This window comes from Anabrus simplex, chromosome 2 (assembly GCF_040414725.1).
Source record: "Anabrus simplex isolate iqAnaSimp1 chromosome 2, ASM4041472v1, whole genome shotgun sequence".
In the NCBI taxonomy this organism is placed as follows: Eukaryota; Metazoa; Arthropoda; class Insecta; order Orthoptera; family Tettigoniidae; genus Anabrus; species Anabrus simplex.
In genome coordinates this window covers 645,583,649-645,872,006 of record NC_090266.1, presented here as the reverse complement: position 1 = coordinate 645,872,006, position 288,358 = coordinate 645,583,649, and the positions used below count along the sequence as shown (strand labels likewise).

General features: G+C 40.0%; 2 protein-coding genes across 3 annotated transcripts in view; both read left to right on the top strand.

The window, feature by feature from the left end:
• Nucleotides 1–44,109, top strand: part of LOC136863624 (serine-rich adhesin for platelets) — a 402,886-nt gene extending 358,777 nt beyond the window's left edge. The window contains exons 20-23 of the mRNA XM_068226021.1: nt 10,566–10,809; nt 24,548–24,650; nt 40,988–41,224; nt 41,267–44,109. Coding sequence (XP_068082122.1) covers nt 10,566–10,809; nt 24,548–24,650; nt 40,988–41,224; nt 41,267–42,369 — 1,687 coding nt within the window. The 3' untranslated portion in view covers nt 42,370–44,109. The remainder of the gene's footprint in view (nt 1–10,565; nt 10,810–24,547; nt 24,651–40,987; nt 41,225–41,266) is intronic.
• Nucleotides 44,110–85,110: 41,001 nt separating this feature from the next.
• On the top strand, nt 85,111–285,001 carry LOC136862989 (uncharacterized). Of its 2 annotated transcripts, none has more exons than XM_067139293.2 (8): nt 85,111–85,196; nt 202,451–202,512; nt 217,682–217,817; nt 241,078–241,220; nt 251,665–251,785; nt 261,052–261,198; nt 271,563–271,732; nt 283,272–285,001. In XM_067139293.2, exons 2-8 carry the CDS (start codon nt 202,464–202,466, stop codon nt 283,682–283,684), a joined length of 1,179 nt encoding a protein of 392 aa, XP_066995394.2. In that variant the 5' UTR covers nt 85,111–85,196; nt 202,451–202,463; the 3' UTR covers nt 283,685–285,001. The 2 variants fall into 2 exon arrangements, with proteins under 2 accessions (XP_066995394.2, XP_066995395.2); XM_067139294.2 differs by lacking the exon at nt 85,111–85,196 and adding an exon at nt 132,626–132,703.
• The last annotated feature ends 3,357 nt before the right edge of the window (nt 285,002–288,358 follow it).

Here is a 288,358-nt window from a genome sequence, read left to right as displayed (position 1 = left end):
ATAGCTACCAACTTTTGTAGGGGAATATTACATTCTTTCACATAATTCTTGAATACGTTATAAATGCCCTAGCCTTTAGTTTGTTGTTTCATTGGAATTACTTTAAGAAATTCTTCTTTGGCACAAAGTCGCTGAACACCATTTTCAGTATTATCAATAACTGTGCTATATTTGAAACGTTCGATTCATGTAATTTCAAGGAATAAAATTCACACCATTGTAAATCATATTTTAATTGGAACTCCATGTCTTCCGATACATTTTCCATCCTCCTTGTAACCGTTGTAGCTGATAACTGCATTTTGTTGATAACAGAAATAATTCAGTTTTATTTTGAAAACCATCGAACAGTGACTCCAAAGCAGCTATCATCGCTTCTTTGAATATTTCACCATCTTCAAATGTTTTCTTCCTTCTCAGTAATATGTGAGAAACTTTAAAGGAGGCAATTGTTACATTTGATGATAGCTTGTTTTGTGTGGTAAAAACTGACTATTGAGATTTCAACTTGGTTTTCAGATCACTAACTTTTATTTTTTTCTCAATCCACAGGAAAACTATCGTTAAAAGATTGATAAACTGTATTGAAGTGCCTCTCAACATTGCTTTACTTGCGAATAGATACACTGGCATTACAAAGTAAACACACGCATTTACCTTTTACATCTTCAAAACAGAACTATTGCTCCCTTTCATTATTAATATAATGTGTTCTCTGCCTCTCATTATTACTCATTCTTAACTGACATAAAATACTGACAGTTGCATGCCGGCCAGTATGCTATCGTAAGACAGTCTTGCCAACCCCATCTCTACCCCATCACTCTAGAGTAGAATCACAGCCTTCCTGATCGTTTTGATAGAACACTAAGACAGTACTATTTCAAATTGATTAGCCAGTGAGGACTGCTTATAAAATAAATTAAAATTTAAATAATTAATATTCATCAAAGGAAACTATTACAGAAATTGTACAAAATTACAAAATATAAGGCTGGCGACAAATACCTTGCCAAAGGGTGCCATGGCGCCCACAGTCATTGTGTTGCCGACCCCTGGCTTAGAGATTCATCTTCGATGTAGTTCCTTAGTTTGTCTTTTTAGACAAAGATCTCTTCCATTTCACGCTTAACATTTCTGTTTACCATGTCAGCTAGTCCGAGATGTGTTAAGAGAGAAGATAAGTCATATTTTAGGCCAAACACTGGATAAATGTAATTGGAATCCCTCCTACCATCTGTTGAGAATGCTGGAAAACATTTTCCAAAGAGATTACAATACGTGAGAAAATATTGGGCGAGCGTGAAATGAACACTGCAGCTAAACAAGAATTTCTCAGTCACGTTATAGGCAAGCATGTGCCGCCCGGGAATTTATCGAATGTGCCACTGAAGAGGTTAATATCCATTCTGTTCATATTCTGAACTTCTATCAAGTTCTCAGGTATAATTACAACTATTAATCCCATGTACATAATAAGTATGCACTGTCAGTGCAGTTGATACGTAAGCGATATGCAACTGAAAACCCTACATTTAGGGAACAGTATTCTTCTCCCTTTTTTATATATATGGTGATAATAGTGCTCTTCATCCATTCTATAAGTATTTTCCCACAGACTGTGATTTTAGTGAAGAGATCTGATAAATTGGTTGCCTAATTCTGTAGGGATCATCTGGACCTGGAGCCTTCCTATGTTTCATTCCCACAGCCTTCTCACTTCTTCACAAGAGTCTGCACATACCAAACCCAAATTGGCCTGAAGTTCTTTGGAATTCTCTTCATTGAGTTATTTCTGAAAATACACTATGTGATCAAAAGTATCCGGACACCCCCAAAAACATACGTTTGTCATCTTAGGTGCATTGTGCTGCCACCTACTACCAGGTACTCCATATCAGCGACCTCAGTAGTCATTAGATATCGTGAGGTAGCAGAATGGGGCACTCCTCGGAACTCACGGACTTCGAACGTGGTCAGGTGATTGGGTGTCACTTGTGTCAGAAGTCTGTACGCGAGATTTCCACACTCCTTATCCCTAGGTCTACTGTTTCTGATGTGATACTGAAGTGGAAACATGAAGGGACACGTACAGCACGAAAGTGTATAGGCCGACTTCGACTGTTGACTAACAGAGACCACCGACAGTTGAAGAGGGTCGTCAAGTGTAATAGGCAGGCATCTATTCAGACTATCACACAGGAATTCCAAACTGCATCAGGATCCACTCCAAGTACTATGACAGTTCGGCGGGAGGTGAGAAAACTTGGATTTCATGGTCGAGCGGCTGCCCATAAGCCACACATCACGCAGGTCAATGCCAAACGACGCCTCACTTGGTGTAAGGAACGTAAACATTGGGCGATTCAACAGTGGAAAAACGTTGTGTGGAGTGATGAATCACGGTACACAATGTGGCGATCCAATGGCAGGGTGTGGGTATGGCGAATGCCCGGTAAGCGTCATCTGCCAGCGTGTGTAGTGCCATCAGTAAAATTCGGAGGCGGTGGTGTTATGGTGTGGTCGTGCTTTTCATGGAGGGGGCTTGCACCCCTTGTTGTTTTGCGTGGCACTATCACAGCACAGGCCTACATTGATGTTTTAAGCACCTTCTTGCTTCTCACTGTTGGGGGATGGCGACTGCATCTTTCAATGTATAATATAACTATTTAAAATAGTTTATTTGAATCTGCCTTGATCAATACACTCATTAAATGAAAGAAAAACTATTTATTAAACCAAACATGTTTCGGGAAGTCTCAACCATTCCCTTCCTCAGTGGTCAGATCAAAGAACAAAACAATATCACAAATCTTTTGTTTTACAATTTAAAGAAGTATTGTCCTAATACACCATATCAAAGAGTAAAGAGAAATATTATAAAAATGATCAATACATAATATTTTGGTTTAACTGAAGGAGAATATATAAATTTAGGATCTTCAAGATTTTCTTCTTCCTTTTGTACCTTAAATGATCATATGCTACTCTATACAGTGGGTTATCTTCTGCATTTCTCTCATTTAAACGTGATTCAAAATTACTTTTTTATGTAAGCTAAATTTCTAAATTTTCCAAAACATTCATTAATTTTCCCTTTCTGGCCGAATGTAATAATTTCATGTCATTGGAAATGTCTGTAAATTTATGATTCATTTCAACCATATGTTCTCCCATTGCTGAATATCTTTTATGTTTAACTGCATTAACGTCTTCTTTGTACCTTATAGCCAAACTTCTTCCAGACTGTCCTATGTATCCTTGTTTACATGTTTGGCATGTTAATTTGTAAATTCCTGATTTATTAAATATACATTTGATAAGAATGCTTATTTCGAAAAGTTAGAACTGCAAATTTCTTTTTCTCTTTTTGCTCTTTAATTAAAGTTGTTTTTTGTTCATTTTTCACTTTATTTATCATTCCATTAATAAATTTTTTGGAATATCCGTTGCTACAAGCAATTTGATGGATTATATTTCTCTATTATGATTCTTCTTAGACATAGGTATGTTCATAGCTCTATTAATTAAACTGTAAAATGTTGCCTTTTTATGTTGACCTGGATGATTGGAGTCGTTTCTTATAATAGTATCTGTTTGAGTAGTTTTCGGAAAATTTGAAAATCAAAATGACCAGAATTTCTAGTAACTGTTTAATCTAAATAATTTAAAGTCCTATCATTTTCAGATTCCATTGTAAAATGCACTTGTTTATCCAAAGTATTTAAATACTCTAATATACCATCAGGTTTAACCTTCTGTTCATCGATAATAACAAATATATCATCGACGTATCTCAACCATGTGATCAATCCATCTATTTTATCCACTATTTAATTATATTCAATATAATCCATGAATATGTTAGCTAAAATACCTGAAGCTGGCGAACCCATTGCTAGGCCTTTAGACTGTAAATTTTGTTGTCAAAAACGAAATAGTTATTTTCCAAAGTAAATTCTAGTAATGTTAAAAATTCTTCAATTTCCACCTTAGTTAATTTGCTGTGTTGCATTAAATTTTTTCTTACTGTTTTTATAGTATCTAGGTAGGAATGTTGGAGTAGATATCTTTGATATCCAAACTATGTATCGTGTAGTAGTCTGTTAGCTGAATGTTTTTAATTCTGTTACAAAAGTCAATAGTATTAATTAGGTGTGTCTGACTATAAAACTTAGTGTTCTTTTAAAAATATTTGTATGAATTTGGCCGTCTTATATACAGGACTATTTCTAAAATTAACTATTGGTCTAATAGGAATTTCTTGTTTATGAATTTTTGGTAGTGTCCTTAAAGTAGGTATTTCTGGGTTCATGTTAATTGAACAGTTAGTATCTTTGGAGTCTAATAAAAAAGTTATGTTATTGAGAATTTGTTTAAGGTTTTTCTTCAACACTAGCCATTGAGCTCTGTGCACAACATATCCCTCAGGTCACCTTTCCAGATGTGCAGATCACTTCAGGTACTTTTCTTGAAGCTTTTCCTCTACTGGATTCGCTCTCAAAGTCTGATATATAACACTGTTGTGGAATCTATCCAGGTGTGTTACCCTTGAGCCCATCACAGCATTCACATTTCAGCTACATGCCACTTCTGCTCATCCCTCCTTTTGGTTGCCCAACGTTCAGTATTCAAGTATGCAAGGATTTCAATTTACATTTACTCCCTGTTTAGTGTTAGCTGTTAATCATTAGAAATATCCAATTCACTATCACTTGATACCCATGATAACGGGTCTGCACCTAAGTAATCACATACCGGGCGAGTTGGCCGTGTGGTTAGTGGTGCACGGCTGTGAGCTTGCATCCGGGAGATAGCGGCTTTGAATTCCACTGTCGGCAGCTCTGAAGATGGTTTTCCGTGATTTCCCATTTTCATACCAGGCTGTACCTTAATTAAGGCCACGGCCGCTTCCTTCCAACTCCTAGGCCTTTCCTATCCCATCATTGCCATAAGACCTATCTGTGTTTGTGCGATGTAAAGCCACTAGCAAAAAAATTAATCATGAATATCGGTATCCGTCAGTAACTGAATGTTCCACGCCATGTTGACCTGTGCATTGGAGCTCCAGGGCATAGCTCTACACATCTGATATTATTTTGTTAATATATGAAGGTTTAAAGAAAGAAAGAAAGATGCAGCGATAACGATAGTTTATATTGCATGACTACACCATTTAGAACTCATAATCTCGTCCACAATTGTGTCAGTGATCAAAGGAAATGCGAGGTGCATAAAAGCGAGAATTCTCTCTCTCTCGAATCTGCATATAAATGTAGAAATGTTTTGTCGTCACAAAAGGCACGTTGCCATGGGCACACAATCTTGACCGTTGTCTCTAGGCACGGGCGTAAGATCCCCCATGTATATAGGTTGATTTCGTTGCTGTAATGATCGTAAAAATGGAAAAATATATTGGCATTTACATCAGTGATCCCACTACTCAATGACATGATGACAGATAGTTCAAACTCTAGCTAATACACAGTGCAACAAGCTGAAAACGAAGCTAGCATATAAAAAAAAATTCTGGGTCTCATCCACAACCGCTGGCCGCAGTAATACGGAGATCTCTGGGGTGGTCGTCAATGTGTTAGGCATCTTCCTGTTTCATAAAACACTACTGCTGCCTGTCATTTTGTCCAGCCACTCTTACGGATACAATCTTATCTTTGTCCCCATCATACTGTACTACCAAACCAAGATAATTGAAGTTACTAGTTTTAATGACCTTCTCATTGTTGATACGCAGCCCTTCACTTATCTGGCCATCAATGGAAAAATTTGCAATGCATGTATTCTGTTTTAGTTCTTCAAACCTATAGCCCATTTCGCTCGAGATCATCTTTCCAGTTGTTCAGCTTATCTTGAAGTGCACCCACTCTGTCGGCTACAAGCATGATGTGGCAGTCACTGTACACATCTTGGATGGTCGTGATGTACGGATGTGTTACATTCTTCCACATAGCAAAGCAAAGTCATCTCTGTACAGGCCATGAAGGCCCTTGGAGGGGTGGAAGGTAAAGGCTTCCACTATCCGTAATCTTGGCACTTGATGGTGTAGAGTGGTTAGCTCTTTGCCGCCTTTGCCCCCAGGAATTAACCTGGTACTCATTTTTGGGTTAGGCTGAGTGAATCTCAGGGCCATGTGCACCTCTGGAAGTGGAAATCTCGTTTCTTAAATTTTACGACTTCCTGGCGGGGATTCAAACCCATGTCCTTCCAGGTGAACCAAGCCCGCCTTTACCGCCTCGGCCAGGCAGGCCCTCTTCCACTTAGGGTCCACCAAAATCAGATCCCATGGCACTCTTATCATAGGCCTTTTCTAGATCTGTAGAGACACTGTGCAGATGTGTCTGTGCAGGTGGTACTTTTCCATGAATATCCTAAGGGCAAACACAGCATCCATTGTAGACCTGCCTGGCATGAACCCGAACTGGGGCCTGTTCTACGGGCGAATATTGCAACCTTTAAACTTTATACTTGGCACTTTTTGATTATTTCAAAGTACAAAGTCTTTCTGTTCCATCATTATCTAAGTATTACTTTTCAATTTCTTTGCAAAGTGAAAAGTCTTTGCATAAGAGTGAATCGATCAAGTTTATTCCATGAACATACTTTATAATACTTCCTGATTTTAATGTTTTATTTTTCATGGTGAAGATGATATAATTGTGGTACGAGTAGTTTTAAAGTTTGAATTTTTGATAATGGGAAAGAAGGATAATTACAAGAATCTGGCTGTTCTAGAAGTTGTCAAAGAGAAATGGGATATCCATTTTGGCAACTTTAAACATAATATTGAGATATTGATGCCCATGTCTCTCAACATAAACCTCTCGTGCTCAGTAGGAGCATAAAAATTAACGAGAATACCGTCAACACACCCACACACAGAAAGAAAGCCACCCTTCATTAGAAATTTGTTCGCTAATTACGTGGATTATCAGGCTAACATACTACATTAGGAAATATTACATCACATTATTATAGCATCTACAATTTTAGTAACAGTTGTGCAAATATTTTATTTTGATGTCCCATGCATTGCTGCTACACCGTGCAGCTGGGTACAATTTGCTCACCAATGTAAGTGTATAAGAATTAGCTTTCTTTTCGAAAGGGATTGACTTCTTTTTGCTGCAGCTTTCAACAAATGACCAATCATTTAAAGAATATAGTCAGCTTGTATTGGGGTAACACAAAAACACCCGCGAAATTTTGTTGAAGTGAGGCTATGAAAATTAATCCTGTCTTTATACATTCTCTTGTTGGATTCTTCATCACTATCCTCACTTGATGATAATAAAAGCTCTCGCCGTAACATGTTTATGTCACTAAATTAAATTCTAAGCTAAGAAACTAGTGTTTGTGCAGTTAGGGGCGCGCAGCTGTGAGCTCGCATCCGGAAGATAGTGGGTTCAAACCCCGCTATCGGCAGCCCTGAAAATGGTTTCCTGTGGTTTCCCTTAATTAAGGCCATGGCTGCTTCCTTTCTATTCCTAGCCCTTTCCTATCCAATTGTCACCATAAGGCCTATCTGTGTCGGTGTGACATAAAGCAAATACAAAAAAAAAAAAAGAAAAAAAACCTAGTGTAGATGTTTGTTAATTAACAGCTGAAAAGGAAATCAACTCTTTGCAAGATTTCTGGAAACTTTTCGCTTCATTTCTTTGCACTTTGGATTTCTGTACCGATGGAGGAACATAACAGGCTTGAAAAGACAAATCTGAAAGGTGATGGTGGAACAAAATCTGAACTGAAAGGTGCAAAGTGAAAAGTTGCAAAGTTCATTCGTGGAACAGGCCCCTGGTTTTCAGTGATGTTAGTCTCCTTCTTCAGTTTTCTCTCAATGACTCTCTCCCAGAGTTTCATATCGTGGCAAAGTAATCTAATCCCTCTGTAGTTACCACACTCCTGTGCATCGAATATGAATTTCTATTCTTTCTCTTCAGAATGGACCGAGCTCGATAGCTGCAGTCGCTTAATTGCGGCCAGTATCCAGTATTCGGGAGATAGTAGGTTCGAACCCCGCTGTCGGCAGCCCTGAAAATGGTTTTCCGTGGTTTCCCATTTTCACACCAGGCAAATGCTGGGGCTGTACCTTAATTAAGACCACGGCTGCTTCCTTCCCACTCCTAGTCCTTCCCTGTCCCATCATCGCCGTAAGACCTATCTGTTACATAAAATCAGCTTCATGGTCCGTATCGCACTTCAATAGATTCACAATTAAGTATTTATTTATTTTCCACCTAGTCGATACAATGATTGCTTAAGGCAATTTTTAATGGTCAAAAGTGGTACATGTTTCGTATATTATCAACATCTTCAGCCACATAACACTGTTTAGATGAAAAATATATAAAATTGACAGTGTTATGTGGCTGAAGGTGTTGATAATATACGAAACATGTACCACTTTTGACCATTAAAAATTGCCTTAAGCAATCATTGTATCGACTAGGTGGAAAATAAATAAATACTTAATTGTGAAGACCTATCTGTGTCGGTGCAACGTGAAGCAAAAAAAAAAAATCTTCAGAATGGCTTACTTTTATTACTTAATTGTGTCAAGTTCATAAAATGTTAAGCGCCTGCTTCCATATTTATTTGTGAACAGTGCCATATTTATTTGTGCTTCTCTGTGATGATGATAAACAAATTGTGGTCAAGGGCAACGTTAGTTATGCACACATTCAAGATCTCTTCCATGGAAAACGCTTTGCCCACATGCAAGCAAGACATTGAAACTGCAGTTGGCTCAGACTGAGTGATATAGCAATACATGAGTTAGCATAATGTTATAGATTCTATCCCAGGGTGTGTGTTAAGGAATGCTTAGGAATACTGAATTATGATCATTGTGTTAGTGTTGTTTGCAATGGTATCTATACACAACTTTTACCTGGACAAACCTGTCTTGAAAGTAAAGTTTTTGCATAACTGTGTATGGCCTCATTATCTGTGTTAGATAATAAATATAGATAATAAATTCTGATAATGAGTAATTGTGTGGCTACTGATTGCTAACTGATGCAATTGATACCTATAAATACACTGTATAAAAAAAAAAGACGCACCAGGAAAGAATTGTCTGATGGAGATAAAAATCAGCAGATGTGAGGAACAGGCATAGAAAAACAAACGTTTAAAAGTGCAGAACAATCAAATTATTTATTGCAGAGTTAAAGCGTTACAAAGTGAGGACGTCAATAAGGTGTTGGTCCACCCCTGGCCTGGATGCAAGCTGTCACTCGGCGTGGCATGGACTGATAAAGGTCCCGGATGGTGTCCTGCGCACTTTTGTGCCAAATGGTCTCCCAACTGTTGGGCTAAATCTGCGACATTCCGGGATGTTCGCAATCGCCTTCCCATGACGTCCCAAATGTGCTCTACGGGAGAGAGATCAGGCGACCGAGCTGGCCAAGGAAGGATAGGGCAAGCTTGAAGACAGTTCATAGCAAGACGTGCCGTGTGCGGCCGGGCATTATCCTGTTGGAAAGTAAGGCCTGGATGTTGTTGAAGGAACGGTAACACAACCGGCCGTAGAATGTCATCAACATACCGCTGTGCTGTCAGTGTGCCAGGAATGACTACCAGAAGGGTCCGGCTATCAAAGGAAATGGCACCCCAGACCATCACCCCCTGTTGTAGGGCTGTGTGGCATGTGATAGTCAAATCATGATCTCCACGCTGGCCTGGACGTCTCCAAACGCATCTGCGGTTGTCGTCAGGTCACCGTTGGAAATGGGACTCGTCACTAAAGACTATACTTCCCCAGTCAGCGCAGTTCCATGTTGCTCGAGCGCGGCACCACTGTAATCTGGCTCAACGGTGAACAGGCGTGAGTGGTAAGCAGCGTAATGGGCGGCGCGAGCACAAATTCCTCTCGCTCAGGCGTATGTTGATGGTCATGGTGGACACGTGTGCGGGTCACACGCTGGATCGTTGATAAAGACGACTCCGGTGCTGTGACAGCTGTTCTGACAATCGCTCTGTCTGCCCGTGCTGTTGTGGCCCTCGGTCAACCACTGCCGTCCTGACGCTGATGCCTGCTGGTGCTGACCCACACTTGCCAGCATCGTCTGATCGCTGCATCACTTCAACTCAAATGTCCAGCGACAGCTTGATTCGACCAACCAGCTTCTTTCAGTCCGATTGCATGACCTCTTTCAAACTCTGACATCTGCTTGTAATGAGCACAAATTCTTCGGCGTGGCATTCTTACAGCCGACGTTAAGATAGCACAGTCGAATGCAACAGCTACTTTGAGGATACGCTTCAGAATCGCGCCTTATATACACCTGATGCGTGCGCAGTTCGGATGCGCAGGAGCTCCCGCTATTCATTCATTGGAAACGAAACTTTAATCATGTGCATGTTCAGACCGAATGTCTTTGCTTACGTAATTTCCTTACAATCGGACAACGCCTTACCGGTGTAATTTTACTTAATGTTTTTAATTGTGCAGAAGTTATATTTATTCAGAAATGTTTGTAAGATTTTGTCTTTTCCAAGTAGTATTACGATGTTTCCTATTTTGAATATTTCAAATCCCTTTACAGGATTGAACAGCAGCTGAAGACAGACCAGGCTGGAGCCTCGATGCCAGACACTCAGACTCCATTCTCTAGCACTAGTGATGCATGTAAGCGGCTGATTCGCTATCATGTCTTCAATGAACAAGTGTTGAGCCAGCAAGATTTAGAGAAAGCTGATGAGATATTTGAAGCTACAGCTAAGCATCTTCTCGATAAATTTCGTCAAATGATGAACAAATATCGCTATCTACTGCTTATGGAGAGTATGGTGAGTAAGTAGTGGATGGATAGTCATACTATTATTAGTTTTATGTCTTACTAACTACTTTTATGGTTTTCGGAGATGCCGAGTTGCTGGAATTTTGTCTTGCAGGAGATCTTTTATGTGCCAGTAAATCTACTGACATGAAGCTGGTGTATGTGAGCACCTTCAAATACCACCAGCCTGAGCCGGATTGAACCCGCCAACTCAAGCTCATAAGGCCAGCGCTCTACTGTCTGAGCTACTTGGCCCAGCTTATGGTGATAATTCAAAATGGCTCTTTCTAGAAATGATATGTGCATTTTGTTGTTGCCTGCTTTTCCTTGGCTCGCTTATTTTCTAAGGGATGTGAATTTTGACTTAAAATAAGACAATTCCAAGCAGAATTTGCCTTAAATGGTACAAAATAGTGGAAGGTAGTTGAGCCTGTCCGTAATTAGGGCTAATCAAAATTTATGTTACCTGATAAGACTTTCCATTAGAAATAATGTCTCCCTGCCGGGACCAAGTCTTTTTTTCGTGCGAGTGTTTTTATTAAATGAGTCCATGTTAATGAGGTTTCACTGTAATGTACTTTGAAAGACGGGAAGTAAAATCAGAATTCAAATAGTTAAATTAATTTATTATCGATAAAAAAAAAAAATTGTGGCTGTGAAGAGTTTCCAAACTTACTTTTTTTTAAACCCAGTTTACGCAGAGCATGTGCGCTAGCTACACCACTGCTACCAAGTATGTCTCAACAAGGAACTGAGCAAGTTTACTGGATTGCAAGAAGTATGACAGTAGTTTCATCAGTTTAGTCACTGCTGTTGTCCTTTATGATGCTCCTTGTAGAGAACAGAGGAATTTAAAACCATTCTGGCTATAATATAGAATGTTCTTCCAGTACTTAAGTGTTTTTTGTTCATAAAGGTAGGCATACAACTTCCTGTTGGAGATATTTATGCTGCCCATTAACTTGGTCGTAACTATTATAACGTCCAGGTTTGTAACACACTTCCACACATCCTATTTATTTCAGTCTCTCGATCATGTGTGGTTACCTTACTACAGAGAAGTGTCATAGAAGAACTTCACAACTTCCTTCTTTTTTTGAGAGCAGGCTAAAGATGTTCAGAATGGCAGTAAACAGTTACTCCTATGGAAAATTTATTTTAGAACATCTTGGGCAGGTATTTCCCATTTTTCCTTAAGGGTGCCAGTTATGTATGTATCTACTGTAACTTGTAGAGGTGTTTCACAAGTCCAGATGTTTTAATGTTCTCCTTGTCTTTCCGTTATCTTGCCCGACTGTGCAAGTAAAATCCCAAGCAGTAGTGTGAAACCGAGTTGCGAAGCATCCAGACTTTTATACCCCAACCCCGGTAAATTAGACATACCTGTTTCTTTGTACCTACTAGGCTTTAACTTCATGTGGAGTGTAGCGGTGTCCAAAAATATTGTCGTCATATTGAACTAGGGGCATGTACCTAACACGGGTATCATAGGCAGGATCACTTCCTGGTGCACACTTTTCACTGTCCACTAAATGATAAAGTGTAAAAATATGTTGGAACCTATGAAATGAAAACATATTTCTCAACCATGGTGGTGACTGATACAAACAAGGAGACTAGTATGAGGCTATAGTGGGTTTCCTGTTCATCCCCTGTTCAAAATATAGGCTAGAAATCCTCTCATTTTTGTGACTGTCGTGTCCTTCCATTTCCAGAGTGATAGAGAATGCCCATCTGTATTTTTAGTAAGAAACTGATGAACAGATCAATTTGTTTAATTGACAATCAAGCTTAGATAGTCTGCAGAAGAAAAGTAAATTGAAATATCAAATGGAAGAGGAATCTACAGGTGCTTAATGCTGCTATTTCCTGCTATTTCCTGCTATTATGAGGATGTACTAAGGTTAAGATATTGTAATATTTATCATCCTTCTCACTATTAGCACTGCCTGTATTGCTGTATGCTGATGCTGGATTCAGCACATCATCGCTCTCACTTTTTGCTTCCAGTAAAAAAAAACATCACTATCACCATAACAATTACCTACGTATTCCATATCAACATTGTCCTGTAAACATGCACATAGCTTTGCCACTTCATACCATACCATACAGGTTATTTGTACTGTAACTACTACCTCAAAATATACATTATGTAATTACTTAAAAACCTATTTATCTAGCAAACTATCAACTAAACAATATTTCATCCCAGGAAAGGAAACTACCTAAATTTACTATGAAAGTTGAAAGTCATTCATACTGTAAACAACACAGTCATGCCAAGCACATGTTTCTGGTTCAAAGAAAATGTATAAAAGTAGGATGGCAGGAAAACCTATTGAGCGGAATGAAAGTTAGAACCGTCTCCTAAGCCACTCCCTGCCAGCTCATTCCGTGTAGCAAATAAATAATGTAATAATTCACCAAAAGTCAGAGTAAAGATGGATCATTACCTTGAGAAGTTGCTGCATGAAATAGAGGTAATGATAGATAGTTTACCTTGAAAGTGTAAGGGTTACATGTACACCCACTAACTAAATCTGATATATGATTGGGAACAATAAGAGTGAAACCATTTGTATTTCGGTCTTCCAATCCAGAGAAGTACTCCATGTTACATTTAGTAGTGTTGAAAAATCCATTTCCTTGTCAATGCCTCTCGGACAGACTAAATATATCAAGGTTGTGGTTTTCCATTTGATTTTCCAAAAATCTGTAGCTTTTCAGGTTTTAAGAGCCCTTTTACATTTCATGTGGCTATTTTTCACAGGTATTGGAGAGATGATTTCCTTTCCATGTTCCAGCAAGTTGCATATTCCCCACACGAGGCCTGGGAATTTACATTTGTGTGCCCACTCGCCAATTTGACACCCATCATATCCGGACCTGAATTGTTGCCAGATATCACTCGGGTTTTTCGATGGATTGCTTTTCATCTCGGACATGTCTATTGGAGATTCTGTTGGTAAGGCAGCTTGGTGGTTACCCATTGCCTTTCACTCTGCAGGTATCATGTCCGTTGATGAGGGTTCATCATTGCCCTAGAAAATCCAGTGAAGAGGTAGTCCAGAATCTTTCCTTGTACCATCGGTACCCGGTTACTAAGAGGAACTGATATCCTGTATCAGGAATTCATTCTAGTGGCGTTTCCCTCATTGAGAGACCATCATTCCACCCGAAGGAGCTCATCCATACACTCTTATCAGGAATGGATTCCAGTGGCATTTCTCCCATTGAGGGACTATCAGATCACCCAAAGGAGCTCATCCGTCTGAAACTGTTGGCTCCTTCTGGGCATCGAGTTATTTACCACCGCCTGACATTCAGCTTGAGTTGCTAGCTGTACAGTCTGCTCCGTTACCTTAGCAAAATCTTTTTCTGGTCAGACATATAACTTCTTTGATAACATTAATTAAACAATAAATGAATTCTCGTTATTACTTTACTGCCAGTGCTTGTATACCCCTCTAGTGTAGCCTGCTGGAATGTGAAATGCGGCTCATAACACACTGCTCCTGTTTAGAGCTCATTCATGTTTATATCACGAGGGAATTCTGAGCAACTCGTTCTTGATGACATGTTGGTTCATGATGTGAGTGCTTGAACCTACTTGAGCAAGCGAGTGAGCAGCACATCCATATCAACAGTGAAATTTGGAGTAGCTAGTATTATAATGTAGTTTTATTTTTCATAGGATGGACTTAGCCGTGTTGTAATACTGCAGAAAAGTACAAGAACATTTTGACTATCGTATTTCCCTGAATCCAAGATGACGTTTTTTCTCAGAATCTCGGGTGAAAAATCACAGGTCATGTATTCGCGACTTAACAGTAATGATCACCACTGGCAGCTACCATGGTAACCACGCGGCTTCCCTTTAACCCCCCCCCTCCTTGCACGCACAAAACTCGTTGACCATCAATGCCTGTGTCTTTACTGAAACATCTCTAGCCGAGACAGACGATTTTACAGTGCCTCTGTGTAACGTTACTGATTCTTGGGAAATCGTGAGGAGAGAATGACATTCTACTGGCCTATACAAAAATGTTTCTCAAATCTGCATAATGACAGCAAAACATGCAAGACTTCAAAGTCTTGGAAAGACCATGGCTACTCAGTAGCGGAGTTATAACGCGTCTACTGTACATGATGCTTAGTAAAATTAGGCCTAACAGGTTTTTAGGTAGCAAGAATATTTTAGTGATGGATTGTCGTTTTGTAAAGACACATGGAACAGGCATTGCTGGCAAATTTTCAACAGGTTCTTGTCGATCTTATGATGCCAATTTTAATGGTTATTAAACATGTGGAAATGAAGAATAATTGTACAACTGCAAGAAAATATGGCATAACTGAAGTCAAGGTTCTGTATTAGCGTGAAGATAAAGATAGTTAAAACAATGTGTACTGTACAAAAATTAATGTATTCAGTGGCCTGTAAAAAGGACGCTTTAAAGAAGTCAAAAGATGAAATTGCAAGCTATGTGCATGAGAAATGCAAGGGCAGAATGGCCATACCCCGGCGCAATAAACTAGTTTACCTTCAACGTCCATGTCTGTTATGCATCGCTAGCCACTGAAGTTGGCCGAAGCCGGCAGGCGAGACACACGTCTAGCAGCAGCCAATTGTACCTGATGCTTAGTAAAGTAACAGTTTTATAGACAGCACGAATATTTTCTGATGGGTCGTCGTACTGTAGAGACACATGTAACAGGTATTTCTAGCAAATTTTCAGTGGGTTCTCTTTGATATTATGATGACAATTTTAAGTTATCAAACTCGCAGAAATAAAGAATAATTGGGCAGCCACAAAAAAGTACGGCATAACTGAACCTGATGTTCGGCGTTGGCGTGAAGTCAAAAAAAAAAATACATTCATATGATTTCACAAACTATTTTTTAAGCCTGATTTAATTTTTTGGAAAGTAAAGGTGAGGGTTGTCTTGCATTCAGGGTCATCTTGGATTTAGAAAAATACAGTAGTTGTGTTTTGGAAATGGACCGACATGTCCAGAACCCTGACCTGAATTCCACAGTACAAGGGTCTCCAACCTTTCTTGTCAGTGGGCCACATTTGCTTGGTGAAAGAGGTAATGAGCCTTGTAGGGAAGCCGAGTATGTTCCATTGAGATCATGACGTATGTTTTACTCCATGACTTTATGCCCCTTACAACATCACTTAGTCTTGGAGATGAGACACTCATCTGTGGTCTTGGGCAATAAGCCAGAGAGTTGGTGTCATGTGTGACTACTTTAAAGCGTCCTTGTTACAGGCCACTGAATACATTAATTTTTGTACAATACACATTTATGTGGTGTTTATATTTTAAATAACGAATAAAGTGCAATTGTGTGTTAAAATCAGCAGTTGTTTAATTAAGGAACTTGCATATGTTGTAACCTTTACAGCTGGTGATCGCAGTGAACTAACGATCACCTACTTTAACTTCTGTGTAGTTTGTAACCTACTGTACAATGGCGATTGAACAAGATGATGGCACCGTGCAATCTATTTTGGTTTAGAGGCAGTTTCCACCACCACCACCACCACCACCACCACCACCACCACCACCACCACCACCACCACCACCACCACCACCACCACCACCACCACCACCACCACCACCACCACCACCACCACCACCACCACCACCACCACCACCACCACCACCACCACCACCACCACCACCACCACCACCACCACCACCACCACCACCACCACCACCACCACCACCACCACCACCACCACCACCACCACCACCACCACCACCACCACCACCACCACCACCACCACCACCACCACCACCACCACCACCACCACCACCACCACCACCACCACCACCACCACCACCACCACCACCACCACCACCACCACCACCACCACCACCACCACCACCACCACCACCACCACCACCACCACCACCACCACCACCACCACCACCACCACCACCACCACCACCACCACCACCACCACCACCACCACCACCACCACCACCACCACCACCACCACCACCACCACCACCACCACCACCACCACCACCACCACCACCACCACCACCACCACCACCACCACCACCACCACCACCACCACCACCACCACCACCACCACCACCACCACCACCACCACCACCACCACCACCACCACCACCACCACCACCACCACCACCACCACCACCACCACCACCACCACCACCACCACCACCACCACCACCACCACCACCACCACCACCACCACCACCACCACCACCACCACCACCACCACCACCACCACCACCACCACCACCACCACCACCACCACCACCACCACCACCACCACCACCACCACCACCACCACCACCACCACCACCACCACCACCACCACCACCACCACCACCACCACCACCACCACCACCACCACCACCACCACCACCACCACCACCACCACCACCACCACCACCACCACCACCACCACCACCACCACCACCACCACCACCACCACCACCACCACCTTTTGTTTGCACTAGTGGCTTTACATTACTCCGACACAGACAGGTCTTATGGTGACGTTGGGATAGGAAAGGGCTAGGGGTGGGAAGGAAGCGGCCGTGGCCTTAATTAAGGTGCAGTCCCAGCATTTGCCTGATGTGAAAATGGGAAACCACGGAAAACCATCTTCAGGGCTGCTGACAGTGGGGTTCGAACCCACTATCTCCTGGATGCAAGCTCACAACTGCGCGCCCTTAACCGCACGGCCAACTTGCCCGGTTCTACTACTAATACTACTACTACTACTACATGGAACTAACACTTAGCTTAAAATCTATGTTAGGATGTTTCATGTCACGTGCAAGACATCTTCAGCAAAAAAATGCATGAAAAAAATGACATAGACAATCAAAATGTATTGAAGGTGTTTGAGATACTTAAAAGTATGTGGGACACTGATTAAATGTTTGTTTACATGTCAAAAATGCTTTGTAACAACATCAAATCCTTAAAAAACACATTATGCACTGGTAAAATGCTTGGCTATATGTTAGTTTGTTGTTGTTCTTCTACCCCTTCTTCAACGAAGTGTTCTTGTCTTCAGCACTACACGGTGATGTGATGAAATGTTAAGTTAAATTGGATGTTTAAATGTCAAATTTGTTGTTATTTGTTTGAGTTCTAATGGGACAGCTCGGATTCTATTGAGGAGGGGAAACTCGTCTATACCTCGTTTGAAGTTCAGTAAAATACGTTACTTTATATGGTGATAATAAACATGTTATGAGGAGTCTGAAATGAGAAGAAAAGAAAGAGGGAGAAAGAAATTTGTTGAATTGAAGAGACCTTGTTATGGTGTTGGGGAAGGTGGAATGTTTCTATTTCTCACCTCCCTGCTGCTCCCGTTTACTCTTGTTGCACATGTGCTGTCTGCTAACTGAGTGTTCATGTCAAGCAGCTGATCAGTAGGAAGGGTGAGTGGGAGAGCGGAGGGGAAAGTAGGAGTGGTGGTGTAGTGAACGAAACTTGTAGTTAGTGAGGAGTTTGCATATTTTTGGTGTCTCTTGTAGTGGTTCTTCTTTGTGAGTCAAAATTTGAACTTTTATCTGGGAGCATATTCATGTTTTGTATTACCTCATTGGGCCGATGACCCTAGATGTTAGGCCCCTTTAAACAACAAACATCATAATCATGTTACCTCATTTATGTTGAAATTAGGGTTTTGTTTCTGATCTATTTGTATGTAAATTAATTTGAGGATGTTCATCAGATTCCCTTAATTTAACCCTAGAACTGGCAACTGTCAGAATATTCGACACTGGTCCCTGCTGTAGTGGCACTGTCGAATATTCGACATGTTTGTATTTCTTCTTGTGATTTCCTCATTTCTTCAACAGATGTCATGTTAGTCTACTTCTTGTCGTTCTCGATGTCTATAGCAGCTATGAGTTCAGTTTCATTCATATTTACAATCTCTTTGGGCGCAGTTTCAAAGAAATAAATGAGTGCAGTTTTCTGACGATCTGTTCGAGCGCCATTTTTATAGTGTTTGTAAACAAACCTTCACAGGCTCTGCTTTGCTATTCTGTTGCATTTTGGTAGTTTTCCATTGTGTGAGTTATTTATTTTGGTGTATATATTATTATTTGGTTGATTATATGCATTTTTAGTACAGTGTGTCTAAATATAGCATCTTCACTTCATTACAGGTAATTAGAAATGAGGTGGTGCAAAATTTATTGGAAGATGAAACTGACAACATATAAATTATACACAGGGAAGTTTTCCACCTATTCAATACTAAGTTGTATTTACAGTGTTATTTACAACTTAGTATTGAATATTACAAGATATTATAATCATTCCGTATTGACGGTTTTCACTTTACAAAGGTGAAAAATGAGCCTGGACTGTGAGCTCATGCTGTCTGTGGATGCTTCTGATTTTGTGGCAGGCACTAGTATCCAACAGAAAGAAGGTGAAGAATGGAAGCCCATTGGATTTTATTCTAAGAAATTCACTGACGCACAAAGGAAATATTCAGCATATGACCGTGAACTGCCCGGCATTTACCTAGCAATCAAGTACTTCAAGTATCTTCTGGATGGTGGAGACTTCTTTGTGTGCAAAGATCATAAGCCTCTGGTTTTTCCCTTCAAGCAAAACAACCAAAAATCTTCCCCAAGACACCTTCGCCATCTGCAGTATATTTTGCAATTTATAACTGATCTGTGTCGTGTATCAGGAAAAGGAAACATGTTTGCCGACCATCTATCTAGGATAGAAGAACTGCTTGCAATTGATTCTGATCACCTTGCTTGGCTACAAGTAAATAACTTCTTGCAATCAATTCCTCATACTTCACCACAGTTTAAATGGCAGTCAACCCTAGCTGGTAATGTACTATGGTGTGATGTATCTACTGGCATAATCCATCCGTATGTACTGCAGAAGTTTCGTTCTTCTATGTTCCATCATTATCACGTCGTCTCACCTCGGCATCAAAGCAACGGTCAGACTGATTTATTCAAGATTCATACAGAAAAATGTTACGAAAGACATAGCACTGTGGACAATGTGCTGTTTGTCCTGTCAGAAGAACAAGATATCGAGGCACAAAATCTCCCATTTCACAATTTCCTTTAGTGGACGAATGATTCAGTACAGAGCACGTAGACTTCATAGGACCACTGCCAATATCCAATGGTTTCAGTTACTGCCTAATATGTAGATAGATTCTCAAACTGGGTCGAAGCAATTCCTCTACAAAATATCACAGCAGAGGTGAACATTTCAGTCAACTATCTCAAATCCGCCCGTCTTCTCGCTGATCTTAACCAAAAGGGACATCTCCCAAGGAAAGGTCCGTGTCATCAAGATCATCATTCTTAAATCCGAGGGAGCCTTGCAGCAGCATCATCAACAGAAATAATAAACTTGGAAGACATCATGCAGTGGATGAACAGTTCACTTTCCAGCGCAGTCCTTAAGATGTCATACGTGCTCACTGAGACGGGAGTGATGTAGCGAACCACATAATATGTTCTGTTGAGATTTTTTGTGTGTGTGTTTTTTTTTACTCCATGACTTTTTGACCCTTATGACATCAATTATTATTTGAGATGAGACGTTCATTTGTGGTCTTGGACAATATTAGTAAGATAGTTGGTATCGTGTGAAACAATGTTTACATTTTATGTGGTGATTACATTTTAAATAACGAATAGAGTGTAAATTTGTAATTATAATAATCGGTGGTTGTGTTATTAAGGAACTTGCATATACAGTAACCTTTAAAAACCTCATTAAAAGATATCAACCTGAAACTGATTTTGAAGTATATTGCTTTAAAAAACCTGTACAATTAGTGCGTTTGTATGTTCGTACGACATCTAAAGACTAAAATTAAGTGTGAACTTGAATTTTTTTTCGACATAATGTTTTTCAGATTTGGTTGAAATGTAGTGTTTTAATATACAATATCGACTCCAGGTAATGTTCTTTTGACAATGACTTACAATATTTGGAGTTTACTATATCATTTTAGAGAATGTTTCTGCTCAAATTTAGAAAAGATAGCACGAGGAAAGTTTTTGAAAATTCTTGTTAGGTAACATTTGTAAAAGTACAAGACAGTTCTTGCATTGAGCCAGGGGGAATAGCTCAGATGCTAGCGCACTGACCGTCTGAACCCAACTTGGTGAGTTTGATCCTGGCTCAGGCCGGTGTTATTTGAAGGTGCTCAAATACTTCATGCCAGTAGATTTGCTGGCATGTAAAATAATTCCCCCAGAACAAAATTCTGGCACTTCAGTATCTAGGAAAACCATAAAAGTACTAAGTGTGATTTAAAATAATAATAATAATAATATTATTATTATTATTTTTATTAATGTGTTATTATTTCATTGAATAAATCTTTACACATTTCATTTGAAGGACGATCTATCACCACCACCTGGAACTCAGCAGCAGAAGTTCAGCTTCACAACTGAGTGTATTTTGAAACAATCTGAGGTGTTCTGAAGTATAATCAAAATCTTTAAATCTCTTCTGGGACTGCTCCCTTAAATTATGTATAACTTTTACAGCAAAAGTAGTATGAAATGGTGTAACAAATTCATTTTTATACCAATCTTCTCAAAGAAGATTATTTTTCTTTTAGGTGAGTGTAAAAATTCTATAGCTGTAGTATTGAATATTTGTCCAGGGAGAAAGTATAGCCATGAATCATAGGCTGGAAACCCCTTTCATAGAACATCTTTGGGATAAATCAGAAGGCTGACATCAATCCAGACTTCAGTGATATTCAGACATTAGGTAGAAAGTCACCTCCAGCAGAGTTAGAGCTACCATAAACGCTGAGGTGGAACCCACCCTGAATTAATGTTCACTAATGAGACACATGTCACAAGGACAGTCTGATGTAGGTCTGAGTAAATGTGTGTATATTTTAAACTAGCAAGATACCCGTGCTTCGCTACGGTATTATACTGAAATTTATAATGGTATGCTTAACATTTTATATATAATCTGCTAAAATTTGCGATCTCATGGCAATGTTCCTCCCATTCTTCAATCTATCTTTCCTGCAATCGATTTTGTACTTCCCGGGTTAGCTCCAGGTATTCCGCCTGGTCAGTTGGGTCCCTAAATCTTTGCCACCTTTTCTTATAAACATTTTTAATATGGATAAATCCTTGAGGAGATCCAGCATGGTATCTCGTCTTGGGTGCTATGGCGGTACTGAAGCCGCGGCCGGACTGCATTTGTAGTCATTACCCAGTCGGGGCCCGTTCCCAGCGCGGTCCGCACATTTTCACGACGGTCCAGAAAATTATTATTATTAGGGTGGGTGGTATTAGATGAATTTAGGTTTTTTTTTTTTTTTTTTTTTTTTTTTTTCCTGGACCCCGCAGCAAGATGCAAGACTGCTACTTGGCGGTAAATTACATCTGCAGCCATTGTCAAGTGCGCGGGATTTCTGGCGATACGTATGATATACTTCCTTGCATTATTGACCTTATTATAGAGGTGAACAATTGCATGGCCAATATCATTTCTATCATTTATTTCAAATTTATTTAAATTTTTATTTATGTGCCAGGAGAATCTACTGTAATCTAACTTAAGTTCTCCAAAGGAAAAGATGGCTCTTAAAACGAACCCAGGAAAGATAAAAATTATCGGTTTATGATCAGAATCAAGTACATTATGAACAGTAAAATCAATTGGTCTTAACTCCTTTTCCACCCCATCGCCATCGCCGTTAAGTTGATCCCCCCCCCCCCCCAAAAGAAAGAAGGCGTGTTTCTTTATGCTTAAAGGAGATTCCAAATACCAATGTTCACGTCTGTTACCTTCAGTTTTGAGGTATAAGTTACCCCATAAAAAGAATTCACTTTTATCACTTCCTTTCACTCTCCCCCTCTGGAAAAAATACTTGTTCCTTTATTAGTAAAGGATTTTCTAAATACCAATTATCACAACTGTAACATCTTCAGTTTTTGAGATATGTGTCCTCATAAAAGGAATTCAACTCCTTTTCAGAGCTGCCCCCCAAAGATGACTTTCCCCCAAAAATGCGTTTCTCTTTGTTTTTAAAGGAGATCCAAATACCAATTTTCACGTCTGTAACAACTTTAATTTTTATTAGATGTATCTATCCTCATAACATTAATTAAATTAATTTTTCGAATTCTTCAACCCCCCTCCTCCGTCATTGGATTTTCCTAAATCAAAGGAATACATGTTTCTTCACCTTTAAAGCAGATTCCAAATACCAATTTTCACATCTGCAACATCATTTGTTTTTGAGATAGTGGTATCTCCATACAAGTAATTCAAATAATTTTTCTATTCAACCCCCCCCCAACCCCCGTTAAGAGGATTTCTAAAAACAATACAACAAAAATACTTATTTCTTTATTTTTAAAGGAGATTCCAAGTACCAAATTTTGCGTCTGTAATATCTTCAGTTTTTGAGTTATCAGTATCCTAATAAAAAGAATTCAACCCCATTTTCAGTCATTTTTACCCCCACCCACACAAGTGGTTTTTCTGAAAACAAAAAATACATGTTTCTTTACTTTAATGGAGATTTTTAAAAATACCATTTTTCACTTCTGTAACATGTTAAGTTTTTGAGATATACTGTAGACATGCTCATTTTAAAATTTCACCATCTTTTTAGTTCCCCTTCAGTGGAGTTTCCAAAGACAAATCACCTGTGTTTCTTTACTTTTACAGGAGATTCCAAATACCAATTCTTACATCTGCAACATTTTATGTTTCTGAGATATACTGTAGATATAGTCTGTCAAAAAATTCACCCCATTTGTCACCCCTGTTTAACTCCCAGTAATTGGATTTTGGGAAAACAAAAAAATATGTGTTTCTTTATTTTTAAAGGAAATTCCAAATACCAATTTTCAGGTCTAATATCTTCAGTTTCTGAGATACAAGTATCCTCATTAAAGGCATTGAACCACTTTTTCACCCTTTTGCACCCCTCTAGTGGGATTTTCCAAAAACAAAAAAATATGTGTTTCTTTGTTTTTAAAAGAAATTCTAAATACCAATTTTTACACCTGTAAACTTTTAATGTTTTGAGATATAGATACACTCATTTTAAAATGAATGCCCCTTTTCACCCTCTTAGCTATGGAATATCCAAAAATCCTCCCTTAGCGAGCATCTACATTGTAATATAAATGTGTCCTCAAAATTTCATTTCATTATATCCAGTAGTTTTGGCTTGGTGATAATGAATCAGTCAGTCAGGACATATTCTTTTATATAATATATAGATTGTGTTTACTGACCTTTTATTTTGGAGTTCAGGTCTGAAAATATTCAGTTTAATGTAGTCCGTATGAGTTGTCACTGTCACTAAAAATAACTCATAAGTGCATTCATTGTCTTTGACAGGCCTGTTTTCTTACCCATTGTAACGATGCAAATGAACATAATTTAAACCATCAACTTTAAAGCACACTAGTATAAAGATGGAAGGCATCTTCACTTGAAATTTATATCTAGTATTTGATTATTTTTTAATACATTATCAGACTAAATATTATCTTTCGTCAAAGTGGCTAATGTGTGGGTTTCATTTTTTGGTCCCCTGATTTTCTGTTGCAGGTAAGCTTCTATAACCTACATTTAAATTATATTTGTTTCATTTCTCTGCTTAGTGGAATATCTTGTTTAAATAACTTTACACCTCGTGCCTCATATCAGTGGAGCACATGAGTAATTTCTGTTTTCTCATTTGCAGCGGGAAGTTAATACATCTGAGCTGATTATGATAGATAGGAGATTTATGCAAGAAGAACACATAATTCTGGAGAGACTGAAGGAAGAAGAACGCAAAGCCAAGGGTATGGTCCTTTTAAGAATAATAAATTATTATTATTATTATTATTATTATTATTATTATTATTATTATTATTATTATTATTATTATTATTATTATTATTATTATAATATATGCAGATAGTTTTCTTTTGTAATTCATGAAATTGCTATTACTGCCACTTCTTGTTCATGTCATCCAGTACAAGCTTTCCTTGTAATAGAGTGTTTCTTTGATTCACATTTACTTGGTAGAGTGGACTTCTTGGTTATTGTACTTCAGTTTTATTGAATATACCACAACTCGTGACAGTGGGTGTATATCCTTAGTCAAGGCCAACAGCTCACAAGAAGGAGCATGTGGGTCACCATTGTCAGTTTACTGAGAGAAGTGAGAGGTAAATAGTATTCAGGTTTCATAATGGACTCGGGTAATTGCCATGTGGTGGTTATGGCATTGCATAAAGGAGTAAAATCTCTAGGCAAAATTTTCATGACCAGAATATCGTCATCCGCAAAAAACCTTATCCTCGATTTCAGTTCTTTACTCACATCATTCATATATAGAGTAAATGTGCCCGACTCCTTGGGTAAATGGTTAGTGTGCTGGCCTTTATTCACAGGGGTCCCGGGTTCGATTTCCGACAGGGTCGGGAATTTTAACCATAATTAGTTAATTTCTCTGGCAAGGGGGCTGGATGTATGTGTCGTCTCGATCATCATTTCATCCTTATCACGAGCCGCAGGTTGCTTACGGGCGTCAAATCAAAAGACCTGCATCTGGCGAGTCAAACTTGTCTTCAGATACTGCCGGCATTAAAAGCCATACGCCATTTCTTTTTTTACAGTAAATGTCTGTTATAGCGAGAATCCCTAACTGCGAAAAAATTTACACGCTATAGCGGATTGTTGTTACATCCGATTTTTGGTAAAAGTTAGTGGGGAAAATCACACACACACATTAAAATCAATATGAAATGGCAATCACTTTGTTCAAAACTTTAACCTTTAACCCCATGGCACTACAGCTCTGAAGGGCCTTAGCCTATGAAGCGACCACTGCACAGCCCGAAGGCCTGCAGATTGAGGTGTCCTGTGGTCAGCACAACTAATCCTATCGGCCGTTTTTCTTGGCTTTTTAGACCAGGGGCGCTATCTCACCGTCAGATAGCTCCACAATTCTAATCACGTAGGCTGAATGGACCTCGAACCAGTCCTCAGATCCAGGTAAAAATCCCTGACCTGGCGGGAAATCGAATCTGGGGCCTCCAGGTAAGATGCAGGTATGCTTCCCCTACACCATGGGGCCAGCGTTCAAAACTTGCATTTTTGCAAATTTCCACAGTACGGATTGCTCGTTAGTTATTTTTCTAATTCTGGGACAATGTGAACATATATGTTCAGTTTAATTCTGAAAAATTGTAGTAGTATCACTCCAGTCGCTTCTGTGGTAAACATTTTAGTTTTCTTATTCAAACAGCATTATTTAACCTAGTTTTTTTTTTTTACGTCGCGCTGACGCAGAAAGGTCTTATGGTGATGATGGGATAAGAAAGGCCTAAGAGTGGGAAGGAAGTGGCTGTGGCCTTAATTAAGGTACAGCCCTAGCATTTGCCTGGTGTGAAAATGGAAAGGTATTGAAAAGCCATCTTCAGGGCTGCCGACAGTAGGGTTCGAACCAACTATATCTCGGATGCAAGCTGACAGCTGTGCACCCCTAACTGCATGGCTAACTCGCCCAGTTGAACTTAACTTAACCTACATATTTCAAGTACCAGTGGAGTAATGATAAACTTTTTTTTTCTTTTCTTTTCGCTCACCGGGCGAGTTGGCTGAGCGCGTAGAGGCGCGTGGCTGTGAGCTTGCATCCGGGAGATAGTAGGTTCGAATCCCACTATCGGCAGCCCTGAAGATGGTTTTCCGTGGTTTCCCATTTTCACACCAGGCAAATGCTGGGGCTGTACCTTAATTAAGGCCACGGCCGCTTCCTTCCAACTCCTAGGTCTTTCCTATCCCATCGTTGCCATAAGACCTATCTGTGTCGGTGCGACGTAAAGCCCCTAGCAAAAAAAGTGTAACATCCTGAGAAGATTTATATAACTCTTTTTTCTTCTTCATAATTTGTGAAGATATTCAAGAAATTAATCACCCATGTGGCAGATTCCCCGTCAGTTGTTTACATGGTCTTTTCTTAAATGATTTCATAGAACATGGAAATTATTAAACATTTCTCGTGATAAATTATTACAGTCAAGAATTCCTTTTCATATAAGTGAATACGGAGGGTTGCCCCAGTTAATATAGGGCGCGACCTTGAGCACACGTGTTGCTCCTGGAAGCAGCTACATGTCGTTTTTTTTGTCCTGTCTAGTCAACGTGATTTAGAGAAGTGCTGCGAGCAGTCGTATCGTACCATTGTTGCCTCATGGCTTGCCGAATTGCAGATATTTGGTAAGACTACATTGTTGGCCTTTCCAATGCTAATTTCTCATTATCGAAGATTGTACAAGAGTGTAATATGAAAGGTCTCAACACTGGTAAGTCCTCTGTAGGCAGTGCGATAAAATTACATCAGAATGGTTTCCCACCAAAAACAACAACTTCGAAAAAGATGCCGCGGAAAAGAGTTCGACCATCCAGGACTCCGGACATCATTAAGAAGGTAAAGGCCGCTGTTCCGAACTAAAATCCACCAACTCAAACACACCTTGCCAGCCAAATACGTACATCTAAAGGTACAGAAGATCTGAACCTGGTGAAGTGGCATAAGGCATGTGTACGTACTTTGAAAGCAAGGCACGTTGATGAACGATTCACTAATGCCAGAAAATTATATGAAAACTAGCCAGCATAACAGTTAATTGTGTCCAGGTTCCGCCTAGTCAATACAGATCAGAATGTATTGATATTTAAACTATCATTGACTTATATACAAACGTGTGTATATAAGTTTATGATAGTTTAAATATTAATACATTCTGATTTGTATTCACTAGCCATAACCTGGACACAATCAACTGCTATAATTAAGTCAATACGGACCATTAGTGGCCATCATGGTCAAGTTAATAGGAGTTCATGGTAATAGCAGGATATTATGCCCGGGGTAAACTCAGAATCCTCAGAGCGCCGAGAAATGTGAAGATCAATACTACCCACTTCCATAAGAATGCCATGGACCCCTATTTTGATATCCCTCGGCTGTACGGTTAGGATGCTTCAAATGTCTCAATGCACATGGATAAAGCATCCAGTCATACTGCTAGAACATTTGTCTCGTCTACTGCGAGAGAAAAGAAGAGGAGGCGGGTGTCCATGTCATACCATTTAGTGACATCTCTGTGAAATCCTAGCATGCCTCGCCGATGGATTTCTGTGCATTTGGTCTCCTGAAAAGAGGGCTTTCTTCTTGACATCCTGCCACTATTGAGGGTCTTTAGAAAGTGTGCAGGGAGGTATGGGACAATATTACTCTTCCTGTACTCTATTGAAGTCTTCTACTGTGGAAATTGATATGTAGGGCAATAGTCTATGTCTGTGGCTATCACATCGAGCACATCCGGGTTTGGAGAAAAGGAATCTCATAGGACGAAAGGTACATCAAATTCTTCCAAGCTTGACTGGGGCAACCCTCCATATTTGCCCCAATTTGTCCTCTTGAATTTAGTCTTTATCTTCGTATTATAAGCTTTCCTAGCCTACCTTGAAAAGCTCCACTCAAGGTTATTTGTCTGCTAATGCTATCCCACTCCAACTCTCCATTGACAGCGCGGAACATACCGCTTACATGTTAGAAATCTCATGACTGATCCATATTGAAATATACATTAATTCAACAATGATACAAGAGTTCATTAAGATCCACTTATCAGAGGTGCCAACCTTTGAAGTGGGTTATCAGTAATCAAACTTTACCCATTAGCAAGATTTTCGACTCAAGTCCTCCCTTTTCGATAATGATACCCCCTTTCCCTTCCCGCCTGCAATCTATTCTACCGCAGTATATTATATTACACAATAACATTTGCACACTGCCTGTTAATTCAGTGATAAAACATTCTTTGTAACTTGTTTCGCACCCAGCAGCTGCTTTTCAGATTAGGTATACAAAATCAAATCAAAATCTCTTTATTTGCAAATGAGGTGTCTACCTCGGTGGCAAATGGTACACTAAAATACATTATTGTCAAGCACTAAATATTAAATTAACAAGAGAAGAAAATAATACAATATTATACAATTTATGGTAACAATTTTTTCTGTTAAACACACAGCTCATCCTTAATAAATTTATATTGTTTACAAAATTGTACTTATAATATCTCCTGTACAACTGGTATAAGATTGAAATTTACATTGCATTTATTTACTTTTTTTCTTTTTTTTTTTTTTCTTTACCCATTCTGGAACCTAAGTAGCATAATGACCTGCTGCGTCTTAACCAGAGCCCCGTTTGCCACCACTTTTCAGAGTTCCTGAAGGGCCTTCACAGCTACCGTAGCGGTCCCAGGGCCCTCGAAGTCCCCACTGTACTTCACCCCTACAGGCATTCCCCTACTTTGGCTGTCCAAACTCCTTAGACCAGGGGATGGAATTAATTTATTCACACACATTTTTTATTTACATTAACCTGCACTGGTCGAATGCCCTCTAACATTTTTTCTGTTGCTGTTTATTCTCTTCTTGAATATCTGTACAGATTTTGGAAAAGGATCAAACACTACCCCTGGTAAACTGTTCCACTCCTTCACACCCTTCCCAATGAATGAAAATTTACCCCAATTGCTTCTGCTAAAATTTCTTCTAATTTTATATTTGTGGTCAGTCCTGCCGATATAATTATTTTCCAACTGAAGCCTCTCACGGATATCTCCCCATGTTGCTTCTCCTGTATAGGCTCTATATAATCCTATAAGTCTAGTTTTCTCCCTTCTCTTACTTAAAGTTTCCCGCCCTAGTTCCTTTAACATTTCTGATACACTCTTTCTCCTGAAATCCCCTGTTACAAATCTTGCTGCTTTCCTCTGCACACTGTCTATTTCTTTTATTAGGTATTCTTGGTGAGGATCCCAAACACTGTTTGCATATTCCAATAATGGACAAACCATACTTAGGTAACTTTTCTCTTTTAATTCTTTGTTGCATCCTTTAAGTAGCCTCATTATGACATGTAACGATCTGTATGCTTTCCCAACAATGTCATCCACATGACCCTTCCAGTGCAAATTACTTTCAAATCTTATACCTAAGTATTTGCACTTGCCATCTTTTGGGATAACTACCCCATCCAAAGTATATTCAAATTCAGTTTTAAAACTCCTGTATGTAAATGTTGTAACAGTTGATTTGCCTCCATTAACCTTCATATTATTCTCTTCAACCCATTGTTGGATACTCTCAAGGTCCCTTTGTAATTCTGAACAATCCTCAATGGTATTTATTTCCCTATAAACAATTATGTCATATGCATACAATCTGATTTTTGATGTTATATTATTCCCTAAATCATTTACGTATATTAAGAAAAGTAACGGACCGATTATACTACCCTGTGCGATTCCCTTCCAAACTTTCTCTTCCTGTGATATATTATTTCCTACTTTGACTTTCTGAACCCTTGAATTTAGGAATGTTTTTACCCAACGTGTAACCCTTACATCCAATCCTATTCCCTCCAATTTCCTTAATAATATTCCATGTTCCACTCTATCAAAGGCCTTTGAAAGATCTATGGCTATGCAATCTAACTGGCCTCCTGAATCCAATTGGTCTGATATGTCCTGCTGAAATCCCACCAGTTGTGCCTCACAAGAAAATTTCTTTCTAAATCCATACTGGCTCCTCATGAACCAATTTTTACCATCACATATCCCTCTGATGTACTTTGATATTAATCTCTGCAGTATTTTACAAACTATACTGGTCAGGCTGATTGGTCTGTAGTTCTCTGGTTTCCTTTTATCACCCTTTCCTTTATAAATTGGTATTATTATAGATTCCTTCCATTCCTTTGGTATCACACTATTATTTATGACATAGTGAAAGAGAAATTTTAAATAAGGCACTATATACCACCCCATTGTCTTTAATACCTCCCCAGTAATTTGATCACTTCCTGCTGCTTTTCCTTGCTGAAGCAGTTGGATTTCTCTGAAAATATCTGCATTTGTGAATGAGAAGCTTCTTGTTTCCCTCTGTGTCTCTCCCTTTCTATTTTCTGTTACGGTTTCCAAGTCCTGACAATCTTCTACTGAATCTCGGAATTCCCTACTAAAGAGGTTTGCTTTCTCAGTATCTGTTAAATAGTGTTCACCCCCTTCTCCCACCATTGTAGGAATTTGGATTACTTTTCCTTTTTGATTCCTGATATATGAATAATGGTTTTCCGTGGTTTCCCATTTTCACACCAGGCAAATGCCGGGTCTGTACCTTAATTAAGGCCACGGCTGCTTCCTTCCAATTCCTAGGCCTTTCCTATCCCATCGTCGCCACAAGACATATCTGTGTCGGTGCGACGTAAAGCAAATAGCAAGAAGAAGAAGATATATGAATACAGCTTTTTCCATTTCCCTTTGTGGTCATTATGCTCTAGAAGAATACCATTCATATAATTCTCTTTTGCTTCCTTTTTCACTCTATTCAGTTTCCTCATTAGCTGTTTTCTACTTTCTCTACTCTCCCTACCTTCTTTGATTTTCCTGTTTACTATTCTACATTTTCTTTTTAATTTTCTTATTTCCCTTGTATAATAAACAGGGTCTGAGGTCATTTTACCCTTCTTAACAGGCACAAATCTCTTCTCTCCTTCCCAAATGATTCCTTTGAATTTAGCCCAAAGTGTATCCACATTACTCCCTTCACTTATCCAACAACTGAATTGTGATTTAAGGTAAGTTCCAAATTCATCAACTTTAGTTTTTCTGTGCAATTTCTTGTCTTGTGTGACCCTCTTATTAAGCCTTTTTGGTACCAGTCCCACATCCATTATTACAGCCTTATGGTCACCTATTCCTTCAATTACCTCAGTTTTATCAACAATTTCCCATGGTTTAACCAAGAATACATCTAGTAAGTTATTGAGACGAGTCGGATCTTGTACTACTTGTGTAAATCCTCCCTCCCAGATTAACTTATTTGCCAGTTTCTGTTCATGGGCTTCACTTGCAGCTCCATTCCATTCAACTTCTGGCAAGTTTAGATCTCCCCCAATTATTACCACATCATTATTATTGTTTTTATGATTATAATCTATTATTTTCTCAAATATTTCCATGTCTCTTTCCTCTCTTCCAGACCTGTATGTTCCTATAATTCCCACCTCCTTCATATTATCACAAATTAATTTTATCCCTAATATTTCATCCCTTGCATCGGTAAACCATTCATGTGAACAATAAGTTTCCTTCCCCAGAATAAACACCCCCCTCCCTTTTTATCTTCTTGGTCTCTACGATAGACTGTGTACCCTTCAGGAAATACTTCTCTATTACCCACCCCTTCTCTCAACCACGATTCCACTCCTATCACCACATCAGTCTCATAAGATTCCATCAATGTACCGAATTTTAATTGTTTATTTACTACACTCTGACAGTTTACCAAGAGCAATCTCAGACCCCCTTCCTCCCTAAAACTTGACTGTTGCAATTCTTGAATCATCTTTTCCCCTGTGATGACACTTTCGTCTTCTGAACCATTAAGTGATTCCAGTGTACATACATGTGCTTAAAGTAGCCCTCATTTCTGTAAATACAACATTACTTAAGAATTTATTGTGGAGAAGATCACAGTGGAGTTCCTTCAATCACACGATGACTTTAACAACGCTTATGGGTAAGAAGAGGAAGGCTGGGCTCAGTGGCTCAGACGGTTAAGGCGCTGGCCTTCTGACTCCAACTTGGCAAGTTCGATCCTGGCTCAATCCGGTGGTATTTGGAGATGTTCAAATACGACAGCCTCGTGTCAGTAGATTTACTGGCACGTTAAAGAACTCCTGCGGGACTAAATTCCGGCATCTCAGCTTCTCCAAAAACCGTAAAAAAACTCACAAGCACTGAAACGAGGGAGGTTGAGCAGAAATGCTGCAAAGGATTGAACATCTTTCCTTCTTTCTTTGTTTCTGTAGAAAGTTATTTGTTCGTGTTAATGTCACTTTTCCATAATAATTTCCCCTTTGAGTGTAATGCCATAATCGTGAGGTGAAATTCATAATAATTATGGACAATCCATAATAATTGGCACCTGTGACCTATTCAATACACATTGGCCTAATTACGCCGAAGAAAAGAACAGAACGTTAGCGCAGCCCATCGTATCTAATGACACCATTAAAAGAAAATTTTATATATGTGTTTTAAGTCTTTCAACAAGTATACCATGTTTCAACATAACGTTTTAATACAATACACAGATGTGTAACTTCTTAAAGATCTTCACACAATCAACGTGTTGGAAATCACTTTGATTGATTTAATTGTGCATTATAGGATTAATAGGTGTTTTAAAGAACACGACAAATATTTCACTGTATTTATTAATTATAATTGCGAAAATGACGCAAGGTGTTTTGTGCCCTTGTGTGTAAAACACGATAAGTTTAACATGCATTTTCTCTGTGCACATTATTTTCATTCAACATCCAATACAAGAGACTTTCACACAATCAACCAGTTATAAATAATACATCTCAAGATTTGATTGTATGGCATAGGACTATTATGTGTTCCAAAACACGCCAAATTCATAATGAAACAAAACTGTTAATTCTATTTGTGAAAATGAAGGATGATGTTTATGTATCTTTATAGTTTTAAAATTGAATATGTACTTGCTCTTTTAGTGATTTAGGTCCCATAAATAAATAAATGTTGTAGAAAACATCTTGTACCACTTGCATTTGTATTGAAAAGGTGGAACTTTACTGGAATCTTAACTTTCGAAGCAGTGTATCAATTCATTCAAGTGCCCGAGTGAATCAATTCACAGGAACAGCGAGCTCGTGGCACACGATTCAGCTGACTTGCAGCGGACAGTGCGCACTCACGTATTGGTGAGACATAATCCACACACGGCTCACTAGTGGGACACTGGACATTAGCGGGAAGCTGAACTTTCGCTGCAGAGATACATACAGGGACATGGCACACTGAAAGAATCGTACGCAGTCACGGATCAGTGAGACACAACACACACATTGTTCATTATCGTTTCACTGGACATTGGCGGGGAGCCAAACTTCTGCTACAGCGTTACATACAGAGCCATGGCACACTGAAAAAATCGTTCGCGCTCAGCTCATTTGAAAATAATACCCACTAAATAATGGACAGATTTATTTGCAGTGTTAAGAAGGTAGTAAAAACATGATTCCAAAGTACCTAGCTTGTAAGTAGGTAGGCTATTAGGTTATTCTGTTTACTGTATTCGTTTAATTACTCAGTATGTTTATAACTAGTTGACATTCTACAACTAATTAAACTCAGCTCTCTAGCCTACCTGCCTGGCTTAGTGGCTCAAGACGGTTGAGGCCTGGCCTTCTGACCCCAACTTGGCAGGTTCAGTCCTGGCTCAGTCCAGTGGTATTTGAAGGTGCTCAAATACATCAACCTTGTGTTGGTAGATTTACCAGCACGTAAAAGAACACCTGCAGGACTAAATTCTGGTACCGCAGCGTCTCTGTAAACCGTTAAAGTAGTTAGTGAGATGTAAAGCCAATAACATTATTATCTAGCCTACCATATGACTATGAGTTGTGCTCATGACCACTCAAAATTGTCTGTTATATATTGGGAAGAACCACTCGGTATTCTCTCAGTTTGTATGTCGCATCATTGCACAATACTTCAATAATCGAATCACGAGATCACCACGTAGACAGTGAGTGAGTGAGTGATTGATTGAATCGCTTAAATAAGATGTTTAATCAGAAAACCAGTGGGCTACTGTACATCTCGGTTAGCCTATACAAAATATGACTAAAAATCCTCTACTGATAGAAAAAGACATTTTCAAAGACGACCAAGCTAGTTGGCCGTCCGTTTGGGGTCGCGTAGCTATGAGCTTGCATTTGGGGGATGGTGGGTTTGAATCTTACCCTCGTCAGCCGTTAAGATGGTTTTCCGTGGTTTCCCATTTTTCACTCCAGGCAAATGCTGGTGCTGTACCTTAATTAAGGCCACGGCCACTTCCTTTCCACTTCTAGCACTTACCTATCACATTGTCCCCGTAAGACCTATCTGTGTCGGTGCGACGTAAAGCAACTTATTCGATTTATATTTAATATGTAGGCTACTTATTGTGGAGTCAGGTAATTTTACATCTAATTCTGTGTATATAATAGAGTTGTGACTTTCAGAGAACTGTGGCAAACCACAAGGTAATGTATGAAATTTGAATTGTATAAATTATTATTATTACAGTTGAACTTTGATATCTCGAATCACCTCAGGAGCTAAATTTTATTTCTTACCACGCGAGTTGGCTTTGCAGTTAGGAGTGCGCAGCTGAGAGCTTGCATCCGGGAGATAGTGGGTTCGAACCCCACTGTCTGCAGGCCTGAAGATGGTTTTCCATGGTTTCCCATTTTCACACCAGGCTGTACCTTAATTAAGGCCACGGCCGCTTTCTTCCCATTCCTAGACCTTCCCTGTCCCATCGTCGCCATAAGACCTATCTGTATCGGTGCGACGTAAAGCAACTAGCAAAACAAAATTTTATTTCGAGTTATCGAAATTTTGAGATATAGGGAATGTCGTTTTTGAGCACGTATAGCACATAATTGAATTATATGTATCTACGGGCGTATACTGCATACATTATTTTTAATAGTACTCAAAAATATACGAACAAACACTTATTTTACAGCATCACTTTAATTATAACCCTTATTATAGTAACTTTTTAGAAGCCATGATACAGAGCACACAGTAGTGAAACAAGAAACATACCTCCGTTAACACCTTTGGAAAAAGGAAATGTTTGCTTTGAGCAATCGAGAAATTAGTGTAAGCAAATTTCAAGTAATAAAGAAATATGTACACTTGAAGAATAGGACAAACGGCCGGGAAATTTATGTTACTTCAAGATACTGAAAATTCGAGTAATGGAGGTTCGAGATAACAAGGTTCGACTGTAAGTGTAACCTTTACTACAGTGTTTACTCAAAACAAAGCACTAAATACAATAAGGGGGGGAAGTAAGAGCAACTACACAATGTCAGAAAGCACTACACACTCAGCGAAATATCAGCTGGACTACGCGGATCTCCGCCAACAACATAATACGTAAATATCAGTAGGGCCAACTAGTGGACATTAAACCAGGAAGGTGGAAGGAACTAAGACCTACTGAGGGCATGGACCTGGCTTAGGTTGCGGTTTCCGAAATAATTCGCCGTGATCCTTAAATTTGAAAGAATATTATTTACAAGGGAATTTTACAAATACATTCCGAAACCAAATCCACAAACTTGCAACTTACGAACTATAAGCTCCGTGATACACACACATAACTTAGAGGTTCTTTGATAATATCTACGTACAAGTTACAAAATTCCAAACCAACTATACGTCTAGTTACAAATCCAGTTGTACAGTGCAATTTACAGTGAAGTAAATGTACTCTCCAAAACTCTAGCGTACATCAAGTGACACTGAACTACCAGAGGCAAACCCCAAGGTAAATATATCAAACTACAATCTACATATTTAGTGAAATATAAAATGGGAATGCTTCGAAAACAAACAGGCAAGCCCAGCTGAAAAGCTAAGGCGTCATAAATAATTAATTTGGCGAATCTAGGTTAGGCTAGGGCAGACTCCTATACGAAATAGCAACCGAACATTATGGAAATTTTAGCTGGAACGGAATTCAAGAGTGCTTACCCGAAGGGGGTCCATCCCAGAAGCGAGGCGTCGCACGCGGTGTAAAACTTCGGACAGACCAAGACAGACAAAACAGACCGAATTATTACGAATGCTGCCTCGCTCTCTATATATAGGAAAACCCTGGCCTTGGAGTAACCAATCAGAATGCATAAGTCCGCCCATCTCCTCTTAGGTTCACCAATCACAACTCCAACTTTAGTCGCGAACTTAACCTACATTCTCGAATACACGATCGCGAACCTTCCATTTCCAGAACAGTCAGAAAATATGTTCTAGAATACCTAACCAACAAAAGGCAACACACCCTGTTAAAAAATTTATATAACAAAAGTTTCTGGATACTTCCAGTAAATATAGAACTGAATACTACTATTTACAAATACATATGTTACAAATATTATACAGTACAGGTTAGGTCAATACAAATAAAACATTATATCATACTTTACAAATAAGGTCTTCAAAGAACACTTTCCACTTCAACTACATGTTCACCTGTGACAGTAAGTTTTGTGTTGTAATTACTGTGTCTATTTTTTGCATAAGTGCCTTTTTTTTCCTGCATTTCAATTTTTAACTTATTTATTTTGTATTATGTACTGTACTTACCGAGAATATAATGAAATTTCCAAGATCTTTGAAATCATTTAAGGAAATGCAGATCATTGATGACTGTGTGTACAAATATTTTTCTATCTAACTCTGTATACTTATTTAATGGAGTTGTCACTGTCAGGGGAAGGCTTTGTAACATCAAAACTTGATGCGAAGAAGTGGCTGCAGGAGAATCAAGAATTTGACAGCTAGATGACGCCTAGGAAAGCAGTTCATAGAATGAAGACCAGATGGCATCAGGAAGCATTGAATGTTGTTGCTGCTGTCTTATCAGTACACACTACACAGATGCAATAGGATCGATGACTCTAATGAGGAATGAATCGGCTCACTGTATCGATTGAGTAACGTGAGCGGAATTAAATGAATCGATTCAGTAAAACGAATTGAATATCCCATCACTACTCCACATAGGGTTGGCATTGGGAAGGGTATCAAGCCATGAAATTTTGCCAAGATTTCATTGAACTGAGCGAGTGGCTATGCGGTTTGGGTCATTTAGCTCTCAGCTTGCATTCAAAAGACGGAGGATTCAAACCCCACTTTTGCCAGCCGTGAAGATTGTTTTCTTTCCAATCCCATCATCACCATAAGACCTGTCTGTGTTGGTGTGACATAAAACAAATAGCAAAAAGACAAAGGATTTCATTGGAACAAAATGTCAGGGCATCACCAGAATCCAGCATACGGTATGTTCCCAGCATTTTTCGAGAATACAGCACTAGAGAGAAATATGAAAGAGTTGCAGGAAAAAAAAGAAAAAGGTGAAGATACAAGTTTGATGCTGGGTGAATCTTCAGCAAGTGCTAAGATAAGGAATGAAGTAGCTACACAGACAGACACAAGTAAACCTATGTTTAGTGATTTTGCCTTTTCTTGCACAGTGAGTGGGTGTGGGCATATATATCCCATTACATGTCGAAGTGAAATCACTTAAGAAATGTTACAGGAAGAGTTGAGGACCAGATGAAATTGCTTAATTTAATACAAGGCCTCTAAGTATATTTTTCAATAATGGATGAGACAGAACTACGTAATGAGAGTGACCTTCTTTATTTTCATTCTGCTGTTAAAGTAGCTTCATATTGAAGCACATTTGTACAGCAAAGTAAAGAAAATGATCTGTTCATATTTTTAATTGCTTTGTAAATGGGATTGTCATTCTCCAATGAGAGTGATTTTTATTGTGTATCGTACAATCATTTTGCACATTTTACATAAAACTTTAAAATGATGATCTGCAATGGCTAATTTTGTGTTTTGGCCCAGCATCATCCACTAATACAAAGATTTCTTCCTTGTATTAATCCATTCTCATCAAAATTACAACCTTTTGTCACCTATAGTTGCATGGTTGTACAGCACAAAATTTTTGCCTGGAATTGTAGTTTTTTAATGTAATTTTTTTATTGATTGGACTGGAAGCGTGGTATTTGGTGTCAAGCATCTTAAAACAAAATAGTACCAGTGAATGTCTAACAAAGAAAGATTACAGGCAGGTAATTATTATGTCGCACATAATGGATGATAAGAAAATGGAAATACTAGATGGAGAAAAAGAAGAGAACCCGATAACATGGTTGGAACTTGAAAGGACAGTGAAAGCAATGACCAAAGGTAAAGCAAGTGGAAAAGACGAATTCAATGCTGATATGATTAAGGCAGCAGGAAGCATTGGACTACAGTGGCTATACAGAGTCCTCAATGCCATATCGAAGGATGAAAGGATACCTGAAGATTGGCAACAAGGAAGCATTGTACCATTAGTCAAAAAAAGGAAATTGGAAGAAATGTGAAAATTATAGAGGTATAACCCTATTATCACATGGGCTAAAAATAATGGAGACCGAGCTCGATAGCTGCAGTCGCTTAATTGCGGCCAGTATCCAGTATTCGGAAGATAGTAGGTTCGAACCCCACTATCGGCAGCCCTGAAAATGGTTTTCCGTGGTTTCCCATTTTCACACCAGGCAAATGCTGGGGCTGTACTTTAATTAAGGCCACGGCCGCTTCCTTCCCACTCCTAGCCCTTTTCTGTCCCATCGTCGCCATAAGACCTATCTGGGTCGGTGCGACGTAAAGCAACTAGCAAAAAAAAAATAATGGAGAAAGTGATAGACAAATGACTGAGGGATATAATAGAAACACCATTTGAGGAAGAACAAAATGGCTTTAGACTGAATAGATCAACAATAGACTTTGTATTTACAGTGCAAACAATAATGGAAAAACATGTGGAAAGGAACAAGGAAATCATCTTTGTATTTTTGGATTTGGAAAAGGCTTATGATACAGTTAAGAGAAAACCTGTATGGGAATGCCTGCTGAAATGGAATGTACCAAAATCATTAATTAACAAGATAAAAATGTTGTATTATGAGAGTAAAAGCAATGTACAAGTGGGGAGTGGTGACTCGGAAACATTTTATACAAAGAAACGTCTCAAGCAAGGAAGTGCACTGTCGCCATTATTGTTTATTATACTGATGGATGAAATCATAAAACATGTAAAACAAAGTTTCAGTAGTGATGAAATTAATGCTTTGGTATTTGCAGATGATGCGGTGATTTTGGAATAGGGTGATTGTGAAGTAAAAAGGAGACTGGACATTTGGAATGAAAATCTGAAGGAGTTTGGAATGGTAATTAGTAAAAAGAAAACTGTAGTCATGCACTGTGGAAAAGAGAAAGAGAGAAGCCAAGTGAACATAGACAGAGAACGGTTAGAGAATGTAGAACAGTTTACATATCTGGGTAGCATTATTAATGGAAGTAATGAAATCAACCTTGAAATTAATAACAGATTTAGTAAAGGTACAACATTTTATCAAGTCAGAGAACTTTTATGGGATGATAAAGTACCCAAGAGAATAATTTTTTTTGCTAGTGGCTTTACGTTGTACCGACACAGATAGGCTTTATCGCGATGATGGGATAGGAAAGGCCTAGGAGTTGGAAGCGGCCGTGGCCTTAATTAAGGTACAGCCCCAGCATTTGCCGGGTGTGAAAATGGAAAACCATCCTCAGGGCTGCCGGCTGTGGGATTCGAACCCACTATCTCCCGGAGGCAAGCTCACAGCCACACGCCCCTAACCGCACGGCCAATTCGCCCGGTGAGAACGAAATTAACATTATATAAACAGTATTTATACCAATTGTAACATACGGACTAGAAACGCTGGTAACTAATAAGAGACAAGGTAGTAAGATCCAGGTAGTCGAAATTAACTTTATAAGAACATCGGTTAAAAAGACAAGAAGAGATAAAATTCAAAATATTAAAATCAGAGAAGAGCTAAATATAGAACCATTAGTACAGAACATACAGAAAGCAGGACTGAGATGGTTCAGACATGTAATAAGAATGGGAAAGGAACAAGTAGCAAGAAGGGAATTGGAAAGAGAAGTTAAGGGAAAGAGACCAGTTTTAAGACTGAGAAGAAGGTGGATGGACCAGATTTGGAACGACATTAGAGAAGCTGGTTTGCATGTGGCGGAAGTAATGGAGTAGGAAAAGTGGAAGAACAGAAAGGAGTGGAGGAGGCTTGTTAACTACACCCGGGCGACTTGAGGGGGAGACACGATGATGATGATGATGATGATGATGATGATGATGATGGATGAATGAATGAATGCCATCAGCACAGTTCTCTAGATAGTAAAGAATGGAGACACCACGCAATGCCACAAGTACCGTTTTTAGACCCATGCATGGCACCTATAGTCGCTTCCTTCCCAGTCCTTGCCCTGTCTTATATCATAAGACCTGTCTCTGTCAGTGCAACATAAAACCAATAGCAAATTTATAAAGTTCATATTGCTTTCTAGGATAGTGTAATTAATATGTTCTTTTTGATTTCCAGAGGGCCCTGTTTTGCCGAAGGATGAGCCTGGAGTAAGCATCAAAACAGAGGGTGGCCCTGCAGCATCTCAAGGTAGTCACGTCGTATCATGTTCGGTTGCAAGTGATTTGCGTGAAGTGCGAGTCATGGTCCAGGATGTCATGAAGAACGAGTCCATTAAGCGGGAATTGGAAGAAGATCGCAAGTTTACAGTTGTCAAGCGAGAAAAGGTTGAGGTTGACGAGTCAGCTGAGGATCGTTTATCCAGCCACCAAGACACCAATTCAGCTGTACCAAAAGGAGAGCAGACATATGATGAATGGGAGGAGATCCAGAAGGCATTAGGTGTGTTTTGCCCTGGTAACTCGTCGTCTGGGACACCGATTAAATCTGAAAAAATAGACTTAAATAACAGTGTTCATCAACCTAAAGTGGAAAGTTGTGTAGGTGCACCACCCCAAGACTCCAAATCTATTACAAATGTGGATAGTCCAGAAAATATTGACTATTCTGCTTCTTCTCCAAGTAGTGTAAATTCAAGTATTGTCAAAGTTACAGGCCCTTTGGCACAATTAGAAGTGTTGCATAATTCTTCCGATATTCCTTCAACAGGTGAGTATCGAGGTCTTGGAGAAGATTCAATGCAGAGGACAACAAATGTGCAGTGTGGGTCATCTGATGAACATAATTGGGTGAAGAAGTTCCCGACATCTTTAGGTGGTGTTAAAAATCGTTGTGGAGTGGGTGGCCCTCGTGATGAAGGTGGAGGGGAAGCTAGTGTGGATGAAGGAACAATGCGAAACTGTACAAATAAAGTGTGTAATAGTGGGGAAGAATATGGATTGGAGAGAAGGGAAGTCTGTGATAATGTTGAAAGTGTAATGACTTTCCTGCCCAAGAAAAAACGCCACAAGCATGGAACTACAAACGCGTTATCAGCTTCGGCAGGAACTGATGGACACAATTTTGTGCGAAATACTGTCGAAGAAGTCGCGGAAGAAGTCTGTGATGATGACGAAATAAACGCTCAAGTACAAAGTGCGATAGATAGCATTCTAAACTTGCAACGTACTGAAGATGGTCGCGAGTTGCCATCAAGTACAGTGATAAACACTGTACCCGAGATTAGTGTTTTAGAGGGATCTTCAGCAAACATGAAGAGGTCAGACATTGAAAGACAGTCCTCAGAAAATAAAAAGGTGAAGCGTGTGAAAGTGGATGCAGTGTCAAACTCGAGGAGTAGTTCTCCTGAATTGATTGAATATAGCAGTGAAGTTGATCATTTCACTAGCAAAAGTAGTGACATGATCATTACTAATGGTAGGAGTGTAGAGGAAGACAGCAGTGGGAATACAGATTCAGCTTTATTAGATGAAGCTGTAAGAAGTATTTTAACATCCTGACCTCTGGAAAACATCCAACAACCCTTGCTGAGTTTTGCTAATGCACAAACAGCTCCTATGTTTAGTTCTAACTGGTCAACTATGTGCTGAAATTTAATGTGCTGAAAGCTGCAGCCATTTCCAGTCCAAAATGTGTCAATTACTTATTCCTACACAATATGCAGAATGTTATCAGCTGATTGGCCAGCCACGATTTGACTGGAAGTCATAGTGATCAGTGATGGCATTTTTAGCATTAAAAATTTCATAGTTTTTTGTTATTTTGTTAGGTTTATTGCATAAATACTTCAGTCTCTATTCTAAAATATACTTCTCAAACTTAATAATGAATTAATGATTTTGTTTTCTTGTCTTTGTTAAAATGCTCTCTGAACAGAAACTGAAATTACGTAGTTTGTGAACTAATTTACAGTATGCTTTGCATTGTTGTAGGGTACAAAACTTTTGCCTGGAATTGGAGTTTTTTTAAATTTTTATGTAATTTTGTTATTGATTGGACTGGAAGTGTGGTATTTGGTGTCAAGCATCTTAAAACAAATAGTACCAGTGAATGTCTAACAAAGACAGATTACAGGCAGTAAATTATGCTGTATAAGGGAAAAAGGAATTCAGAAAAGCAAGCTAACTAGGCAAAGATGTGTATCAGAAATGCACGTGGTTAATTAGATCAACAGCACAATCAAGAAATATTTTGATGTTGATGCATTCTTCATTGTGTTGTTCTTATTTACTACTCGTGCAATCTACCTGTCCATGATTAGGTAGTTTGCTCTTCTCCCTTCCCCTGTACAGCCTGATGTACCTGTCATATCTTTATATGATTTAATTAGAGCTAATAATTCTTATTAGCAATTATGTATGTTGTTATAATCTTGGCATTATAATTAAAATTGCACAAGAACACATTGTTTACATAATTTGAAGTATATTTCATAGAGTTGTATAGTACTTGTTCCACAATATAAAAAAAACGCATCTTGCAAGTAGACATAATGATTTCATTGTCCTTTTTTGTTAGTTTTATGTGTTAAGTGAAATAAATTTTGTTCATCGACCTATGTGTTAAGTGAAATGAGCTAGTAACAATGAGAGTTAATTCATAGTCATTACTAGAACACTTCACTGCGTAGAAATCTGAGGAACAGGAGATATTGGTTTGACGTGAATACATCATGAATTGTCCTCATGGAACAAGTGATAAAATATCTAAACAGTAAATTTGGAATTTAGGATTGTAGGTATTGTACTTTATATATTTGATGATGATAATTCTTGTTTGAAGGGGTCTAACATCTAAGTCATCTTCCCCTTTAATATATTTCAGTCCAGTATTATTTGATGGTACTCGGATAAGCCAGCTTTGTGTTGGTAAATTCACTGGCAAATGATAGAACTCCTCTGGGGCAAAATTCAAGTACCTCAATGTCTCTGAAAATCATAAAATTAGTTAGTGGGACATAAAATGAATATCATTATTATGTATATTTCTTATTTATTGTATGGCTTTTAGTGCTGGAAGTGTCCGAGGACATGTTCAGCTCACCTGGTGCAGCCCCTGTAAGGCAGACCCTCCAACAAGGGTGGGCGACATCTGCCGTGTATGGGAACTGCGTACTTTTTTTAGTGGAGGGTTGTGGTGTATGGAGTTACAGGAATGTTGAGGACAGTACAAACCCCAGTTCCCGAGCCAGGGGAAATAACCATTTAAGGTTAAAATCTCCGACCCGGCCAGGAATCAAAATCTGGACCCTCTGCACCAAAGGTGACTCTGCTGACCATTCAGCCAAGTAGCCGGACTATATTTCTTACTATTATAGCAATATTTCAAAATATGAAGTGATATGATCTGTGATACAGAAATTTTTGATAGGTGCTTTTTACATCATGGCTCTGTTAAAACCTTCTGCATGTCTGTCTCTGTATGGTTCAGAATATTTTCTGTTAGAAACAAGGATATATTGTGGTGAAAACTGTTCATTGTCAGTTCAAATATTTCTCAATATTATAATGCACACTTTAAAATTCATGTTGTCAACCATACATTACAATTGAAAAATTAAGCAACTCTTCAGATATTCTGCATTATTAAAACAAATATATTCCAAAAACAAAAAGAAACAAAGGAAGAATAAGGTCTTTTTTTAAGTGAAAAAATGGGGAAACCGGCTAGTAGTTTAAATTTATGACAAATAATGTAAAGAAGGGTTAAGATTTCTTTTGGCCTCACTTGAATGAAGATTCCAGAAATGGCCAAGAGCTCAGACTGAGAGGTATAATATGGCTTTAAATTCAAAGCTAACATTGAAATGGTCAAATGACTGGCTTGCTCTGTTGAAGATATGAGTGCAATACATACCAAATTTGTTTGAAAACCAGTTGTTAATAATTTTGGTGCTATGTGATTGAAGATGATGGGGACAAGTTGATAACACCTGTTTTCTACAAAACTCTCTTAGACCCAACAGTTGAGATATTTTTTGCAAAAATTGTCCCTAAGGATCAAAAGCTGTGCCAATTCTATTTATAGAGAGAGTTGGTAGTTTACAGAATGCATTTCGTCCACTATGTATGACTTGAAGGGACACACAGCATAAGAATGGATTGAGTTGAAAACTTTTGGCTGTCAATTTAAATGTTTTGTGATAATATTATGATGCACATATTAAAAAATCATATTGTAAGCTATAATGCGCCCAGAGCTGTTAATAATATTGGTGCTATGCGATTTAGTGGTGATGGAGCATTCACATATTTTGTTCAAGTGATACACATTTTAAAATTCATGCAGTAAACAATACAGTGTAATTTTTAAGCAACTATTCAGTAAATAATTTAAAGGGGCTGATGACCTAGATGTCTACTTGCTCTTGTCTACAAATTGTAATAGTAGGTTGTAGTATGAACGAATAGCTAAGTAAATTATTTAAAGGGGCTGATGACTTAGATGTCCACTTGCTCTTGTCTACAAATTGTAATAATAGGTTGTACTATGAAGGAATAACTACCATCATGGATTGGCACTTTACCTATTTCTGTTGGTGTGCTTCTTTAACTTTTGGACAGCCCTATCGCCAGAGTTGAATGGTTCTGTCATAGGCTATGATGGTTTTCATTGGCCATACTCTACATGATTTCTTCCCAAGTTTTTCCGCTGTCACTTCTAGTCCCAGAATAAGAAATAGAAATAGGCTAATGATTATGATATTTCCAGCTTTCTGAGAAAGAAATAGTTGTAATATTTGTTGCTTTCTTAAAATTAGGTTTCTCCTTCTGTTCTGAGGAATATTATTTATATATAGCATTAATTCAGTTTTCCATGTGAATTGAGATTATGGTTAAATGTTGCCATGGTATTCGTAATACTTATCTAGTTACCCATTTTGTTGCTGATTGTGTTGTGCATGTAAATAGAAACGGCTCATGGTTCCCCATTTCCCGCTCTAATTTGTTAATCTCCTTGGAAAACTCTTCGGTAGATATTTTTTGCAAATACTCTCTGTCTCTCCTTGTATAGATTAAATCCTGGCTGAATGTTACTGGTAAATTCTGCATCAAATTTCATTAAACTGCACTGCAACTGAAGAAGAAGGACTGGCGTAGATAAACTAAATGATGTAACGTTTTCCAAACGGACTATAGCAACTGTCGGGTATGGTCATCGCTTGCATGCTGAGCTTATGGGGCATTAGTATCACAAAAGGTGCCAGTATAGAAATATTGACCTTACGTTTTCACGCATCTGTTGGTCTGCATAAAACAAAATTAGTAGGCGCAAGAGAATCGCCTGGTATATCATAATGTAGAAAAGAATTAATGAAATCATATTGTTCTCGAAATGATGTACTTTCTGTACATTAAACAAAACTAAAGTTAAAATATTCAAGCTCTTTTGTCTTTTTCAATTTTGCCCCAGTGTAGTAGCAGGCTCTTCAATTGGATTGCCCCATATTTCCAAGACGCTAGTGGCTAATACACTGTTGAGACACCAATGCAAGCTTCCTTCATAAGACAATGCAGTGACAGTGCACTGGAGGAGATATGTACTTCCACTTCTATAAAGACCTGCCTTTAGCTTTCTCTTCTTCTTCCTCTTTTTCATTTCCCATTTCCAGTCTTCTGGGTTGGGTTGTGAATCTAGGACCCCCATAGTTTTCTCTCTCTCTACCACTCCCTTCCTTCCTCCAATATTTCTTCTGGGACTGATGACCTAGGTGTTAGGCCCCTGTAAACAACAAGAATCATCATCTATTTCTCCTACTTTTACTCCTCTCTTCCCTATACTCCCCTTCACAGTATCCATCCACCTATTTCTGGACCTTCCCCGTTGTCTTCCTCCTATTATTTTCTCTGTAAATACTCGATTTGGAACTATATCCTCTTCCGGTATCATTTGTCCATACCATTTCAGCTTACTCATCTCTATCTGGTCTTATAGTTTAGGGAATCCAACTCTCTCTCTCTCTCTCTCTCTCTCTCTCTCTCTCTGATTTCTATGTTTCTGATTTTATCCTTCTGTGTCTTCCCAATTATTCCTCTAAGAAATTTCATCTCTGCTGCTTGGATTCTGCTTTCAGCATGTTTTGTTGTTGTCCATGTGCCTGCTGAATATTTTCCCATCTTCTGCAAGTATATTCCCCAACTCCTAATGGTCTGCCATTTGCTTCAATATTCCCTCTTCCTTCTCTATTACTTCTCGTCATCACTGCTGTCTTACTCTCCTCCACATTTATTTTCATTTCATATTCCTTTGACTCTCACTTCCACACAGTAACTTGCTCTTGTTCTTGCACTACTTCTTCTCCCCATATTACTATGTTGACTGCTTCCCATTTTTTGTTTACAGTTGTGGATTTCATCCATGACTGATGAAGAGTAGAGAGGATAATACACTTCCTTGTTGAAGTCCTGTTTCTATTTTACATAAAACAAATTTCACTGTGCTAAGCCCATATTATCATAAGTATCACTTCAGCAATCCTTATCATGTATTCCACCTTTACATTACAATTTGAGTCTTTATTAATAGACTACATTAAAATCCATACGTGTTTCATCCCTAGCGGGACATCAACATCTATTACTTCTCGTCATCACTGCTGTCTTACTCTCCTCCACATTTATTTTCATTTCATATTCCTTTGACTCTCACTTCCACACAGTAACTTGCTCTTGTTCTTGCACTACTTCTTCTCCCCATATTACTATGTTGACTGCTTCCCATTTTTTGTTTACAGTTGTGGATTTCATCCATGACTGATGAAGAGTAGAGAGGATAATACACTTCCTTGTTGAAGTCCTGTTTCTATTTTACATAAAACAAATTTCACTGTGCTAAGCCCATATTATCATAAGTATCACTTCAGCAATCCTTATCATGTATTCCACCTTTACATTACAATTTGAGTCTTTATTAATAGACTACATTAAAATCCATACGTGTTTCATCCCTAGCAGGACATCAACAGTCGACACATGAATAACAGACCTTATAAAAATTGTCACATGGATGTTGGTACATATACACAGTGAGAAATACGTTCACTTTAGAGATAAAAATGACTTGTGACATCTTCTTGTCCTTAAAAAAATCAAATGTAAGTGCAACTTTGTGATAACATTTTTGAGGAGTCTCTCCATATGTTGAGCATAATTGATGTTGATGGATTGAGTTGTTCAAAAATGTGGAACATTCAATTTATAGGTAGAACATTTGACTAGGACTGCATGGTTGTTGGCAGAGTACTGTGTAAGTAATCCTCTGGCCTAAAAATAGAAAAAAAATGCTGTGATAAAAATGAAACTCTTGCGTATTGGGAACTTGTGTAAGTAACATCTGGTTACCCGCGTCCTGTCCCATTTGAATCAACTTGGCTCCTCCAAGGTTACGGTACTCACTGTTTGCTGAGTTAGGAAATCGTTCTGGCAGCGAGCTGCCTGGGAGGGAGGGAAGTTGGGGAGGAATTGCTCGGATCCAATGCATGGGGTAATGTGCTGTCCTTGTCTGGCATTTGATTTCAAAAGTTCAAACTCAATCTTGGTATCCATTAGTCTGTAGCTGGTCTGCCCTGCTGTTTAACATCTGTTGTGAGTCACAGATTAAATACAATAAAAAAATAAAATAAGGGATACTTTGAAGCAAAATGTGTTTTCCTGTTAAGAACAGGGCTTACAAACACATTGACACCTAGACAACTTTTTCTGATAGGAGTACGTTCTTACATACTTGCACTCACAATAAAATGCTCTCAACAATAATTTTATTACCTCACTTTGAGCACATATAAATAATCATTTGCAGTCTCATTGTGTATGTTAAAGTTCTGAGAGAAATTAATATTTACAGTTGGATGTCGTTATGAAGCGCCAGGAGTTGGGTTTGAGATATTCGCATTTAACTTTTGGTTTATGTGTAAATTCAAGCAAACATAATTTTGCTAATTCTGGTATTGCAGGTGTTGCAGGATAATTGATTGCACCTTCTCTCCAAATGTCAACATTTTTTATAAATAAAGGATGTGGATATTTTTTAATGGTGCTTTGTCATGGTATTTCTCATTTGCAAAGAAAAAAAAACTTTATGCCAATACCAATAACCCTTACTGTTCAATATCTACTGAGTAGGACTTCAAAAATAATGTGACAGCAGTCGGAATTCAAACCCAAATTTTCTGTTGTCCGGGCAGACGTGCTAATTTCTTGAACCACCACAAGCTATGTCACAACTCCGGCACATTATTCAAATCTTAGAAGGGGAGCTATTCCCTAAAGTCATTTCTATAATCACTTGCTCATTTCAGAAATTTCATCTGATCTGAGCCAAATAAATGAAGATGGTAAGAAACGAACCATTGCAGTTGACACAATGCAATGTCCATTTCTTTTGCGTTATTATGTTCTGAGAATACAGTACTCACGAGAGATTTTCAAGCCTACGAGTACGTGTGTTTTTTTTTTTTTTTCTGGACTGAGTGGCTCAGGTGATTGAGGCGCTGCCCTTCTGACCCCAGCTTGGCTGGTTTGATCCTCGTTCATTCCGGTGGCATTTGAAGATGTTCAAATACATCAGCATCATGTCGGTAGATTTACTGGCACATAAAAGAACTCCTGCGGGACAAAATTTTGGTATCTTGGTGTGTCTGAAAACCGTAAAAGTAGTTCGTGATGTAAAATGAATAACATTATTAGTAAGTTTTTTTTCTTCCTGTAGACACACATTAGTTCCTAAGTAGAATGGCAGTCTCCTGAACTAAGGAAATGATATGAAAGTTGATATATGTGGTTATGATTACTTCAGTCTAAAAGCAACAAAGTAATTTTTAATAAACGTACCGTATTGAATATTTGAATATTATTTACCTATCTCAGTCAAACAAAATATTGGATCAGATTATGTGATTAAGAAACAATAGTTTCTCCCATAAGTTTTAAGAAACAATATTTTTCCTGTAAATTTGCACAAAACATATTGTTGTGCTCAGTTCATTCACACTCAAAATCAGGATCTCCATGGAATCCATCTATGCCGTTCACAATGTCAGAATCTCCTGCAAGTTTCTATTTAAAAAATTTTGGCGTCTACAGGTATTAGGTGTGGCAACATCTCCAAGTTTGGCTTTAGAGATAGGTTTCCCATTCAGCCACAAATGTACTAATGCTTGATAAAGGGAATTCTCGTTTCCTGTGTTTATCCCAATCTTGACTTTTCTACCGGGCGAGTTGGCCATGCGGTTAGAGGCGCATGGCTGTGAGCTTGCATCCGGGATACAGTGGGTTCAAATCCCACTGTCGGCAGTCCTGAAGATGGTTTTCTGTGGTTTCCGATTTTCACACCAGGCACCAGGTACCTTAATTAAGGCCACAGCCGCTTTCTTCAAACTCGTAGGCCTTTCCTCCCATTGTCGCCATAAGAATCTTTTCTAGATTTACTTCCCTAGATTCACCATCAGTTACAGTTTTGCATACATAGCAAATAGTTGTGATTTCAAGAGCTGGATTTCCTTTAGTTCTGGCCAGTTTTCCTTTCAACCTTCCACATTGTTTTTACAATTCACCATCGTCTTCCTTGTCCTCCTTAGTTTCGTAAGTACTTGAAACACTGCTGAATTTCGTGACTGGATAAACCATTCAATCTGTCACTACCTTAGTAACTTAGCACTATAAAAAATGCAGGCTCCCTCACTTACCCGTGATGCCATGTGAGAGATGTGGTGCTTGGTCTGATGATGTAAACTAGAACATTGCATAGAGTACTGATTTAATTTACAGTTGTACTGTTTCGTGCTATGTCAGTTAATGGACAAATAATGCCTTCTTGTAAAGCAGTGGGGAATTTTTTATAAGTAGTTTACTCTTTCCTCTACATGATGGTGCTAAAATTTCTATTTTTTAAAAAAAATGGCATATTGATGCATGACTGCACCCAATTCTGGAAAAGTGGGAAAAGCTGGTAAATTGTTGTGGTTACCCTGATGACAAAATGGTTAAACAGATCAGGAGGAAAGAAATTACTGTGATACCAGTATGTCAGAGCATCTGTATGATTTGCATGTGCTTATTTTTGTAAATTCCTGGCCATTTTCTATAATTTCACTTGCTTGTTGCAACTGTATGCTGTTGTTTAACATAGTGATTTCTGTAAACAATAGAAATGAATAAGTGTAATCTAATCCCTCCTACCTTTGTACTCACCATACAGTTTTCCTTATATGTATTAATTTAAGAACCAATTTTAATAATGTGTTCATGTGCAATTATTAATGTTGTTGGGAGATTTCAAGTGAGATGTAATAGATTTTTAATCTATATTTGTAGAAAGGGAAAGAAACAATTGTGAGGAGTGCTTTTTGCTCATTTGTAATATTTTAAGATGCTTGGTACCTTATCTTTGATCCTGTTCGAAAGTTCTTTCCAGTTTTGGTGCACAATGGATCTTTCTTCTCTTCTCCTCTCGTGAAGATTATAAGCAGCATTGCATTCAATTTCTCAGTGACCAAGTTCAGAATTGTTTTATTTCTTTAGAATATTAGTTGCTGAAAAGAAACTGTGAAATTTTTAATTTTTTAATGAAATATGCTGTCAGATATCCATAATTCCAAGTACAAAGATAATTAGAATAACGTAATGCATAATATTAATAATATTTTTTTTAGTTATGTGTACATAAACAAAAATTTCCGTTTAACTTATAAATGGACAACTATGTATAAAGTTTGATCTCTGGAATGCATAATATTTGAATGTTTATTTTCTATTAACGTGTAAGTATGGAACATGTGTTGTGATCATTAGTTGCGTCATTCATTCGAAACTTTTTTATTTTTGCACAGTCACATTTTGTGTTGTTAATATTTTTTTTCTATTTATGAAACAAGCTGAATCATTCATCCTATTCATGTTATTTTATTTTTTGAAAGTTATATATTGCAATTTGAGTAGATTATTTAGTGTAATGTTAGCCGTTTAGTGTGTGATAAAGTGATCTGTATATATGGTTTTAACTTTTTTTTTTTCAGTCGCTCTGAACATGAATTTTATGTTTCGTTTTATATTGTAGATAGAAATCTTAAATTTCTTTTAATGCCGTTGTATTGACATGTGTGCACATACTACTTTCCCTTCACCAAATCATGTCTCAGTGAGCATTTCTTGTTATTCTTTTAGATGAAGTTTTATGAATTAGGGTAGTTCCATAAGTTTCCCTCTGCTATGGAACTAGACTTGTGAATGTAGTTGCAAGGCTGAACTGGAAGTGACAACTTTGTTACTAATATTAAGAAACTCTGAATTATCATTTGGTCAGTAGCTGTTATCACTGTTTTGATTTGTGGGTTCCAGTAAGTATACATGTAGTAACTCACAATCTTAAAAAATATTGTGGCACTTGAATGGGAAAAGTCCATAAATTCAAACAGTTATTTTAGATGAAAATCATTTATTAAATTTCAACTTCATGGATAATGTTCTGCTGCTCATGACTGTTTGACCTCTTAAGTTATGTGGAGATAACATATGTTAAAAATGCTAATATTTATCAGCTTTTGGTGACACACTTTCAAATTCTTGAAATTTTCAGAATATTACTTCTCATTGAAACTGTTGGCATAGTATATGAAGCGTTGGTTCATTGGATCATATTGTTCTGTTTCTGTTGCTGTGGGAATTAGCTGATATATTTCATCACTTTACTGTAATTATCATCCAATGGGGTGTTTCAGATTTTCAGAATTGTCTAATTGGCAAGATATGTGTGAACAAATTTTGTTCCCTAAGAAGACTCCTTGTTGGTTGCAATTGGTTTAACTGCCCTTCACTTATTGAGGTCACCAGTATGTGTAAATGGGATGGGATTTATTATAAACCACTGCTCCCTCTAGTGCCCAGGATAGGTCTTCATAGGAAAACAATTATCTTCATTCATAATGCTATTTATAGGATTATTTTATAAAAATTCTATGCATAATTGAAAACTTCATGGTATGTATTGTTACTGATCTGTCACAATGGGCATTAGCGGTAGAGATGTTTCATAGCGACAGGAAAATTCTAAATTCCCAATGTTACACATATGTAACATGGGGCACTAGAGGGATAAAGCAATTTAGAATGAACTTGTTGAAATGGAACAAAAATATGTAGTTGAAACTTTAATGAAGATAGATGTATTCACTGGACAATATGATAGAATCAGCAAGTAAAATCTATCTTAAATGGAAACTACTAAAAATGGATCACCTGTTCTCAATCAATTAATCAATCAATTCATCAATCAATCACTACTGATTTGCATTTAGGGCAGTCACTCAGGTGGCAGATTTCCCCATTTGAGGTGGAAAGTCAGGATTGTGTCCTATGTTGTCAAAATCACAATTATGGGCTCAGGAATAATGAAAGCTAATGAATGATCATCATGGGAGAACAAAGGTAGTAAGTCTTGGAAAGTTGATGCTATGATGAGATTGAGCGGAAAAGTGAATCCAAAACTGTAGTAAGGCGGAAAGGATGAATTATATAACACCTTCTAAGATTTGATGGTTTATAGAAGGGAACAATAATAATGAATATTTCATAAATAACTACTGTTGGGAGTAAACAGATATATTGAACTACGGATCTTCACGAAATTGGTGGAAGGTTCTGCACTAATCAGGAAAATAAAAATGAATTTGTTTCATTCTTACCAGCCATGCACTACACCCCCTTAATACTGATATACTTTCTCTCTTAGCATAATGCTGCATAATGGTGTAGACTTCTTCCATACATACATACATACATACATACATACATACATACATACATACATACAGGGTTTCTCATAAACCCAGACCAAACGCACAGTGTTTGTACTCCGCGCTACAGCAGCTGTAGTATGGGAGGCGCACGCATAGTTCTTGACCTCGCGAGCAGCCTGCATGTGTTCGACCTGGCAAGCATGAGTCACCAGTCTTAATCTCAGCTGTTAATATGGTGAGAGTTAAATAGTCTTATGCTTAAAGAAAGTATTCATAACTGCTAATCCCATATTCATGCAGGAGTCCAGCAGATCCTTCCCATTCCTTTTAGCTTCCATATCTCCCCACATTTACCCATCACCTTCTCATATCCTTTAGTTCTGTTTCCAGTTCTTGCATTGAAATCACCCATTGGCACTATCCTTTCTGTTGACCCTGATTATGATGTCACTTAGTGTTTCATAAATCATGTCAACTTCATCCTCATCTACACCCTCACATGGTGAATACGCTGAGACAATTAACATCCTAATTTCTACACCACACACTGACCTTTGCTTTTTAACACCTGTTAAGAACATTTTATAATAATATACTATCTCTTCCTCGCTATTTCCCCTTATCCAAATATCATTAACTCCTAACACTTGAGACACACCCTCTTTGCTGATTCAGCCCGTTCTACTTTCTTTCTTCTATAATCCCCATTAATATTGATAGCTCCCCACCGCATTCCGTTTTGTTTGCCAAGTTGTTTTTTTTTTTTTTCCAAGGGGTCCCTTGCCTTTCAAATGGAAGTGGGACTATTATTCCTATAGGTGTGAGGCTTGCTTAAAATATTCTGTGTTCAATAAATTCTGTGAAGCAGGTTGCTATCCTACTTATACATAGTTATAGTGAAAATCTCTCCTCTAATGGTTTAGAGACTTTGGTGGATTGTATAGTCCTAGCTGCCTGAGTGCAAGGAGGGCCACATTTAGAATGTGTCAGAGATGTCCACTCCTATTCCATAGCAACTGGGGTATCCTAACTCTTAGGACCTCGTACTAGGCCATTCAGTTGCTGCCCATGATTCACAAACTAGGATGTGACAGTAACCCGCACCATGAACCATAGACGTTTTCCATTGGTTCCATTAATGTTTTAAAATTTTATCTAGGATGCTTATTACATTTGTGTTGCAAGTATACCCCTGTATCTGAAGGCAGAAATAGAATGATAGGTTATTGGTAGACTAAAAATAAAAAGAACTGTAATGCTGACTTCAGATTTTTTCCAGTTTTGACTGTTCTTCAAGGTCACTGCAGTTCTATTCACAGCTTATTGTTCTGATTGTAGTCAGTTTCTAACATTCAGAATTTGTTTGGTAGGACCTTTTCTATACCTAGTACTGAGCAAGTGTCTGTGTGGTTTGGATCACGTAGTTATCAACTTGCATTCAGGAGATAGTGGATTCGAACCCCACTCTCAGCAGCCCTGAAGATGGTTTTCTGTGGTTTCCCATTTTCACACCAGGCAAATGCTGGGGCCGTACCTTAATTAAGACCACAGTTGCTTCCCTCCCACTTCTAGCCCTTTCTTATCCCATCAGCGCCAACAAGACCTATCTGTGTCGGTGCGATGTAAAGCAAGTTGAAAATATCCATACCTGGCGTAATTGTGATATGTGCAACTTTGGATTATGTTTGTTCCATAGTTCTGCCAAATTGAGAAGTATGTTATTTATTTTCTGCTTTTAGAATGTACTTTATGGGTGGGGTGAACAGAAACTACTACCTTGCAAGCCTCAAATGAAAGGAACTAGAGATGCTATGTAGTACTGTTTCTCAAGGACTTTACTATGGTTTGGTTTCTCACCAAGGCAGTTACTGTTTAAATCCTGGTCAATGCATGTTGGGACTTTTTCAGTGAAAAATCACATCAGTATAATTTGAATTCCACATACAACTGGAGATTCCATGACTGTGTTTACCGTATTGATAGTCGAGAGCCAGTCCCCCACTATATTTGGAAGGTAGCTTACTATACTTTTCTTGTATTTAATACCACCACGACGATCGTCAAGACATAGTAAAATTAGAAGAACTATCTTAGGCAAACATATTTTGCTCGTTCAGAGGTATGAAATGAGAGCATTTACATCATCATCATCATCATCATCATTCATATTGATTGAAAAGTTTGTTATTAGTGAAGAGCATATTTATAGATTAATTTGGTATTTATGATGAAATGTTGAGATGAACTATGATGCTCATCTGTTTCTAGTCTTAAGGTCTTGTACTTTTTATGGAAGGGGTAAGTTTTTCTAATTATTTCTGCAAAGTTTTGGTTTAAAGATGGAATATTCTGACAAGCTGATACTCTTCATTTGCAAATGTTCGTGTAGAAACGTAGAAACTCGTGAGCAAATTTTTCCGTTTCTGGTGCGAACATTGTTACGAAATGCTTAATAGTTATAATGTGAAGTGCTAACCATATTTACACCATTCAGAACCATCTATTTTCTTTCTTACTTCCCGTAATATCAGTTTCTCTCTTTATAATTGTGTGTTGATATTATGAAACCTTACAAGTATTGTCTTTTAGTGGTAATTTAGCTATTTCTTGTATTTGAGTTGTACATTATTTTCAGTTTAAGTAAATTAATTGCCTCAGTGTCTTGCATTACAATTTTCCTTAAAATGAAACATTTGGTTTGGTTCATTTTCAGAGTTCCACTAACTCCTTTGTTACAAAATCATAGATAACACAGTGCTGTTCCACTCAGTGCAAGTTTGTTTTATGAATTCATTGTATTTTTGTGTGTAGAATTATTGTAAATAGAAAGAAAAGGAAAGTTCTCATAATTTTCAATACCGTATTTAGAGTATTCAGGTTAACAAAACTGTTCTTTTGCCACCAACATTGCATTGATATGGTGAGAAGAGTGGGTTGGTAAGTGAATGATTTGTAGAATTTTGACGAATAATGGGTTCTGTGAGAAGTAAATATTAATTCTTAAAAGTTAAATATATTAATGCCTTAATGGCCATGGGCTGGGCCTAAACTCACTGTAAGACTGAAGACATTTCTTGCTGTGGACTTTTTTTTTTTTTTTTTTTTTTCTCTTTGTGCAATAGTAGTGTATTTTACTTTCCATTAAATGCTAAATCTGAATGATGTAGAACCAGTTGCAAAATAATATCTTGAGAATGACATAAAATGTGCCAGTTTTGTCAACATTCCAGTTAGCCTGCAACTGCATATTTGATAACAAATTGAATTGTTTTTTGGTGTAAAAGACTGAAGTCCCCTTGCCTCAGTATTAGTAAATTTTAATAGTTCATTAAATTTGATATTGATTTATGTATAGTTGCTTAATGGACTATTGAAACAATACCATATTGTTGCATGGGGCAATGATGTAATATTCCTACTTATATCATCGGTTCCTATATAAAATGTCCCTGTACATAGAAACTATATGGAACACGCCTCGCCAAATTTAAAACAAAAATTATTGAAAAATCAAATAAGGTTTGTATTTTGGAACCTAAGAAGAGTCCATTTCGACTTGGTTTATGTAGTTAGAACTGCAGGATTTATGTGGTATGACTAAAATTGTGAAACTTGAATTTCATGAACTGGGCATTTACAGGAACTTATTTATTACCATATTGATTATTTAATATAATGGGTGTAAAAAATTATTATGAAAAGATTAAGGTAAATAATGAAATTATCAGTCTGTATATATTGAGTTAAAATATAAATTTGTATGCCCAGTCTGAGGTAAATGTTGATCTATTTTTAATGAATTTTCACTGTTCTGATAAATTCTTCAAATCTATTTAAAATTAAACGTAACAAATGAGAGTTGTTGAGATCATGTTTTCCAAGATCTCTGATGTCTATAATTATTTTGCTTGTAAAGTTGTATTATTTATTGTATAAAACAAGAAAAATTGGAATTATTTCTCTTTTCAATATTTATGGAACAATAAAATGAAATTGTTATAATTGTGTGGAATTACTTCTGATTTCCTATACCTTACTGAAGACTTTATTATTTGATCCTTCATGCATCATAGTAACAGCAGAGTGAATGGTATAATGATTACTGTTACTTTAATACTGTTTGGCATTGCTGGTCACATGAAAGAAAATCTCTGAAAACTCAAATTAATGCATTCCAAATATTTGAAAACTCAAATTATTGCATTCCAAATACTTGGTGGGGTTTCCCTCCTCAGTATCATGATTGGTTATACTTCTAAATACCCACATCAAAAAATATGAAACTGAAATGTTATGTATGGAAAATTGGTCGGATAACATTCACATTCCTAATCAGATGTGGTTGAAATGGAAATACAAGACTAACAGTTTCCGATAATCTTAAAATGTCTAAAAAGAAACGTATTAGAAATATTTTGGAACAATAAATCAAATCCACAAAAGTGTTATTGTAGTGCCTATGCATGCAAGTAATGCACCTGAAACTAGTCTTGTAAAACTGTTTGTACATTGATGAAAGCAAACAAATGTAACAAGTTTGCATGTAAAAAGGCTGTGGATAGCAATCCTTACTAAATTGTTTGTAAAATGATCTCAGAGTTGATCTTGGATCATAAATGTCATCTTGTAGTCACACCTAGTTTAATAAAGTTTCATGCAGTGGGAGTGTCACCTATCTCTGTAGAAGGAGCAAAAGAAGTGTCAAAGATAATTAGCAAGTCTATTCCTTAACATCAACTTTACTGAACTGGTATATCTATATATATGTATATACTAGCTGATGTACCCGTGCATCGCTACGGGATTCTCAGAAAGACTGTTTTTGTGCTTTTCCCAACTACAGTTAACTTAGGTTATTACAAAAACGTCAGTAGAAATGTAGGGATTAAAAGCAATGTTATCATGTAAAATACTCGATCAAATGAAAAACCGCACATTTTCTCAGTTTTAACGAACAGTACTACGGTGCCAATCTAACAGTACTACGGTGCCAATCTAACAGTCCAAAGTTCCAGTACTGTAATGACCAGGCCGCAGACAGCCGTGAACACTCCTCTGCCATTGTTCCGTTAAATACACACACTGCTCATTCCAATCAGTGCCTCAGGGTAGGAATTGAATAGCTCGAATGCTATGATGAACCAGTTTGTTACGTACCGGAAGTATCAGAAAATTTATGAACCAGAGGAATGGCATGTTTAAGAAGAAAGTTATCTAATTCCCCAGCTACTTCCCTCCAATATTCAGGCAGACTATTATACTCGGTACGACCGTGCACTTAGGGGCGCGCAGCTGTGAGTTTGCATCTGGGTGGTAGTGGGTTCGAAAACCACTGTTGACAGCCCTGAAGATGGTTTTCCGTGGTCTCCCATTTTCACACCAGGCAAATGATGGGGCTGTACCGTAATTAACGCCAGGGCCGCTTCCTTTCCACTCCTAGCCCTTTCCTATCCCATCCTCGCCATAATACCTATCTTTGTTGGTGCGACGTAAAGCAAATTTAAAAAAATACTTGGTATACAGCAGCAATCCCATCTATAGGACATGACTGGCAACAGAAGACGCAACAAACAATGGCCAATGTAATGTTATTGTTGTTAAATGTTATGAGTTTTCTGTATTTTAGGCCTTCACATTTAGTTTTCTTTCGACTCTGTGATATTAGGGCGTCTTACGAAATTATTTGTAGCGTAGACTGTAGTTCCTTATTCCCCGTCTATACATAACGATTTTTATTAAATTTTGTTTACCCATATTCTCGTGACTTGGCGCTGATTTGGACTTAGCAAAAATATCCAAATTCATGAATATCTCTGTTATCATAGCCGGTACGGTAAAAATGTATAAGACATAATACTCTATAACTTTAGTTATGTAGTATTGTCGATAGGACCACTAATAACACAAATATTAAAAAATTAAATTTTAGGCCTTCCCCTAAACTACCATTCCACTCAGCATGAATAAAATTTTTCGTGGCCTAGATTGTAGTGATTTCCTGACTGCATACCGATTTTCATTCAGATAGGACCAAGAATAACATACAAATTTGTGAATTTAAGTTTAGGCCTTTCCCTGAACTACCATTTATTTCAGAGTGAATAAGATTATTTATAGCCTAGATTGTAGCAATTTATTTCCCGACTTTGCATGCTGATTTTCATTAAGATAGGACGACTAATAACATAAATATTTGAGAATTAAATTTTAGGCCTTCCCCTAAACTACCATTCCTCTCAGCATGACTAAGATTATTTATAGCCTAGATTGTAGTGACTTATTATTGTAGTGACTTATTCCCTGACACTACATACCGATTTTCATTCAATTATCTTCAGCCGTTTTCTCGTGATGCGTGCACATACATACAGACAGACAGACAGAAATTACGAAAAAGTAAAAAATGCATTTCCTTGTTACTGTGGGCGCGACTGATACAGAAATACTATTCTTTTCAAATTCTGAGCAATGTACAGACAGTATTTCTGTATCAGTCGCGCCCACAGTAACAAGGAAATGCACTTTTTACTTTTCCGTAATTTCTGTATGTATGTATGTATGTATGTACACGCATCACGAGAAAACGGCTGAAGAGAATTTAATGAAAATCGGTATACAAAGTCGGGTAATAAGTCGCTACAATCAAGGCCAAAAATAATTGTATTCACGCTGACTTAAATGGTAGTTAAGGGGAAGGACTACACTTTAATTCTCAAATATTTGTTATTAGTAGTCATATCTTAATGAAAATCGGTATACAAAGTCGGCAAATAAGTCACTATAACCTAGGATATAAATAATTTTACTCACGCTAAGTGAAATGGTAGTTCAGGGTAAGGTCTAAAATTGAATTCTCAAATATTTGTTATTAATGGTTGTATCTTAACGAAAATCGGTAGAGGAAGTTGAGGAATAAGTCGCTACAATCTAGGCCATAAATAATTGTATTCACGCTGAGAAAAATGATAGTTTAGGGGAAGGCCTACAGTGGAATTCTCAATTATTAGTGGTCCTATCTCAATGAAAATCTGTATGCAAAGTTGGGGAATAAGTCGCTATAATCTAGGCCATAAATAATTTTATTCACGCGGAACGAAATGGTAGTTTAGGAGTAGGCCTAAAATTTAATTCCCAAATAATTGTTAGTCTATTAGTGGTCGTATCGATAATTACTACATAAGTTATGTAGTATTATATTTCTGATTATTCATATCTTATACATTGTTACCATACCAGCTATTATTATTATTATTATTATTATTACTACTATTATTATTATTATTATTATTATTATTATTATTATTATTATTATTATTATTATTATTATTTATTTTCCTTAAATTGTACATGTACAATTTATGGGTGGTAGATGGAGAAAGGGCAAGCCCCACATACACGGAAGTGCCTCCCTCTCCACATGTGTACATAAACTCTACTGAATATTTACATATAAACTTATGTAGACAATTTTAAATTTACATATTTACACTACAAACACTGTGCCCTTAAGAATAATAATTATCTTGATTTATCCTGAAAATATTAGATATTAGCTATGATCAGAGACATTCATTATTCGGATTTTTGTTACTAAGTCCTTATCAGCGCAGAGTCACGAGAAAATGGGTAAACAGGATTTAATGAAAATCGGTATGTAAAGTCTGAGAATAAGGAACTACAGTCCACGCTATAAATAATTCTATAAGACTCCCAAATATCACAGAGAGTAAAGAAAACTAAATGGGAAGAACTACAATGTAGAAAGCTCATAAAAACTGATCAACACCGAGCTCGATAGCTTCAGTCGCTTAAGTGAGGCCAGTATCCAGTATTTGGGAGATAGTAGGTTCGAACCCCACTGTCGGCAGCCCTGAAAATGGTTTTCCGTCTTTTCCCATTTTCACACTGTTACGACCGTTCTACGACATCTTATCTTCTGCCATCTGTTGCATTCTACTGCTCGCTCACCCAGCTGTTTACTGACTGGCTTGTTCTCCGGCACTGTTCTTGCTGCCTGGCTGTGACGTCACACCTACGTGATCTTCGTCGAGTAACTTCTCGAATCTCTTCACTTCGTATATAAGCAAGCCATTCCTTCGTTTCGAAGGTCAGACATTTAGTGCACATTAACTCAAGTGGAGAGAGCGAACTGTTCGCTGGCGACTGGCCTGTAGCGATGTTTTATTTCCTTTTAATTTGTGAATAGCTGCATCGTGCTTCAACAGACTGGGTGAGCAAAGTTTTTATAAGTTGTTCTGGTCCTTCGTTCTTTTAATCAAGAATTGAACTTTGAATGATTGATCATTTTGTGGCTTTTCAGTCTCCATTGTAAAAGAGTCCTGACCGAAAATCTTAATCAATTTCATAACTTTAAAAGACTAATTGTGCATGGACGAATGATAGAAATGTGCCACCTTTTGGACATTTTCTACAGGCCGGAGTGATCGCTTACATCACCGAAGTAGTAGTGTTTAAGCAGTCTGGAAGGATTCCCCCTCTCTTCCTTTCTTTCTTTTCGTACCCACTCTGTCCCCTTTTTCTTTCCTTTATTCTGATATTGAGTAATGTAATTCTCTTTCCTCCCGATGTGTTTTAGCCCTTTTTCCCTCTTTGAGGTTTCAAATAAAGATTGTAAGAGTGGCCTTTAATTGGTATGGCGAAGAGTACTAATCCCCCCCTTTTTATTGGAAGTCGTGTAATCTATTAGGTACTAATTTGTTTTTTCTTTTGAATTCGGGTCTTCAGCTTTAGCTGAATATTATAACTGGTATCCCCAAGAATTCTTAAACATTATTTGTCTTGATTGTATTCTGATCGTCAAGTGGGCTGAGCCCTTATCATATGTTTGTATTTGCTATCCTTCAACTGATTTATATTTTACCTGTTCTAGTCATTTATGCTTAAAATATAACTTGCTTTAAATTGATTCTTCACTCTTGTATTTGGTTTGATGTATGTATCCTCTGTCCTCTCACTCCTTGCTTATTCTTTTTTTATTTTTTTTTTTTATTCGATACCTACCACAGACAGCCCTCTCGGTTAGCCCGCTAAGCTTCCGCTGCCTCTGTCGATTGGATAAAGCTAAGCCAGTTATACTAATTTCTTTTGGTGTCGTCACAGTTTATTGAGGTGTCGGGCATATGCCTTTCAGTGGTTTAACAAGTTTCCACCAGTGAAACAATATTTGCTTGCCTGAAGCGTTCAGCGGCCCTCATACTGACCCATTACGCCACAACACCAGGCAAATGTTGGGGCTGTACCTTAATTAAGGCCACGGCCGCTTCCTTCCCACTCCTAGCCCTTTCCTGTCCCATCGTCGCCATAAGACCTATCTGTGTCGGTGCAACGTAAAGCAACTAGCAAAAAGAAAAAAGAAAAAAAACTGATCAACAATAACATTACATTGACCATTGTTTGTTGTATATGCTTTGTCTTCTGTTTCCACTCATCTCTGATGGATATTGTCCGGCTCCATGGCTAAATGGTTAGCGTGCTGGCCTTTGGCCACAGGGGTCCTGGGTTTGATTCCCGGCAGGGTTGGGAATTTTAACCGTCATTGGTTAACTTCTCTGGCACGGGGGCTGGGTGTATATGTCATCTTCATCATCATTTCATCCTCATCACGACGCGCAGGTCGCTTACGGGAGTCAAGTCAAAAGACCTGCACCTGGCGAGCCGAACATGTCCTCGGACACTCCCGGCACTAAAAGCCATACGCCATTTCATTTCCGATAAATAAGATTACTGCTGCGTACCGAGTATTTTTTTAACATTTGCCTTACGTCGCACCGACACAGTTAGGTCTTATGGTAATGAGGGGATAGGAAAGGGCTATGAGTGTGAAGGAAGTGGCCTTGGCCTTAATTAATGTACAGCCCCAGCATTTGCCTGGTGTGAAAATAGGAATCCACGGAATTACATCTTCAGGGCTGCCGATAGTGGGGTTCGAATTCACTACCTCACGGATGCAAGCTCACAGCTGTGCGCCCCTAACCACACGGCCAACTCGCCCAGTCGTACAAGTGCAACAGTCTGCCTAAATACTGGCGGGAAGTACCTAGGGAGTTAGGTAACTTTCTTCTTTAGCAAGTCATTCCTCTGTTTCATAAATTTTCCGATACTACTGATACGTAAACACACTGGTTCATCATAGCATTCGAGCTATTCAATCCCTACTCTGAGGCACTTATTGGAATGAGAAGTGTGCATATTTAACGGGATAATGGCAGAGAAGTGTTCACGGCTGTCTGTGGCCTAGTCATTCCACCTCTGGAAATTTGGACTGTTAGATCGGCACCGTAGTACTGTTCGTTAAAAGTGAGAAAATGTGTAGTTTTTCATTTGATCGTGTATTTTATGTGATAACATTGCTTTTAATCGCTATATTCATACTGACATTTTTGTAATGACCTATGTTGACTTCAGTTAGAAAAATCACAAAGTCAGTCTTTCTGAGAATCCCACAGCGAAGCACGGGTACATTAGCTAGTCAACCAATCAATCAATCAATCAATACTGATTTGCATTTAGGGCAATCACCCAGGTGGCAGTTTCCATATTTGTTGTTTCCTAGCCTTCTATTAAATGATATCAAAGAAATTGGAAATTTATTGAACGTCTCCCTTGGTAAGTTATTCCATTCCCTAACTCCCCTCCCTATAAACGAATATTTGCCCCAATTTGTCCTCTTGAATTCCGACTTTATCTTCATATTGTGATCTTTCCTACTTTTAAAGTTAGCACTCAAACTCATTTGTCCATTAATGTCATTCCACGCTATCTCTCCGCTGACAGCTCGGAACATACTCCTTAGTCGAGCAGCTCGTCTTCTTTCTCCCAAGTCTTCCCAGCACAAACTTTGCAACATTTTTGTAATGCTACTCTTTTGTCGGAAATCACCCAGAACAAATCGAGCTACTTTTCTTTGCATTTTTTCCAGTTCATGAATCAAGTAATCCTGGTGAGGGTCCCATACACTGGAGCCATACTCTAGTTTGGGTCTTACCAGAGACTTATATGCCCTCTCCTTTACATCCTTGCTACAACCCCTAAACACCCTCATAACCATGTGCAGAGATCTGTACCCTTTATTTACAGTCCCATTTATGTGGTTACCCCAATGAAGATCTTTACTTATATAAACACCTAGATACTTACAATGATCCCCAAAAGGAACCTTCACCCCATCAACACAGTAATTAAAACAGAGAGGTTTTTTCCTATTTGTGAAACTCACAACCTGACTTTTAACCCCGTTTATCAACATACCATTGCATGCTGTCCATCTCACAACATTATCGAGGTCATCATGCAGTTTCTCACAATCTTGTAACTTATTTATTCTCTATACAGAATAACATCATCCACAAAAAGCCTTATCTCTGATTCCACTTCTTTATACTCATATCCTTCATATACCATATAAGAAAACATAAAGGTCCAATAATACTGCCTTGAAGAACTCCCCTCTTAATTATTACAGGGTCAGATAAAGCCTCACCTACTCTAATTCTCTGAAATCTGTTTTCTAGAAATATAGCAACCCATTCAGTCACTCTTTTGTCTAGTCCAATTGCACTCTTTTTGCCAGTAGTTTTCCATGGTCCACCCTATCAAATGCTTTAGACAGGTCAATTGCGATACAGTCCATTTGACCTCCAGAATGCAAGATATCTGCTATATCTTGCTGGAATCCTACAAGTTGAGCTTCAGTGGAATAACCTTTCCTAAACCCTAACTGCCTTCTATCAAAGCAGTTATTAATTTCTCAAACATGTCTAATATAATCAGAAAGAATGCCTTCCCAAAGCTTACATGCAATGCATGTCCAACTTACTGGCCTGTAATTTTCAGCTTTATGTCTATCACCCTTTCCGTTATACACGGGCTACTATAGCAACTCTCCATTCATTTGGTATAGCTCCTTCAACCAAACAATAATCAAATAAGTACTTCAGATATGGTACTATATCCCAACCTATTGTCTTTAGTATATTCCCAGAAATCTTATCAATTCCAGACGATTTCCTAGTTTTCAACTTTTGTATCTGATTATAAATGTCATTGTCATCATATGTAAATTTTAATACTTCTTTAGCATTAGTCACCTCCTCTCTCTGGACATTATCCTTGTAAACAACAATCTTTGCATACTGCTAACTGAATAATTCTACCTTTAGAAGATCCTCACATACACATTCCCCTTGTTCATTAATGATGCCTGGATTGTCTTTTTTTGCAAGTTGCTTTACGTCACACCAACACAGATAGGTCTTATGGCGACGACGAGACAGGAAAGGGCTAGGAATGGGAAGGAAGCGGCTGTGGCCTTAATTAAGGTACAGCCCCAGCATTTGCCTGGTGTGAAAATGGGAAACCACGGAAAACCATCTTCAGGGCTACCAACAGTGGGGTTCGATCCCACTCCTATGTCCCGAATACTAGATACTGGCCGCACTTAAGCGACTGCAGATATCGAGCTCGGTATTTTTGTCCTTCTTGGAACCTATTTCTGCCTTAAAGTATGTATACATACCCTTCCATTTTTCACTAAAATTTGTATGACTGTCAATTATGCCTGCCATCATGTTATCCTTAGCTGACTTCTTTGCTAGATTCAATTTCCTAGTACGTTCCTTCAACTTCTCCTTACTTCCACAGCCATTTCTAACTCTATTTCTTTCCAATCTGCACCTCCTTCTTAGTCTTTCTTTTTGTCTGTTATAATAAAGTGGGTCTTTACCATTCCTTATCACCTTGGAAGGTACAAACCCGTGTTTGAGTTCCTCAACAATTGCTTTAAACCCATCCCAGAGTCTGTTTACATTTTTATTTACCGTTTTCCACCAACCATAGTTACTTTTTAAAAACTGCCTCATGCCTGCTTTATCAGCCATGTGGTTCTGCCTAATAGTCCTAATTTTACAACCTTCCTTTCTATCACATTTATTTTTAACTACGACAAAAACAGCTTCATGATCACTAATACCATCTATTACTTTGGTTTCTCTATAGAGCTCATGTGGTTTTATCAGCACCATGTCCAGGATATTTTTGCCTCTTGTTGGTTCCATCACTTTCTGAATCAGCTGTCCTTCCCATATTAGCTTATTTGCCATTTGTTGGTCATGCTTCTTGTCGTTCGCATTACCTTCCCAATGGACATTTGGTAAATTCAGATCGCCGCTACAATCACATTCCTTTCCATGTCGTTTCCCACATACCTGAATAATTATCAAATAATTCTGAATTAGCGTCAGCGCTACCCTTTCCCGGTCTGTACACTCCAAAGACCTCAAGTTGCCTATTATCTTTAGAAATCAGACTTACACCTAGAATTTCACGTTTTCATCTTTAACTTTTTCGTAGCTTACAAATTCTTCCTTCACCAGAATGAACACTCCCCCTCCCACCATTTCTATCCTATCTCTACGATACACACTTCACTTCCATGAGAAAATTTCTGCATCCCTTATATCATTTCTCAGCCATGATTCAACTCCTGTTACAATATCTGTTAAGTATATATCTATTACATTACTTAATTCTATTCCTTTCTTTACAATACTACTACAGTTCAACACTGACATTTTTATGTCATCCCTACTTGACTTCCAGATCCCTTATCACCGCTCCCTAGAAGAGGAGAGGACTAGGTAAGAGTGACCAGGGAGAAGTGGTGGGAAGACAAGAGGAGATGGAGAGGCTTATGTTCCAAGCAGACCCGGCCAACATTATGATGATTATAAATGGATCAGTGTTGGAATGCTGTGATTTTCTCATAAAAATAAATAATATCATACATATACACTATGTGATCAAAAGTATCCGGACACCTGGCTGAACATGACGTACAAATTTGTGGTGCCCTCCATCAGTAATGCTGGAATTCAATATGGTGTTGGCCCACCCTTAGCCTTGATGACAGCTTCCACTCTTGCAAGCATACGTTCAATCAGGTGCTAGAAGATTGCTTGGGGAATGGCAGCCCATTCTTCACGGAGCGCTGCACTGAGGAAAGGTAGCGATTTCGGTCGGTGAGGCCTGGCACGAAGTCAGCGTTCCAAAACATCCCAAAGGTGTTCTGCAGGATTCAGGTCGGGACTTTGTGCAGGTCAGTCGATTACTGGGATGTTATTATCTTGTAACCACTCCGCTTCGGGCCGTGCATTATGAACAGATGGTCGATCGTGTTGAAAGATGCAATTGCCATCCCCGAAGTGCTCTTCAACAGTGAGAAGCAAGAAAGTGCTTAAAACATCAATGTAGGCCTGTGCTGTGATAGTGCCACGCAAAACAACAAGGGGTGCAAGCCCCGTCCATGAAAAGCACGACCACACCATAACACCACCGCCTCCAAATTTTACTGTTTTCACTACACACGCTGGCAGGTGACGTTCACCTGGCATTCGCCATATGCACACCCTGCCATCGGATCGCCACATTGTGTACCGTGATTCGTCACTCCACACAACGTTTTTCCACTGTTGAATCGTCCAATGTTTACGCTCCTTACACCAAGTGAGGCGTCGTTTGGCATTGACCTGTGTGATGTGTGGCTTATGGGCAGCTGCTCGACCATGAAATCCAAGTTTTCTCACCTTCTGCCTAACTTTCATAGTACTTGGAGTGGATCCTGATGCACTTTAGAATTCCTGTGTGATGGTCTGGATAGATGCCTGCCTATTACACTTGACGACCCTCTTCAACTGTCGGCGGTCTCTGTCAGTCAACAGACGAGGTCGGCCTGTACGCTTTTGTGCTGTATTTGTCCCTTCACATTTCCACTTCAGTATCACATCAGAGACAGTGGACCTAGGGATGAGGAGTGTGGAAATCTCGTGTACAGACTTCTGACACAAGTGACACCCAATCACCTGACCACGTTCAAAGTCCGTGAGTTCCGTGGAGCGCCCTATTCTGCTCTCATACGATGTCTAATGACTACTGAGGTCACTGCTATGGAGTACCTGGCAGTAGGTGGCAGCACAATGCACCCAAGATGAAAAAGGTATATTTTGGGGGGTGTCCGGATACTTTTGATCACATAGTGTATATCTTGTGTTAGTTGTAAGAAATCTACATTAAGGTTATATGTTGCATCCTCTTCAGTATCTTTTCCTCTGTCATTCTCTTCATGTGTCCATACCATATAAGTCTAGGTGCCTCAATCCTATTCTGGAGTGGCTCTTCTTTTACTATATCTCTAACCTTCTCGTTTCTCATCTTATCCATTCTTGTCACTCCTATCCTGCTTCTCAGAAATTTCTTTTCATTTGCCTATATTCTAGTTATGGCTCTCTGCCTCATTACCAAGTTTCTGCTGCATACGTCAGAATAGGTACATAGTACGTCCCGTATATCACTCTTTTGCTTCTCTGAGCGACATCCTTGCTCCAAACCAGGCTTCTGACATTTTTCAGTAATGCTCCTGCTTGTCTTCCACGCTCGATTATTTCCTTATCATTTGCTCCACTTTCCTCTATGATTCTTCCTAGGTACTTGAAACTCGCTACCTTCCTAAGCTGTTCCCCTCCAAGCATTATCCCTCTCATAGGTCTTTCCTTCTTTCTAGTTGTGATCACTATCTCGCTCTTTGGTATTAAATTTAATTACATATTTTTTCACCTCCTCTTTCCATGCATCTAACTGTTCCTGGATATCCTCTCCTTTTTTTCCCCAAGTTAACATGTCATCTGCAAACATAATTACTTTCATTTTTCCCTCCCCAAATTTTCTTGCCACTTTTGTCATTAGCTCATCCATTACTACAATGAAGAGCAAAGGTGACAGAGCACTTCTTTGTCTTCATCCACATTTTTGCTCAAACCAGGCTGTTCTCTTTCACACAACTGACACTCCCATGGTACATCTCCCTCACTCTTTCTGTCGTCTGCTTCTCGACACCTTTTATCTGTAAGGCTTCCCATATCTTGTTTCTGCACACATGATCATATGCTTTCTCCAAGTCCAAGGCCATCAGTAGATCTTTACCCCACTCATAATGATGTTCTTGTAACTGTCTTACTGCAAATATAAGGTCTACTGTGGACCTTCCTGATCTGAAGCCATACTGCTCTTCTCTTAACTTCTCCTCCACCCTCTTTCTGATTATATTCTCCAGAATCTTCCTTTGCACAGTGACATATCAATATGACTCTCCTATAGTTCTTAAAATCTTTCCTGCTCCCCTTCTTGAAGATGGGTATGATTATCGCCTTCTTCCAGTCTTCAAGTGTCTACCTCTCCTGCTGCCTTCACCATCTCAATACTCACTTCATCTAAACCTGGGGCTTTCCCTCTCTTCATCTTGCCCAGTGGTACCTCCACTTCTCCCCATGTTAAGTCTTTTTCTTTTTCCGTGCTTCTTCCTTCCTCCTTGCTTCTACTATCCTTCTCAATGCATCCTTCTGGGTTTAGTAAATCTTCAAAATACTCCTTCCACATTCCTTTCAGTTTCTCTTTCTCCTCTACTTCATTTCTATGTTTATCATTATAACATCTTCCCTCATGCCTTTCCTCTTACTCTTGACCATTCCATCCAGTTTTTCTTCTCCTCTGTTACAACCTTTTTAGCTTCTTCCTTTTTGGTCTTATATTTCTGTCTTGTCTCTGTTGTCCTCTGTTGAAACCACACTCTAAAAGCTTTATTCTTTTCTCCAACTGCCACTTTGACTCTGTTGTTCCACCATGGGGTCTCCTTGAATCTCTTTCTGGTACTAGTTCTCCCACAAACTTCCTCTGCAGTTTTTACTAATGTCCTCTTGCACTGGCCTATCCAAGGGAGGGGGACCAGGGGGGCTGCCACCCCCCCAAATGTTTCCTGAAACTAAAGCGAGGATCAGCCGTTATTTTATGTACGGTACAAATAACATAAAGACTTACGCCAAAATATTAAATTAACGTAGCAACAAAGAATCTACTAGCAAGGCTCAGTAGGGCCATACATGATCCTCCATATTTGTACTGCTTGAATGAATGGAAAACACTTAGGATTGTGATGCATGGGGATATTTCCCTGTAGAGGCCCCAGTATTGGGAATATAACCGTGTGTTGACAAATGTCAAGAGATGAGGAAAAGGGCAATCAGCAAGGGATTACTCAATAGGGGGCAGGAATATGACCACCGAGATAACAGGGGCCATGGCCAAAAACAGTTGCAAGCTTACACATCATATCAGTTTTTGCACTTTGGTTCCAAGAAACCTCAATGTGTTAGGAATCCTAGGGTTGTACCGTGGTTGAGAGATGTGCTGTGTTTAAGTTGCAGCATTAAGAAGACTGTGACAGGATAGTGAGCTTCATGTTGTTTTGTCATAAAGGAGCCAAAACTATGTGCATCCTCGGTATGTTATGAAAAAGTTTTTTTAAAATTCTAACAGTAGCAAGACAGATTGCGGATGTGTGCCTAAGTTCTATAGGTAGGCCTATATATTTTGTCAAATGCACAGGGATTGATTGGAACCTCAAATGGCACCATCAAAAGTGCGGGTAACTATTTTGTAATTAGCGGGCATGATAACTCTACTACTGTGGAACTTTGGACTGTCTGATCGGCAGCGTAGTCCTGTTCATTAAAAGTGAGAAAATGTGTGGTTTTTCATTTGATAGAGTATTTCATTGAAATCATTTCAATCGCGCCATTCCTACTGATGTCATTGTAATGACATATGTTCATTTAATTTGGGAAAGCCACTAAGACAGTGTTTCTGAGGATGTAAAAATTCAAGTGGAGAGTGAGTGTCTACCATTATAATGAAAACTCCACAACCTGATTGTGACTGATGGTAGGCAAGCAGGCCTACCATTACAATGAAAATTCCCTAACTCAGTCTTCATATGAGAAAAGACGTTTGGTGACTTCGCCATCACGTTTCTAGGGTAACATTAAGAGCTATGCAATTTAATACAATCTTGCTCGCAACGCGTACAGTCCTAACCTAGAATTCTGTATACAATGTAAAATTCCGTAGCGAAGCACGGGTACATCAGCTAGTTCTATATATGTTTTGTGTGTGTGTGTATTCACCGCATTATTTGTATAAAATGTCTCTTCTTCATAGCTTATCACATGACCATTATTATAATAAAATTATCGTAATTATTGTCCGACTTGTTGGCTGAATAGTCAGCGTATTGGCCTTCGATTCAGAGGGTCCCGGGTTCGATTCCCAGCCGGGTCGGGGATTTTAACCTTCATTGGTTAATTCCAATAGCCCGGAGCTGGGTATTTGCACTGTCCCCAACATTCCTGCAATTCACACACCACACACAACACTATCCTCCACCACAATAACACGCAGTTACCTACACATAGCAGATGCCGCCCACCCTCACCGGAGGGTCTGCCTTACAAGGGCTGTACACAGCTAGAAATAGCCACATGAAATTATTATTACTGTATTTATTCTAAACCAGAATATTGCATCTTTACTCAACTGTTTATTCTTGCATTCATTTCTCTTGTACTCTGAATATATAAAATGCTGTAGTTATGTTGGGATGGGAATAACAGAGGTTGATGGGGGGGGTGGTTGTCGTCCAAGGAGTCCAGACACTCCAGGATTTTTAACTAATGTACTTTTATTAAGCCTTTTATATATAATGTATATTATTATTATTATTATTATTAGCTTCTAGGATCCGCACATATCCACCACTCTTACTTGTATCCAAGGACACTCATCTCCTTTTTACGTATTCTATACCACCTAAACTCTGGAAGTTCGGAAATCTATCAGAATAAAATTCTGGATGAAGAACTACCTTAATGGGCTCCCCCAAACTGAAATCCTGGCTACACTACTGTCCTCTTGAACTTTTCCCATTCCTCCGCTCCTGTTTTTGTATCATCTGTTGGTAAGTTCAATCTTATTTTTTCCTAGTATTCTTCCTTGGTTTTCTTCTCCTTCACTTTCCATATTTTGATACATCTTTCTTGCTTCTCTGTCCTCTTCCTTTCCTTCATTGTTCTCAGTTTCATTACCAGTAAAATAAATAAATGGCGTATGGCTTTTAGTGCAGGGATGTGTCCTAGGACTTTGGCTCACCAGGTGCAGGTCTTTTGATTTAATGCCCATAGGCGACCTGCGCGTCGCGATGAGGATGAAAGATGATGAAGACGACACATACACCCAGTCCCCGTGCCAGGATAATTAACCAATTATGGTTAAAATTCCCGACCCTGCCAGGAATCGAACCCGGGACCCCTGTGACAAAAGGCCAGCATGCTAACCATTTAGCCATGGAGCCGGACTTCATTACCAGTAGTCTGTGGTCACTATCTAGCAGGGATGGGAGTACCGGGTGAGTTGGCCGTGCGCGTAGAGGCGAGCGGCTTGCATCCGGGAGATAGTAGGTTCGAATCCCACTATCGGCAGCCCTGAAAATGGTTTTCCGTGATTTCCCATTTTCACACCAGGCAAATGCTGGGGCTGTACCTTACTTAAGGCCACGGCCGCTTCCTTCCAACTCCTAGGCCTTTCCTATCCCATCGTCGCCATAAGACCTATCTGTGTCGGTGCGACGTAAAGCCCCTAGCAAAAAAAAAAAAAAAAAAAGGGATGGAAGTTACATGTCATAACATGATAATGTACTCTGTTACAGAAATATTATGTTCCTTTGGAGACTCCTGCGCAGGTGCGAGCTATAATTTTAGAGGCAAAACTGATATTCCTACCCTGTTACTTGCTGGCTGGTTATAGAAGTCCTTTGTATTAGGCTTGCTGATGGTAATACATACAGAGGCGTAGTTCCTCGAAACTATTACGCATGGTCTTCCCACTATGCATCTTGTGTTTCATACCATGTTGTGGACCCGATACAATTTATGTGGACAAAACCTAAATTACAAGGAAACGGTTTCTTAGAAACGTGTTGTAAGAAGGTACCAAATAATAATAATAATAATAATAGTATAATTTTAAAAAATTCAGCCAGTTCATGTAGTTCTCATTAATGTACATGGTAAGCCATCGTAAGGGCCATGACGTGTATCTGTTCATCCTGAATCTCCGTCATCTACCGCAACCAGCGAGGAGTGATATAGAGAAAAAAATGCTGGACAAGCCCCATATATTCCCAGCCTTCTTCCTATGGTGGAAAATGAAGATGTTGGAGACTTTTATACTGGATTTCCAGAGCGAGTTGACTACACAGTTTGGGTCACATAGCTGTTAGGTTGTATTCTGGAGATGGTGTGTTCTAACCCCACTCTTGGCATCCCTGCAGATGGTTTTTGGTGGTTTCCCATGTACACACAAAGCAAATGCTGGGACTGTTCCTCAGTTAAGGCCACGATCGCTTCCATCCTAGACCTGTCCTATCCCAACATCACCATAAGATCAGTCTGTCGGTGCGACATAAGAAGACAAAAAAAGAGAGAGTTCTGGATTAAACTCTGCTTACGTCTTGCCTGACAGAAGGCTCTTTCTTCATCTCTCATTCCGGCAGCATCTGAAGATTATATGACACTCGTTCTTCAACATATTTTATAATGTCCAGTACCAGTGTCTGACTAACTACAGATCCTTGGACATCTAGGAATACACAGAGCTACCTAGCAAACACGGCGATTGTTATAAATTAAGGTTTCAAAGTATTAGTTCTCGTAATGTAAATAGGTCATTGCAAACGTTTTCTTGGAGTAGTCAAGAATGTGAGTAATGAGCTGGCGAAAGGGAAAGTGGGAGAGAAGAAAGCGGGATAAAGATATAGTATTGCTATTTATAAGCACTTGCTAAGGTACAGTTAGGGGTTGCAAGAGGCAGCAGGTATAGTGAATGTTCCTCCAAAAACCTTGACCTGCAACTTGTATTATGTTACTTTTGTATCCTAATACTACACTGTAATGGATACACAAGAATATGATACTGGAAAGTAACCATTTGTTCCATCCCTACTATCTAGGGCCTCTGATGGTATTGCCCTTGCATCTGTAACATTCCCCTTCATTTCCCAGTTGTAGATCATGTAGTCCACAATGGATTTCTTCGACCAGTCACTGCTGTACCAGGTTATCTTATGGCTTTCTCTCTTCTTGAACCACGAGTTCCCGACCATCATCCCACTTCTTTTGCACAGATCAAGTAGCCTTCCCCCTTCCTTATTTCTTTTTCCCCATCGTTCCACTCTAAGCACGTCCCCCATTACTACGTTGTTTTGGCCATTCAACTGTCTCACCAATTCTTCCTCAAAGTCATCTTTATCCTGTTGCATGCATCCTGCTTGTGGAGCATATATTTGTACAGTTTCCCAAGCTTTTCCTTCGACTGTTATTTTGACTTTAATCAACCTGTCAATTATACCTTTTACTTCCTCTTTCAGTCCATTTCTTACTACCACTCCTACTCCATTTTGCTTTACTTCGTCATTTCCTATCCAGTACAACCAAAAATCATTCTGCAGCTCTCTTACCTCCTTTCCCCCCTATTTAGTCCCTGCCAGCCCTAATACATCCAGTTTACTTCTTTCTATCATCACTGATCCACTATTACAAAGTTTTTATACAGTTAATACTTATATCGTCCAATTTATAGGCATGTAAATAGAGATATGGTGCAATAACTGAAAAAGCATTCATATATTTGGTACTAAGTACTAAAAATTGTTACATGTCAGTTCTAATATTACATATTCATGTATGAACAATATCATCGTTATTCCCCTTCAGGTTTCATAAAAGTTTGTTCATTAAACATGTTGGTTTTAATATAGGACAGAAATAAAATGCATCAAACACTGCTAAATCATCTTTATTTATAGCTACTCTACATATGCATCATCCTCATTGGGTTTGGATGATTGACTTAATTGAATTTGGAAACAAATTATCAGTTCTGACATGTGAGATTAAGAGCACAAGTGGTGAAACTGTTTCATGTAGCGGGTGTCCACAATTAAAGTTAACCGGGCAAGTTGGCCGTGCGCTTTGGGGCGCGCAGCTGTGAGCTTGCATCCGGGAGATAGTGGTTTCGATCCCCACTGTCGGCAGCCCTGAAGATGGTTTTCTGTGGTTTCCCATTTGCACATCAGGCAAATGCTGAGGCTGTACCTTAATTAAGGCCATGGCTGCTTCCTTCCCACTCCTAGCCCTTTCCTATCCCATTGTCGCCATAAGATCTTTCTGTGTCGGTGCATCATAAAACAACTTGCAATTATTCATGATGGTATTGCACGGGCTGCAAATAATGTAGGGGTCTGAAATTTTGTATAGATGCTAGCTAAGTAATGCACTCGCAAATTATGCCACAACAATTATTAGTTCCAAATTTTGCCACCGGGCAAAAATGGCGCTGTAAGCAGTCAGAACGTGCAATATTCCGTAACTCTGATGTCAAAATGTTCTTCTGGTAGAATTGTGTTGTGTCAGTTCCTTGTTTGTTGCTTGGTGAGACATGAAGATTCCTTTTGTGAAGCGAATCTTCGTTGTAACGTAAGAAAGTTGAACTTTTCCATGTGAAATGTAATGCCTATTGGGAAGAGAGACTGTGTACTACTAGTGAAGTTGTTGTATCAGAATTGCAGCAATAGCAACACTGCATTGCGGGGAATATCGCCGACAGAAACAGAGGAAGAGAGGTGTCATAACAAGTAATGGCCTGAAGAAATTGATCAAGAAATTGGAGGAAACATGTGAATTAGGTGTCGCACCAGGGAGAGGATGGTAGCCCATCCCCATGGATGTTGCTGATGAAGTTGCTGTAGCTGTAGCAGACCGTGCAGCACATTCTCTCTATTCTGTAACCAGTGCTCGAGCTGTATCACATGAATTGTTGCTACCCCGATCAACAGTTCACAAGATTTTGCGGTACATTTTACACTGGTATCCCTACAAACTTCATACTGTTCACAAATTGAAACCCCCAGATGTTGCACAATGCCGTGACTTTGCCCTTCGGTTTCTGGCGCGCTTGGAAGTGGACAACATGTGGCCAGGGAACATTCTGTGGATTGACGTGGTGCATTTTACTCTGGAGGGTGCAGTGAAAGCACAGAACTGTTGCATATGGGGTTCGATTCCTCCAAACATTGTGCAGGAACAACCATTGTATTCAGCTTACGAGACTGTTTGGTGTGGTTTTACAAGCTCCTTCATTCTCAGTCCATTTTTCTTTGAGATGACCTGTCGTGGGCCTGCTCTGTGTACAGTGATATCTGCACATTATAGGGACCTCCTTGTGCAACACGTGATTCCAGCTTTTCAGGAACGCAACTGTGACTACACTGTTATTTTCATGCAAGATGGGGCAACACCACATATCGCTTGCTAGGTGAAAGAATCGCTTTGAGAAACCTTGAGTAACAACTGCATTATCTCTAGACATTTTCCATATGCGTGGCCTTCAAGTTCCTCCAACCTAAATCCATGCGACTTCTGGTTGTGGGGATGTTTGAAAGATCGTGTCCATCAGGGACATGTCAGGTCTCTTTCTGATCTAAAGGCTAGCATATGACAATGTGTCACTCTGATTTCACCCGCTATGCTGCAGGCAACTGTCGGCCATGCTGTGTTACGGGTGCAGCATGTTGTTGAGTTCGGAGGCCATGTTGAACAGTGTTTGTAACCATACATGCTAATAAACCTCCCAGAACCACTGTTATCATGTGTTTGATCTTTCCTGCTTTTTTTCTATGACCCTTATCATTGCTTAGAACACAATATTTTTGCTTGGTGGAAAAACTTGGAACTAATTTTTTTTTTGTGGCATAATTCACGAGCGCATCGCTTAGCGTATCTACTAAATTTCAAACTTCTATGATTATTACAGCCCGTGCTGTACTGCTCTGAATACCATAACTTCAATTGTGGACACCCGATATATTATGATGTGAGAAGTAACTATCTTTATGGTTGGAAAGCTTCCCTTTGTTCAGAGCATAAGTGTAGCAAGTCCATTCATATGCATGACAAGATGGAATGAGGAAAATCATGTGGTGGTTTGAATGAAGCTCGTGTTGATTATGAACCAGAAAGTGATGAGAATACTTCATATGATCCACCTGAAGGTAGCCATTGTAAGACAGTTCAAAATGGAAAAGCATTTTATTGTGCACGTAATGAAGAAAAGGAAATTTTTTTTGTCCGCGAAGGCATTGCTAGACTGCATAGGAATACAGAAAGGGCTACAGATTAACATCAGTTATGTTGTTGAATATTCGATGAATGTGCTATGAAAGGACGGCCCCGTTTACACTGGCATTTACAGAGTTACAGCTCGGATGATAAATTTCATGAAGTGGATTTCCATAAGTACAAGGCACAAAGACCTGTTCAATCTCTAGTATCAGTGCAACAGGGAGTGCTCTACAACACCAGACAAACTGTGTTCAGTTGAGGACAATGATGAATGTGTATGTTTCAATGTACATCAAGCTTACAGGGTTTCCACATGACTAATCTAACATTTCCTGCATCACCTGACTTCATTTGACTGCACTCCATTACTTTGGTTTTGGATATACCGGTATTTATTTTCATCTTGTACTCCTCCACACCATTCAGCAAATTCTCCAGATCTTCTGCAGACTCAGATAAAATAACAATATCACTGGCAAATTTTAGAGTTTTGATTCCTCTCCTTGGATTGTGATTCCTTCCCCAAATTCCTCTTTGAATCCCTTTACCAATTTTTCTACATAAACAACGAAAAGGAGAGGGAACAAACTGCAGCCTTTGCCTCACTTCTTTCTGGACTGCTGCTTGTTTTTCATAGCCTTCGATTCTTATCATTGAGGACCGATTTTTGTACAGATTGTACGGTATATAATTCTTCTTTCCCGGTATCTGATTCTGATCACCTTCAGAATCTCAAACAGCTTGGTCTGATCATTATTATCAAAAGCCTTTTCTAGACCTACAAAGGCAATGTACGTGGGCTTGTCCTTCTTAATTCGGTCCTCTAAGATCAGATATAAAGTGCTTCATGTGTTCCTACATTTTTTTTGCATCCAAGCTGATCTCCCAACTTAGTTTCAACTTTTCTTTCCATTCTTCTGTAAATAATACATATTAACATTTTGAAAGCGTGAGATACTAAACTAATGGTGCAGTAGTTTTCAGACTTGTCAGCCCCTGCTTTCTTGGGATTAGGTATAACAACATTCTGTCTAAAATAGGAAGGCACTTCTCCTGTAACATACATCTTACACACTAAACGGAATAACCTCACCATGCTGGTTTCCCGTATGGCAATCAGTAATTCTGACAGTATGTTATAAATTACAAGTGCCATGTTCCTATTTAGGTCTCAAAGCTCTGACGAATTCTGGCCTCAAAATTTGGTCTCCCATTGTTCTTGCCATCTTTCTGCCTTGTCTTATTATTCATACACCTAGATTTCCTTTCTCCAAAGGTTTCCTTGATTTTCCTGTATGCAGCATCTACCTTTCCTATAACCTTCAACATTATTGCACTTCTCTTTCAGCCATTTTTCCTCAGCTGTCTTGCACTTTCTATCTGCTTCATTTGTTAATTGCCTGTATTATTTTCTGCCCTCCTAATTTTTTTTGCATTCTTGTATTTTTGCCGTTCATCAATCAGGTCTAACATCTCCTGAATTTTCCATTGATTCTTACTTGATCCTACTTTTCTTCAGCAGTCCTACTGATTTTATTCTTCAAGACTGTCCACTCTTCATGTATTGGGTTCCTTCAGCCTTTTCATTTAGTGCTGCTCCGTAAACTGTATAAGTAGCTAGTGCTGGTGCTTCATGGTTCTTGAAACAATCTCTCACACTCTTTTCTTTCAACTTATCTAGAGCCCATGTTATTGTATTCCTTTCTTCAATTTCTTCTCTTTTCATTTCATGATTACCAAGCTGTGGGTCAGAGTTCACATCTGCTACTGGGAAGGTCTTGCAATCCAACACCTGGTTACTGAATCTCTGCAAGATCGTAATGAAATATATTTGATACCTTTCTCTGTTCCCAGGTCTTGTCCATGTATACATCCATCGTTGGTGATGTTCAAACCAAGTATTAGCAAGGACTAAGTCATGATCAGTGCAGGATTCAACCAGCTAACTTCCTTTTTCATTCCTTTTGTCCTGTCTGAATTCTCCTACAGAATTACCTTCTTTTGCTTGACCTCTCACTGTGTTCTAATCTCCTGTTGCAATTAAATTCTCGTCTCCTTTTACATATTTTATTAAATCTTCTATCTCTTCATATATTCTTCCGCGACGTAAAGCCCCTAGCAAAAAAAAAAAAATATATATATATTCTTTTGATTTCATCATCTGCTGAACTAGTAGTCATATAGACCTGCACTATTGTGGTGGGCTTTAGCTTGGTGTCTTATGTTGACAACAATAATTTGTTCACAATGCTGGTCATAGTTGCTTACCTGCTGTCCTATTTTCTTATTCACTATTAAACCAAATCCTACATTTCCCATGTTTGATTTTGTCTTGGTAATTCTCTAGTCACCTGACAAAAAATCCTGCTTTGCCTGCCAATGTACGTAACTTATACCAACTACTTCTAACTTCAGTCTATCCATTTCTTGTTTGAGATTCTCTACCCTACCACTAGAGATGTGCACGAGCCGATCTTTTTTAGCTCCGGTGTACACTGGACCACTGGAGTGACAGGAGTACAAGCAACAGCTACTTTCGAAAGCTTGCCTCTACCTGGCTATCGGGCTAGCGAGCTCTGCTTAGTAAGCCCATGGTCTAATGGTCTCCAAGTCTGATACGATAGAGAACTAACATTGGGAAATAATACACAGCTGTTCAGTCTTTAGAGTACCTTGTCATCCATTAGAGATGGAGGACCACCTGCTGCGCCATAAGGAAGAGAGTCTTGTAAATAGACAGCAGTTAGTGAGTGTGGCCATTTATGGTTAATTGGAATTGTGTGTGTATAATGTGTGTGTGTGTGTGTGTGTGTGTGTGTGTGTGTGTGTGTGTGTGTGTGTGTGTGTGTGTGTGTGTGTGTGTGTGCATTTATTGGGTCATCCTGAAATAAATTAGAGTAGTGAAACAGAAGGAGTTTAATTTGTAACAGTATGTATGTTGTATGTATGTATGTATTGTCCCCTTCAAATTTGGCCTACAATAAGTATTTATTGTGTCTGCGAGTACAAGATTATTATTCCATTAGCACGGGCGATATTCCCCAACCCTGTGTTACATAGACGTTCTCGCCTGTACGGAAACGGTCTTGCTGGCGAGGGGAGCGAAGTATTGATTTTTAATCGAGCTGTCAGCTGTCCCCACGTGACCCACTGAGAGGAGCCAAGGTCGCATCGATATGAATCACGCATGTCCAAGTCTCAGACGGAAGTACTTTCGAGAATTGTAATAGCCAGTGGCGAAGCGTGAACTCAGTAAGGAGGTAGACAGAGATGTTTTACTTTAAACTATTTTAATCATATTATATATTGAATTTTGTTTCCAACGCATACAGATCTATATTTAATATTATATTAATGACTGAAAATAAGACAAATCCTATAACAAACTATAAGCCTACGTGCACTCGTTTTATTTTAAATATAGACTAAATAGGCAGCGGGAGTTGTCAAATAACAACATACTTTTAGAATAAAAAATAGCAATATATTTCATTTCTATGTAGATTGAATAAGATAAATAAGAAATAAATAGGCTTTCGTACAAGTCACCTTAAACAATATTCTTGTAAATGAGTTCAATCCGTCTGTTTTTCATTTCAGCAAATATATCTATTACTCTCGTTTTGAAGTCGGGGGTCTTGCTAAGATGCCACAACAGTTCCTTCTAGAGTTTCCAAGTTAGACAGTCTATGGTTGGTCATCGAATTCCTTAAATAGGTTTTAATTCGTTTGAAGGCACCCTTTGCGTGATCGCTAGAAACTGACGTTAACGGAATATACGGCATCAAGTTAAGCAATTTTATTGTTTCTTTATGTACACTCTGGAGTTCATTATTAAGAATGTAAGCCAATAGTTGTTGGGGTTATAACATCGTGACTAATATTGGTGGGTAAGAAAATGAATGCACTTGAAAGGTTTTCATGGTGTCATTCATTTATTAGGTGTAAGTGTGCTATATTTCGTATTTGAATATTATTTTAATTTGAGACGTGTCTTATAATAAAGTAAATTCAAATTAATTACATTAAAAGCATGTCTGAGATGGTAGCCAATAAGAGCACATTTATACCTGAGATCCAAATACTAGCCAATGACAGCAACAAGAGACGCTGGTAAGTCTGTCTACTGGGCGGAGAAATCTCGCTATAGGAAAGTCATAGTTGCACAGTCAGCTCCTACAGATAGCGTTAGTGTTGCTCTATCTGAACAAGGTCTGTCTAGGGAGGTCTGGTCACGCTACCACAATCCTTTGCGGTGGCGGCCATATTGGGTCTCGAATATCGTTGTTATGTGGGCGTGCACGATGTAATGATGTGAGTTATTACTTGTATTTTGAAAGAAAATGGGATACTGTGCCGCTCCAAATTGTCAAAATAAGACAACTGACGGAATTAGAGTGTTTCGCTTCCCGAAAGTTAAGCAAAGGAGAGCTCAGTGGGTACAAAACTGTAGGCATGACAGATAATTCCGTCTTGTGCGCGGTTTTGTGAACTTATACACCCGTATTACTCCTGAATAATACAGTAATATGTTTGTATGAACGATGTTTTATATTTATAGGTCTTATTATGTATTTTCTTCTAGCATAATTTTGAAGAATCGCTATTTGAACTAAAGAGGGCAGATGGACGGAAACTACTCAAGTGGAATTCCATCCCAAAAATTTTCAACGTCCCTAATCCACCCAAGTCTTTGACATATTATAGGGAACCTCCCAAAGAAAGGGAACTGTCTTTCAAAACAAGCAGCCGGGCTGAGTGGCCCAGTCGGTTAAGGCGCTTTCCTTCTAACCCCAACTCGGCAGGTTCGACCCTGGCTCAGTCCGGTGGTATTTGAAGGTGCTCAAATACGACAGCCTCGTGTCGGTAGATTTACTGGCACGTAAAAGAACTCCTGCGGGACTAAATTCCGGCACCTCGGCGTCTCCGAAGACCGTAAAAGTAGTTAGGGGGACGTAAAGCAAATAACATAATAATAATAAATAATAATCAAAGCAAGCAAGGAAAGTAACAGGAAATGTGTAATAGTAGTATTGTAGTTTATGAAAAAATTTCCTTTTCATGCGTCCGGCTCCATGGCTAAATGATTAGCGTGCTTGCCTTTAGGTCATAGCGGTCCCAGGTTCGATTCCCGGCAAGGTCTGGAATTTTAACCGTAATTGGTTAATTTCGCTGGCCTATCTCTTCAAACCAACAATTTGTGTCCAGCTTGTCATCATTACAACAATAATTGTTAATAGCAGTCTTTTACGGTACTCTAGTTACTATTTACAGCTATATTTCATTCACCTTAAATGCTCTATGGAGTACATTATCTGGCTGGACAAATACTTAAAGATCACAACCCTCGCACTAACCAACTACTGTAATTTAACGTACCGTACCCTAACACAATATCCTAATGTGATCCCTAAAATAGTCTAACCTAGGTTAACTCAATAGTGACTGAATTTCTATTTCTTAAGGAATCGCGTCTACCAATGGCTGTAATTTTCTAACCACGATTATTATTATTATTATTATATGCATGAACGTTAGGACTCAGTTGAGAGCCCCGTGGTCGCCAACCCACGCTCCCTAGTTAGGAGCTCCTGACGCCCCTTTCAGTCACCTCTTATGACGGGCAGGGGATACCGTGGGTGTTATTCTATTTCCCCCGCCCACAGGGGGAAATCAATTTGGGTTGTGACTACGAGGCCCTTAGCTGAGTCTTAACATTGCTTTCACTTGTGTTAGGCTCACACCTATTCTATCCCATCCGACTTCGCCTGGTCAACACTTGTTCTTTTCCGACCGCGACAGCATTAGCGCATGCGAGGTCAAGGAAGTTTTTCATTTCCACGCACTTTGTGGGCTTCATCTTTCTTTTGCCGATACCTTCATTTTTCGAAGTGTTGGACCCCTTCCATTAGTTTTCTTCTGATTAGTGTTTATAGACGATGGTTGCCCAGTTGTACTTTCTCTTAAAACAACCGTCACCACCACCACTTGGTACTATATAGCTGCAATAAACTAGTTAAGAATAGCTAAGAACATCACCCTTGTTGCACATGTGCAGAGTATTTTTGCCTTAGAACCCAAAGAAATACCACATGAATGGATAACAACAGTTACCATACATAATTTAATGCACTCAACTCAAGAGGCATTCGGTGTTCGTCAACACACTGGGGTAACCCCTTAGAAACGCAGTATCGGTAATTACTTTCTTAATAAAGAAAACGCTGAAGGTAATTTATTACAACTGTCTTTTAGTACTTCAAGTTCAGTATTTCTTGTAGCGGTAATCATAATATGACACAGGTACTGTACAGATTTCTATGTTTCTCTCAATAAGATTACGTATTTGTCAGCTGATATTAATAGGAAACACTGCAAGACCAAGTTGCAAGGAAGTAAAAGAGTAGGACATGAGCTTTCCTGTTGATTCTTGTTTCAAGAAAAGAAAAAAGAATTTCTGGCTCTGCTAATTATCTTCCTATTTAAATAGCTGTGAATGTATTAATATCATTTAAGTGTTATACAGTTATATATACATGAACAGTACATACCAAATTAAGTTCTTTACGAAAATTAGTTGATGTTCTGTTTTATTCCAATGTACGGCACCGAAATCCTCTAAATTCAAATACACTTGCCTTTGGTTACGCTCGCTTAAAGACCCAATATGGCGGCTCCATAAGAAGCATTCGTGACTTGACCTCCCTAGACAGACCTTGTATCTGAAAGATTTGAAAATCAAAGGGAACATACACAGAATGGACAGCGTCTACTTTCGCCTACGTGCTTCGTGTAACTGACGCGAGGCCTAGTATTGCCGAAATTTGACGAAAATAAGTAAAGCGGAGAATACAATAATGTCGTGAATGTGGAAATACTTATTATAAAAAGTTAACTAGATAAGATTTCGTTCACAAAATGTTAAGGGTACACGCTGTCTACCCTGTCTCCCCTGACGCTTCGCCCCTGGTAATAGCCTATTAGACGCTAGACGTCGACCAATTACGGACCATTGTGGTGAGACACCCTCGTTCTGAATGTGCTGAAATACCCCAGTTTCCAGAAGAAACGCTCTTTATATTTGATACTCCGATACTCTTACATTCACGACGCAGACGCTCCTTGGATTAATTATTCGGCAGTACAAATCAGTTACCCTTCATTAATATTTGGATCAACGAATCTGGCAGATTTTCCCGGGCAAAGTTACGTGTTATTCATCTTTAAAATTCATCGTGTGTGTGTGTGTGTGTGCAGAATACCTCCTAAAATTGCTTGTCAGTTTCAGCTTCTACTGTACGAGAAGAAGGAAGAGGATCGCCACGTGTTGGATCGAGTGTTTCAAGATGTTGCTACACTATGAAGAGGAAGCCTGCCACAACTCTGCATTGAACATCACGGCTACAATGGTGTGCTAAAATGTAGGCGATCTTTGACATGGGGAGATAGCGACCAGAGGCAGATAACCCACCACATGTTCCAGATCATCGGCAGAGATCCAGTTTCATCATTCATTTAAGTACTCTTTTCTAATGTTTATCTGTTCATCTTTGTAGAAATAATGCTTACTTATTCATTAGTGGCAATATTTCTTCTAGTCTTGCAGTAGTTTTGAATATTTTCATCCTTCTTTCACATGGTATATGGTAGTATTTTCATTTGTGTGTGAGTGATTATTGGTCTCTATTAGAATAACTAGAACGTGCGTGTGTCTTCTACGATTATTCTAGCTGTCCCATTTAATAGTCTAGTGTGATTTAAAAATTATTGTCCCCACCGATAATTAATAATTCAATTTTGAAAATATTTTTTCTCAGAAGTCGTGTGGGACAGATTTACGGCATGTTTTGTCACGCCGGATTCTATATAAAATTTTCTTCCTCTATGATTTAAGGCGTGTTAGTGTCATCTGGCATATTGTCGAACCCTAGTTTACGCGAATTTGAGATCTAGCACATCTAATAATAATAATAAAATTTTCATCTCGGGTTAAACAAATGAATAAGGGTCATGAGTTTAAATAATGCTTGATCTTGTGTGTAAGATGTTAATGTGTGCTCAATTAAGATGAATATGAGCCAAGTCCCCATAACTAATCAAGACAGTTTTTTTTTTTTTTTTTTTTTGCTAATTGCTTTACGCCGCACCGACACAGGTATGTCTTACGGCGAAAATGGGACAAGAAAGGGCTAGAAGTAGGAAGGAAGCGGCCGTGGCCTTAATAAGGTACAGCTCCAGCATGTGCCTGGTGTGAAAATGGGAAACCACAGAAAACCATCTTCATGGCTGCCGACAGTGGGGTTCGAACCCACTATCTCCAGAATACTGGAGGCACTTAAGCCACTGCAGCTATCGAGCTCGGTCATTGCTCCTTTTTATTTTGCTTACACTTAAGAATCTGAAATAGACCATATAAAAATACCCTTAAATTATGTTCTCCACGCGATAACCGCACACGAAACCGAGGGTCTAATCAACGCACGCACACACTAAGCCGTGACCTCTCCTCTACCTTGGCTCAGCCTAATATAGTTTATTAAAAGACAGACAAATGACGACACCGTCGTTATAGTACAGCAGTTAAGATAATGTTTAGCGCTGCTAAACCTAGCTAAATTATAACGTCCTTCTTTCTGCCTAATCTGTTTAAATATCGAAGACCACTGCCGAAGCAGTATTTAAGGTTTTTCCCTCAACTATTACTTTGCCTAATAATATTAAAGACAACTTTTACAACTGACTAACTTTGTGTCTTGATTGGGAACAATTCGTCGCATAGTCTAAGCCCACGTAATGTTGACCTTAGGTGATTAGAAAATATCTCAGGCTCCGCTCGGAGCTCTTATAGGTTGACGTGCTCACTCTTCAATTCTAATCAGCGAATGACAAGGAAGATTACCATCCCGCCGATTTTGATGATGTGATATTTTACAAAAATTGCATTTTGTCTCCTCTTGGAACCTAATTGTTGTGATGGCAATTATAATAACTAGAAACATCCGTAGATCGTGAATTCGACCTTCAATTCTTCCACTGGACATGATTAAAACCAGAAAATTAACAAATTACGTTCATATCACTCCGCCACGTGTTTCAAAAAAAAAAAAAAATCCCTGCCGTGAGAATATAGAAGAATCGTCTCCACGTGCCAAGGCCGTGAATACCAGGTGTATGCATAAGTTTTTGCCGGTTTTTGTGGTAAAGAAAACACGTAATTTTCAAGGGAAATTTATTTCTTGTTTATTCAAAATATTGGCCATCGGCTTCTACAACACTTCTCCCATCTTTCAGGTAAGTTATGGATTGTCTTTTCCGGCAAACCTTTCGTCGAGCCATTTTTCAACTTCCTCGAAATTGTTGAAGTGCTGTTCTGCAAGCGCGTGACCCATTGATGCGAAGAGGTGATAGATGGTGGCAGGTCGGGGCAGTACGGCGGGTGAGGAAGGATGTCCCATCCAAGCGATTTCAAGGTGACTTTCACTGGTTTTGCTGTGTGAGAAGGCGCATTGTCGTGTAAAAAATCACTTTGCCATGTCTTCTGGCCCATTCCGCTCGTCTTTCGATCAATGCGTGATTGTATTAACGGTTTCACTGAGTTTCAAGAGTTCATAATACACAATACCGCTCTGGTCCCACCAGACACAAGCATGGTCTTCTTGCCGAAGCGATTTGGCCTTGGTGTTGAAGGACCGGCTTCGCCAGGTGACAGTCACGATTTTCTCCGCTTCAGATTTTCAAAACAAATCCATTTTTCGTCACCCGTCACAATTCGGTAGAGAAATTATTTTCTTTCGTGGCGTTGAAGCAGCACTTCACAAGAGACTTTACGATTTTCCATTTGCTGTTCATTCAAATCTTATGGGACCCATTTACCGAGTTTACTGATCTTCCCCATTTCTCGTAAACGTCTGCTGATTGTTTCTTGTGACACATTTAATGCTTGTGCCAATTGCCGTTGAGTATGAGTTGGGTCATCATCCAGTAACGCCTGCAATTGCTCGTCACGCACTTTTGTGGTCTACCAGAGCGCGCACTTTCACATTGAAATCACTGCGTTTAAATTGTCGAAAAAGATCAATCAATCAAATTAATTATTTCATTCCCACACCTCGGGGAGGGGTGGGTGGGCCGTCAGCTATACGTGTAGCTCTTGGGCCATGGAATAGGAAGGAAGAGTTATGGGAATGAAATAAGTGAGTAATATGTGTATGTCTTGTACATACTATAAATGGAATTGAAATATATAGAAAATACCTGACTGGCGCAGAGGGATTGCCGCGGCGACAGGACGGACCCCAAGGGAAGCCCGCAGAGCAACCCATCCAGGACCCCTCACGCTGCGGGAAAAAACGCAAGTGTGGCCGTACACTAAGTGTTATGTTCCGAGCTGTCAGTGGAGATATGGCGTGGAATGACATTAGTAGACGAATACGTATGAGTGGTGTCTTTAAAAGTAGGAAAGATCACAATATGAAGATAAAATTGGAATTCAAGAGAACAAATTGGGGCAAATATTTTTTATAGGAAGGGGAGTTAGGGATTGAAACAACTTGCCAAGGGAGATATTCAATAAGTATCCAATTTCCTTGAAATCATTTCAGAAAAGGCTAGGAAAACAACAGATAGGGAATCTGCCACCTGGGCGACTGTCCTAAATGTAGATCAGTATTGATTGATTGATCGATTGATTGATTGATTGATTGATTGATTGATTGATTGATTGATTGTTTGATTGATTGATTGATTGATTGATAAATGTAGAAATGTAGTGTGTCCAAAATGCTACAAAGAATAGCCGAGTTGTTCAAATGTTAGTAGACAATAGAGATTCTGTGCCACCTTGAAGACCAAAGTAAGCGGTACGAATTAACAAACTGTGTTACTGGGAGTTTTTGTGTGGTACCCTTCCATTCACATCAGCTCATTTGTATCAAACTCGGAAACAAGCAACACGCCTCAAAATTTTTTCGGCTGTGTGGCCCTCATCTCTATTTGCAAATCAGTCGGCCCAAGAAAAATATATAGGCAGACGCCTAGTTGGCTGTCGCCTCCCCGACAACACGCACTCCTGCCTCATCACAGGCGTGGACACCGTCCTCACTGAAAATGACATCCTTGCTGAACTACGTAACACCGGCGCCCGAGTCCACGATGTCATCAGGCTCCTGGAACACTCCACCTACTCACCATCGACGTACGTTCTGGCCTATGTACACAGCCAAGAAGGAGGGGAAAACCTCCTAGACAACGGCATGACCATCAAGAACAGACGCCACAAAGGGGAGCCCACCCCGGCGTACATAGTAAAGCAGCACTTCGATGACCCTAGCACTACTCCCTCCGTCAAAGACCACCAGCCCCCACCCCCACCGCCTCCCAAGTCCATTTTTTCCACAACTACTACTACCACCACTTCCACCATCACCACTTCGGCCTATACTCCCTCCTATACTGCCACCATTAGTACCACGTGTAGCCACCCTTCTCTCCTAATGTCAACATACACCACCTCCCTAAACTCCACACCACCAAGTCCCCAGCAACCCCCTACCAACCTCACAGAGGCAACCATCGCAGCACAGCCAGCCACACAAGGGAACGCAGACGCTGCAACACCGGCACCTCAGCAGCTTCCACCTCCGAGCTGTGTAGATGCAGCCATCTCAGAAGCAGAAATACTCCGAGAACTCCAAACAGCAGGAGTCCCAGCCCGCCGCGCGTACCGCATCTACAACGTCAACGGCCCAACGTTCATGGCGCGGCTACAAGTCTCCTCTGAAGATGAAGTACGTCAACTGATCACCACCGGCGTCCGAATTCACAGCCAGCACCACCGAGTGGAGCACTCTCGCTCCCCACTACACACAGTGCGCTCCCCTCCTAACAACTCCCATCGCCGCCCCCGGCCAGCCTCTCCGACCACCCCACCCCCGCAAGTTGTTTACCAACCCACTCCCGAAACCCGCCACTTCCCACCACCGCTCCCGATATTAGACCTACTCTGCCTTCTAGCCATCTCCATCGCCAATATTACACCAACCCTCCACATCCTTACATCACAACCCTGCCCTAGCACTCCCTACTAAACTCTCACATTGAATCTACAAATTGTACAAGCACCATATGTGTCTGTAAACAACTCTATGTAACTCTGTATATGTATCTCTCTGTATGTAAGTAATTCTTAATAAAAAGCACAGGAACAGAACTGCACCCCTTAGCCAAGAGGCCAAACCTCCATCACACCCCCATATAATACATCACCGTTTCTCCCTCTTCCAACTCCATCAATCCTCCAAACCCGCCAAATCTCAGAGAGAAGGCGTTACCTTCTAGGTGGCTCGCCCCTCCCCATCGGGGAGGGAATGAAAACTTTCCCCTTGGTCCTTGGTATAAATATATATATAAATGATATGAGTAAGGAAGTGGGATGAGAGATAAGGATTTTTGTGGATGATGTTATTCTGTACAGAGTAATAAATAAGTTATAAGATTGTGAGCAACTGGAAAATGACCTCAATAATGTTGTGAGATGGACAGTAGGCAATGGCATGATGAAAACGGGGTTAAAAGTCAGGTTGTGAATTTCACAGATAGGAAAAGTCCTCTCAGTTTTACTTACTGCGTTGATGGGGTGAAAGTTCCTTTTGGGGATCATTGAAAGTACCTAGGTGTTACTATAAGGAAAGATCATAACTAGGGTAATCACAAAAAAATGGGATTATAAAGAAAGGATACAGATTTCTGCACACGGTTGTGAGGATATTTTGGGACTGTAGTAAGGATGTAAAGGAGAGGGCATATAAGTCTCTGGTAAGACCCCAACTAGAGTATGGTTGCAGTGTATAGGACCCTCACCAGGACTACTTGATTCAAGACCTGGAAAAATCCAAAGAAAAGCAGCTCGATTTGTTCCGGGTGATTTCCGACAAAAGAGTAGCGTTACAAAAATGCTGCAAAGTTTGGGCTGGGAGGACTTGGGAGAAGGAAGACGAACTGTTCGACTGGGTGGTGTGTTCCGGGCTGTCAGTGGAGATATTTACGTAGAATGATATTGGTGGACGAATACGTTTGAGTGGTGTCTTTAAAAGTTGGGTAGATCGCAATATGAAGATAAAGTTGGAATTCAAGAGGACAAATTGGGGCAAATATTTGTTTGTAGGAAGGGGAGTTAGGGATTGGAATAACTTACCAAGGGAGATGTTCAATAAATTTCCAATTTCTTTGCAGTCATTTAAGAAAAGGCTAGGAAAACAACAGATAGGGAATCTGCCACCTGGGCGATTGCCCTAAATGCAGATCAGTAGTGATTGATTGAAAATATTCCTGTTGCAATAAGCAGCACCTAAACATACACTGTTCAAATTATTAGATTCAACAGGCAGATCAAGCCCTTTTTTAATTCGCTTCGCAAAAACATGTTGAGAAACATATTTATATTAACAAAACTAGTATTTTAGCATAACATCAGTCCCTTGCATAAGTTGTTTGCTGTTTGGAGGTATCTCCAGTTAATCTAGCCCACTTTTGTCATTCATCACACCAACTTCTTAACTTCATACTAAAACTTAATCAACCTGCAAAATTACTACTACAACATTACAGTTAAATCCCTGAATACAACTGAACAGTTTAGTACTTTGTGTGGTACCCTTTGTATTGAATGACACTCTTTAGCCGGTTTGGCATGCTTTTCTCAATATTTACGCACATATCCTTCAGTTCCACATCTGTATACCACAGATTGTTTATTTCTGCAATCAGCTGATGTTTGTTGGTTATGTTCTTTTTCATCATCTTGTGTTTCATGAAGGTCCATACATTTTCTATTGGATTCTTGTCCGGACTGTTGCCCGGCCATGGAAGAACGCTGATATCCTTCTCCTTTAAAAATTTTGTGACACTTTTGGCCTTATGACAGCGTGCACTATCATGCATGAATAAGAACCATCGTCAAACCATTCTTCGGCCTGAGGAAAGAGTTGTTCTTCAAGAACCCGTTTGTAATTGTCCTGTTTCATTGTCCCCTCCAAAATTTGAATTCGTCCAGGCCCATAGATGGACATCACACCCCACACCATCGTTGCAGTTGGGTGTTTCACAGTCTGTTGTATGCACTCCAACTTGTATTCCTCTCCACGTCGACGATGTACATATCTTGAACATTCTTCAGAAATGCTGAAATACGACTCATCACTAAAACACACTTTCTCCCATTCATCAGACCAGTGCTGAAGTTCGTTTGCCCATTCCAAACGTGAATGTGCCATTGATGGGGTGCCCTACGCTTCCTTCCTTGGTCTGCACGATTTAATGCCCTCGCTACACAAGATCCTCCGGACACTTCCAGGAGGAACAACTGCTCCATAACCTGCCATTTTAATGCTCAAGTCCTAAGAAGTGCATTTGCTATTGAGAAGAGCCAAATTTTTTAGTGTTCTAATGCCTCGTGGAGAAAGATTTGATTTTTGCCTACACTTTCCCACTCTATTTTGATGATAAGTTGTATTCTGCCTCAATTCTGCACTAATTCTACTCACTGATTTTTGACTTAAAGACACTTTACGTGCAATTTGCCTCTGTGAATACCTTCCTTCACTCAGCAGAGTATTGACAACTGCAATTTTACGTGGGGAAATGCCTTCGCCTTTCCCCATTATCAGAAAACAATCCGATTATACGGTACACAGCACTAGAAGTTGGAAAGAAACAACTGACTGAATAAAACTGCATGAGATCACTTTAAAATTAATGGTTAGAGATAGCTACACTGCCCTAGCAACAGTACAATCCACCAACAATGGCCATAACTACAGTTTTTCTCTGTTGTCGGAAGCAAGAATCCAACTGCTACTTGCAGTCATAGAGCAGGCAATGACTCTCCCTCCAAAACAAAACTGCTGAAGGTCAAAACAGAGCTGCCAACAGCTTGATGCATTCATAAACTGTGTGGGAATTGATGTTGCACATGTTCACCAACAATCCCTTTTATCAAGAGGTATCTTAAATGTATTTCAAAATAGCATGAATTTATCTGTTGAGTCTAATAATTTGAACAGATCTGGATACAATGTTCCGGTTTTTGTTTTGCCCGGAACAGTCCTCTGAAATTGCAATCAACTTATTCCCTCGTATATCGTGATCTTAAAAATACTTCAGTAAGCAACTGCCGATTTCCTCTGAACCCGTGGATGCTACTGTTTCATTCAAAACAAAAAACCTGGTGAGGAATTACAGGGACGAATGCTAAAGTATTTGTCCACAGTTTCTTCTCATGGAACATTGGTCCTGTCGAGTGTTTAGGAGTGGGCAATGCTTGTTGGAGATCAAATGTTGTTATAATGGATATCTTTACCTAAAAATGCCCGGTCCGATAGTACTTTTATATTATCTTGGCCTGCCTGGGCTTTTCTGAGATGTAATTCCTTCTCTATATTTATTTGTCTTCGCTTTTCCGTATTGCTGTCGTCGTTTCTCGCAGCCGCCAGTTCAATTTATTTGAATCGCACGTTGGGCAAGTATCTGTTTTTGGCAATTTGAAAGACATATTGAAATCTTCAATAAAGATGCGATGATACTTGTCGAAAAATACAGGCTTTGCTGCGATATCAAGACAGTATTCATCTACACTGACTGACAGAGCAAATGCAACACCAAGAAGGAGTGGTCAGAACTTTATGCCAATTGCAGGGTAGACTGACGTCACTGAGATATGCTCATGATGTGAAATGCGCCGCTGTGCTGCGCACGTAGCGAACGATAAATGGAGCACGGCGTTGGCGAATGGCCCACTTCGTACCGTGATTTCTCAGCCGACAGTCATTGTAGAACGTGTTGTCGTGTACCACAGGACACGTGTATAGCTAGGAATGCCAGGCCGCCGTCAACGGAGGCATTTCCAGCAGACAGACGACTTTACGAGGGGTATGGTGATCGGGCTGAGAAGGGCAGGTTGGTCGCTTCGTCAAATCGCAGCCGATACCCATAGAGATGTGTCCACGGTGCAGCGCCTGTGGCGAAGATGGTTGGCGCAGGGACATGTGGCACGTGCGAGGGGTCCAGGCGCAGCCCGAGTGACGTCAGCACGCGAGGATCGGCGCATCCGCCGCCAAGCGGTGGCAGCCCCGCACGCCACGTCAACCGCCATTCTTCAGCATGTGCAAGACACCCTGGCTGTTCCAATATCGACCAGAACAATTTCCCGTCGATTGGTTGAAGGAGGCCTGCACTCCCGGCGTCCGCTCAGAAGACTACCATTGACTCCACAGCATAGACGTGCACGCCTGGCATGGTGCCGGGCTAGAGCGACTTGGATGAGGGAATGGCGGAACGTCGTGTTCTCCGATGAGTCACGCTTCTGTTCTGTCAGTGATAGTCACCGCAGACGAGTGTGGCTTCGGCGTGGAGAAAGGTCAAATCCGGCAGTAACTGTGGAGCGCCCTACCGCTATACAACGCGGCATCATGGTTTGGGGCGCTATTGCGTATGATTCCACGTCACCTCTAGTGCGTATTCAAGGCACGTTAAATGCCCACCGCTACGTGCAGCATGTGCTGCGGCCGGTGGCACTCCCGTACCTTCAGGGGCTGCCCAATGCTCTGTTTCAGCAGGATAATGCCCGCCCACACACTGCTCGCATCTCCCAACAGGCTCTACGAGGTGTACAGATGCTTCCGTGGTCAGCGTACTCTCCGGATCTCTCACCAATCGAACACGTGTGGGATCTCATTGGACGCCGTTTGCAAACTCTGCCCCAGCCTCGTACGGACGACCAACTGTGGCAAATGGTTGACAGAGAATGGAGAACCATCCCTCAGGACACCATCCGCACTCTTATTGACTCTGTACCTCGACGTGTTTCTGCGTGCATCGCCGCTCGCGGTGGTCCTACATCCTACTGAGTCGATGCCGTGCGCATTGTGTAACCTGCATATCGGTTTGAAATAAACATCAATTATTCATCCGTGCCGTCTCTGTTTTTCCCCAACTTTCATCCCTTTCGAACCACTCCTCCTTGGTGTTGCATTGTCACTGTCAGTCAGTGTATATAGTGGTTGTAGCAACTTTCTATATAATATTCCCGTGACACATAAAATTTATCACCGTTATCTTTTCTAGTATAATGACTTTTGTATTTCGGAATACTTTCTGTATGTTTCTTAACTAACTGCACCTGTTCCTCTGAACAGGCATGTGGTCTGTGCTTGTGTTTGCCTCTTCTATCTTCTGGTGGAGTAGTAGCCCCTGTTCATTTTTGATTGTGTATTTTTCTACCCTACCTCGAATGCTTAAACATGCAACTTTACAGACATCGGTGCTTCTACCATATTTTATAACACTGTATCGCACAGTGTTATTACGTTGCATTGCCTGTATATTTTCGTTTTTCTGGTTCTAGCCGCATGGAAGCAAACAATTAAATATTTTGTCTGTTGAAGTCCCCAAGGTTTCTAGAATGACTTGTTTATACTCTGTATAAACCCCTCCCCAATCCGTTCAAAACTCTCTTTTTCAGGACATTTACAGGAAGTACCAACTATATTTCTCGCCTGGATCACTGTTCGTTTTTTTGGTAGTGTACTCAAGTACACTATTCCTTGCAAGTTTCTTCCGTTGTTGTTTGTTCACTTTCTTTTTCCTTTTTCTTGATGTTTTCATTGCGATGTCTTCATTCGGAGGGTCAATCATGTTGTGGTCCTCTTCATTCTGGTGACAAAATGATATTGTATAGAAAGCGTCATTTTAATAGTAGGCGTTTTAAATCAATAAAATGGTAACCTCACAAATGGCATGAATAAAATGGTAATCTATAAATACGGGTATACTTCTTTTTGTAAAATTCGTATGATTTTTACAGTACAGTGTAGTTGTATGAATACACACCGTATATTAACTGTACCTCAGTATTATGAATAAATGTTGTAAGTCGCGTTAGGAGTAAATATTCACATAGGAAAAGCTCACCCTGAGAATAGGAGAAATAAAATCAAAACACAATATGCTAGTAACACGAATGTTGGGGAAAGCTTACAGTTGACAGAAGACACCCCAACGGTCGCTGATCATGAAACTGAAAATAGTAATCCTATAAAGAATTGGGAGGATAGGATTTCAAACATTATGCAAAACGGGGATGCTACACAGCTGGAATCTTTTACTTCTGAGGTTATGCAGTTCTTTGCAGATCAGGTTAATAAATTACCTGGCCCTCAACATCTTGCTGTTAGATATTACAAAAGTAGAAATTTACAAAATAATCGTAAATATGACCATAAAACCTCTAGTAACCCACAGCGGAGGTCTAAAAGGCAACTATAGAAAAACAGAGAGCGTTATGCCTACGAGGTAGCCCAATATCATTTCTATAACTATAATTGCTCGCAAAATTTTGGACAAAACGAATAAGGCCTATTCTTGTAAAATCGCAGTAAGTACGATTTCAGATCATTTTGAAAAGTCTTTTGGTACCGAAAATAACAATTCTCCTCTGTCTCTTATGGAAAAAAAGCACTGACTTACCTGATGATATTAATATTTCAGTAGATGATGTCCATAAAGCATTATACAAAATTAAAGTTGACACCTCACCAGGCCCAGATAATATTACAGTTCGTATATTACGGCACCTCAGGGCTACAAAATTTCTGACGTTACTCATCAACACGATGCTTAATTTTTCCTACTTGCCTTCAAAACTCAAAATGGCCAGAACAATTTTAATACATAAGGGTGGAGACATAAATGATATTAAACAATGGACGCCTATAACTATATATTCGGTGATTAGGAGAATAACTGAACGAGTTCTAGATACGAGACTGCGTTCATATGTCACACTAAGTCTTCACCAGCGTGGCTTCGTGCCATTACCTGGAACTCATGTCAATGCTTCCCTCGTGAATGGTTGCCTCCAGGATGCGAAACTCAACAAAAATGATTGTTGCATCATTTTTTAGATGTCATAAAAGCATTTGACTCTATCGGACATGAACATATCAAACGATCTCTTCGACAATCTGAAATTCCTCCTAACTTATGTAGATTAATTGAAGCATTTCTTACAAAGAACACAGTTCAAGTGGAAGCTGATCATAAGAAATCAAAACCCATCGAAATTAAGTGTGGCGTAGCTCAAGGGTCCCCTATCTCACCACTGCTGTTCAATTTAGCAATTAATGCTGTAATACAAAATCTCACTGACCATGATATATCCTAACATGATGGCTATATTTTATCTGATGATCTACCGCCGTTATCCTTAGTTGCTTTCGCAGACGACCTAGTCATACTCAGCAAAACCGAAAATGATGCTACTACCTTGTTAAATTTGGCTGAAAGCAGCTTTGCAGAAATTGGTTTACATATCCATCCTCTTGAAAGCAAATCTATAATCCTGAAAAAAGGAAAATTAACTGAAGGAAACGTCACTACAGTCGAAGAATCAATAATCCCATCGATAAAAACAAACAATGAACGAATCAAGTATTAAGGAATAGACTTCAACAATGAAATCTCTCTTGACAGACATAAACTAATAAGCAAAATAACTTCCGATTTAAATAATCTGGTAAAAATGAAACTTCTAAAACCAGAGCAAAAGATCAAGATTATTAACGAGTTTGTTTGGCCGGGTTTGATCTATCCTCTACAATGTGCCCCTCTGACACAACTATCAAACACTTTTATTAAAGATCAGGAAAAAATTATAAGAAGTTCTGTAAAAGAAATAATGATGCTGCCTGATGATACCCCAAATTCGATGCTGTATAGTGCCAGAAGTGTCAGAGGGATGGGAATAATTTGCGCAGAATGGGGAGCTAATATACAGCATTACAATATTTGTAATCGCTTACTCCATGTTCAGGACGTTCACCTACCATACGTAAGGAAGTTACCTGATGAACAAGACTCCACAGACTTGACATAAAAAAGAAAGTCTCTCCCCAAAAATTGACGGAAGAAAACTACGTGAAATTATGAGAAATCGATCCTTTCAGTCGTGGTGCCAACTACCACATAAAGGAAATGAGTAGTGTTATATTCAGACTGCCCGAAAGCAAACTCCTCGATGTCTCATAAATCACCTCTGTCCTCTTCTGAATACATAAATGCGGTGAAGATGATATGCAACCTCACCGCAGTCAGGTCGGTTCCCGGTAGGTCACTCAGCCAAAATGGCTGCAACGAGTCAGAAACCCCTGGACATGTGTTGGGATTCTGCCGGAGCGCTGAACTAATGCGCAACCATCGCCACCACCATGTAAGATCGTCGATTGCTCAAGGCTTGAGACAGCGTGGATGGGAGGTGCACGAGGAGGTTCACTGCGTCTCTACCGATGACTCTAATCGGAGGGCGGACATCGTAGCCATCAACAGAGAGGACATTAAAGCGATGGTCTTAGATCCCACCATTCGCTTTGAAAGGGACCTGGATCAGGCTCGCGATGTGGACCTAGGAAAGCAAGCTATTTACGTTCCATGCTTGCCTTATCTTTCATCTAAGTATAAAATACCTATCGATCGGTGGATCGTCAGAGGCCTGCTATTCGGAGCAAGAGGCCGACATCGAACTTCCTACAAAACTTGAAAGCTCCATTTTGCGAGTTAGAAAAAATAGTAATACAGATACTGAGGGACTCTCTGCAAATCATTCACTTCCATCTGTACCTGAGAACGTGATTGACATTCCTCCCCCACTAACCCTGGGAAAAAAGAAGATAACAGCTCCAACGATAAAACTGATATTGTTAAACTCCATTGAAATTGAGACTGTATTCCGGATCCAAATGCTCACCATCATTGGAGGACGAATGATTTATTTCTTTAATAAATCTCTCTCTCTAGCTGACTTCTTTGCTAGATTCAATTTCCTAGTAAGTTCCTTCAATTTCTCCCTACTTCCACAGCCATTTCTAACTATTTCTTTCCAACCTGCACCTCCTTCTTGGCCTCTTTTGTTCTCTATTATAATATCGTACGTCTTTACCATACCTTACCACCTTTAAAGGTACACACCTGTTTTCACATTCCTAAACAATTGCTTTAAACGCATCCCAGAGTATGTTTACTTTTTTATTTACCATTTTCCGTAGATCATAGTTACTTTTTAAAAACTCCCTCATGCCTGTTTTATCAGCCATATTGTACTGCCTAATAGTCCTACTTTTAAGACCTTTCTATCACATTTATTTTCAACTACGACAAACGCTTCTTGATCACTAATACCATCTATTACTTCGGTTTCTCAATAGAGATCATCTGTTTTTTCCAGCACCACGACCAGAATATTCATCCCTCTAGTTGGTTCCAATACTTTCTGAATCAGATGTCCTTCGCATATTAACTTATTTGCCATTTGTTGGTCATACATCCTGTCGTTCGCATTACCTTCCCAATTGACATTTGGTAAATTGAGATCACCCACTACAATCACGTTCCTTTCCATGTCGTTTTCCACATAACTGATTATCTTATCAAATAATTCTGAATCAGCGTCAGCGCTACCCTTTCCCGGTCTGTACACTACAAAGACATCATGTTGCCTATTATATTTAGAAATGAGCCTTGCCCCTAGAATTTCATGTCTGTCATCTTTAACGTTTTCGTAACTTATAAATTCTTCTTTCACCATAAAGAATACTCTCCCTCCTACCATTCCTATTCTATATCTACGATACACACTCCAGTTCGGTGAGAAAATTTCTGCACCCTTTATATAATTTCTCAGCCGTGATTCAACTCCTATTACAATATCTCGTGAATATATATATCTATGAAATTACTTAATTCTATTCCTTTCTTTACAGTACTTCTTCAGTTCAACACTAACATTTGTATGTCATTCCTGTTTGACTTCCAATTCCATGTTCCCTTATCACCGCTCCCTAGATCACCCCGTTTCCCTGAATGTACCTCCCTATAACCTTTCTACACAAATTTCCTAACTTATACGTACCACTTTCGTTTAAGTGAAGGCCATCTGAGCGCAGATCCCTATCTCCTACCCACCCATTAGGATCTAGAAATCTCACTTCCAATTTCCCACATACCCATTCCAGAGTACTATTTAAATACCCAATATCCCTCCTACACAGTATTTCACTGATAACAATCTCCGCTTTCTTAAACTAGACCCTGCTGCATTTACCACATCACACACATCCCCGACAATGTTGGTACTTATACTTGCTTGCCTTACGTTGTTGGTACCGACGTGAAACACTACCACTTCTCCCTCCCTTCCTTCTTCTCTTCCGCTTTCCTCAACATTTGCCTTAACCTACTTCCTGGATAACACTCTACCCTGATTTCCTTCCCTCCACACATTTTCCCCACATGTGTAATAAGGCCCAGAGCCTCAAACCTACCCACGTCATTCGATTTCCTCCCCTCCGCTCCTGCTCAGCCTTGTCTTACCTGACAGCTGCAGAAGCTACTTCCTCCTCCCTTTTTTCCCTCCCATGGCCCTGTTCCACCTGTTTTTCCTATCCTATATTCTACATTTCCCTTCCTTACCTTTTCGTTTCCTCCTACTTCCGCACTTCTCAGCAACAGTTCCCTGTTCCTCATCTTCCCTCAGTTGTTCTACCTGCAGTGACTCGTACCGATTTCTCACAGACACCTATCCTGAATTATGTTCCTGAATAAAACCTTTAGACTGCAATCTCCTTCCCCTTAAAACATTAGATCACCTGTCTTCTGCAATTGCCTCCTTTCCTTCTCACCGCTCTTTTACGCCTACTGTATCCTGTACATTGTTTGAGGGAGGCCTACTTTCCTTCCTGTCCTCTGAGAGAATCCTAATTATCTCCCTCAAACACTCCAACTCCTCCTTCATACTCCTTAATACCTGGCCGCACCGAGAGTTCCTACACTTGCACTCCTTAGCCATTGTTTACGGAATAATGAAAATAAAATACAAAATAACTTATTCTGTGCACAAAAAATGAAAGGGAAGGAATATTGTCTAGGTTAGTACACAAATATCACACGATAATAAGGCAATTAATATACTACTACACTACAATACTACTCAGTCGTTCTATATTTTTATCCTACAACGCCCTAACAGGATGAAAACTGCGGTACATTACTGAATACCGAAAGGAATACAAAAGAATTACATAATTCGAAGCTGCAGAGAAGCCTATCATAGTTACAACAAAAGAAATATAGTAAGAGATTTTCTAAGAGATAGGCCTACTTCTACTACACAAATATTTCACAGTAATAGAATAACCACGCTAATTTTTTATAAGATACTACAATACACTACAGTAATTTTTAAACTACGTTCAGACGTATCCTAATTACAATAGGTTATTACTAAACACAAACAGAAATGAAAATTGCAATTAAAGTTTGAAATTCGCAAGAACTACTCAAGGATTACCAAAAAAGTTAAATGCGTAGACAGATTATTATTATTAGTACTATTTTATCCTACTATGCTCTAACAGAAATGAAAACTGCCGTTTGGTTAAATGCTGAAGTATCGAAGAGGGTTACCGTGCACAAAGATACACACGAATATAGCAGGCAAGGTACTAATCTAATATACAGTATCTACACTACAGTTCTCAACTGAATTGTGGTTATGTGATTATTACAGCTGGTAGATTACTATTATTTTCACTACTCCGCGGGATGGAGAATAAAGGTGTCCTTAAATGCTGAAAAATAAGAAATCGTCTACAATAATTTCTCTAAAATGTTCTGTCGAAACTACGCCGGGGACTTGAATTACAATTATTAGTATATAGCGATTTAATTAGGAGCCTGCGTGGCTCAGACGGCAGCGCGTTGGCCTCTCACCGCTGGATACCGTGGTTCAAATCCCGGTCACTCCATGTGAGATTTGTGCTGGACAAAGCGGAGGCGGGACAGGTTTTTCTCCGGGTACTCCGGTTTTCCCTGTCATCTTTCATTCCACCAACACTCTCCATTCTCATTTTATAGCATCTATCAGTCATTAATAAATCACTTTGGGAGTGGCGACCCCATCGTACTAATAGCCTATATCTGCTTCATTCATTCCATCCCTGACCCGCTCAATGACTGGAAAACAGGATGTAGGTTTTCATTTTCAGCAATTTGATTATTATTAGCTAACCGCACTGGCGTAGCCAAGAGGGCGGGGATCAGGAGTGTGCCCCTTCAAAGAAATGTTTCCTGAAACTAGAGCGAGGATCAGCCGTTGTTTTACGTACGGAACGAACAAATTAAAGAACTTACGGTACGCCGAAATGTTAAATTAATATAGCGACAAAGTATCTGCTAGCTAGGCTCAGTAGGGCCATACATAATTCTCCATGTCTGTACTGCTTGAAGGAGCTTGAATTAAAGAAAAGCACTTAGGATTGTGATGCGCGGGGATATTCCCCTGTAGAGGCCTTAGTATTGGGAATATAGCAACGTGCTGACAAATGTCAAGAGATGTTGAGAAGGGCAGTTAGGAAGGGATTACTCTGTAGGGGACCGGAACATGACAACCGAGATAACGGGGGCCACGACCAGAAATATCTTCTTGTTAGCTTTTGTACCTCGGTTCCTGTCCCAGGACCGTGGCACAGCGTGGGCGCGGTTGTCGAGTTGTACCATGGTTGAGAAATGTGCTTTATTGAAGTTGCAGCGTTGGGAAGGCTGTGACAGAATTGTAAGCTGCACGTTAGTTCCTCATTTCGTGCCATATGTGTAACTTTTTGAAGATGGACCGTTTTGTCATAAAAAAGTCAAAACTATGTACATCCTCGGTAAGTTATGAACAAGTTTTTTTATTCTAACAGCAGTACTATCAAGCAGTAATAAGACATGATCACGGATATGAGCCTAAGTTCTATAGGCAGGACTTTCTGTTTTGTCAATTGCCTCGGGATTGATTGGAACCTCAAATGGCACCATCAAAATTGCGGGTAACTCTTTTGTAATTGGCGTGCGTGATAAACCAGTTGCAATGGTTGTATCTTCTCGTCAAGACGGCCGAGGCTTGAATCGCAGTCAATGCATGCAAAATTATTCAACTGGAAGTCCCGTTCTATTGATTCGGCTTTTACTTAAAACCATAGATCCCGTTGCTTACCTTTCTTTAGTATTTTTGTGCTATAACTGTATCCAACCATTCTTCGGACTTACTTTCTACCTTAAATGGTGAATGGATTTATTGGCGTACCTAGAAAAGAATTTCAGTGTGTGAGGTATAAGAACAGGCCAATAGTGTGGATACGACTTTTCCTTGAGAGGGGATATGAAAAGAAAGTCGGTCCTACCGAGAGCGGTGACGGATCTTCAATAGATATTGATGGTTTTAATTGTTACCATGCAATTACTGTTTATCCAACAACCGAAATCATGTCTTCTGTACTCTTAACATAAACCGGCTGCATTATTGAAACTGTTCGTAAAAATTAATAACATCGTTCTTCGTTTGTGAGGAAGTAGAATCTTCATTTAACTTGTCTTCTTAAAAAACCGAACCATTTTGGTACTACGTCCCGTGAAGGTGACTACCTGCCAGGTCATAGATATTTCGATTACGGGGGACTCAAAGCCAACTCTATTGCACCCACAAACAAGTCTGTGTTTATATAGAATTTAGACGGGGCCATTATATTTCGCCGTTAGAAGCGGTGTCGTAATGAGCGGTTTCGACTGTAAAATATATACTATTATTAGCGTCTGGAATCCGCACGAATCCACCACTCTTACTAGGAGCCAAGGGCACTCATTTCCTTATTAGGTATACTATACCACCTAAACTCTCTGGAAGTTTTTATACCTACCAAAATAAAATTCCCCCCACCCACCCCAAACTGAAATCCTGGCTAAGCTACTGGCTAACCACTCTTAAATTCTGAAAGATCGAGGGTGCGAAGTACAAATTACGGACACTTGAACTACCTACTCAAAACTACAAATGATCATAATACAGGAATCAGCTGATTTCTATTTCTATTTTCTTGACTACTATACACTTTGTTCACAACTGTAGCCAACAATGCAATATTTGAATACGAAGAGCGAGAATAATCGATTACAATACGACTACTGTTAATTGTTTCGCCAGGGAAATGCTGTATATTCTGTTGAAATAATTTCTTTAAACAAAATTTACAACAGTATCGCGTTACTTAAAGAAATTATTACCTTCGTGATAGGTGGAACAGTTTAACAGCTATTTGAAATACCCTGTCTGTTGCCTACACTAACATAACCGCTGCAGAAGTTACAACTCTTTTTAAAATCCCGTATTTGTATTCTATCAACAAACCTACTGATATTTAAATAATAATATTAAAAAATTATATTTCTTCTTTCACGCAATCCTAACCTACAATTTGTAATCTAGCGAACAATAAATATTACAACCAGCTATTTCGGCTACGTTCCAATTCACAGGAAAACAATGCAAATATTAGAAAACTGCGATACGTTACAACAATCTGTCCGCCTCCGTAGGGTAACTGTTAGTGTTATTAGATACCGTCCTCGGAGCCCGGGTTTGATTTCCGTTACTTTTTGGACGCTTTTTATTCACCTTTCCAAAATTACAAAATTACAAATTACAAATGACATTTCAAATTATTCAATGAACAAGAGGAAAAACCAACATGACAGTCTAAAGAAATGTAGTGAGCTGAAAACCATAAGCGCACCTGTATAATGGTGTAAGAATGTTGAGACTAATGTAAAGAACAAAGAGCACTTTATAATTTAAGGAAGGAAATAAAAACATAGAATAATACTCTTTTGAAAAAATACAAAGCCATCTCATTGTTGTCAAGTCCCATTACATCACCGTGTAAAATACATAAAATTAAATAAAAACATTTAAAAATGAAATAATTGTTTCGCAGATATCTCTATATTGCGGTTTTTTACCATTTCCCAATGATCAGTCTTAATTGATCTAACGAACTCCACCAACGTCCATCCACTCTTATCGCATGATGTCAAATTCCAATGCACTGCCGCCGCTAGCAACCAAGTTACAGCATTTACTTCTGCTTTTTTCGCCAGTTTAAATTCTCTACTCATTAACTGCATATTCGATAACTAAGACAGATCTCCTTGTACTTTCCGCACTGTATTGACAGTCCATGTCCAGGCAGGTCGCGCTTCCTGACAAGATGTAACCCGGTGCACTGTGGTATCGAGCTCGCCCCAATGTCCACACTTATTATCTTCAGACAAGTTGTGACGAAAGCGCTTTGTTGCAGTTGGAACGATGTCATTAAGTACCGAGTAGACTGATGATCTCCACTGTGTTGGTACTTGTTCATGTTAGCATTTGACCAAACCATTTTGCATTTTCTTTGAGGGATTTTTTGTTCAATCGGTATTGGTCTCTGTAATCCTTTCAGCAATGATGGTTCGGAAAGCAGGATGTTTGTGCCTATGTTGACCACCTCTTATATCAGGCTCAGGAGGTTGGAGAAATGTCAGTTCTGTTCGAGATTGCAATCCTGATAGCGATTTACGTATCGTTCTTCCCAGTAGAGCCTTACATTTCAGGTCTACACAAATTAGATGTAGTCCTCCATGTGTAATCGGCAAATGCAGCTGATCACGTCTCATCCGAAACAGAGAACCTCTCCGAAGATAGTGGCCTATACAAAGTCCTATACGCTGTGTTATTTGTTTTGTTGCAGGTAGAACTTGAGCAAAGTACCATATTTTGGATAAAACAAACACATTAATATGCCATACTTTTTTTGGATGAAATTCAGAGACCTAGTATGCTGCTGCATAAATGTGTTTCCAACTTTATTAGGTATCGACATCCAATTCTCAGTTAGCATATCTTTAAAATTTTGTTGGAAAACAACTCCTAAGATCTTCAGCTTAGTTGCAATGGGCAGTGATATATTAGGCGCAGGTGATTGATATCGGGCAAAAAGCAGCATTCCGAACTTTTCTTATTTACCTTCGATCCTGAATCTTCCGTTCCTCAAATTCGTGGACTATGTTTAGAGTTCGCTCATCGTCGGAAGGTTCTGTTAGGATAATACAAACGTCGTCAGCATACGCTCGTACTGTCACTTTTTGTGCACTTAATGGGGCCAGTTATACACTGATTTATTCGGTGAAGAAATGGTTCTAACGCTGCAATGAACAGAAGCAGAGAGAGGGGACATCCTTGAAGAACTGATTTCCGTATAGGTATTTTCACAGTAAGTTGTCCATTTATAATTGTCACAGGTGTAGAAAAGGTATTGAAAGTGGAAAGAGTTTATTAAAGACTTTATTTGTAAACCTTCCGTAGTACTTGCTGTATGATCTGAAGTGTTGTAATATGTTTTATTTGTAACAACATAACCTGTACAGTGTAATATTTCATAACATATGGTATTTGTAAATAGTAGATTTCAGTTCTGTACTTACTGGAAGTATCCAGAAATGTTACATGAATTTTTGAACAGGGTGTGTTGCATTTTGTTGGTTATGTCTTCTAGAATATATGTTCTGACTATTCTGGAAATGGAAGATTCCCGAACGTGCGTTTTCGAGAATATAGTTTAAAGTTCGCGACTGGAGTAGGAATTGTGATTGGTGAATCTGGGTAGCGATAGGCGGACTCGTGCATTCTGATTGGCTACTCCAAAGCCAGGGTTTACCTTTATAAAGAGAGCGAGGCAGCATTTCGTGGTCTGACTAGTCGGTCTTGGCCTGTCTGAAGTTTTACGTCGTCAGCGACGCCTCGCTACCGGGATGGGCCACTTTCGGGTAAGCACTCTTGAATTCCGTTCCCGTCAAAAATTTCCGTAATGTTCTCTTGCTATTTCGTGTAGGAGTCTGCCCTAACCTCACCTAGATTCGCCACTCAATTAGCTTTTCAGCTGGGCTTGCCTGTTTGTTTTCGAGGCATTCCCCGTTCCTTGTTTCGATAAATATGTAAAGCGTAGTTTAATATATTTACCTTGGGGTTTTGTCTATGGTAGTTCAGTGTCACTTGATGTATGTCAGAGTTTTGAAAAGTACACTTAACTTCAATGTAGATGGTAATACCGTATTACGTTTCTTTTAACCTACTAAATTTCATTGTACATCTGGATTTGTAACTAGAAGTATAGTTTGTTAAATCTTGTGTGGCGGTACCTTCCGCATGGCGGAATTTGTTTGGAATGTATTTGTAAAATCCATTTATAAATAATATTTTTCAAAATTAAGGATCACGGTTGATTATTTCTGAAACTGCAATCTAAGCCATGTCCATGACTTTGGTAGGTTCCCAGCCTCTTCCCACCTTCCTAGTTTATTGTCATCTAGTTGGCCCTACTGATATTTGCTAAGTTGTTTTCGGCGGAGATGCGCGTAGTTTCTGCTGATGTTTCTCTGAGTGTGTAGTAGTTTTTGGTACTGTGTAATTGCACTTAATTTCCTTCCTTTACGGTGTTTAGTTTTTGTTTAGTGTAACCCCTGTAGTAGCGGTAACATTTGGTAGCAGAGGCAAGCGATAGGTTGCGGACGAAGAAAAGTGAACCGTGATCATACCTAACCTAAAACACCGTAAAAGTTGTGATTCGTGTATCGCTTGAAATCTTGTTTCTACCCGTCAGGATGGCTCCCGCTGTTCCTAATCCTTTCCATCTGAGAAAAGCTGAAACTCGTTTATGAACTTCGTATCCGAAAAATTAATCCAACAGGCAATGTCAGAGATGACACTAGACTATTGAGACGGTCGCTTAACTTACCTATAACCATACCTGATTAACCACAGACGAGTTGCGTGAGTCTTTGGCCGTGATTAAAGATAAGTTAGCTGAATTTAACGCCATTCTTTTGTCCTTTTGTGGTTCTAAGCCCTCGCATGTCCAATTAGTGCGGGTTAAGGGGCAGTTATTACATTACTTAGACAGAATTAAGGATTTGTTGTCTCTCGAATTGCCGGAAGTTGAGCGGCAGAAATGTCAAGCCTTACTAGTACAGTTTTCGAGAATTTTCGACAGAATCAGTGGTTTGCTTGAAGGCAATAATTTGAACAACACAGTTTCTGAAATTCAAGTGTCTATCCCATCTGAAAGGTGTGACAGTGTTAACTCTGGTGATGCATCTGTTGCTGCTCAAGTGTGCAATCTGACACCTAGTGCTGATGTTATTCAAGAGTATGAGGTGACTGGGATCTTCTGTTTCATTGTCTGGAACTAGGACACCTGTAAGTCTTTCTAATGATCTATTTCCTTTGCATGTTGGTACCCGTACAAGTTTTCCTGTGCTAACTGGTAATTCTGTTGAGGCTCAGTGTCTGTCCTTTATTGTTAATCAGCCCGGTTCGGATGCAATGGTGCAAAACCACCCCCCTGTCTTAGCGCCACCGGTATCAAGTGCTGTTTTAGGTTGCATAACCTCTACACAACCGGTTGATGCCCAAATGGTCTCTCAGATTAGTGAGAACCTTTCTCAAATGAGGTTGTCTGCGCCTGTAACGTTGCAGGCTAACGTTAGTCCTAACCTATCCTGTACTCCGACCTTTTCACCAGGACACCCGAATCAAAGGTACGAGGCCTCAGTAAACCCTCTGGACTATTCTAAGCTTCCCAAACAACCCCTACACCTGTTTGTCCCCAGATTTTCTCTAATCTGCCTCACCCGTTGACCACTGTGTTTAAGGGAGTCTCTAAATTTTCAGCTAACTCCGTAGATGAGGTTATTTCCTTCCTTCGGTTCCTAACAGAGTTCAAGGATCAGGCAATAGTGTATAATCTCAGTAACGACAACGTATTTCAAGTTCCATACCCGCATGTCTCTGAAACTCTTTCTGAGCATATTTCAAGGCCATTTCGGAAAGATGGTCTGTAGATCAATTTCATGCCCATGTGCTTGAATATTTCATTCCTGCTCGTGCCTTGTCTGTATTAGTGCAGAAGCACTATTTCAGAGTACAACATCTCAACGAGTCATTATCGGAATATGGTCAAGATATTAAGCTCCAGGCTAGGGTTTTCCGGCTCCACTATTCGGAGGCCCAGATGGTTGCCAGCATAATTGAAGGTCTCGCACCGAACTATAGATCGTATCTGGCTCTTTCACCCCGACCAGCAACGTTCGCCCAGTTGGAAGCCGTTACAGTGTCTGCTGAAGGCATTCGATATGCTGACCAGTTACGCCTTGCATTAGCCCCACCTCCTATAAACGTGTCCTCTCCTCAGGATTCTAAATCCACCCCATCACCTGCTTCCAACTCGCGTAATCCTCGTTCGTGCTTCAGTTGTGGCTCCACGGCTCATCTCAGGCGGGATTGTCCCAAGGCCGGGGCATTAGGCAATGCGAAACCTGCGATGGGTAGAGGCCTTTCCACCAATTCTTCTTGGCGTAACTGTGGATCAACTAGGCACTTCTCTAGGCAGTGCCCACGTAACACTTCTGGCTTTGGACCCCCAGGCCATAGTAATGCTAGATGACTAACCGCCAGTTCTGATGGTAAACCCCATAACATGGCTTCTTGTCTTGTCAATCATGACTGTACCTTGGATGATTTACTTAATTCTGAGACTAATGATTGCTCCCAGTCTGACTCTGGCGTTCAATTTTTGCAATCTTGTAGGATTTCTGCCATACCAGTGGCGGCGCGTGACTTTCATCACTGGGGGTTCAAAAGAAGAAAAAATTGCCTCCCCCCAACCTCTCCTCTTCCCATCTCCGCCAGCTTCTCTTCCATCGTGGGCCGTAACCTCCTAAACTAAGATGACATAAGTTCTAGAAAGTGATCAAATACAAGAGGAGCAGAAAATACGGTAGGCCTACATGCCGAGTTTTACCACATGCAAAATAAGAAATAACTGCTTCATTGAAGTCCGCAGAGTCTCGAACAAAGTTCCTTTCAATTGACAACATAGCAAGAGCAATAAGTCTATCCTCGGTCATTGTGCTGCGCTAGAAAGTTTTTATTCTCTTCAGGGTAGAGAAACACCTTTCTGCTTCCGATGTCATGGGAATAGTAACAACTATATTTAAAAGTTTTCATTGGTATTACCTTGCCGCTATTCTTTGCCTCAATGATTTTTGAGTTAAGTTTCTCTCCAAAAGGTAATTATTCCAAAGAAGGCAAATTAATAGGTGTTTAGTAAGTAATGATATATTTGGGACAAGATATTAATTGGAATTTGACAGTTTAATGTGACTTTTGGTAGTAACGATGCTTTTCAACACTAGCGCTAGTTACGTGTTCTATTCTCTGTTGCCTAGTCAAATTCCCGTAAGGCCAACAGATGGCAGGCACATACCCCAACCCCAACAACACGACTAGCTAGTCTTGAGACAGTGGCCTATTGCGCATGCGTAAAGAACAGAGATCCGTTTCTGCGATATCCTGGTCTTGCCTTAGTGCTGGCTTTCGTCCCCCCGCACCTCGCCACTTCCTTCGCCTATGTACGGACGGAGAGATCGCCTTTGTAAGGGGGTTCATTCCAGACAAGTATCCAGCCACAGACCTTGCGCAGCTCACATGAATTGAAAGCCAGTACGAGTATATTACGGATAGAGGGACTTAGCAAGAGCTTCGAGATTGACAAGGGAGTTATGAAAATTACGTAGTTGAGTACAATTTGATATAAACTGGAGGTTCATTGCTCCATTGCGCTATACCAGAAACCGCCACTGTGCCATACCTTCTTGTAAACTACCGTATTTATGCATAGAGGTAAATAATGAACCCGTCTGTGCGTTACTAGACTCTGGGAGGAGTGTCAGCTTGATGAGTGAGACCTGGTTCGATTCTATGAAAACTGTTCGCAAGTTACCTACATTAGAACCCGTGTCCTTAACCTGGCATACTGCAAATTCCAATTCATTGAACATTGTAGGATCACTAGTGGTCATGATTAGAGTCCGTGATTTCACCTGGAATATACCAGTACCAGTGGCAAAAGATTTATCCTGCCAATTCATATTGGGTGCCAATTTTATTGTTAAAACAGGCATGATTTTGGACCTGCAGTTCAACAGATTCCATTTTAAATTTTGTGCAAGAAACTTTGAGCTGTGTGATCGCTCCCCTATTCTGCCTTGTCACGTTAACGCTGTTCCTGAAGATTCTGACGAACTCAAGGCTTTTGATTTTAATCACTTACTCGAAGAGCAGGCCAATCAACTTAGGAAACTCTGCGATAAGTTCCCTGATGTCTTCATCAACAGGTCAGGTGTCACCAATGTCTTAGAATACAAAATTGAGGTTACGGAGAACATACCTGTTCGCTCGCCTCCGTATCGGTTGTCACCTCCCAAAATGAAATCCCTGAAGGCTATCATTCATCAAATGCTCGCTGACGGAGTGATACGCCCGTCCAAGTCAGCCTATTCTTCTCCCATGTTTCTGGTCCCTAAGCCGCAAGGTGGTTATCGGCCTGTAGTTGACTATCGGATGTTCAACCGTAAGGTAGTTCTCCAATCTGTCCCCCTTCCTGATTTTCACTCTTGTTTTTCTTGGTTCGCTAATGCAAAAATTTTCACCACCTTCGAATTAAATCAGGCTTATTACCAGATACCTCTTGCCGAAGAATCCAAGCATCTCACAGCATTTGCGACCGATTGGAACCTATATGAATTTGAGCGCGTCCCATTTGGCTTGGCGACTGGAGCGGCTGTCCTTACACGGTTACTGGATTATGTCTTATCTGACATTAAATTCAAGTTCGTTGACGATCTCGTGATCTTTAGTGAAAACCTTCGACGAACACCTTCTCCATCTCAACGAAGTGCTTGAAAGACTACGTAAAGCAGGTCTAACCCTCAAGGCATCCAAGGTTTCCTTCGCACAACCCCAGATGTCTTTCTTAGGACATATTGTGTCGGGGAGGAGTGTCTCAATCGATCAGTCTCGTACTGCCGCCATCCAGAATTTTCCCCCTCCAAAGGACGTCAAGGCTGTAGCCAGATTCATTGGCATGGTTAATTTTTTTCGAAAAACCATTCCCAATTTTGCTGAACGTGCAGCCCCATTAAATGCCTTGAGAAGAAAGGATGCCAAATTTGTGTGGGGTGATGCCCAACGCGAAGCCTTCGTGGACTTGAAATTTGCCTTATGCAACGCTCCTGTACTGGTTATGACAGACTTTTCTAAACGTTTCTTCCTTCAGACTGACGCCCCTTCCTCAGGCATATCCGGTGTTCTTCTTCAGGAATTTCAAGAAGGGCGTCGTCCTATTTCTTATGCTTCTCGTGCCCTGAATCCTGCTGAGCAAAATTATTCCATTTATGAGTTGGAAGCCTTAGCTGTTGTCTTCTCTTTAGAACGCTTCAGAATGTACCCGGAACATCTTCCTTTCGATCTGGAATCTAATAATCAGGCGTTGAGTTGGGTACTGGCCAAGCCGCGAAAGACCGATCGTCTAGCACGTTGGGCAGTACGCATCTCAGTTCCAATTTGAAGCCCGCCACATTCGCGGCACCGAAAATGTTGTGGCTGTTGGCCTAAGTAGGATGTTCTATCCAGGCAGCTCTGACCCTTAATCATCGCCGGCAGACCCATCTCCCGAACAAGTATAAGCTTTTGTCAATGTAGTTCTGACTGACTCTCCCTTCCTTTTCAAGGATATAACCAAACATCAAGAGGACGATGCTGGGTTAAAAGGTATTATCGACAGGATTAAATCCGGTGAGCATGTTAAGCCCTACATTCTTAAGAATGGTGTCCTGTGTTGTCCTGCTTGCGGTCGTAGAGACCCCAAAATTGTAGTCCCAACTAACCTGGCCCCTCGCCCTCTTTATAAAGGTAAACCCTGGCTTTGGAGTAGCCAATCAGAATGCACGAGTCCGCCTATCGCCACCCAGATTCACCAATCACAATTCCTACTCCAGTCGCGAACTTTAAACTACATTCTAGAAAACGCGCGTTCGGGAATGTTCCATTTCCAGAATAGTTAGAACATATATTCTAGAAGACATGACCAACAAAATGCAACACACCCTGTTCAAAAATTCATGTGACATTTCTGGATACTTCCAGTAAGTACAGAACTGAAATCTACTATTTACAAATACCATATGTTATGAAATATTACACTGTACAGGTTAGGTCGTTACAAATAAAACATATTACCACACTTCAGATCATACAGTAAGTACTACAGAAGGTTTACAAATAAAATCTTTAATAAACACTTTCCACTTTCAATACTTTTTTTCACCTGTGACAAAAATAATTCGTGAGGTGGTTGTTTCATACAGTCCTTTAATGCACTCAATCAATTTAGATGGAAAGACGAAAGTTTGCATTGTGGGCCATAGATACGGATGCTTTATTCTGTTGAAGGCCTTATGGAAGTCCAAACTTACGAGGGTCGTGGGAGGAAGTTTCGATGGGGCTTTGTCGTGTAACAGAATTATGTTCTCAGCACTAACAGATTGGAGATAATATTTTGACGGGATGTCCCAAACGATTGCCACTGTCCGATAAACTGTTGCAACTGCAGTTTTATTCGAGATGCTATTATTTTTGTGAATATCTTGTAATCTGTATTTAGCAAGGTGATCGGCCTGAAGTCTTCCATTCCTAGAGGTCTTGTGGTTTTGGGAATTAAAATAATAATTCCGGACGTGAAATCTTCCGTTAGGACGTTTGGCCTCTCTAGTATCTCTTGTACACTTTCAACAGGTCTTCCCTTATTATGTCCCACATAATTTGGAGAATTCATAAATGATTCCATCTGGTCCTGGAGAGCGACGACGCTGTGCTTGGGAAAGTGCAGAGAGTATTGCCTCCGAGGTAATATCTACCATCAAACTTGACCCATCTTCTTTATTCAATGTTGGTAGATCTTGCTGTAGGATGCCGTAAAAGTGCTGATTAATGTCTGGGTCTCGGAATTGTGTTGTGAAGTAGTCTGCACCAATTTGGAAGACGTCCTTCATATCCGATTTTATGTGACCATGCTCATCCCGCAGTTTAGTAATTGCTTTCCTCTTCCCTTTACGTCTTCAAGTCAAAATGTGAAATAGTGATGAACGCTCTTCATCAGCTACTGAGGGTACATTTGCACGGATAAATGCCCATTTCAGACGTTTCTCTTGAATATTAATGATTGTGTGTCATTTCAACAGTGACATTCTCTCTACTGGCTTGCTGTCGTTGAAGCTGGTATAAAACTTCATAATAAAATGCAAAGTATTTCTCTTTTCCTTTGCCCAATGTTTGGAAATCTTTTGAAAAACCGCTTAATTTCTGGTTTAACAGTATCAGTCCATCACGTCCCGTGGTAATGGTATTTAGATCGTTTAATACGCAATTTAATCCATAGTGTTCGAAAATCATTTTGAACTTGTTGGTTATACAAGAGGGACGCATTAAGTTTCCAGTATCCATACCTATGTAGAGGTGATCGTACTGTTGTTGAGTAACGGAAGATGAGAGCATGATGGTTACTGAATGACACCGGTATAACTTCAGAACTGTGTAGCCTATTTATCATCCCTCGTGATATATATTCCCTATCGATTTTGGAAGCTTACCTGGCCCGGTAGAATGTAAATTGGACGTCTGTTCCATGTTTAAGTTCCTATACGTCATATAAGTTTTATCCCTCAACAAGATTTTTTAGGCTGCGACAGTTATTGAAATGTCCAGTTTGATCGCGCGGATTTAATACACAGTTAAAATCATCGGTCAAAATTGTGTTATTAGTAGGGCCCTGTCTCACGACAAAACCACACTTAACACAGTGAGAGCGGTTCGCACGACCAGGGATCCATAAACAAGAAAACAATAACACAACAATTCAGAAAGACTTACCAGTTCATGATCCCCAAGGAAAAGGTCGTCGCATAGAGTGGAAGCCCTGGACCCAAGAGGTCGGGCGGACGAGGTATACATTACCTTATTATTATTATTATTATTATTATTATTATTATTATTATTATTATTATTATTATTATTATTATTATTATTATTATTATTATTATTATTAAAAATCCTGACTGAAATAACGAGACTAATTCCGATAAAAGAAATCCTTTAATTCAAATAATACCTCAAACTCCGACAACAGCAAATGAAATTAAGGAACAAATTAATTAATTATTTAAAACCTTGAAATTAATTAGTATGACCAATATAACCTTAAGTTTGACAACCACGATCAATTAATAATTATGAAAAATAGGATCATTTTAAAAGCATATCAGGATATTAATTCATTAATAATTACATAACCCCCACTGGGTGTAAGAAAAGAAGATTAGGCAATTAAAAGTCAAAACAATTTCCAACGACTACCAGAATAACCCAAAATAAAAGCACCCCAGAAACAGGCGGAAACAGATGTTGAATGACCATTGAGGTAGGAAAATCTAGAAAAATATAAAGAAAACGTCCACCGAGTAATAATTCAATATCACATAAGTTTCAAACTAAAACTTAATAACAGCATGTAAATTAAAGACAATCAGCCCAAAATCAAGGCGTCTAACTGTACACCAGAAGAATCAATCATTCCATCATACACGATGAATTTCAACTGTCACCTTCAACAACGTATGCGACACTCAAATGTCAAAAATCAACAATGCCTACGCCCACCAAACGTTTACGCTAAGTTACCATGGCAACCACTCACGTGACACCAACAAAATGGATGCCAATAAACAACTTCAGTAGTAATTAGAAAATGCCTTCACTTTAGCATATTCCGCAAAATCTAGGTGGTTGTGAGATAAACCGAACCAATACCAACAATTAAATAAATTAAAGGTAATTACACTTGAACCATCAGATCAAGAGTTACATCCATTACATAAATTTTTAATGTAGCAGTCGTGAGTTACTGAACGTTAGCCAAAATACCACACAAAACCTTGGAAGATATTTCAAGGTAAATATTCAATTAACTCGTCACATTACAATCTTATATAAGCCCCACATTAACTACCAAACACATTACACAGTTATGGTATGACCTGCATTTCCGTACATTACTACTGCTAAGCCCAGTTTTCTTGAATTTTGAATGAACGGTAACCCTTTAATTATCCCTGAAGCCAGACAAGTTCCGATAACACTTCCATAGTATGTTGCTTAGTTGAAATGCACTGGTTCCTCCGGTCTCGAAGAAAAATAATTACAAGCCAAGGCTACTTACAGTTGTCGGCGAGGTTATTTGAAATAAAATGCAATTGATGGCCTACATGCCAAGCAGGCGATTCACTTAACCAGGGTCAAACTCCATACTCCCTTCTTCTTATTTAATTTTCAGACAAAATATCTTCACCAGCAGCAGTACGTGACAGAGTTGCTTCCTTTACTCAACCCAACCAAAAAACAAGCGACACTCACAAGACATTGTTTCCACACATTAACTGCCGATCAAGTTAGTTTCATGGGATGCCGCAAGATGGCATCAGCGTACAGTCCGCCACTCAGACAAGTATTATCCACACACTTTATCTTGGTGCACTCACACCCTAGTGCTGAATCGGTCGACCTCAGCGATCTTCGAGATTCGTACTGGCAACCTTTGAAACACAAACTATGAATCGCTTAAGCATCGTTGTGCGACATCTGGCGTACACTTTACGTACTAGTACTGTTGTTGTTTAGACAACAAAGCCAAAGTATAGAATTCATGCTAGGAACAAGATTCGCATCGAGAAATGTTTTATGATGTTATATAACGTGTATGTGACATAGTTGTTGGCTTAAGATGATAACGGTTTAGAAATTTCATATCGATCGATCATATTCTCGATTCAATTCAGATTTCATTTTCATTCAGTTGGCAGCACCAGGCAGCACTGTCGATACCGGGACAGCTCCCTCCTTTCTCCTCAACCCCGTACACAAATGCACCAAGATAAAATGTGCGGATAATATGTATCTCACCGGACGGATAAGTTCTCGAAGTAAACACAGGATGGGATGACATTGTAGTAGCACTCAGTAAACTCGCTGGACCCAAATCTCGTAATGGCGATACGCGGAGATACTGAAAGACTCATGGGTCGAGTAGAATAACTAAAACTCCATTATATCGTGCACAAAATATCTGACGTCATCTTCAAATACCATAATCGTTCTCTGTCAAGATGCCCTTGAGAACCTGACGGAGCATAAACATTAATAAAAAGAGTGTCCTCACATTTCACAGCAACAATTCTACCATTGGGATGACACTCCGCTTCAGAAACAGTCAGTCCTGCTCTATATATTATAGCCGTACCTCAAAGTGATGGACGAACATTTACTTTATATTCGTATCCCGACAGCCAGTCTAAGTTGGGATCATTAATATATTGAAGAAGTAGGATATCTTTGTCATGAACACTGAGAAAATCCTGAAGGAGAGCTTGCATGGTCAGACTTATGACGCCGTTTACATTCAAGGTGGTGACACAACGTAGGGGAGTCATCTGCAGAAACAAGGGAAGAATCAAAGTAATTGTAGTAGAATTAATCCTGGTAGAAGGATTTGATTAAGCTGATGTGGTCAATCCACTTTCACATATACACTGGTCTATACTTTCTGTTACTTAAGCCGACTGCGTGAGGTATTACCCTTTTAGGTGCTGTACGGTTTTAGTTCATCACGTGCAACGTATTTGTTGACAACATTTTTTCTGTGAGTTGTGAGAGTTCTTATTACTGCCTGTCGTATTCGGGGTAGTCTTGTCACCTGCTAACAAGGTCACTGGACGTTCAGTAACACTCGGTCCTGTTGTTGTGTTAGAATCAATTACAGGGTCAGGAATGGGAGAATTTTCTGAATCTGGTGTAAACTCCATGTTTTCACTGCGGAAAGAAGCAGACTTCGTTTGTGTGTTGTCTGTGATTGGGTGGTTTGTAAAATCTGGGTGTGTATTCTTTTTTGTTAACTGAGTGTCTCCTGTTGGTATATGGGTGTCTTCCTGAATTTCCATATCCTCAGACCATATTTTGCGTGTTATTGGGGTATTTACTATTTGTTTCATTCTAACTGGGCTCTCTTCGGCTGTCGCTTATCTACTGTCCCCTGTGGTGTCTGAATGTTTCCCTCCTTCTCAAAGTTGTCACTACAAAGTGTCATGATTGCTTCTCCTGTACTACGAGATGAAGATGTGCCCTCTATGTTGTCATCTAGTTGGAAGATTTCTTGAAAGTTGTGTTGTTGTTTATGCGGAGTGTGAGGAATACTCCCTAATACGGCTGGGTATTCAGGCGAGAGAGCTCTGACTTCTGCATCTGTTGTATTGCTTAGTGTACTGCTCCCATCAGACTCGGTCACTGCGAGCTGTATGTTTGTTTTCTACTCAGTGCTGGACGGGCTTTCCTACTGGGGCAATCTATTTGGAGGTGTGTAGTTTCTTTGCAATAGAAACATGATTTTGATTGTCCTTCGTACGATAGTAGAATTCTGCTATCATTCAGCATAAACTGAGACGGGATAGGGCACTTCAGTTCTATTTTTGCAATTCGTATGCCATTATTTACATCGGCAAATTCGTAGGATTCATTCCACCGTTCTTCCTGGATGTCCTCGACTACTCCACATGTGGAGAGAACTCGTGCAAGGCGATCGTTGGTTATTTCTGGACGGAGGTTGAGGACACGTACTCGTTTAGATATCCTCAGACCATATTTTGCGTGTTATTGGTGTATTTACTATTTGTATCATTCTAACTGGGCTCTCTTCGGCTGCCGCTTATCTACAGTCTCCTGTAGTGTCTGAATGTTTCCCTCCTTCTCAAAGTTGTCACTACAAAGTGTCATGATTGCTTGTCCACTTTAGTGGTATCGCCATTAGCTAAACGAAAAGTTTTCACTCCTTCGTGACGTACTAAAAGGTTTTCATAAAGAGTCACAGATACTAGTTTTATGTACACAGCATTTTCCCCATTATTTAACTGTATTGCAATCACTTAGTCTCTGTTGAGTTTTAGTTCGTGACTAATCCAACGATGGATTAATCCTGTCTTCGAAAGCACGGTTAAACTGCCGTCCTATCCTTGCCACGGCCATTACCACGCTCCCGTCTCCTGTCTCCTGCTCCACTACACACAGTGGCTCGCATCTGAAATGAATTTCTGCACGCCGCTGGCCCCTCAACCTCTCCACAAAGCCTGTGCCCTCAAAAATGATGATGGTCCAACAATTCTGCCGCCTAGCTTTAATGTTTCAGTGCCCCCGCAGCCGCGCGGCGCCGTGCTGCGACTGGGTTAGAGGAAGGGCCCCCTCTTCCCCAGCGAGGACCACATGTGCACGGCGAGCCGGAGCCCCCCTCCCGGCCAAGGCTGATGTGCGGCGCACGACCTGCTACTGGCCCGCAGCCTGTATATGTTCACCGCGGGCGCGGCGTGCTTCAACATCTCTACTCCTCTCATAGTGCGGGCGAGCGGTATCTCAGGGTACTTGAGGGGTCCGAGCGGCCTCCTCTGGACACAAGCTGCAGCGGCCGGTCTGGCCATCCAATTTAATTAACTACATGGACAATTACTATCAGCAATTACTATACCTGAGAATTCAACAACAATATCTGGTGGACTTAGAAAATTTTTCCTCAACTTTAAAACTAAAGTTTTCCTTCTCAATTCGACCTTCTACAAACATTAAGACAGTACTTCCGCTGTTACTAAAAGAAATTTTGAAACATCAAACTAAATTTCAGCCATTTCGATAAATGCTTCTGCAATCAATCTTCATATCCACATCATAACTTGGACCTTGTTTTCAAACAGATTTCATGTGTCACCCCTGGAGGAACCTTTGGGGGGGGGGGGTCTGTACCGGGCGGTACACCTCCATGCCGCTTATTTAAAATTTGCGCCAGTTGAAACTCCTCTGCTGGAGGAAGTCTGAACTTTATCTACGGTATTAATTTGCTACTTTCTCAGAAGATGTCACTACCTGGAAATTTTGGAGTTTTTGAACTATGTCATTTTCGACGTATTTTTGTTTTGCTTGTAATAAGAAGTGTGAACTTTCTCTTCTAGAGGACACTACTGAAGATCAACAATAGTGCACCCTAGTGCGGAGTGAAAGAACTGTTTTTTTGGAGAAAATTTAATTTCAAAAGTTTGTTCTTTGCTAAATTTCCTTCAGTCATTGTTTAAGTTGGCAATATTAACCCTTTCTTTCCCCTTGTTTTGAATTTAGCCAATCCCGAATTTCTTGAATTAATTTTCCACCAATTATGTGTTTCTTCTTCATATTGTGTAGGGGTTTTCTTGGTTAGCCAATAAAGTTTTTGTGGGAGGGTGTTCTCATTCCCCAAACGCCTCGAACTTTCCGCGAGAGTATATAAACTGCTGATTTTAGGGTCTCCGGGCCACTTCTGTTCCATCTTTTCGTGTGTAAAGTACATAGCAGGGGGCGGGAAGCGCCTCTTTCTTCGGCGGCAGTCAACAACCAGGTAATGGCCGATTAATTACTTATTTTCTTGCTTGCTCAGCAGTTTAACTCTCGGGGCGGGTCCGAAGTTTTTCCATTATGTAACCTTCCTTAAAATGTAAAGAAACTTGTATCTATTCTATCTTTTAAACTACATATTGGGATAGAGAGTGCTTAACCCTCTCGAGCTCCCACTCATATTGTTTTGAGGTGAACTTATTTTCTCAACCTATTCTTCCTTAACATTATGTAAATTTGTTTCTTTTCTAAAGTCACCTCCGTAGTATGGGATTAGCCCTTGCACCAGTGGCCTAGAGCCAAATTAGGTTTTGAAACAAATACATTAGGAGTGCAGATCGCCTCCTCTCAAATTGTTATTTTAGAGGTCATGTAATTACCCTTTTTCTTTTAATAGACCTCAGTAGGTTGGGTATGTTACCCCTGTGTCTATGTCCTGAGAGGACAACTTGAAGGTGGAGTTTGGTGTGGCCTTTGAGAGGCTTAAAGTTTGAGAGCGTGTGGCTCTTTCTTGAAAATTAAGTGTTGTATGCCTCGAGGAGGCTTTTCTGTGTAATTTGGAGCAAGTGCTCTTGAACATGTATGGGGTTTTCTGCCCCTCTGGTAAAACTTATTTTGGAGTAAAGTTGGGCTAATTGCCCTAGAAGTGTGAATTCGGGGCTCGAAGCCCAAATACTGTAAATACCGTAATTGCACCCTTTTGTTGCCTTGCTACTCTGTACCTGCCGTAATTGTTATTTCTTAATTTTGAAAAGAAAATATAACCTTGTTAAATTTTAAATTAATTTTACTTTCGTAGCTTGAGACCTGTTCACCACCCCGCACCTTCTTTCACCTCTAACTACCACAAAAACACGGTAACAATAATAATAATAATAATAATAATAATAATAATAATAATAATAATAATAATAATAATAATTGAATAAGTTATGCAAATTGAACATTACTATTATCAAGAAAAGTAGCCTCCGTGTCCCAGGCGGCAGCGCGCCGGCCTCTCACCGCTGGGTTCCGTGCTTCAAATCCCGGTCACTCCATGTGAGATTTGTGCTGGATAAAGCGGAGGCGGGACAGGTTTTTCTCCGGGTACTCCGGTTTTCCCTGTCATTTTTCATTCCAGAAACATTCTCCAGTATCATTTCATTTAATCTGTCATTCATTAATCAATGTCGCAGAGGAGTGTGCCAGGCTTCGGCAGCCGGCACAATTCCTATCCTCGCCGCTAGATGGTGGCTTCATTCATTCCATTCCTGACCCGGTGGAATGACTGGAAACAAGCTGTGGATTTTCATCATCAAGAAAACCATGTCTAAATGTTAAAGAATCTGAGAAGTCATTGATTTACATGAATTTACATAATTGTTAAAATTATTACAATAAATATTACAATAGTCAGCTTCTGTGGTGTGGTGGTTAGAATGATTATGTGCCGCTCCTGAAGGCCCGGATTCGATTCCCGGCTCTGCTACGAAATTTGAATAATGGTACGAGTCATGATAAAAGAAGAAAGCTGGGCCAGAGGCAAATGTGCAAAATGGCGGTTATACACGGGCTCTTATGGGACTAACTCCCGGGAGTTGGCCCAGGGGCTACTATGCAAGATGGCGGCTATACATAGGCTCTTATGGAGAAAGCTGGCCCAGGGGAGACATAGGACTTAAGGAGACGGCCTAGTGGCGACTGCGCAAGATGGCGGTAAAACACGGGCTCTTATGGAGAAAGCTGGCCCAGCGGCTACTGCGCAAGATGGCGGTTATACATAGGCTCTTATAGAGAAAGCTGGCTCAGGGGTGACATAGGACTTAAGCAGACGGCCTAGGTGCGATTGCGCAAGATGGCGGCTATACACTGGCTCTTATGGGACTAGCTCTAGAGAGCTGGCACAGGGGCACATGCGCAAGATGGCGATTGCACATAGCATCTTATGGAGAAAGTTAACACAGGGGAGACATAGGATTTAAGGGGACGGCCTAGGGGCGATTGCGCAAAATAGCGGCCGTGTACAACTTCCAAGTGCTAGGGCCACCGAGGCAAGATGGTTGCTATACATTGGTTATATGAAACTAATTTTAAGGAGATGGACCAGGAGCTAATGGCGATACATTGTTCTTATAGGCCTAACTCTACGGAGCTGCCTCAGGGGCCTATTAGTTTGATCAGCCTGACATTTGAGAACTGAGGCAATGGCTACTATGCAAGATGACTGCTATACTGTATTCGTACAGACCTTAACTAGAGGGCTGCCTCAGGGGCTCACAACTTGTAACCTATTACCAATTAGACTTATCAGCCCAACATTCGAGAACTGAGGCAAGGCCTGCTATGCAAGATAGCTGCTATACTGTATTCGTTTAGACCTAAATAGAGGGCTGCCCCAGGGGCTCACAACTTGTAGCTTATGACCTATTAGTTTTATCAGCCTAACTTTCGGGGACTGAGGTAAGGGCTTCCATGCAAGACGGCTGCTATACTCTGCTAGTATAGACCTTAACTATAGGGTCGCATAAGGGGCTCACAACTTGTAACTTATAACCTATTAGTTTGATTAGCCTGATATTCGAGAACTGAGGCAAGCGCTACTATGCAAGATGCTATAATCTGTTCGCATAGATCTTAACTAGAGGGCTGCCTCAGGGGCTCGCAACTTGTAACTTATGACCTATTAGTTTTACCAGTCTAACTTTCAGGAACTGAGGCAAGGGCTACTATGCAAGATGGTTGCTATACTGTATTCTCATCGACTGAACTCTAGAGAGCTGCCTCAGGCGCTTACAACTTGTAACTTATGACCTATTATTTTTATCAGCCTGACATTCGGGAACTGAGGCATGGGCTGCTATGCAAGATAGCTGATATACTCTATTCGTATAGACCTAACTAGAGAGCTACATCAGGGGCTCAAAATTTGTAACGTATGACCTATTAGTTTTACCAGCCTAACTTTAGGGAAGTGAGGCAAGTGCTACTATGCAAGGTGGCTGCTATACTGTATTCTCATGGACCGAACTCTAGAGAGCTACCTCAGGGCTTACAACTTGTAACTTATGGCCCACTAGTTTTATCGCCTAAATTTTGGGAATTGAGGCAGGTGCTACTGCTCAAGATAGCTTCTGTACATTGGTTATATTAGACTAACTTTAAGGATTTGGGCTACCGCTCATCCTTCTAACCAGCTACTCTTCATAACTTTAGTCTAGCACAGGAGCTAGTGGTGATACCTGAGCTTTATGGCACTAACTTGGGGAGAGTAGTGCTAGGGCTTTTCACGTATTTGGCTAATGCGGGGGTTTCGTCCTCCTAACCGGAAGCCCTTCCTAACATCGGTCTAGCGCAGGGGCTCTTGCGTATACATAGACTCTTATGGGACTAACCCTGGGGGAGAGCTGCACTAGGGCTCTCGAGGAAGGATAGTCGCTCAAAGCTAAAAGCATAATCAGAATGATGAGATGTAGAAAAACATAGAATGTTTTTTTATTATAACCTAACTTTTGTTAACCTGTTAGAAGTGATAACGTTCATTCAGTGCAGGATTGCAAAATGCTGAACCGAAAAAAATCGTGCTACACACATGATAGGGGATGGAACCCAGGGGTCACGTCTTATCAGAAGGGCAAAAGGGCAAAAGGACTACTCTTCCTCACCACCCCCTCCTCCTCCTCCTAGGGATAAAGGGCTAATGGGCTAATAGGCTAAAAGGCTAAAGTCGCAGCGAGAGAGAAGTGAGGTCTTAGCGCGCAGGCGAACTATCATTCGCCCATGCTCCACCCATATCCCCCAACCTGCACGACCATGCTATAAAAAGTTAGAGCACAGAGAGATCACCGGCGTCTTTCATCGACCTCTCCGAATTGGACAGCTCCGTACTGCGTAGCACCTTCTCTTCATTTTTTGATCGGCCGGGTGGCTTCTCAGCTTTACTTCCAGCTCCCAGTCGAACTAAAAACGCAAGCTGGCGACTCCACGAATGAACGTCAGCCTTCCCATCATGAACACCTACCCTACCACTATGACCACCACCACCATCGCTACGATAACGACATCCGTCCTCACCTCTCCTTTTGTTCCCATCACCGCACTTGTATACTCACATCTTTCCCCAGTAATGTCATCATCCCTACCCATTCCCCCCACCCCAGATCGTCCCAGTCTTCTCTATATGTCACCCAGATACCTTCAACAACAAGACCTGAAGAAACGTCTGCCACGCTTGTCACAACCTTCGCAGCAGCCACACCATCGCAGTCGTCACCACAGCCACCACCATCTTCACAAGCCATGTACAGCTGTGTTTTCCGCGGCGTCGACCCTATCATCATCGACCGAGGAAGTACTCAGGGAACTCCAGATAGAAGGCGTCCCAGCCCGTCGAGCTTTCAGGATCAAGAACACCTACGGTCCAACGTATCTGGTCCGCCTCCATCTCCCCACCGAAAATGACGTACAGTGCCTCATCAGCAGCGGAGCCTATATATACCGCCAACTGCACAAAGTTGAGCCCTCTCGTTCCCCACCCCAACTCCTTCTTAGATATTCCCTCAACAACACCCGTCGTCGCGCCCGGCCAGCTCCTCCTCCATATGAATCTCGTCAACCCACCCGTCCACCCCTTCCCCAAACTAGTCTCTTCTTACTACCACGTCAGACGCTCGATCTCATCCGACTCCTCACCACCTCTTTATGCAATATCACCGCAACCCTCCAACTCCGCACCCTTCATCTCAACCCCGGCACTCCACTCTGAACCTCCACTTCTTACACATATCCCCTATGACTTCCATCTCCGTAGCCAAGAGGCCCCCATCGTTCCTCCTCCACTAACGAATATCTTCCATTTCCGATTTTTTCCTTCAACACGTCTTCTACCTTCTAACACATCTCCCGGCCTGAGAGTGGGCGTCACCCTCTGAGTGGCCCGCCCCGCCCTTTGGGCGGGGAATGAAAACACGTTATCGTCATTGTCGTTGTCGTCGTCTCGTCGGGATCACCGTCAGTCTTCCCGCAAGGGAAGAAAACCATGCCTGGCTAAGAAGCCGGCAATATTTTTGGTCGAGGAGCGGGAGGTGGTCCCCTGGGAGAGAGAGCAATCTCTCTTTCATCCTTCCCCTATTTTTGGTAATGGGCTGGGAGGTAGCCCCCAGGGAGGGAGAAGAGGACACTCTCAACCCTTGCCTAAAAACCAAAACCACGGTCCCTAACCTAATCCAATGAGGTTAGGTTAGCATCCGTGGTTGCAGGTTAGGTTAGGATATTATAGTGACGTCATAATCTTACCTACGTGAGGTTAGGCCTGCTCACGTAGGTAAGGTTTGATATCACAATGACGTCATTGACCTGACATCATTGACTAGGGGTCAATGACCTTGCCTGCGCCAAAAAATGCTGACTCAGCAAAAATTCAAATTTCCCGCCAAAAGCGTGGGGAAATGCTGACGATGCACCGATCATTTTAGAACTTACACAGCTCATACTACTAGTGTCATCGCCAGAAGTTCATCAGGCGAGCTAATACGGTACGTTACAAATCCTCCGTGCCAGGGCTTAAGAGTATAAATGAAAAAGTACAGTAGGTAAATTTCAGGAAAGGAGTTTGAACCAGAGGGCTGCAGGGCTACAGTCACTTAAGTACGGCCAGTATCCGGTATTCGGAAGATAGTGGTTGCGAACCCCCACTGTCGGCAGCCCTAAAAATGGTTTTCCGTGGTTTCCCATTTTCTTCTCCTTCTTCTTTATCTGTTTATCCTCCAGGGTCAGCTGTTCCCTCGGACTCAGCGAGGGATCCCACCTCTACCGCCCAAGGGTAGTGTCCTGGAGCTTCAGAATCTGGGTCGGGATACAACCGGGGAGGATGACCAGTGCCTCTCCCAGGTGGCCTCACCTGCTATGCTGAACAGGGTTTCCCATTTTCACACCAGGCAAATGGCGGGGCTGTGCTTTAATTAAGGCCACAACTGCTTCCTTCCCACCCACTCCTAGCCCCTTCCTGTCTCATGGTCGTCATAAAACCTATCTGTGTTGGTGCGACGTAAATCAACTTTTAAACAAAATATACAGGGTTTGAAATTGATAGAACAACATCAACATATTTCAGAAAATTGATTAATTTTCTTTTTTAATAATCGTTTTCTTCTGGTAACTGTTGATTTTTTTCTTTTTGCAATTTGCTTTACGTCGCACCGACACAAGATAGGTCTTATGATGACGATGGGACAGGAAAGGCCTAGGAGTGGGAAGGAAGCTGCCGTGGCATTAATTAAGGTAAAGCCCCAGTATTTGCCTGGTGTGAAAATAGGAAACCACGGAAAGCCATCTTCAGGGCTGCCGACAGTGGGGTTCGAACCCACTATTTCCCGGATGCAAGCTCACAGTCGTGTGCCCCTAACCGCACGGCCAACTCGCCCGGTGTTGAAATTTAAGTCAACATCTTGTACTATGAGGACGCGAATATAACATGACTTGACTATAAGCGCTGGTACGAATGAAATAATGGAGTATTAATCTATATATATAAAATAACTTGTCCTGACTGACTGACTGATTCATCATCGCCGAGCCAAAACTACTGGACATAAAGAAATGAAATTTTGGGCATAGATTCATATTAAGATGTAGGTGCTCGCTAAGAGAGGATTTTTGGATATTCCTTTGCTAAGGGGGTGAAAAGGGGGTTGAAATTTTAAAATGAGTGTATCTATATCTCAAAATTTTGAAAGTTTACAGATGTAAAAATTGGTATTTAGAATCTCCTTTAAAAATAAGGAAACACGTATTTTTTTGTTTTCAGAAAATCCCAATAGGGGGGGGTGAAAAAACGGTGAAAAAGGGGTTGAATGCCTTTAATCAGAGTACCGGTACTTATATCTCAGAAACTGAAGATATTACAGACCTGAAAATTGGTACTTTTGATCTCTTTTAAAAAATAAAGAAACACGTATTTTTTTGTTTATGGAAAATCCAATTAATGGGAGGGTGAAAAGGGGGGTGAATTTTTAAAAACCGTGCATCTATATCTCAAAACTTTCGAAGTTTACAGATGTAAAAATAGGTACTTAGAATCTTCATTAAAAATAAAAAACACGTATTTTTTTGTTTTCGGAAAATCCCAATAGGAGGGGTGAAAAGGGGTGAAAAATGGATTGAATGCCTTTAATGAGGATACTTATATCTCAGAAACTAAAGATATTACAGACCTGAAAATTGGTACTTTGATCTCTTTTAAAAATAAAGAAACAAGAATTTTTTGTTTTTGGAAAATCCGATTAATGGGGGTGAAAAGAGGGGTGAATTTTGAAAATGAGTGCATCTATATCTCATAACTTGTAAAGTTACAGATGTAAAATACGGTATTTAGAATCTTCATTAAAAATAAAGAAAAATGTATTTTTTGTTTTCGGAAAATCCCAGTAGGAGGGGTGAAAAGGGGTGAAAAATGGGTTGAATGCCTTTAATGAGGATACTTATATCTCAGAAACTGACGATATTACAGACCTGATAACTGGTGTTTGGAATCTCCTTTAAAAATAAAGAAGCACGTACTTTTTTGTTTTTGGAAAATCCAATGAATGGGGGGGAGGGGGTGAAAAGAGGGTGAGTTTTTCAAATGTGTATATCTCAAAACTCTTACAGTTTATAGATGTAAAAATTGGTATTTAGAATCTCCTTTAAAAATAAACACGTATTTTTTGTTCTCGGAAAATCCCAATATGAGGGGTGAAAAAAGGGTTGAATGCCTTATATCTCAGAAACTGAAGATATTTCAGACCTGAAAATAGGTACTTGGGATCTCTTTTAAAAATAAATAAACATTTTTTTTGCTTTTGGAAAATCCAATTAATGTGGGGGGTGAAAAGGAGGTGAATTTTTAAAATGTGTGTATCTATATCTCAAAACTTTTAAAGTTTATAGACCACTATCGGCAGCCCTGAAAATGGTTTTCCGTGGTTTCCCATTTTCACACCAGGCAAATGCTGGAGCTGTACCTTAATTAAGTCCACGGCCGCTTCCTTCCAACTCCTTGTCCTTTCCTATCCCATCGTCGCCATAAGACCTATCTGTGTCGGTGCGACGTAAAGCCCCTAGCAAAAAAAAAAAAAAAGAAAAGTTTGTAGATGTAAAAATTGGTATTTAGAATCTCCTTTAGAAATAAAGAAACATGTATTTCTTTTGTTTTCGGAAAATCCCAATGGGAAGGGTGGAAAATGGGGAAAAAGGGTTGAATGCCTTTAATGAGGATACTTATATCTCAGAAACTAAAGATATTACAGACCTGAAAACTGGTACTTTTGATCTCATTTAAAAATAAAGAAACAAGTATTTCTTTGTTTTTGGAAAATCCGATTAATGGGGGTGAAAAGGGGGGGTGAATTTTGAAAATGAGTGCATCTATATCTCATAACTTGTAAAGTTTACAGATGTAAAATACTGTATGGTATTTAGAATCTTCATTAAAAATAAAGAAAAATGAATTTTTTGTTTTCGGAAAATCCCAGTAGGAGGGGTGAAAAGGGGTGAAACATGGGTTGTATGCCTTTAATGAGGATACTTATATCTCAGAAACTGACGATATTACAGACCTGATAACTGGTGTTTGGAATCTCCTTTAAAAATAAAGAAGCACGTACTTTTTCGTTTTTGGAAAATCCAATGAATGGGGGGGGGGTGAAAAGAGGGTGAGTTTTTCAAATGTGTATATCTCAAAACTTTTACAGTTTATAGATGTAAAATTGGTATTTAGAATCTCCTTTAAAAATAAATACGTATTTTTTTGTTTTCGGAAAATCCCAATATGAGGGGTGAAAAAGGGGTTGAATGCCTTATATCTCAGAAACTGAAGATATTTCAGACCTGAAAATAGGTACTTGGGATCTCTTTTAAAAATAAATAAACAATTTTTTTTTTTGCTTTTGGAAAATCCAATTAATGTGGGGGGTGAAAAGGAGGTGAATTTTTAAAATGTGTGTATCTATATCTCAAAACTTTTAAAGTTTATAGACCACTATCGGCAGCCCTGAAAATGGTTTTCCGTGGTTTCCCATTTTCACACCAGGCAAATGCTGGAGCTGTACCTTAATTAAGTCCACGGCCGCTTCCTTCCAACTCCTTGTCCTTTCCTATCCCATCGTCGCCATAAGACCTATCTGTGTCGGTGCGACGTAAAGCCCCTAGCAAAAAAAAAAAAAAAAGAAAAGTTTGTAGATGTAAAAATTGGTATTTAGAATCTCCTTTAGAAATAAAGAAACATGTATTTCTTTTGTTTTCGGAAAATCCCAATGGGAAGGGTGAAAAGGGGGAAAAAGGGTTGAATGCCTTTAATGTGGCTACTTATATTTCTGAACCTGAAGATATTACAGACCTGAAAATTGGTATTTGGGATCTACTTTAAAAATAAAGAAGCAGGTGTTTTTTCGTTTTTGGAATATCCAAATAATGGGGGTTGAAACGGGGGTGAATTTTTAAAATGAGTGTGTCTACATCTTAAAACTTTAAAAGTTTACACATGTAAAAACTGGTATTTAGAATCTCCTTTAAAAATAAAAGAACACGTATTTTTTGTTTTCTGTAAATCCCAATGGGAGGGGTGTAAAAGGGTTGAATACCTTTATGAGTATACATATATCTCAGAAACTGATGATATTACAGAACTGAAAATTTGTATATGGGATCTCCTTTAAAAATAAAGAAACACATATTTTTTGTTTTTGGAAAATCCAATTAATGGCGGTTAAACTGGAGTGACAAATTGGGGTGAATTTTTTGAAAGACTATATCTACAGAATATCTGAGAAAGGTAAAATGTTACAGACGTAAAAAGTGGGTATTTGTAATTTCCTGTAAATGTAAAGAAACATAGGTGATTTGTTTTTGGAAACTCCCCTTAAGGTGAAATAAAAAGGGGTGAAATTTTAAAATGAGAATTTCTACAGTATATAAAAAAAACTTAACATGTTACAGAAGTGAAAATGGTATTTTTATCTCTATTAAAAACAAAGAAACGTGTATTTTTAGTTTTCGGAAATACCACTTGGGAGGAAGGGGGGTGTGGGTGTAAAAGTAACTGAAAATGGTGTCAATTTCTTTTAATTAGGCTACTGATATCTCAAAAATGGAGATGTTACAGACGTGAAATTTGATATTTGGAATCTGCTTTAAAAGTAAAGAAACACGTATTTTCGGAAAATCCAATGAAGGGGGGGGGGGGGGGTGAAAGAATTGAAAAATTAATTGACTTAATTGTATGAGAATACATACATCTAATAAAGACTAAAGTTTTTACAGACGTGAAAATTGGTACTTGGCTCTCCTTTAAAAACAAAGAAAAACGCGTTTTGAAGGGGAAACCATTTTGGGCGGCGGGAGTGAAAAGGAGTTGAATTCCTTTCATGAGGACACACAAATAAAAACTGAAGAATTTAAGAGTCGTGATAATTGGTATTTAGAAGATCATTTACTATTAAAGAAACAAGTATTTTTTGCCGGAAAATTCACCTGCGGGGATGGGGGGGGGGGGTGAAAGGAAGTGAAAAAAGGTGAATTATTTTTATGGGGATACTTATATCTCAAAACTGAAGGTAATAGACGTGAACACTGGTGTTTGGAATCTCCTTTAAACATAGAGAAACACGCCTTCTGTTAATTTTTCTTTGGGGGGGGGGGGAGGGGGTAAATAAATAAACTTAACGGCGGTGGTGTGTAAAAGGAAGTGAGACCTATTGATTTTACTGATCATAATGTACTTATAGGGAGCCTCCGTAGCTCATTCGGCTGCGCGCCGGCCTCTCACAGCTGGGTTCCGTGGTTCAAATTCCGATCACTCCATGTGATATTCGTGCTGGACAAATCGGAGGCGGGACAGGTTTTTCTCCGGATACTCCGGTTTTCCCTGTCATCATTCATTCCAGCAACACTGTCCAATATTTCATTTCATTTGTCATTCATCGCTCATTGCCCCAGAGGAGTGCTTCGGCAGCCGGCACAATTCCTATTGTCGCCGCTAGATGGGGCTTTATTCATTCCATTCCTGACCCTGTCGAATGACTGGAAACAGGCTGTAGATTTTCGATGTACTTATTCTGATCATAAACCGATAATTTTTAATCTTTCCTGGGTTCGATTTCAACAGCCATCTTCTCCTTCGGAGAACATTCTTAGATTACAGTAGACTCTCCTGGCATATAAATAAAAATTTAAACACATTTGAAATAAACGATAGGAATGAGATTGACCGTCAAATTATTCACCTCTATAATAAGGTCAATAATACACGGAAGTATGTCATTCGTATCGCCAGAAATCCCGCACACTTGCCTACGCGCGACAATGGTGCTGGTCACGTTGTCAACAATGACAATGGTAGCAGATGTAATTTACCGCCAAGTAGCGGTCTTGCATCTTGCTGTGGGGTCCAGAAAATCTAATAATAATAATAATAATAATAATAATAATAATAATAATAATAATAATAATAATAATAATAATAATAATAATAATAATAATAAATTATTATTATAAAAAATAATAAATAATAAATAATAATAAATTATTATTATAAATTATTATTATTATTATTATTATTATTATTATTATTATTATTATTATTATTATTATTATTATTATTATTATTTTCTGGAGCGTCGTCAAATTGTGCGGACCGCGCTGGAACCGGGTCCTGGCCTGGTAATGACTAAGAATACAGTCAAGCCGCGGGTTCAGTACCGCCAAGGCACCCAAGACGACACCAGGCCGGATCTCCTTCAGAATTTGATCCATACTAAAAATGCTTATAGGAAAAGATGGCAAAGATTTAGGGACCGAACTGACCGCGTGGAATACCTGGACCTACCTAGGGAAGTACGAAATTGATTGCTGGAAAGAAAGATTGAAAAATATGAGGAACTCTGCCGTAATCTCCCAGAAAACGAGTCAGATCGCGAATTTTGGCGGATTCTCTCAGAAAACGAGTCAGATCGCGAATTTCGGAGGATTATATATAAAACGTTAAGCATTTAATTATAAATTTCAATATAATACCGTAGCGAAGCACGGGTATCTTGCTAGTGACATTATATGTACGGTATTTGTTTTGTTATTTGACTTCTTACAAGATAACGTTGACAGTGATGTATGTCAATAATTATTTATCATTATTTTATAATACAAGTAGCGGAGTCCTGTCTAGTTAAAAGACGGCGGCTGTGATCGTATCCATTACACCTAGACCTCCTAATAACTTAAAATAAACCGCCTGTTTCAGTTTCGTTTTCACTGCGTGGCATTCAGTCCTCTTAGGCTTCTTCTGAATTGGCATCGCTTTAGTCTTTGAAATACCAGTTGAGTTGGCCGTGCGGTTAGGGGCGCGCAGTTTGAGCTTGCATCCGAGAGGTAGTGGGTTCGAACCCCCTTGTCGGCAGCCCTTAAAATGGTTTTCCTTGGTTCCCCATTTCCACACCAGGCAAATGCTTTAATTAAGGCCACGGCCGCTTCTTTCCTATCCTATCGTCGCCATAAGACGGTGCGACGTAAATCAAATTGTAAAAAATTAAAAATCTCTTGGAAATGCTATTTATATGATACTGGCTACACCTCTTTAGAGCTGGATGATCATTTCGGGGCTCAGCAGCTGATGCGACGGACAGGTGTTACGCAATGGGTGCGGTGCAGTCAGCTAGGTGGAAGTACTCCCTACCAGCCTCAGTGTGCGGCTGATTGTCACGGAGCATCAACAGGTGAGCGGGAACTATTCTGTACTACATGTGATACACTGATCTTAATGTAATAAAATAGGTAGATGCCAGAAATGACCGAGGGGAGAGTCGACTAATTCAGTATTATTACGGCAAACTTGAATTAGACTAAGTTATGACACATTTGAGAACGATCATCGAAACAATATTCAAACGACTGGCACTTTTGCTCTATTTATTTAATACTTCCAAAAAATTGTGTGTTTTACTTTTTCATTTAATTCACGTAACTCAATGTCCGCCTCTGTAGTGTAGCGGTTAGTGTGATTAGCTGCCAACCCCGGAGGTCCGGGTTCGATTCCCGGCTCGCCACGAAATTTGAAATGTGGTACGAGGGCTGGAACGGGGTCCACTCAGCCTCAGGAGGTCAACTGAGAAGAGGTGTGTTCGATTCCCACTTTTCCTCCAGGCAAATGCCGGGATGGTACCTAACTTAAGGCCACGGCCGCCTCCTTCCCTCTTCCGTGTCTATCCCTTCCAATCTTCGTATCCCCCTGCAAGGCCCCTGTTCAGTATAGCAGGTGAGGCCACTTGGCAGAGGTACTGGTCATTCTCCCCAGTTGTATCCCCGACCCAGAGTGTGAAGCTCCAGGACACTGCCCTTGAGGCGGTACAGGTGGGATCCCTCGCTGAGTCCGAGGGAAAAAATCGACCCTGGAGGGTAAACAGATAAAGAAGAAGAAGAAGAAACTTAATTGTAATGGGCTACTTCGGCTAAATCCACAGCAGTCCCGGTAATTACACGGTGCCGTGGCGTGTTTCTAATTCCGCAGTAGTCCGCGAATCCTTTGCCAATAACACTGCGAATGAAATGTCGTATGGCTTTTAGTGCCGGGATATCCCAGGACGGGTTCGGCTCGCCAGGTGCAGGTCTTTCTATTTGACGCCTGTAGGCGACCTGCGCGTCGTGGTGAGGATGAAATGATGATGAAGACAACACATACACCCAGCCTCCGGGCCATTGGAATCAACCAATTAAGGTTAAAATCCCCGACCCGGCGAACCGAAGGCCAGTACGCTGACCGTTCAGCCAACGAGTCGGACAACACTGCAAATAATAGTACTCCATGATAGTGTTGTAGAAGTACTTACGTTAAAGAAGCCTATCTTCGAAACAGAGTAAATAGGATAAGTACTGTAGTTTCTTGATTACTGCCATCAAAGAGATCCAGTGCACAATTTGCGACTTTTACCATCAGAGTACAGTAATGTTATGTTTCGCCGAGTTCCCTTATACCCACCCACTCTTCAAGGGCAGACTGACTGACAGTCTAACCTCAAATAAACCAATCAACATTACTTTAACTAAAATTAGAGACGTAGATGTTCACAGTCGCAATAAATAACAAAAGTGGCCTAATGCTGTAAAAGGAAGTGTATTTGACGTTTAAAAGACAATAAGTGTTTCAGCGTGGTTCTTTACTCCGCGATAAAATGCTAAATGGACCGAATGTGTTCCCGTCCTCAAGTGTTTGTGTCTACCCCTTACTCCCGTTTCCTGATACGGGGTCGGGGATGAGGTGAGATGAAATTAAATTTCATGTTTGTTTTTACGGCCGGATGCCCTTCCCGACTCCATCCTCAGCTCAGGATCTAATGAAGATGAAATGAATGATGGCGAATGAAATTGGGTAAGGATGTAGCCTATGAATAGCAACTGTTCCGGCATTTGCCTGGAAGTGAAAATAGGAATCCACAGAAAATATCTCGTTACAGGCCAGAGTAAAATGTTGCTTCCATCAAAGTCCCATTCTCATCCATGGCGGTGACTGTATGGAAGATGCTGAGTAATGTACTAGGCATTCGAAGTTAAGGCACTAAAGATATTATTTTATGCGCCTAAAAAGGCACTAAAAAGAAAAAATAAATAGTGCAATGAACGGCACTGAAATTCTGTTGCGCAAAAAAGTCGTATATGCAAACTAGCTCTCATAACACAACTGCATACAAAAATTAAATTAAAACTATTTATTAATAAGTATTCATAATCACAGCTAAATTAACCATTCTCTTCCACACATTTTTATTTTATTAAAATACATGCAATCATTTTTTTTTCATTAATCATTCATTATGTAAACACAATGCCTTTGCTGGCAGGACCTAGTGTTTACAGTGCACTATGTCTTCTGGTACAGGCTAGAGCAATTTTGTTACTTTCATAGATCTGTCTCTGTCTTATCCTTGGCTTTGACAATATGAAAGTGACTGAGGTATGAGCGGTGCTAGTAATGCCAATCCTTATGCAGCCAGTCCCTGCTATGAATGGTGTGAAAATGTTGCTCATAGGGTCGGTTGGTGTATGCATTTCAGTGGGCTTGACAGACTGATATGTAATAGCAACTCTGGCTCGGTGAGGAAAGCAACGGGAAATTACCTCACTCCTCATTTCCCTAGTACGCCTCTTCAGTGATGCCTAGGCCATCTATGACAGCTGATGGCAGAGCTGTTGACGATCCCACCAGCGGCATCGCTGACGGACTGAACATACATACATACATACATGTAAACACACAAAGCTAACTTAACACAACAAAAGTACACTTATACAGAATAAATAGTTTATCTCTCCCACAGACATCTTTCGTTTGCACTTAATAATCAATATTGGCACGTCTATAATTTTAATTACATTAAACAACAAGATTAACGGACAGACTTCTGCCACGCTTATTGGACAGAATCAGTTTATATCCTGAAAATGCACTAATATGACTGAAACCTACTTAAATAGTCCCTCCTCGCGACACTAAACCCCTCAGGAAGTTCGGTGGCATTTCCACTTAGCACATTATAAACGGAATTAATGATTTCTTAACAAAATATTTTCTTAGTTTTTTTTTTTTTTTTTTTTTTAGATATTTGAGCAGCATACTTGCCAGGAGTTTCTAATAAAATTTTTTGTTTGTTTTTGCAACAAAAACAATGAAATGGATTCACAAAACGGCCTTCAGTTGTTGAATAATGCAACAAAAGTGAAATGTTAATCAATCTATATATATAACATGTCCTGACTAACTGACAGATTCATCATCACCGAGCCAAAACCATTTTACATAAAGAAATGAAATTTTGGGGATAAATTTATATCAGGGTGTAGGTACTCACTAAGGGAGGATTTTTGGATATTCCATCGCTAACGGGGTGAAAAGGGGGGTGAATTTTTGAAATGAGCATATCTATATCTTAAAAACTTAAAAAGTTTTCAGACGTAAAAGATGGTATTTAGAATCTCCTTTAAAAATAAAGAAACACGTATTTTTTATTTTCGGAAAATCCCCTTAAGGGGGATAAAAAAGGTGAAAAATCTGTTTTATGAGGATACTTGTATCTCAAAACTGAAGATGTTACAGACAAGAAAATTGGTATTTCGAATCTCCTTAAAAATAAAGGAACATGTATTTATTGTTTTAGGAAATTCCAAATGAATGGGGGTGGGGGGTGAACAGGAGTGACAAAGGGGTGAATTAAAAAAGCTATATCTACAGTATATCTCAGAAACGTAAATTGTTACAGATGTGAAAGTAGGTATTTGGAATCTCCTGTAAATTAAAGGAACATAGGTAATTTATTTTCTGAAAATCCACTTAAGGGAAACTGGAAAAGGGGGTGAATTTTTAAAATGAGAAAATCTACAGAACATTTCATAAACCTGACATGTTACAAATGTGAAAATTGGTAGTTTTAATGTTTTAAATATAAAGAAACATGCATTGTTTGTTTTCGAAAAATTTACTTAAGGGGGAGGGTGAAAGGAAGTGAAAGAAATTGAATTATTCTTATCCGGATATTTATATCTCAAAAACTGAAGGTTACACAGGTGAAAACTGGTATTTGGAATCTACTTTAAAAATAAAGGAACACACATTTTGTGGGAGAAATCAACTTAATGGGGTGTGGGTTGGGGGTTAGTGAAAAAGGAGCTGAATTCTTTTTTGAGGATATTTATATCCCAAAAAACTGAAGATGTTACATACATGAAAATTTGTTATTTTGAATCTTCTTTCAAAGTAAAGAAACACGTATTCATTTGTTTTCGGAAAATGAACTTGGGGGGGGGGTATTAAAAAAATTAGTTGAGTTCTTTGTATGAGGGTACTTATATCTCAAAAACTAATGTGTTACAGATGTGAAAATTGGTATTTGGAATTCTTTAAAAATAAGGAAACTCGTATTCTTTTGTTTTCAGAAAATTACTTACGGTTGGGCGAAAGAATTGAAGAATTAGTTGACTTATTTGTATGAAGACACTTATATCTAAAATCAACTAAAGATGTTACAGACGTGAAGGTAGTCATTTCGAATCTCATTTAAAAATAAAGGAACACGTCTTTATTTTTTCCGGAAAGTCCACTTAAGGGGGGAGAGGGATGGAAAGAAGTGTAAAAGAAGTTGAATTCTTTATAATGAGGATGCTTATATCTCAAAAAATGAAGATGTTACAGACGTGAAAACTGGTATTTGGAATCTCCTTTAAAAATAAACACGCAATTCTTTCCTTTCGGAAAATCCATTCAAGCAGGTAAACCGAATTGAAAAAGCGGTTGAATTTTTAAAATGAGTACCGGTCTATCTACAGTGAAAATGAAAACCTACAACCTGTTTTCCAGTCAGTGACCGGGTCAGGGATGGTATGAATGAAGCCCCCTTCTTGCGGCGAGGATGGGAATTGTTCCGGCTGCCGAGGCCTGTCGCACTTCTCTAGTGCAATGATTAATGACTGACAGATGAAATGAAATGATAGCGGAGAGTGTTTTTGGAATGAAAGATGACAGGGAAAACCGGAGTATCCGGAGAAAAACCTGTCCCGCCTCCGCTTTTTCCAGATAATGTCTCAGTACAGTACCGAGGAACGATTACTTTTTACAAATCCACTTGAGCGAAGCCGCGGGTAACTGCTAGTCTATATATATACAAAATAAGATGTCCTGACTGACTGACTGATTCAAGATCGCCGAGTCAAAACTTCTAGACATAAATGAATTAAATTTTGAGGACACATTTCTATTGCCGTGCAGGTGTTCATTAAGGGAGGATGTTTGGATATTCCGTCGCGAAAGGGGTGGAAAATGGGGAGGGGGCGAATTTTAAAATCGAGTGAATCTGTATTCAAAATCTTAACAGTTAAAGACGTGAAAATTTGTCTTTGGAATCTCCTTTTAAAATAAAAGAACACGTAGTTTTTTGTTTAAGGAAAATCCTTTTAGGAGCGGTGAAAAAAGGTGAAACAGGGGTTGAATACCTTTTATGAGGATACTTATATCTAAAAATCTGAAGATGTTACAGTCATGAAAATTGGTATTAGGAATCTCATTTAAAAATAAGAAACACGTATTTTTTGTTGTTGGAAAATCTACCTAAGGGCACAGTTTCTATCCTCGCCACACAGTTGTTAGAGAACGTGCCACTGCGCGAGCGTTTATAAGTGTGGTTGCAACAGGACGGGGCCCCACCTCACAGATCAGCAGTCGTCCTTACTCATCTTCATGCTTCATATTCAAATAAATGGATAGGGAAGGGAGGACCCGTTCACTGCCCGCCAGATCACCCTATCTAACGCCGCTTGACTTCTCCCTATGGGGTCACTTAAAGCAGGTAGTGTATGCACAGGAGTCGGAAGATCCTTTTCACCTTCGGCAAGCGATCACCGAGGCAAGCCTCGTGTCGGTAGATTTACTGGCACGTGAAAAAACACTTGCAGGACTAAATTCTGGCACATCAGCGTCTTCGAATACTGTTTGAAGCGAGGATTGCAACTTCAGCACTTACCAAATTAACTGCCGAGCTGAGTAGCTCAGACAGTTAACGTGCTGGCCTTTTCTTTCTTACTGTGGATATGTGTTGAGTATTCAGCATGAAAGCAGGTTGCTCCTTCAAAATTATTATTATTATTATTATTATTATTATTATTATTATTATTATTATTCCCACCTCGAGTGGAAGTCGAACTTGAGGTGTTTCAATTAAACACACAAGCTGTTAATGTACAGTTATTTAGTTAGTATGCTTGTTTGCTGCCCAATTAAATGAACTACCGGTTCGATTCCTAATCGGGTCGGCGATTTTATTTTTAATTTCTTGTATCTCGAAAGTTGAGTGTTTTGAATTTAACGCACAATCACTTATTACTATGATAGTCAGCAGTCCAAGGGAAAGAGTGCCGAGTTCGATTCCCAGTCGGGCTGAGGGTTTTTTTTAATATCTCGCAGCTCAAACGTTTGGTGCTAAGTGATGTAAACATTACAGCATCCAGGGTTCAAATCTGCTCAGAGCTAAATGCGGAAACAATAAATATTGTATTCCCTGTCTCAGAAAATAAGTTACTTCCAAATCTAGTCAACTTTCTAATAATGCCAATTATTTTTCTGAGATGTGCATACTAGACTAAATGCAAAAACAATGAACTTTGTATTTCGTGTCTCAGCAAATACTTCCAAGTTCCAAGTCTTATCATCTTGCTGGTACAGTCAATATTTTTGCTGAGATGTATATACTGTCACGATCTCACTTTATACTAAATTTGCTGCATTATCCCTCCGTATTCAGTCAATATACTTTGTGCTAATCGTTCACACTTAGCCTTCTGTGAAAGGAAAGCTCGTCAACGATTCCAGGTCGGGTTGAGGATTTTTTCTTCTTATGCACTTAACCTCTTAGTCCAAGTGAGCTTCACGTTCGGAACCCCAAGTCGGCGATTTTTTCTTTGCTCAGAGTTAGTTGTTTCAATTTTCGAAGTTAGATATTTGAATAGCACTTCAGCTTTGAGTCCAAGCGAGCTCCAGGTACGAATCGTAGTTCGGTCGGTGATTTTTAACTTTCGATTCTTGTAGCGCTAAAACGAGGCGGTTCAATTAAACGCACAAGCTTTTAACGTACAGTCATTTAGTTAGCGTGCTTGTTTGCTGCCCACGTACACGAGCCACGGGTTTGATTCCTAGTCGAGTCGGCAAATTTTTAATTTCTTGTAGCTCGAAATTTTGGTGTTTTGAATTTAACGTACAATCATTAAGTTACTATGTTCGTCAGCAGGTCAAGGGAAAGGGTGCCGAGTTCGATTCCCAGTCGGGATGGGGATTTTTAATTTCTCGCACCTCAAACGTTAGATGTTTTGAATTAAACGCACCCTTTCAACGCGCAGTCCTTTACTTAGCATGATACTCAGTGGTCAAAAGGGAAGAACCATGGGTTTCATTCCCAGTGATGTGTAGCGCGAACTTTTTTTCTGGTTCTGAACACAAGGTTTTAATCTCTGAGTGATGTCAACAATATTGTAAGCTACCACAAGTCTCTAGAGTTAAAATATATGAATTCGATATGTTACAATAAAACTTTTACTGTTCCAAACCCTAAAAACCAACAGCACGTTACGCATCAGCTCACACGCTAGTGTCTTTTACTCCGCAGTCGCTCAGCTTCAAAACTTCTTCAAAACTTTGAAGTTGCTTTATAAAGTTATGTCCCTATGAATGAAGCACATGTATTAAACCTTTCACCATCCCCCTAGTCCCGTATCACCATCTTGTTCCAATTTCAGCTCTGAGTCATAGAACATAGCTCATTCCCTTTAGCCCTTCTGCTCATTTGGCCTTCTGCCCTTTTGCCCTAAGCAATTTAACCCTTTAGCCATTTCCCTTTGCCCTTTTGCCCTTTAGGAATTTTCCCTTATGCACTTTAGCCATTGTGCCTTTAGTCCTTTTTCCCTTTTGCCTTTAGCCCTTTCATCCTGTTGCCCTTTTGCCTTTTAGTCATTTATCCCTTTAGCCCATTAGTCATATGCCTTTAGCCCTTTTCCCCTTTAGTCCTTTAGTTCTTTTGCCCTTTTTGGCGTTTAGCCATTTTGCCCTTGTAACCAACAATCTTTACATACCGGTACTGCTGACTGAATATTTCTGCCTTTTGAAGATATTCGCATAACACTCCCCTTGTTTTTTATTTTTATTTTTTGAACGTTTTCATTCCCCTCCCTGAAGGGGAGGGGCAGGGAGGGGCGGGCCACCTAGAGGGTAACGCCCTCTCTCTGGCCAGGGGAGATGGGGGTTAAGGGAGTTGCACGGGAGGAAGAATGTGGGTAAAATGGGATTGAGGAATTTGAGGTGGACATGGGAGGGGGCGGCATCTTGGCTAAGGTTGCTTTATTAGGGGATTTATTTATTTTGTTTATTATATTTTATTTCATCATTATATATTTTTCTTGTTATTATTATTATTATTATTATTATTATTATTGGTGGGTATGAAGGGTGAGCGCTTTTACATAAAGTATTCACATATTCTGCTGTAAAAATACATAACATGATTTAAAGAAATGAGTAATACAGAGTAGGTAGAAGATGATGGATGATCCTTCTGGAGAGCGAAGTGTGATTGCAGATTGCCGACGATGTGATGTGGCTTTCTTCCCCATCGAAGTGCCGTTTGTTAACTGGATCAATGTACACTGAAGAGGAAAATCAGTGGTAGGGGCAAGGGATGAGCGACAGGGTTCAGACAAGAGTTACTAAGGGGGCGAAATGGAAATGAGTATTTAGGCCGGAATGTGAAGTCTGAAAGTGGACATTGAGGGTTTGGTTTGCAGCAGCTTGTAGGTGTGTTAGAACGGGAGAACGGTGGTAGGGGTGAACATTGAATAGGGCTATAGTGATGAATCGGATTGAATTCTCGACGGTAGGAGAAGGGAAAAGACAGCGGCTAGGACTGGTAGGTGAATCAACTGTGCGGAGAGGTGCAATGAGGTCTGGATTATCAGGAGGAGGGGCGGGACGAGCTTTACATCTTCGGGCGTAGGTCGGGTGTGCTTCCCCACAGGAGTTACATACAGGGGGTTGGGCAGTGTTAGGGCACTTGTAGGTTGGATGTTCTTGTAGACAGTGCCCGCACTTTCGATTCGGAGCTCGACACTGGTTGGTGCTGTGAGAGTTGTATGTCAAACATCTTTCGCAGCGAGTAGGTTGCGGCGGGGGTGCATGGGAAGATTCAAATTTGTAATGGCGGCGGTAGATGGACACACCCGAAGGTAGTACTCTGTCGTGATCTGCGGTGGTAGGCAGTAGAATTCACACCATGTAAGTTGGGCCTGCTGCGTTTCGTATTCGGAAGGCTTTACGAGCTGGGATACCTTCGGAGTGTAATTCAGTGATGACTTCCTCCTCAGTGATGGCTGGATCTATACCACGTACCACACAGCTGAAAAGGCTATGTCTAGGAGGCGGCGACGGAGTCTTGAGCACTGGTTGCGAGAGAAGCTTGAATGGAGCGGCGGAACACAGTCGGGCTGCTCCGATGGACATAGTGAGATTTTGGGCGGCGAGGTCGCCATTCAACTTGATGACAACTCCGTTTGTGTTTGGCCGTTTGTCTGCTATTTCTTCTCGACGCATATTGAACTGGAGGAGGGTGGAAAGGATGTTGCGAGGGGAGCGGAATTGCTGAGGTGGATTCTCAAGGAGATAGACGTGGGTACCAGTTGGTGGGGTCTGGAGAGAGCGTGAATTGTTGAGAGGATAGCGGGCTCCTGAGACTGGAAATGATTCACTGGGAGGGGGAAGAGGTCGTTCAGGTGCAGTTTCCATGCAGAGGGTTGGAGATTGATCAAGATTAACCTGAGTGTATCTACTGGACTGACCGCTACGCGCCGTATTTGTTGTGCATCTTCAGGAGGGGTGATTTGGGCGGACCATTTATACTGAAGGCTGTTAGAATCCCACGTAGGAGAAGAAACTCGTGGTAGAAATCTCGCCTGGTAATTGGGATCTGCGAAGGAGGACATGATGGCAACATGGTAGGCTTCGGTGGCGGAGTCGAGAGTGGCAGATGCAACAGAAGTTGTTGATGTAGGGGTGGTGCGGGTGTCGCTGGTGGTGGTGACTGCGTAGTTATACATGACGATTCACGTAGATTAATTAGCTGCTCTACACTATCCGATGGAGACCTCAGGTGGAAAAGGCAGAAACGTCGACAATCCTATCGGCGAGCTGCGAGAAGAAGATACAGTAGTACGATGCTGAGCTTGTGGGACGAGTCCTGAGGTAAAACCTCAATTCGAGCACCACTCAGTCCACCTATCTAGACACGTTTTCAAGCGACTATAAATCGCCGCGTTAGAGTTTGGTGTGCGGATGTCGAAAGACTTGAAGATTTATGCAGTGGAATAAATCGTCGTTAGAGTCACTGCAGTCGACGAAGGATGCCTTGTTCATTAATGATTCCTTGAATATCCTTCTGTCCGCCTCTGTGGTGTAGTGGTTTGTGTGATTAGCTGCCACTCCCGAGGGCCCTGGTTCGATTCCCGGCTCTGCCACGAAATTTGAAAAGTGGTACGAAGGCTGGAACAGGGTCCGCTCAGCCTCGGTAGGTCAACCGAGTAGAGGTGGGTTCGATTCCCACCTCAGGCATCCTGGAAGTGGTTTTCCGTGGTTTCCCACTTCTCCAGGCAAATGCCGGGATAGTACCTGACTTAAGCCCAAGGCCGCTTCCTTCCCTCTTTCTTGTCTATCCCTTCCAGTCTTCTCATCCCCACGCAAGGCCCCTGTTCAGCATAGCAGGTGAGGCCGCCTGGGCGAGGTACTGTTCATCCTCCCCAGTTGAATCCCCCGACCCAGAGTCTGAAGCTCCAGTACACTGCCCTTGAGGCGGTAGATGTGGGATCCCTCGCTGAGTCCGAGGGAAAAGTAACCCTGGAGGGTAAACAAGTTAAGAAGAAGAAGAAGAAGAAGAATGTCCATCTTGGAACCTGTTTCTGCCTTAAAGTACCTATACACACCCTTCCAGTTTTCACCAACATTTGTATGACCATCATGTTATCCTTAGCTGACTTCTTTGCTAGATTCAATTTCCTAGTAAGTTCCTTCAATTTCTCCTTACTTCCACAGCCATTTCTACTGTAACTCTACTTCTTTCCAACCTGCACCTCCTTCTTAGTCTCTTTACTTCTCTGTTAAAATATAATGGATCTTTACCATTCCTTACCATCTTTAAGCCAACGGCTGTACCCGTGTTGAAACACCGGATCCCGTGAGATCTCCGAAGTTAAGCAACATTTGGCGTGGTCAAGATTTGGATGGGTTGCCACGCCCTCTTGGTGGGGGTAAGGTAGTGGAGGAGCGGAAAGGAACTGCCACCCTACCGTACGTAAACTTCGGCTCAGGCACACCTCTGCGGAGGCTCGGACCTATCCTTCGGACAGGATACACCCTTACCTCACCATCTTTAAAGGTGCAAACCTATTGTCACATTCCTCAACAATTGCTTTAAACCCATCCCAGAGAGTCTGTTCACATTTTAATTTACAGTTTTCCTCCGATCATTGTTACTTTTTTAAAACTCCCTCATGCCTGTTTTATCATCCATATTGTGCTGCCTGATAGTCCTAATTTTAAAACCTTCCTTTCTTTCACATTTATTTTTAACAACGACAAAAACAGCTTCGTGGTCACGAATACCATCTATTTCTTCGGTTTCAAAATAGAGCTCATCTGGCTTTACAAGCACCACATCCAAAGTATTCTTTCCTCTAGTTGTTTCCATCAATTTCTGAATCAGCTGCCCTCCCCATATTAACTTATTTGCCATTTGTTGTTTATGCTTTCTGTCGTTCGATTCACCTTCCCAATTGACATTTGGTAAATTGAGATCACCTGGTAGTATCACATTCCTTTCCATATCGTTTCCAACATAGCTGATTATGTTATCAAATAATTCTGAATCAGCGTCAGCGTTACCCTTTCCTGGTCTGTACACTCCAAAGACATCAAGTTGTCTATTATCTTTAGAGATGAGCCTTACACCTAGAATTTAATGTTTTATCATCTTTAACTTTTTCGTAGATTACAAATTAATCTTTCACCAGAATGAATACTCCCCCTCTTACCATTCCTATCCTATCTCTGCGATACACACTCCAGTTCCGTGATAATATTTCTGCATCCATTATATTTTATTATTCTTTTCTAATGCACTTACTTTTACTACGACGAAGACAGCTTCATGATCATATATACAACCTCTTACTTCAGTTTCTCTATAGAGCTCATCTGGCTTTAACAGCACCGTATCCGGAATATTCTTCCCTTTCGTTGTTTCCATCACTTTCTGATTCAGCTGTCCTTCCCAGATTAAATTATTTAACATTTGTTGGTTACGCATCCTGTCATTCGCATTACCTTAACAGTTTACATTTACAATCACTTTCCTTTCCGCGTCATTTCTCACAAGCTTATTATCTTATCAAATAATTTTGCATCGGCGTCTGTGCCACCTTTTCCATTCTATAAACTCGAAAGAAATTAAGGTGCCTATTATCTTTAGAGATGAACTGTACACCTAGAATTTCATGTTTATCATCCTTAACACTTTCTTAACTTACAAATTCTTCATTCAAAAGTATGAATATTCCCCCTCCTACCATTCCTATCCTGTCTCTAAGATAAACATACCAGTTATGTGAGAAAGTGTCCGCATCCATAAATGTAGAGCACAGGACAAGATAAGTGGTGGAATAGGGGCACGGGAGGGAGAAAAGGAAAAGGAATTAGCTTCTGCAGTCACCGGGAAAGACAGAGATCAGGAGGGGAGGGTTCAAATAAGGTGGGTAGGGTCGAGGATCTGGTCATGGTGGATTCCATTGTTAGACGTGTGGGGGAAGTGTTTGGAGGAAAGGAAACCAGGGTAGAGTGTTATCCAGGAATTAGGTTAAGACAAATGTTGATTAAAGTAGAAGAGAAGGAGGAGGGAAAAGTGAAGGTGGTAGTTTTTCACGTTGGTACCAACAGCGTAAGGCAAGCAGGTATAAGTACCAACATAGTTTGGGATGTTGGGATCTGGTGCATGCAGCACTGGTGGAAGTTTAAGGAAGCGGAAACTGTTATAAGGGAAATACTATGCAAGGGGGGGGGGGGTTACTGTTTGGAAGGTGACCGGAGAATTGTATGAGACTATAGAGTGGGTATGTGGGGAAACTGGGAGTGAGATTTCTAGATCTCTATCTCCTATCCACCCATTAGGGTCCACAAATCTCACTCCCAGTTTCCCACATACCCACTCTATAGTCTCATGTAAATCCCCAATCACCTTCCAGTCAGTATACCTCCTACAGCACATAGTACAATCTCTTCTCACTTAAACTTTTCCCTTGCTGCATTAACCAGATCCCACACATCCCAGCTATGTTGGTACTTGTACCTGCTTGCCGTATATTGTTGGTACCAACGTGAAAAACTACCATATTCTCCTTACCCTCGTCATTCTCTTCTACTTTTCCCAACATCTGTCTTAACCTAATTCCTGAATAACACTGCATTCTGCTTCCCTTTCCTCCACACCCTTTCCCAACATGTCTAACAATGGAGTTCCCAATGACCAGAGCCTCAACCCCACCCACCTCATTCGAACTCCACCCGTTCTTGTTTTCCCTATCTTTGCTGACGGCTGCAGAACCTACTTCCTCTTCCCTTTTCTCTCCCCATGACCCTGTTCCATCTCCCTTTTCTTATTCTCTACTCTACATGCCCTTTCCTAACTTTTCCTTTCCTTCTAATTCTATCCTCCTCTGTAACAGCTCCCTGTTCCTCAACTTACCTCTACTGGTCTACCTGCAGTGACTCATACCGATTTCTCACTGATAGGCCTACCTGTGCTGAATCTTTACAGCATTCACTTTTATCCGTACTGTAGTTCATTTACGAGGTTGCAAATGATCTGTGAGTCACTTACCGGCCTTAGAAAAAGACTGTATACCTTCAAATAACTTACTGATAAATTGATATGTATTACAGATTTCTTTCCTGTATAACAAAATATCGTCAGCAAATAATTGGTGTACGCCTATTATTGTTAATAATTAAAATAAGTTGGACAAAATGAATGGCCTATCAAGCGACCGCTGCTCAGCCCGAAGGCCTGCAGATTATGAAGTGTCGTGTGGCTTCTCTTCGTCAGTATTATTTGTCTCTTCTACAAGGGAACTTTCTGGATTGGACCGGACCGATTGCAATAATACTTCGTAGGATGATCACACGGCATAAGGCATCCGATCGTTGCTGCGCGCCTGCCGTTGTTTTATAAGCTGTCCACAACATAAAATAATTTCGTGTGGCTATTTCTAGCCGAGTGCAGCCCTTGTAAGGCAGACCCTCCGATGAGGGTGGGCGGCATCTGCCATGTGTAGGTAACTGCGTGTTGTTGTGGTGGAGGGTAGTGTTATGTGTGGTGTGTGAGTTGCAGGGATGTTGGGGACAGCACAAACACCCAGCCCCCGGGCCACTGGAATTAACCAATTAAGGTTAAAATCCCCGACCCGACCGGGAATCGAACCCGGGACCCTCTGGACCGAAGACCAGTACGCTGGCCATTCAGCCAACGAGTCGGACGTCCACAACATGATAAACTAATTCGAGCGGTTCTGCACAGGAATTCGGCAGTTTCCTCGTCTGTGCTTATGAAATTTACGGTGATAGCATGCACGTTTATATGAGTTATTGAATAGATGACGAATATTCTCTACTAAATAGTACTGTATTTTAGCGTGCATTATGAACAACACGGAAGTATTAAAACTCTAATATTCTGATATATTTATACAGGGTTATTCAACTGTGATGTTCCCCTCATATAACTCATGAACCGTTAAATATATCGATTTTCTGTTTTCACTTTCAGTAATGATATTAAGTGGCTCATAATCTGACCAGTAACTCACTTTTCCAGGGAGGCAATAGCCTATCTGCTGAGATAATGATACTAAGTTCGTTTGAAGTCGCTTTAATAATAACAGGCGTGGGTTGGATAGCCAACGATTTCTAAGATAGTCTACTGTAATAAGTTTCTACGTATGCCGCAGTAATCCCCCCATGGGGCAACAGTCCCGAAGGGCCATGGCCTACCAAGCGACCGCTATTCAGCCCAAAAGCCTGCAGATTATGAGGTGTCGTGTGGTCAGCACGACGGATCCTTTCGTCCGTTATTCCTGGCTTCCTAGACCGGGGCCGCGATCTCACCGTCAGATAGCTCCTCAATTGTAATCACGTAGGCTGAGTGGACGTCGAACCAGCCCTCACATGCAGGTAAAAATCCCTGACCTGGCCAAGAATCGAACCCGGGTCTCCGGGCAAGAGGCAGGCACGCTACCCCTACACCGCAGGGCCGGCCATCGTAGTAATAGTTTGGTCTATATTCCTATTAACCAGATGTTACCCCGACCACCAGGAAAATATCAATTTCTTCATCCCTCGTAAATGTATATACTTGATCCAAACTTATGCCGAGATGCGTGGATCCATGGATAGTGGACACTAGGAGTACCAACAGTTGTTTGTACGAAAATGACTTGCAGAAAGCGCAAAAATGAGTAGAGGATTCTTCCCCGTACAGACAACTGAGATAACTTACATCATGGTGAAAGTCTGAGTCCAGTGGCCTGTAAATGACCCCTGGATACATTCCTCTCTTTGTCCAGTCCATAAACTCCCTTCCGTGATGTGTCATCTGGAGCATTCATCCGCACATCCGTGCTTCCGGTCCTGTGTGGCCCTGAGCCGGCATACAACACAGAGCATGTGACCCTTTTCCACAGCTGTGCGTGCTAAGATACAAGTTAAATGGTTCGCTCCCGACTGGAAAGACTGTCGATACTCCACTTGTATCGTGAAATTACCAGCAATACGGCAGTTGGTTTGTCAGGTTACACTTTCCAAGACTAGCGCGCCGTTCAAACACTACTACAACTGAATTGTTTTCATTCCCCCACTGAAGGGGACGCTGGCCTCTCAGGCCGGGAGATTTGTGGTGGTGATGGAGATGTGTGGACAAGGTGACGGGGTTGGCGGCCGTGGCCGGAATTCGCCTTAGTGCAGGAGAATGGAAAACCACGGAAAACCATTCTCAGGACAGCCGACGGTGGGGACCAGCCCTCTCCATCTTCCAGCCACCCGCTGCAAGCTTCCTATAAAGGGCAATGCAGTGACAGTGCACTAGGGGAAATACGTATCTATCTCCATTGCTATCAGTTCCTGCCTTTGGCTTTTATATAAAAACTTAAGTTCCCAGAAGACAATTATGATTTCATTTCACCGATCATGAAGAAATATTCAAGCTGTTTAGGCCCTTTCATTCGCGAAATTACCAGCGTTTCACTGCAGTGTGTTAAGACATTCGTCGGTGGGATTGCCCTTCTGCGAACTTATTCTTTAAGGGAAATGAAATGAAACGGCGTATGGCTTTTAGTGCCGAGAGTGTCCGAGGACAAGTTCGGCTCGCCAGATGCAGGTCTTTTGATCTGACTCCCTTAGGTGACCTGCGCGTCGTGATGAGGATGAAATGATGATGACGACGACACATACACCCAGTTCCCGCGCTAGCGAAATTAACCAATTAAGGTTAAAATTTCCGACCCTGCCGGGAATTGAACCCGGGACCCCTGTGACCAAAGGCCAGCACGCTAACCATTTAGCCATGGAGCCGGACTTCTTTAAGGGAAAGATTGTTAAACAGCTTCCCTTCCATGAACCTGCTAGAGGAGGAGACGTTCTTTAAAAATATATATATTTCTGAAATATTTCTGAAGACTGCTGTATTGAGTGCATGTAGTTTGAGCTGAGTGGCTCGACAGAAGAGCGCTGGTTTTCTGAGCTCAAGTTTGGGGTTCGATCCCGGTTTAGTCCGGTAGTATTTGAAGGTGGTCAAATACGCCAGCCTCGTGTCTATAGACTTACCAGAACATAAAAAAACTGCTGCGGGACAAAGTTCCGGCACCTCCGCGTCTTCAAAAACCATACTACAAGTGTTACATACATACATACATACATACATACATACATACATACATACATTATCATTATAGACTGTTATGCCTTTCAGCGTTCAGTCTGCAAGCCTCTGAGAATTTACTAAACGTCGCCACAATCCTCGATTTGCAACTAGTGTTGTGGCCTCATTTAGTTCTATACCTCTTATCTTTAAATCGTTAGAAACAGAGTCTAACCATCGTCGTCTCGGTCTCCCTCTACTTCTCTTACCCTCCATAACAGAGTCCATTATTCTCCTAGGTAACCTATCCTCCTCCATTCGCCTCACAAGACCCCACCACCGAAGCCGGTTTATGCGTACAGCTTCATCCATCGAGTTCATTCCTAAATTAGCCTTTATCTCCTCATTCCGAGTACCCTCCTGCCATTGTTCCCACCTGTTTGTACCAGCAATCATTCTTGCTACTTTCATGTCTGTTGCTTCTAACTTATGAATAAGATATCCTGAGTCCACCCAGCTTTCGCTCCCGTAAAGCAAAGTTGGTCTGAAAACAGACCGATGTAAAGATAGTTTCGTGTGGGAGCTGACTTCCTTCTTACAGAATACTGTTGATCGCAACTGCGAGCTCATTGCATTAGCTTTACTACACCTTGATTCGATCTCACTTACTATATTATCATCCTGGGAAAACACACAACCTAAATACTTGAAATTATCGACCTGTTCTAGCTTTGTATCACCAATCTGACATTCAATTCTGTTGAATTTCTTACCTAATGACATCAATTTAGTCTTCGAGAGGCTAATTTTCATACCATACTCATTGCACCTATTTTCAAGTTCCAAGATGTTAGACTGCAGGCTTTCGGCACAGTCTGCCATTAAGACCAAGACGTCAGCATTGGACAAACTGCTTACTACATTTCCACCTAACTGAATCCCTCCCTGCCATTTTATACCTTTCAACATATGATCCATGTAAACTACAAACAGCAAAGGTGAAAGATTACAGCCTTGTCTAACTCCTGTAAGTATCCTGAACCAAGAACTCATTCTACCATCAATTCTCACTGAAGCCCAATTGTCAACATAAATGCCTTTGATTGATTTTAATAATCTACCTTTAATTCCATAGTCCCCCAGTATAGCGAACATCTTTTCCCTCGGTACCCTGTCATATGCTTTCTCTAGATCTACGAAACATAAACACAACTGCCTATTCCTCTCGTAGCATTTTTCAATTACATGGCGCATACTGAAAATCTGATCCTGACAGCCTCTCTGTGGTCTGAAACCACACTGGTTTTCATCCAACTTCCTCTCAACGACTGATCGCATCCTCCTTTCCAAGATGCCAGTGAATACTTTGCCTGGTATACTAATCAATGAGATACCTCGATAGTTATTGCAATCCTTCCTGTTCCCTTCCTTATAGATAGGTGCAATTACTGCTTTTGTCCAATCTGAAGGTACCTTACCAACACTCCACGCTAATTTTACTATTCTATGAAGCCATTTCATCCCTGCCTTCCCACTATACTTCACCATTTCAGGTCTAATTTCATCTATTCCTGCTGCCTTATGACAATGGAGTTTATTTACTATCCTTTCCACTTCCTCAAGCATAATTTCACCAACATCATTTTCCTCCTCCCCATGAGCTTGGCTGTTTGCAACACCACCATGATGATTTCCTTTTACATTGAGAAGATGTTCAAAATATTCCCTCCACCTCTCCAGTGATTCCCTGGGATCTATTATGAGTTCACCTGAATTACTCAAAACACTGTTCATTTCCTTTTTCCCTCCCTTCCTAAGATTCTTTATTACTGTCCAGAAAGGTTTCCCTGCTGCTTGACCTAGCTTTTCCAGGTTATTACCAAAATCTTCCCATGACTTCTTTTTGGATTCAACAACTATTTGTTTCACTCTGTTTCTTTCATCTACGTACCAATCCCTGTCTGCCTCGGCCCTTGTTTGGAGCCATTTCTGATAAGCCTTCTTTTCACGTTTACAGGCTGCTCTCACTTCATCATTCCACCAAGATGTTCGCCTTTTCCCATCTTTACACACAGTTGTTCCTAGGCATTCCCTTGCTGTTTCTACTACAGCATCCCTGTATGCCACCCATTCACTTTCTATATCCTGAACCTGCTTACTGTCTACTGTTCGAAACTTCTCACTAATCATATCCATGTACTTCTGTCTAATTTCCTCGTCCTGGAGATTTTCTACCCTTATTCGTTTGCAGACAGATTTCACTTTCTCTACCCTAGGCCTAGAGATACTTAGTTCACTACAGATCAGATAGTGGCCTGTATCATCGAAAAATCCCCGAAAAACTCGTACATTCCTAAAAGATTTCCTGAATTCAAAGTCTGTTAAGATATAGTCTATTATGGATCTGGTACCCCTAGCCTCCCATGTGTAGCGGTGAATAGCCTTATGCTTGAAGAATGTATTCGTAACAGCTAAACCCACACTAGCACAGAAGTCCAGCAAACGCTTCCCATTCCCATTAGCTTCCATATCTTCCCCACATTTACCAATCACCCTTTCGTATCCTTCAGTTCTATTCCCAACTCTCGCATTGAAATCGCCCATTAGCACTATTCTATCCTTGCTGTTTTTTTTTGTTTTGTTTTTTTGCTAGGGGCTTTACGTCGCACCGACACAGATAGGTCTTATGGCGACGATGGGATAGGAAAGGCCTAGGAGTTGGAGGGAAGTGGAGGTGGCCTTAATTAAGGTACAGCCCCAGCATTTGCCTGGTGTGAAAATGGGAAACCACGGAAAACCACTTTCAGGGCTGCCGATAGTGGGATTCGAACCTACTATCTCCCGGATGCAAGCTCACAGCCGCGCGCCTCTACGCGCACGGCCAACTCGCCCGGTATCCTTGCTGTTGACCCTGACCACGATGTCACTCAATGCTTCATAAAACTTGTCAACTTCATCCTCATCTGCACCCTCACATGGTGAATACACGGACACAATTCTTGTCCTAATTCCTCCCGCTGACAAATCTACCCACATCATTCGCTCATTTACGTGCCTAACCGAAACTATGTTGCGTGCAATGGTATTCCTGATAAAGAGCCCTACCCCAGACTCTGCCCTTCCCTTTCTAACACCCGTCAAGTACACTTTATAATCTCCTATCTCTTCCTCATTATCTCCCCTTACCCGAATATCACTTACTCCTAGCACATCCAGATGCATCCTCTTTGCTGACTCAGCCAGTTCTACCTTGTTTCTTCCATAAGCCCCATTAATATTGATAGCTCCCCATCGAATTCCATTTCGTTCGCCAAGTTGTTTCCAAGGAGTCCCTCGCCTGTCAAATGGGAGTGGGACTCCATTACTCCCATAGGTCCGAGGCTTGCTTAAAGTGTTCTGAGCTCGGTAAATTCATGAAGCAGGATGCTGCCCTACTTGCACATAGTCCAAGTGAGGATCTCTCCTCTAACGGGTTATGGACCACCGGTGAATTGGATAGTCCTAGCCGCCTGAGCACAAGGAGGGCCACGACTCAGATTATGTCCGAGATGCCCACTCCCATTCCATAGCAACTGGTATCCCGACTCTCAGGACCACTTACTAGGCCACTCATACGTTGCCCATGGTTCACGAACTAGGACGTGACTACAGTAACCCACAAACATGAACCATCTACAAGTGTTAGCGGGACATAAAACCAATGACATTATTACTTAACTGTAAGTGAAGAAATGCTGTTGTAATTAATACACACGACTATAAATTACTGAGATTTCAAATCATGATAGATATAGGCCTTCCTCAATGTACTTCTTGTAAGATTTTGATGGATAACTGAATTACCTGATGGAAAGAATAGCTTCTATGATCTTCCAACAGAGGTCCTTTCAAATAATTGAAAGCTTTCTTTATTTGATATATTGTTAAAAGCTATTGCCAGGCTGAGTAGCTCAGACGGTTGAAGCACTGGTCTTCTGACCCCAAACTTGACTGCTTCGATCCTGGCTCAGTGCGGTGGTATTTGAAGGTGCTCAAATACGTCAGCCTCGTGTCGGTAGATTTACTGGCACGTAAAAGAACTCCTGTCCTGCGGGACAAAATTCCGGCACCTCGGCGTCTCCGGAAAACGTCAAAAGTAGTTAGTAGGACGTAGAAACAGTAACATTATTAAGAAGCTATTGTTGCATAACTTGATTATTGAACGGACTTTGTCTGTAGGGTCTTCAGTCCAGAGGCTGATTAGATCTTTAAATAGCACCACCAAAGGTTATACAGTTACGGAGAAACCGCAACAACCAATGGCGGCGCCGAAATAAGGTGTATAGTACGCGCAACTTTTAGTGATACATGGACACCCTAGTGCTGAATCGGTAGACCTCGGTTATCTTCGAGATTCGTCTTGGCAACCTTTGTAACAAACTATAAATCGCTTATGCATCGCCGTGAGACATCTGGCGTACACTTTACGTACTAGTACTGTTTTTTTTTTTTTTTTACGCACCAAAGCCAAAATATAGAATTCTTGCTAGGAACAAGATTCGCATCGAGAAATGTTATATAATGTGTATGTGACACAGTTGTTGGCTGAAGATAATGAAGGTTTAGAAAATTCATATCGATCGATCATACTATCGATTCAATTCAGGTTTCATTTCCATTCAGTTGGCAGTATAAGCGCAACCGGGAGTGCTCTCTCCTTACTCCTCAACCCAGTAACACCGGCTGTCGTAAAATTTGCGCGTATAATATAGGCAAGATGAGGAGTGAGGTAGTTTGTCATTGCTTTCCTCACTGGGCCAGAAAGTCTGGTAATCATTTTTGGTGTAGGCTGAGTGAATCTCAGTACCTTTGACTCTCCCGCAGTGTTACCAACTTAGCGGATATTCCGCTAAATTTGGCGGAATTAGAAGACTGTCGGCGGAGAAATATACCATTTAGCGGACAGCGGATATTTGGGCGGAATTCTAGATTTATTATAGCGGAATTTAGCGTTTTATCCATTTTACTTTTTTAAAAGAATTTGTACTCCAGCCTGTCTGAGCTATTCCGTATTTCTTGTCGGGAGCTAGCAGTCACATGAGGAGAACATGTTATTTGGATTTGATGTTATGAGATCGTGGTATCACAAATTTGTAATGCGTGGGGAAAGGGTACTTATCTCTTCGTTGACGAATGACGACAGATAATGAAACTGTGAGAGAGTAGCATTTATATTTATGCTATGAAGGAAGACCGTTTGAACTGGCCTGTTCTGTGTGTGGCCCTTGAGTAGGGGATTCACCTAGTTTGCACACGGCACTAAAACGCCTACAAGTTTTAGCTCGCCGGCTTGCAGGCAGGAGGTTAATCCCAGTGGAACTCACAGATCAGGTGAGTACAGACATTTACTCATTATTATTATTATTATTATTATTATTATTATTATTATTATTATTATTATTATTATTATTATTATTATTGTTATTATTATGTGAGTATGGACCCAATGGATCACGCAAAGCTCTAACGATTCTGTTTTTTGAGTTGCCAAACAGCTCTCATCCTTTCTCCGTGGACCCTTTTTCGTTCTTCTGTCCACTTTGCTCCAGTCTTCTTTTTCACTTCGTTCTCTGGTTGCACTTTCCACCCATTAATTTTTTTCCTATAGAGGTTTCTGTCCGCGGTGTCATTTGAGTTCATCTGGGCTTTTTCCAGATCCTTCTTTACTTCCAGTACCCATGGAATATTTTTTAGCTGTTCTATGTAGGTGAGAATCGTGTGTGTCAGTCTACTTGCCGGCAGTCTGCGGACGAGCCCATAAAATTTCAGACGTCTTTTGCGGATGTCTGCTGCAATGTTGGAAAGCTCTTCTGTCACTTTGCGTGACCTCAGTATATATCCATCTTCTGTTTTTCGGGGGCCAAGAATTGTCCTCACATTATTATTATTATTATTATTATTATTATTATTATTATTATTATTATTATTATTATTATTATTATTATTATTATTATTATTATGTGGTTCATGTTTGTGGGTTACTGTAGTCACGTCCTAGTTCGTGAACCATGGGCAACGGCTGAGTGGCCTAGTAAGTGGTCCTGAGAGTCGGGATACCAGTTGCTATGGAATGGGAGTGGGCATCTCGGACATAATCTGAGTCGTGGCCCTCCTTGTGCTCAGGCGGCTAGGACTATACAATTCACCGGTGGTCCATAACCCGTTAGAGGAGAGATCCTCACTTGGACTATGTGCAAGTAGGGCAGCATCCTGCTTCATGAATTTACCGAGCTCAGAACACTTTAAGCAAGCCTCGGACCTATGGGAGTAATGGAGTCCCACTCCCATTTGACAGGCGAGGGACTCCTTGGAAACAACTTGGCGAACGAAATGGAATTCGATGGGGAGCTATCAATATTAATGGGGCTTATGGAAGAAACAAGGTAGAACTGGCTGAGTCAGCAAAGAGGATGCACCTGGATGTGCTAGGAGTAAGTGATATTCGGGTAAGGGGAGATAATGAAGAAGAGATAGGAGATTATAAAGTGTACTTGACGGGTGTTAGAAAGGGAAGGGCAGAGTCTGGGGTAGGGCTCTTTATCAGGAATACCATTGCACGCAACATAGTTTCTGTTAGGCACGTAAATGAGCGAATGATGTGGGTAGATTTGTCAGTGGGAGGAATTAGGACAAGAATTGTGTCTGTGTATTCACCATGTGAGGGTGCAGATGAGGATGAAGTTGACAAGTTTTATGAAGCATTGAGTGACATCGTGGTCAGAGTCAACAGCAAGGATAGAATAGTGCTAATGGGCGATTTCAATGCGAGAGTTGGGAATAGAACTGAAGGATACGAAAGGGTGATTGGTAAATGTGGGGAAGATATGGAAGCTAATGGGAATGGGAAGCGTTTGCTGGACTTCTGTGCTAGTATGGGTTTAGCTGTTACGAATACATTCTTCAAGCATAAGGCTATTCACCGCTACACATGGGAGGCTAGGGGTACCAGATCCATAATAGACTATATCTTAACAGACTTTGAATTCAGGAAATCTGTTAGGAATGTACGAGTTTTTCGCGGATTTTTCGATGATACAGACCACTATCTGATCTGCAGTGAACTAAGTATCTCTAGGCCTAGGGTAGAGAAAGTGAAATCTGTCTGCAAACGAATAAGGGTAGAAAGTCTCCACGACGAGGAAATTAGACAGAAGTACATGGATATGATTAGTGAGAAGTTTCGAACAGTAGAGAGTAAGCAGGTTCAGGATATAGAAAGTGAATGGGTGGCATACAGGGATGCTGTAATAGAAACAGCAAGGGAATGCCTAGGAACAACTGTGTGTAAAGATGGGAAAAGGCGAACATCTTGGTGGAATGATGAAGTGAGAGCAGCCTGTAAACGTAAAAAGAAGGCTTATCAGAAATGGCTCCAAACAAGGGCCAAGGCAGACAGGGATTGGTACGTAGATGAAAGAAACAGAGCGAAACAAATAGTTGTTGAATCCAAAAAGAAGTCATGGGAAGATTTTGGTAATAACCTGGAAAGGCTAGGTCAAGCAGCAGGGAAACCTTTCTGGACAGTAATAAATAATCTTAGGAAGGGAGGGAAAAAGGAAATGAACAGTGTTTTGAGTAATTCAGGTGAACTCATAATAGATCCCAGGGAATCACTGGAGAGGTGGAGGGAATATTTTGAACATCTTCTCAATGTAAAAGGAAATCATCATGGTGGTGATGCAAACAGCCAAGCTCATGGGGAGGAGGAAAACGATGTTGGTGAAATTATGCTTGAGGAAGTGGAAAGGATAGTAAATAAACTCCATTGTCATAAGGCAGCAGGAATAGATGAAATTAGACCTGACATGGTGAAGTACAGTGGGAAGGCAGGGATGAAATGGCTTCATAGAATAGTAAAATTAGCGTGGAGTGTTGGTAAGGTACCTTCAGATTGGACAAAAGCAGTAATTGCACCTATCTATAAGGAAGGGAACAGGAAGGATTGCAACAACTATCGAGGTATCTCATTGATTATTATACCAGGCAAAGTATTCACTGGCATCTTGGAAGGGAGGGTACGATCAGTCGTTGAGAGGAAGTTGGATGAAAACCAGTGTGGTTTCAGACCACAGAGAGGCTGTCAGGATCAGATTTTCAGTATGCGCCAGGTAATTGAAAAATGCTACGAGAGGAATAGGCAGTTGTGTTTATGTTTCGTAGATCTAGAGAAAGCATATGACAGGGTACCGAGGGAAAAGATGTTCGCCATACTGGGGGACTATGGAATTAAAGGTAGATTATTAAAATCAATCAAAGGCATTTATGTTGACAATTGGGCTTCAGTGAGAATTGATGGTAGAATGAGTTCTTGGTTCATGGTACTTACAGGGGTTAGACAAGGCTGTAATCTTTCACCTTTGCTGTTTGTAGTTTACATGGATCATCTGCTGAAAGGTATAAAATGGCAGGGAGGGATTCAGTTAGGTGGAAATGTAGTAAGTAGTCTGGCCTATGCTGACGACTTGGTCTTAATGGCAGACTGTGCCAAAAGCCTGCAGTCTAATATCTTGGAACTTGAAAATAGGTGCAATGAGTATGGTATGAAAATTAGCCTCTCGAAGACTAAATTGATGTCATTAGGTAAGAAATTCAACAGAATCGAATGTCAGATTGGTGATACAAAGCTAGAACAGGTCGATAATTTCAAGTATTTAGGTTGTGTGTTCTCCCAGGATGGTAATACAGTAAGAGAGATTGAATCAAGATGTAGTAAAGCTAATGCAGTGAGCTCGCAGTTGCGATCAACAGTATTCTGTAAGAAGGAAGTCAGCTCCGAGACGAAACTATCTTTACATCGGTCTGTTTTCAGACCAACTTTGCTTTACGGGAGCGAAAGCTGGGTTGACTCAGGATATCTTATTCATAAGTTAGAAGTAACAGACATGAAAGTAGCGAGAATGATTGCTGGTACAAACAGGTGGGAACAATGGCAGGAGGGTACTCGGAATGAGGAGATAAAGGCTAATTTAGGAATGAACTCGATGGATGAAGCTGTACGCATAAACCGGCTTCGGTGGTGGGGTCATGTAAGGCGAATGGAGGAGGATAGGTTAGCTAGGAGGATAATGGACTCTGTTATGGAGGGTAAGAGAAGTAGAGGGAGGCCAAGACGACGATGGTTAGACTCGGTTTCTAACGATTTAAAGATAAGAGGTATAGAACTAAATGAGGCCACAACACTAGTTGCAAATCGAGGATTGTGGCGACGTTTAGTAAATTCACAGAGGGTTGCAGACTGAACGCTGAAAGGCATAACATTCTATAATGATAATGTATGTATGTATTATTATTATTATTATTATTATTATTATTATTATTATTATTATTATTATTATTATTATTATTATTTGAGATCGGATTTCTTGGCGGAATTTTAGCGGATTTTTAGTAGTATTTAGCGGATCTTGAAAACATAAGTTGGCAACACTGCTCTCCCGAAGTAGAGATCTAGTTTCTTAAATTTTTCGACTTCCCAGCGGGGATTCGGGGCCAGACACACCACTCGTGCTCTGAATGTGATTACTCAGCACCACCCATATCCCAGCAGCTTCCATACTGTCACAGCCAGGGTGAGACTGGGACTTCATTTTGTTCTGGCCTGCGCCACGAGATATACTGCATCCATCAAGGCGAGGACGGACTTCATAAATATAAACTGTTGCAATATTAATTTAGATTTTAAATCCTTCACCCTGTATCTTCGTAGATTTGAATTGGTCAGGTAAACACAGGAGCTATCTGGTTGAGGTGGTAAATGTGTGCTCGGTCTACCCGGAAGGACGTGGGTTCGAATCCCCGCTGGGAAGTCGAAAAATTTAAGAAACTAAATTTCTACTTCCGGAGATGCAAAGGCCCTGAGATTCACTCAGCCTACACCAAAGATGTGTACCAGGTTAATTCCTGGGGGCAAAGCCGGCCGGGCGTAGAGCTAACCACTCTACCCCACCAAGTGCCGAGGTTACTTGTGGTGGAAGACTTCAGTTCCCACCGCTCCAAGGGTTTTCATGGCCTGTACGGAAATGACTTCGCTTTTTTTTTTGGGGGGGGGGGGTTGATAATACAAGGCGTTTATGTAGACTGGACCGCAGCGAGAATTCGTTTTCTACTTGGTTTACTTCACACCGACTCAAACAGGTCTTACGGGATAGGACAGGGCTAGGAGTGTGAATGAAGTTACTGTCGCATCTCCATTTGTCTGGTGTAAAAGTAGGAAAACCGACCTCGATAGCTGCAGTCGCTTAAGTGCGGCCAGTACCCAGTATTCAGGAGATAGTGGGTTCGAACCCCACTGTCGGCAGCCCTGAAGATGGTTTTCCGTGGTTTTCCATGTTCACACCAGGCAAATTCTGGGGCTGTACCCTAATTAAGGCCACGACCACTTCCTTCCCATTCCTATCCCATCGTCGCCATTAGACCTATCTGTGTCGGTGCGACGTAAAGCAACTTGCGAAGAAAAAAGTAAATCGCGGAAAACAATCTTGAGAGCAACTGGCAGTGGGGTTCGAAGCCATCATCTCCTGGATACAAACTCACAGCTACACGCAGCCAACTTGCTCGGTGCAATTTGAATTAATGGTAGAATGAGTTCTTGGTTCGACGTAGTTACACGAGTTAGACAAGGCAACAGTATTTCACCTTTGTTCTTTATTGTCATTTATTGAAAAGTATAAAATGGCAGGGATGTTAACGAGCATTACATTTTGCTTCACGGTCAATAAAACTGCGCCTGTATGTATGTATTTATTGTTCTCGTATGTATACCAAAGTGTGGCAATACCACGAGCTAGTCAGTAGTTCCCAGGCGTGACGCGGTCCTCGTCATAAGATAACTCACTAGGTCTAGGCTATAGCTAATGAGGAACATATAATAGTTGTTGACGAAGAAGACCCGTGCCTGGTCTAGTCTTGGTTGGGGACTGGTTCTGAATTGAGTAGGAGTCAGTTAGTACTCTTCAGGGAACAGACTGGGATGGGGGGCCTCAACCCTTACACGGCGCGTCCCAATGGTTGATACGGGACGTTCCTGTAGATACGCAGGGCAGGTGCGAATAAGGTTATGCCAAATAAGCACCCGCGGATAAACTGAGACAATCCACTGCCTTGTGGATGGGGTTTTGACCCAGAGGCTATGGGAGTAAGCTCAGAAAGAAAATCAAGCAAGTACAGAGGCTGTTCTAGCTCCATCATAGAGTTAATTACTCGCATGGAGTGAATTTCAAAACAATTCAGAGAAATATCAGATTTGAAGCCGGACGGATCACAAAACAACGAATTGGTGAGAAACGGAATATGAGAATCGAAACCTGAAATATTACCTCTCTGACAGGTAAGGAAGTGGAAGTGGTAGAGGAGACTACAAACTCGAAATTCTGGGGATCAGTGAAGTGAAGGAAAAGGGAACTGGACCAGGGATATGTTCTCAGATATTCAGGAGTGGATAAGAGAAGTAGAGCTAAAGAAGGAGTCGGAATTATCACAAGTGTATAATTAAGTAATAAAGTGGTGGATTGGAAGCCAGTAAGTCCAATGATAATGAGATTAGATCTAGATCTGGAAAATAACCGAAAAGATGCTCTCATAAAAATATATGTTCCTACTGAAGATAGTGATGAGATACAGTAGAAAATGAGATATTTTACTCTGCCCTCCAGAGGACATTGGACAAAGCTACAGATACCATAGCATCGGTGATAATAATGGGGGAAGAGTTGGGAATAAGATGAGTTCTGGCCATGGAAGCTTGGGTAGGTATGGGGCAGAGAGAAGTCTGAACAGCAATGGGAAGAGAATGCTTGAGTTCTGCATAGATAATGAAATTCGAATAGGGAATTCTTTCCTTCCTCATAAACAGATCCGCCAAATTACCTTCGATGCAATAAGAAGAAATTTACGAAGTAAATAGACTACTATGTGTACACAAAGAATACCCAGTTTGATGTAATGGATGTGAAGGTATTCCGCAGTGCGGAACTCAACACTGAACATCGTTTATTGGTAATGGAAACTGGTTCAGATATATACCAGAATCAACAAAAATGAATTATGTCAAAGTGAAAGTATCTGCCGTAAAGGATATTTCCAAGTGAAGGGAGTATGAGAATAAGTTGAGTGAAAAACTCATACAGAAGGAGAAAAATTACAGAGGTATATGGAACTTGGAAGGTGATGGAGGAGACGATTAACTAGGTAGCTACAGAGGTGTGCGGCATCAGCAGAGTAAAAGAAAATAGGAGACAGACAAGATGGTGGAGCGCAACAGTAAAGGAAGCAGTTGCAGCCAAGAAGAAAGCATGGAAAAAATATATGAAATCCAAAATTGAGGAAGACAAAGGAACATATATACAACTAAGAAATGCAGCAGGGAGAGCAGTCAAAAAAGCTAAAAAGGAATCCTGGGAACAGTTCGGAAGGAAAATAGAAGAAAGTTATAAGGAAAACCAAAGAAAGTTCTGGCATGTGGTGAAAAGCTTGAAGGGAAAAGGGGAAAGAAAATCAGAAACATTAAGGATGAAAATAACAGGCTGAAAACCAACATAAAGGACATCCTGGAAGTGTGGAGCGAATATTACTCAGAAAACTTCAAGGTAAGCAATAGAATGGTGGGCATGACACCAATGGAAGAGGATAACAGTGGAGAGGGGGAAAAGGAAGAAGGTATTAGATTGAAGGAAGTGCATGAGGCAATAAAGGCAATCAAGACTGGTAAAGCAGCAGGCTGGGATGATATTCACCCGGAATATGTGAAATTCGGAGGGAGAGAACTAGAGAAATGGATCTGAAATCTCTTCAAGTTAGTTTGGGACTCTGAGAAAATACCAGAAGATTAAGAGCGGAACATCATAGCTCCCATTCACAAGAAGGGAAGCTCAACTGAGTGTCATAATTACAGAGCGATATGCTTAGCACCAGTTCTCCAGAAGCTATATTTTACTATAATAGAAAAGAGACTTAGAGAGCAAGTGGAGGAAGAACTGGAAGAACAGGCTGGATTTAGACCCCATCGGCAAACACAAGGTTGGATCTTCTGTTTGAGAAATGCAGCAGAAAAGATCTTAAATCAGGAAGGAGAACTATTTGCAGCATTTATCGATTTGAAATCGGAATTTGGCAGAGTACCGAGAGAAGAGCTGTACAGAAGGCACATATTACTCCCAAACCAAATAGGGTGATTAAAGGTATATACATAAGGGTTATAGGTATAGTGAGGATAAACGGTCAAATCTCAAAGGAATTTACAGTGGAAAGAGGTATCAAGCAAGGTGACGGATTTAGTCCTCTACTCTTTAAAATATTAATGGATCAAATTATTAAACAATGTAAGAGGCGAGCAAGTAAACGCAAAGTTGGAAATAAGATGAGACTAGTGTGGATACAGGCAGATGATATCACACTTTTGGCAACAGATAGAGATAAATTACATGGAATGGGGGTACGCACTCTAAGAGAGGGGGATGGAAGTTCACGTTAGTAAAAGTAAAGTTATGCACCTTACCAGGAAAGAACAAAAAGACCTTAACATCGAGTGGCAGAATAAGATTTTAGAACAGGTTCAGCAGTTTGAATATTTAGGCAGCATCATAACAGCAGATGGGAAAGTGGATTCTGAAATAAATCACAGAATCCGTAAATCTAACAATCTATATTATAATATTAATAATACCATCATAGGAAAGAGAGAAGTTACCAGGAAAGCCAAAATGAGAATATACAAATCAGTATATCTTCCAGTGCTGACGTACGCATCTGAAAGCTGGACACTGCAGAGTAATTTAGAGAGCAGACTCACTGCCACAGAAATGAAGTTTGTGTAATACAGTTGGAAGGACAAGGAGGGATATGGTTAAAATTACTAGGATAAGGCAAGAGTGTCTTAGCCAAGAACCACTGATTTGTTTAATTGAAAAGAAGGAACTTGGATGGTTGGGGTACCTTGTGAGGATGGAAGAGGAAAGGAAGCCTAAACAAATATTCCAAGCAAGACCAGAGGGAAAAGGAGGGAGGGGACGACCGAGGCTGGAGTGGGACACCTACGTCTTTGACCTGGCACGAAAGAGGGGGAAGACTCCAGCAGAACTGAGAAGATTGGCACTGGACCGGACTTCATATGGGAAGTGGCTGAAGCACCCGACGCCTTCGAGTGCATAAAGGGAAAGGAGAAAGAAGAAGAAGACGGACAAGACTAGGGTACATTATTCCATAAATGATGGGCAAATTTCGACGGAAGATTGATGAAAATTTTATTAAATAAAACATAAATGAACTCAACGAACACATCCATTACATAAGCATAACACAAAGAGAAATTAAAATCTCGATAGAGTTCATCACAATTATCCGCTTACTTATGCACTGATTACAACTGGGCTTGAATTAAGTACAGTACACTACAATAGCTGTGAGTTTATTGTCATCTCAAATGATTGGCTGTGAACTTATTGCTGCATTTTCAACTTCGGAGTGAATACTCTGTTTTCCATCTCTGTGCATTATATAACAGTGGAATCCTAGCACTGCGAACCTAATTATCTCAGGGGCGGGGAGCCTACAGATAAGAACGACTTTACAAAATAGCCTAAGTGGGTCGAAAGCACAATATGGAAATTACTACACGCGGGAGAAAACAAATAGACACCAAACATAACGTGGAATCGCATCACATGCACAATACACATAAATGAAACACAAGAAATACACTGCCGGAAAATAAAAGTGACAACATCCTCATGGATTGTGTTCAGTGGCACCAGGGTATAACATGTGCATACTGAGGGGTTGTTGTCTTTGTGATTCATTTGTCACGGATATCGGTGATCAGATGGCGCTCAGGGGGCATTCCCGTGCGCAGTCTGTTTTGACTCTGCAGGCAGTAACTGCGCTCAGATTAGAGGTGTTCGCAACAGTCATTTTAGGGTACAACCATGCCCCGTAGACGAGTACGTGCTCCTGTTGAACGGGGTCCATTATGGGTCTGCGGGAAGCTCTATGGATGGACGTATCGACGGATTGCTGTATATGTTGGGCACAGTGTACCTGTTGTGTGTCACTGCTTTCACCAGTGGTCTGTGGAACATTCCCTCATCCATGGATCAGGCTCCGGACGTCCGCGTAGCACACACACACACACACACACACACACACACGTCAAGATCGACGCACTGTGTCAGCAGCGGTGGCCGACCGAATATCATCCAGGAACGAAATCCGGTCACATGTTGCACCTGCTGTGTCACCAAGTACCAGTGTGAACCCTCTGCTTGCAGCAGGATTACGATCACGTGTACCTTTGGCCAGGTTACCACTTACACCATGACACCGCCAAGCACGGCTACTCTCGTATCGTGAAAGAGTGGACTGAAGAGGGGAATGGCGCTCTGTTGTCTTCAGTGAGGAGAATAGGTTCTGTCTGTATGCACGGAATGGAAGTACTCGTGTACGCGTGCGGCCTATTCTAGAGTGCATTCGCTCAAGACTCAGGCTTCATGGTGTGGGTGGCATCAGTTACAACTCATGGTCACGGTTGGTGTTGCTGTTGGGTAACGTAACAAGTGCCCGCTACATTGCACCGTGCTGCTGCCATTTCTTAGACAGGAAGGTGATGTGCTTTTTCAGCAGGACAATGCACGCCCACGCACAGGTGTTGCGATTCAACGTGCTCTACGTGGTGTAACAACTGCTCTGGCCAGTAAGAACATCGGATCTCTCGCCGACATGGTGAAGCGGGAACTTACGAGTTCTCGAGAGCTGCAAGAACCATTGCCGAATTGCAACAAAAGGTCCAAGATACTTCGGAAAATCTAACGCAGGATTCCTTTCGGCACCTTTATGATCGTTTCATGCGTGAATACACGCCTACAATGCCGCCAGAGGGAGTTACACTGTGTACTGATGTGACAGTTTGGGCACCCTTTACTGTGCCATGCGCGTTTCATTTGGTCTGAATGTGTAATCATATACTCCTGCAGTGATGAACTACCTGTCACATCCAAAAAACAAACCCCACGGCACTTACCGCCCTTGAAAGGTCCTTGGTCTGCCCAGCACCGCTGCTCAGCCCGAAGGCCTGCAGATTACGAGGGGTCATGTGGTCAGCACGACGCAACCTCTCAGCCGTTATTCTGGGCTTTCGAGACCGGGGCCGCCATCTCACCGTCAGATAGCTCCTCAATTCTAATCACGTAGTGGACCTCGAACCAGCCCTCAGGTCAAGAGAAAATTCCCTGACCTGGCCAGGACTCAAACCCGGGGCCTCCGGACGAGAGGCAGGCACGCTACCCCTACACCACGGGGCCGGCACCTGTCACATCGCTTGTGAATAGATTGACGTTGTCCTTGAGGATGTCGCAGGTTTTTTCCGCTAGTGTCTAAATGCACACATGTGGTCAGTCCCATAACATGCCACACACTCACACAAACAAGGAGCTCACATTCACATAACAAAATATACGGACATACAGACACTGCTCCAACACTGAGCTCTGATGTATATGGTTACAACCACTTGGAATAAATGTCAGTTTCATACATGCGATCATCTGGTCCTCCATACTGATTCTTCCTGATATTTTGAACAATCCTCCGTAAAAATATAAAATCAAACAACTCCTACGAACGTGGGTAAAACTAAGTGTAGGCCACACTAAAACACATGACACTCCCTGACAGCAAAATGATCCTCGTCGGAATTAGCCTTCGACGGAATCCCCCAACTCCTCACATATGCAGCTAAATAAATTAGGGCTACCAACTCCCTCACAAATAAAAGACACTGGCCTACATTGGTCCAAGTTCAAAGCGACGATGCTGCAAATAACAGTAACTACCTAAGGTGAGTCTAACTGAAATACGCGTCCAACACACTGGCCTTTAATTGAAGAACATACATTCACTACTTCGCCGAATCAAATAATCCACACGTCCTAAATGTTATTTTATATGCTAATAAATGTATGACAAAGCTCACAATATATGATTTTCCCGACTTTAAATTCGAACATTTCATGAAGACGATACCAGCATACGTAGGAAATAACTCAAATACCTTTCCAACAAAACTCTAATTTATTCCAATGCTTAATTAAAATGTAATTTGATGACCGTAATTACGCCGCTATCGGCTCAATCCACTTCGATGGACACAATAAATTTATATAGCAACTGAGGCTGACGCCGACAGGACAAGAAATTTACTTCCGTAAGTACTGTACATATGTAAAAATCTGGATACCAGACGAAGATTCTGTATGTTTGGGCAGCGTGATCCTTAACGTCACTACATAAACATAAAAAACATCCTTTTTACCGGGCGAGTTGACCGTGCGGTCAGGGGCGTGCGGCTGTGAGCTTGCATCCGGGAGATAGTGGGTTCGAATCCCACTGCCAGCAGCCCTGAAGATGGTTTTCCGTGGTTTCCCATTTTCACACCAGGCAAATGCTGGGTCTGTACCTTAATTAAGGCCACAGCCGCTTCCTTCCAACTCCTAGGCCTTTCCTATCCCATCGTCGCCATAAGACCTATCTGTGTCCGTGTGACGTAAAGCCACTAGCAATATCCTGTTTAAAGCGTTTCTAGGACGACCATCGAACTCAGTAGTCATCTAGGATCTAACATGCACTGTCTGACAAAAAGTTGAAGAACCCAGACCGGGAGGAGGAAACGAAATTAAACCTCATGTGCTGAGAGGGTATGTGATGTTACTTCAGAGATAACAAAAGCGAATCGAATTTACAAAGAAATTGGCAGAACGAGCCCACTTATCAGTATGACAGGAGAACAGGAAGGAAAGTTGGCCTCCCTAAAAGAATTACAGGGTACAGTAGGTGTAAAAGTTGGATGGGAAGGAAAGGGGGGAATTGTAGAAGACAGGTGATCTAATGTTTTAAGGGAAGGAGAATGAATTCAGGACAGATGCCTGTGAGAAATCGCTACGAGTCACTGCAGGAAGAACAACCGAGAGAAAATGAGGAACAGGGAACTGTTGCTGAGAAGTGTGGAAGTAGGAGGAAACGAAAAGGTAGGGAAGGGAAATGTAGAATAGAGGATAGGAAAAGACATGTTGAACAGGGTCATGGGAGGGAGAAAAGGGAGGAAGAAGTAGTTTCTGCAGCTGTCAGGAAAGATAGGACTGACCAGGAGGGGAGGGGATCAAATGAGGTCGAGGCTCTGGTCAGGGGGGATTCCATTGTTAGACATGTGGGGAAAGAGTGCGGAGGAAAGGGAACCAGGGTACAGTGTTATCCATGAATTAGGTTCAGGCAGATGTTGAGAACAGGGAACTGGAAGTCAAGTAGGCATGACATAAAAATGTTAGTGCTCAACTGCAGAAGTACTGTAAAGAAAGGAGTTGAATTAAATAATTTAGTAGATATATATACTTACCAGATATTGTAATAGGAGTTAAATCATGGTTGAGAAGTCCGGCTCCATGGCTAAATGGTTAGCGTGCTGGCCTTTGGTCACAGGGTTCCCGGGCTCGATTCCCGGCAGATTCTGGAATTTTAACCTTAATTGGTTAATTTCGATGGCACGGGGGCTGGTTGTATGTGCCGCCTTCATCATCATTTCATCCTCATCACGACGCGCAGGTCCCCTAGGGGAGTCAAATCAAAAGACCTGCATCTGGCGAGCCGAACTTGCCCTCGGACACTCCCGATACTAAAAGCCATACGCCATTTCATGGCTGAAAAATGATATAATGGATGCAGAAATATTCTCACAGAAGTGGAGTGTGTATCATAGAGATAGAATAGGAACGGTAGGATGGGGAGTATTCATTCTGGTGAAAGAAGAATTTGTAAGCTCGAACAAGTTAAAGATGACAAACATGAAATTCTAGGTATAAGTATCATCTCTAATGATAATAGGCAACTTGATGTCTTTGGAGTGTATCGAGTAGCGTTGCAAAAATGTTGCAAAGTTTGGGCTGGGAAGACTCGGGAGAAAGGAGACGAGCTGCTCGTTTAAGTGGTATGTTCCGAGCTGTCAGTTGAGAGATGGCGTGGAGTGATATTAGTAGACGAATAAGCGTGAGTGGCGTTATAAAAGTAGGATAGGTTCTCCTGACTGACGGATTCATCATCGCCGAGCCAAAACTACTGGACATAAAGAAATTAAATTTTGGGGATACATTCATATTAACATGTAGGTGCACGCTAAGAGAGAATTTTTGGATATTCCGTCGCTAAGGGGGTGAAATTTAAAATAAGTGTATCTATATCTCAAAACTTTACAAGTTTGCAGATGTAAAAATTGGTATTTAGAATCTTCTTTTAAGTAAGGAAACACGAATTTTTTTTTTGTTTTCGGAAAATCCCAATAGGAGGGGTGAAAAGGGTAAGAAGCGGGTTGAATGCCTTTAATGAGGATACTTATATCTCAGAAACTGAAGATATGACAGACCTGAAAATTGGTGTTTGGGATCTCCTTTAAAGATAAAGAAATATGCATTTTTTGTTTTTGGAAAATCCAATTGAAGGGGGGAGGGAAGGGGGTTAATTTTTAATGCGTGTATCTATATCTCAAAACTTTTAAGGTTTACAGATGTAAAAATTGGTATTTAGAATCTCCTTTAAAAATAAAGAAACACGTATTTTTTGATTTTGGGAAAATCCCAATAGGAAGGGTGAAAAGGGTGAAAAAAGCGGTTGAATGCCTTTAATGAGGATACTTATATCTCAGAAACTGAAGATATTACATACCTGAAAATTGGTATTTGGTATCTCCTTTAAAAATAAAGAAACACGTATTTTTTTGTTTTCGGAAATTCCAATTAATTGGTGGGTGAAAAGAGGGTGAATTTTTAAAATGAGTGTATATACACTGACTGACAGAGCAAATGCAACACCAAGAAGGAGTGGTTCGAAAGGGATGAAAGTTGGGGAAAAAACAGAGACGGCACGGACGAATAATTGATGTTTATTTCAAACCGATATGCAGATTACACAATGCGCACGGCATCGACTCAGTAGGATGTAGGACCACCGCGAGCGGCGATGCACGCAGAAACACGTCGAGGTACAGAGTCAATAAGAGTGCGGATGGTGTCCTGAGGGATGGTTCTCCATTCTCTGTCAACCATTTGCCACAGTTGGTCGTCCGTACGAGGCTGGGGCAGAGTTTGCAAACGGCGTCCAATGAGATCCCACACGTGTTCGATTGGTGAGAGATCCGGAGAGTACGCTGGCCACGGAAGCATCTGTACACCTCGTAGAGCCTGTTGGGAGATGCGAGCAGTGTGTGGGCGGGCATTATCCTGCTGAAACAGAGCATTGGGCAGCCCCTGAAGGTACGGGAGTGCCACCGGCCGCAGCACATGCTGCACGTAGCGATGGGCATTTAACGTGCCTTGAATACGCACTAGAGGTGACGTGGAATCATACGCAAAAGCGCCCCAAACCATGATGCCGCGTTGCCTAGCGGTAGGGCGCTCCACAGTTACTGCCGGATTTGACCTTTCTCCACCCCGACGCCACACTCGTCTGCGGTGACTATCACTGACAGAACAGAAGCGTGACTCATCGGAGAACACGACGTTCCGCCATTCCCTCATCCAAGTCGCTCTAGCCCGGCACCATGCCAGGCGTGCACGTCTATGCTGTGGAGTCAATGGTAGTCTTCTGAGCGGACGCCGGGAGTGCAGGCTTCCTTCAACCAATCGACGGGAAATTGTTCTGGTCGATATTGGAACAGCCAGGGTGTCTTGCACATGCTGAAGAATGGCGGTTGACGTGGCGTGCGGGGCTGCCACCGCTTGGCGGCGGATGCGCCGATCCTCGCGTGCTGACGTCACTCGGGCTGCGCCTGGACCCCTCGCACGTGCCACATGTCCCTGCGCCAACCATCTTCGCCACAGGCGCTGCACCGTGGACACATCCCTATGGGTATCGGCTGCGATTTGACGAAGCGACCAACCTGCCCTTCTCAGCCCGATCACCATACCCCTCGTAAAGTCGTCTGTCTGCTGGAAATGCCTCCGTTGACGGCGGCCTGGCATTCTTAGCTATACACGTGTCCTGTGGCACACGACAACACGTTCTACAATGACTGTCGGCTGAGAAATCACGGTACGAAGTGGGCCATTCGCCAACGCCGTGTCCCATTTATCGTTCGCTACGTGCGTAGCACAGCGGCGCATTTCACATCATGAGCATACCTCAGTGACGTCAGTCTACACTGCAATTGGCATAAAGTTCTGACCACTCCTTCTTGGTGTTGCATTTGCTCTGTCAGTCAGTGTATATCTCAAAACTTTTAAAGTGTACAGATGTAAACAGTGGTATTTAGAATCCCCTTTAAAAATAAACATCTTTTTTGTTTTCGGAAAATCCCAATAGGTGGTATGAAAAAGGGTGAAAAAGGGGTTGAATGCCTTAAATGAGGATACTTATATCTCAGAAACAGAAGATATTACAGACCTGAAAATTGGTATTTGGGATCTCCTTTGAAAATAAAGAAACACGTATTTTTTGTTTTTGGAAAATCAAATTAATGGGGGTTAAACAGGAGTGACAAACTGGGGTGAATTTTTAGAAAGACGATATCTACAGTATATCACATAAACGTAAAATGTTACGGACGAAAACATTGGTATTTGGAATCTCCTGTAAAAGTAAAGAAACACAGGTGATTTGTTTTTGTAAACTCCACTTAAGGGGAACTAAAAAGTGGGCGAAATTTAAAAATGAGCATTTCTACAGTATATTTCAAGAACCGAAGTGAAAAATAGTATTTTTTGTCTCTATTAAAATAAAGAAACATGTAAATTTGTTTTCTGAAAAACCACTTGGGTGGAGGGGTAAAAGTGACTGAAAATGGGGTTGAATTCTTTTAATTAGGATACTGATATTTCAAAAGCTGAAGATGTTATAGACGTGAAATTTGATATCTGGAATCTCCTTTTAAAAATAAAGGAATATGTATTTTTTGTTTTCGGAAATCCACCTAAAGTGGGAAGGGAAATTGAAAAATTAGTTGGATTATTTGTATGAGGATACTATTATCTCAAAAACGAAAGATTTTGCAGACGTGAAAATTGGTATTTGGAATCAGCTTTTAAATTAAAGAAACAAGTATTCTCGGAAAATCCAATGAAGGGGGGAGGAGGTGAAAGAATTGAAAAATTAATTGAATTAATTGTATGAGGATACTTACATTTAATAAACACTAAAGTTGTTACAGTGGTGAAAATTGGTATTTAGATCTCCTTTAAAAACAAAGAAAAATGTGTTTTGGGGGAAATCATTTTGAGGGCGGGGGTGAAAAGGAGTTGAATTCCTTTTATGAGGACACATATCTCAAAAAACTGAAGATGTTAGATTCGTGATGACTGGTATTTAGAAGATCCTTTACTATTAAAGAATTAGGTATTTTTAACGGGAAATTCACTTAAGGGGGTGGGGGAGTGTGAAAGGAAGTTAAAAAGTGATCTTTTTATGGGGACACCTATATCTCAGAACTGAAGGTAACAGACGTGAACATTGGTATTTGGAATCTCCTTTAAACATAAGGAAACACGCCATCTTCCTTTTGGGGGGCGGGGATAAATCAACTTAATGGCGGTGGGGCGAAATATGAGTTGAGACCAATTGATTTTACTTTTCATAATGTACTTATTCTGGTCATAAACTGATCGTTTTTAATCTTTCCTGGGTTCGTTTTCAAGAACCATCTTTTTCATTGGAGAACATGAAGTTAGATTACAGTAGATTCTCCTGGCATTTAAACAAAAATTTAAACACATTTGAAATAAACGATAGAAATGACATTGACCGTGCAATTGTTCACCTCTATAATAAGGTCAATAATGCACGGAAGTATATCATTCGTGTCGCCAGAACTCTCGCGCACTTGCCTACGCGCGACGATGGTGCTGGTCACATTGTCAGCAATGACAATGGCTGCAGATGTAATTTACCGCGAAGTAGTGGGCTTGCATCTTGCTGTCGGTTCCAGACCATCAATAATAATAATAATAATAATAATAATAATAATAATAATAATAATAATGTTCTGGACCGTCGTCAAAATGTGTGGACCGCGCTGGAAACGGGTCCTGGCCGGGTAATTACTACGATTGCAGTCCGGCCGCGGGTTCAGTACCGCCAAGGCACCCAAGACCACACCACGCCGGATCTCCTTAGGGATTTGATCCGTATTAAAAATGCTTACAGGAAAAGATGGCATGATTTAGTGACCCAACTGACCGGGTGGAATACCTGGACCTAGCCCGGGAAATACGAAATCGATTGCTGGAAAGAATGATTGAAAAATGGGAGGAACTTTGCCGTAATCTCTCAGAAAAGGAGGCAGATAACGAATTTTGTCGGATTCTCTCAGAAAACTAGTTAGATCGCGAATTTCGGCGGATTATATAGAAAACATTAAGCATTCAATTATAAATGCCATTATAATACCGTAGCGAAGCACGGATATCTTGCAAGTATGAAGATAAAGCTGGAATTCAAGAGGACATATTAGGGCAAATATTCGTTTGTGGGAAGAGGAGTTGGGGATTTGAATAACTTACCAAGCGAGGTGTTCAATAAATTTCGAATTTATTTGCAATCATTTAAGAAAAGGCTAGGAAAACAACAGATAGGGAATCTGCCACCTGAGCGACTGCCCTAAATGCAGATCAGTATCGATTGATTGATTGATTGATTGATTGATTGATTGATTGATTGATTGATTGATTGATTGATTGATTGATGACGTTGCACCCCCTCTGGCTTGGACGCATGCACTGATTCGATTGGGAAGGCTGTCACAAAGCCATTGTATCCTCTCCTGAGGCACAATCGCCCACAACTGTTGTAACTGGTCCTTGATATCCTGGATGCTAGGGCTGGGACGAAGTTGACGTCGGAGCTGGTCCCAACATGTTCTACTGGGGACAGATCTGGGAATTTTGCTGGCCACGGGAGTACCTCAGCATCAACCAGACAGTTCATAGAGGCACGTGCCGTATGTAGACGAGCATTGTCGTGTTGAAAAATGGCAAATAGCATGGGAGGTAACACATGAGGACGCCGGGTATCCGTGACGTACCGTTGTACCGTCAGAGTTCCCTCAATCACTTCCAGCTGTGACCTGGATTCATACCCGATGGCTCCGCACGCCATGATGCCAGTTGTAACACCGCTGTGCCTCTCCAAAATATTGGAAAAATCGGACCTCTACCCAGGTCGCCGCCTTACTCCCAGACGATGGTCATCCGGGGTTGTGCAGGACCGCGATTCTTCGCTTAACACAATGTGACGCCATTCATCAGCAGTCCATATTTTCCAGTTACGGCACCACTCCAAACGCAGCCGTTTGTGTGGTGGTGTTAACGGCATCCTTAGTCCGGCTGCTGCTAGTCTCCGACCAATGGTGCGGGATGACACAGAATGTTGCGGGGAGTCCATTACTTGTTCTCGGATGGCAGACGCAGATGTGAAGGGATTACGATCTGCTTAGTGCATAAGACCTATCTTTGTCGGTGCGATGTAAAGCAACTTGTAACAAAAAAAGTTGAAATTGTTGTTGGCAGACGCCTTTAGAATTGTGGTGTCAGTAACCTAAAAAATTAGATATTTTACGAAATCAGCTTGGTCTCATATTTATGAAAATACCGGAAAATAGTTTGTTCATTATTATAAGTTCGTGTTAATTTATATGCAGATTACGAAGTGCTATGGTGTCATAAGATTAAGTAATACTTTGTCATTTCCCTGTCCTTTAAGTTTGAGGAATTTATGCGCTTCTTACGAAGTATCTCCTTCTTCAGAAAGTGGGATTGCACAGTTCTCTAACAATGTGTAAATATGTCTTATGAGAAATATATTTATGTGGATTGAAAACGTGTGTCATAACTGACGATATTAGGGGCAAACAAGCAATATTTCATGACCTTACTAAACAGGCTTATTCGGGATGTAGTTACTTCTTTCAAATTGAATTTTTTTCATAAAATCTGCTGTTCTCCATGACAGTGTGCACGTACTTAATACTTTCGCTACCGAGCTCGATAGCTGCAGTCGCTTAATTGCGGCCAGTGTCCAGTGTTCGGGAGATAGTGAATTCGAACCCCACTGTAGCCAGCCCTGAAAATAGTTTTCCGTGGTTTCCCATTTTCACACCAGGCAAATGCTGGCTGAGGCTGTACCTTAATTAAGGCCACGGCCTCTTCCTTCCCACTCCTAGCTCCTTCCTGTCCCATCGTCGTCATAAGACCTATCTGTGTCGGTGCGACGTAAAGCCACTAGCAAAAAATTCTTTCACTAGGATATATATATATATAAAGCTAGTGAGTGAACGTCGCACTAACATGTCGAAGGATTCCGGCAACGGATGGACGGAAATGGTAGCGGCCGTGACCTTAATGAATGTACTGCCCCAGCATTTTCCCGGTGTGAAAATGGGAAACCACGGAAAGAAATCTTCAGGGCTTCCGACAGTTGAATTCGAACCCACCATCTTCCGAATGCAAGCTCAAAATTACGCGTCCCTAACCGCATGGCCAACTGGCTCGACGAAATAATTCTTAGACAAGTGTAGAAACAAAAGGAAATTACAGGTAGTGTCATCGTGAAAGGTCATCAGGCAAACTAATGCAGTATATTATAAACATAGAAGTATTTAACAACGTCGTATGTATTTGTTATGTTGATTTATATCTTGAACATTACGTTCAAGCTTATAAGACAATTTTGACTGTTGGAGGTCAACAATCATTCATCATTGCTTTGAAATACAAGTGGCTGGGTGTTAATTTTATCCCCAGCTGTGTCTGGTTAGTAGCCTCCGTGGCTCAGACAGCAGCGCGTCGGCCTGTCATCGCTGAGTTCCGTGGTTCAAATCCCGTACACTCCATGTGAGATTTGTGCTGGACAAAGCGGAGGCGGAAAAGGTTTTTATCCGGGTACTCCGGTTTTCCTTGTCATCTTTGATTCCAGCAACACCCTCCATTGTCATTTCATTTCATCTGTCAGTCATTAATCATTGCCCCAGCGGAGTGCGACAGGCTTCGGCAGCCGGCACACGCAAGATGGGGGCTTCATTCATTCTATCCCTGACCCGGTCATTGACTAGAAAACAGGTTGTAGGTTTCCATTTTTCTGTGTCTGGTTAAAGTACGACGACCACCTCTCTCTGCGACCTTTTGCTATACTGTATATGTTGTGTAGTTTGACCAGGTCATGACTAGAGATGGCCGTGCCAACACTAGTGCATTGGCCTAGTTTTGTGACAGTACAGGGCATAACTTCATACTTTAGTTTTAGGAGACGTTGTCGTAGGTACGACATCGTAACTGGTGTAAAACCTTCAAGTATTATGTTAAAATATTTTAATTACATATGATTAAATGCTAAAGTATCAATTATTAAACGTTAAATATGACTAGTCGCCTCTGTGGTGTAGTGGTTAGCGTGATTAGCTGCCACCCCCGGAGGCCCGGGTTCGATTCCCGGCTCTGCCACGAAATTTGAAACGTGGTACGAGGGCTAGAACGGGGTCCACTCAGCCTCGGGAGGTCAACTGAGTAGAGGTGGGTTCGATTCCCACCTCAGCCATCCTGGAAGTGGTTTTCCGTGGTTTCCCACTTCTCCTCCAGGCGAATGCTGGGATGGTACCTAACTTAAGGCCACGGCCGCTTCCTTGCCTCTTCCTTGCCTATCCCTTCCAATCTTCCCATCCCTCCACAAGGCCCCTGTTCAGCATAGCAGGTGAGGCCGCCTGGGCGAGGTACTGGTCATACTCCCCAGTTGTATCCCCGACCAAGAGTCTGAAGCTCCAGGACACTGCCCTTGAGGCGGTAGAGGTGGGATCCCTCGCTAAGTCCGAGGGAAACACCGAACCTGGAGGGTAAACAGAGGATGATGATGATGATGATGACTAGTACAGAGTTTCCCTGTAAATATGTAGTATAAATTTGTATTACCCCAAATACGTATTGTGTATAAGCTTAACCTCAAAATCTATATAGTCGAAAGCGGTAGAAAACTATAATATTCGTATATTAGATTTATTGTACTATAATTTGGTATATATGAAGCGTTCTGGAAACTTACTGTAAGGTTTATTATCCAGATACATGTAGAGATATTAGGAATGTTGGGGAAATTTCTATTTGTATTGGTAAACAGTAAACGAAAGTTCGAGCTGGATCCATTACTGGAGTACGGTAATTCATTTGACTAGCTGGTCGATCGATGTTTCGAGTGTGTTCCATTAGAGTGTTGTAAGAACCCTTCCAGAAATCGATAATTCTAGATGGTTGATCGAACAGTATATATATCGAGCTTTCAGTCAACGAGAGTCAGGTTGGACTCGAAGGCAAGTGATGGACTGCGAGTAATGTCGGGCTCCGAGGTGGAGTCCGTGAGTTCAAGACAGAGTATGTTAATTGTGTGTTGTGACTTACAGTGTCAATAAAGTAATTTATGTAAGAGAGTGAACGTGTTCTCGTCTGAAATTTATTTCCGTCAAATAAAATCGCGTTAGTAAACAATAACGTAATGAACGTTCACTAACTATTCAACAATACGACATTAAGCGTAACTTGGCCTATTCCAATTATGATGATTCCTGCCCTTAATGTTACCCTGAACGTGGAAATGGGGAACTACGGAACACTGTCTTCAAGACGGCAGGTAGTGAGATGCAAACAATTCGCCATCCGATTGCAGCAAACACGACGGAACAGCGCGCCGCTAGGGTTGCCAGGTGTCCCGTATTATACGGGATTTCCCCTACTTGAATGTCTGAACTCCCCCCCCCCCCATATTTGAACAACTCACTTCTGCCATAGGTATAATGATCTATTTACAATAGCGTTCAATGAAGCAACACTTGAGCTTGAAAAAATAAAATTTACATTGCTGAAACTTATGATACAATATCAAAACTGAGGTCAAAGTTAATTTGTAGGAAATATGATATATTTTCGGCGGAGAAGTTACGCCATTAACAGATCAACTCCTCCCAAACCTCAATGAAATGAAATCTAACCTACAGAGCTTTTACAATACCGCAGTAAATTATCTGGATAAATTACTGTATAGGCTTTTGGGCTTATGCCGTGTCAAGAAAATAAGGTGAAATTCTTTACGTGAAATTCTTGGTTTTTAAGGATTTATACTTTACTCTCCAATTAATCAGAGAGTTGAAATTTTCGCGTAATAAAACACCTTCACGTGAAAACCAAAACTCTCTCCTCCATGGAATATTACTGTATCTATGGTCCATGGTATGAAGACTACTACTTTTTCATGCTTGATATTAACATGAAAAAGATGTACATCTAATGCTGCAACAAATACGAATATATTTCCAAAGGAGGGAATAAACAAACAAGTAAACCTTATGACGTTACAGCCCTAATGAGCATTGGCCTACCGAGCGACCACTGTTAGCCCGATGTAATATGCAGGCCTTCGGGCAGAGCAGATGTCGCTTTGTTGTCTAAGAACCATTAGGGCTGTAGTGCCGTGTGCTTTCTCCTTTTGTCTGACGCGTAGAGGCGGACTTATAACACAGGCACACTAGGCACGTGCCTAGGAGCGTCGGTGTTAAGGGCGGCACATGTTGTCTAATACTATACTCATTTGCAATCAATCAGTTAATAAATAAATAAATAAATAAATAAATAAATAAATAAATAAATAAATAAATAAATAAATAAATAAATAAATAAATAAATATCAAGAAAGAGCCATCACAGGTGTCATAAGTGGGTACAGGAACAGGACACGGTAGTATAAAGAAAACATCAGAAAATTGTACAACACCAAGCATTTATTACAGGGTAACAAACACTTGCAGGATGCACACAGCACGGTGTAGGACCACGTGTAGCAAATAGACAGTCTGTGATAGAGACAGGCATGGAAGCACGTTCCTGAGGAAGGTCCTACCACAGATGGCGCAAATAACCCTCTAAATCTGCCGCAATTACCGATGGCCGAAGTTGGCGTCCAATCTGGTCCCAAACGTTCTCGGTGCGCGAGAGGTCTGCAGAACTTGCTGACGAAGGAAGCATGTTGACATGACGAATTCAGGCCAGAGATACCCGAGCTGTGCTAGGACGGGTACTATCGTTCTGAAAAAAAGGGGGTTGTCGAACTGCACTAGGAACGGAAGCACACACGTTCGGAGAATTTTACAGATGTATCAACGCACTGTCAGGTTTCCTTCAGTCGCCATCAGTGGGGAGCGCGAATCGTCAAAAATGGCGCCCCATACGATGACACCTCTCGTTGGAGTGGTATACCGCTCTACAATGAAGCGTGGATCACTGCGCTGGCCAAGACGTCTCCAGACTCGAATTTGGTTGTTGTATGTATCCAGACAGAACCGTAGTTCTTCGCCGAACATCACTCGTCGCCAATGATGCCCGTTCTCCGCAGAAGTTCAAGCGTGCTTGGCAATGCCCAGGTCGTAATGGTGGACGATATAAGGGATGCCTGACAACGGATCCTGTTCGGCTAGTCGGCTGAGTATGGTACTGGTGGACACATACGTATCCCCAGCCAGCTGCCGTGATGTGTTTCTGGATGGTGCACAGCAACACCCGTGGTGTACCTACAGCCTAAAGCACGATGAAATGTTCCTCCTACTGGTGGTCCACTGGGAACGACCCGAGCCTTCTGGACGCGTGTGTGTACCCATAAGTTCTCACTGCGTCCAAAACCGACGCACTGTGTAATCCGAATAGTTCAAGACGAGAGAAATGCGTCGAAATGTCCAACCTGTCTCTCCTAGTCCGACGATGTGGCCTCTCTCAAATTAATCTCGATTGCCAAAGGCTTGCTGAATGAGCCGTCGATGCATGCTGCGTGTTCAGTCGGCTTTGTAGCTCACAATACTCACAGTCCTGCTAAGACCGTATTCGGTGTCTTGCCTTTGTGAATGAGGAAGGAACATGTACGTCCTTAGTGGCACTTCCCCGCAAACAATCATCATTAAATACAAATGGGACTCATGTCAGCCTATGACGATACTGTGTGACAGCCTTCATTGTACTCTCCTTATCCGTTCATGGAGTACATTTTTCAGCTTATTAATGGATGTATTTTTGTTCATTCCTACAGTAATATTACTTGCATGCTTTGAATTGCAATATTATGTCCACATGGTAAGGTAATGAAAATGTAAAAACTATTTGTTTGCTATACACTGTTGCGAGTAAGATGTATTAGCAGCATTAATTTAATGCCGCACATGGTGAAATTGTTATTATAAAAAGCTGGTTGGCAATGCACTCCTGCTACATCATGGAACAGAGACAAGATGGCAAATGGGAATCGGCAGACATCTTTTGCGCTCAACAAATAACTTCAATAAAGACAAGATGGCTAATGGGAATCAGCACATCTTTTGCGCTAAACAAATAACTTCAATAATATATATATTCAGTACGTTCAGTGTAAGGATAAATAATTTAGACCAAGGCTACTGATTCAGTGATTGGGTCTGTCCATACAGGGGAGTCTGGTCCTCCTAATAATATAAGTATTTGTGCCCATGGAAACATTGTTTGTATGTGCGTCCATATAGATTGTTTCGTTGGTCGCAACATAACATGGTCCGACCGAGCCGGATGAGAATCACTCCGAGCTGAGAAGTTTGAACATGGTACAGCTTTAAAAACTGTACTAACACATTGTAAAACATTCTCATGTATCGCTGCCTTTCAATCTTGCAACGGTCTTGGTGTAAAAAGCATTTTGAACGACTGAACAGTTATTGTTTTTAATCTCTCACGCAGATTGTTGCCTAAAACAAATTACTACGAACAATTGATTACATCGAAATTTCAACGGAGTCAACATTACTGCGGAACTGTTTTGAGATCGCAGAAGTTTAGAAACTTTTTGAAATGTTTCCCACGTGTTAACGTGTCGACTCTTGAGAGCTGTTTGCGACAGTGTATATAGGTGATCCATTGATGTTCGAGATGTTAACAAATACAGTAGAGACAATACGCGACACTCAGCGAGATATCGAGGGACAGCTATTAGAGCTCTCTCTAGTGGACTGACCTGAGAACTACTAATTCTATCATAAGAGCACGTGTATTTGTGTGTGAAGTTTTTGGTGTTATTTATGCGTTTTCAGTGAGTTGACATAATTAAATAGTAGCGGGTGTCATTCCTTGATATTTCCTCTCAACATGAGGGGAAAGGTATGTGCTGTGTTTGGCTGCAGTAACTGTGAAGTAGAGAAGAATGCGCGGTCTTTCTTCCGTTTACCTCGTGACAAGAAAATGTAAGTAATATTGTGTTTGCATATATATATATATTCTTCCAGTGACAAAGAGATTTTTATAGTACTTCATAATCTTCTGACCTGCTCGACCCATATTTTAACTGGCTTAAAATATAATACGCATATTTTATTGTATAGTGCATCAGTTAACCTTCAATACCAATGTGTTGTTGTAGGTGTGACCTGTGGGTTTGATTTAATTCAGGAACATATGCATATGAGTGTGGCTGGTTGTGTTCCAAGTTACCCCATTTGGAATGCCGTAATGCGTTGTCAAGCACTGAATTTAATATGGGTGATTTAAGAAATGTATATATTTTGTTGAAACAATATGATGCAAATTTGTTTTACCCTAATGTAATGGCATTATGGCAAGTAATGCTTATAGGGAAAGTTTGAATGTTTTAAGGCTAAATTTATAGATTTCCTTTCTGTTAGTAGCCTTCAAGTTAAAAAGAACATTGTCCAGCTCTTAAATGTAAATTCATTGAATCATGTGTGTAAGGAATGTGCCGATATTTTTGTTTACAAGTGTTTTAATATGATGATACAATGCTTTTAAATGAGAAAAAAGAAAAATCTAGCCGTGAACGTTCAGGCAGGAATTCTAAAGCTAAAAAAGTAATGCATAAATGAAAGATCAAGCCCTTTCACAGCAGTCCATTCCACATCTTGATTATATGTCTAATTTCAGTCTTTAAATAATAAACGGTTAAATAATTCTTCATTCATTTATCCAGAATTGCTTTAGCAACTTTGAAGTTAATATCTTACTAACGCTTTCTTTCTAGACGTCATTTATTTATCCATTTCCGTATATACATTTCCATTGATATTTGAATTTAGCACGAATTTTCAGGTCAAACCACTAGGAGCGTCACTTGCAGCCTGTCTCCCATTTTAACAAAGCTAAATCCGGAAGCGTCGCGTATTGTCTCTACTGTATTTGATGTTAAACCCTGCTTGGTTCCAGTGATGATACAGTACGACTACTGTGAGTTTATTCCATTCTGTCTTTTTTTCCCATCTTGACTAGAGTGAACATTCTGCCTTACTTTACTGCCAGAGCACTTACTAGATAGAGAAATAATTTTGATTTGGATTTTTCTTGGGCTATATAAGCAAAGAATTAATATTTTGTTGTGCCGCTGATTGAGTTTTGCATATTTTGGAAGTCATGTGATATAAGATTAATTATTAACACGCTCATATGTACTTGTTTACATAGTTGGGTTGCTCCAAGCATTGTCGCTTATTTCAACAAAGCAAAATGAATGCAATGCACTTGGCAGAGAGTTTATTGTTTGCACATTCACCGAAGTTGCAGAATTGATTTCTCTTATTATCTTGTTAGTAATTGGTTATCAGATATATTTATCATGGTATTCCAATCCGAAGCAAAGGATTGTTCAAGAACGTGGCTTGCGTAAAAGGTCATTAACTCAGTTTGAAAATTATTTGAAGTAAGATAATCTCTCTCGTCAGAAATTAGGAATGAATTGGCGTCTCCGAAAACCGTAAAAGTAGTTAGTGGGATGATGATGATGATGATGATGATGATGATTATTATTATTATTATTATTATTATTATTATTATTATTATTATTATTATTATTATTATTCGGAAGGAATTCAGTAAAATATCTAGATGTGAATTAGACTCAAAATCTAGTGAAGCTCACTTTGGAGAGCATAATGATTTCGAAAACAGACATCATGTAATAGTTGGTAGGATTCAAGAATTCCTTAGCTCCTTTGAAAGACCCACGAGTCCTAGCAATACTTCCATTATTTCTTGTAACTCTACTCGATCCAGCTCTATCTTGAAATGCCCACCCATTGAACTACCTATCTTTAAGGAGATTTGAAAAAACACTTGAATTTTAGGTAAGCCTCCGAAAGGTTAGTTATTAACAATATTTGCATTGACAACGTGCAAAGATTTCACTACTTGTTGTACACTCTTCAAAGCGATCCCAGGTATTTGTTAGATAACGTAGCCATATGTGATAAAAACTTCACCGTGCTTGGAATTTATTTAATGAGAATTATTGTAATGAACGCTTGATTGTTTCACAACATGTAAAGCATTTTTGTTGTCTCCATAACTGTAGTAGTGGATTCTCTTTAGGCTATCGTACATTGGTAAATCAAGTAAAATCTAATCTTAGTGTTATTGACAATTTGGAACGTGAAACTGCACTTCATGAAATATTGTTACTGGAATTGATTCTAAATAAGATCAAGTCCAAAAATAGAAGTGAATAGGAAAACAAATTTGCCTCCGCTGACATCCCAACATTAAATGATTTATTTTTTGGAAAGAAAATACAGACATTGGAACTGACAGAATCCAAGAGATCTGTTATTCAACAGAAACGAGAGCCAAAATCCAAACTAAAGGCACTTCACATTACCGCCAACAACAATTCCTTGAGTTGCAGGTTTTGCGAACTTGATAATTATAGCATTTCTGATTGCGGAATGTTCAAGCAAGCAAATTTTGAAAATCGTCGTAAGTTCGCCAGGGAAAATAATATTTGGGTTATTCCTCTTCTCATGTTTCTAGAGAGAGTAAGCGACACAGGTGTCCCCAGTGTAATGGAAGCCACAACTTATTGGTTCGTAAGGAACAGACAACTCCCAATGATAATATAAGTATTGAAAGTTGAGCAACTGTTTCACTCACTGCAATGAAGTTGACTCAAGACTAGGCTCAAATGTTTTGCTAAGCACAACTTATATTGGAGTGAAAAACAGTTCAGGAGAATTGTACTAGTTAAGGCTTTGTTGATCTCTGCGTGTAAGTTATCCTTTATGACCTCTAGTTGCCAAGTGACTTGGCATCCGTACAAGATCTTGTCGACTACGTGTCGTTGGTCTAGGCAATGCCAATATTTCTCCCGTAAGCTACACATGTAACCCTGTTTACTTCTCTCAAGTGTCAGATTATACAGAATCACAAGTCCACTTCCTTCGCAGCAAAATTATTGTTCCACTTGGAATATTCCTTGTGATGTAATACTTAGTGATTGTGAGCCGTCTACTATTGATATTTTGCAAGGCACCGATGTTTACTATGAAATCGTGTCTTCTAACGCTTCACTTAAGAAGGGCTACACCACTTTGTTAGATCCTCGATTTGATTGGGTACTGTTAGGTACCTTCTCTGAATCGCGCATTAAGAATAATGCCGAAGCTCGTCATACAAACTTTGTGAAACTGGATTCTCTTGACACAAAAGTGTAAGATTTTTGGAATTTAAAGAACTTCATCAACCATTTCTTACTCTTGAAGGAAACGTTTGTGAAGAATATTTTGCGAATAATGTTCAAAGGGATGATTATCGCAGGTTCGTTGTTAAACTTCCTTCTTGAAATGTCTGTTGTAGCTGAGTCCAATCATAATGCTGTTAAAAGGCTCAAACGGATTGGAACTATGTTTGCTAGATTTCCAGACTTGAAGAAGGAGTATGCTGATTTCATGCATGAATACAGTGAAATAGGACACATGGAAATTGCACCCCCTGACAGTTCTAACTAATTAAGTTTTTAAATACCATGTGATTGTGTAGTGAATGATTCTAGTACTACTATCAAAGTGAGAGTTGTATTTGACGTAATTTCTGAACCTTCAAATGGAATATCGTTGAACAATATGTTTATGGTTGGCCCCACTGTTCAGGCTGATTTTCTGTCTATTGTTTTGAAATTCAGAACATATATTGTTGCTCTTTCAAATGATATTGCAACGATGTACACATGTATATTAGTTTATCCTGACCACGGAACTCTTCAGGACATTCCTGGCGTGAATCTTCTGATGAAGAAATCAAGGACATCTATCTTACTACTGTTACATATGGTATTAGTTCATCCTCTTTTCTTTCCACGAGATGCCTAGTTCAACTTGCTCATGAACACAGAGAATCTCATCATATTCCATCAGAAACTATTCATTCTTGTTCTTATTTTGAAGACCGCTAGCTCAGTTGAAGAAGGAGTATGTAGATTCTCTACTATTAAATACCCTTGTATTTCGGCTCAGGTAACATTTAGAAATCTTGGTAATTCATCGTTGGCTCCAACAGGATTTGTGACATTGTCACTCTTCCGTGTTTGACAGTGTACATTTCCATCTCAGAAAATCGACGTCAAATTGTCCAGAATACCTTGCAAATGTCCCTGTAGAAGACAAAGGAATTTCATCACGTTGTATCTACACTAAGGATGAAGCTATTAAATTGTTAGGTTATTGTTTGGCATCCTAAATCTGATGAATTTCAGTTTCAAATATACTTGAGGAAGGTACCTAAGGAAATCACTAACAGAAGCATACTTACAATTGTTTCCTCCATATTTGACCCTCTTGGATTGTTAGAATGTGCCTAATTAAGTGAAAACTTATCCAACATTCTGTTTGGCAACTGACAATTAATTGGGATGATCCGTTAGATCCATCATCTAAAATTCTTGAGATCTAGGGTGCTATCTATAGGGATCATCGCATGTTTAACGAACTTAGAGTGCAACCCTTTGCTAAGAACAAGCTTGTTGAAATCCCCTGCTTCTCTCATGCTTCAGAAGCTGCGTATGATGTATGGGTGCATGCTAGGACAGTATCTGATAATGACGAGGTATCAGTGATCCTATTGACTTCCAAATCAAGAGTTGCCCCATTAAAACAGCAAGCTATTGCCCTCTTAGAGCGTTGTGGTGCTCTATTGCTTACTCGCATCATGTGTAAGATCATTGAATACATGAAACTGCCAGTTCCACTCTCCACATACTACTTAACTTACACCACTATAATTCTGTGTTAGTTTCAGAAACCCGCCAAATTTCGGAAACACTTTGTTGCCAGTCGAGTTGCTGTAATGCAGTCTCTTACTTCTGTCTCAGATTGGACATATGTATCTACACATAGTAATCAAGCTGACTATCTTGTCTCGAAGTGTTCTATGCTACAAACGTTTTCTATTGATGTTTGGTGGTATGGACCCATACGGTTGCAAGAATTGTCTCTAGTATATTCTGACATCGTGGGTAGCAGTACACCATCTGCAGTGAATGCAGAAACTAAATCCTCTTTGAGAGTGCTGCTAGTTGAAGTACACTCACCCGAGTTGGAAAAAAATATCATCCTTTTGCAAATTCAAGAGAGTTTATAGCTATATTCTGATATTTATTTTATACTTTATTTTCAGTTTGCTTTGCGTCGCACCGACACAGATACTGTAGGTCTTATGGCGAAGGTGGGTTAGAAAAGTGCTAGGAGTGAGAAAGAAGTGGCCGTGTCCTTCATTAAGGTGCATCCCCAGCATTTGCCTGGTGTGAACATCGGAAACCACGAAAAACCATCTTCAGGGCTGCCAACAGTGGGGATCGAATCCACTATCTCCCTAATGCAAGCTGACAACTACGTGGCCCAAACCGTGCAGCCACTCGCTCGGTGAGATTTATTACCAATGTCCACTCCGCTATTGATATTCGTCCCGTTGGTCCACTTACTGAAAGTCTTGAAATGAAGACAGTAGGCCTGATACAAGCAAGTGGATATGGAAGGGAACTTGAGAGTTCAAGTATAATAATTCAGTTGCCTCTTCAAGCGCATTAACAACTTTGAATTCTTTCCTTGATGATAATGGTTTGTTGAGAGTAATTGTCCGTTTCATGAATTCTCAGTTGGAATATAATGAAAAACATCCTATCATTCTTCCACCAATACACTTCGTTACTAAATTATCAAATTAAGAGAAAACCTAGAACCTGTTTTCCAGTCAGTGACCGAGTCAGGGATGGAATTAATGAAGCCCCCATCTTGCGGCGAGGATAGGAATTGTGCCGGCTGCCGAGGCCTGTCGCACTCCTCTGAGGCAAGTGATTAATGGCTGACTGATGAAATGATATTTGAGAGTGTTGCTGGAATGAATGATGGCAGGGAAAACCGGAATATCCTTAGAAAAACCTGGCCCGCCTCCGATTTGTCCAACCCAAACCTCACATGGAGTGTCCGGGATTTGAACCACGGAACCCAGCGGTGAGAGGCCAACGCGCTGCCGCCTGAGCCATGGAGGCTACTAAATTGATTATCAAATATGAGCATCAAATGTTATTGCACTCGGGCCCTCAGACTGTATTGTTCACTTTGTGAAGCATATTTTGTATTCCACGTGGAAAGATAGTTATTCGTGGAATAATCCATTCATTTTACAAGTGCTTCAGAAGCATACCTCCTCTTACCACTCACATAACGGTTCAGTTACCGTTATATAGACTTGTACCGTCTTTACCTCCTTTTAAATTTGGGGCCGATTATGATGACCCAGTCATCATAAAGGGTGATAAACTGAGGAGTAAGACAAAGTTCAACATCTTGAACTTATGAAGATTCTGACCACTCAGGATTTCCATTCTGCCTTTAGATGATTCATGTCACGTAGGGAATTTCCAGATCTCATGTTGAGTGACAATGTCACAAATCCTGTTGGAGCCAACAATGAATTACTAAGATTTCTAAATGATACCTGCTGAAATACAAGGATATTTAACTAATTTGAATGTGAAGTGGAAATTCATTCCCCCCTCCAGTCTTCATTTTGCTGAGCTTTGAGAGGCTGGATTAAAGTCAGGAAAATCACTGTTGAAGCGGACCATAGGTAATTCTCTTCTTCATTTTGAAGATTTGAGTACTCCTCGGGGTCAAACTGAGTCTGTGTTGAACTCAAGACCTGTCTGTTCGATGACAGACGACCCTGATGATCAATTTTATTTGACTCTTGGACATCTTCTAGCTGGGAGACGATTGACCTCTATCCCTTCCCTAGACATATCCAACGGCTCCTCCTGCTGTCTGACAACATGGAAATTGGTGCAACAGATGCATCAAGTGTTCTGGCAGAGGTTTTCAAAGGAATATACGCAATCACTCCAGCATAGGCGTAGGTGGTCAACCGCAGGAAAATGGAGCCCAGGAGTAGGAGGCTTGATGCTTCTAAAGGATGATAACCGTCCTCCAACGGTTTGGAAAACTGGTGTAATCCAGAAGCTCCATCCTGGCTGTGACAATGTCACTCAAGTGGTCACTATGAAACTGGTCCTTTTCGCCGTGCCATTGTTAAATTGCGCCCATTGCCCAAGGATTTTAATTAATATTTGTATAGTTTTTCATCAATTAACTTTTGTAATTTCACGAGATTATAAATTAAGATTCGTTCTGAGGGTTGAGATCCCTCAAAGGGAAAATATGTTGCGAGTAAGATGTGTTGGCAGCATTGCTGTAATGCCGCACATAGTGAATTTGTTATTTTAAAAACTTGATTGGCAATGCGTTCATGCAGCATCATGAGATACAGACAAGATGAGTAAGGGACGCAGCATACATGTTTTTCAGTACTAAATTTGTCTGTCATATTATCTTACTGTGGAACGTATGAGTGACGAACTTCGTATTAATGTGGCACCGTTTGAAGTTGGGGCCTTTCAGCACGTCTGCCCTCGTATTTTCGTTGTCGTATACGGTACTGTATGTCCCTCGATGTTTGCGTTGCCTTTCTTGGTCTCATTTTAGTATCCAGGGTGTCTTGAAGGCCAAAGGTTGACTTCATGTCTTCTAGGAAGGAAGTTTCATTGCTCATTATATATGCCAAACTGTTTTCAATGAATTACTGTAGAGACCTGGAGGTCTCTCTTCAGACATTGTGCCTTAATTTTCTCTAGTTTTCGTAAGTTTGCCTCGGGTAGACAGCTTGTGCAACTTCCAGTCTTAAGAGAGACATAGCAGTGTTTATGGATATGCATTGTAACTTCGGTATTTCGTATCCCTAACGGCTGCTATTAATTTTTCTTTTACATGCTGGGTGAAGGTGTCATGGTTGAAATGATCTACTACATTTTTCGCTATTAATTCTTAGAACAACACAACACCTGTTTGATCTTACAGCCACGAGACACATGTGTAAATTACTGTGATTTTCAACCCTTTTCAACAAGACAGTTCAGTTTCTCGAAATACCGCTACTGGCTAACGTTATGTCCTTGTCGCAAGTTTGGATGACATGAACAAGTTGCAGGCTGCACTTTCATGGAAAGATTGGGGATCTTGGCTGAAATAACAGCATTGTTCTTACCTCTGCATTGTGACTGGCGGCCAAAAACGATAATTTCATTTTCACCTTTCATTTAACGTGTTCTGAACATCATACTCTGATTTGTAGAATGTTTAATATCACTTGTGCGGTGTGTCAGTTCTGTAGTTGTTTCAAATGGTTGTTTTTCGTGGACGGAAGGCAGGCTAAAATTATGCCTGGGAGCGCAGAAATATTAAGTCCACCATTTGAGGCACGTTCAGCGCAACTAATCCTCTCGGTCATCATTCTTGGTCTTCCAGGCCGGAGCCGCTAATCTCACTGTCAGATAGTTCCTCTCTTGTAAAAGGGGAGTGGATATTAGAGATCTAACTACATGCATTTTGAATGAAAAAGTAGACTCTGGAAATGGCAAAAAGAGTAAAAATCACACGAGGCTGGAGGGCCTAATAATCACACTATACATACAGAACATAAACGCGTGATGTCGATTATTTGGTTAGGAGCTCACCTTATATGCTGAATGTTATGAAATGGGATCCTGGCGAAGCCGGTTTGCATTTGCCTATGGTTAAAAGGGAGAGAGACTAACGGCCCGCACCCACCTAGTGGAATGGAATTGATTCGAACCGAACAGAATTTGTTTTTAACTTGTTCTTAAACGGGAGATAGAGATGGCGATCGCCACGTGTCGAAGCGAAGCGATCCGAACCGAACCGAACCGAACGGAACAGGATTCTCTGCCAAGAACATTCTTCGACTAGCGGAGTGGAATCGAACAGAATTATCAGCATCCGTGTCCGGATCCATGGCTAAATGGTTAGCGTGCTGGCCTTTGGTCGCAGGAGACTCGGGTTCGATTCCCGGCAGGGTCGGGAATTTTAACCATCATTGGTTAATTTCGCTGGCACGAGGGCTCGGTGTATATGTCGTCTTCATTATCATTTCATCTTCATCGCGACACGCAGGTCGCCTGCGGGAGTCAAATCAAAAGACCTACATCTGGCGATCCGAACTTGTCCTCGGAACTCCCGGCATTAAAAGCCATATGCCATTCATTCATCAACATCCGTGCAACTTCGTAGATGATCGGGATATTTCGGACTGCCATTTGGCTGCAAATGTGTATGAGCTTCTGTTGGAAAGTCAACTGTTTCCTGTAGACGATCGGGAACTTTCTGTTTCGTTGTAGTTTATTCAACATACCAAGAACGGGCACTGAAAACTTATCAATTTAGTTCAAAAATATAATTTCCTTTACGATAAGAGCCATGAGTACCGCATTATTGCAACAACATTAAGAAATAATGCCTTAGAGGAATATGCGAGGCAATGAGAAATCAAACTGGTTAGAATATTCAGGTTCGTGGTAGATTACTGTAGCCTATATCAAATTTATGTCATAATTATTGTTGACTTCATTACAAAATCATGTTAAGTTGGAGTCCACATAAAGTATGTCAGCAAGATAATTGACATCATTTGGAATGTACAGTACCTTTAAGTATTTATTATATTTACATCTGAACAATTTCGTAAGTGGCATTCCCTATGTTTGACACTGTTGTACATGTGTTCCCAATAAATCGTATTGCATACGAAACTGCTCTGTTGAGGAAAATAAATACACTTCACCCTTTTTAATTAATACTGAGGCTACCTCGATTAACTATTTTATCCTGCCATGGTACGCAACCTACTGTACTTTTAAATTGATCCCGGAATCCCACTGCATCTGAAGTAGCATTTCCTCCTGCAAAATTGACTTGTTTTGTTAAATTTTACTACCGTATCTGAAATAGTTGTTGAAATTTTAACTTCATCGCGCAACATACATTCAGATAAGCTTGAACACTCTCCTCTCGCCTCCCTCGAGAAGTTAATTTCATGCACCCAGAATGTTCTCCGATCTCTTTTCCTTTCACTCCCTTCATTTTCTGCCTCCACACAAAAATGCTAGCATCATCAGACCGTCCATTGCGTGCTTTAAGTTTCCCGTAGAATTCCGTTCGTTTCTGTTCCGCTAGATGTGAGCGGTCGAGTGGAAATTTCGACTGTTTTGTTCGATTCGATTCCACTAGGGGCGAGCGAGCCTTAACACGTTAAAGGGCCCCAAAGTTCCGGCATGCCGGGGCACAGTGGGGCCAAACGTTTTCTTTTTGTGGAAAACGCCTCTAGGCAGTAGCGTGATGTTTTTAGAAGAGGCAGAATCGATGATGAAACGAACGAATTTTTATTTAAAAACTTGTAAACTCAATAGTAGTTCATTTTTGAGAGTTCTGCGGTCACCCCCAACTGCGGACCCTTGGACCAGGCCTCCACCTCATTGAATGTGCTGACTAATAGTACATACTTAACCTCACATGACCTTACTTGAACGGTTGACTAAGAGTGCGCCTTAACCTCGCATGACCTTACGCTGGCCACATGTTCAGGCCTAACCTCACAGAACCCAGGTTCGACCCCAGGTTCAAGGACGTCAACCTTACAGACACAAGTTCGATGCCATAAAGTGCAAGCTTACCCTAACAGCCAACGTGATAATGGCTAAGAAAGCAAGCATAACCTAACAGGCAAGACGTGTCTAGACTTAATCTCGCAGATCCCGGATTCGACCCCAGGCTAAAGGGCGTTAACCGTAGACACCCAACTTCGAAGCCTAAGCGTACAAGCTTTAACGTAAGAGACTCAAAGTTCAACACACGGGCTAACCGCATAAGAATGGAAGCTTAACTTAACAGACTTCAAGTTCGACATCCGAGCTAACTGCAGACCTAACGTTACGCTGACGCGCGTTGACATAACTTGACCTTCCAGGACTTGGAGCTGAACTTGGAACAAAATGGCGGCCATAAGGCTTAATACGTATCCTTTATTCATAGGGGCGTAACATAATAAGAGAAGGCTAAAGCTGGGGCTAAGGAGCGAGATGGCCGCTATACAAGGCCCCTTATGGGACTAACTCCGAGCAGTTGCTGCTACACCCCATATCAAGGCGTCAATTGACGCAGAAAGTTCGTTTTCATCAGAAATATATCAACATATTGCCCATATGAACCATAACGGCAAGGCTATCAGCCTTGAAAATGTACCATGAAAAGTATTTTTACTCTTTACCCATCATTAGATCATCAATACAAAGGTGCCATTCCAAAGATCAACCGTTACTTCGATATTTCTATGGAAGCAGATTGACAATTTTCCATAAACTTCAAGACTATTAGCCTTCAAAGTGCCAAAATGTTAACTTCTAAACAATTGCAGCTACACCCCACATCAAGGTGTCAATCGACGCAGGAGGCTCGATTTCAAATTTTCAACTGCTATTCTGATGGTTATATAGTGTGATCCATAAACTTTTCATAAGGTTCCTCGTCACCAATATCGCTCTTAAAGTGGTTCATCCTTGGTTACAGGTTTATTTCAGTCTACCGAGGTAGAGGACTTGAGGCTGAACTTGGAATATTGAACAAGATAGCGACTACACGTTGTACCAATAGGACTGGAGATATTGTGTAAGACTTAATACATATGCTTTATTCATAGGGACGTAACGTTGGAATGAACCATCAGGTGCTTGGAGCTGAACTTGCAACAAGATGGTGGACCGGGTCTAGGGAGATGACGTACTGTAAAGCTTACTACATCTGCTTTATTCATAGGTGCGTAACGTCGGATGCAATCTCAGGGGCTAGGAGCTGAATTTGGAATTCCAAAAAAGATGGCGACAATACATTGTATGGGACTAAGGCTGTAGTGTAAGGCCTAATAGGTTTGCATTGCTTATATGGATGTAACGTCGGAGGGTGATCTTAGGTTCTCGGAACTGAGCGACTGCATAGTCAACTGCGCTAGCGTTCGTGCTGATGCGGAACGCTCAGTTGTTTTAGTGTCTGGAACACTGAATTTTTGATTTTAACTTTTCGAGCTGATATATTTGAGATTTAGAGGCTTCTAACTGCGTGCCATAATGTTTACATATTTTTTTATAGTTATTAAAACTTAATACTGCGGGTCTTTGACTTGATGCTGTATAGACAACCTGCACATTTAGAGATGAAACCTAATTCCAGCACCCTATCCTCTTCCGAGTTCAAAAGCAACTTAGGCTAAGTAGCTCAGGCGGCAAAGCGTCAGCCTTTTTAGTCTTGAAAACTTCATGTCCAGCAACCCAAAGTGCTGATCTAAGAATGATAGACAAAGGTGACGTTGAAACATAGCAGACTAACTTAGGCTAAGTAGCTCAGGCAGCAAAGCGTCAGCCGTTTTAGTCTTGAAAACTTCATGTCCAGCAACCCAAAGTGCTGATCTAAGAATGGTAGACAAAGGTGACGTTGAAACATAGCAGACTAACTTAGGCTGAGTAGCTCAGGTGGCAAAGCGCTAGGCTTTTGAGTCTTGAAAAGATAATGGGCATCATCTCAAAAGAGATAATCATGAATTTAGACTTTAGCTGAGTTGTGAGAATTTTTTTGAACAAATGTAATAAAACTCGGAATGTAAAGGTAAGGAATAATCCGCTAATGCATATGATAAAAATTATTTTATTCATGCTAGCTGAAAAGATAGTTTAGTGGGTGGAGTCTAAAATTGTATTCTGATATATACGGGCTAGTAGCAGTTCTATCGAAAAATACAACATAACGAAAGTTGTAGAAAATCACATTTCTAATCTTTTTTGTCTTAACATGCCTTTCTGTATAGGTTGTAATAACAGAGATCATTGGGAATGTATATAGTGCCGAGCTGCTAGAAAATGGTTGAACAGGATGTAAAGATCAGAGTAAAGCGTAATCGTGTAGTCTATAAATAATTGTATTCATGCTATAAAACAAACTTAAGAGAGCATATCGGTGACAGTGAATAGATGCTTGTTGGCTTACCCTTTATTTCTAGAGGCATAAGAATTTTTTTTACTAAGTTAGCTTGCTATAGTTCATCCTTTCTACATGTGATGACACGTCTGCAACGGCAGGTGCGATGAGCTCGTTGGTGTAATTTATGTGCAATGCTTATCTTTGCAGGCAGGCTCTTTACTTTGAAGAGCTATTAAGCAATAATACCCGTTCCACTTAATTCTTGCTCTATTTCTAGAATCTCTGGTTCATACTCTGTGTAATCACCATCGTGATAATCTCGTAAGAGTTGCAAACGTTCTATGAGTAAGTTGGGTTCTTAATAGTACCTTAGGTATAAATAGGGTAACAGAGTCTTGTTGTTAACACTGAGACTACGTGCAAACAGTTGATGTGTAGGAAGCGGTAGAACTCTCAGTTTTCCAAGCCTATTCAAGGCAACATCAACTTACAAATTCTGGCCTCTGAAGGCACAACTTACAATAGGAAAATGATTATACAGGGGTATTTAATACCCAACCTACTGGGCCTTCATGTAAAAGGAGAAACGGTTAAATAAATGGCCCGAACACAAAATAAATGGAGGCGAATGCTTGCACTCCTAGATATGAGCACTTAAAACCTAAAGGGCACTAGGCCTGTGAAACAGGGGCTATTCCCAAACTACTGAGGTGACTCGTATTATGATAAATTATTGCATTACGGAAAGGAAGAAAGCCAGTTACAAACGTAGTCACCTCCATCCAAGATGAAGGGGAGCTCGAGAGGGTACATCACTCTCTATCCCCGATTTACAGTTAAAGATTTTATGAAGTTTCTACATTAGCCGGCAGAAAGTTACATTTTTAGGAAAACTAGGTTATATAGTTAATGATTCGGACCTTTCCCCCAGGTTAAACTGCGGAGCTAGCAAGAAATAAAGATGTTATATTGCCATTACCTTGTCGAAGAACTGCTGCCTGATGAAAGAGGCCTCCCGCCTCTTGCTCTGACACACACACTCAATAAGATGACGATAAAGTGGTCAAGAGACGAGAAAATCCGCAGTTTATAAACCCTCGGGGAAAGTTCGAGATCATTCATTAATAATCAAGACATACCCACAGAATTTTATTGGTAGATTTCAAAAGTAACTGTCAGGATCGAAGAAGAAGACTGTGATTGGTAGAAAATTAATTACAGAAATTAGGGATTGGCTAGATTCAAAACTGGCGGAAAGAAAAGATAAATATTGCCAATCCAAAAATAAGTGAACATCAATTAGTAAAAAAATTTATGAATACAAAACTTCTTTAAATCAAAAGTTCTTTCACTTCGCACCAGGGTGCATGATCATAGTATTTTGTAGTGACATCTATGGAAGAAAGTCCAAACTTCTAGATGAATGGCAAACAAAACAAGTAGAAATACAGTCAGTTCAGGAAACTTCACAATAACAAAATTACATAAGATTTCTGTGGTGACATCTTCTGAGTAAATTTATAAGTTGGTCTAGTTTCAATTTCATGGTTTCTCCAGTAGAGGAGTTCTTTTAGGCGCAAGGTTTAAATGCGCGTCGTTGGGACGTACCTCCCGGTACAGTTTCAAAAGATATTTAATTGTACACATATATAAAGTGAAATTCTAAGCTCTATTTATTCAGTTTTTTTAAATTTAACTTTTAATCTCCCTTCTTATTTGGTAGTTAGCGATATTGACCTGGCAAACTCTCAAGCATTAATTTTAAGATCCTTTCCCCTTTATACCTTTATGTCTGGGTCCTCCGCGCGTTATATTTGATGCTACTGCCCTCAAGGTAAGTAATTTTTTATTTATGTTAATTTTGCCATTTATGTGTTTTCATTGTTGTCTCTATGTCCTTGGGCGTTGAAGGAGTGAGTGGTAGCAGAGCGTGGATATGATACGAATAAATATATAAATGCTATCGTCGCCATAAGCCCTATCTATGTTGGTGCAACGTAAAACAAATCGTAAATATATATCATATCCTCGGGCTATGGACTGAGTATGTTTTAAAGCAACTTCCAGCTGAAGAGTAAAATGCTCGTTGGTAGAAATGAACTGTGGAAGACAGCGTGGCACAGAGTAGGGGGAGCTATAATATCTCAACATTCTTATTTCCAACAGTGAAGCCTTCGATGAGGGGCAGGTTTATTTTTGAATTTTTTGAATCATTTGCAAACATCCGAAATTGGAGTGTCCCTGGAGAGTTTCTGACAATATGTTTTACAAGTGGTTGACTTTTGCTGTTTAGGGAATCCCTGCTCTTTTGCATCAGTTTTCTTGTATACGCGGTAGTTTTCCCACGTTGCAGATTTTGTTTTATAATTATTGAGCATCTGACGTCGTCGGAACATTCGGAATTCTACCAAGGAGCGGGAAGTGCCTTCGGGTTGTAAGTTCGTTTCGGAGGGATGGCTGTACTACCTGATATGTTAATTAACTTGAGAAATGATGTGTATTGATCCATATATTATTATTATTATTATTATTATTATTATTATTATTATTATTATTATTATTATTATTATTATTATTATTATTATTATTATTATTATTATTATTATTAACAAATACATCGCAATTGGGAAATATCCCGGCGCCAATGGTCATTTGCACTAGTGTCATAATAAAGTAAAGTCAAAACATAATTACCCAACGACAACCACAACAACAACAAGCAATTCCATGGAAAGGAAATATTACAATAAATACTACTAGTTTAACATTCTAAATCCAGCATCATCATATACAAATCCACACACAACTTAAGTATTTCCAGTGCTTAACACTACGGCTTACAATACTATAGGTTGAGCTTATTACTGCCTTAACATTATAAGTGATAATAAACTAAAAAAATAATTACCCCAAAACAACAACAACAACAACAACAACAACATGATTACAACAAGCAGTTCCATTGAAAGGGAATATTACAAGAAATACTACTAATTTAACTTTCTAAATCAAGCAGAAAATCACAAAATCAGTGTCCGTCATTACAACTTTTACTTTTCATTTACACTAGCACTAATTATCTTCTTAAATGTCTTGATACCGGAATGGAATCTATCAAAGACTGCTGCAGGTAATTTACTCCAATGCCTTACGGTCATGTTACGAAGGAGAACTTGCCCACATCCGTATGCTGGTTTCTGGCCCTAAAGGCTAGGACAAGAACAGATCTGCCACCTGGTCGACTGCCCTAAATGCAGATCAGTAGTGATTGATTGATTGATTAATTTTATGCTTGTGATCATTTCTCGATAAGTAAGAGCCACACCAGACGTAAGGTTTATTGGAGAAGATAGCGTTTTTTCCACGCGCACCATCTGAGATCTTCCATTGAGGAGTTCTCGTATCCATTTCACCACTCTGATACCAATGTCCGTACGCGCTAATTTGTTAAGGAGGATGTCATGTGGCACAAGATTGAAAGCTTTAGTAAAATCAATTACTACTGCATCAATCCTTGACCCATTTTCAAGCTTATCCGATATATATCATTCCAGAAGAGTCCCATTTTAAGCTCAAATAATCTACTATTAATTGCTTCATTTGTTTGCATACGATTGACGTCAAACTCACCCGTCTCTGGTTATTCTAGTCGTTCTTGTCACCCTCTTTGTGAACAGAAAGTACAATGACCGATTTCCAATCTTCTGGAACCTTCGTACTGTTCAGTGATATATTAAAGATTCTTATTATGTATGGTAGGATCACTTGACCCCCCGAGTTAAAGTGTCTCTCCGGAAATAGAATCTGGCCCACATTATTTATTTTTTCTGAGTTTGGAATTACCTTTACGCAATAATGAAGCTTTAATTTGGAGGTGATTACTAGTTTTCGGAAAATTGTCCCTCAATAACTGTGCCGCCGGATTGAAAACCTTTCCATAGTGCTTCCCCTTTATCTAAATCTGTTGCCGCCAATAAATCCCTTCCTATACAAAGGAAAGGAATTGACCTTTTCTCTCCCTTCAATCTTCGTATGTATATATATTTAAAGTATTCCAGGAATTTCGATTTTCATTTAGGATATTGTTAAGATATTTCTCTTCAGGCACTTTCTTTTCTGATAGCAAAAGCTTCACCAAACTTCTATACTCCGCTTTGCACGCAGCATTATTATTTCTTCTGTTAAACGCTCTCCTAGTCTTACGTTTAAGTTTCCTAATTGTGGCAGTGTAGTACGGTGGATCTGAATTCTTGGGAAGGAATTTATTAAGTACAGTATTTGAAATGGTTTTGAAATTCTCCCAAATATCGTCCGTCCCCTTGTCCTCCTTTAACCTGTTAGTATAGAACAACCTCAAATAGTTCTGAAAAACTACGGAGTCTCCCCTCGCATATCACCGAACAGTTTTAGAAATTCCCTAATGCCTCGTATTACAAGTTCACCGAGAGAGATCGAGTGCCACTGCACTGTGGTCACTAATCCCCTGAATTACGTCACAAGAAATAACTATGTCGTCCGGTCTGACTAGAAAAACATCTAAAAGTGCTCGTTTACGTGTGTTCTTTGTAACGACTTGGGTAAAGCCATTATTCCACAATAATAAGTTCACTGCTTCCTGCGATAGGCCCCCCGTAGTTGACCCAGCCCAGATTCTGACGGTAGATTTAGATCTCCTGCAATTATAGTTCTTTTCCCGTGGCTTATTTTTGCACATGTCAATTCTGAAGGCGAGTGATCGTGTTTAAACCTGATTTCGGTGGGAGATAAGCTCCAATAATGACTATATTTTGTTTATTGGGTGCATTATTTACCTCCACCCCAATTATTTCGCAGTCATCGGGAACCCATTTTAACGTACGGTACCGCTTAACTCTGACCTAACATAAGTGAAAATTCCCTCTCTTTCGACCCTCTATCCCGTCTAAACTTTAGAAATTTTGACCTGAATATATCTGATTTAGATATGTTATCCGATAACCAACTTTCCGTTCCCACAATTGTATCAGGGTCACTCGTATAAACTAAAAATGAAAATCCGCAGCCTGTTTCCAGTCATTCGACCGGGTCAGGAATGGAATGAATAAAGCGCCCATCTAGCGGCGAGGATAGGAATTGTGCCGGCTGCCAAAGCCTGTCACACTCCTCTGGGACAATGATTAATGACTAACAAATGAAATGAAATGATAGTGTAGAGTGTTGCTGGAATGAAAGATGACAGGGAAAACCGGAGCACCCGGAGAAAAGCCCTGTCCGGCCTCCACTTTGTCCAGCACAAATCTCACTTGGAGTGACCGGGATTTGAACCATGGAACCCAGCAATGAGAGGCCGGCGCGCTGCCGCCTGAGCCACGGAGGCTTCTGTCATATCAACTAAGTTTTCGAATTTCGCGATTTTATTACCAACACTTCCGCAGTTTACCTGCAACAATCTAAGAAACTTACCCGATCCGTTATCACTGCCTCTCACCATATCCTATTGATGGCCCCATTGTAGCTGTAGCTGCATCGAATGTGCTCCCGTCGTGGATCGTCATTCAACTGCCCGTATGGGATGCTAGAATCAAAGGCGTGTAGTTCATTGGTAATCACGTTCTTGTATATATTCCAATCAGCCCCATTCACATTCCATTTGGTTGTGGGTACGCGAATCTAGGGTATTGTTGGTATATATATTGACAGTTCGATGAGATAGTGATCCGACCGCATAGGGAAATGTAGTGTCCGCAATTGAAAGTATAGGTGAACACAGAGTAAAGTCTATGGCAGTTTGCCGCTCTCCTGGGCGAGGTATGCGAGAGTGTGAGCCATCATTTAAAATGAAGAGATTGAAATCCCTTATAATTTCCAACAATGATGTTACGAAACTGTCATTGTACAGGCAACCCCAAGCCACCAGTGATCATGGAAATCTCCACAAGCAATGTAGAGTGGTTCTAATTGTACGCTTTATAGAATACTACTCCCTAGTATGAATTGTTGTTTTGGGTGGGCAATAGACATACATTATAGTAATATCTTGCACTAGTGTGCGTACTCTAACAGCTACTGTTTCAAAATTTCAAATTCCTTAATGAACTGTCACTATCTCCCTGTGAGGTACAGAATTTTTGATTATTCGAGCGACATCGTCTCCTCGATTATGACATATGCTATGGAATCCTTTAGGGCCTAATGTTTACAAAATATTCGGACTTGAACCTTGGCTCAGATAGTGGTGCTACAGATACATTTCGGATTTGGATCTCATGCTGTAAAACACCTCTGTTCGATTTTACCGACCGGCAGTTCCACTGTAAAATTTTGAAAACCAGCTTCAGTGGCGATGATACAGGTAATCATGTCTGGGATTGCTGTTGGATGAATGTTGCTGAATGCTGGAGATTGAAGCTGACTTACTACGAGCAGAATGATATTGAATGATGATGATGAATACGGCGGTAAAGGCTTGCTCGGTTCACCCGGAAGGACGTCGGTCATGCAAATACACTGCTTCTAGTACCTAGGATTAGAAAGCCGAATCATCCCTCAGACTACACATGCAAATTCTTTTTCCAGCATCCAAAACTCACCTGTTGTTCATAGAATAAATCAGTTCTGTCAGTGATAGTAGCAAACCCAGCCGTGATCTTGCCTTATGGAAAACGGTGCCTCTAACAAAACGCTTTCTAAATCATTAACTGGATTCATAATATCTTATCACATACCACTTACGAGTTAAATAGCCTATATTATCCGATAACCAACTTTCCGTTCCCACAATTATACCAAGGTCACTCGTATTAACTAAGTTTTCGAATTTTTCGATTTTAATACCTATACTTCCGCAGTTTGCCTGCAACAATCTAAGAAACTTACCCAATCGGGCACCACAGCCTCTCACCATATACTGATGGTGGCCCCATTGTAGCTGTAGCTGTAGCTGTATCAATCTGTTTCCGTCGTGGATAGTCATTCGACTGCCCGTATGGAATGGTAGAATCAAAGGCGTGTAGTCCATTGGTAATCACGTTCTTGTATGTGTTCCAATCAGCTCCAGCTCAGAGGTCCTCCTTCTCGGTGGTGCCGCGGGGACGTCCGGAGCCCGGTCTTCTTGCGAGCGTACCTTCTCGTGACCACTGCTGCCAGCACGCATGCACAGTGGAAACATTCCTGCCATGTCGTTCTACAAAAGTGCGGAAGGAATATCCACCTTCACGTAGCCCTACTATACGGCCTCGTTCAACAGCAGTGAGCTGTTGATACTGGCCCCTTCATCGTCCGTAAAGACATTCTTGACCCACCCACAGTCACTCCGTCCAATCTCACAGGCCACGAACCTACTACGATGGAGTAGCAGAGGAGAGGTTATACTCCCACGCGGCGCGTTCCAGGTGGCGGACAGGGGTGTCCTAACCGGCTTGCCGGCGGACTTGAGGGAAATAAAATACTTCTCGCGGACCCAACACACAACCCCCTGTGGGTGGGGGACGCAGACGAAGAAGAGACACACGGTATCCCCTGCCTGTCGTAAGAGGCGACTAAATGGGGCGACCACGGGATGATTATATTAGAACCATGAAACTCCTTGGGATTAGTACCACCACGTGGGGAACACAGTCGGTCGCTTTTCCTTGCGCGTAGTACCACTATGTTAGGTATCAAATAGGTTTGTGATTAGTAGCAAACGAGAGCGCGACGGCTTTATTAGGACCTGTGATTAGTAGCACTGTATGAGCGACACCATGGAATGACGGAACCCATGGTTCTGACTTGCCTATGATTAGTACCCACTATATGAGGAACACCACGGAATAGTACGAGTCCCTGTGGGTAGTACACTTAGGTGATGAACACCATAGGTTTGCGTTGCCTGTCAATGGCGCAGCAATGTGCGAAACACAGTAGGTGTGTAATACATGTGCGAATTTCATTACCTGTGAGTAGTACCATAATGTGTGGAATACCGCGAGACTACGCGTACCGCAACATGACAAATACCATGCTTCTACTTTTCTAGCGATAAGTACCATGTTCAATAAATTTCCAATTTCTTTGAAATCATTTCGGAAAAGGCTAGGAAAGCAACAGATAGGGAATCTGCCACCTGGGCGACTGCCCTAAATGCAGATCAGTATTGATTGATTGATTATGAGGGGCCTATGACCTGGATATTGGACTCGTTTCGACTACAAGCTTTATCGATTCAGTATTGTGCTATAGTAGCAGTCCCTTGGTCAGTCATACTATTGTTTTACGTCAGCTTCTGTGCATGTGAGGCACTGTGGTTCGGTTCCACTGATCGTTTTAAATTCATATTCATCCATCCAGTCATTCTTCGTCCTCACGTTTTGATTTGTGGTCAGTGGAGGACTTTTGGTTTTTAATTTGTCATTTCATTTCGTCTCATTTCGTAACATAAGGGGCCGATGACCTAGATGTTAGGCCCCTTTAAACAACAAGCATCAATCAATCAATCAATCAATCAATCAATCAATCAATCAATCTCACAGGTAACTAACACTCTCGCACAGTACAGCCCGCATTTAAAGCAAACCTGATGTGCAATGTTATGAGGACGCTACTAGCGCCACGCTAATATGATTTGCGGGAAATTTTAATAAACGTCATCATTCAGATGTATGGAAACGATTACCGACTTTCGTCAATCTAGCACAACCCCTTCTTGGTGTTTGGATACTTCTCCCCACACTTTTAGTTCTTCAGTCATATCTGTATCCAACAGCGAATGACTATGCAGTATGTATCGTGTGGGGCCTGTTTCTTTAGGTAAACTGAGCTAACATCGACGTTTCTTTCTCTTACAGACACAGAATTATCATGAAGACTCCCGACTTTTGGACAGTTGCTGTATTTGCCATCTTTCTAGGTGAGTGGTCGAATCTTACAGAGGGGTATATTAATTTGTTATTGTAGTATTGCACATGAGGGGTACGTAAGTAGGTTTAATAGATGTTACCTAACCAAATACCCACATTATAGAAATATCCTCTGATACATTGTGATTTTTCCAAATGTTGGGTTACATTTTTTATTTCAATTTATATTTATAATCTTCGTGTTTACTACTAACAGTTATCTGTAAGGTTTTGTCGGCAGCGAATGCCACTCTTGTTTGTTATTTTCATTGAGATGAATTCTTACTACTTCAATCGTTTGTTTATTTCCAGTTCTCGGCAGCAAGTTTCTCTAAATCAGATATGTTTTATTGTGGCTACACCAAAGACTTTTCTGGTGTAAGTAGTGTATTTTCACGGGTTCAGCCCCCTCCACCTCCGCTGGCACCTGTGAGAAGACCTTCTCCGCTGAGATGTGTCAGCTTTGAAGTGCATGGTTAACATCACATGACGTCATAACTTAACGTTGGGTACCTGTGCAGGCTTAACCTTGCAGGCTCGTGTTCGACCCCATCCTTAACGTTACAAGGGCGTTAACCTTACAGACCCAAGTTTGATACCAAAGAGTGCAAGCTTAGCGTAACAAGCTTAACCCAAGTTGACAAGATGGCGACTATACAGTGTTCTTATGAGACATGATACAGGGCGACCTCAGCACCTCGGATTTGAGCTTTGAAATCCCTTACACCACCTCCCTAGTCGTATACAAACAATGTATTTACGCCATCTTGTTCAGAATTCCAAGTTCAGCTCCGGGGCTCTTCGGTCGCTCAACAGAATTATTCCTATATAAGCAATGCGTATGTATTAGCACTACACCACCTCCCTCGCTCATCCCACACGAACACTGTATTGTTGCAATCTTGGTCGGGATTCGAAGTTCAGCTCCGAGTCTCTGAGATCGCCCCCAAAGTTATACCTATATAAGCAATGCAATGCCTTTCACTACCTCCCTATTCCAACGAGAACAATGTATTGTCGATATCTTGCTCGGAATTCAAAGTTCAGCTCCGAGTCCATGAGGCCATCCCAGAGTTATTCCTATATAAGCAATACGTGCGTGTTAGGCCATACACTACCTCCCTAGTCCCATAATAACGATGTATAGTCCTCATCTTGTTCAGAATTCCAAGCTCAGCACTGAGGCCTTGAGGTTTCCCTGTACCATGTCTCTTAAGAACACGGTATAGCCGCCATGTTGCTTGATTCGTTTAAGCCAGTTAGTTTAATTTTGCACTCTTAGTTATCGAACGTCGGTCTGTAAGATTAAGACTGGGGTCGAACACAAGCCTGGAAGGCGTTGGGAGGAGGAAGAGGATGCAGAACTGCCCAGAAGCCACTACTGGTGTATTTCAAACATCCTCGGATTACTGATTCGGTGGAGAATTAACGGAAGATGTTTCCGTGAGAAATGTGACCAACTTACACACTGCAAGAAATGTAATGCATGGACCAAGCTTTCATTGTTGACTTACCTATTTTTTGTGTCATATTATTGACTGTTCGTCACTAGTAATCAATATGTTTAATAATAATTAAGATAATGTCTCCATAGAGTATTTTCAACGTCACTGTGACGAATGATATCTCCAGTTGTAATAGTCTACACCAGCTAAAACTGTACATGCTGTAGTAGTAGAGCAATGTATGTTCCATAACAATGGGTGCTGCGTTAGCATTTTCCCACGAGGTCATTGACCCCTAGTTGAGTTGGGAGGCTAGAGAGTTTTGACCCGAGGTCATTGACTCCTAGTTGAGTAGTATGGCTATGTTGGTTCGCGGATTTTTCGTACGAAAGCAAGCCTAACCTCACAGGCGCCATTTTGGAGGGGCCTAACCTCACAGACACCATTTTGAAGTAGAGTAGTTAGCCTACGTGCATTTTATACCCGAGTAGGATGCCAATGCACGTTCTGCGCGGAATAACGTCATATCCTTGCGTGCGTGAGCAAGCCTAAGCTCACAGACGGCGTTTGGAGGGGCTTAACCTCACAGAGGCCTTTGGAGAGCACGAGTAGTATGGCTAGATATATTCTATACCGATCTTGCGTATGTGAGTATGCCTAACATCACAGGCGCTATTGGAGGGGCCTGGGGGTACTTTTGGACCCCCTGCTAACCTCACTGAGTGTTTTTAACCGCATAGCGCCATGGGCTACTTTGAAGGAGCCGAATCGAACGGGTCCCCTTGGAGGAGCCGAGAAGGAAAGGTCAGCATGAGAGCAGTGCTAACCTCACGGACCCCTTTGGAGGAGCCGAATCGAACGGGACCCCTTGGAAGAGCCGAATCGAATGGTCCCCCTTGGAAGAGCCAAATCGGACGGACACTCCCCCTTGGAGGAGGCAAGTCGGAGAGCAATGCTAACCTGACAGACTCCTTTGAAGGAGCTGAATGGTTCGGGCGCCCCAAGGAGGAGGAACTGAACGTGCATTGACTTACTACTCGGGTATAGAAAGTACAATGCCTTACTACTCGGTATAGACCGTACATTGCCATACTACTCGGTTTAGAACGTACCTAGGCTAACTACTCACCAATGGTGTCTGTGTGGTTAGGCTTGTTCAGAACGTACATTGTTTTACTATTCGGGTTTAGAACGTACATTGCCTTACTACTCGGTTTAGAAAGAACAATGCCTTACTACTCGGTGTAATCATCCCGTTTATCAGCAGAATTGGTTGTTGACTGCAAGAAATATTCATTAAACTTATGGATAAAAAGAGCAGTTACCATTTTTATTATATTTTTTAACATTTTCAAGGATGTTATACTTACGTTATTGATATGTCATCAAACTGGAACATAAGCTTTAAACATACAAGTGCGTGGATAAATGAGGAGGATGAGGAGGGCGCGGTGAGGAGAACGAGACCTATTACCATCGGATAAGACGTGAGCCTTGGGTTCCATTCCCTATCATGTGTGTAACACGAATTATTTTCGGTTCTGCATTTTCACTTACCTTTTTTCATTTTACCCTCTTTTCAAGTGAATAAGGAGGAGGAGGGGCGCGGAGGTGAATGAGGATGGACGTGGTGAGGAGGAGACCTTTTGCCCATCTGATAAGACGTGTGCCCTGGTGCAAGATGAATGAGGAGGAGGGCACGAGCGAAAGAGGAGAGCGCGTTGGGGAGGAGGAGGAGGAGTGCACGTGTGAAAGAGGAGAGCGCAGTGAGGAGGAGGATGAGGGCACGTGTGAAAGAGGAGAGCGCAGTGAGGAGGAGGATGAGGGCACGTGTGAAAGGGGAGAGTGCAGTGAGGAGGAGGAGGGCACGGGCGAAAGAGGAGGGCGCGGTGAGGAGGAGGAGGAGTGCACGGGTGAAAGAGGAGAGCGCAGTGAGGAGGAGGATGAGGGCACGTGTGAAAGAGGAGAGCGCAGTGAGGAGGAGGATGAGGGCACGTGTGAAAGAGGAGAGTGCAGTGAGGAAGAGGAGGGCACGGGCGAAAGAGGAGGGCGCGGTGAGGAGGAGGAGGAGGAGGAGGAGGAGGAGGGCACGGGTGAAAGTGGAGGGCGCGGTGTTCTGCATGTTTTACTTACCTTTTTTATTTTACCCTCTTGTCAGGTGAATAAGGAGGAAGAGGGGCGCAAGGGTGAATGAGGAGGGACGTGGTGAGGAGGAGACCTTTTGCCCATCTGATAAGGCGTGTGCCCCGGTGCAAGATGAATGTGGAGGAGGGAACGGGTAGAAATTGACACGCAGGCAACCTAGATTGTGCCAAATAACTGCATATGAGACTATACGATTATTATTATTATTATTATTATTATTATTATTATTATTATTATTATTATTATTATTATTATGATTAATATTATTATATTTTATTATTATTATTTCCGCCACTGCGGCCTAGTTGTAAATAAAAAGAAGAGCTTATAACGCTTTTCCTGTGATGAATTTTGAGAATTGTAGCCTACACTCACATATGTAATAGCAACTTCTGGCTGAGTAAAGAAAGCTACGTTAACTATGGCCACACGCACATATTCAATAACATCACTGGGCGCAGTAAAATATACACAACGGTAAATATCCTTACTTCGTATTTTTCTAGTACGCATATAGACATTGCATACACATTGGACTATGTATCAGCAACTCATTGCCTAGTAAGGAAAGCAACGGAAAACTGTGTATTTTACAGACGCATAACACATACACAGCTTACATTAAACATGTTTAATTCTGCACACACTTCACCCACTTTTTTAGTATTTAATTTCTTGCCTCAGATTAGCATAATGCATATATATATATATATATATATATATATATATATATATATATATATATATATATATATAGAGAGAGAGAGAGAGAGAGAGAGAGAGAGGGAGTTACAAGTGAAAATAAGGGAATTAAACATGATTAAAATGTTACATGAGGACTGCAGTCAGTTGTCATAAGAAATGAACGTCTCTGCAACACACCATACTGTTCGCTCATCACTACTGGAAACGGATGTATCAAATTTCATTGAGTCTGGGTTCTTTCACATAATGTCGTACAGTATCATCACTGTTCGCTGTTACAATCTCGCATAAGTACTGATAGAACGGAACCATAATTAAATAATAAAATAATTAACATATTAATTAATTGTAGGATCGGCCTCGCGGTGTAGACGTAGCGTGCCCTTCATTTGTAGGCAATGTGGCCTTGTATCGATAGATTTATTAGTATATAGAAGAACTCCTGCGGGGTTGAATCCTGGCACCTCGGCGTCTCCGAAAACCGTCAAATGTAGTTAGAGGAACGATAAGCCAATAATATTGAAAATGAAAACCTACAAACTGTTTTCCAGTCAGTGACCGGGTCAGGGATGGAATGAATGAAGCCACCATCTTGCAGCGAGGATATGATTTGTGCCAGCTGCCGAGACCTGTCGCACTCCTCTGGGGCAATGATTAATGACTGACAGATGAAATGAAATGATAGTGGAAAGTGTTGCTGAAATGAAAGATGATAAGGAAGACCGGAGTACACGGAAGAAACCTGGCCCGCCTCCGCTTTGTCCAGCACAAATCTCACATGGAGTTACCGGGATTTGAATCACGGAACCCAGTGGTGCGAGGCTGACACGCTGCCGCCTGAGCCACGGAGGCTTCCTATAACATTATTATTATTTATTAACTCAGAATAATTCAAATCCCCGACTCGGTGGCGAATTGAACCCCTGGATTCTCTGAAGCCTCAACGCTGATCATTCAGCCGAAGTGTCGGAAATGTTCAGTTATTTGGCACAATGTCGGTTGCCTGCGTGTTACCCGAAGGCCCGGGTTCGATTCCCAACCAGGTCAGGGATACACATCGGAGGGATAGCCTTACAAGGGAGTCTGAGCCACACAGCCCGGCTCTATTCACCAAGTTTTGTGCCAAAAGTCTAGATTACATTACATATCGTTTAGATGGAACGAAGATATATATCTCGAGTAATATTGATTCATTCGATGAATAGAGACGTTAAGTCTTGTGCTAACACCTTGATGTTATTCACTATGTGTAGGCTATGTGGCCTTGTGTCGATAGATTTACTACTATATAGAAAAACTCCTGCGGGGCTGAATTCTGGCACCTCGGCGTCTCCGAAAACCGTCAAATGTAGTTAGTGGAATGAAAAGCCAATAACATTATTATTATTATTATTATTATTATTATTATTATTATTATTATTATTATTATTATTATTATTAATTATCTCAAATGAATTCAAATCTCCGACTCGGTGGCGAATCGAACCTCTGGATTCTCTGAAGCCTCGGCGCTGACCATTCAGCCGAGGTGTCGGAAAATAATAATAAAAATAATAATAACGGGGGTTAGTCGCTCTGACATTTGTGTCCCTCGACCCGGCTTGGAATTAAACCCGGGAACCCTCTGAACCGAAGGCCACAACGCTGTCCATTCACCAAGGAGTTAGACAATAATAATGATAGGCGCGCACAGTGTTACAGCCCCCAGCATCTGGCTAGCTAACACTAGCATTTGCTTGGCATTTTCAGGGCTGCTGACAGTGGGGTTCGTACCTATTATCACCTTACGTCTATTCGTGTACTCCTTAGCTCAAAAGAATGTGGAAAACTTTAGAATTATTTTCATTATTATTATTATTATTATTATTATTATTATTATTATTATTATTATTATTATTATTATTATTATTATTATTGAGCGCTACTGTAGTGTAGTGGTCGATGTGATTAGCTGCCACACCCGGAGGCTCGGATTCAATTTCCGGCTCACGAGCAAGTTCGATTCTGGATCAGTCGCGTGGTATGTGAATGTGGCCAAATACACCAGCCTTGTGTCGATAGATTTACTAGTACATAGAAGAACTCCTCCGGGGGCTGAATTCCGACACCTCGGCGTCTCCGAAAACCGTCAAATATAGTTAGTGGGATAAAAGATCTAATAGCATTATTATTATTATTATTATTATTATTATTATTATTATTATTATTATTATTAATTATCTCAGAATAATTCAAAAAACCCACACGGTGGCGAGTCGAACGCCTGGATCTTCTGAAGCCTCAACGCTGACCATTCAGCCGAGGAGACGGCCTCGACCCGGCTTGGATTCGAACCCGGGGACCCACTGAGCCGAAGACCACAACGCTGTTGATATAAAGGATGAACGTCTCTCCAACACAACATACTGTTAGAGCGAGAGTGGAAGCACTGACACTGGTAGCATTTCACAGCGCAGTACACTCTCGCTCCATGGACCAGCCGTGGCCACTTAAGGGCCGAGAAGTACAGTCATTACAATACTGCATGAATGAAATTACATTAAATCATGTAAATAATTCACAGTTACTATTTAAAACGTTTGTTTGTCCAACCCTTGCCCCGTTTCTCTATTGTGTTGTGGATGTGGTGCGATGAAAATGTCGAGGCGGAGTTTAGAACCGGATGCCCTTCCTGACGTCAACCTCATCAGAGGAGTTAATAAGATAAAATGAAATGACATGGTATACGTTAACAGGAAGAGTGGGGGTAAAACCCACTGCCAACACATAGCCTACACATGGTGAATAACAACAACAACAACAACAACAACAACAGGTCTTATCAAGGCTATATGTCCCCATCCTACAGACAGTAAAATCTTGTACATATCTAAGTGAGTCCGAGGCGTATGTACGACTTATCTGATACAGATCTATTTAACAGCCTGTGAGTAACCTGTGCAGACAGATGTGGGATGATGATGATGGGGAAGGGAGACGGTGTTGGTACATAGTCTACCCCTATCGAATAACACCATGTGGTTAGCACAAGACGTAACGTCTCCATTCATCGAATGAATCACTATTACTAGTGATATATGTCTTCGTTCCATCTAAACGATATGTAATGTAATCTAGAATTTTGGCACACAACTTGGTGAATAGAGCCGGGCTGTGTGGCTCAGACTGTCCCCCAATATGGCAGGTTCGATCCTGGATCAGAAAAAGGATGGGGCAAGGGGAAAGTTCATGGGACACTTCATATCGTACGGTGTTACTCGACAACATTAATAATCTCAGTTATAGATCGGCCCAACAGAGAATCCGCCACCGCAGTGGCGGCAATAATAATAAAAATAATCGTATAGTATCAGCTACCAAGTGGTTTGACTCGTTGCTTGAATGGTCAGCGTACTGGTCTTATGTTCAGAGGGTCCCGGGTTCGATTCCCGGCCGAGTCGGGGATCTTAACCTTAATTGGTTAATTGCAATGGCTTGGGGGCTGGGTATGTGTCGCGTATTCAACATTAGAAATCATCCTAGGTAGGGCTCTCCTTTTCACAGACATGCAGTCGCCTAATAGGCCACCGAGCTCGATAGCTGCAGTCGATTAAGTGCGGCCAATATCCAGTATTCGGGAGATAATGGGTTCGAGCCCCACTGTCGGCAGCCCTGAAGATGATTTTCCGTGGTTTCCCATTTTCACACCACGCAAATGCCGGGGCTGTACCTTATTTAAGGCCACGGCTTCTTCCTTCCACATCCTAGACCTTTCCTATCCCATCGTCCCATAAGACCTATCTGAGTCGGTGCGACGTTAAGCAAAATAGTGATCTTGGCGGTGCCTAATAGGCCGTCTACGAGAAAAAGACACGCGCCAGACCACACTGGATGCCATGCGCCATTATTATTATTATTAGCTACCATGTGCAGTTATTTGGCACAATCCAGGTTTCCTGCGGGTTAATTTCTACCCGTGCCCAACTCCACATTCATCTTGCACCAGGGCACACGTCGTATCAGATGGTAATAGGCCTCGTCCTCCTCACCACGCCCTCCCCCTCCTCCTCATTTGTCCACGCACTTGTATGTTTGAAGCTTATGTTCCAGTTTGATGACGTATCAATAACGTAAGTATAACATCCTTGAAAACGTTTTAAAATATAATAAAAGCTTGTAACTGCTTTTTATCGTTCGTTCGTTCGTAATCTGTTTACCCTCCAGGGTCGGTTTTTCCCTCGGACACAGCGAGGGATCCACGTCTACCTCCTCAAGGGCAGTGTCCTGGAGCTTCAGATTCTAGGTCGGGGTGCATACAACTGGGGAGGATGGCCAGTACCTCGCCCAGGTGGCCTCACCTGTTATGCTGAACAGGGGCCTTCTGGGGGGAATGGGAAGCTTGGAAGGGATAGACAAGGAAGAGGGCAGGAAGCGGCCGTGGTCTTAAGTTAGGTACAATCTCGGCATTTGCCTGGAGGAGAAGTGGGAACCACGGAAAACCACTTCCAGGATGTCTGAGGAGGGAATCGAACCCACCACTACTCAGTTACCTCCCGAGGCTGAGTGGACCCCGTTCCAGCCCTTGTACCACTTTTCAAATTTCGTGGCAGAGCCGGAAATCGAACCCGGTCCTCTGGGGGTGGCAGCTAATCACACTAACCACTACACCACAGAGGCGGACTGCTTTTTTATCCATGAGTTTAACGAATATTTCTTGCAGTCAACAACTAATTCTGCTGATAAACGGGATGATTAAACTGAGTAGTAAGACAATATACGTTCTGAGCAAGCCTAACTACACAGACGCCACTGGTGAGTAGTTAGCCCAGATACGTTCTAAGCCACGTAGTATGGCAATGTATGTTCTATACTGAGTAGTAAGGCAATGTACGTTATATTCCCGAGTAGTAATCAGTGTACGTTCAGTTGTTCCTCCATGGGGCGCCCGATCGATTCGGCTCCTCCAAAGGGGTCAGGGAGATAAGCATTGCTCTCGTACTGACCTTTCCAGCTCGTCTACTCCAAGGGGACCCGTTTGACTCGGCTCCTTCAAAGTAGCCCATGACGTCATGCGGTCGAAAAAAGTCAGTGCGGTTAGCAGGGGTCAAAAAAAGTACTCCAAGCCCCCCAATGGCGCCTGTGAGGTTAGGCATGCTCACGTACGCAAGCTCGGTATAGAATGTACCCAGCCATACTACTCGTGCTCTCCAAAGGCCTCTGTGAGGTTAGGCCCCTCCAAATGCCGTCTATGAGGTTAGACTTGCTCTCGTACGCAAGGATATGACATTATTCCGCCTAGAACCTATACTGGCATACTACTCGGTTATAGAATGCACGTAGGCTAACTACTCGACATCAAAAGGCGTCTGTGAGGTTAGGGCCCTTCAAAATGGCGCCTGTGAAGTTAGGCCCCTCCAAATGGCGTCTTTGAGGTTAGGCTTGCTCTCGTACGCAAAATCCGCGAACCACCATAGCCATACTACTCAACTAGGGTTCAACGATCTCGGGTCAAAACCCCCTAGTCTACCTACTCAACTATTGGTCAGTGACCTTGTGGGGAAATGCTGACGTAGCACCCATTGTTTTAGAATATACATTGCTATACTACTTGCTGTATATATTCTGTCTCATTATTTTGAGTAATGCACTACATATCAGTATAATTATCACGACGGCAAAATATTAGCGTGACCCTCCCTTGTCAATCTCATCCAAGGCTTAGAAAATATTAAAGTGACAGGTGTGAGCGATGCTAAAAGGCCATTCTTTACGCAGATAATCCAAGTTTTGTGTGGTATAAAGGATTCGCCCAAAGGGTCGCTTAGCGTATGCATTTCAGTATGCTTGACAGAATGATATGTAATGGCACTATTTGGATCGGTGAGGAAAACTACAGAAAACTATCTCACACCCCTTTTCCTTAGTAAGCCTCGTTAGTGTCCACCTCTGTGGTGTAGTGGTTAGTGTGATTAGCTGCCACCCCCAGAGGCCCGGGTTCGATTCCTGGCTCTGCCACGAAATTTGAAAAGTGGTACGAGGGCTGGAACGGGGTCCACTCAGCCTCGGGAGGTCAACTGAGTAGAGGGGGGTTGGATTCCCTCTTCAGCCATCATGGAAGTGGTTTTCCGCGGTTTCCCACTTCTCCTCCAGGCAAATGCCGGGATTTTAGTGGCAGAAAAATGCACTTGTAACTAGTATAAACTCAAACATTTCGGGGTGGCCGGGCCCTGGGGACCAGACCTGGGTGCGGGAGGTACTGGTCATCCTCTCCAGTTGTATCCCCCGACCCAGAGTCTGAAGCTCCAGGACACTGCCTTTAAGGCGGTAGAGATGGGATCCCTCGCTGAGTCCGAGTGAAAGGCCAACCCTGGAGGTTAAGCAGATTAAGAAAGAGAAAAAATTACTTCTACCGAGCTCGATAGCTACAGTCGCTTAAGTGCGACCAGTGTCCAGTAATCGGGAGATAGTGGGCTCGAACGCCACTGTCGGCAGACCTTCCTGTCCCATCGTCGCCATAAGACCTAACTGTGTCAGTGCGACGTAAAGCAACTTGCAAAAAATACTTCTATCGAAAAAAAAAGTGTCTGGCGGTACTTTCAATAGCTTTTAGAGTAAAAATTACGTTAGGAGAGAAACATCCCTTAACTTTCTTTCTTTCTTTCTTTCCTTCTTTCTTAATTTGGCAGTGTCCTGGAGCGTGAGACATTGGATCGGGTTATACAAATGGGGTGGATGGCCAGTACCCCGCCCAGGCGGCCTCACCTGCTAAGCTGAACAGGGGCCTTGTGAGAGGGATGGGAGGACTGGAAAGGATAGACAAAGAAGAGGGAAAACCGAGCTCGATAGCTGCAGCCGCTTAAGTGCGGCCAGTGTCCAGTAATCGGGAGATAGTGGCTTCGAGTCCCACTGTCGGCAGCCCTGAAGATAGTTTTCCGTGGTTTCCCATTTTCACACCAGGCAAATGCTGGGGTTTTACCTTAATTAAGGCCACGGCTGCTTCCTTCCACTTCCTAGGCCTTTCCTATCCCATCGTCACCATAAGACATATCTGTGTCGGTGTGACGTAAAACAAATAGCAAGAAGAGGGAAGGAAGTGGCCGTGGTCTTAAGTTAGGTACCATCCCGGCATTTTCCTGGAGGAGAAGTGGGAAACCACGGAAAACTACTTCCAGGATGGCTGAGGTGAGAATCGAACCCACCTCTACTCAGTTGACCCCCAAGGCTGAGTGGATCCCGTTCCAGCCCTCGTATCGCTTTTCAAATTACGTGGCAGAGCCGGGAATCGAACCCGGGTGTCCGAGGATGGCAGCCTCATGAACTAGCTCATAGTAGGACTATATCGACTGGATGCCTTTTAGTCGACACTTACAACAGTTGTTTAAGGTTTAAAGCACTGCATGTTTGATTGAAACATTTTATGAATATAGATTTAAACACTAGAGTAATTTCATGACCTACTGTAATGTTGGCGTGACTAGAATCGAACACTATAGCAAAGACAGAGTGTCGTGTGCCAAAGATAAGGGATCTATCTCTTTTGACTACATAATAAAAAACATCTTACTTACACAGCTTGCAGCCGCCAGCTATTTACAACAACTACAGTTGTGTGCAATAACAATTCGGTTCGCATGAGGGTCTGTAGTCATAGAAGTCCCGGGTTCGATTCCCGACACTGTCTAGAATTACAACAAAGGCACACAACATAAAATGTATTACTATGATCACAGATCATATTTTTTAAATTGTTGATTAAATTAAAGTAAATATATATATATATACACTTACCTTTGAATACACATGCCCTAACCGCGTAGCCAATTCGCTCGGTGTTGCATTGGCATTAACACATAACGCTACTTTACATTATAAAATATGATTACAGCTACGGTAAGATACAACATCCATCACTTGCCTGGTGCGAAAATGAGAAACAACGGAAACGCATCTTCAGAGTGCGGTTCGAACCCGCTACAAGCTGATAGCTTTATCACCCACCGCGCAGCCAACGACTGTTGCTCAGGGTCTTAGATATGTTATAGCACCCCCGACAATATTAATTATAAGTTACACTTTAATCGTATACTTACGTGCATTCTCTAATACGTGAGTGATAGGCTGCATTCAGTAAAAGAATGAGTACATTCTGCTTGCATGTCGATACAGGATGTAAGCCACGTATAGATGTCAGCATTTTTACTGCACTGCAAGATTTTTCCCTAAAGTTCAATATTTAGCGTGCACGTTGCTAGCATACGAAGCACTTACTATGCAGTGTACCAAAAATATTCCATTCTTTTACTGAATGCAGTCCATCACTTACGTATTAAAGATTACATGTAAGTATAAAAAATATGATTCAAGTAAGGTATAGCCCCTAGCATTCCTGCAGGAAACAATTCCGTTACTACGAAGGTAGTAGGGCCTTAGCCATAGTTAAGGTACATAACAGCGTTTGCTTGGTATAATAGTAACTTAACGATGTTCCTTGCCCTACCAAGCGACCGCTGCTCAGCCCTCATCATATGCCTAACCGCGTAGCCAATTCGCATAGTAAAGGTGTTTAGAACACAGAATGTTCCAACTGGGGTTAAAGGTGTGTTGTAGTAACACATTCACCAGGTGTTTAGAACACAGAATGTTCCAACTGGGGTTAAAGGTGTGTTGTAGTAACACATTCACCAGGTGTTTAGAACACAGAATGTTCCAACTGGGGTTAAAGGTGTGTTGTAGTAACACATGCACCAGGTGTTTAGAACACAGAATGTTCCAACTGGGGTTAAAGGTGTGTTGTAGTAACACATTCACCAGGTGTTTAGAACACAGAATGTTCCAACTGGGGTTAAAGGTGTGTTGTAGTAACACATGCACCAGGTGTTTAGAACACAGAATGTTCCGACTAGGGACTTGACGAAGTGTCTTGCCCTACCAAGCGACCACTGCTCAGTCCTCAACCGCGTAGCCAATTCGCTTAGTAAAGGCGTGTTGTAGTAACACATGCACAGGTGTTTAGAACACAGAATGTCCCGACTAGGGTCGTGCCTTGCCCTTCCAAGCGACCGCTGCGCAACACATGGCTAACCGCGTAGCTAATTCGCTTAGTAAAGGTGTGTTGGTGTTTAAAACACAGAATGTTCCGACTGGGGACTTGCCTTGCCCTACGAAGCGACCGTTGCTCAACACATTCCTAACCGCGTAGCTAATTCGCTTAGTAAAAGTGTGTTGGTGTTTAGAGCACAGAATATCTAAATACGTCGCAGTTTGTATAGGTTAGATTCAGTTGTTTTAATTTCCTAATGCTTGATTCCCCGATAGAATTGATTTAATGGTTTGAATTTTTCAAAATCCTGTATGTGTTCTTCAACATTTTCAAGTTCCATTTTATTTCTCCTCCCGGGTACGGCGTTTAGCGCACGTAAGTTTTCAGTCAACGCATGCAGTTAATACTTCGCTCATAGCTGCAAGTTATTACAGGAAGGACAGCAAATGTTTGAAACAGTGTTCGAATATTTGAGAAGAAACTCTCTGAGCTTTCAAACCTTATGCTTCAACTGTGTCACTACCTGTCAGTCAGGTCAACATTTTCACATTTTCTCCAGTCTCTCAAATTCGTCTTTCACAACACTTTCTGAAATTGAAGCGAAGAGATGACTATATCAGAGGAGTTTTCATATGCCTTGTTAGGTTTCCAACGGTTTGTCAGGAGCTCAAACTTTATACTGTCGTCAATATTTCGCTTTCCAACGTAGTTGCCAATGTCAAGGTAATGAAATTCGCGTGACTGCTCTTGTTCTTGTGTTTGCAGTTCTTCACCCGGGACACTGATGTACAGCTGTTTCTGTGCTTCTGTACTAGTACTTGAAGATGCTAATGGTATGTTAGCCTCTATGTGTGAACTTTAGATTTCGATTAATACAACTTCCCCCATGAGGAGGCTGCCACAAGGACAAAACATGTCGACTACACAGTATTTTGTCTGGTGACTTTGCTCGTGTGCCTGGTAGGAACAACCATCACAGGACTCAGGAATAAATTTGGAATGAATATGGAACGTGGCATGATGTATGGTTCTTCAAATGTTATATAGATGATTGTTGAATATGGTTACTGGACCTCGTATTGCGGCGATAGCGATGTCGTGGAGTCGTGTCCGGTTGAGACCGAGAGAATCCCATAGCTGTACAAGAACTTTAGGGATTGTGCCTCGAGCTCCGATCATGAGTCCATGGACTCTTTGTAGTAGTTCACGGTTGGCTGGTAAATTGACTTCCTCTTTGGCCTGGGCAGCGTGTGACTCTAAGCGTACTGTGGGATCTAAGATTAGCCCTTGCTTGCTAGCTAGTTGAAAGGCTATCATGTCAATACGCCTGTTACTCCATCGGTAGCTAGGCCAGAAACCTCTTCGTGCACCGTGAAACCGTGATCCCTCAGCGAGGTCGCGATCATGTGCCGTATTGTATGATGGCGAGAATTTCTTAATACCTCCCCGTCTGTTGCAGAATATTCTCATACTTTCTAAATTGTTTTCTCAAAATTATTAAAATACTGCAATGAAGATAACTGAATTACCCATTTGTAATGCATCACATTACTCACTACTTTCTAAATTCATACAATTCATTCTGAACATTACACTGAGCAAAATTTACTATTTGTTTAGGATTTTAGTGGCAGAAACATGCACTTGTAACTAGTATAAACTCAAACATTTCGGGGTGGCCGGGCCCTGGGGACCAGACCTGGGTGCGGGACTGACGCCAACCAGTTCATAAGGATGCTAAGCAAACTTACCGTATCTTCATATGAATTTTAAACTCATTTATTTCTATTTCAGATTTACTGGTGGTTCGGAGGAAAGATAAACTCTTCTGTTATATAGCAAAGTAATGTTTCCCCTCTGTTTCAGGCCTGGGGTATAGTAACGCAGAGCGACAATGCACATCACAGGACTACGTCAATTGCGTTAAAATGGCTGATCCGTTGTTGACGGAGCCCACTCTCATTTTTCCGGATAAACTGGTTGATATTGATGATTTGTGCAGGTATTTACATTATTATCATAACTATTCTATCTTATTTATGAATAATGGACTTATATGCAGATGGATGACAAGAATTAAGTGACTTTCAAAGTCATACTGACAGACCAAAAATCTTAACGAGTTGAATACAGTATGCCGCAGTACGTTATTTTTATTATTTGATTTTACAGTCTACTTCTGCCATAATTAATTTAGTTCTATCATAATGTGTGACACATTTCTAGCTCCTTGGCTGAACGGAGAGCCTCGATATCGTTTCCCGGCCGGCCAAGCATTTTAATTGTGTCTGATTAATTCCATAAACTTGGAGGCTGGGTACTGGTGCTAGTCTTAATACATAATTATCTTCATATAACTTACACACAACCCATCACTGTAATTTAGGTTCATAATAAATAAATAAATAAATAAATAAATGGATTTTCATTAATATTGTGACAGTGATGGTCCAGCTCCTTGGCTGAATGGTCAGCGTAGTGGCCTTCGGTGCCCCAGGTACGATTCCCGGCTAGGTCGGGGATTTTAAATACGTATAGTGCTGACCCCACGATGACGAGAAAGAAGAAGAAGATGATGATGGTGATGATGATGTTGATGACTCACACTTTCATTTATCCTATCCTACCTCCCTTGATCAACTCTTGTTCTTTTCTGAACCACGACGGTATTATGTATGGCGGCCTAGGGAGTCTTTCATTTTCAAGCCCTTCATGGTCCTTGCCTTCCTTTGGCCAATACCTTCATTTTTCGAAGTGTCGGATCCCTTCCATTTTTCCTCTGATCAGTGTTAGTAAAGGATGGTTGCCCAGATGTACTTCCTCTTAAAACAATAATTACCACCACCACCACCACCACCTCACTAACTTGTTACATTTAGTGTCAACTGAACGAATTGTAGACACTAATTACTTCACACAATCACAGCTTTGTGTTAAATAAAGTTTAAACATGGTATTTTAAAACATACCGGACGGTTCACGATATGTGCCCGGTAAATTTTTTGCAGGGACACCGGGACACCTTAGAGAAATAAAAGACAATCCCATAAAATAAGGGACGTTCGGGTCACCCGATGGTAGAGCGAATATCTGACGCCTGTTGTAACGGATGTGACATCTGAACTGGGTTGCACTTCAGCACTTCACTTCAGTGCTTACACCGCACAGACAGGAGTTAGCGGCGGGAAGCAGGTAGAGGTGGGGCGGCCGGCCATTTCATGTGTCACACTATCACTCTTTCTGTCTAACACACACATTATTTTCTCACTTCTGTCTGCTTCCCGCCGCTAACCCCTGTCTGTGCGGTGCGTAAATGAGCAAACTTTGACACCCCAAAACCAGGTGCTAAATATACAACTGGGCATTTAATTTTGATATGGCTGAATAAAGCGTTCCTACTGAAGTCGTACTAAATCTAAATCAGATCGGAGACTTACAGTTGGAAGGGTTCCCTTGTCAGCGACAACAGAAGAGGATTTTCATTCGACAATCTTAAGATGCATATAGTCATAAATTGCAAGAATCGTGAGAGTAGAGACCAGATCGGTGTGAGAGCTTCAGTTACATAATACATAATTTGTGTATAACGTAAGACTGATTGAATATTAAACAGTGAAAGTAAATACCAATTGTATGCATGAGTTTTTGCCAGGTTTGTGGTAAAGAAAACACGTAATTTTCAAGGGAAATTCATTTTTTGTTTATTCAAAATATTGGCCATCTGCTTCTACACACTTCATCCATCTTTCAGGTAAGTTATGAATGCCATGCCAGATAAACTGCTTGTCTTTTGCGGCAAACCATTCGTCGAGCCATTTTCCAACTTACCGGTACTCGGAATTGCTGAAGTTCTGCTCTGCAAGCGCGTGTCCCATTGATATAAAGAGGTGATAGATGGTGGCAGGTCGGGGCAGTACGGCGGGTGCGGAGGGATGTTCCATCCAAAAGATTTCAAGGTGTCTTTCACTTGGTTTGCTGTGTGCGACGGCGCATTGTCGAGTAACAAAGTCACTTTGCCGTGTCTTCTGGGCCACTCCGGTCGTCTTTTGATCAATGCGTGATTTAAACTAATCATTTCTTGGCGATAAAGTTGTGTATTAACGGTTTCGCTGGGCTTCAAGTGTTCATAATACACAATACCGCTCTGGTGCCAACAGACAAAGTCTTCTTGCCGAAGCGATTTGGTCGTGATGTTGAATGACCGGCTTTGCCAGGTGACAGCCACGATTTTCTCCGCTTCGGGTTTTCAAAATAAATCCATTTTTCGGCACCCGTCACAATTCGGTACAGAAATGATTTTCTTTCGTGGCGTTGAAGCGGCATTTCACAAGTAACTGCTATATCCATTTGCCGTTCATTCAAATTGTGTGGGACCCATTTACCGAGTTTATTGATCTTCCCCATTTTCTCGTAAACATCTGCTGATTGTTTTTTGTGATACAATTAATGCTTGTGCCAATTGCTGTTGAGTTTGAGTTGGGTCATCATCCAGAGCGCGAACTCTCTTTCACATTGAACTTACCACGTTTAAATTGTCTAAGTCATGTCTCACATGTTCTAATCGATGGAGCGTGTTCACCATATGTTTCTACCAGCAAACGATGACTTCGCACAGCCTTTTGCTTTTGATTAAATAAAAGCAATACGTGCCACAAATGTTCTTTGTCAGGCACAAACGTCGACATGATCACAGACACTAGTGTTTGGCGGACTCATCTTGTGTGTGTCGGTAGGTTAATGTCAGACGAACAACTGATCAATGTGTCAAATTCATATGCTACGTACTGTTCGCTGGCGCCATCTCTGAGTGAAACCGGAAAAGACTTATGCATACACCTGGCATAGTGTTTATGTCTTCCACAAAGTCCGTTCCTGCCTAGGAGTATGCAGTATCACCTTAATGATTTCATAAAATATTCAGCATTATAGTTGATTTTTAAATATTAAAGATTTAGAAGAATTAAGACTATTTTAACTCTATATTAATTCCAGCCTGGGGCAATTATAATAAAAGTGTTTCTATACCATGTAAATGCTATACATTACGTCAAATTTTGAATTTTATAGGTCATGTTTTCATGTTTTCGTGTTTTTAGGTCATAAATCAATACATATTGCATAGAAATCGGCTTCCTAGTTATAACATAACCAAGCATTGTCTCCCCTGATCGGAAAATACGCGTACCAGTACGGTAGGTAATCTGAACATCTCATAATCCAGACAGAAGTGTGGAGCTACAGCCTGCAGTCCATCGTGTTCGGCGCCTGCCCGTCAGCACTTTTTAGGAACTTATTAGCAACATTTCAATTAGTATTGAGGGGGAAGGTAAAATTGAACAGTAATAACAATTATCTCTATCATCATTATATAGGCAGACTATACAATTTTGCGAAGATCTTTTATTTCATTGAGCTAAATTAAACGGAGTAAAGAAAACGTAGGGTCTACTTGTAAATTATGTATTTCTTTGTCTGATATATTATAAAAATTTGAGGCAGGGGGGGGGGCAACCGCCACCACCCCTTTCCACTCCTGAATTACGCCTATGCCCAGCATACACCAATTACATCAGATTCTGATGATGATGATGATTATTATTATTATAATGATGATGATAATGAACCAGAATGCTCTGGTTTTGATTGCAATATAATAAGTCTGTTTATCGAAAAATGAGTTATTAGAGGTTACCCTTCATCAACAAAACCAAAATATTGTCCTGTCAAAATAAATTTCCGTTCTTCAAGTACAGACCTGCAAATAATGCTTGAGATACAACAACTCCTACCAATTGAGTACCGGTACCACAAGTTACGCAAAGCATAGCTCGATGCTTAGCACACACTGCTTCATGACAATGAACTGCAGTAGGATGTCATCCTCCTCTTCGATGAAGTGCAGAAGTAATAGATTTTCCTCTTTCCCTGTACAAGTAGAGTGTTTATCGTAGATTCAGAGTGGGACTGGTCAGAGGGGGGTATTCACACCGGTGAAAGGGAAATGTGCAACCTACAAAAATGTTTAGGATCAGAGACAAGAAATTCTAGGTGTAAGGCTCATTTCTCAAGGTAACAGGCAACTTGATGATTTTGGGGTGTACAGACCTATTGTAAAAGGGGTGACGCTGTTATGGAATTATTGTAGTGGGTGATCTCAATATATCAAATGTTAACTGGGAAAGTAATGAAAGTGACAGCAAGCATGATCAATAAATAGTAAATAAGTTAATCCAGGAAGAAGGACAGCTGAATCAGGAAGTGACTGAACCAACTAGAGGAAACAATATTCTAGACATGGTGCTGATGAAACTAGATAAGCTCTATTGAGAGACTGGAGTGATAGATTGTATAAGTGATCAAGAAGCTGTTCTTGTCATAGTTAAGGTGATAGAAATGAAGGTTGTATAACTAGGACTATTAGACAAAACCATATGGTTGATAAGAGAGGCATGGGGAGTTTAAAAAAGGTAATTATGATCATTAGAAAACGGGATATAAAAATGTAAACAGCATATGGGATGGGTGTAAAGCAATTGTACAGAAGTGAAAAAGTAGGTATGTACCTTTACAATTGGTAAGAAATGAAAAGACCCACTATATTATAACAGAGAAATGAGGATATTAAGGAGGTGCAGGTTAGAAAGAAATAGAGTTAAGAATGGTTGTGGAAGTAAGGAGAGAGTGAAGGAATTTACTAAGAAAGAAAGCAAACAACAACAACAACACGATAGCAAATGTAATTGGTAGTCGTATGAATTTTAGGGCAAAATGGACGTATATGTATACGTACTGACGCAAGTGCGATAAACAGATATAACTTAAAAACAATATTCTCTCACCCATGGGTAAATAATACAAGTATCGAGCTCTAATTATTATTATTATTATTATTATTATTATTATTATTATTATTATTATTATTATTATTATTACTTGTGTGTATAGCTATGAAGTGTTACATCCATTTATTATTATTATTATTATTATTATCATTATTATTATTATCATTATCATTATTATTATTACATCATATGTACATACAATATGATCGCGCCGCTTGAGAGGTTATGTCATGAAACATGTACCTACTGTACATAAATATTCATATGAGTTCGGTTAATGTAAATACCTGTAAATTAATATTGTATAATTTATTCTTTCCTGTATATATAATTTGTAATCAATAATTGTGAAACACACTGTAACTTCCAGAATGGTATAGGTAGACGAGAATGATGGAGAATATTCTGTACATTATAATCTATGTATTAGGCACTCTCGACAATCAGTGAACATATTGTTTATTTCTGACTAGAATGTATTGCTTCCAACAACTGTTGCTGTCCAAGAAAGTAGTCATAGAATTGAAAACTGTTGTAATCTAGATTACAGTTTGTGATTAACATATCAGAATTGAGAACACATTTGCCTTTAATTTACGGCATAGTCACAATCACTCTCAGATCACACTAGGTCCGTCTCCTTGGCAAAATGGTCAGCATTGGGGCCTTCAGTTCAGATGTGCCGGGTTTGGTTCCTGACCAGGTTGGAGATTTTAATCTCATCTAACTCATTCTTCTGGCTTGGGGACTAGCTGTCTGTGTTTGTCCCAACACTCTCCTCTTCATATTCAGATAACACACCACACTATCAATCATCACAGAATCATGCAATAGTGATTACATCCCTCCACGTGGGATTGGGATCAGGAAGGGCATCCGGCTGCAAAACAAGGCCAAACTAACATGTGCAACACAGTTTGCACCCACGACCCCGCAAGTGTGGAAAAAACAGTAGAAAATGAAAAAGAAGACATTCAGATTACATTAGAGTTAGTGTCCTCTCTGTTATGGCTTGTAAATTGTTGATTTCAATGAAAACCAGAACTGGAAATGTTTCATATCCCATCTTCACCTTAGTAGAAATAGAAAGTAATTCACACCAGACAAATGCTGATGGCTGTACCTTAATTAAGGCCATGGTTGCTCCTTCCTACTCCTAGCCCTTCCCTATCCCATCGTAGCCACAAAACCTATCTGTGAGGGTGCGACATATAATAAATTGTAAAAAAATAATTTTAAAGCAACTCATTGTTTTAACCAGGTTTTGACACTTTCTTCAATCAAGTTCACAGAAAATAGACAAGACAGAACTTAAAATTATATTTTGCAGTACTTTTATCAAAATAATACTAAAATACAGGATATTTTTAGGATATTCAATACTTCATGAAGAGCACAGGATAGGAGGTTAATAAGGAAAGGGAGTACCCTGCCCTTTGGACTTAGACCCGAATCCCCTGTTCTCTGTATGGGTCTACTAGGACGGCCAACACATGTAATGAATAAAGACAGGATTTATTTTGAGTTACTTATAGGTTGAAAACCTTGGGCCTCCATAAGATGATAAATATATTATTCATTGTACAGTTTCTCTGTATGAGCCTTTGGCTCGTTGGAATTAATTATTGCAATAAATATCTATCTATCTACAATGCACAACATTTCAAAAATGCATGGTTTCCCAAAATGGAATCAAAGTAACTCCTCAATAATGCAGAACAGTTGAGTGCTGCTACACCCAGGTGATTGAAGTGTGAGCACTAAGAAATTGCAGCTATATCATTAAAAATTCGCTGTTACAACAGTTTGGCTCAGATTATTTTGAAGCATTTATAGCAGAGGCTCAAAATAATGTAATTTACATTCATTGACTTTATATACATTTATTTGATTACCGTATAGTCTACTAATGGAGAAGAGACCTTCCATATTTTGTATAAAATGAAATTGACACCCTTTTACTTGTATGGGGAGTTTCACAATGCAGTGAAAACTAGAGTAATCATTACCTCGGAAACTCTAGCAAGAAAACCGGAAACAATAGTTCAAAGATTCATTTAGCATAGATCCCAGGTCTAGTTCCCGTGAAGGAAGGCGTATACTTTGGCATATTTTATCATCCATTATTTGCAACTAATAAATCTCATTTTTTGTCCCGTATTGGCATTAACTCAACTAAGGATAGGATGAATGAAGAATCCCATCCTCCAATACGGGTTTGTTTTTTACTGCCAGTCTATTACAAGATATTAGAATCACTCTGTATTGACGGTTTTCACTTTAGAAAGGAAATGTAATATGTCCTCCTATTCAATACATACACATCTATGACATTAGATGGAGTAATAATAGCCATACATGTTTCAACTCATTTGAGCCATCTTCAGTGGAAAAAAGGGTTAAAGTTTCTTACACAATTGATGCTAAAAATGTGTTAAAACATAATGAGGAAAAGAATGAAAACAAATGAGACCTGACGGAATTAAGACTATAAGTGATTATGGCGAGGTTGTGGACCTCTTAGTCTAAAACGCGCAGTGTGTTACAATTAAAAAACGAGGACGAATTAACTGTGCTAAAATTTAAAATGACAGTCTATCTTCATTGAGTCACCATCACAAATAGTTAAAAGGACAACGAAAACTTGAGAAACTATGTTTGAGAAGAAAACTAGTGCCAGGTAAAACATATGGGACACATGGTGGAAACCGCCAATGAAATTCAAATTTATTAAATAGTTGCCCTCTCGAAAGGCCTGTCACCGTAAATAAGGCAAACACAGCTGAGCCAACGTTAGACACGATCAGTGAGATCGGGACCGCTACATATGAGAAGGGCAACTATTCGAGAGGGCAACTGTTTGATAAATTTGAACTTCATTGGCGGTTTCCACTATGTGTCACATACATTTTTCCTAGAACTAGATTTCTTCTCAAATATAGTTTCTCAAATTTTCGCTGCTCTCTTAGCTATTTGTGATGGCGACTCAATGAAGACAGGCTGTCATTTTAAATTTTAGCACGGTGAATTTTTCCTCGTTGTTTTAATTGTAACACACTGCACGTTTTAGACTTAGAGGTCCACAACCTTGTCATCATCACTTATTGTTTTAATTCCGTCATACCTCATTTGTTTTTCATTCTTTTCTTCATTATGTTTTAATACATTTTTTATCATCAATTATGTAAAAATACTGTAACCCTCAAACGAGTTGAAAGATGTATGACTATTATTACTCCATCTAATGTTGGAGTGAAGATGTATGTATGTATGTATGTATGTATGTATGTATGTATGTATGTATGTATGTATGTATGTATGTATGTATTGAATAGGAGGACATTAAATTTCCTTTGTAAAGTGATGGTCTATGTAATTATGTAACATAATCAAGCTTAAAATCTAATTACATTGTTGAAAAAATACATGCTTCATTCCTCATCATCATCATCATCATCATCATCTGTTTACCCTCCAGGTTCGGCTTTTCCCTCGGACTCAGCGAGGGATCCCACCTCTACCGCCTCAAGGGCAGTGTCCTGGAGCTTCAGACTCTTGGTCGGGGGATACAACCGGGCAGTATGACCAGTAACTCGCCCAGGCGGCCTCACCTGCTGTGGTGAACAGGGGCCTTGTAGGGGGATGGGAAGATTGGAAGGGATAGGCAAGGATGAGGGAAGGAAGCGGCCGTGGCCTTAAGTTAGGTACCATCCCGGCATTCGCCTGGAGGTGAAGTGGGAAACTGAAGTGGGAAACCACGGAAAACCACTTCGAGGATGGCTGAGGTGGGAATCGAACCCACCTCTACTCAGTTGACCTCCCGAGGCTGAGTGGACCCCGTTCCAGCCCTCGTACCACTTTTCAAATTTCGTGGCAGAGCCGGGAATCGAACCCGGACCTCCGGGGGTGGCAGCTAATCACGCTAACCACTACACCACAGAGGCGGCTGCTTCATTCCTAATGTGGAATATCTTTACCTAAAAAAGATACAAAAATTGGCATTGGGCTAATATTAGGTTGATTTTAGGCCCCTTTAAACAATAAGCATCAAATTGGCATAAACGAAATAAAAATATTTATGTTGATGATGATGATAAGGGGCTGCCTGCCCGAGGTGGAAAAGACGTACTCGGTTCGCCCGGAAGGACGTGGGTTCGAATCCCCGTCAGGAAATCGTAAAATTTAAGAAATAAGATTTCCACTTCCCGAGGTGCATATGGCCCTGAGGTTCACTCAGCCTACACCAAAAATGAGTACCAGGTTAATTCCTGGGGACAAAGGCGGCCGGGCGTAGAGCTAACCACTCTACCCCATCACGTGCCGAGGTTACAAATAGTGGAAGCCTTTACCTTCCACCACTCCCAGGGCCTTCATGGCCTGTACGGAGATGACTTTGCTTTTTGCTTTGCATGAAGATAATAACAAGAAAAAATGTTCCTTCATGGTGAGTTAAAACCTCAACAAATCAATGTTCGAGTCTGAGATAAATGATCTGACGTACGGGATCTTCTTTCTTCAAATGCTAGAGAATTATGTACTTTTAATATCATAAGGATAGACTTAAAAATGAAAATGTTAAAATAGGATGATCGGGGGGAAACTCCTAAAGAATAACCGAAGTTGAGGTTAATTTTTTGTTTTAAAGTTTTAAGATGTTGAAGGGAGTCTGTAATGAAAGAAATGAAAATTTGTTTTAAAAAAGGAAATAAAGAAAAAGAAAGACCTTGTAATTATAGAGTGGTGAAGTGTGTAAGGAACAATGTAAATGCTTACCTCCCGGCCGGTCCCGCTATGTTTACTTCTTCAGCTGACTGTGTATGGCTGTGAGAGGAACTTGAGATGAAAAAGGGGAAACGGAGGGGAAAGTAGGGGAAATATCGAGGGAAGTGAAGCCGACGGGAGAGAGACGCATGGAATGTTTCTCTGGATCCTTTTTGATGGCTTTCCTACATAAATCTAGGTTGGAAGCTTCTTTCAACAATATATTTATGTTAGGCTATTGGTTATTTAATTTACATTCTGACTAGGGTTTTGTTTTTGATCAATCTCAATATAAATGTTTTCTAAAACATTCATCAAGTAGCAGTTACCCGCGGCTTCGCTCATGTGGATTTCATAATATGTTAAAAGTAATTGTTCCTCGGTACTGTACCGTACTAAGTCATTGTCTGAAAACACCTAAAGTATAAAAGCTCGCCGAAAAATTAGGTTTCATTTATACCAGAAATTCTTTGTAAACCACGTTTGTGGTGTTGCTTTTTGGGACTAAGATGACCTTGAGACACAGAACTGTACATATGAGAAACATACTTCCCTCAAGGCGGGAAAAACCAACATGTTTGTTTATTTTTAAAAGAGATTCCAAATACCTATTTCTATGTCTGTAACATCTTCAGTTTTTGAGATATAAGTATCGTCATAAAATGAATTCAACCCCTTTGTCAGTCTTTCCCACATCCCCAGCCCCACCTAAGTGGATTTTCCGAAAATAAAAAATTCATGTTTCTTTATTTTTAAAGGTGATTCATAATACCAATTTTCACGTCTGTAACATCTTCAGTTTTTGAGATATAAGTATCGTCATAAAAAATAATTCAACATTTTTCACTTCTTTTCACCCCCGTTAAGTGTCATTTCTTAAATTACTTCCAAATAACAAGTTTCATGTCTGTAACATGTTAAGTTTCTGACATACAGTAGATATACCGGCATTAACTCTAAATATTCACCCACTTTTTCATCCTTTTCACCCCTTAAGTGGATTTTTGAAAACAAAAAGTATGTGTTTCTTTATTTTTAAAGGAGATTCAAAACCAACCTTTACGTATGTGACATCTCCATTTTCTGAGATATAAGTATCCCCATAAACAGAATTCTATTTCCTTACTATTTTGAACCCCTCCCCCGAAAACAAATCATATGTGTTCCTTTATTTTTAAAGATTCCAAATTACCAGATTCAAGTCTGTAACATATTCAACTAATTTGCAATTCTTTCAACCCCACCCTCTTAAGTAATTTTCTGAAAACAAAAGAATATGTTTCTGTATTTTGAAAGGAGATTCCAAATACCAAATTTCACGTCTATAACATCTTTAGTTTTTGAGATCTGTTGCCATTTCTTGATGGATGCAGTATTTTTGTATCCGTCTCTTGGCACAGGCCAGAGCAAAGTGTAGCTTCCACCGAAATCCCAGTCTCATCCATGGCTGTGACAGTATGGAAACTGCTGGGGTATGGGTGGCGCTGAGTAATGACATTTGGAGCACAACCAGTGTCTGAGTGTGATGAAAGGTGTTGCTCATAGGATCAGTCGTGCTGCAGTAGCACCTTCTGGTCCAGTCAGGAAAGCAATGGCAAACTACCTCACTCCTCACCTTGCCTAGTATGCCTCATTTGAGCTCTGCCATTGGTTTTTGCGCTTTCCCTATAACTGCATAGACTTTGGTGGTGCTATTTGAGGATCCAAACAGCCTCTGGGCTGATGACCTAACAGACAGACAACTACCCTCACACAAAGAATTCGACTAGATTTTCAATTCATTCAACCCCCCTTACGTGGATTTTCCAAAAACAATATAGTACGTATTTCTTTACTTTGAAAGAAGATTCCAAATGCAAATCTTCAGTTTTTGAAATATAAGTATCCTCATAAAAATTATTCAACTGCTTTTTCACCCCGACCCCCTGTTTAGCTGATTCCCCCTCCCCAAAATGCGTATTTGTTTATTTTTAAAGGAGCTTCGAAATAAAAAATTTTCGCATCTGTAACCTTCAGTTTTGAGATATAAGTATTCCCATAAAATTAATTCATTTTTCACTTCCTCCCACCCTCCCACTTAAGTGAATTTTCCAAAACAAAAACATAAGTTTCTTTATTTTTAAAGGAGACTTCAAATACCAATTTTCACGTCTGTAACATCTTAAGTGTTGAGATATCAGTATCCTAATAAAAAGAATTCAATCCCCCCTTTCAGTACATTTTATCCTCCCCTTCTGAGGTTTTCCAAAACACAAAAGTACATGTTTCTTTATCTTTAAAAGAGATTAAAATTAAAAATTTACCCCTTTGTCACTCCTGTTCACCCTTATTAATTGGAATTTCCAAAAACAAAAACTATGTGTTCCTTTATTTTCAAAGGAGATTATAAATACCAATTTTTATGTCTGCAGCATCCTTCAGTTTGAGATATAAGTACACTCATAAAAGGTATTCAACTTCTTTTTCACTTTTTTAACCCCCTTAAGAGGATTTTCCCAAAACGAAAAATATGTGTTTCTTTACTTTTAAAGGAGATTCTAAATACCAATGTCTATGTTTGTAAACATTTAAGTTTTTGAGATATAAATATGCTCATTTAAACAATTCACCCCACCTTTTCACCCACTCAGCGACAGAATATCCAAAAATCCTCCATTAATGACCACATACGCTCTAATATAAATGTATCCCCAAAATTTCATTTCTTTATGTCCAGTAGTTTTGGCTTGGCGATGATAAATCAGTCAGGACATTTTTTTATATACAGTACTAGCAATTACCCGCGGCTTCGCTCGCGTGGATTTCGTAATTTGATCAAAGTAATCGTCCCTCGGCATTGTACTAAGACATTATCTGAAAATTCCTAAAGTATAAAAACTCATCCAAAAATTGAGTTTCATTACCCCAGAAATTCTTTGTAAACCATGTTTGTGGTATTACCTTTTGGGGTTAAGACGACCATGCGATATAGAACTGTACATGCGAGAAACAGTCTTCTCTCAAGTCAAAAAAAAAAAAATACATGTTCTTTTATTTTTAAAGGAGAGTCTAAATACCTATTCCCACATATGTAACATCTTCAGTTTTTGAGATATACATAAGTATCCTCGTAAAAAGAATTAAACCCCTTGATCAGTCCTTCCCCAACCCCATCTAAGTGTATTTTCCGAACACAAAAGTACGTGTTCTTTTATTTTTAAAGGAGATTCGAAATACCAATTTTCACGTCTGTAACATCTTCAGTTTTTAAGATATAAGTATCCTCAAAAAAATAATTCAACTATTTATCACTTCTTTTCACACCCGTTAAGTGTGTTCTCCGAAAACAAAGTGGTACATGTTCCTGTATTTTTAAGGACTTTCCAAATACCAAGTTTCTTGTCTCTAACATGTTATGTTTTTGACATATAATGGGTACCTGTACTCATTATAAAAATTCGCCCGCTTTTCCAATTCTTTTCAGCCCCGTAACTGGATTTTTTCCGAAAACAACAAAATACGTGTTTCATTATTCTTAAAGGAGATTCTAAATACCAGTTTTCATGTCTGTACGTCTGTAACCCCTTTAGTTTTCGAGATAAATGTATACTCATGAGAATAACTCAACTTCCTTCTTCTTCTTGTTGTTGACTTCTTTCCACCCCTCTACCACCTTAAGTGGACTTTCCGAACACAAAAAAAATAGTGTTTATTTTGAAAGGAAATTCAAAATACCAGCTTTCACATCTGCAACAGCTTCAGTTTTTAAGTTAAAGTATCCTGATAAACATATTTCAACTCCTCATTTACTTATTTTCAACCGCACACCCCTTACGTCGATTTTCCGAAAAAACAAATGCGTGTTCCTTCATTTTTAAAGGAGATTCCAAATACTAATTTTCACGTCTGTAACATCTTCTTTTTTTAGATATAAGTATCCTCATAAGAGTAATTCAACTACTTTTTAACCCCGCTTTCCTACACGTTAAGTTGATTACCCCCTAACAAAAGTGCGCGTTTCTTTATTTTTAAAGGAGATTACAAATGCCAATTTTCACGTCTTTAATATCTTTAGCTTTTGAGATATAAGTATACTCATACAAAGGATTCAACTAATTTTTCAATTCATTCACCCCCCTTAAGTGGATTTCCCGAAGACAAAAGAACACGTGTTTCTTTACTTTGGAAGAATATTCCAAATACAAATATGCACGCCTCTAACATCTTTAGTTTTTTAGATATAAGTATCCTCATAAAACGAATTCTATTCTTTTTTCACCCCAGCCCGTTAAGTTTTTCCCCTCCAAATAAATGCATGTTCCTTTATTTTTAAAGGAGATTCCAAATACAAATTTTCACGTGTGTAACCTCAAGTTTTTGAGATGTAAATTTCTCCTTAAAAATAATTCAAATTTTTCACTTCCTTTCACCCTCCCCCTTAAGTGAATTTTCCGAAAACCAAAAATACTTGTTTCTTTATTTATAAAGGATCTTCCAAAGGCCAATTATCACGACTGTAGCATCTTCAGTTTGGAGATATATGTATCCTCATAAAAAGGAATGAAGCTCCTCTTCACCGCCCCCGCCCCCAAGTTTACTCCCCCCCTAGAATGCGTTTTTCTTTATTTTTAAAGGAGATTTCAAATACAAATTTTCACGTCTCATAAGTATTCTCATACAAAGAATTCAACTATTTTTTTCAATTAATTCACCCCGCTTAAGTGAATTTTCCAACCACAAAAGATTACGTGTTTATTTACTTTGAAGGAATATTCCAAATACAAATTTTCATGTCTGTAACATCTTCAGTTTTTGAGATATAAGTATCTTTATGAAAATAATTCAACTCCTTTTCCACTCAACCTCCACCCGTTAAGTTGGTTCCCCCTACCCAAGAAATACCTGTTTCTTTATTTTTAAAGGAGATTCCAAATACAAATTTCCACGTCTCTAACGTTCAGTTTTGAGATATAAGTTTCTCCAGAAAAAGAATTCAATTTTTTACTTCCTTTCATACTCCCCACTCAAGTGAATTTTCTAAAAACCAACAGTACCCGTTTCTTTAAAAGAGTTTCCAAATACCAATTATCACGACTGTAACATCTTCATTTTTTGAGATATATGTATCCTCGTAAAAGAAGTATATCTCCGTGTTCATCCCCCTATACCAAGTTGGTCCCCTCCAAATGCGTGTTTATTTTTAAAGGAGATTTTCAAGTACCAGTTTTCACGTTTGTAACATCTTTAGATTTTTTGGTATATATACATACATTATCATACAAATAATTCAACTAATTTTTCAATTCTTTCACCCCCTCCCCCCGTTAATGGTTTTATTCCGAATACCTAAGAATACGTGTTTCCTTATTTTTAATGGAGATTCCAAATAACAATTTTCACGTCTGCAACAAGTTAAGTTTTTGAGATATAAGTCTCCTCATAATAGGTGTTCAACCCATTTTCCACATTTTTTCATCCTCCCCAATGGGATTCTACGAAAAAAAAAGGACGTGTTTCTTTAATTTTTACCAATTTTTACGTCTGTCAACTTTTAAGTTTTTGAGATACAGATATCCTCATTTTTAAAATTCACCCCCCTTTTCATACCCCCCTTTTCACCTCCTTACTGAGCACCTGCACCCTAATATAAATGTATCCCCGAAATTTCATTTCTTTATGTCCAGTAGTTTTTGCTCGGCGATGATGAATCAGTCAGTCAGTCGCCACATGTTGTTTTATATATATAGACACATAGATCTACCCTTATTTAAAGTTCGCAAAATGGTTAAGTCTCTTGCTATTGTAGTAAAACTATGATTATATTCGGACATATGTAAGCTCACGGCGAATCTCTCTTGTATATTTTGGTATTTACATGTTCCTGGTAACCCACTAGGAAATTTCATCCTGTTTGCCCAACATAAAAAATGGCACAGTCTACACACTTGAGTTTCTATATGCCCGAATTTAAAAATCTATTATTACTCACAACACTTTGGTGATTACATATTAGACACTGGTTATTATTACTGGTACAAAGACTATATTGAAATCAAGTCTCTTGAAGATGTTAGTGGTTTGATAAATATTCCCGTTATTGTAGGTGAAGGTGGCAAATACTGTCTTTTTATGCTCTCTTTTCAGCTGCATTTGGGATTTATTTTTTATTTTGTTTAATATCCTATCAATGTAGTTTTTCGTATAACCATTACTTATCGCTTTTCTGTAAATAAGGCTAATTTCTTTCTGAAAATTGTTCTTAGACAAGGGGATATTAAAGGTTCTATTCGACATGCTTAGAAAAGAACTTCTTTTATGTGCTTCAGGCTTTCCGTATAGTATATATGTTTTGAGTTGTTTTTCTGAAAATCGAAAGGGATAGGTTTTCTTCTTTTCTTTCGATAGTTAGATCCAGAAAATTTAGTTCACTATTATTCTCAGTTTCTAATGTAAATTTTACAAAAGTGTCTGAACTATTGATTTATTAAATTGGCACTACTATTGATTTGTTCATCGATAATTACAATTCGCCTCAGGCTCCTCTCACAGCCATACACATACACACTCAGTCAACTGTCGGCATAAGGTAAGAAGTAGGCATAGCGGGGCCGCCCGGGTAGTAAGCATTTTCATTGTTCCTTACACACTTCACCACTGTATATTTACAAGGTTTTTCCTTTTTTCTTTATTTCCTTTTTAAAACAAATTTTCATTTCTTTCATTACAGACTCCCTTCAACATCTTAAAACTTTAAAACAAAAAATCAACCTCAACTTCGATTATTCTTTAGGAGTCCCCCGATCATCACATTTTAAAGGTTTACATTTTAAGTCTATCCTCAAGATATTAAAAGTATATACTTCTCCAGCTTTTGAAGAAAGAAGATCCCTTACGTCAGATTTTTTATCTCAAACTCGAATATTGACTTGTTGAAGTTTTAACCCACCATGAAGGAATATTTTATTATTATCATCATCCTCACAAATGCTTTTTTATTTCGTTTATACCAATTTTTGTATCTTTTTTTAGCTGAAGATGTTCCACATTAGGAATGAAACATGTACTATTTAAATAATGTAATTAGATTTTAAGCTGGATTATGTTACATAATTACATAGACTAGTAGTAAAAAACAAATAAATATTGGAAGGTGGGATTCTCCATTCAACCTAACATTAGTTGATCCATTATTTGGTCGCGCGCACCATGCGCTCGCATTCCTTATGTTACGCGTCTGCTCTCACTTCCCTCAGTTCTGTCTGCTGTACTGCTATCATCATATTTATTCAAGCTTAGTTATTTCACGTGCCAACGGCCGCAGCCGTGTTGAAACACCGGATCCCGTGATATCTCCGAAGATAAGCAACATTGGGCGTGGTCAAGATTTGGATGGGTTGCCACGCGCTGTTGGTGGGGAGTAAGGGAATGGAGGAGCGGAAAGGAACTGGTCACCCTAGTGCACGTAAACTCCGACTCAGGCACACCTCTGCGGAGGTTCGGAACTGCCTTCGGGCAAAATACGTCCTTACCCTTTACTTCACATTCATTCAAACTACACCATGCCATGCTTCCGCGCCATGCAATATCATATCACAAAGTATGAAACATACAGCCGTTAGAATGCAGCATAAATTTAAGACTATTTGTTCTTAAGGGAACCTTGTAGACTAAGGGGGTCAAATCTGGGATATTTATTTTATCGTTTAGTTTAATTACGCACACTTTTCTGAATAAATCTTAGTTTGTTTCATGAAGCTCGGACTGTTAGTTTTTGAAATATAAATTAGTTTGTGCCATAGTTCACAATGGATGTCACGCCCCTTTTATACATATTTCTCATAAAGGTAATATTTAAATACGTGTATTGGCAGTATTGTATGTGCAGTTACCTTGTTTATTCTCTGGATAGAGAGTTTGGGCGGGAATACGTGCCAGTTCTCAGCTTGTTTGTGAAGTTGGTTTTCCTTAGTCCTGCTCGTGACGTCATCATAGGAGCAGCGTGACTGTGCAGCATACAACCACGCGTGTTGTTTACCGCTGTCTGTCTTATAAAAAAGACACTTAATATCTGTATGTAATTCTTTTCGAATGTTGCAATTTGTTTGAGTAGTGGCCTACTGTATTTTGCATAGTGTGTGTATCGTAGTTCGTTTCTGTGAAATCTCTAATAAGTTGCTGTGTTGCGTGCAGCGAGGTGCACTTATTTTCTTTTCGTTAGTTGCGTGAACATTATAACAGTAGTTGGAGCGAAATTTCTGTATCATTGTAGTGTATATATTTGCGTGTGAAATTTCTGTGTGTTCATAGTACCCATCATTATAGTGTATATATTTGCGTGCTTTTGTACCTGGTCCAGTAATGGAGGCAATAAAGACAATTTACAGGGAACTAAGCAAGGCGGATCTCCTAAAGTAATGCTTGCATGGTGCCACACAGAATCCAAATGAATGTTTCAATTCTGCAATATGGACAAGGTCACCAAAAACTATGTATGTGGGATTGTAAACAATGAAATTTGATGTGTATGATGCAGTTTTGTGCTTACGTGAATGAGTATCTGGCAAGAAGGAAGTGTTAAAGCTGTTAGGTATTGAACCAGGTGTCAACACACAATCAACACCAGCAAGTGATCGAGGCTGAAAAGCGAACCAACGTTACTAGTGTGAATAAAATATCTTAAGCGTGTTACGGCAGATGATAATAGGTCGAAATAACCGACAACAGTGCCTGGATGTACAGTAACTGGCTGCCTGTCATACTGCAGAAAGACGAAAGGAAGAGATACCGTGTATCATTCGTTTCTAAAGAGGATTTCGGTACCTCGCCGGCTACATCGCGTACCGTGGAAGGAAATATGGCAGGTCAATGGGAAGTCCCACCGGGGAAATGCTCTCCATTTCTTCTGGTACAACCCCTGTAGGATGGGTAGACGTGTTATCTCGGGCAGGTCTACTCGTTCCAACGGAGGAATGGCTAAACCAAGTAAAGGAATTTGAATTAATTTTCACGGACACTCAACGGTGTGCTGAACTGTCGGGCGTACCGGTACCTAATACTATTATATTATATGCAAACTGTGTCAAATAATTATCAGTAAATTCCCCGCTGTGCCACCAGAAATAGTAAATATGTATATTAGAACGAGAACATTCATACACATGCGACAAATGAACATTCGGACAAGGACTGAAAAATCCATTGCAGCTCATCGGCGAAAGGCACCATGGTGGATTTCGTTGTCAAAAGCAACCACTTCATGACATCTGACATCACAGGTAGAACTGTGTTTTAAAGAAATATTTTTCTTGTTCTTTCTCTTTCTGTAATGTAAAAAAGTAGAAACATCTATGAATGGTTTCGAATATGAACTTGCTTCTGCTGCTGTTATAATATGTGTTGGCTTTAAACTCGATACCTGCCGAAATGTGTCAGTATATGGTATGTTAACATAGGGTAGTTCTATTTTCAAAACTTTTACTGTCAACATTTAATATTACAAACATTTCATATCTCTAAATATTTGTGTTTACAGATTTGAGAGCGCGTAACCTTCCTTAAACTATAGAGGAACTTGGAAATGTTAATAAATTTCAATCTTTGGTCAGTGTACCGTCAGGTATTCACAAATTACATTTACGCCTTATTCGTAATATAAATAATGAAAACTAACTGTGCTGTACCATCTTTCCATCTTATAATAGTAGTAATCTTTATGTCTGGCCTGCTGTGAGCTCTGAAAAACTGTGATGTTTGAAGTTATGAGTTTTCTACTGATTTGCGTGTCGTGCGCTCAAGGCTCGGCGGCTTTGCTCCTACGGTGACGTCATTTCGTTAACCAATAGGAGCTCGTCTCGCGTTGGGCCCAACCTTTAGTAGTGTTTTGTTAGTAATTAGTGTGCTTGTGTCGAATTGTGTTAACAATATAGTTCTTACAATACCTAGGATAAAGATGTTCTCCCCCAAAGCTAAATTTAGAGGTAATCAGTACACTTCTAAAATAAGTCAGTGTAGTGAGTCTAAAGAAACAATTATTGAAATGAAAAACACTAAGTGCAAATGCGAACCTAACCCCAAGACAAATCAAGTGCTTTCAAGAAAAAGTCGAACTACATATACCGGTACGGTACCGTACATGGTTGCAGGTTCCGATAAAATGAAAAGAAGGAAGCATCTATGACCACAAACATTCCTTACCTGGTCCTGTAATGGAGGCAATAAAGACTGTTTACAGGGAACTAAGCAAGCCGGATCTCCTAAATCCGTTAGGTATTGAACCAGGTGTCAACACACAATCAACACCAGCAAGTGATCGAGGCTGAAAAGCGAACCAACGCTACTAGGCAAGATGACAGAAAACATCAGAGGAACACTAAAAGGAAGAGGGAAGAAGCCAATGATGCAAATGATCCAGATTATGGGGCATGATTGTTTTAATTATGAAGGCAATACAGTATTTACACGTGTAAAACATTTAAATTGAATTTACCAGAAAAGTGATTTTTTTCAGTTTTAGGTACATATTTCCTGAAAAGTAAGAGAGCTATAACCATGCAACTTACTTAACTTACTTTCCATACACAAATAATGAAACTGATGCAAATTTAGGTCAATGTGTTGTGTAGAAGTTTAAATACTTGTGTGAAGAGTATTGCACATCTTGATTTTTTGAAAAGAAATAAATCACCTAATTATTTGTTTTATTTCTCAGACCTCATTAATGCAAATGTACTAAATATGCATGGCGTTGTTTAACATCAGATACTCTACATCCATGAATTTTTTAAAGATAATGTAGTGGTTATTTTGTCTACAGGGTGTACCTAAATATGTTCACTTTTAGCATTGATTTTTTTTAATGCTATTTGTTCAGGGCGTCGACCTATAGAGATCTTTTGCCTCTACTCGCACCATGTGATATTAACCTGCGTGTAAATTCGACTGGAGGAAATGTAGAGTGTTGAATGTGAGGAAAGGAACGTTAAGGATGACACAAACACCCAGTCCCCAGGCTAGGGATATTAATCATTTACAATAAAAAACCCTGGCCCAGTCGGGAATCGAAACCAGGGCCGCTGGATGAGAGCCAGACGCGTTGCCCCGTACACCGCGGGGCTGGATTAGCCTTGCAGTAAATGGGACATTCGTTACCGACAAGGTCCTCTTAAGCAAAAAGGGATTGGACTATTTCAAACTCTATAGAAATAACACTGATTTTTGCTTTGAGTAAATAGAAGGAAGACATATATCTTCAGCCTCAAAGATATACCATTTCCATCTTCACAACTTTAAAAATTTACAAGCTAGAACAAAATGAAGTTTGACCTACAGGGGTTTATACCGTGCACGGAGGTCGGCAACATGTAGAGAAAAGGGAGTCTATACGATGTATGGAGGTCGGCATCAAGGGGTTAATTTCTGTAACGGATGCTGCTCCGCATATGGTGAAGGCAGCATTCACACTTAGAATAATGTACTCCAGTATCATGAAGTTGACTTGTTTGGCACTCACACTTCATTTAAAGGTGTGAAAACAATTGAATTCATTACCCACAAGTAGACCAGTTTATTTTTAAATATGAAGAAAGTGTTCATAAATTCACCACTCAAATACAAAAGGGTCTGCCTCTGTGGTGTAGTGATTAGCGTGATTAGCTGCCACCCCCGGAGGTCCGGGTTCGATTCCCGGCTCTGCCACGAAAATTTGAAAAGTGGTACGAGGGCTGGAACGGGGTCCACTCAGCCTCGGGAGGTCAGCTGAGTAGAGGTGGGTTTGATTCCCACCTCAGCCATCCTCGAAGTGGTTTTCCGTGGTTTCCCACTTCTCCTCCAGGCGAATGCCGGGATGGTACCTAACTTAAGGCCACGGCCGCTTCCTTCCCTCTTCCTTGTCTATCCCTTCCAATCTTCCCATCCCTCCACAAGGCCCCTGTTCAGCATAGCAGGTGAGGCCGCCTGGGCGAGGTACTGGTCATTCTCCCCAGTTTCATCCCCCGACCAAGAGTCTGAAGCTCCAGGACACTGCCCTTGAGGCGGTAGAGGTGGGATCTCTCGCCGAGTCCGAGGGAAAAGCCGAACCTGGAGGGTAAACAGATGATGATGATGATGAAATACAAAAGGGTGGTAGTGTGGTAGGACATGCAGTATCATTGAAGATGTCAACTACTATTCCTGAAATCTTCATGATGTCACTCGGTGGTTGATAAATTGCCACCAGGCATGGGATGGGGCACTGAACTTCTGACCCAAACTTGGCAGGTTCGACCCTGGCTCAGTCCGGTGGTACATATTTAAAGGTACTCAAATAAGTCAGCTTCGTGTCGGTAAATTTACTGGCGGGACAAAATTCTGGCACCTCGGCATCTCCGAAAACTGTCAAGAACTAGTTAGTTGGACGTAAAAAACAATAACATTAATTATTATATTAAATTGCCATCAGACAACAAGAGATGCAATCGAAACTTTTCAAGTTGAGAGGGACAATCCACAGCAGACAGAGATTGATTTAATTAATATTTCAGGAATTTTGGAATGTATAAATTACAAATTTTTCTATGGAACGCAAAAGAAAGGCTCTGAAATTGGTGAAAGAAATAGTGCTCAAACTGACAAACTTGACAAGACTGACAGCAGATCTATAAAAGTATATATATTTTTTAAATTGTGTGTATATATTTTAAAATTGTCCTACCTAACACTTTCAGATATACAACAATGAAAATTATCTCAGGAATGGGAAATGCCAAAGAAGACTCGACACTTCATGGCATGTTCTGTAGAATGTTCATTTTGTTGTTTAAAATTGCTCGTGAAAAGTTATTATTACCGGGCAAGTTGGCCGTGCTGTTAGGGGTGCACAGATGTGAGCTTGCATCCACTAGATAGTGGGTTCGAACCCCACTGTTGTCAGCCATGAAGATGGTTTTCAGTGGTTTCCCATTTTCACACCAGGCAAATGCTGGAGCTGTACCTTAATGAAGGCCACAGCTGCTTCCTTACCACTCCTAGCACTTTTTTCCTATACCATCATCTCCATAAGACCTATCTGTGTTGGTGCAATGTCAACCAAATTTTATATATATAGGCTATATTATTCACAACCTGAATCTGACATTAATGACCAACTTCAATTTGTGAGGGAAAATATGAATCTCTATGTACAGTAAAGTATACATTCATGTCCAATATTTATTTAGATGTAAACCTTATTTACTTCCTTATCTTCCAGATTACTCTCAGAAGCATTTATACGAAAAAATATAAGGTTTTCAATATCTAAAATACATTTCAGTTCTCTCTTCTGTTTAGAATACCGGTACTATAATATGTTATTTAAAATGTAAGCTGTATTAATACAAATGAAAATTATTTTCAATCAGTGGCCATTAAAAATACTTTGTTTAAAACTTACATTAAGTTCCCTGAAAAATGGTAGCTGTATATACCTACATTTATATTTCAGTATAAAAATTATGTAATTTTAAGCCTGTGTGATAGTATTTTCTCTTATTTCAAAGTAGAAACTTTAGAGGACATTGAATGATGAAAATAGGCATGTTAAATTAATAGTGCTTATTTTTGAAATGTGGTGTGTATTTGCATTGATTTTTCTTCATTTATTAGATCATCAACTTCTGGACCCCAGTCTTAACCATTTAATACATGTAAAACTCTCTGTTCTAGGAGATGGAGACAGTTTGTGCAGTGTGTGAAAACATATACCAGTCGCTGTTTCACAGAAACACAACAACAAGATTTCATAAAAGCTGTAGAAAGTCCTGTAGACTTGGTCCATCAAATGTGTACTGAGACACAATATCAGCTAGGTATCAAATGCTTTAATTTTATGAGCAATATTTCTAGAGAATTAGGTTCATTTTCATAGCTTGGTATCCATACCAGTTTAACTTGAAATTTATCAGTGTGCTTTTCAAGAATGATGTTGAAGTGAGGCAGATGTTGAAGAAAGTAGGAGAAGGGAAAGGAGAAAGTGATAGTGTTTTGCATTGGTACCAACAACGTAAGGCAAGTATGTATAAGCACCAACATAGATGCGGATGCGTGGGATCTGGTATACGCAGCACGGGTGAAGTTTAAGGAAGAGGAGAACGTTATCAGTGGAATACTCTGTAGGAGGGATACTGCCTGGAAGGCGATTGGGGATGTAAATGAGACTATAGAATGGGTATGTGAGAATCTGGGAGTGAGCTTTCTAGATCCTAATGGGTGAGTAGGAGATAGGGATCTGCGCTCAGATGGCCTTAACTTAAACAGCAGTGGTACGTATAAGTTAGAAAATTTGTTTAGAAGGGTTATAGGGAGGTAAATTCAGGGAAATGGGGTGGCCTAGGGAGCGGTGATAAGGGAACAGACTGGGCGAGTTGGCCGTGCGGTTAGGGCCGCGCAGCTGTGAGCTTGCATCCGGGAGATAGTGGGTTCGAACCCCAATGTCGGCAGCCCTGAAGGTGGTTTTCCGTGGTTTCCCATTTTCACACCAGGCAAATGCTGGGGCTGCACCATAATTAAGGCCACGGTCGCTTCCTTCCAACTCCTAGTCCTTTCCTCTCCCATCGTCGCCATAAGACCTATCTGGTGCAACGTAAAGCAACTAAGAAGAAAAAGGGAACAGGGAGTCAAGTAGGGATGCCATAAAAATGTTAGTGCTGAACTGTAGAAGTATTGTAAAGAAAGGAAGAGAATTATGTAATTTAATGGATATATACTTACCAGATATTGTAATAGGAGTTGAAACATGGCTGAGAAATGAAATAAGGGAAGCAGAAATTTTCTCACGGAACTGGAGTGTGTATCGTAGAGGTAGGATAGGAATGGTAGGAGGGCGAATATTCATTCTGGTGAAAGAAGAATTTGCAAGCTACGAAAAAGTTAAAGATGACAAACATGAAACTCTAGGTGTAAGGCTCATCTCTAAAGATAATAGGCAATTTGATGTTATTGGAGTGTACAGAACGAGAAAGGGTAGCGCTGACGCTGATTCAGAATTATTTGATAAGATAATCAGCTATGTGGGAAATGATAAGGAAAGGAACGTGAGTGTAGCGTGTGATCTCATTTTACCAAACGTCAATTGGGAAGGTGATGTGAACGACAGGAAGCATGACCAACAAATGGCAAATAAGTTAATATGGCAAGGACATCTGATTCAGAAAGTGATGGAACCAACTAGAGGGAAGAATATTGTGGATGTGGTGCTGGTAAAACCAGATGAGCTCTATAGAGAAACCGAAATAATAGATGGTATCATTGATCACAAAGCTGTTTTTGTGGTAGTTCAAAATAAATGTGAAATAAAGGAAGATATTAAAATTAGGACTATTAGGCAGTACCATATGGCTGATAAAACAGGCATGAGTGAGTTTTAAAAAATTAAATATGATCAGTGGAAAACGGTAAATCAAAATGTAAACAGACTCTGGGATGGGTTTAAAGCAATTGTTGAGGAATGTGAAAATAGGTTTCTACCTTTAAAGGTGGTACGGAATGGTAAAGATCCACTATATTATAACAGAGAAATAGAGACTAAGAAGGAGATGCAGGTTGAAAAGAAACTTTGCAATATTTTTGTAACGTTACTCTTTTGTCGGAAATCACCCAGAACAAATCGAGCTGCTTTCCTTTGGATTTTTTCCAGCTCCTTACTACAACCCCTAAACATCCTCATAACCATGTGCAGAGATATGTACCCTTTATTTACAATCCCATTTATGTGAATACCCCAATGAAGATTTTTCCTTATATTAACCCCTAGATACTTACAATGATCCCCGAAAGGAACTTTCACCCCATCAATGCAGTAATTAAAACTGAGAGGACTTTCCTATTTGTAAAACTCACAACCTGACTTTTAACCCCGTTTATCAACATACCATTGCCTGCTGTCCATCTCACAACATTTTCGAGGTCACGTTGCAGTTGCTCACAATCTTCTAACTTATTTATTACTCTATAAAGAATAACATCATCCGCAAAAAGCCTTACCTCTGATTCCACTCCTTTACTCATATCCTTTATATATCATATAAGAAAACATAAAGGACTGATAATACTGCCTTGAGGAATTCCCCTCTTAATTATTACAGGGTCAGATAAAGCTTCACCTATTCTAATTCTCTGAGATCTATTTTCTAGAAATATAGCAACCCATTCAGTCACTCTTTTGTCTAGTCCAATTGCACTCATTTTTGCCAGTTGTCTCCCAATATTCACCCTATCAAATGCTTTTACAGGTCAATCGCGATACAGTCCATTTGACCTCCTGAATCCAAGATATCTGCTATATCTTGCTGGAATCCTACAAGTTGAGCTTCAGTGGAATAACATTTCAATAAAACCGAACTGCCTTCTATCGAACCAGTTGTTAATTTCAAAATCATGTCTAATATAATCAGAAAGAATGCCTTCCCATTGCTTACATACAATGCATGTCAAACTTACTGGCCTAGAATTTTCAGCTTTATGTTTATCACCCTTTCCTTTATACACAGGGGCTACTATAGCAACTCTCCATTCATCTGGTATATCTCCTCCGACCAAACAATAATCAAATAAGTACTTCAGATATGGTACTATATCCCAACCCATTGTCTTTAGTATATCCCCAGAAATCTTATCAATTCCAGTCCCTTTTCAAGTTTTCAACTTTTGTATCTTATTGTAAATGTCATTGTTATCATATGTAAATTTTAATACGTCTTTAGCCTTAGTCTTCTCCTCTATCTGGACATTATCCTTGTAACCAACAATCTTTACATACTGCTGACTGAATACTTCTGCCTTTTGAAAATCTTCACATACACAGTCCCCTTGTTCATTAATTATTCCTGGAATGTCCGTCTTGGAACCTGTTTCTGACTTAAAATACCTATACATACCCTTCCATTTTTCACTAAAATTTGTATGACTGCCAATTATGCTTGCCATCATGTTATCCTTAGCTGCCTTCTTTGCTACATTCATTTTTCTAGTAAGTTCCTTCAATTTCTCTTTACTTCCACAGCCATTTCTAACTCTATTTCTTTCCAGTCTGCACCTCCTTCTTAGTCTCTTTATTTCTGTATTATAATAAGGTGGGTCTTTACCATTCCTTATCTCCCTTAAAGGTACAAACCTGTTTTCGCATTCCTCAACAATTTCTTTAAACCCATCCCAGAGTCTGTTTATATTTTTATTTACTGTTTTCCACCGATCATAGTTACTTTTTAGAAACTGCCTCATGCCTACTTTATCAGCCATATGGTACTGCCTAATAGTCCTACTTTTAAGACCTTCCTTTCTATCACATTTATTTTTAACTACGACAAAAACAGCTTCATGATCACTAATACCATCTATTACTTCAGTTTCTCTATAGAGCTCATCTGGTTTTATCAGCACCACATCCAGGATATTATTCCCTATGGTTGGTTCCATCACTTTCTGATTCAACTGTCCTTCCCATTTTAACTTATTTGCAATTTGTTGGTTATGCTTCCTGTCGTTCGCATTTCCTTCCCAATTGACATCTGGTAAATTCTGATCTACCACTACAATCACATTTCTTTCCATGTCGTTTCCTACATAGCTGATTATCTTATCAAATAATTCTGAATCCGTGTCAGTGCTACCCTTTCCCGGTCTGTACACCTAGAATTTCATGTGTCTTATCTTTAATTTTAACTTTATCGTAGCTTACAAATTCTTCTTTCACCAGAATGAATACTCCCCTTCCCACCATTCCTATCCTATCTCTACGATACACACTCCAGTCTTGTGAGAAAATTTCTGCATCCATTATATCATTTCTCAGCCATGATTCAACTCCTATTACAATATCTGGTAAATATATATCTATTAAATTACTCAATTCTATTCCTTTCTTTACAATACTTCTACAGTTCAACAACAACAATTTTATGTCATCCGTACTTGATTTCCAGTTCCCTGTTCCCTTATCACCGCTCCCTAGGCCACCCCGTTTCCCTGAATGTACCTCCCTATTACCCTTCCAAACAAATTTCCTAACTTATACGTACCACTGCGGTTTAAGTGAAGGCCATCTGCGCGCAGATCCCCATCTCCTACCCACCCATTAGGATCTTAGAAATTTCACTCCCAGTTTCCCACATACCCACTCCATAGTCTCATTTAAATCCCCAATCACCCTCCAGTCAGTATCCCTCCTACACAGTATTCCACTAATAACAATCTCCGCGTTCTTAAACTTCACTCGTGCTGCATTTACCAGATCCCACACATCCCCAACTATGTTGGTACTTATATCAGCTTGCCTTACGTTGTTGGTACCTACGTGAAACACTACCTTCTCCTTCCCCTCCTCCCTCTCTTCTACTTTCCTCAACATTTGCCTCAACCTAATTCCTGGATAACATTCTACCCTGGTTCCCTTTCCTCCACACACTTTCCCCACGTGTCTAACGATGGAATCCCCCATGACTAGAGCCTCAACCCTACCCAACTGATTAGCCCACTTAGCACACTGGGGCGAAATGCTGGGAACCAGGAGTGAGTCAGCTGGAAAATTTATAATGTCTAATAACGGACCAACTATACTGGTATTATTAAGTGGTATGTTCCAAGCTGTCAATGGAGAGATGGCGTGGAATGACATCAGTAGACAAAACATTTTGAGTGGTGTCTTTAAAAGTATGAAAGATCACGATATTAAGATAAATTTGGAATTCAAGAGGGCAAATTGGGGCAAATATTGGTTTATAGGAAGGGAAGTTAGGGATTGGAATAACTTACGAAGGGAGATGTCCAATAAATTTCCAATTTCTTTGCTATCATTTAAGAAAAGGCCAGGAAAAGAACAGGTAGGGAATCTGCCACTTGGGAGACTGCCCTAAATGCAGATCAGTAGTGATTGGTTTTGGTTTGATCTGAAACAGGTTCCAAAAATGACATTCCAGGAATCATTTATGAACAAGGGGAGTGTGTATGTGAGGATCTTCAAAAGGCAGAAATATTCAGTCAGCAATATATAAAGATTGTTGGTTACAAGGATAATGTCCAGATAGAGGAGGTGACTAATACTAGAGAAGTATTAAAATTTACCTACGATAACAATGATATTTACAATAAGGTACAAGAAGTTTGCATGAAGGAGCTATTCCAAATGAATGGAGAGTTGCTATATTAAGCGCCTGTGTATAAAGGAAAGGGTGATAGACATAAAGCTGAAAATTACATGCCAGTCAGTTTGACATGTATTGCATGTAAGCTTTGGTAAAGCACTTTTTCAGATTATATTAGACATATTTGCAAAATTAATAACTGGTTTGATGGAAGGCAGTTCGGATTTCAGAAAGGTTATTCCACTGAAGCTCAACTTGTAGGATTTCAACAAGATATAGCAGATATCTTGGATTCAGGAGGTCAAATGGACTCTATCGCGATTGAGCTGTCTAAGGCATTTGGTAGGGTGGATCATGGGAGACTATTGGCAAAACTGAGTGCAATTGGACTAGACTAAAGAGTGACTGAATGGGTTTTCATATTTCTAGAAAATAGAATTCAGAGAATTAGAGTAGGTACCCGACATGTGGTATGTTTCAAGCTGTCAGTGGAGAGATGGCATGGAATGAATTAGTAGATGAATAAGCTTGAGCGGAGCTTTTATAAGTAGGAAAGGTCATAAAATGAAGATGAAGTTTTTCATTCTGGCCGGGATACCCTGCTACGGTAATGGAGTAGACCATATTGCCAGCAACTTAACGCTGAGTGTTGGGCGGGGGAAAATAACCTGACACCCTAAGGGAGCCAACGGCTTTGGGCAGGAAGAATGACAACAATTCCCAACGGCAAAGGAGGTGGAAGAAATACCTTTAAAACTTAAATCCACACATGTCTGTTCTCACAACGAGTGGTGTTGTCATCAGCGTCTATACACCACGTGAGGTGCGGCTGAGAAATAAACTCAACGACACACAACCATAGTTTTAATCTTGGAGCGGTCAACAAACCATTCCCCAAGAAAGTCAATTAAGGTATGTATGATGCAAACTTACGGAATAACTACTCCAGGTGGTAATCGGAAACGTCCATCCACCAAGGCAGTATGCCGTGCAACTGGGCCTAAGGATTCTGGAGAGCCCAGAACAGCATGCAAGAAGGAGTCGGAGGCTTCTACTGCCGACCCATCAACTAACAGCAAACTGAAACCAAAATGAAAATACTTCTTTGGTACGCTAAATTTTAATAAACTTCTGAAAGTTGGAAAACTTAAAGAACGAATCAAAATCTAGACGACCAGAAAATCTTAATACTTGCTCTTCAGGAAACCAGATATACAGACAGTAATATGTTAGACTCAGAAAATTACAGAACATACAAAGGAAAACCAGGGAAGAGAATAATGAAGAACGTTCCCCACCTAGGAACTGCTTTCATAGTACACAAGAGCATAGTGGAATCAGACCAAAACTTCTATTCACCCTCTGAAAGACTGTCTCTCTTAACCATAAGATGTGGAAATAAAAATTGTACATTAATTAATGGTCATGCTCCAATAAAAGATGATAACAGGAAAAATCCTGACAGAGTGGAAGAGTACTGGGAACTCTTGGAAAACGAAATCCACAAAATTCCTGCAGATCATATCAAAGTGTTACTTGGAGACTTCAATGCACGAGCTGGGAGTGAAAATATTTATAAGAAGATTGTAGGAGAGTTCCTGGCATACAAAAGAACAAATATAAATGGAATAAGGCTTGTAGAGCTATGCAAGGCTTTTAATCTCAAACTAATGTCTACCTACTTTAAAAAGTCGAGTAGAAAACAAAAAAAACCTGGTGGTCTCCAAACCCACACCTTGCGGAATTGCAAATTGACCACGTCCAAAATGTCAAAAGGAGCCAACAATGAGAGTGATCATTACTTCACGACCATAAAAATGAGATTCATCCCTCAAAATAGACAAAACATGAGAACAAACAGAAGAACTAAATTTGATGTTGAAATGTTAAAAAACAACTCTGAAGTTAACCAGAAACAGGACAGTGCAAAAAATTGGGAGGATCTGAGAACAATTTAACTAAGGCTGCACAGGAATTATGCCCTCTGAAGATGGAAAAGAAGCATAGCTGGTGGAATGAAGAATGTGAAGAGGCCATAAATAAAAGAGACTGACAGCCTGGAGAAGGTGGCACTCCTCTCAAACTGGTGGGAATTTTCAGACTTTCAAGACAGTGCGGAAACAAACTTCTAAAACTATAAGAAATGAGAAGAGAAAATATGAAAGAAGTCGGCTCATGAAAATTGAAGAAGATTTCACTAAACATGTATGTATGTATGTTCAGTCCGTCAGTGATTCCGCTGGTGGTATCCTCAACAGCTCTGCCATCAGCTGTCATAGATGGCCTAGGCATCACTGAAGAGGCGTACTAGGGAAATGAGGAGTGAGGTAGTTTCCCGTTGCTTTCATCACCGAGCCAAAGTTGCTATTATATATCAGTCTGCCAAGCCCACTGAAATGCATACACCAACCGACCCTACGAGCAACATTTTCACACCATTCATAGCAGGTACTAGCTGCATAAGGATTGGCATTACTAGCATCGCTCATACCTCAGTCACTTTCATATTGTCAAAGCCAAGGGTAAGACAGAGACATATCTATGAAAGTAACAAAACATATACTAGAAATGTTTACAAATTATTCAAAGAGGAAACAACAAATTTTCAACCACCCTGTCTTGGTTTTAAAGACAGAAATGGAAAAATTGGACTAAACAACAAGGACAATTGTGAAATTTTGGCACATTATTTTGAAAAACTACTGAACTGAAGAACCTGAAGAAAAATTAGAATTTAGTCAACCACGAACAAAAGCTAAACCCTTGGACCCACCAGACGAGAAAGAAATATATGACATAATACGAAGTCTGAAAAACAATAAGACTGCAGGGGAAGATTTGATTGTTACAGAACTGTGGAAAGAAACAGGCAGTCAAGCAAGACAGGAACTGACAAACATAACACAAGAAGTATGGCGAACAGAGAAAATACCTGATGATTGGAAGAACAGACTGATACACCCATTATATAAGAATGGTGACAAAACAGATGTGAACAATTACAGAGGAATTTCTCTAGTAGCAGTTACATATAAAATACTGCCAAAAGCTCTTCATAATAGAATTGAACCAATAATAGATAAACAAATTGGAGAATACCAAAGTGAATTCAGAAAAGACAGATCGTGTGCAGAACAGATTCTAAACCTGAAGACTATAATACGAGACAGGGTTACAAACTATAACATAGTTTTTGTGGAGTTCCGAAAAGCATACGATTCAGTAGACAGAATTTCGCTACTGAACATTTTAAGAAATTTGGTGTTGACACAAAATCAATCGATATAATTAGCCAAACTCTGACTGAAACAAAGTCCAGAGTGAAATTTATGGGAGAGATCTCAGATGAATTTGAAATTAAAACCAGTGTCAGGCAGGGAGATGGGCTTTCCCCGATTCTTTTCAGTATCGTCCTGGAAAAGGTAATAAGAGTATGAGAAGAAAGACTTAAAGAAAGGGGGCTCCATCACGGGATAAGATTTGGTTCAAAGCACAAAGGGGTTGGTGTAAAATGTTTGGCCTTTGCTGATGACGTAGCAATCCTCTCTGGAAGTATAGAGACTGCCTTAGAGCAAATCAACCTTCTGAAAGAAATATCGAGAAAAGTTGGACTTAAGATATCTTTTGAGAAGACTAAATTCATGTCATATTAAGGATTCACTCACAGTGCTAAAAACAGAGTACAGGAAATTTAACATGGTTAATAAATTTAAATACCTAAGTGAAATAATTCAGGTTAATGGACTCAATAAGGAAGCAAACAGATCAAGAGCAAGAAAACTGGAGCTAGCGTACCACCTCACAAAAGATACCAATAATAAGAAGAATCTCTCAAGGAAAACTAAAATCAAACACTACAATACATTCATCAAACCAGAGGGTCTGTATGCGACAGAATGCATGTTCTCTAGGAAAGCTGGTGAAATAGAAGGATAGAGAAAAAAGAAAGGAAAATATTGAGGAAAATTTTGGGACCATTGAAAAAGAAGGAAGGAGAGTTCAGACATAAGAGGAATAAAGATCTATACATGGATGAAGAAAATTAAAGGCTGTTAGACACGATCAGGAAGAGGAGAATTCAATTTTTTGGTCACATGGATAACAGTAGTTTGACAAAACTAGTGTTTAACCGTGTGTATAAGAGAAAGAATAGCAACCAGTGGATCTAAGGAGTAAAAAAAGATATGACAGAGATTGGAATAACAGACTATGTAATACAAGACAGAAAAAATTTCAGGAGTATGACACAAAATTTAGGGCCAATGACCTAGATGTTAGGCCCTTTTAAACAACAAGCATCACACAAGATTTCAAGGGTTTCCAGGAGAAGGAAAAGAGGAAAGGTAATAATAACATCTGGACACAAGAGAGGAGGAAACAGCAAAGTGAAAGGATGAAGAACTATTGTAAGTCAAGAAAAGAAGGATTAAGATGAATGCACAGAGTTACTTTCCGTGGTTCTTAGATGGCCAAAATCGAAGAAAGAAGAAGAATTTGAAATTTGAATTCAAGGGAAAAAATTGTGGCAAATATTCATTTATAGGATGAGGAGTAAGGGATTGGAATACATTATCAAGGGAAATGTTTGTTAAATTTCCAAGTTCTTTGATATCGTATAAGCTAGGTAAACATTTGATATAGAATCTGCCACCTGGGCGATAACCCTGAATGCAGATCATTGATTGATTGATTGACTGACTGATCTATCGACCGATTGATACTTGGATATAATGACAAACTGTAAGAAGAAGAATATGTACCAACTCAATACTAGGTTTTATAGATGTACCGGTATGCAAGAGTTGTGTGTATTTACAAAAAAAGTCCTGTAAATTTATTTATTGATCCACCCTCGTAATGTAAAACACTATTTGATAAGCCATAAGACTCCATGCTCCAAATTTCTAGTCTTCTCTGGTGATAGTGATGGTTTTACAGGGAAATATGATAAGATAACACTGTAATTATATCTTAAACCTTATCATAGGAGAAGGAAGGTATTGTGTTTACTCTATTATGTGTTCCTTTTGATGTTCCTATCTTTTTATTTATGATTTGTTTAAATTCAGTTATGACTCTTCACAGCAGTGTGTTTTTTCCAAATATATTGTGCCTGTAAAGCATAAAAAATTACAATGGGTGTCAGTACTAAAGTATTTCCTATTCCTTTCCTTAGAGTACCTGCAGCATGCACCATGCATACAGTCCACGATAACAAGAGATGGCCTGTGTACACGTACTTATCAACAGCTTGTGGAGCAAGTGCTAGGGGATGTTGACCAGAGCAGTCTTTGTTGGTAAGAAATATCAAAGTGCCTATTTAAAATTCCTTCACAGAGGATCCGCAGATACTACACTTAATGCTATGAAATAAAGTAATTTTTGACGGTGTTTAACATTTCTATGCTTTGTAAAAAGACACTAGGCCTATTTTGATTCATCATGATACAATATTTCTAACAACATTTCTTCAAAAACTGTAAAAGTAGTTAGTGGGATGTAAAATTATTCTTAACTAACAACATTAATTTATAGGTATACAACATTACCTCTAAAATGCTGTATGGCTCCTTGGCTGAACGATCAGTGCCGAGACTTTCGGTTCAGGGTGTCCCAGATTCAATTCTTGGCCGGGTTGGGGATTTTAATTGCATCTGGTTATTTCCTTGTCCCTTCACATTCCTCTTGAAACATGTACACTATACTATACTACACTACACTACCAACAACCACAGAAACACGAGGAAGGGCTTCTGGCTATAAAACAGGATCAAGTTCACATATGCAACACAGTTTGCACCTATTACCCTACCAGGATGTGTGGGAAAGCTGCAGAAGAATAAATAAACTCTAACATGCTCACGTGTCTCCAACCACCACTTTAGAAGCTAAATTATAACTACAGTACAGTATTATCATAGTACAATTTTGTAAATTATTTAATAAAGTGACTGTGGCTCTGCATCATACTGTTACACCCCTGTGAGTGGAGGACGCAGATGAAGAATACACCCACGGCATCCCCTGCCTGTTTAAGAGACGACTGAAAGGGGCAACCTAGGTGCAAAAATGGATTGTGTCTTTGGTACCATGTGTTGTAACCCCTGCAGATGGGAAGGCCTGAATACATCCATGGGTAATCCTTGCCTGTCATCGAAGGCGAATAAAAGGGTCATGTGGCCATCAGTCCCTTCTTTATTTTTTTATTCTTTTTGAGGTTTAGTTGTAGATTCAAAATTTTTATTTGCATGGTACTTAGGGATGAGCTTTTTATGTGTGCAGTTACGCTCGAAAGCCCGACGGTAATCCCAAGAGTCCAGTTGGGAGGAAGTGTCATGTACTCAGCAGTAGTATCCGCCTGACAACGCAGGTCACCGCACAGCCGAATGCCAAGAAATATTGTTATTAACTATTTTAAAATTTTTAATCGATACTTACTACTTTTAATCGCTTCTGATTCTTCTGGCTTGGGGACTGGGTTTTTTGTCCGTCTCAACACTCTCCTCTTCATATTCAGACAACATACCACACTACCAACCACCACAGAAACACACAGTATTGGTTACATCCCTCCATATAGGGTTGGCATCAGGAAAGGCATCCGGCCATAAAACAGGGCGACAGCCACATGTGCGACGCAGTTCGCACTTGCGACCCCAAAGATGTGGGGAAAAAACGGTAGGAAAAGAAGAAGAGGAAGAATCTATACTTATTACTCTGTATACGCTATGGTGTACACGCTGTTGCAGGTGATTTCAGAAAGGGAGTCCTAGTGCTGCTCATTGCCTCAGTCAGCCCATGTTAAGCAGCATCTAACATCGGACCCCAGGCAATACCTGCTGTGACCAGGTGGGTATTGCCTTGGCAGCTGGGTTTGGCTACAGGGGTCCCTGAACTTGTCACCGGATGAGCATCTATCTCCATCTTCAGATGGAGATATTAGTGTAGGCTAGAAGACATCTCGCCCCTTAAAACCTAGTACTTATTCTAGTAGTCCATACTATGGCACTGTAATGGTTATGACAAGCATCTTACTGAACTGTGCCAGCTTATCAGTCAGTTCATGGTGAGAAACTAATCTCAGACTAGGTCATCAAGCGGTCCAGATAAATTTTAGACTATACTCAATGAAATGGGATTATGCCAACTGAACTTCTGGTGGCATTGGTATTTTCACTTGTTCTGACATCTACAGCGAAGGGTTCCATTAATGATCCAGCTGAAGGCAGTAGCAGTACGTGTTTCGTTGCTTGTCATAACTACAGTTTAGCTTAATATAGTGTCCTATATAATTGGTGCTAGTTTCAACCCCACATATAATAGTACCAATTATATAGGGCACTATATTAAGCTAATAGTATTGAATAGGTGGACCCTTCTCTACCTTTTGATAACTACAGTTTGCAATGTTTATTTTCCACCAGGCCAGCCCCTTAATATCAATGATGTAATTGATGTTAAAGACCAACTCTATTGGTAATTTTAATACCCAGCACCCTTTATGGGGCTCTGAAATGTCTAGCCCCAAAGGGAGGGAGTTGGAACAGTTAATAGGAACACTGGATTTATGCATTTTGAATATAGGGAAACAAACATATTTCAGTGTAGCACACGGTATGTTCTCCCACACTGATGTTAGTCTCTGCAGCCATGCGCTTGCTCTCCTGCTTCAGTGGAATGTGCAAGATGACCTCTGTGAGAGTGAACATTTCCCAATTATTCTTACTTTGTTGAAACAGAAATCCATCAAGACTCCTCCCTGATGGATTCTTAAATGTGCTGATTGGCCAAATTTCACATCACAAGCTGTCTTTTATGATGTGAATAGCTGGAGTGTAGATGATGATATAACTTGCATCACACAAGTTATTCTTGGTGCTGCTGAAGAGTCCATTCCATCTGTTTCTGGGACTTCTCGATGAAAACTCGTTCCTTGGTGGAACAAAGAATTTTCAGCAAATATAAAAGAACAACGTTGCGCTTATAAACGCTATCGTAGGTAACATACTGTGGCAAACTTAGTAACATTTAAAAAACATCGTGCTAATTTGCAAGTTCTTATACGACAGACTAAGAAAGCTCCATGGGAGAGAGATGTGTCGCCCATGATATCAAATATACCATCATCTCTAGTGTGGACTAAACTTAGACGCATTTCAGACGTGCAAGGATCATCCTCAGTACTGCAGGCAGTATTGGCACTGATCCACCCATGGTTGCTAACCATATAGCAAGGCATTTCGCTGATGTGTCTGGTTCCAGGAATTGCCACCCTGGTTTCCTGGATATGAAACGGGGAGCAGAACATCATCATCTTAGTTTTGTCACTCAAGCTTCAGAGGACTATAATGTGCCCTTTACGGAGTGGGAACTCGCAGTGCCTTGGCGCTTTGCAAGGACACGGCTCCCAGACCAGATAATGTTCATAACCAGATGTTAAAACACCTAGGTGAGGATAGCCTCTTATATCTCCTTGGAGTGTTCAACCAAAACTGAATAGAGGGTGAGTTTCCATCTCAGTGGCGAGAGAGAACAGTAATTTCTCTCCTCAGGCCTGACAAAGATCCTATGTATGCAGGAAGTTACAGACGTATTTGTCTCAATAACTGTCTGTGTAAGCTATTTGAGAGGATGGTAAATTGCCGACTTGTGTGGTGTTTGAAGAAAAGAGGATTTTTGTCTGAGTACCAAGGTGGTTTTTGAGCTACCTGTTCCACCACTGACCACTTGGTATGCCCGGAGAGTTCTATCCAGGATGCATTTCTACTAAAACTGCATTTGATGGCTGTTTTCTGTTACTTAGAAAAGGCCTATGACACCACGTGGCAATATGGCATCTTTTCAGTCCTTTCAATGGAGATTCTGAGGTAGCCTGCTGGTTTTTATTGCAAATTTTTTGTTCCTCCATCTATTCCATGTCCAAGTAGGGAGGGCATATTCGCAATATCATGTTAAGGGAAATGGAGTTCCACAGGGATCAGTTCTCAGTGTCATTCTGTTTGTGACTGCCATAAACGGCATTGTTGGTGCTCCTGGTTCAGCAGTAATAATGTCACTATATGTAGAATATTTTGCTCTGCATTATAGCTCACAATGTATGGCAGTTGCAGAGCAACAATTACAGCAAGCTATTAGGAGATTGGAACAGTGGACCTTAGAACATGGCTTTCGGTGTTCAACTGGAAAGACCTCTGTTGTTCACATCTGCCGGAAGTATACTCTTCATCCCCATCCCGAACTTTATTTCGGGAGGGTTTGCTCTTCCCGTAGTTGACACTTACCGATTCCTTGGGCTACCTTTTTTTACAGTAAATTATTGTAGGAGACACACATGTGTCAATTAAAAGCCAAATGCACTAAGAAACTCATTATTTTGAAGTTTCTTAGTGGCATAACGTGGAGGGCAGATAGCACGGTCCTTCAACGATATTTTAGGACACATATTTTATCCAGGTTAGAGCACAGAAGTATAACATATAGATCAGCAAGATGAAGCATCCTTGTGAAACTGAATAGTATCCACCACAGCGGAGATAGGTTGGCAAAGGGAGCATTCTGTACAAGCACTATTTCTAGCCTGCTCGCTAAGTCTGGTGTGCTGCCTTTACATCTGAGGCGCCAACAAATACTATTGTCTCATACTGCAAATTTGCAACAGATGCCGCTTCACCCAAGCTATCCCTGCTTATTTGACAATGGAAATCGTTGGTTGTACGCTGGTTATCCATGAGCAATGCAGCTGGTTGGTATACGTTTGGATAGCAGTCACAGATTGTTTGATGTACTTTCATTTTGTTGTCTTATCAGACAACCAAATAAGGTACCTCTGTGGTTAATAACATGACCTCTAATAATCCTGGATCCGCACATAAGCCCAAAAGAGAGCACGGACCCCTCCATTTGTCTGTTATATGCCGGTATTCAGATTCAGTAGTTGTTTATACAAATGGTCAGAGGGCAGAGAAAAAGTAGGCTTGTGTTCGTTGTCGATAATAACAGGTTTCTTTTCCTCTACCAGAAACCTGTAGTGTGGAGTGTGTACACAGCAATGGTGCAGCAGATCCTGGACCTGCTGGCCGGGTGTTGGATCCCTAGCACCAGAATCATGTTCTTGTGGCTCTTAACCCACCTGGGTTTAGCAGGAAACAAGTTAGCTGACAGGGATGCCAAGAAGGAGGTCACATTGCCCAGCCAGTGATATTCGTTCTCTATTTGTTTTACGTCGCACCGACACAGATAGGTGTTATGGCGATGAAATGAAATGTCGCATGGCTTTTAGTGCCGGGATATCCCAGGACGGGTTCGGCTCGCCAGGTGCAGGTCTTTCTATTTGCCTCCCGTAGGCGACCTGCGTGTCGTGATGAGGATGAAATGATGATGAAGACAACACATACACCCATCCCCCGTGCCAATGGAATTAACCAATTAAGGTTAAAATCCCCGACCCGGCCGGGAATTGAACCCGGGACCCTCTAAACCGAAGGCCAGTACGCTGACCGTTCAGCCAACGAGTCGGACATTATGGCGATGATGGGATAGGAAAGGCCTAGGAATAGGAAGGAAGCGGCCATGGCCTTAATTAAGGTACAGCCCCAGTTTTTGCCTGGTGTGAAAATGGGAAACCATGGAAAACCATCATCACGGCTGCCGACAGTGGGGTTCGAACCCACTATCTCCTGAATGCAACCTCACAGCTGCGTGCCCATAACCACAAGGCCAACTCGCTCAGTGTTCATGTTAGTTTTATCAAAAAACTGTACATTATAAAAGTTGTGTAAAATATAATTTCGGACTCGTTATGTTTTATGCACTTTTACCTTACAAATAATAATAATAATAATAATAATAATAATAATAATAATAATAATATCAGATTATAACATTTTTTTACAAACTTCCAAATATTTCCAGAAATATATATTTCAAGATTATAAAAACTATAATTTCTGATCATTTATGCCCCATACATGTTTTCTATGCAGTTTATGATAACAAAGGTATTCGGTTTATGATAACAAAGATATTCAAGAATTCACATTTTTAGTGCAAAGTCCATCAATGTTAAATATCATGGACAGAGAAATATTGATTTATGACTTTTAAGTTCCTTGGTCTGTCAAAACTATTTATGATTAAATAGGCTGTCTTACTTTAGGAAGTACCTGGGAAAGTGCTAGGAGCACTCCCAGGTGGACCAATGAGGAGAGGAGAACCACATGAGATGTACTTCATTATTATGTTATATAACATTTCAACAACAATTAGAAGAGTGGAGACAGGTTTTAACATAAATTGTTTACACTTCTTAATAATATTAACCCCTAGAGCCGGGATTTAAATTTCCCTTGCCTGAGCCTACTGGTGGTAATTTAAATATTCAAGCAGCAACTATGTTACAGTACTACAAATAAACATTTATATCTCAACAATGTTTGCGCATTAATAACCCAAATTTTGAGGAGATACACACCACTGATAGACACTTCATTAGAAAAAAATGTAAAAACGTAAATAAATTTAACACACCTAAAAGTTGGCTTCAGTGTGATAAAATTCTGCATAAAAAGAAACTCAAATTTTTGAGATAACAGAATAATAATAAGAATATATTAAAGTATTGAAGATGGTGATATATGTTTAAATAATATAATAGTGTTAATAAGAATAAGAATAACAATAATAGACGAAATTGGCAGTAGTAAACTGTTAGGAGGTAAAAGAAGAAAGAAAGAAAGAAAGAAAGAAAGAAAGAAAGAAAGAAAGAAAGAAAGAAAGAAAGAAAGTATTTTTCGTATAGGTGCATGATGATTGGATTTATCTTAAACAAATTTTTGTTACCTTCATAGTTTTCAAGTAGTTCATTTATCAGTTCAAACCTGTCCTGTGTCATTACATTATAGAATATAGGTGTTTCAAGAATAGGATTTTTACTAAAATATGATTTTAAGGAAGGCTTCTGAATAATTCACATGTGCATCTGCAATCCAGAATAAATATACAGTTCGTCACAACCCACACTTATCCAGTCATAAACAGTGGAACGCCATATCAGGTCATTTTTTTCATTCAAGAAATCATTGGCATAGCGATATGTCTCGCCCGCAATTGTAAGCAATATCTCATTATCGAAAAACAGTTTAAACGATTCTGAAACACACTGTACCTGGTTTACAACTCTACATATTCATTAAATGCAGTTTTTTGTGGGGTGTATGAATCATCCAGTTTACCTCATTTCCAGTATTCTTTTAGGCCTATATGTTAACGCTTCACTGGCAAGACACTTACATTTTCCACCGAGTTCAGAAGCTGCAATCGCTTAAGTGCAGCCAGTATCCAGTATTTGGGAGATAGTGGGTTCCAACCCCACTGTCGGCAGCCCTGAAGATGGTTTTCTGTGGTTTCACATTTTCACACCAGGAAAATGCTGGGGCTGTACCTTAATTAAGGCACGGCTGCTTCTTTCCCACTCCTAGCCCTTTCCTGTCCCATCGTTGCCATAAGACCTATCTGTGTGGGTGCGATGTAAAGCAACTTGTAAAAACTTACATTTTCATCACCACTGTTTACACTTTCATTGTTATTTTCATGGCTATTGTCTGGCAAAAAAATCTTCATCGCTTTCATTACTGTCAAATTCACTACCACTGTCAAATATTGTAATATCACTACACCCAATTCATCTAAATATTCTACAATTTGTTCAGATGTAAGTTTAAACGATGTACTCGGACCTGCCGTGCTTTCACTTGAAACAACAGCAGTCGGTAACGTCGTACCAAGACGTGTTTCATCACAAAGTTACGGTTCAAGGCAGAAAAAAAAACACAAGGGGAAAGAACGAAGTCTCAAGGTTTGATGATGATGATGATGATACTTGTTGTTTAAACGGGCCTAACATCTGAGATCATCAGCTCAAGTCTCAAGGTTTCATGTGTCATGTAATACAAAGTAATGTCAAGAGATGACAGAGATAGACTGTTTTGGGACAAGCGATGTGCTCAGCATGACAGTCGCATGCATTCGCCGATAGATAAGACTACCACACGCATGACACTCACACGCTCCCGGCTCCAGAGGTTAATCAGTTCATAATTTAATAACAATAAATTAATAATAGTAAGAATGAAGTGTGATTTGATAGAATCTGATGATGTTTTTCCAAGAATGAAACATGTCATTCTAACTTTAATTAAATTGCTTCTTTTTCAGGTATTTTCTACATTTTGTTTAATCATAAATTAGTTTTGACAGACAGAAGAACCTAACAGTTGTAGATAACTGAGTCAAAACTGAAATAAATGGCTTCTGCAGTAACAAAAAAGAAAAATGTTATCAGTCATTATCATAACAAGTTAAAGGGCGATGACAGCAGTTGTTTTTTATAAGATAAAGGATTGTGTGATCATCAGCCTATTTTGATCAGGAGGATAATTAAGGTAACCATCAAAATGAAAAGGAAAATGGGAAGAAAAATAATACGAGAAAAGGGACACATAAAGGGAGGTGGAAATGTGACTTCCTTGGTCTCGGATGCTCTGATATTGCTGAGCTAGAAGAATACTAAATGCCTTGCCATGCTCTAAGCCCACAAAACTGATTAATAGTAATCCTATACTGACTGTTATTGACTGAGATATGCTCTCTCTCTCTCTCTCTCTTCGGCTGCCACTCATTTCTCCTAAATTGGATAAAAACAAACCCGTTAATGCTGGGTTCAGCAACTAGTAAATAAAATTACTATGATGAAGGAGGGTGGGTTAAAAAGACTGCCAAACCACACTCACTCCACATATTTTGTAATTTGGACCAAAGATGGAAAAAGAGAGACATCACTGCAACAGTTGCCTCACTATGCATTCCAGTGTATAGTTATCATTTATCATCCACTGCCAGGCTGAGTAGTTCAGATGGTAGAGCGCTGGTCTTCTGAACTCAACTTGGCAGGTTTGATCCTGGCTAAGTCTGGTAGTACTTGAAAGTGCTCAAATATAGCAGCCTCATGTTGGTAGATTTACTGGCATACAAAATAACTTCTGTGGGAAAACATTCTCTGCAGTGCATCCCTAAAATAAATGTGGAATTAAAAATTTTGTTATAACAAAACCCATTTTTGTAGCTGAATGCTCAAATAAGTGTCCCACAATAAGACTGGGATGCCCAAGTTGACAGTACTTCTATTGCAAATGATGACCTTTGGCGTTGGGCTGAATGGCTCTGAGCCCAAGTTTGAAGGAATGATCCTGGCTTAGTCCAGTGGTACGGTATTTGAAGGTGGTCAAATATGCCAACCTCATTTTGGTAATTTACCAGCACATAAAAGTACTCCAAAATCCACAAAGTAGTCAATGGGACATAAAACTAACTTTTAAAGACCTTCTGTGGCTATTCCTAAATGTGATTCATTCCTGGAAATTTTCATCTTCCCTACAAGTCTATCCTAGCAAAGTCTCTTTTCAATTATTATGCTTATTCCAGTCCTTGGTGCAAACTATAATATTTTCACTTTCTACCTACAACTTTTATTAACATTTCATATTTTCTTTATGAAACATGTTCACAGTTCACACCATCATTTCCATGAATGTGTATTGGGCGAAGTAAGGAGGCGTTGCAACATAGCTGATGGTGGAGAGTCTGCTACCAAATTCACACAGGAAATACTGGACAAATCTATGAATTTCTTGCAAGCCAGGTGTTATGACTATGAGTAAGTATGTTTCTGTTCTTTCTACTTCAACTGGAGTATGTGTACATCAGTCTTGTTTGGTATAATGTACCAGAGTTCAATCTTCCTTTACTGTTATATAAATTTCATATTCATCTTCTTCTAATCTACCCTTCATCCTTGTGATATATCATATATATATATACAGCTATATAATACTGCTATATACAGTATTATATAGCTGTGATACAAAGGCAGAACCTGATATGTAAAAAATCAAATTTTCGATTTTATTGCCAATACTGTAGATTTGCGACAAAGAGTATGATGACGAAGCTCAGTATTATTCTGATGCACGCAGAAAATGCTGTTCCCAAAATAAAGATTCTGATATGTTCAGTACATAGATATTGAGGCAACCGAGTGATTTATTCCCTGAACTTGCTGAATAAATAAGAATAAGATTTGTTCCTTTTTTTTTTATTACATTCACAAATTTATGCCACTTCAATTTAGAGATCAATGAAATACAATATTAATTTCAGTGAGCACACCAACTTTTAAAAGCACCTCCTGAAATATCAATCTCTTTGACGTATTAGGTTCTGCCTTAATACCGTACCACAGATAGTCTATATAATATGAACATTTTCTCAGGGAAGGGAAATAAAATATAAAGGTGGTATACTGATGAACATTAATAATTTTCTAGACATGGTGAGTCTCTCCTCTCTGGAAAAATCGCAAGGAGGTGATTTGAGAGTGATAAGTAAGATAACAAAGACAAAATGTATGCTCCAGTTCACTGCCATTTTTTGTACTACAACAGTTTGCTTCTAAGACAACACTTGCACATCCAGGCCTGCATGTAATGATGCTAGAGCAACTGCCAATCCCTAGTAACACTCATATAATATAACATCAAAAGTGTGAAATATGTACATAAAGATGTAGTAAATATCAGAGAAATATATACGGTAATTAAATACTGTATGTAATATTCATAAAATATGTAGTAGTAGTAATATTAATGCATTAAATTTACATAAATGTTCGTATATTAAATACCACCATATTTTAGGAAACAAATTATCATTGTTGCTTTAGATGATTTACATAGTTAGCCATTTTGTAATTATGACAGTAAGTATAGTTACTTATTAAATAAATTAAGGGCATAGTCAAAATACTTCAGATATAGGAAAATAATGTTATGCACTGTAAATCGCAGAGTGTACTTTCTGTATGTCCAACCCTTGTCCCGTTTCTTCACGGGGTCAGGTATGAAGTGAGATGAATCTTTGCAGTGAGCTTTTATGACCGGATGACCTTTCTGACATCATCTGCATCAGAGGAGTTAATGAGATGAATGATGTGACATACCCTACCGCTCATTAATTTCAATACATCTATTAATTTACATCTACCCCCAAAAGAATGTTGTGTACATAAACAATAGATACCTGAACTGATATGTTTGTATACCTAGTTGACAACTGAAGGTCCATTCGATGCACCCCTGTTGTTCCCTAAGATACATGTATTTGGTTCCCGCATTTCAGTTTCTTAGTGACAGTTGGCAGTTTGCACATCGTTATTACGGCTCTAAGAGTGGGGATATCCATAGAAAAATGTGCTGCAATTGTAGCACTCAGACAAGCAGGTTTATCAGTACACCAAATTGCGAAACAATGTAGTGTATCTATAGGGGAAGTGCAAAACACCCTTCAGCGCCAAACGACAACAGGTAGCAATGAGGGCAGACCACGACCAGGACAGCCTCGTAAAACAAAAATACTTCAGATATAGGAAAATAATGTTATGCACTGTAAATCGCAGAGTGTACTTTCTGTATGTCCAAATTCATCAAAATTACTAGTAAGAGAAGTACATTCAAAACAGTGCCACAAATTTGCACTGAATTGGTAGAAATGAACAAGAAACAAATATCTGTTGCAACAGTAAAAAGGAGACTGATTGAAGCTGGCTTGAAAGGATGTGTGGCAGAAAGGAATCCCCTTCTGAAGTCCATAAATAAAAAGAAGAGACTCAAATGGACTAGAAAACATAATTGGACACATAAAGAGTGGAAGAAAGTGTCATTCACAGATGAATCAAAGTTCGAGATTTTTGGAACCAGAAGGAGGATATTTGTTTGCCAATGTGAAAGAAAAATAGGTGGCCCAGCAGAGTGAACTGCCTACAGTTAAACACGGTGGGTGTTCTATTATGATTTGGGGGTATTTTACAAGGGATAAAATTGGAGACATTGTAAAAATAGAAGGATGTATGAACCAGACACACTACCACTACATACTTCAGTATCACACAATACCATGTGGATGGCGCTTAATAGGGATAGGGTTCAACTTACAATAGGATAATGTCCCAAAAAATCAGTCAGCATTCTGTAATAAGTACACTGCATCAAAGGAAAAACAGAGAGTACTGAAAGGTATGGCCTGGCCTTCCGAAAGCTCAAATTATAATCCCATTGTAATGGCCTGGGATGAAGCAGACAGACATATCAGGGAATTTCATATATCCATCAACGAACATCTCTGGAATGTTGTTAAGGATGTGTGGAATCATATAGACTCAAAATACCTACAAAAACTGATAGACTGCATGCCTCGAGTTTGTGAGTCAGTCGTTAAATCCAAGGGAGGATTCTTTGATAAAAGTAAAATATAATTATTCTGTTTGTATTATAAAGTTCATATAATTATATTTTTGGAGAAATAAGTTTTGTTTTATGTTCATATCGGAAATAACAGATAACAGCCATGGTGTATTGAAATTAATGAGTGGTAGGGTATGATAGTAGAAAGTGTTGGGGTGAAATCCAGTTCTGGCACATAGCTTACACCTGTGGAATAGCTCCAAGGGGGTCTGCTCAAGGCTTAATGTACCATCCGATGGACGAATCACTGTTAACAGCATCATATGTCCTCACTCCATATAAATACTGTGGAAAGGTTTGGAAGTGAATCCAGGCTTTTGGCATGCAATCTTGTTATAAGAAATTGTATATCACCACCTGTCCTGCTGGCCAAAATTGTGATGGTGAAACTTTTTTCGACCAATGGGACTCCAACCGGATATCCGCGGTGTCACACCACGTAGACTTGATGCCTTAACGATCATCGCCACATTCACACCACAGGTAACAATAACATCACCAGTTTTGAGGTCATATATTCTTAAATTGTGTGCCTTCAGCTTCATTTTATAACATACAGCGGATGCTTTCAGAAGGGGGCATAAGAGAACAGACTCCAGATCATTGGTGAACACAAACTTGGAATTTTCTTTGTCATTGGATGTTTCTTTCTAGCAGGTTTGATGATCATGATAAATCTCTTATGTAATTATATTAATGTTATACAGAACTATAAAAGTATCAGAATTGACCAAAATCAGACTTATGAGGCTTTAGAAGTAAGCCAACAATGTGTTTGATCATTCTCTAAACCAAAAATGTTATCAGATGGATTGCACAGCCAGTAATGCAATGTAGCAGCAAACTGTAAAGACCCTCACAATCTGATCATTGATAAAAGCTGTGCAAGTATTCTGAATGGAAGGTATCCTGATTCATAGCACGCTATATCAGTGGTAGCTATCATGCCCCAGGAGCATTACCATGTCTGGCCAGCGGTCCAGCTATCCTGCACCACTATAATGAAAGTGTATGTGAGAGAGACAAATGTATGCTGCCTGTCAAAACAGGTGCAACTGACTGCATTCACAGCTTTCATAATGAAATGTAATATGATGACAAAAATAATATTATGTACTTTATAACAACAAAACTTTGCGTACAGGCACAAGCATTCACTCTTTTCAGCAAAACAAAGAACACTCTTACCTGAGATGCGATGTGTGTTAGTTCATACCTGTCTTTATTAAGTGGGAAGAGGTGAAATTCTTTACATTTCGCACAGCAGAATTCTCTGTGAAACGTAAAGAATTTCACCTTACTTTCTTGAGACGGCATAAGCCCAAAAGCCTATATCATATCTACAAAATCTATTGTTCTGTCATCCGACCTGTTACACGGTATTTATGAATGTTTGCCGACTACGACTGAGACACAGCGTCGACTGGGCGTCATGGAGACCAAGATGCTGAGGTGGACAGCTGGCATCACTAAACAGGATCGCATCTCCAATGGATCCATCAGGGAGAGATTTGGCATTGCACCGATTCAAGAAAAATGTGCCAGAGTCGTGTGCGATGGTTTGGACATGTACTAAGGGCAGACGCCGTCACTATTGCAAAGAAGGGTTACATGTTAGAAGTCGCTGGTAAGAGACCAAAAGAACGACTAAAACAGCGATGGGCTGATACCCTTCACAATGATCTGAAGAGTATCATTCTCCACACTGACATGGCCCGGGACAGAACTAAATGGAGACAACGAATCCGTGTAGCGGACCCCGCCAACAGGAGGGAAACACTGAAGAAGAAGAAGAGTTCAGTGTAAGGAAAATTGTTGATAATCAAATTGTTTTTGTTGAGGAAATGTACTGTAATAAAATACAGTAGAGGGAGTGTAATCTTTCACCAGTCCGTATATGCTACATTTTTCGAAACGAAAATAAGAAAAAAATAATTATCCTTATGAGTATAATAATTTGGCAGAGAACTGTAGATGGAACCAAACATTGAAATAACATTAGCAGCTTGCCTGTGCATTCGAGGATATTGCTGGTAAGAAAATATGTTATAAAAATCGTACATATTTCAAAAAAATGTCCTTGAGACATGTGCTGGGCCATAGATCTACCGGCATATCATTAATTGCTAACCTTTCCCTCCTTCTCTCCCTTCTATATCAAGCTAACACTGTGCTTGGCACACAAGGCAGCAGTGTTGCCGGAGTGTTGTTTAGCATTAGATACTAGATAGAATAGACAAGATGATTATGTTCCTTATACCAACTGTTATCATTTAATAGACACAAAACATAAATCAGGTTGTTAAGTAAACTTCACCAACACCAGCCTCGTGGAAGAGTCATTCATATGAGTTGAAGAGCATTCACTGTAGCACCAAGAAGAAGCTAGCCCATACTTTTATACGACTGTTGATATCATGACCTTAGGCACTCATTTTCCAGTACAATGTGGAATCTGAACCACAGGTACATCACTTTTGGTTTCAAAACTCCCACCTGCATTGGCCGGATTCAAACTTCGACCACCTTATTAATGATGCTGCTCATAATACACCCCTTATTGTGCCATCAACTTGCTTCCTGTCAGCTCGCTATGCACCGCCTCGCTTGGCATAAACTATGTTTGGTGGTCACTGTAGATCTGCATCTCTTAGAAATCAGTGAGTGAGTTGGCTGTATAGCTGTTAGCTTGTATTCAGGAGATGGTGTTCGAACATCACTACTGCCAGCCCTGAAGAGGGTGTTCTGTGGTTTCCCATTTTCACACCAGGCAAATGCTGGTGCTGCACCTTAATTAAGGCCAAGGTTGCTACTTCCTTTCTAGTCCTAACCCATTATTGCCATAAGACCTGATTTAGACAGTGCAACATAAAACCAATAAAAAAGAAAAATCTCTTGGGAATCGTATGAGAGAGATGTGTATGCGTTGGATGATTCTGCTTCATGAATACAGTGTAGTGGAAACCATCCATGTTTGGAATTCCACACAGATTCCAGAAAATTTCTTTGAAGTACGCATTCCAGGATTGTGTGGAAGATGGAGGTAACACTAGAAATTACTGTTCATTTGTAGTTTGCAAAACTCTATTCCATTTTTACTTTGAGGAAATCTGATTTCTTTCAGACTGACATTGAACCATTTGATAGAGATGTTGATTCCCATAGGGAATCTGAAATATTTGTTCCGAATGAATAAATTTATAATAACAATAATAAATGGTCCGTTATTGGACATTATAAATTTGCCAGCTAATTCCTGGTTGCCAGCACCTCGCCCCCATGTGCTAGGCTGGGCCCATTAGTTGATACCTAGCACAGCTACCGAGACACATGGCTAGTGCATACCGTGGAGGCCACTGCGTAGGCTAATTGTAGCCACCGGCAGTGCCAATGCACTATGAGAGACTTTGTCTCATTACCAAAAATTGATGCCTGCTTGGCCATCAGATGATAGAGATGTTGATTCCCATAGGGAATCTGAAATATTTGTTCCGAATGAGTACATTGATAATACCAATATAAATGGTCCGTTTTTGGACATTATAAATTTTCCAGCTAACTCATTCCTGGTTGCCAGCGCCTCACCCCCGTGTGCTAGGCTGGGCCCATCAATTTTTGGTAATGAGACAAAGTCTCTCATAGTGCATTGGCACTGCCGGTGACTACAATTAGCCTACGCAGTGGCCTCCACGGTATGCACTAGCCATGCGTCTTTGTAGCTGTGCTAGGTACCAACTGATGGGCCCAGCCTAGCACACGGGGGCGTGGCGCTGGCAACCAGGAATGAGTTAGCTGGAAAATTTTTAATGTCCAATAATGGATCATTTATATTGGTATTGAACCATTTGTCAATTGCTAATAGATATATATGGCCTGCCTATATCATATACAATAATACACTGAGTTGTACAGTATTTTTCTTTTGTAGACCAGGTATATGGTGTGGCTGGTTAGAGACAGGTTTCAAAGTGAATGTGGATTAACAACATCTAAGAGAGAGCAGTGTCAGATTTACAGCCATGTCTTTTCAGAGTATTATAAGTTGAAGAGATGTGAAACACACACAATTTTTATATTCTTTCCTGTTAATGGTCTAAATCAGGGGTTTCCAAAAGGCAGCCCGCGAAGCCATATTGTGCGGCCCGCGAGAGCTTTAGAAAATTATATGTATGTTTTAAGAAATTTGAAGAAAAGGTACCAAAAATATTTCATAGCTGGTTCAAAAAATTAACCCAAGTCAGGACTAAATCATGATTTAATAATATTTCCTGTTTTTAAGTATTCACTTGATCTGAATAGATAATTTTATTTTTTTAATGAAAAATCCTCTTTCTTGCGAAAGCATATATTTTCATATGGATATAATTTTTCACTTGTATGTATATCTTGCCACAATTAATATAAAATCAATATCTAAACATTTGAGAATATTTTTCAATAACTTACGTTTGAATATTGTCATACATATCTTAATGATGACATAAAAACATTTGAATTGTCATGCAGACATATACGATGTGCAACATTGAACTGTTTCATAATTTCCAAACTGTCTAAAAATGTTTTCGCAGATAAGAAGAATCTTCACATTCATGTGAAACCGGTCCCAACTGCACAGAAACTGAACTCTAATCGCTAATGTTAATGAAATGTGTAAAAGACGCTCATAACAGCAAAGAGCTGATTTGAAAAGGATGCAGAAAAAGCAATCAAAGTTGATAAAGAATTAAGTGAGCTGTTCTACGAGCGGCGCGGCTTATCTCACAGTGCAGGATGCGGCAAGAATGGACGTGGGCCCTTCCACTGACCTCCACCCCCTTCACTCACGCAGCAATAGACTCGCCCGGCAAGGCTTGCTGGCTATTCCTCCTGTCTCTACACACTCAGTCGCGCTTGCTTGACGTGTAGTGAAGTTTCACAAGTTACCGTACTGCCCATTTTGGAGGCTTTGTTTAGTGTTGAGTGTGAAGTGCTTGCGTCTTTTACATGAATAGAAAATGAGCGGAAGCTCAGTGAAACGCAAAATTGAAAATGAAAACAGAATTTACAAGGAAAGCTGGAGAGTGACTATTTAATTACTAACAACAGTGGGAAGTTTCAGTGTTTGGTTCGCATGCAAATAGTGTCTGTGCTGAAGGAGTACAATGTTAAACGACATTACTCAACAATGCACAAGAAAAAGTATGCAGCATATAAGGAAGCTCGACACGCACTGGTTGCAGACTTCAAAAAGAAATTAAAACAGCAAACAGGTATGTTTGGTAAAGTCTTACCAAATCAGTCGTCTTTTCTGTACGCATCTTACGTAGTGTCGCTTGAACTTGCAAAGGAAAAAAAAAAACCTTCACTGAAGGCAGTCTTGTTAAAAAGTGCGCCATGGAAATGGCAAAGGCTTTTGGAAATGCTAAAATGGCTGAGAAATTTGAGTTAGTGCTGCTTTCTAACCAAACAGTTAAGAGAAGGGTCACTGATATGGGAGAACAAATAGAAACAGCGCTCATTAAATTGGTTAAGAAAAGCATATATTACTCGCTATGTCTTGATGAAAGCACTGATCAGTCAGATACTAATATTTGTACGCACCATCTTCGAAGGCTTCAGTAGTAAAGAGGAGCTATTTGATGTCTGCTCTCTTCAAGGAACAACAAAAGAGAGGGACATTGATGATGCTGTTAAAAGAACTGTTAACAGAGTTGGAGGCTTCAGTCAATGTTCAGCCATTGTGACAGACGGAGCGCCAGCAATGACGGGGGTGAAGACAGGACTGATGGGATTGCCAAAAGAAAATGGCGTTACATGTACAATGATCCACTGTCTCATTCACCAGGGAACGTTGTGTGGGAAATCAGTTAAGAAAACGGAAGTTTTTGAACATGTGGTTACAATTATTAATATGTTAAGAGTTGGAAATCGAGCCCTTTTGCATAGAAAATTCAAAAAACAGTTTCCGCTGGAAATTGACGCAGAATATGGAGACTTGCTGCTATACAACCATGTAAGGTGGCTGAGTGAAGGGAAGTGCCTTCAACGTTTTTTTTTGCAATTCGCAACGAAATCCAAGAATTTCTTAATAAGTTTGTCTCGTCAGATACCTCAGAACTAGAAGATAAATTTCAAATCTCAGAGTTTTTAAAGCAGTTAGCTTTCCTAACAGACTTGACAAATCACCTTAACACCTTCAAACTGAATCTTCAAGGAAGAAACCATGAGGTGTCAGATATGGTGGGAACTGTTAATGGATTTTGAAACAAATTGAAAATCTTCAAATGTTTTTTAGAAAACAATGAATTTACTAATTTCCCCCTCTTGCCTACAATTAGCGGCGGAGAAGGACCAAGAAACCATATATTTGTTCAGATTTCAGTTCACACATTCAAGAGATCATTGAAGAATTCAACACACAATTCAAGGAAACTGAAATTCTGAAAAGCAGTATACAAATTTATGTGAATACTCTTGGTGCTGCAATTGAGGAACAAGAACCACAACTACAACTTGAGCTGTGCGATATAAAAGCCGATACATTCCTACAACCAATACAAAAAAAGGGATCACTTTTTTTAAACTACTACCCAGCGAAAAACACCCAAAATTAAGACAATTTCGACTAAAATTCCTTCAATATTTGGGAGCACGGACATATGTGAAAGTGTTTTTTCATCTATGAAATTCATTAAAAATCAATACAGAAGTCGACTTTCAGATTCTTCCTTGCTGCATCTTTTGAGATTAGCAGCAGAGGTGGAGGCAGATGCAAGCTGATCGACCTCTAAATAATCCTCATTTAAGTTTTGTTTTGACTACTTTATTAATTTCAGTTATTCTTAAGGCATTTCTTTCAGTTTGTCATTCGTCAAATATTAATTCAAATGTACTGTCATTGTGAGGTACTCTTCTTCAGAATTCAATTGTCCTGGGTACAATAGTGTTAATTTTTAATTTCACTCCTTTATGCTGATGTACAATAGTGTTTTAAGCAATTAAAATTATCAAACTTTCATTTCAATTGAACTATGAACATTATTTCATGCTGGTACCTCTGTTCTATCTGTAGAATTTTACGAAAATTGGCCTAATATTAAAGTGTGGCCCGCGATCATACCTAAGGTTTCCTATGTGGCCCTCGAGTCCTTAGTAATTGGAAACCCCTGGTCTAAATCATAATAGAAGCATGCGGCCCAATAAGGGTCTATGTTACATTTTTACCATGTTGAGTATTTGGCTGAGTAAAGGTGTATGGACTCTCCTACACGATTTCCACAAGTTATGTTAGAGAATTAGCTTGTGTGGAATAAGGGTATACGTGTGCACTGCCTACTGCCATGCATACTGAAGCTCTCCAACCTTTTCAATCTCATAACTCAAAACATGTCAGGTGTGACATAGACCCTTATATCCCATATGATTTGCTATCAACTTGCCTTAATATGTAGATGTGCAGCTCCTAGAAATTAGTATAAATAGGGTCTCGGGTGATATGTTGTTGGAATTTTCTGTATGTAGAAAGGAGAGGGTGTTGAATTTCAAAATTGCCTTTCCTTAAACAGGACTCTTTAATTTGGAACTTGAAGTATTTTGTACGGTCTATTTTTGACTTACATCATAGTATTAATATGCCTTATAAAAAGCACAATGCTCTTCTTAAATGTGTGTTTTCAAAAGATGGAGATTATTGATCAGTTGAATTTCATACCATACTTACCCTTTGCTTTTCCTTATGTAGTTATAAATCTCGAGAGTGCTCTCAAAGGATGTTGCCAACAAACATGTACAATGGTGTTCTGAACCAGAATGATACAAACAGTAAAAAGGACAACAGCTTTAATGACAACAGTAACACCATGCCTATACAGCAGCATCGGTCAACTAACTCCATGGTGCCTCAACAACCAGGTGACCTCCTCTCACATTCAAATTTATAGCATATTAAAATAGTTTTGAACTAAATAAGTTTTCACATAGAGCACACATGGAGGGAACTAACATAAAGAATTCACTGAATGTTGAAATATGTTCAGCATAGTTCCGTTAGACTATAGTGTGTAACAAGATAAGTACAGGTTCAGGGGAATGGCATTTCCATCTGCTTTTAAATCATATAATGATTACTCTTTATTTGTCCACCTAGTCAGTACTAAAAAATGTTACAGTTAAATTGAAAATACAAACACACATTAATTTTATAAAATGTAGAACATGTTTCAGTCTGTTGGATCCATCTTCAGATATTACTCATTTTCTAATTATAAAAGTTTACATAATTATGTGCTTAGAGCCAATATACTGTATAATCAAGTCCCATTTTGTTATGCGTTAAAAAGCCTGTTCATTGTATATAAATACATGTTAACAATCATGTTCTTTCTTTTAAAAATCCTTGAGAATCAGATGGAGAACATTTGGAACCCAGCAGTACATACAACTAAGATGACTGAAATACATTTAATTATTCAGAGTTGAAAGAGAGGTTGGGAAGCAGACATAGTGAAAAGTTCAAAATTTTGAGTTAAGGCAGTGGAGCTTCTGTAATCAGAGGAGATTTCATTGCTCAGATATGTGGATCTGTGTTTGAGTGGTCAGTATCTTGTCCTAGTTCTGATTACTGACTGGGATATGGGATTTTAATCCTAAACATTTAATACTTTTGACTTGGGGACTGGATATTTACACTGTCCCAAACTTTCCTGCAACTCATTCACTGCACACAGCCCTATCCCCCACCATACTAATACACAGATTTGTACACATGGCAGATGCAGCCCACCCTGGTCAGAGGATTTGCCTTACTAAGGCTGCACCAGGCTAAAAATAACCACACAAAATTACATCACACAGGATGATTAAGCTTAAGAACCATGAACATTGGTCATTATTTCCTAGTGTTGTTCATTATAGTGATACTGGTATTATGCGACCAATTTCTATCACCCAGAAATGTTGGAAATATGATCCCCCCCCCAAGAAAAGACAAAAATATGTCCTTAGAATATAGTTATATATCAATTCAAATCAGTATTGCCAACTCTTTTTTTAGGTTGTGCCCCTACAAGAAAATCAGAATGTCTCTACATTTTACTTTAAACGTAAGGAACTTCATCTTTTGGTCCGTATTGAACTGAGATCACAATTAAATTAGAATCTAGCGGGTTCCACCTTTTCAATACAAAATACAATGTTGTTGGATGGTATTTACAACATTATTTATTTCAGAACATGTTTCGGTGTTCAATTTTTGACACCATCGTCAGCTGCTCAGAAAGTGCGAAAAAACTTGGCAGTCTAAACATTAAACAACATATTGTCATATGTAACTCCTTAATATACATATATACAAACAATAGAATATTGCACTAGTTAAATCCTAAAACATCTGCAGTAAATTATGCTATATTAAAACTCTAATATGTAACAAGAGAATTCTTGTAAGTCATAAATATAAAATTTCTCGTCTGTTTGATGAGTTGTCTTCACATTCCTTAATGTCTGTGATTTTGTACTATCATACTATCGAATTCAAATGCGAACTTAAGCTTGAGGATTTAAAATTGTATGCAGTCCATTTGATGTTAAAATGTTCATTTCATGTATATAATAACCACTTAGATGGATTAAAATCTCGTTATATACAATATGTAAATTTATTAAGTACAAAAACTTCGTATTTTTTTTTAATGCTGTATGTGTGGTTGGAACTGTAATTTCATTTGTCCTACAGTTGTTAGGCGGACATTTCTTCTCAGTTCAATAGAACCCTGCATTAATGAAACCCAATGTTAAGAGAAAAGCGGGAATATTGATAAAGAAAACTAATTGAATCTAACTGTTGATACGTCTGACTCACCTCTAAAGCTGTGTAATTCGTGTGACCAAACAAAACCTGGACAAGGAACTGAACATCATTTGAGCTATGGCTAGAGTTAATGGTTTTAAAGAGAATTTTATAGAACGAATAATAAGCAAATTCAAATATCGCCCTCACACGAATCTGATGAAAAATAGACTAGAAGCTAAGGAAATTGCAACCTTCACGTTTAATAAAGATGTATACAGAATTACGAATATTTTCAGGAAATGTAACATTAGGATCGCATTCAAGACAGATAATAGAAGTACAACAGTTTTACATAATGTTTCGGTTGTCAACAAAGTCAATCCATATTCTAAATCAGGGGTATATAGGTTCGAATGTAGGGACTGTGGAAGCGGATACATAGGGCAAACTGGGCGCAGCTTTAATGTCAGGTATCAGGAAAACCTTAACGCTGTAAAATATCACAGATTCTCAGCGGTAGGCCAGCATATCCATGAGTACAAACATAAATTCACAGACATAGATAAAGACCTCGAGATCATGGAAACACTGTCTAAGGGACAGAAGCTTGACATTACGGAGGCATGTCTAATACATCTAGACCAATACTATAACGCTAACCTGAATTTGAATGAAATCTCGGAAAAACCCAAGATTTTATTTGATTGTTTGATTCTATTACTTAACAAGTTAAAATTCCAGAAAATTCGAGCATATTCCGAACTCTACATAAGAACTTTGCATACTACTGTCTTCGTCCACAACGCCCCCCGGACTCTCTCCCAAAAAGTTCGACGTTCTAGAAACTTCCCCTTTGCCGCCCCTACTTCTCCTTCCCTGCGCTTCATTACAGAGCACAAGATACTAGCAGACACACTGACCGCGCCGCAGCCGTCACGCGAATTACACAGCTTTAGAGGTGAGTCAGACGTATCAACAGTTAGATTCAATTAGTTTTCTTTATCAATATTCCCGCTTTTCTCTTAACATTGGGTTTCATTATTGCAGGGTTCTATTGAACTGAGAAGAAATGTCCGCCTAACAACTGTAGGACAAATGAAATTACAGTTCCAACCACGCATGCAACATTTAAAAAATACGAAGTTTTTGTACTTAATAAATTTAAGAAGACGGCCCAGTTTTAACAATCACATTGTATATAACGAGATTTTAATCCATCTAAGTGGTTATTATATACTTGAAATGAACATTTTAACATCAAATGGACTGCATACAATTTTAAATCCTCAAGCTTAAGTTCGCATTTGAATTCGATAGTATGATAGTACAAAATCACAGACATTAAGGAATGTGAAGACAACTCATCAAACAGACGAGAAATTTTATATTTATGACTTACAAGAATTCTCTTGTTACATATTAGAGTTTTAATATAGCATAATTTACTGTAGATGTTTTAGGATTTAACTAGTGCAATATTCTATTGTTTGTATATATGTATATTAAGGAGTTACGTATGACAATATGTTGTTTAATGTTTAGATTGCCAAGTTTTTTCGCACTTTCTGAGCAGCTGACGATGGTGTCAAAAATTGAACACCGAAACATGTTCTGAAATAAATAATGTTGTAAAAACCATCCAACAACATTGTATTTTGTATTGAAAAGGTGGAACCCGCTAGATTCTAATTTAATTGTCTACATTTTACCTCAAGTGCCTACAAAATTATTTTTACTCTAGATATTTAAATAACATATTTTCTTTAATCAAAATTATGTTATAAAGAAATGTTACTATCATTTAATTATATAAGCATTTTGCACCCCCCAAATGTGCCTTCCTGGTTATAGAGAGAGAGGCACTGATCAATGATGTCGCAAGTTCTTCAGTCTTTGTAATAACTAACAGTGAATAAGAAGTTCTGGTCCCATTACAGTCCTCTTCTTAGTTTCAAAGAAAAAATTTGCTCTGTTTCTGCATTTAAATGAGGAAGAGTAAAAACTAATTTTTCAAGTTTTGCAAGAGTGGAGCACAAACAAACTAAACTGATGGGTGTTACAAATTTAAAACACTAATGTCATTTATTAAATCATGTGAATATCCATTATTACTTGTGTAAATTTAAAATAAAGTATATTGTTATGTAAATCAGATATCTTTGGCAAAATGTGAATACAATTTCTTTAAGAATATAAATTCTGTCACTCAAAACATTATCATGAGATACTGTATTAATTTAATTATGATCCATATTGACAAACATAAACAATTATAAGAATTGAAGGAAGGTCTACCTGTTCAATACAAATTAATATTTTATGTGAGTTATATCAAATAGCTTAATATGATAAAAGTGGAAACTCTCCTCACTTGCCATGCAGAGGAGCACCAACAGCACGTAGTGCTGCCATCTAGTGGCTCGAGGAGAACACCAACACAACAAGCTATTAAAATAAATATTTCAACTTCGAGAACCCAATGAAATACAGATTTTAAGACATTTGCATCGTTCTTGCAACATAATATAGGGAAGGAAGAAGGTGGATGTTGATCTGAAAGAACCACTGATAAGAATAAAACAAATATATTATTAAATTAAAACATTCGATCGTCATGTTATGACTACAGTCTGATAACATCTCCGAGAGCAAATCACACATGCAATATCTTTTCCAGATAGATATTTTTACTGGCAAGATTTTCATGACTTGGAATGTAGGGGGGTTGAGAGGTGCATTAAATCTAACATCAAGGAACATACTAGAGGAATTTGGCATATGTGTATTAACAAAAACATTCATCAGGGAGGACTCGGTAATAAATGTACCAGGTTTTTACAACTATCATGTGTATGCCAATCAACTCAAGGAAAGGGGACGACCATCAAGAGGAGTATCAGTACTTGTCAAACCTCATCTAACCCCATGTAAACAACTGTTGAGAGATGAAAACCTACTGATTTTACGAACGAAAATTTTAGTGATCATAGCAGTAGGTATACTTCAGCCCTGAATGCACTGCAGTAGACATAGTCAATGTGCATGGAAATGCATTGAATGTGATAGATAAAGAAGAAACGGTGTTAATTGCTGATGACATGAACTGTTCAGTAGATAAACACAGCTCGAAAACTGAAGAAATTATGGACTACCTGAGACACAGTGAGTGTTGTTAAACAAGAAACAGGAATGGACATATGTAGGACCAAATGGTGGCAGCACAATAGATTTAATGCTTTCAAGGGGACTCAAAACATCGGAAACAACAAAACTGGTCCTCAAAGAAGGCGCCGTTGTAAGAAAGCACTTACCAGTGAGCAAAGACATTATCACGAAGAAAAAGAAGCAGCTGATCCAAGAAAACGAGTCAAAATCAAAAAGAATATAGACATGAACAAAGTGAAAGTAAAGACAAGCCATATCGACCAGGTGAAGAAAATTATAGATGAAGGTGAAATTGATTCTGCAGCATGGTGGATAGAAAATTTGCTATGAAGAAGCAACTCATTTAAGCCTGGGGACAAGAAAGTCAAAACCTTGGTTCAACAAACAATGTTATGAGGCAAGGAGAAGCACCTTAGAAAAATTGAACAGAGGAAGAAAAAGAAGGAACATGGAAAACCTGGAAGAGTACCGGCAACAGAGAGCTCAGCACAAAGAGCTCCTGAAGAAGAAAAAAAAAATCAGTACATGGATGAACAACAGAAAAGGATCATAGAAGAAGCAAAATTGGACCCATACAAGGCTCTACGACCAAAAATGAGCAAAATATATTCTAATATCAACATGGAAACATGGAAATTACAAAGCAATTGCTTCGAGAGACATGAGACTAACACTCAGGTATGCAGAACACAGAGAACCATCAGATGTCATAATGGAAGAAGAAATCATTCAAGCCATCAATGAAGGAACAAGCAATAGAACACCAGGACCTGATGGAGTCAGAAATGAGCATTTAAAAGAGACAGTGAGAGAAATGTAACCTGTGTGGAGTGCCTTATTGAATAAATGTCTCGAAACTGGAAGTGTCCCAACAGAATGGAGGAAAGCAACAATCCAAATAGTGTATAAGGGGAAAGGAGACGCAGATAACCCGAATGCTTACAGAGGAATCATGATGGAGCAAACAGGTTTGAAACTCCTGACGAGGATCCTAACGAAGAGAGTGATGAATAAATTGGATCCACTGTTACCGGAAGAGCAATTTGGGTTCAGACAGAAAAGATGTACAAAGATGGCACTGGAGAATTTACTGAATCACATTCGTCTTGCCCTAGAAATGCCAAGAGGCAAATTATTTGTGGCATTCATTGCCTATTCCAAGGCATCTGATTGGATAAACAGAAGGCTACTCATGGATGCTGGATAAGTTAATCAGAACATCTAATGACACAACACTCATATCAAAGCTGCTGACTGAGAATTATATACAGGTGGACAACAGCATTGGGTCGTCAGACTGGATGCCACAGACTATAGGAGTTCTTCGAGGTGATCCACTCAGTCCTATGTTATTTAACGCTTTCACCTCCGATGTAGTGTCAGAGATAAAGGAAAAGGCAGACACAGAAATGTACTTGTACGCTGATGACATGGCAATTGCGGCTGAAGACAAAACGGAACTACAACATGCGATGAACTTGCTAGCAGACGGGGCGAACAGGAATGAAATGAAAATTAATGAGGAGAAGACTGAACTAGTCATATTTAGGAAAGGAGGTAAACTAAAGGAAGCAGAGCACATATCGCGTAATAACGCTCGCTTTTGCAGAGTTAGCAGTTTCAGATACCTAGGTGTAACCTTGCAGACCACATGCAACTGTTCCAGGATCCATATAAGAGCTAGAATGATTGCAGCTCTGAAAGCGATGAATGACATTGAGAACATCACACAAATTGCAGTAGACAGAACCATGGTGCTTTTTCGAGTAAAAGTGCTACCAGTGTTAACCTCTGGGCTTGAGATCATAGGAGAATTTCTGAGTGCAAAACAATTAGAGATCTGGAAAAGATAAAATCCAGGTACCTGAAGCGAGTCCTGAGTGTATCAAAGACTACAAGATCTCGACTTGTATATGAGCTCGCGAGAGAAACTTTCCTGATTGAGGACCTCAGATGCAATCTTATTTTACCAGAGGCACAGCATATGAAAACCTGATATATATTAACTAAGAGAAAAAAAGAGGGACATTTGGGAAGACTTCTACTCAACAGAGGCCATGACAGATCAGAAATGGATGGAAATGGATTACCAACTGAGACATATAGTTACGAGATTGGCCGTTCACGGATTCCACTTCAAGATGTGTAAAAACAAAGTATTTCATGAACCGAACATAAACTGTGTGTGTCGGCCGTGTGACCAAGTATATGAAAGATATCATATCCTGTCGTCATTCTATGATATCTAATTGTGATCCTCTATGCACATTGTGCAAAATAAAGAAATGATTATAAAAATTAACACTTTTTTTCTCCTAATATAGTAAAGTAAGTGACTTAGCCCATGCAGTTGAAGGTGCCCTTGCCTTTCATGCAGTGAGACAACGCCATGGTTTCAAGTCCATGAACTGCACCAGTAACCTGCAAAAAGTTCTTTATAAAGAGTCTGCTGTAACAAAGGAAGTTTCATGTGGCAGAACTAAAACTGAAGCGATCATCAATTCTGTTTTTTTTCCACATTCAATTGACATAACTGTGCAAGTTCTAGATGGTATTTCTTGCTTTGGTGTTGCAACTAATGGAAGCAATTACAGTTCATTGAAGATATTCTCAATTTTTGTACAGTACTTTGATTATAAACATGGTGGGATCAGTACTAAAGTTCTTGAGGTTAAAAGTATCCCAAATGAAAAATCTGAGACAATAGCTAATTTTGTAAAATACACTCTACAGAAACTTGGGTTTGAAAAGAAAGTGGTAGCTTTTGCAGGAGACAATGCCAACACAAATTTTGGTGGGATCAAAAAAAGAGGTTCAGGAAGTAATGTTTTTAGTCACTTTAAAAAGGACCTGAATGCAGAGTTGGTTGGAATGGGTTGTCCTGCCCATGTGCTCCATAATTCTGTTCAACATGCCCTTGATGTAGGTTTGCTTACTGATGTACTCGATGTAGGTTTGCTTACTGATATAGATTCCATTATTTTGAAAATGTTTTATTACTTTGCTTTATGTAGTGTTCGTACTGAGGAGTTAAAACAGTTTTGTGAATTTGTTGACATTACATACAAGAAGCTCTTGTATCATTCAAAAACAAGGTGGCTTTCGTTGTTTTCATGTGTTGAAAGACTGATTCACATGTTCCCTTCTTTGAAGTCTTACTTCTGTTCTCAGAACTCTATACCCATTATTATCAAGAGAGTGTTTTGAGAATGAGATGAGTGAAGTGAGGTTATTATTTGTGCATTCTCTGATGGCCATATTTAATGACAACATTATCAAATTAGAGAAGGAATTGAATTGTGTTGCTGAAACTGTCTCTATATTAGAATCTACAGTAGAAAAACCACAGAAAAGACATAGTCATAAATTGAAGTCTCTTAAAGTGAAGCAGATTCTTGAAAAGAAAACAGACAAAGGTTACAGTGCAGAGTGTGATAATTTTGAGAAGGAAGTCGTAACTGTTTATGACTCAGCGACGGAATAGCTGAAAGAGTGGTTGTCTCCATATGAATGATCTCAACCATTTAAATGGATGAAACTAGGGAACATTCCAACATGGGAAGATGCAGAAAAATCTATATTATACCTGAAAAATAATACAGATATCAAAACTGATGATGTACTGTGTTTCAATCAGTTATGTAATTTTCAGAATTTTATGAAAAACAATACAAAGAAGCAACAGGAATCAGCAGATCAGTTGTGGTGCAAATATTTTAATGAATCACCAAAACCATCATGTCATTCAGAACTCTTGAAGTTGGCTGAATTTTTTTTGTCCTCCAAGTCATAATGCAAATACTTACGGGACAAGGGCAAACATGTAAATACCAATGGACAGGGACAAACTACACATTTTCACATTTTTCTTCATACATATGTTTTCCTCTCATCAATCCTAGACCTTCTAGAACATTCTCAGCCACTAATAAGCTCAGTTCTACTTTCCACCTTCATCAATGGAAATTCATACTTCTTGATGGGTCCATTCTTGAGCAGTTTTTGTTGTTTAGTTGTAGGAAGTGCAGGAAGATGTTCTAGCTCAGAGGTGCTCATGCTGGGCATTTTGTCCCATGGACGTACAACACTGTAAGCAGGCAGGCGATGAGCACATGCTATTCAGCCACAGTGACGTTGCAGTTATGTCACAAGCCGTGAACGTTGGGTGAAGTTCTCCCAGTCACTCTTGATCACTGCAACTATACCCAAGTTTGAAATGGAGGCAGAAAATAATGACAGAAAGAGGGCAGAAATCCACATCATTTTCAATTTACGTTGTAAGAAATAAGTTATTTATGTTCATTGCAGTTCATGTATTTTAACCGAATACAATGAACTGTTGGGCCAACGACCTCAAATATTTTTGTACTGTACGAAATGAATTACAATGTTCACTAATATATTTTAAGAGGTACTCTAGAAACATTTATAATATAATATAATATAATATAATATAATATAATATAATATAATATAATATAATATAATATAATATAATATAATATAATATAATATAATATAGAGCCTCCATGGCTCAGACGGTAGCGCGTCGGCCTCTCACCGCTGGATACCGTGGTTCAAATCCCGGTGACTCCATGTGAGATTTGTGCTGGACAAAGCGGAGGCGGGACAGGTTTTTCTACGGGTACTCCGGTTTTCCCTGTCATCTTTCATTCCAGCAACACTCTCCATTATCATTTCATAGCATTTATCACTCATTAATAAATCACCTTGGGAGTGGCGACCCCATTGTAATAACAGCCTATATATGTTTCATTCATTACATCCCTGACCCGGTCAATGATTGGAAAACAGGTTGTAGGTTTTCATTTTCACAATATAATATAATATAATATAATATAATATAATATAATATAATATAATATAATATAATATAATATAATATAATATAATATAATATAATATAATATAATATAATATAATATAATATAATATAATACGGAGGTCGAGTCATAAGTCATGGCAACTACTTTTTTCTCGCGAACAGGAGATAACATGGAAAATCTAAGATATGTATTTGGAAACGTACGGTATGTATTTGCGTATGATACCACTAGATGGTGTATGTAAACAACAGTGTGGGTGTAAGCATGCCCCCAAGTTCAGTGTGTGAGTGGGAGCGTCACAAAATGGAAGTCAACAGTCAGGAGCAACGGTCATATATTAAAACAGCAGTTCTCTGCGGCAGAAATGCGCGCCAATGCCATGCAGAGCTGCAGGAAGCATTAGGTGTGCATGCCATGCCCTATAGAACAGTGGCAAGTTGGGTGGAGACGTTCAAACGGGGTAGAGTATCAACTGCCGATTTGCATTGCCCAGGCCGTCCAGTGTCCATGGGGATGGGAGATTCTTCCACACCCACCTTATTCGCCTGATCTGAGCCCATGTGACTATGATCTAATCCCCAAAGTCACAAAGCCATTATGTGGACAATGAGGTCATCGTAGCAGCATTTCGGAGAGAGGTATCACACGTTAACAATACACATGCAGTGAATGGTATTCAGCGCCTGCCCCACAGCTGGCAACGCACAATGGAAACCTTGGGTGATTAGTTCGAAGGTCTGTAACCAATGGAGACCTGTCCTTTGTACGTAGCCTTGTGTATTTGCTGTCTATACAATAATAAAACAATGTTTATCAATGGCCTGTGTTCTGTCACTTTCCTACGAGAATCTCCTGAAGTCAGAATTTGTCTTCAGGCACAATGCATATGTGCATGTCCTATATTTCCAAATGTATACCTTTGATTTTCCGTGTTGTCTCATGTTCGCGAGAAAAAAATAGTTGCCATGACTTATGACTCGACCCTCGTATAATATAATATAATATAATATAATATAATATAATATAATATAATATAATATAATATAATATAATATAATATAATATAATATAATATGGAGTGGCTTGTGGTTGCTTAGGTTTAAATTATCTGATAAACTCACCAACAATCCCGTCATGCTTACTAGGAATAATATCAGTTAGTTAATTATTTGAAGGCATGCTGTACATTTATTTGGTGGATACATTTACATTACATGTTATAAACTCCATATTGGTCCATGATGGAATTTTAGTATATAAAAAACTCAACTAACAAGCTTAAAAATTCCACCTTAATAATCTTTGATTATTCTTACATTAAAAGGACATCAGTCTATTAAAAAAAATGGTACATTTCGTTTTCTTTCGAAAACATCTTTAGCTGTGTTCATAAAGATTGAAATACATACAAAGTACAGGTTTCATGGATACACATGCCCAGTTGAGCACTCTGTCCTAGCTGGATAAATACAAAGAAAGAGAGAGGTAAAATGATCTCATGTAAAAATATCTTGAATTCTCACTATAAAATAGACAACTTGTCTTAACTTCTTTACCATGGACACTCACTTGCTTTGGAAATTCTCAAATGTACTTCGCAGCATCTGTACTAGAGCAAACTCAAATAATGTTATTTTATATATTACAGAGAAGGAGACTCCACCATTCTGGCAATCAGGACAAGATGCGGAGCGTAGTCCAGTAAGACCACAGCATCCAAGCAATACTGAACCTTCTGACGGCACATCAAGAGATCCTCATCTTCGATACAGGAATTCGAGTTACGGAAGAGGAATTTATTGGCCACCATCGAGTCCACAAACACCAAATGTGAATTCACAAGAACATGAGCGAGGCTCTGCTGACAATACTGTACAGACTACACTAACTACAGAACCTTGGTATCCGTCTGTTTTCAATGACAGACGAAAAATAAACAATGCTGTAGATGAACCAAATCAACAGGGATTGTCACACTCTGGTACGGGAGTACAGACAGATGTTTATACTATTATTTTGTCATATTTTATTACCATGCTAATGATGCTGGTGGTACAGTGAATTATAAGGTGTAAATGTCTGTTTTCTAGTATGTAATTCAATAAAAGGTCAACTGAAGAGAACTTCAGGGTAATGTAAGGAATGAAAATTCATAAAGCATTGTGGATAGTAGGAATGGATCCACTATCTACATGAATCAAGGTACAGCCATTTTAAGTTTGGATACTATCATAAAACTGTTTTTCATTTAATTTAATTGTAGATCCAATGTATTAGATGCTGCTGCCTACTTCATCAGAGCAAAGAATCCTAAATACTGGCCATGAAAATTCTAATGAATCAAATTATTTTGACATTTACAAGCTTCGGTGACTAAAATGTGTACATCTCACTTCTGATTAGTTCTGTAATGGTTGTTTTATATAGGTGTATGCAGAAAAAACTTATGGAATGCTATAGAAGGATTAAGAAAATAATTGTAGAAAAATTCAGACCAGTGACAGTTTGAGCTTAGCATGTGTGTAAAAAAGAAATTTCATCTGCATGTTGGACTGATCAAAGATGGAAAAAAAATAAGACTTCAAACAAATTCAAAATCACAGTCGAAAATTTGGCATCATGGGGTTATACTGGATGATCAATCGTCTTCAGCCTTGAATGACATCATTACTGTGGATTAAGTTTCTATCAGCAAAAATATAAAGCATACAGAGGATAAAGTTTGTAACTACATACTGTAACATTGTGGCACAGATTGGACAACTTTGGGATAGTGATGTGAGATGGTGGGTGTTCCATAACATGAATATACTGAAACACAAGAACTGTCTTAACTTAATTTTGTTTACGTTTTTAACTTCTTCCAATTGCTTCTGTTAAATTCTTGCAGTCAGAATTTCTGTAGTTTGAAAATGAAATCAATGGAAGGTTTTTGATATATGGTAGATGATGACTTCTCAACAATACTGTTTTAGCATACAAATAAAATAATCATATTTCCTCCATAAAAGGTAATCATTTATGAAACATAGGAAATAGTACAGGAAGAACTGTACCTCTGGGAACAATACTTCAATGAATAAGTCAGTGAAAAATTGTTCATCTTGGGGTTTCCCTCAAAATAATGTTTTTCCTTCAAACTCTTGTTTCTCCTCAACCTCAAAGTGTTTCAAATAGATACAAGAATTTATTATATCCAAACAACATAAATGCCGTGGGTAAATATGTTATGTTAACTGGTGAGCAATTGATTGAAAGAAATGCTAAAAAACTCACAAAGGAATTAATGTATCCATTAATATATTATTGAATAAGGGAATAAATGAAGAGATTGTAAAGAAAGAATTTAGTATGACAAATAAAAATAAATCCAAATAACTGGTTCATTTTTCTTAATGACATTATGTCTGGGAACTGTGGTAAAAGTGGAGAAATTATTTTACTCAGTGAGCACCATCATACTGATATTCTCCTTTCCTGATTGAAAATAAGAAATATTGTGTGCCATGGCGAGTTCAGTCTTGCCAAGAACATACAAAGTGACCTTGTGACCATGCAATCTGAGAATAAGTGATGTTGTTTTACAAAGTTAACATTACTGAACTTGGTTCTTATACCTACTTTGACTCATAGTACACTCCTCTTTAGGACCAGGCTCACTAGTTAGCAATGCTGTCATTAATTTGAAGTTGCTATCATTCTAGGCCAAAAATCTATTGATCAATGAGTACAGTTTGACTTGAACATTAAATTTAACCTTATATGCTTTTTTAGTAAGGAGACATTTCCTGTAGTATGGCTGATGTGAATTTACACTAGTGTCCAAAAGTTAAGCATAATCACAAACTTGGCAATGTCTTCCACAACAAAATATGTTGTTAATAGGGCATATGGTTACCCCTAACAGCCACACATGCTTCGCAGCTACGTGGCATGCTCTCTATCAGATGGTCCAAGAGCTCTTGTGGCAGTCGATCCCATTCCTCCAAAAGGGAAATGCGAAGGTCTTGGAGGGTCCTTGGTGGAGGCTGACGGGATGCAGTTCACCTCCCCAATGCATTCCAGGCATGTTCTATAGGATTCAGATCCGCAGACTTCACTGGCCAGTCCCCAGCCAGATATTCATCCACCAGAGCAGCGCGGTGCGGTCTGGCATTATCGTCCATTAAGAGGAAGTCTGGACCAACTGCATCTCTGAAGAGTCGAACATTTGGTCTCAGTACCTCATCCCTGTATCTCCAAGCGTTAACAGTGTTCCTCGAACCACCCATGAAGATGTGCAGGTCCGTACGGCCATTCAACATGATGCCGCTCCACACCATGACACCACCACCACCATACTGGTCCCGTTCCACGATGTTGTATCGGCTACCTGGTTCTCTTCAGATTAACGTGCAATGGGAATCGTTCTGCAAACTGAAGCAGGATTCATCTGTGAAGAGCACATGCCTCCTTTCATTCATGGTTCAGTTTTGATGTTGACGCCTCTGTGCTGGAGTGAGCAGGACGCACACCGCTGTACGTTGGACAAACAGCCCTGCTGTTTTGAGCCTCCGGTACACAGTTTGCTGGGAAACGGCAACCCCTGAGACAGTTGCAAGCTCCGCTGACAATTGTCTTGCAGGTGCACTCCGATTTCGTCATGCGGTTAAGGCCAGATATCGGTCCTGCTGTGAGGTGGTTACCCATGGTCGACTTGGTACTGGCCTACGACTAACATCTCCTGTGTCTCAAAATCGTCTCCAAAGCCTGGAAATGACACTTTGTGGCACATGCAAGGATATGGCGACTTTGGTCTGTGTCTGGCCTGCTTCCAGGCAGCCGAGTATTCTACCCTGCAAAACGGGGTCCAAATGGCATCGTTGTGCCATTATGTTGTCATGTTCACCACAAGGATACACTCCGCACACTATAACAGGGCAAACATGACTGAGGGAATATGGGGCGCAGGCACTGGCTGTGTTTACCTTGCGATTACGCCGCTAGTCAAAGCAGGGAACATACCTTTCCTATACAGAGCGAACACGTAAGGTTGGTGGGTGCAATGTTGTGTGTTGCGGTCTATTTCCTGTTGCCCTGCTTACTCGTAACTTATGCTTAACTTTTGGATACTAGTGTAATATTCTAAATCTACAAAATACAAAAAAAATCTATAAAAATAAAATAAAAACACTTTCAAAGCTGCCATTGCAGGTCCAAAGCTCTCATATGAAAAGCTGATGGGAAACTGTAAATATGCGAAAAGTCAATTAGAAACTTTTGCTAATGTAACACGTGGGCGCCAGAATATAAGTGAACACATTCAGGCTTGCGCTAACTGGCCTTATCTGTTAGTTGTACTACCCCTGGCAAATGCAAGCTGATTTCACACCGGAGTGCCTATCACTTGCTTTCAAATAAAAATTGGTATAAAATACAGAAATCATTGTACGTTTCTGGTATACAACGATTTGAAACAAAAAACTTCAGACGTTTCTGATGAACTCAATTCCGATTTCGGAAGACCACCCAGTATCAAACGGACAGCCTTTTACGAAAACAATACCAATCTTTTTGACAAAGTGTGTAAAGTAATTAAATTTCAGAAATATATTTATGATAGTACATTCCATAATCCACCTAAATTTCATGATAATCGGACAGTGCCTTTTCATGTAATGGTACTACAAAGTTGTTTGCAAAAAGCGGGCAAGAAAATACGTACTTTCTGCATTCCTTCTAACATAATTTTCACAAGAAACACAATAAGAATATACAAATACCACCAAAGAGCATAGAATAAAACCAGTTTTACAATGGTATAATTATATTTTAAATTGGTGGACTGGTTCAAATTTTATTAGCGTTTGAACTCGACTGCACATACTTTCTGCGCCAACAGTAGGTGGCCTGCCTCACCCCTCCAGGGTGGGGTATGAAGACATTGATAGATAGATAGATAGCCTCCGTGGGCAACAACGTTCTCATCTTGCATATCGCTTCTTGTAACAAAATGCAGTACTACTGTCTGTTAAGTTAAGCGATTTCCAAAAGTCCAGTGGAGCCATACGCCAGAATTCAGCACACTATAAATTGAGGATAGTTATGTCCACCTTTTCAATACAAAAACAATGTGAGGTCATTAACACATCACATATTTATTACCTTTCAAACATTGGGACCGGTTTCGGCATTATTTGTATGCCATCATCAGCCATAGGAAACTTAGTGACAAGGCCTAAGTACAATATTAACATAACTTACAACATACATATATGTATATATAAAAATGAACATATTCTTACAATGCCTATTAAAAAATTTTTGGTATACACCATAAAACCTTATATTAAAATTGGTAGCATATTTTATGCGATATATTATGACTTTATACAATTATTTGACTAAAGTTAAAGCTTATTGTCAGTTTTTCTAAATATTACCAAATGTTAAAAGAGCATCCAGATAACAATTTTCAATCTTTAAAAACTTTTATAACTCCTAGGCGTTAAAGATAATAGTACATTTGTTTGGTCGATAGTACTAAATTGACATGCATTAAAATGAAATCGCCTACTGTCAGATGGGAAACAGTGACCTATTTGTACTAGGTATGGAGATAAGTTACATTATAAGTCTGTAGTAATTCTATAACTTGCGTTAATATAGTTTGGTTATTTAATAACAAGTCGAATAAAATGATAAATTCGGCTGATATTTTAAACTTTAAAATATTAATTGTCCATTGTAGAGGTC

Bases quoted from the DNA above. Each gene is read 5' to 3' on its own strand.
- LOC136862989 (XM_067139293.2), top strand. From the start codon at position 202,464: ATGAAGACTCCCGACTTTTGGACAGTTGCTGTATTTGCCATCTTTCTA. The intron at 241,221-251,664 runs GTATCAAATGCT...TCCTTTCCTTAG, and splicing joins TGAGACACAATATCAGCTAG to AGTACCTGCAGCATGCACCA. The intron at 251,786-261,051 runs GTAAGAAATATC...ACATGTTCACAG, and splicing joins GACCAGAGCAGTCTTTGTTG to TTCACACCATCATTTCCATG.